The 265,743-nt window shown below is 41.2% G+C and overlaps 7 protein-coding genes across 13 annotated transcripts in view; 4 read left to right on the top strand and 3 right to left on the bottom strand.

Annotated features, from left to right (window-relative positions):
- The first annotated feature begins 38,201 nt into the window (after positions 1-38,201).
- Positions 38,202-44,723, top strand: prdm1b (PR domain containing 1b, with ZNF domain). Its single transcript, XM_080786968.1, has 5 exons — positions 38,202-38,319; positions 38,715-38,955; positions 40,901-41,835; positions 42,079-42,207; positions 43,184-44,723. Exons 1-5 carry the CDS (start codon positions 38,311-38,313, stop codon positions 43,757-43,759), a joined length of 1,890 nt encoding a protein of 629 aa, XP_080643094.1. The 5' UTR covers positions 38,202-38,310; the 3' UTR covers positions 43,760-44,723.
- Positions 44,724-48,718: 3,995 nt separating this feature from the next.
- Positions 48,719-110,784, top strand: crybg2 (crystallin beta-gamma domain containing 2). The gene is made up of 24 exons (XM_080787198.1): positions 48,719-48,954; positions 57,028-57,133; positions 64,770-64,925; positions 65,165-68,328; positions 80,969-82,127; positions 82,410-83,438; positions 91,033-91,080; positions 98,311-98,429; positions 99,939-100,188; positions 100,655-100,794; positions 101,184-101,310; positions 101,448-101,483; positions 102,477-102,616; positions 102,863-102,989; positions 104,360-104,520; positions 105,023-105,149; positions 105,259-105,291; positions 105,522-105,628; positions 105,783-105,912; positions 107,025-107,164; positions 107,339-107,462; positions 107,824-107,982; positions 108,412-108,571; positions 109,530-110,784. The coding sequence occupies exons 1-24, from the start codon at positions 48,755-48,757 to the stop codon at positions 109,616-109,618; spliced, it is 8,031 nt and encodes a 2,676-aa protein (XP_080643324.1). The 5' UTR covers positions 48,719-48,754; the 3' UTR covers positions 109,619-110,784.
- A 1,172-nt stretch (positions 110,785-111,956) lies between these two features.
- Positions 111,957-121,221, top strand: anxa14 (annexin A14). 2 transcript variants are annotated; one of them, XM_080787412.1, is made up of 13 exons: positions 111,957-112,020; positions 112,388-112,427; positions 113,548-113,644; positions 114,023-114,111; positions 115,838-115,951; positions 116,813-116,903; positions 117,567-117,646; positions 118,089-118,127; positions 118,519-118,609; positions 119,676-119,771; positions 120,507-120,562; positions 120,834-120,941; positions 121,129-121,221. In XM_080787412.1, exons 2-13 carry the CDS (start codon positions 112,401-112,403, stop codon positions 121,186-121,188), a joined length of 948 nt encoding a protein of 315 aa, XP_080643538.1. In that variant the 5' UTR covers positions 111,957-112,020; positions 112,388-112,400; the 3' UTR covers positions 121,189-121,221. The 2 variants fall into 2 exon arrangements, with proteins under 2 accessions (XP_080643538.1, XP_080643537.1); XM_080787411.1 differs by lacking the exon at positions 111,957-112,020 and adding an exon at positions 112,076-112,204.
- A 7,822-nt stretch (positions 121,222-129,043) lies between these two features.
- On the bottom strand, positions 129,044-131,275 carry LOC308331515 (uncharacterized protein). Of its 2 annotated transcripts, XR_013965612.1 has the most exons (3): positions 131,142-131,275; positions 129,320-130,206; positions 129,044-129,247 (listed from the first exon to the last, which is right to left on the bottom strand). XR_013965612.1 is itself a non-coding variant. In XM_080786978.1 (2 exons), the coding sequence occupies exons 1-2, from the start codon at positions 131,176-131,178 to the stop codon at positions 129,662-129,664; spliced, it is 582 nt and encodes a 193-aa protein (XP_080643104.1). In that variant the 5' UTR covers positions 131,179-131,275; the 3' UTR covers positions 129,044-129,661. The 2 variants fall into 2 exon arrangements, 1 of the variants encoding a protein (XP_080643104.1); XM_080786978.1 differs by having other exon boundaries at positions 129,044-130,206.
- Positions 131,276-206,297: 75,022 nt separating this feature from the next.
- LOC308331871 (uncharacterized protein) lies at positions 206,298-224,187 on the bottom strand. 3 transcript variants are annotated; one of them, XM_080787393.1, is made up of 5 exons: positions 224,023-224,187; positions 222,237-222,400; positions 217,902-218,032; positions 208,980-209,132; positions 206,298-207,252 (listed from the first exon to the last, which is right to left on the bottom strand). In XM_080787393.1, exons 4-5 carry the CDS (start codon positions 209,043-209,045, stop codon positions 206,797-206,799), a joined length of 522 nt encoding a protein of 173 aa, XP_080643519.1. In that variant the 5' UTR covers positions 209,046-209,132; positions 217,902-218,032; positions 222,237-222,400; positions 224,023-224,187; the 3' UTR covers positions 206,298-206,796. The 3 variants fall into 2 exon arrangements, with proteins under 3 accessions (XP_080643519.1, XP_080643521.1, XP_080643520.1); XM_080787394.1 differs by lacking the exon at positions 217,902-218,032.
- Positions 224,188-224,900: 713 nt separating this feature from the next.
- Positions 224,901-230,076, top strand: LOC308331870 (mediator of RNA polymerase II transcription subunit 30). The gene is made up of 5 exons (XM_080787392.1): positions 224,901-225,039; positions 225,574-225,817; positions 227,000-227,158; positions 227,416-227,505; positions 228,848-230,076. The coding sequence occupies exons 2-5, from the start codon at positions 225,581-225,583 to the stop codon at positions 228,941-228,943; spliced, it is 582 nt and encodes a 193-aa protein (XP_080643518.1). The 5' UTR covers positions 224,901-225,039; positions 225,574-225,580; the 3' UTR covers positions 228,944-230,076.
- A 363-nt stretch (positions 230,077-230,439) lies between these two features.
- Positions 230,440-265,743, bottom strand: part of ext1c (exostoses (multiple) 1c) — a 109,894-nt gene continuing 74,590 nt past the window's right edge. For 2 of the 3 annotated variants that reach the window (XM_080787028.1, XM_080787027.1), the window contains exons 3-12: positions 253,740-253,833; positions 247,098-247,205; positions 245,031-245,150; positions 241,907-242,039; positions 240,898-241,016; positions 239,255-239,350; positions 237,570-237,656; positions 237,114-237,274; positions 233,669-233,858; positions 230,440-232,338 (exon numbers count right to left, since the gene is read on the bottom strand). In XM_080787028.1, the coding sequence (XP_080643154.1) occupies positions 232,153-232,338; positions 233,669-233,858; positions 237,114-237,274; positions 237,570-237,656; positions 239,255-239,350; positions 240,898-241,016; positions 241,907-242,039; positions 245,031-245,150; positions 247,098-247,205; positions 253,740-253,833 (1,294 nt within the window). In that variant the 3' untranslated portion in view covers positions 230,440-232,152. The remainder of the gene's footprint in view (positions 232,339-233,668; positions 233,859-237,113; positions 237,275-237,569; positions 237,657-239,254; positions 239,351-240,897; positions 241,017-241,906; positions 242,040-245,030; positions 245,151-247,097; positions 247,206-253,739; positions 253,834-265,743) is intronic. The other variant, XM_080787029.1, reaches the window with a different exon arrangement.

A 265,743-nucleotide genomic window follows, 5' to 3' on the forward strand; every position in this document is an offset into this window, starting at 1 on the left:
AGAATCAACTTTATCTTCACATCACAGTTTTACAAGTAAAGTGGGTGAAATTAGTTTCCATCAGTTCCCATTTTTCCAAGAAATACAAGAAAGGGAAGAAGAGAGAGAGAGGGGGGTGGGGGGAAGGAGATCAAGGCAGGAAAGAAGAAAGTTTGAGTGCTTTTGCCACAGAAAGTACAAGTAATGGGTTTCAGATAATTTAGAAGCTTGTTAAATGTTTCATAAACAGTGCAGCTGTTGGGTGTCTCTTATCTTATTTACAGGCTGTACAGCCGTACAACCAAAGGGTCTCAAACGTCGTGCCAGGCGACCCCCATCTTCTCACAAGATAAGAAAAACAATTCAAATTGATTCAAACACTTTAAAAAAACGTTCATATTTTTAAGTTAAGACTGACTGATTTGACGGCAGCCCGTGAATCGAGAATCTCATACTGTCTCTGTGGAGCAATAACATCAAAGCAATGATCTGATGCATGGAAAGCATTTCACCATGAGACAGGCTTTTCTTATTAAGGCAGAGATTCTCTGTAATGTCTCCCGTGATACAGATATCATCCCTGCCGGGGCAGAAACCGTGTATGTCCAAAACCGTTACCTTCCAGGAAAAGTAATAATGAACCTGTGTTCCGGTGGAACCAAAGTAGTTATTATTTAAGCTCTTATTAAGACTTTTCATTGGTTGAATATGTTTATTACACAGCTTAGTTCATTGCTTGAATGCGATTGGTCAATCACTGAATTTAGAGGTCTGTTATTTTTCAATAATGACCATGCACTGCTATCGCTAACGGACCGCTGCAGGCTAACAACACGGCGTCAACCAATTAATCTTTCAATCCCCGGTGCTTTGGTATTTGCCGTATTCAGTGAGGCAGCCATGTAAACAAACAAATATTTTGTTATTCATATTTGATCAACTCTTCCACCCGGAGGGCCTTCATTTATATAAAACAAAACAAAAACATAAAAATGATCAAAAATGGAGATACAAGGTCTCTGCCTGACAGCGACACTGGCGATATGAAATGCTGCCCATCAACACTGCAATAAAGTGATTTGCAAAGGATTAAGGAGTGGAACAGTGAAAGACTGAAGAGAAGCCACTATCTGCCTCTGTCTCTGTTGTTATTACTGTGATGGCTGCTGTTATCTGTCTTGCTTTGGCAATACGAGATACAATCTCATCGTGAAAATAAATAGAGAATGAATAAATCTATCTGGATGAATAGCGTGGGTGGTGGTGGGGGGGGGGGGTGTAAGCGATGAGATAAAAAATGGGGAGAAAACATCAGAGAGACGTCAGAAGAGAGAGAAAGAGATGAAGTGGTATGGAAGTAAAACGAGCAGCATCCATAAATAAACGTGTGACTCCCAGCTACGTATCGAAGTCAAAGGGGCCCTTTCCCTATCTCTGTCTCTCTCTCTCTCTGTCTTTCTCTCTGTCTCTCGCTCTCTGTGTCTCTCTCTCTACTTGTCCTCCTATCCCTCGCTGCCTCGCTCTCCTTGTAAAGATTAAAGGGAGTATACAAGAGGAGAGCAGTCCACCTCTAAGCCGCTGTGAAGGGGAAACTTCCCCCCAGTACAAAAGTTCTACTCTGCGATCTTTGCCAAAGCGTGCCGGAGCTCAAATCGGCTTTGAGAAATTAATCCCTGCTTTATGGAGGGAGTACGTAAACAAACAGAGGACAGGACAGGACGGGGACCTGTGTGTGTGTGTGTGTGTGTGTGTGTGTGTGAGCGTGCATGCGCACGTAGCTATGAGACACCAAAGGCTTTTGTAGGTAATGCTTTGTGTTTCTCCTGAGAAAAAGAAACGTTACAGCTTAGAGAAAGTGTGTGTGTGTGTGTGTGTGTGTGTGTGTACTTGAGCGCAATCACCAAGGAGAGAGGGAGAGGGGTGGCTCCGAGGTGAGGGGACACGGATGAAGGAAATGAGGCAGAAAAAGCCAGGCCAGTACTCAGGGTTACTCCTGGGAGCCTTTTGTTCTGTGATCTTAAACCCCCCCATCTCTCTGTCACGCACGCACACACACACGCACAGAGCTATCTATATCTCATATGTCCACCTTATTACTGGCTTTGTCTTTCCCCATGCAGCCTCATTCATTGGAGCACGTGTCCCCGGCGGGGTGGTGTCCATTGTGTTGAAAAATCCTTTAAACCCCAGCCTTCTTTTACAGCCTTTCTTCTTCTCCTTCCCCATCGCCTCTTCTCTTCCTGTCCGAACCCAACCGTCTGTCCATCCGAGGGAGATATACGCTTATGGCCGTTGGGCCGCTGGGCCCCGCCTGACTGAATCATAACTTCCCTATTGAGCTCAGATTAAACTCGGAGTGACCGGAGTGGTCTCTCGTTCTCTCGCACGCGCACACGTGCATGCGCGCACACTCTATCTCTCCAGTGTCTTTCTCTCTTCCGCTGGCTGCTGCGCTGGCAGGGCTAGCGTTTCCATATCTCTCCTTGACAGTTTAAATGGAGTTGGAACAACATACATTCAGGAGGGAAGACCACGCCTCATCGCTTCATGCCTCTAACTGCTATACTATATCTCTCTCTCTTCCCCGTCAGTGTCCCTCGCCACATGCTCGTTGCCCCGTCTTACCCCATAATCCCCTCTTGCCTTGCCCTGTCATCATATCTGCCCCTCCTCGTCTCTCCATCCCTCTCTTCACCCCCTCGTCCATTCATCCCCTCGCCTCCCCCCACCTCGCCTCCACCCTTCACTCCTTTTTTGAGGGGCCGTTAGCCCCTACAACTTCTGGCTTTCGGAAATTTCGTCATGTGGCAGCCAAGTCTATGGACTTTTAATGATTTAAAAAAAAAACAGCACCCCACGTGATATCATGTGGCAGCCAAGTCTATTGGTGCGTTCACACGGGCAGATGTAACAGATGCAGTCTACCATTCATTGTCAAAGGAAGCCAGCGACTGTGAGCAACATGATGTAAAGACGCAATGATTGGATATAGTAGCTGCTCCAAATGATACTCCCATTCGTCTTTGCATCTTTGCGTCTGCCTGTGTGAATGCAACATATGGACTTTTAATGACGTAAAAGAAACCAGCACCCCACATGATGTCATGTGTCAGCCAAGTCTATTGTCTTTCTAATGTTTGTTTAGAGCACTTTGAACAAACATTGTGTACGATATTTGTTCAAATAAGTGAGGCGCCCCTCACTTCTCACAAGTGTTTTTTTTTTTTACTCCACACCATCACCTAATCACCTTAATTACTATTCAATCAATAAACAACCCAAAGGCGTGGTCCGTACTATAGTGAGATGGTCGTCTGACTGACAGTCCATCCGAGTCCCGATCCTCTCTGTGAGTGTACCTTCACTCCTCCTCTACGCTTCCCTGCTTCTCTCTCTCGCGCGCGTCTGCCTCCGTCTCTTTTCATTACGTATAGCTGCACCCGGTCCCCCGCCCGCACCCCTCCGTATTTTATTAGTCAAGCTATTCTTCGCCAGCGTCAGCCAGCCTTTTGATTCCATCTCTGACAGGCAAAGGCACATAGTCTGTGAGGGGTTTAGCAGAGTGGCATCCTACTGGGTCTTTGTGCTATATCCCCTCTTAGCGAGGCAACCCGGCAGAATGACACTAAACTGACATCAAACCTTTGACCTTGATGTGTTATGTCACCGTCTGCATGCAGTCTTTGTCTCTCTCTCTCTCTCTCTCTCTCTCTCTCTTTCTCTCCATCTGTCTCTCTTTGACTCTCTCTCTCTCCTCTCCATCCACTTCTCCTTCAACACCGCAAACGTGCTGTTCCCTCCTAATCCACCGGATGATGCCCTCAGTCTTTCACTCCTTTCCCCATCACCTGACTGCCACACCCATCTACACACCTGTTCCAACCCTTTTGTGGTTGCATGCATCATGTCATGTCATCTTTGTGATTTCAGATCAGGTCCATTGTTCCAGTTGAGTTCAAAAAGATTTTCCACAACAGCTCACCTGCATTTGCTGTTTGTAAGTGAAGGATTTGTTCCACACAACACGATTGACTCTGGTAATGGGCAAACTGGATCAGTGTTTCGCAGACAATTGTTCAAGTCGCTCCGGTCCGAGTCCAAGTCTAGTCCCAAGTCGTTTGGTCCCAAGTCCAAGTCGAGTCCCAAGTCAGTCCAAACCCTCAGGTCCGAGTCCCAAGTCATTTGGTCCCAAGTCGAGTCCCAAGTCAATCCAACCCTCAGGTCCGAGTCCCAAGTCGAGTCCCAGGTCATTTGGTCCCAAGTCCAAGTCGAGTCCCAAGTCTTTCTGTTGTGGGCAAGTCAAGCCGAGTCACAAGTCGAGTCACAAGGTTGTGTCAAGTCTAGAATTTGAATTTTGTTATTTGTCATGTGACTTGTCATGATTATGAATTGATTACCCAGGACCGAATGGAAACAAGACAGCAAGGACTTTTTTCAGTGATCCCTTTTTGATCAGTGTTTGACTGTACCCTATACCGATTACATTTCTGCCAATAAAGTATTCAATCAATGAATCAATAGATATTCCCCACTGTATTTCACTGTACTATGGCTCCCCCTAATGGCCGTTTTGTCCCTGTACGCTGGAGCAGAGGCAGTGCAATCTGCGCATGCTCACAACTGTCACTGTGTGCCTCCGTGTTGACACTAGTTTACAGACACAACTTCACACTTAGTACATATGGAAATATGGAATATACAATTGGATCTGGGTGTCTTTCAGCAACACTAACTCAAAGGTAGGAAGCAACTTTTCAATCTACTGCAGCTGTGTGGTGAAAATAAAGGTTTTGCCTTAGTGTGCTTGCGCTGCACACCGACTCAAATACCGTATGCTCGGAAACAAAACAAGTCACAAGTCATCTTGTCTCGAGTCGAGTCGAGTCGGGAGTCATTGGCTAGCAAGTCGGAGTCAAGTCTCAAGTCTCGTTGGTCTTTTACCTTCCAAGTCCGAGTCGAGTCGCAAGTCTTTACATTCAAAGTCCGAGTCGAGTCGCAAGTCGTCAGACTCGAGTCGAGTCACTATGACTCGAGTCCAATTTCGTACACAAGCATAATGACATTTGTAGCAACTATACCTTTGTTGATAGAAATTACTTTTCATCCCATCATCATCTCTCTCTCTCTCTCTCTCTCTCTCTCTCTCTCTCTCTCTCTCTCTCTCTCTCTCTTTGTCTGTGTGTGACAGGAGGACTATGTGATCAGCAATGTTCAGATCTTCTAGTTGGGACCACATTGTCAGTGGTTCTGTCCTGGTGTTGACACCCTCCTTGTCTGCCTTCTCAATACATTCAATATTGATTCTGCATACGGTTGTCTGTACTATCCCCCTGACAACAGTTACTCTGTGATGTTATCTGTTTGACTGACAGGGCCACAATTACAGTAAATCTGAGCAAATTGGATTGGGGTGTGAGATTTCTGCCATTCATTCGTGAATCTTTCATTTTGTGGACCCACACTGCCACTTAGTGGAAGAGGTGAGTACTACTAGTACACCATTCTCTATTAGTTTTTTTTCCCAATGTATTTGATCCAACCCATCTGTTAACTAATTAAACTATTTGACTACAAATACGTGAGAGCAGTGTGTGTGTGTGTGTGTGTGTGTGTGTGTGTGTGTGTGTGTGTGTGTGTGTGTGTGTGTGTGTGTGTGTGTGTGTGTGTGTGTGTGTGTGTGTGTGTGTGTGTGTGTGTGTGTGTGCGTGTGTGTGTGTGTGTGCGTGTGTGTGTGTGTGTGCGTGCGTGTGCGTGTGCGTGCGCGTGCGTGCGTGCGGCAGAGAAAGAAGGAAGAAATGGAAGTCAATCCCCTTCATATCAGAGAGTGCACAGGCTTCGCTATTTTTAAAGCATTTAAATCATGTCTCAGGTCAAATCGATCATGTGATCATTTGCCTGAACCCTAAGGAACAAGCTTGTGCTTGAACATGGAGAGCATATGTAATGCATATAGGACCTATATTATAGGTGATGTTTTGCTTGTTTGTTGTATTGTTTTTACTTTGTACAACACTGCCACTCAGGTGTGGAATGCCTTGCCCCCTTCCCTCAAAACAAGCAAATCACTGGACTGAAAATTCACCTGTCACTGTCATCCGGTCAAAGGAAGACCCCCCCCCCCCCCCCCCCCCACTCAATTAATTTCTATTCCAACCTGTACATAGATTTAATGTTTCAATTATTGTTATTATTGTTATTGTGAATGAATGCATGGGACCCGATTGGAAACAAGACCACAAGGTCGTTCTTCGGACCAAATGTGCTTTACTGTACCCTGTACTGTTTTCATTTTATTGTCTAATAAGATTATCAATCAAATTGTTCTTCCAGTTAGCTACATACTGCAACTAACAATCCCAACAATCCTGTGAGGCCAAAGAAATAAAAAGGAGGATGAGAGTCAGCGACTACATCATAAATACTGCTTACACAGACAACAGTAATCACACTGTAGATAACAGTCATCTCTAAACGGCCAGTTAAACAACCAAGGAAGTCGGAATTACAATAGTTGGCTTTGTACAATGCCATATGGCATGTAAACGATGTGGCTAAGTACTGTTTAATGTGCTGTTTAATGAGAAAATTAATTCAAGCTAAGCAGCCAACTACTGTTGGGTGAATCTGACATTACCAATTAAGCTGAAGACATAAAAAAGAAAAGAAAAGCGCTGATTCTGTTGTGATCGGCATAGCTGAGAGCCATTTTGTAACGACATTGTACTAGAGGGTGATGCATGGGGTTGAATTTAGATGCCTTTGATAAGTTTAATTTCCACAACTAGTTTGGCGCTTGGCCGATTGTGCACACACACACACACACACACACACACACACACACACACGAGCGTGCACGCACTGTGCCAAATGACTCTTCATGCAGTTAACAGGGCTCTCACACTGCGGTTAAGTTGGAGGGCAGCCAGCATGAGCTCAGCTCCACGCTGTAAAATCCTGAGTATTTACCACTCAAGCCCTTGTGCAATGAATAAATAGCAGATCTACAAGCTCACACGACACATTGTGATTTCACTCTGATGCCATGTTACTTTGCCAGTGCAGTACCTGCTGGGAAACAAAAAATCCCAGAGATCCCTGTACTGAACAATCATTTTGTAGAAATAATTACTATTTCCAAGTACTTGTTTTCTCTCCGTCTGTCTCTTTCGCACGCACGCAGAACTCTCTTCATAATATTTAATAGTAGTGCCCATACAAATACCACGTTCAAGCACCTCTATTTACGTACTTTGCTCTTTTCTTTACTAGAGGCGATCCTCACACTTATACGTATGTCTACTATTGAGGAACCAAAACCAAACCTCTTGTGTACTCACATATTCTATGATGTAACAATTAATGTCCTGTCCATACCAACCAACAGTTCTCTATTGGATGCTCCGTTGATGGCGATGATGTGACTGGCTGTGGTGTATTTCTCCTGGATCAGATACTCTGCTGCACACTGGAAGTCATCAAAACATATTATGTGCACGCACGGACAGACGGACGCACGCACCCCTAGGGTAGGTACCCTCACAAAAAACATACAGTAATCCTGGTCTCTAAACTGCCTCTGGCCAGCCGGGGGAGGCCGATGGAGGGGAAAGGAACTGGTTGGAATAACGTGTTCCTTCCACGCGCTACGTCCAACCAGGGAAACTCTCCCCTGTCAGGTGTAAAGGGCCAACTTGGACACTCATGGAGTCATGCATGAAGGAAGCATGAGTTCAAGTCCGTTGCTCTCCCCAGGTTGGCGGAGGGTGTGTAGAGCCCAGGATCACATTAGATAATTGACACAGGGGTGAATAATGTGGTTTTTTTGTGCTATATGCTACATTAAAAGGTGAAAGGGGGATTTTGAGGGTATCGTTTTTAAAGCGAGGGTGGGGTCAGCTTTGATGTGAGCTGGGAGTGAGTTCCATAGGGAGGTTAGGGGGCGGCCACTGAGAAGGCTCGTCACCTCGTCTTGGGGACCACAAGGCAATATCTAATATGTCATATTACAGACGTATAGTGTAGTGGTTAGAGCATACCGGGGTCGACGTCATCAAGGGCATGCGGTCGCAACGTGTTCCTAACGCCAAATCAAATGGGTTCAGCTTTGAGCTAAGTCTCCTGAGGAGGCACGTCTGAAGCCTGTCCTGGACGGGAGTCTCCAGACGAAAAAACAAATCCACAGTCACATCCACCTCACCCTGGCATCCCCGATAACATCGTTTTTTTGGTGACTGTAATGCACTAGGACTGGTAATACACTAGATGGACAGTAGGTGCCAGCGGAGAACAGTTACTAGTAGGCATACTACCCTCAAACCACTGGTGCTCACTCAGGGAAGGGTAACGTTTGTGTTTGAACCCCATGAAAAGTTTCATGTCTTACGTGTCTTGTGTGTTTTCTGTGTACCTTTGTGCCAGGTGAGTCCGTATTCTCCTCCGCCTCGTATGTTGACCACAGCCAGGATTCCTCCCAGCCCAGGTGTCTGACGTATAGCAGGTGAGCCACACTGACCAGAGACACCAGACAATCAGGTGTCTGTAAAAAAATGTGAGTACTTTTTCCACTACTGCTTATAGTGGACCTTTCACACGAATCACGCCATGCCTGCATACATGCTTAGATCCGTGGGGTCGCATTTTTCTTTTCTTCTTTTTTCTACTTTCTAGGGCTCGTGTAGAAAAAAAGTTCTACACATTTCAATGGTACGCAAGGGGCCAAGGGCCACAACCGTGTCAGTGTTAGTCACGGGACTGCATCCACTCGGTCTGTCAGATGGCTCACGTCTCCCTATCTGCACGCTCGCCTCTCATTGAAAGTTTATTTTCATGTGCGTCAATGACTCCTTGTGTGAACGGGCCTTAATCACTTTCAAACTGGTGGCCCTATTTTGGGCTTGTCTGTAGGCAAAAGTCTTCACACACTGACACAATCAGACAATCAGCATTCATATTATGCTGCTGCTCCACTTAAAACAAGAGACTCTCTCATTAGCTTGCTTGTTTGCCTGGTAGAGAAATTACACACACAGCATCCAATTAATCCAGTACTCTTACGGGTCTATTTGGTTACATTTGTGCAGGTAAATTAGCATTGGGGGTTTCACTGTGTAGAGTTATCTGATTATAAAGAAGTTGATGATAATAACTCACTTGTAGTCTTGTAGTGTGGTTGGATGGAGGCCTCCATATCCATACAGGAAGACAGGATGTGTTCCGTCAAGTGAAAACAGAATTATATGTCATGGACATACAGTAGTTGACCAGCAGGTGTCACTGGTTCACACAGGAGACCATGCCTAGAAGAATACACATAGAGAGTAATGGAAATAAAGAAAGTGGATTTGATATAGGTGTGTGTGTGTGTTGCATGCTGCTGTTGCTGCATGAGATTATCGTGTGTAATGTACAGAATCTACAGATGATCTCGTTCGTGTCATTCAGGAAGAAATGGCATTCACTAAGAGGAAATTCAATTTAATTCAATTTTATTAAAGTGTCAAATCACAACAAGTTGTCTCAAGACACTTTACAAACCAACAAAGATTGACCCAGAGCAAGCAATATTGCGACAATGGTAACGAAAAACTCCCCTTTAGGAAGAAACGTCAGGCAGAACCCGACTCTAGGATGGGCGGCCATCTGCCTCGACCATGTCGGGGGAGAGGGGGGAGCAAGTTAACTGCACTTCCTTTAAAAAGATGATGGGTGGCAATGTGTGCTGTCACCAGCCATAGCATCATGAAAACCAATAGCCCATATAGAACATGATGAATAAGTTACTTATTTTCCTTTATGCTAACAGCCGTGGGGGGGGCAACATGATCATTATGCTTGGGTGATACTTTAGATGTTTGCTCTGAGATCAGTCATAGTTTTGTCATCCAATTTATGAATGCATTTTTAGGCTGAATCATTTGTTATTCATTCTAATATGTTTTCTTAGTTTTTAAGACATGTTTTTTTACCAATCATCTGATTATACATTCTTCGGATAGTTCTGATAATACATTATTTGTCCAATCTACTATAGTTTTTCTTTTTTTTAATGTTTTTTTGTGGCTTTCGCCTTTATTTATTTTTTATTTTTTTGTGGAGGGATAGACAGTAGGCTGACAGGAAATGGGGAGAGAGATGGGGGGGGGGTGACATGCAGTAAAGGCCCAGGCCCTATTATAGTTTACTGCCAGACTGGCAGACTGAAGCGCTGAGCCACGGCCCAGGCCCTATTATAGTTTTTAAATGCAAGGGTGTCTGAATGTGCACCTTCATGTCCATGTGTTCCTCGCATGCTTACGTGTGTGCGTGTGTGCGTGTGTGCGTGTGTGCGTGTGTGTGTGTGTGTGTGTGTGTGTGTGTGTGTGTGTGTGTGTGTGTGTGTGTGTGTGTGTGTGTGTGTGCGTGTGCGTGCGTGTGCGTGTGTTTAATTATATCAGTGCAACCATGGATATACAATCATTTCTAGGACTAAACCAAAACATCTAAAACTGCTTAATGGCCAACTTTTGTGTTTTGAGCATTTCCCTCTGACGGAGATGGGTTAGCCACAAAGAAGTTTAGAGAAGTTGGAATTGTGATGGAAAATGTATCAGGAAGGTGTTGCCTAACACTAACAGTGAAAGGACTTGTTGTGGAACTACAATTATACAGAAGAAAGACAACTTTGCTCGACTGCTTCCCCTTTGACATGCCAACAACACACATGATCTGTAACCGCATTGGAAGAGTGACGTGTGTGTGTGTGTGTGTGTGTGTGTGTGTGTGTGTGTGTGTGTGTGTGTGTGTGTGTGTGTGTGTGTGTGTGTGTGTGTGTGTGTGTGTGTGTGTGTGTGTGTGTGTGTGTGTGTGTGTGTGTGTGTGTGTGTGTGTGTGTGTGTGTGTGTGACACTGTCATCTCTCCAAGCAGCTGTAGAGATCATTTATCTTGCTCTGCAAGAGTGTCCGTATAATCTCTTCCTGCATTTTATGTCTGACTCTTATGTCTGTTTGTTTGTGTATTCCTCTCCGTCTTTATTTAAATCTCACACACGCCACACTGATGAATCATGAGAGCCTGAATAGAAGTGAAAGTGAAAGCACTTCCTCTCAAACAGGCATGCACAAACACACGTAGGCTGCTAGGCTACTGTTGTATACACACACCCATGCTGATCTCCCAGACAGAGGTAGGTGGCAGAAGTACTATCTCAACTCAAAGTCTGAAGTGAGTGTACTCGTTTTGATTCAGATTTTACGGGGGCCAGTTTTGAATTGCAGCTGTCCGTAGGTGCCCTTTGAGAGCGGTTTTGAAGGAGTCAAGGGATTCACATGTCTTAATGACTGTTGGTAGGGCGTTCCACATTTTGGTGGCACTGTGCTACTGTACTGTACAAGCCCTCCTCCCTTGTGTGTGTGTGTGTGTGTGTGTGTGTGTGTGTGTGTGTGTGTGTGTGTGTGTGTGTGTGTGTGTGTGTGTGTGTGTGTGTGTGTGTGTGTGTGTGTGTGTGTGTGTGTGTGTGTGTGTGTGTGTGTGTGTGTGTGTGTGTGTGTGTGTGTGTGTGTGTGTGTGTGTGTGTGTGTGTGTGTGTGTGTGCGTGCGTGCGTGCGTGCGTGCGTGCGTGTGTGTGGCATGCAGGCACATCTAGACTTGTCTCATGGCGCTAACTTGGGAACCACTGAGTTAGGCAATGTTCTTTTCTGGCTGAAGGCGTATCTGCAAGAAGTCAATCTCAGGTGAAATGTACAAATGTGAATGAATGTACTGTATGAGTGGTGTGTGTCATTTTAAGGCCAAGTTACAGTCAGTGTAGTGCTTCCAATGTTTTCCTGAGGCCTATAGCCATAGAACTCCAGCCTCAGGTCCGGATATTGTGCTGACCACCCAAAACAAGACAAATAATTTGAATAATTTGAATCCCAATCAAGTCCATGACCATGATCATCATATAATAATTTAGGATGTTCAAACGGAACATTCAGGTGATGATTACTGAAATGTGAATTCCAGAGAAATTAATCTGTTAATAATATATACAGTAGTTGAATAGATATCTTTTTCACAGTAGTACAAACTATAAGCATTCAGAATAAACTATTATCAAATGATAATATCAGAGGCCTGCCACCATGTCTGATGAGACAAGGGGCTGGATTTTGAAGGTGCGTTTTACCTATTACAGTAATATGAGCTGGGGGCGTGAGGTATGTCATATTGCAATTTTAAGCATGTTAAGAAGCGCTTTCGACACCCCGTGGAGTGCGCAAAACGGCCTTGAATTAGTCATGGGAGTGTTTAAGGCGTGTTTGAGAGTTACCCAATCAACATGTCCGTACTATTTTCTTTACCAGTCAGCTGATGTCACATACGGAATGCGCACTTTGGGGATCGTTATATTACATTTCTTCAGGCTGGCACCATAGAAGACATGACATATGACTTTGTCACATTTGGGTTAATTATTCCTATTGCACTGCATGCTGTCACCTTTATGCCTCAAAATAAGTTGTTTCTATTGAGAAACACCAGTAAAATTATATTTTAATTTAAATTATAATTATATTATATTTGAAATGAGTAATGAGTTGAATGCCTGGTGCGTATGCCCGTGATGCGGTATGGTCCCGTGATGGTATGGTCTTCGCTCGTAGCATTTTATTGAAGAAGACTTTCTTCAGGTTGAGAAATGAAAGAATTATGGCCGTTTCTAATCTCAACATTTTAATAAAAAGACGCAATAAATAGACGCTGTTGCCATGTCTCAGAGAAACAAGTAAATAGGTCTATAAAAATAATCCCAAAATAAGCGCATATAACAGGGGTCTAACCTATTTTAAATGAAGTGCCATGCTTTTATATTCTAGATAGTGAGTCTGCCATATCCAGATTAATTTTAATGACACCACATTAAAATAAAAAACATATTTTGATTGTCCACAAATATAAAGTTATTCCATCTTTTTAAATATTTTCTTGCACATTGTTATAATGATCATTAATATCCGCCTGCAGTCAGAGTTCATAGTTTTAATGAATGAATGTGATGCATTGTGAGCTGGTAGATCTGCTATTTTCAAAAGTAATCTTGGAAAAATGTAATTACATTTTTGTATTAGCCGTCCTTAGTTGGGCAAATGCATTCATCTGGGGATCCTTGACATGGGAATGTGCTGTGTGAGGATCACTGGTTTAAACAACATTAGGAGAAACCTTTAGAAACAAGAAAAGCAACCACAACTACCAATATTTACAAGCAACTTTACAGAAAAAGAAGCCGCTTATAATAAACAGACTTGGCAACACTCCAGCAGCGTCCCAGAGCCGCTCAAGTGTAAAATCAAACAGTGCTTTTTCTTCTTTTTGCGTTTATGAGGTGCCTAGACCCACGTCTAATCGTTATGCGCAGGTCAAGGGGCTTAATAGCAAATTGCGCAAAGCGAAAATAATTAACATATGGACACTCCCACAATGCTAAAATATTCAGCAACGTCGTATTCCATATGTGTGTGCGTTCAACACGGGACGATAAGGCTTTCATAATACGATTGTGCGCAGAGCGAGGCCAATTTATGTATTACCACATGGTAAAACGCACCTTCAAAATCCAGCCCAAGGTCTGCAGGAGGTCAGGTGGATTGCACAATTACGTTTTCTCTCTTTCTTTCTTTCTTTCTTTCTTTCTTTCTTTCTTTCTTTCTTTCTTCAGTACTTAACCTTTTAAGCCATATACGTACGTATGCATTTTATCATACTACAAATATATTTTGAAAGTATTTTAATAATAATTACATGGACATTTTTGCCTATACTGATATGCCCAAAATAGGGATATGCCATGGTTAATGCTGTGGTTTTTGTGGGTTTTTTTGGTGTTTACAGACAGTAATGGTGGCTAGTAATCCCCTTGATTCCCCAGATAAGGAACACGTCCGCATGATGACACCATAGACAGGGTGCAGTAATGACTAGTCTAAACTAAGTATGCACCCCCATAGACACACTGTACAACCAATCAATCATTAGAAAATTATTAGCTATACGGAACAATGGCGACAAGCAGACACGTTCATCAGTTAAGTTGCAACAGCAGTTATTATTATTCCTTTTTTTAAACTCTTTATTTTAGGATTTTTGAATAATGCAAGACAGACAAAAAAGACAAACAAGACATACAATAGGACAGAAACATCAACAGTAAATAAAACAAAACTGAGTAAAAACAAAATACAAAAATAAAACTAAAAAACAAGAGGTCATGGGATGTACAGCAGCAGCAATATAATACATTATAGATTTTTGGGTTTCTTACGTTCAATGACAACCGGAAAGACACCACCCATATTCACTCCACATCCATCCACCCACCCAGCTAAGTACTCTGTCCATTTCTCCCATCTTCTTTCACCCAGCTCTTTTTGCAGTCTTAACGAATAGGTCATCTGTTCTAGGTGATGCAGTTGTTTCACAATGTTGATAAATAGGTCGGCAGTAGGACAGTTCTTTTGTAACCAGTTTCTTGTAATAGCTTTTTTGCTTGCTACAAGTAGAATCTTAAGTAAGTAGGAGTCATCCCGGTTTAGCCCGTCTGGGAGTTGTCCTAGGTACAAAGATGTGAATGAATCATCTATTCTAAAACCCATAATGTTTGAGATAAGTGTTGTCACTTCCTTCCAAAATGGCTGAATTACAGGACAGGACCAAAAGACATGTGCATGATCAACCACTGTATCTCCACATTCTCTCCAACAGTCCATATGGTTGCCAGTCTGTTTGGACTTCTGTTTTGGAGTAATAAAGAAGCGAACTGGTTTTTCCAACAAAAGTCTCTCCAAGTCAAGGAATTAGTGGTCGTTGATTGCGTTTCCCATATATTCATCCATACTTATATCAATTCCCAACTCTTTTTCCCATCGCTCTTTCAACAACATAAGTCCATTATATAGTTTACTCACAAGACCCCTGTTGCTTCCTGAGCCATAAGCATTTGTAAATACAGTGATTAGGCTTGTTGTAATACCTGGAGTAGACCCTTTTACCTTTTTACTAAAATAATCCCTTACTTGTAAGTATCTGAAGAAGTCCTGGTTAGCCAACCCATATTTCTGTTTTAGGTTTTCAAAACTGTCAATATTTCCATTTTTAATCATAGTACATATAGAAGTGATGCCATTGTGGTGCCATTGTTTATACCTATTGTCTAATACTGCTGGTATGAAGTCAGGGTCATATGCTGGCCAACTTAAAAGTTTTGCCTCCCTCTGAAGCTGGAACGATAAATTTACCCACTGACTCCTTGTCTGAAACATTCCTTTCTCTCTGTCAGTGCAACCTAATAGTGACTGTATTGGTACATCCATCAGGGATAACTTTATGCTTTTCCATTTTGCAATGTAGGGTCGGTTACACCAATATACCAAGGGTCTTAGCTGAGCTGCTAGATAATAGTCCCTTAAAGATGGGAGAGACATGCCTCCTCTCTCTCGGGGCAGTTGTAGGGTAGAAAATTTCACCCTTGGCCTTTTTTTTATCTCAAATAAAACGTGAGATATGTTTATTCCATTCCCTGAATTGTTTTAAAGGTATTTCTACTGGCAGTGACAAAAAAAGGTATAATAGTCTGGGCAAAATTACCATTTTGACTGCTCTTATTCTGCCACCTAAATCGAGCAACAGCAGTTATTAATTGAAATGAATGATGGTTGTGGCCAAGATCTCCGTGGCCAAGATTCTCTGAGCCTTAAGTGTGTGTGTGTGTGTGTGTGTGTGTGTGTGTGTGTGTGTGTGTGTGTGTGTGTGTGTGTGTGTGTGTGTGTGTGCACGTGAGACACTTACTGTATAGGGCGGGGGGTTCCTGGTGCAAATATTTTCGGACCAAATATATAATACATTTTTGTGTCCTTGACATTAAAAAGTTGAGAATAGTGAACTACTGTACTCTATGTGACCTGACAGATTTAGCATATTTTGTCCTTCCAAAGATTACTATAAATAATCCATATTATACATTTAGACATGGTGTCATAATTAAATACTAGTGCTTGTTCAATCTGTAGTGCATTAGCATATAGTATGTCAATCCATGTCTGCATTGTGATTCATCTACTACTATATACATGACACGGTATTAATAGAAGAGGATTACATTTTTTTAATAGAGGGAGAAAACAATCACACCCGTGTGAAGTGAGGGGCGCTCTTATCATCCGACATCATCATACATCATCCCATTCCGGCCAATCAAAATTTGCGTCCCCAACTTCATCTTCAATGTTTGTGTTGTGCATAAACACTCAAAACTGGCCATTCATTATCAATGGCATTTAATGTTTGTGTTAGGACAATGTTCGTGTTTACACGCACACTAAAAGCTTCACATAGGAGGCGCCGCTCAATAAAAGCTGGACATACAGTATAGGAGCAATAAACAGTTTCAGACATTCAATCTGTCTAATCCACAAAGCTGTGAAAACGACTGGTGAGAGGAGGGGTGGGGTCGGAGGATAGAAAGAGGGCTAATTTCAGACTAATTCAGCTAAAGTGATTAAGTGAGACTGGCTTGATGAGAAAATAAGCTGCTGGACATGCAGCCACTGGCCTTGTTACCATGTGCTCGCGCCTTTATGGTCAGAGGCACACAAACAAACAAACCATGACATGCCGGCAAATGCAGTGCAAAGTAAACATGCTGAGAAGTCAGCAATCAATGAAAACGTAATGTCCCTGTCCTGCATGCATATGGAAACCTAATGCTCTTTTGAATTCAAATGGAGATGGAGAGAAATATAAATGCTGAGATACAACCCTCATTTTTCATATTAGTACATATTATACTGCATTGACTAAGTTAAAGATACATTCACTTTTGTTTGTAACGGCACTGGAGTTAGTAGTGGTCATAAATGTCATATACAGTAAGTACAGTGTAGAAATAATATAATTATAATGAAAGGCTACAGTACATAATGGTACATGGTCAAAAAGGTTGAATGATGAGATAATTCAATCCCCCTATTCGCCCTTGACCTCACCTCACTTCTTGCTTGCTTTCTGCAATTATTGAACTGGCCCCTCATGTAAAAGTACTCTTCTCTAATAAGCATCACAGCAATGATGACAGCAGGGCAACAAAGGTACAATAAAGTGGCCTAATTACTGCTAATCACTACCTCAGGCATTACCTAACAACTGTCAGCATTACCTAACAAGCGCGTGCCTTAATTGGCAATAGACGAGGGGCAGTTCCTAATCTTTGGGACTGGTTGGGAGGAAAGTGGACTAGGCCAAGCCACGGACAGATGGGCTGTTATGGAAGGAGATATCTGGGGCCCCCAGACAGACTGAGCCATCCCTGAGCTCTCCTTTGCAGCGGTCGCCCTGGCATGGTCTCCCCTTGTACAGTGGCTTCCATTGAGCTGGCCCTGGGCCAGCCTGTGGAGACTGAGGGCTTACATTAGCTAACAGACTCACTGTCATCTGACTGCCAATGACCAGTTGCATGGAGAGGAGGTGAGGTCCTGGAGCAGAAAATAGAGAGGAAAGGAAAACTAAAAAACGACTGAATTCTCAAATGTCTGGAACCAAGGGCACAGAAAAAATACAGTACATGGTATTTATACAGGCAATGATGAATTAAAGGGGAAACCTGAACAAATTGGTAGATACTTCCGTACAAGTTTACTGCTTGATACAATTGATCAATTAACATCTTATCATATACAGTACACACATTCAACAAGACAAGGCATAAACCACTCATTGCAAAGGTGAGTGTACAAGAGAGTGGTACAGGCCTGAATGCTTGGCACTGACAGTGAGGACGGCTTGGTTATGTTGTGTGGGGAATATTTCTATAGCATATGGTTTGTGTCTACTTGACCCCTTATCTTATAGGGAAGGATTACTGCGAATCAATAAAAAGCTAGAGGGATCACCTTTTATCTGATGCAACATTTGCAGGTCTATCCTGACGAGAGTGGTCTCTTCCAGGATGACGATAAGGCACAAAACACCATCATCAAAACACCAAATGAGGGAATATATACTGTATATATTAGTTTGTATGGTGTTCCTCCAGTAGAGTTCTGGAGACACTGTGTGTTATACATGGCCTGGTCCGACTCCTTACTAAGACAATTCATGTAGATTATTTTAAAATCTTAATCATAGCGCTGTATTCGCAACTATATCAATACTGTGATTCATGCTTGTTGCTGTTCTGCTACAACACCTGAACTTCATGCATACACATTACACACACACACACACACACACACACACACACACACACACACACACACCGAGCACAAACATAAAAGTGGACAACATTGTGTTGATCCCCCTCCCCACTCCTCAACAGATGGTCATAGTGTTGCGAAGGACAACGGATTATCCCTTATTGTTCTGAATATTTTGATTATCGCCTGGTGATCATTTCGACATCATATAAAAATGACCTGCTAACCTTTGTTTGAGCTTGCCCTCAGCGCTTCTCATTGCCAAAGATTGCTTATTCCATAAGCATGTTCCATAAGCTTCTCATTTCATAAATTGATGGAGGGATGGTCAGATCTGCTGTATTTAGAGAGCATAACAAGAGGCTTGGGAGAGATTTGGAAAAGGTGTTTACAACTGCTGGACCGTACTTATTGACAGAGCTGCAGCGCTTTGTCTTATATTTATTTATGTGCATAACCTTTTTAGGTTGTTTTTTTCTTGTTTCAATTGAAAGCATCTTACCTATAAACACAAAATTGGTGCTGCCAGAGCAATACAACACATGATGATGATGATGATGATGATGGTTTTGGCCTGATGCCAAGTATTGATCTGAGGATTGTGTGTTTTTTGTGGTGCAGTACGCATGAAGGACAGTTAAAGACCAGCGGGATTAAGACAATTAGGGGGTTGATTAAATGGGCAGAATTAGGTCAGAGTGACGACGGCCTGGGTAGGGGGGGGAGATGGAGGAGGGGGCCTGGGGAAGGGGGTGGGGGGAGATGGAGGGTGGCTGTGAAGTGTATTGAAGGAGGGAGGAGGGAGGATTTGGGTCAGAGAAACTGATCGCCATAACATTGAAGAACGGCCAAGTACCGAGATGAGCGCAAAGGAGGGAGAGCGAGGGAGAGAAGAGAGGGGAGGGAAAGAAGGTGAGAGGAAATATATTGGATGGAGTTGGAGTGACTGAGGTGACATCACACGGACTGTACTTCACCTTCTTTCTTCTGTGGCAATGTCTGTACTGTAGACAGGGCATGGAGATTCATTGGATTTGCTTTTATGTCCTCTTATAAAGCGCATCTCCCAACCATCTGAATCCCCCATTCATAAACAGCAGATCCAAAACAACAGCTAGGTGGTAGCTGGGGTGGTGGAGGGTGAACAGCAGTGTTTGAGCAAGACAGCAGTGGTGAGCGCAGCATGACGGCAAGCAGGAATGAGCAGTGCAAAGATTAAATAGAGCAGTCTGATAATTAAATGAGTGTGATTGGATGTGGACTTGAGGCAGCGCAATGGACGGCTGCCATTAAATGCACTGAGTTTCCTGACAGAACTTGCTCTGCGCATGTCTGTGTCTCCCGACATGCGTGGCCGGTTACAACTAACCCGTGGCTTCCTGTGAGATATAGGTTTAGGGTTTGGTTAGGGTGTCGGACTAAACACATGCACCCCTTTGAATCAGCATTGGCTGGTAGTTGGTACAGTTGATGTTTCTCTTCTTCCTTGTATGTAACCACCCTGGATTGTGACTGACGTCTCCCATAACAACTACAGTACCACTCATCCAAAGGCAAATCCTCCCTGTGGCCAAAGCGTGAATCTCGTTTGTGTCCGAGCATAGGCATGGCTGAGGCATGGTAACGCCCCGCCTGCCTGTGATTGGCCTACCGACACTGCCCGTCTTGACTGTCCTCCGAGACGCGAGGTTACTCCGTGGTGAGATTGAGAAATAAATAATACAACATGAATGACAGCTTGGCACGTGCGACAGAATGCAGCCGTGTAACTAACTAATATTGTGTTTGCTTTGATTGAACATGCACTCTGTAATAGGATTTGGGTGTGTTCTAAAGTTAGTGTTGATTATCGTGTATTAATCTAATTATAGTTAACTAATACTATTGCACTAAAAAGGATAAAGATGAAGGGAAAATAGACCTTTTTATAGTACAATAATGTTTCAAGTTTACACATCATGCCAATCACAGGCAGGCGGGGGCGTTACCATGCCTATATGCTCGGACGCAAACGAGATTCACACGTGGCCAAAGTATACACACACTCCCGATTCTTGTCCCCAACCCCTCAAACCCCCCTCAGACTGCCTAATTAGCAGACACTTATTGATCCGTTGGATTTTGGGGCTGAGCTCCCCTACTCTGTCTACCAGACAGATCTGTGCTTAAATCTTCTTCTATCTCGTGGCCTTTGGGGGTTTTTTTTAAAGGGGTCGTGGATTGCGACTGTGTATGTGGAAAGACGGGGGGGGCAGACAAACCCACCTGTTGACCCTAAGCCCGTGGCCAGCAGAAGTTGCTGCAGCCTTGCTTGCTGATCACCTCCCCTCTCTTATAATCCGTCGCCCCTCTCTCTCTGTCTACCGTTTCATACTGTGCTGGCTATTTAATTGTTGAGGCACACGTGGGTGGCGTGTACTTGAAGCCTGCAGGCTATTAATTGTACGCGTGTGTTGTGGAGGGGGTGCACTGGAGTTGGCTGGCAGTAATTAGGGTTTTAGCCTTGTAGAGGCCAATTAATTTGGAAAGTGTGGGATGAGATAAACATCCCCTGGTAACTGAGGGGTTTAGACAGATTATGTAAGCATTAGGAATCGCAAATTAGCCGACACGCTTCGGCTAACCACACAGCATCTGTTGGTGTTTACTGTTGCAAACAAAAAAAACACACACTATCTAATTTGCAGTGATATATTTATTGCGACGTTTTGGCTGTTGGACCTTTATCAGGCAAATTGTTTGTGACAATGAGAAGGCATTTTTTAATAAGCGTTTGCTGGAAGCTTGCAATTAGTTGCAATCCCCATGTGCAATAAAGGCATGAATACATTATACTGTAGTGTACACTGTTCTCACTGCTTATAGTGACAATTATGAATGCACTCTAGCTAGTAAAATAACTTGCATTTTATAGGTATCAAATATACATGTTGAACTGCTCTTACCGTATTTTTTTATTTTAACCAAAAGTGAATCCCATAAAGGGCTTCATCAAATTTCAGGCATATACAGCACCGTGTTTAAAGAACTGGATATATGCATATCCTACCTTTTTTAAAGTTTTGTTGTATCAAAATATAAATTCATATGGTATCCTCATGTAGGCGAGGATCATTTTTCAGATGAGCTTTCAAACAATGATTCATAAGTTGAAATTCTCAAACCAAGACTTAAAAGGCAATTGAAATAAAATAAAAACTACATCTAAGGCACTGTTATTGTTATAAAATACCAACCAAATCATGGATTCATATAAAATGATCAAATTCACCTCTGCCCTATCAAAGCCTCAAAGCAATAAATGTAATTACTTGGGTAACTATAAGTCATGTAAATAGGTCCAAACTGATCATACTGACCCAAGGGATAAATGCTTGTTGGGTGAACGTACAGAAAAATCAACATCAACATTAGGAAAAGTAAACAAAACAAATAGAATACATTTTATTACAATTTTTTAATGAAAACAGGTCATGTAAACTTGTTGTTTGGAATTGGAACAGCTGAAATAAATACTAGTCATTATTCGTATATTTCCGAAGGTGGCCGACTTGCCCGTGTATGATGTAGTCCCTCAGGAACCAATGTGTGAGGAGTATGAATCCGCTAAGCCTCACGCAGTTTGTCATGGTCACCACTGCTCAGATATGTAAATAAAGAGTTGTTTTTGCCCAACAAATGCCAGTCCACAGGGAAATCATGGAATCATATGTGAATGCAGCACAAGTGATGACACATTTGATTGGAAATGTTTTACCTGGTACTATTTCACTTGTAGTTGTAGCACAGCAGTAGTTGCCCTTGGGAAGAGGATGCAAATGTGTGTTAGTTGATCTCCTTTATGTTGTTCCCCCTCTTGTTAACAAACAGAGGTGTATCCTCCAGTCAAACTAGGGGTTAGAGGCGGCTCTGCTGTGTGTGTGTGTGTGTGTGTGTGTGTGTGTGTGTGTGTGTGTGTGTGTGTGTGTGTGTGTGTGTGTGTGTGTGTGTGTGTGTGTGTGTGTGTGTGTGTGTGTGTGTGTGTGTGTGTGTGTGAGAGTTCGCAAAGAATGACTATTCTCTTCTGAAACATACCACTTACAGTACATCCCATTTAGTTACTTATAATCATTATAATCTGTGAAGAACCTCATTGACCTATAAACCATATACATGGTAAACAACCCAATGGTATGGTGGTTTTAAGTATGTACTGTAGTTGTTGAGGCTTCTTCTTACATCTACCACTCTCCTTCCTTCCTCATGTGATGGCATGCACGCAGCCCAGAGGTGTGAAGATACAGCATGGCATTGTGGTCTGTCTCAGTCAGCCCCTCAGAAGTTTTCTAATTCTGGTCGCTGAAGGAGAGAAAGTGTTAGTTCTCCGTTCTCACTCTTTCAGCCTGCGTGCATGAGTGCGTGCACGTGTGTGCGTGGCGCACATTTGTCCAGAGTTCGCAAATAATGAGTATTCTCTTCTGAAACATACCACTTACATTCCATTACTTATAATCATTATAATCTGTGAAGAACCTTAGTGACCTATAAACCATATAGATGGTAAACAACCCAATGGCATGGTGGTTTTAAGTATGTAGTTATTGAGGCTTCTTCTTACATCTACCACTCTCCTTCCTTCCTCATGTGATGGCATGCACGCAGCCCAGAGGTGTGAAGATACAGCATGGCATTGTGGTCTGTCTCAGTCAGCCCCTCAGAAGTTTTCTAATTCTGGTCGCTGAAGGAGAGAAAGTGTTAGTTCTCCGTTCTCACTCTTTCAGCCTCCCTTATGAAGGTGGGAAGGAACAACACACTGAGCTATTTTAGGTGTAAAAGGAAGTATAAATCACTCAGGCATTACAGTGGAACTAAATTATGTAATATTGTATACAGTATGAGAGATCTGGACACTTTAATATAAAAGACTACACCAGTTGTCTACATGTTAACAATAGTTTCATAGGTGAAGTTGACTGACGATGATCCACATGCGCTGCTGCAGATTTGTCGCTTTAGGTAGTAAGGTGTTAGGTGGCTGTATCAAAATGACAACTCAGCTTTGCCAGATGTTCCCTTTCACAATACCTTGCACCAGCGGTTTCCAAACCCAAGGCACACCAAAGAGCAATTCAAAATCGTGATCGCTCTCTCTAAACATTTAGTTTGATTTACTAATGCCAAATAAAACATGAATGTTCAGTGCTTCAACTATATATAGGACATTATAATATGAAAGTAATGTTTTACCTGGGGAACTTCAAAATAGACTACCCAAATTAACCCATTTTGGGCGGGAACCCCTTTTGGTGTTTTAAACATTATGTTATAATTTTGAAAAATAGCAGATCTACAAGCTCCACACCATCAAGCAGGGATCCTGGACTTGGGATCCACTGCCTTACACCATCAAGCAGGCGCACAAATATTGAGATCAGCACACTCTCCATTAATTAATATACAAGGATAAAGAATAGAATGCCTTTTGGCTGCCAGTAGTTTGACACGCCTTATTTCCTAAAACTGAAGAGCCTTTCTTGTGAAGGCGCCAATCTTGGAACAGATGGAGAATGTCTAAGGCTGTTCTTTTGTTAGTTAGTTGGTTTGTTTTGTGTACAGTGTCCAAAAGAAAGGGAACTGGACAAAACATCTTATAGAATGCAGGAACAGTCTTCTTCAATGGATTGAAAGGGATTATCAAGATTAAGATTATGGTTTTGTGTCTCAAATCTTACCTGGATTATGTGTGTTGATCATACTGACCAGTATAAATGAATTATATGTCGTCATTATTATTATTATTATTATTATTATTATTATTATTATTATTATTATTATTATTATTATTATTATTATTATTGTGTAAATGATTACTTCCATAAGCTCTGTAAAAATAAATGTGTTATTACTTTCTTTATGTAGCAGCTTTAGGCTTGTTCAGGTTTCATCATTAACATTCGTAAACCAGGTTGGGAAGTAAATCCCAATTTTTCCTTTTAGAAAACAACAACTGGCTTTGAAAATGCAGATGCTAGAAGATGTTTCCTGGAATAATAAAAACCCCTAAACCCCAGCATTTCAATGATGAAACATAATGCAATCACACGTATTTATGGTTCTGCTGGGGTGAGTGGAAGGGGTGTAATCTCTACATTTAGAGGGATCTGAGGGGAGCTCTAAGCTGGTCAGACTCGGTAAACAATTTAACGCGCGGAAATCACATCACCATGGCTGCTTCCTACAGGTCATCCCCTTCCTGGTTAAGATCCGTGGCGGTTGGGGCCGTTGCCAGGGAGGTGCGAATGGCGGATTCCCCCAACAACCGTAATGGCACAGTAGAGATGCATAAACACATGCAGAGATAATCCTCTTTGCCTCTAAAAGAACTGTCTCTCAGCTGTTTACTGTTTACCCTTGCACAGTGGGAAAACAAGGCAGAACAAGCAAGGGAATGGTAGTCTCTAGGAATACCAACAAAGTCGCCCATTTACCAACTCTCTCCGGGTGTAAAGCCGGCGGAGCTGCTCAGCCTGGTATTCCTAAAGTAACCTAAGTAAAATTGACTTAGGTTACTTTAGGAATACCAGGCTGAGCAGTTTAACCCAAAATCCGCCATTGGCGTTGATCTACAGTCTGAAAATGTGGCTTTTCAAAATAAGAGCTCAACAGGGAAAAATGCTTGCGTGAATTATTATATCACAATTTATTAATAAATGCTGGCGGACTAACTGTTAAGAATAATTTAATTATGCTTAAACGGTTAAACCTAACCATATTCCTAAACCTAACCCCAGTAAAACTATGCATAAACCTTTCTAACCTTATTATTAGTAAAACAAAATATAGAATATAAGAACCGCCACACTGAGTGGTCGGTGTGAGGTCGGCTGAAAAACATGACGTTGAGATGGATTATGGGTGACAGTACCTGCTACCGTCTCTAGGAGGGCATGGCAAGGGGTGGGGATGTGTGATTGAAAAACAGAAACTACAGTGTGGGGGATTTTTTCTATATACTGTACAGTATATCTCTCTACTGAGTCATTATTTGCAACCTATCAGCATCAATAATAATCTGTTTCCAAGGAGTGGCTGTAATGAGGGCTAATATTGATTCTTGTGATCCTGCCGATGTTGTTTTTATCTCTGAGCGAATGGAAAACATACACTTCTATCACTGTCCCATGACTCCCTGTGTTGTTAAGTTTCTATATTTGTCTCAAGGTTCAAGGTGTTACATCTTGTGACTTGTGTACAGGTCAGGTATGAGTGCATTCATTTAGGCAAGAGTGCATTCATTTTGTTCTTGTTCCTACACAATTGTAGCAGCATTGTTTACTGTTGATTCTGTGCTTTTGTCTTGTACCTCTTCTATTCAGTGAAAAGTAATTTCATACAGTGTGTGGTGGTGATGGGGCATGTTGCTGTAGCAGTAGGTTGTTGGGTTGTTGGTACAAGTCCAGGTCAAGAACTCAGGTTATTCATTTGGTACATTTATTGATACAGTACGTTTTTAATGTTCAACTTTGTCTGACATCTCTTTTCTCAAGATGTATAGGGCTTTAGTAAGGGAACTTCTTATGTAATATGTTATCGACAACTTGACAAAGGAAAAAATAAGATGCTATATGCTCATGGTTTATAGTATTGTGACTGTAAATGAAAGAGAAATATGCCATTGGAAACTGAAAGTCCCCTGACTTAGCCTGTGAGCACTACTACTGTTGAGTCACAGGGCAGGTGAGATAAGGCTTCACTGGAAGGATTAGCAGACTGAATGACCAGGCATTATGCCAGGTAGGCTAGGTAGTAATACCACATGATAAACACAGGGCTATACGATGCTTAATAAATTACTCACAATAGTAATTGTGAGTAATTTAATAATAAAAAGTTATCTAGATACAACTGAAGATACAGATCAATATGTGTATGTATGTGATTCTCTACTATGGAACCCACAGTCACAGGCTCTAAGAACAGCTTTCTGTGATACACAGAAAGCTTAAATAAAATTGCAAAACTAGGTTTTGCAAATGTATCTAATCTTGCAAGATTTATACAAATGTATCCTCTAGTGTGTGTGTGTGTGTGTGTGTGTGTGTGTGTGTGTGTGTGTGTGTGTGTGTGTGTGTGTGTGTGTGTGTGTGTGTGTGTGTGTGTGTGTGTTTGTGTGTGGCTTGCTAATGCTGTCACCATGCAGCAATTGTGTGTGTGTATATATGTGGGGACGGGGCGCAGTCAGTGGGCGTGCAAATGTTTTTTTGTACAAATGTTTATTAGGGATTGAGGGGACACATCAGAGGGGATAAGTAGAATCCAGACAATGCAGTGGGTTACAAGTTGACGTAGATAAAGGATTAGGGCTGGTGGAAGGGTGTTGGGGTATGAATTGATGGAAGGGTGGGGGAAGATTTATTTGGGTTGGTGGTTAGCAGTGGATAACCAGGATTAGTTACTAATTGCCCTCCTTTGCTTATTGTGGAGCATACGGTGAACAGATGTATTTCATGCTAAGCTGTCCTATTAGCTCTTTGTTGTTATTGCTATTGGGCAATTTGAATCAAGGGCAAGCACATAATAAACTTGATTCTGCAGAAGGTTGACTTATACTCAATTAAAATGTGGTGGTCAGTACTGTCTTCAGTCTAAAGCAGTTTTGAACTTTGGTATAATCTTGGGCTGTACATACTGTATACTTATTGTTCCATGATTCAGTATACTATACTGTATGTCTTGTATTGTCCAAATACTGTCAGTGATTTTTATGTGCTTCTGTGCTCTGTGGTTGAGGAACCAGAAATAGTGATTCACTCTCATTGTATCAGTACAGATCTCAGACAGTAGCCTTGCACTCGTAGCTGCCAATGCCACAGGTTTATTGGGGACACAATAAAGGACTCTGTGTCCTCAATAAACGCGTGGCATTGGCAGCTACGAGTGTGGTATTCTATACCAAGATTCAACCTTGGCTGTTCAGCATGTCCATCAATGGGTGGGTCAGATGGTGGCGTTCTCTGCACACACAGTGACTGCATAGAGCAGTGAGCCAGTGCTTTTCAAACCTTTTGTGCCCGAGGCACACTGAAGGTCAAGCCGAAATCTCAAGCACACCTCTATTGATGATGTCCGTACTGTAAAACGTAAATGGTGCATTTATATAGCACCTTTATCCAAGGCGTTTTACATAGATTGTGCATTACATTCACCCATTCACACACACATTCATACACCGATGGCGGAGGAAACCTTGCAAGGCACCGACCTGCATGCATGCTCATTGGGAGCAATTAGGGGTTCAGAGGACTCAAGGACACTTCGAAACTAACTCAGGGGAGCCTGGAATTGAACGGGGAACATTCCGCTTCCCAAGCGGCCACTCTATCTCTGAACCACTGCCGAACGTATTACTCGTATTACTCAGTGAAACGTTTAACCACTGAAGCTCTATTTCCCCCTTTCACAAAAAAAACAAATGCAGAAATAGCATTTTTCTTGTCTTCATTTTTTGCCATTTGTGGAAATGTGTAAAAATAAATAAATAAAAACTATTTAAAAAACTGCCTCCCCCTGGCCAGCCTGATGGAGGGGAAAGGAACTGGTTGGAATAACGTGTTCCTTCCACGCGCTATGACCAACCAGGGAAACTCCCCCCTGTCAGGTGTAAAGGAGCAACTTGGACACTCATGCATGAAGGAAGCATGAGTTCAAGTCCGTTGCTCTCCCCAGGTTGGGGGAGGGTGTAGATCACATTAGATAATTGACACGGGTGAAAAATGGGTTACAAAATCATGGGATAAAAAATTATATAAAAAATAAAAACGTATTAGCTATATTTTTTAGGGTATTGGGAAATTACCTGCAGCACATTCATTTATAACTTTTCTTTACTTTTGTTTACAGTATATCGTCACAAAATCACATCTCATGGCACACAAGTGTGCTGTTTGAGAACCACTTACAGTAGAGGCTATATATAAGTAAACTGTTGCTTTTCTCTGCAGGTCAAACCGTTACATGACAGCGGGTATTTATAGAGCAGACTGTGACAAAGTAACAGGTATTCCGGTAATCCATATGCTAACTGCCGTCTAGGGTCGCATCACCTTGTCAGCTTTTGTCTGTTCTCAGAAAGCTTCTTTATAGCTGACCTCAGTTCTTTTCTCCACTTATCCTTTTTGTGTCGTCTGGTGGTGCCCCCACTGCCCCCCCTTTCTCTCCTCCCTTGTTCCTCACCCTCAGGCTGAAGATCGAAGCCCCAATCCCTGATGCATTGTCCCTCCTTGGAGGAGTGTAAGTGGAGCGGTGTTTATATCCAAGACGTGGTGTGTGTGTGTCTGAGTGAGGTCAGTCTGCCTGCCTGCATTTCTGGAGGGTTTTTTTAGCCTCTCAGTCCTGTGTCGAGGCCCAGACAGTCTGCAAATTACAGAAATTAGCCCAGTCAGGCACGGGACAGTGAAAGAGCCAACAGAATCCTCAATCTACCGAAGGCCCCCCGCCTTCCACCACACAGACGCACACACTCCTTCTGCCCCCAACTTAACCCCCCGTGCCACGCGCAGCAAGTAAGCGCTCGGCACTCCCGGAATAGCAGTCTTGCCATATGGCAGGCATTTGACTGTTTCACTGTTAATATGAGATGGGGGGGGGGGGGGGGGGGGGGGGCGGAATGTTTGAATTGAAAGTATGGTCTTCTAAAGTCTAAACAAAACTTTATACAATAAAGACTTGGAAACAAATCAGAAGCAGCATCTTTTGGCACTACAAAACTGCTCGTTATTCTGTGCTTATGTGTTTTGTTGTGTACGTATCTTTACATGAAATGGGATTGCTGGGGATTTTTTAATCCTTTGCCTATGAAATTACATTATAGTTCTGAGAGAGCTGATAGAATAGAAACATGTGTTGTGTAGGATGTCTAGACTTCTGTGTCTTCTGTGGCCGCAAAGTATTAACCCATTCTGACCTGAGATCAGATTCATACGAGGTTTACACGGGACACACACTGGTCTGATTAACCCATTCTGACCTGAGATCAGATTCTAAAAATGTCAGTCGTTCTTCGAATTTTTCAAAAATAGCAGACCTACAAGCTCGTATCGCGCCACTCGGTGGCGCGATATGAGCTTGTAGATCTGCTATTTTTCAATAGGTAAAGCATAACATGATGCTAACACCAAAATGGGTGCCCGGTCAGAATGGGTTAACAGGCTGTCATGTAATGTTTTTGGGGTTTGTTTTGGGTGGAGGTTTGCAATCCACCAATCATTGTAAGTAAATAATTAGGCTACAATGTTACTAAATGAGATCCTTTAAAGCAGGGTTTTCTCAACGTTTTTGGCTGGGGACCCCCGAAAATGCTTTGACACCTGCACCGCCCCCCTCCCCACCCCCAATACAAATTGGCCACGACAATAACCTTAATAATTGAGAAAATACATCATAAATAAATAGTTGAAACCAGATATAATCATTATGGAAAGTTTATGCATGCACTATGTGTATACTACTGAATTTCCATTTTCCAGCCATTCAGTTGCAAAAAAAATGTAATATAATAATATTTTTCTTTTGTTTTTTATATTATAATTTGGTGACCCCCCAAAATAAGGGGTCGCGACCCCCAGGTTGAGAACCCCTGCTTCAAAGGATCACTCTCAACTGACACTTGTACAATGATGATCCAATATTCAAAACTCCCCCAGGTGTGCGTGCGCGGGTGTGTGTTTGTGTGTGTTTGAAAGTAACGGGAAAGCTGAGTGTCGAAGATGCTCCTTTAGTCTCTCTGCTGGGAATGATCTGACGTTCTGACCTATATCCTTACTGTACCTGTGAATCAGATCAGTATAATGTAGTTACAGTAAGTGTGTGCGTGCGTCCGTGTAAACTGTAAACACATGAATCCATGTTTTACGGGCTGCACGGGTTGCATATGACTCTAATGACTGCACATCTTTGAAAATGCTTTGCTGATATTTCAGATTCTCAATTGCACTGCCTGATGACTCGTTGTATATAATAGAAGTGGGGGTGCTTCTGGGGGGGGGGGGGGGGGGGGTCTTGGTCCAAGATGTTCCACATCTTGGAGATATAGGTCAAGGAGATACAGTGGCAGCAGATTGCTCATTAAGTGCCAAATGAAGCAAAAGTCTATCAGTGTGTTTTTCACTGGCAACAGGCCAGCCATCTGCTGTTCCTTTATTCGTTCATTAAGACATCTTCTTACCAGCGCTGGCTGTTCCTTTGTGTGTGCCGTGTGTGTGTGTGTGTGTGTGTGTGTGTGTGTGTGTGTGTGTGTGTGTGTGTGTGTGTGTGTGTGTGTGTGTGTGTGTGTGTGCGCTCTACATGCTTAAGGATATACACCGCAACATAGCCAGTTCTCGCCCAATGATGTTGTTGTCTAAAGCCAACAGTTGCGAGACGGTAATCTCCATGGGTCACATGGGCAGCGGTGGCTGGTGATTGGACGGCGCTGTGGGCTAAAAACACACAGGCCCAACACACTGGCTCAGGAGTTCTGGTGGAAAGCAAAGTGCACACAATACTATAACACACTATAAGAAGAGAACAGGATTCCTCACAGACTTACAAAGAGAGGAAAAGAGGGATGAAGGGATGACCTAACCAAAGAAATGAGGATCCTACAGCTGAATGAATGTTTCAGAGTAAGTAAACTATTGCTTATAGTGAACTTGATGTTTTTGATTGAATGAGAAATTAATCATACCACTTGGTGCCTTGAATAAATTAACTGGATGCCTTAAGATATGTCCAACAGCAGTTATCAATGGACACGGCTATAGGAAGTTGGGCTATAGGAAGTTGGTTGGAATATTTGATTGTACTTCAAGTCATGGAGGGGATTGTTTACTTTGGATTTAGGATTGGATGACACTAGGCCCAGTCTATGTTGTGATGATGACTCTTGTTCTTTAACAAACTGTAGGTTAACGTATTGTTGAGAAGGAATACGAAGGATGTTTGGTATGCGATATTGCAGCAATCCATATTTTGTGCTTTGACCCTTTGGGTCAACTAACCATACGAATGAATCCTGAAGGAATTCTGTTTGAAAGTCACAGATGTTGGAGTGAATTGCTGCAAAGTTTGTCTACCTTTGACTGAAACAAGATGAATGTTTGAAGTGTGGACTGTTGATGAAATTCATTGCTACAAATTATTATGCTGTCAAAATATAACTTTTCTATTGTTTTACTTTGTCATGATGATGACACTGAATCCCTCTTTTTTCTGCCTCTTCCCTCCTACAGATCTTAAGCTTTAACCAACGTACCTAAGACAAGGGAGCCGTTCCCAACAGAACCAAAGTACTTCGATACCAAAGCGATCCAAACGTAACCAAAACAAACTGCACCAAGACCGAAGTTACCTACACAGTATAGTCAAGATGAAGCTAGAGATGGCGACGGGAGACATGGGCGAGTGGAGAGAGGCGGACTTTGCCCTCAACTGTACTTACATTGTTCCCGACCAAGTCTCCGACCCCAGCTTTAGGCTGCCCAAAGCCATGACCTCCATCCCACGCAACCTCACCTTTGAATACAGTGCTGACAACGAGGTAAGACTGAACAAACATACACCAATGCTTATAAGCACTCTGCACTTCCAAATATTGTATATCATTATTCTCTTCTCTTAAGAAGAATCTCTTTCAGATGAATGCAAGTCATTATGTAAATTAATGTACATTTAATTTTTGGATTGAAGTTGATTGAAGAAGTTAGTCAGGAATGTAAACAACGCGTCTTTAAGGCTAAAAGGTTAACACAAAAAGGCATATGTTTTCAATTCAAATATCACAATAATACATTCCAGAACCTCAGTACTTACATCATATAATATCAGACCTTATACAGTAGATTTCAACAATATATTTGCTGACTAATGACATGCATAGGCTATAAGCCCAGTGTGGCTGTGAATGAATGTAGGACAGTGGACAAGGACGGCCTGAAGTCAGGAATCATTACATTAGACGTGTCATCTATTCTGGTCCTGTTGACTCACTGTGTCGCAAATAAGGCTGCCTAAAGTTAGTACCTGTAAGCCTCTACTGTATGTCTCTGGGTCAGTGTTACACACACACACACACACACACACACACACACACACACACACACACACACACACACACACACACACACACACACAACAGTTTGTGCTGTTCACACACACAACATAGCCATATATATATATATATGGCTGTGTGTGTGTGTGTGTGTGTGTGTGTGTGTGTGTGTGTGCACATGTACTACTAAATCAGCTGGTTGTTTGAATTTGAAGTCATACCTTTGAACACGATCAAGTGGACTTGTGTGAGTGTGTCTCACTATGTGGCTCATGAGGTAGAGTCAGGGTGTCTCGGAACCGGAAGGTTCCCGGCTCGATCCCCGCCTCCTCTTGGATGTGCCCTTGTGCAAGACACTTAAACCCTAACTGCGCAGCAGGTTGGTGCAGGTTGGTGCCATGCATGGTTTCCTCTGCTGCCATTGGGTGATGCACTTTGTAAAGTGCCTTTATTAAAGGCATCATATCAATGCACTATTTACCATTTTTACTGCGAGGAACTGACCATGTCAAAAGAGAAAGTGAGAGAGAGAGAGAGATGGGAAGGACAGTATTGCCGTTCTCTCGTGCTCACTTCATGTCTCTTATCATTAGCCTTTCATTCTGTGGTTGACACTCATCTTCCTCTTTTTCCTCTCTTCACTGCAAACCTCTCTCACCTCGACCCCCACCCCCTCTTCCTCTCTGCTACATTCACTCGCCTGGGACTGAGAAAGGTGTGAGAACTGTGGTCGTGCGTTCACATTGAGCGATTCATAAACATCGTTCTATCATCGTCCAGCTGGCAACACGCCAATGTCCTTAAGATGCCTCGATCTGACTGTTTCCTTGTTGCAACAGCAGCAATGGTTTTGTGTACAATTTAGTTTCACTTTTCACCCCAAGTGTGATATTGCTATTCATGCTGAATTAACACCACTAAAATGAGAGCAGCTTATGCTGATGGTGTGTGCATCTGTGCGTGTGTTCATATGCATGCACACAGTATAATTTTGTACAAAAAGGAGATAGGAAGAAACAAAAAACATAATGGAAAACGTGTGTGTGTGCGCGTGTGCGTGCTTGCGTGCGTGCCTGTGCATGCATGCATGCAACAATGAACAAATGTTCATTTATCCTTTTGTATCTCCAAGACTTTACCATACGCAGTGAGCTGATTTTCCCTTCATGGCGTGCGCAGGCTGGTTTCTCTTCCTCTTGACGATGTCATGTCAGACTCCCTCCTCATAGGCTGGGAAGTCCATTTCTTAAGGAGGTCGTGAGAGACAGGCTCTGTGTGTGTGTGTGTGTGTGTGTGTGTGTGTGTGTGAGCGCACACGCAGCAGACCAATGCGTCACTGCCAGTAAGATTGTGAGATGCAGGATTGTACACATGTGAATTTGTTGACTGTGTGAATTTGTCTGCATATTGGTCCATTCATGCAATAATTTAGTCAGACACACCGTTAAGGTTTCATTTTTATATAACTAGTAACTACCCCTCTGGCTACATTTACTGTAGTATCATGCAATGATTTTGATAAATGCTCCTGTAAGTCCTTTTATTTCATTTAATATATTTTTGCCTGAAGCAATTCTATTACTATTATATTATTTAATTATTACTATTAATTAAAAGTTCCGACAGGAATCCTCAAATACACACTCATAAATACACCCACTCAAGCCAGCAACTGCAACATTTGAGTCAATGCGTGGAGGGATTTGAATAGGTTATACCCTAATCCCGTCTTCGCCAGGCCCTCTCGCCATGTAGGCTATTCTCAATCAACCTGAAGTGTGCCGGTGTGTGCGCGCGTGTGTGTGTGTGTGTGTGTGTGGGGGGGGGGGGGATGTGGGGTCCTAGGGGGCAGATGGGGCACGTGGCAGATGGGGCGTCACAGGCAGGCGTTGGTGGCAGGTTTCTGTATACGTGGGGAGAAAGAGGGAGGGAGGTGGGGCGGGGGGGGGGGGGGCTTCTAGGTTAAGCCCCCAACGATTAACTTTCGTTTGTGGCGAGCAGGCGACCATCGAGGCGGGAATCATGCCCTCAACCTGGTGTTGAGAGCCAGGAGCCGCCCAAAAGGGAACGCGACTGTGAGAGGAGGAGGGATCTTCTTCTTCTTCTGTCGTATGTCGTTAGACCTTCAGCTCCGTTGCAGCTGAAGGTAGGAAGGATGGCAGTATAGTATACAGGAGAAGGATACTGGAAGGAGGGAGGGAGGGAGGATGGCAGTATAGTATACAGGAGAAGGATACTGGAAGGAGGGAGTGACGGGCGGATGGAAGCATGGGTGGATGAATGGATGCATGGAGAGTGAGCCACAAATATAGGGCACCTTTGTTTTATTTTAAGAAGTGCTTGTTCTCCCTTTCCTCCTTCCTTATAACTCTTTCTTTCTTTCTCCCTTACATCCTTCGCTTATTTCCTTTCTCCTGCCCCCCCCAGCCCCCCACCCCTTCACTCCCGTCGGTTTGGCAAAAAAAACAAAACGGAGCAGTTATTAAGCAGCCCAGCAGCAACAGCACGTTGCTTCGTTAGTCACGCAACGGCGGCAAAGTACAATGTCCCTGTCACACTTACTCCTTGTCCATTACACCCCAACCCCCTCCCCTTCCTCCTCCTCCTCAACAGGTTGTCATCTTATTTGTCACCGACCCTGCACCACTAACAAATACTTTTTGGGTGAAATTACTCGTATTGTCCCGAATGTAAGACGACTCTGGTTATAAGACGACCCCCATTTTTCAAGACTAATTTGTGGGAAAATAACATCGAATATCAAATTGTGTAGTCCCCCGATTATAATACGACCCCGTTTTCTTAGGATATTTCCATTGAAAAAAAACGTAGTCTTACAGTATATTCAGGCCAATAGGGTACTTACTTTTTCAAGTATTTTCCCCACTTATTCGTTTAGACACTTTGGGCTCTATTTTCGCTAAAACCCTTATCCCTATACGCTACTTTACCCCTTATCGTGCTACTTTTTAAATATTTTTTTGTGTAGATTGGCTATTTTAACTATTAAAAAATATTTTTCAAAATAGTAAAAAAAAAGGCAAGTAGTTTAGGGATAAGGGGTTTAGCATCGACGAAAATAGAGCCCTTTATCTTCTAGCAAATATAGACAAAAGGCAGAAAGGGGGGGGGGGGTGGAAGTAGGTGTAAAAACGTAAACATTTGTATGATGCATTTTTCAAAAGTCCCTTGACCTCTGAATAATCACTTTGATGGACGGTTTGAATTATACGGCCTGGCTGGAAGACGGTAGGGAGGGACGGGGCTAAGGTGGGTGGGGTTGGCTTAGCTGTGGGGTGGGGGGGGTTGCTGGTTTACGTTTTGGAGGACAAAGCTCCTTAAGACCCCCACGCTGGACCTGAGACCCACAGATGCTGTAGTGTGTGTGTGTGTGTGTGTGTGTGTGTGTGTGTGTGTGTGTGTGTGTGTGTGTGTGTGTGTGTGTGTGTGTGTGTGTGTGTGTGTGTGTGTGTGTGTGTGTGTGTGTGTGTGTGTGTGTGTGTGTGTTGTGTAAAAGGGAGTGCCCTAATATCCTGGTACACCTCAGTGGACTTTCTACACTAGATTTATGGGAGAGCTGTTCCCAGCAGCAGGGATGACTGACATAGATATACTGTAGCACTCTGTAGTTTCCCTGGGCTGTCACATACAGTATAGAATTTTTTTTACTTCATGAATCACTCCGCCACACTTTTCTTCTTGTGTTTCTTCATTTTTTACTTTGCTAACAGGAAGTTCTTGCAGACAAACTGTACATTGATGTATTGCTCATAGTGTACTGTATTATGCTAGGACTGTTACCTGAACATTTACTGTGTTGCCAAAAACATGACTGGACATACTTTGTGCGTCAGACTAATCCATAGCTTTATGGCGCCCACGCAGCATCGGAGGCATCGGGACGTATGCAATTGAGTGTAGAAAGGCAGTAAGAAATTAACCTGCGCCGAGTATATAGTAGATACCTGGATATGGTGACATCTAAGAGTTTGCCAGTACATACACGACTCATAGACATGACCCCTTCCCCAGAAAGACTCACTATAGACCATAATAATTAACTATAGACCATACCATTTTGTTCCAAGTCACAAATCAATTCTCAGCACAGGTTATTAAACAGCAAGTGGTTGAGGTTGTCAGGTGACATGACACCACATAACACCACACCACAAGCACCTCTCTCTCTCTCTCTAGTCAGTCTAGTGTTTACTGTTTATGAGGACAGCGGTTCAGTTCAGAGGTCAGTAGAGTAGGTCAGAGAAAGTGTACAATAATACCCATCATTCGTTTAAGTCATTAGCGTTTAAAGTGGGTTACCTTAGGTCCTTATACAGTAGAAAGGCACGGGTCATTCTAGATACAGCCATCATCAACCACATCAATCTGATTAATTCAAACCTTGAATTATTAGTCTATATTCAAGTGTCTTGTATCTAATGCCTAATTTATGTCCATTGCAAATAGCAGGCCTATACAAGCTCACAACGCATTAAGTAGACAACACATTGTGATCTTGTAGGTCGGCTATTTGTTTTGCACCGCGGCTCACAACGCATCACGCAGGCGACGTGGTGTGAGCTTGGCTGGCGACAAAGTATGAATTGGGCTTCAGGGTAGGAAGTGGCTGAAGGCTATCAGAGGTGTTGCGGGACAAGGCCTATGAATCACCACCATGGGAGGTGTCCCACATAACATACTGTACATGTAACGTTCAAACACTTTTAGTTTTGTTTTCTTTGAAATCCAAGTCAGGTTATTACATAAGAATTAAGTAGGCTACTCTCTTAATGACCTCTCTACCGATGTTTAATGACTATGTCTATGTCTAAGACTATGACTTTAATTATGTTTAAAAAGTAATTCATGATTTAAAATTATGCAGATATGTTAGTAGTTTATTCATTGATGTATTCGGTCTGTCTTCCAGGTGACAGGGGTGTTCAGCAAAGAGTACATTCCCCAGGGTACTCGCTTTGGCCCCCTGCAAGGGGATGTGTATGTCAAAGACAACGTCCCCAAACAAGCCAACAGAAAATACTTCTGGAGGGTAAGGGTCACACACACACACACACACACACACACACACACACACACAAACACACACACACACACACACACACACACACACACAGTTTCACATCAGGTCCATACGTCAAAAAGGAACCACAACGAACGCAAAGGTGGTCAGAATTTTAGAGGAAGTAATGTAAACACTGAAACAAAATGAGCCACTCTCACGCAGTCATCGCAGCAGCCTTACTGGAACTCGACATGCACTGCAACATCGTACATGTGAATTACCTTTCACTTTTCACACAGTAGCCCGCCTTTCCCACACAAAGGAAGAGGTGACACAACTCATAATTTTGTTTCCCAGCTTACACCTCTCCCAACCCATTTTCCTTTCTGTTTCCCCCTGGTAATGACTTGTGTCAACCAGGATTTTTAATTCCCAGTTAAGTTAATTCCCAGAGAAGGTGTTTCAGTTATCCATGTGGTTTCCTTCGTCCTTCCTCTTGTATTTCCTGTAAGATCTGTCATCATAGCAGCGCAGCGGGGTGTTCCTGCCCCAGCAGACAGCAGAGTGAAAGTGTGACGTACGTAGCGAGCCTCAGGAGTGTCAACACACTCTGGTGAGACAGGTGTTGTAGGGTGAGCAGGCTACTGCTACTGTAGGAGCCCTGTGTGTGTGTGTGCGCGCGTGTGCTCTATCTATAACAGCAACCTTTCCTATTTTAGCTCGTATTTTTATTTTGAAAAGGAAAACATAATATGACAGACAGGCCATTCCAGTGCATGCAAGTCAGTCAGTCATGTTACAACATGCGATGAGAAAACACTCAGAGAGAGAGAGAGAGCGAAAGAGAGACAGACTCATACTTTTAGGCCCCGCCTCCATCCGTGCTTACTGATAAAAGTTAAAGCTCACATACAAATGCAAAGTACAGCATAGTACACACAAGGACACACAACCTGTACTTGCTGTGCGCAGCAGACCATACTGGCAAGAGGCGCATATAAAATTACTGAAGAGGATTTAGTGAAGATAACTGTACATGGCAGAGGTGAATTATGATTGGTTTTTTTTTGCATCTTTCTGTTCTTTTTCTTTATTTTGTCTTTTTTTTCTCCATTGTGTTTATTTAATACCGTCTTCGATCAAGTGTCATCCCTGTGGATAAAAAAGGTTATAGTTTAGAAAACAGTCTGCTAAGGGTAATAATGTATTCTTCAAATATTTTAAAACATTTTCAGTAAAGTATATTGACCCTGCGTCAAATTATGGATGGTGCAAACCCATGCAATACTATAGTATAGCCAGTCATTTCAATATTGAGGACTACAACTTACTGTGTCTATAAGCAGTTTTTTATTCATATTTTTTTATCCATGACGGCTCACACAACTATATGCCAGAATATGTTTTAATCTCATCCTCCTGTCTCCTGTCTTCTGACAGATCTACAGAGGCGGGCAGCTCAACCACTTCGTCGATGGCTATGACGTCCACAGGAGCAACTGGATGCGATATGTCAACCCGGCCCGCTCGCTGTCCGAACAGAACCTGGTGGCGTGTCAGAACGGCCGCGACGTCTACTTCTACACCATCCGACCCGTGGAGCCCAAACAAGAGCTGCTGGTGTGGTACAGCCAGGAGTTTGCCAAAAGACTTTGCAGCCAGCAAGAGGATGTCAGACAGAGTGAGTACTCTGGTAGAGACATTTTATCTATTGGTAGAGCATCGTTTAATTATGACTGTTTAGATACAGAACAGATAGTTATAACATGCACTACAGCAGACAAACAACTGACTTTTTATTCAGATTTCAAAACATTTACAAAGAAACATTCCCAATGAATAAAAACTAAATTCAATATATTTTTAAGTCATTTATGGGAAGAAATTAATTCCATAAATTAGAAAACAAATGTTTAAGAATTAGTTAAAATAGCCGATCTGCAAGCTCACAACGTGGCTTGAAGTGGCACATTGTGAGCTTGTAGATCTGCTATTTTCACTAGTATGGGTCCCGGGAAAATGACAAATTTCTCTTTTGGGTCACGGGCCAAAATGTTTGGGAACCACTGGACTACACAGTATCTACTGGTTTACACGAAGGACCTACAATTACAGAACTGCTTGAATCAAGTTGACAAATAACAGAAGTACATACAACCACCACAAACTTTTCCATCACAGTTTTAAGATAAGCTTGAAGATAAACCTTTATTGATCTCCAAATCCAGGTGTCATACTGTAGTAGCAATAGTAGTAAGAGTGAAACACACAATACCTAGAGATAACAGCAGATAAGTAAAACTACAATGATAAGATAAATGAAACTTGACTAAATATGTGCACTGGGACTGGGTCTAAATGAGTTGCATTATGAACAAAATATATAAATAAATATAAACTTTAATAAGTACATTTAGACTATCACCATACTTGGTTGAAAGATATAGGAGGGGACAGATATCTGTTTCTGAAAGAAGAAAAAAAAGTATTTATTTATTTATGTATTTATTTATTTATTGGACGCTACATCTAATAAATGATGTTTGGCAGTGAGGAAGTCTAAACTGAAGGGTGACAGTAACCAGCATGTATAACTGCATTTCTTATAATATAATATAATATAATATAATATAATATAATATAATATAACTTTCACAGAAATACATAGGTTTTGTTTGTTATAAGGGGGGAAACAATGTGTTGCCCCTCAAGCTACTCATATTCCCCACCCCCCACCATCTTACACGCAAATTCAATCACGTAAGACGACTCTCAAAGGAAAGTACAATACAATGGCTGGTCAAAGTACCTTCCTGTGAGTCAGTGAATGTCAGCTGTTATTAGAGTAGGTTTTTCTGTCATCCTACCGGATGGTCCAGCGTTGCCACAAGGCTGAGGCTGGGTGATTCATTTCATTGAAGAACGGGTACACGCCTTTTCAACTATGTATTGTAAACCAATGTCATGGTGGCCTCATTGTATTGTTTTGGTACCTGACTTGACACACTGGTGGTGACTAAGCAAGTTGTTTAAATAGAGCAGGAATAAATTAGTCATAGAAAGAGAAAGCTTTTTTTGTCATGTCATGGTGATGCGGGGGGGGGGTGTCTTCTTTAAAACACGTACGGCAGGTACCGAGAATAACACTTCAAGAATGAAACATGTCTGTTCATAACTTCATACAGACGTACGCCTATACAACCCACACATTTTCCCCACACAAAATCATATCCCCACACATATCTCATCAATAACTTACAGAAACTATATGTTCATACTCTCAGTTAAAAACTGAAACTATCATTTACCATAAGTGTGTGCATGTGTACATGTACTGTAACACGCGCGCGCACGTGTGGGTGTGTGTCACTCACCACACATCACCTCACAGTTCAAAGGAAGTCCAAGATGTTTAATGTAGGGGTATGATGACTTGATGAGTGAATGATAATGGGTCTCGTTACAAAGTAAATAAGGGTTTGCACAATCCAATAATAAAACCAAGTCTTGTTAGCAACTCTGGAAATTCACAGGTTTGCAAGTGCCTAAACTTGTGGTTCAAATCCCCTATCACAAACTACCATTGTTGACCTGTTTTGTTTTGTTTTCCTCTTTGTTCCTTCAAGAACACGTTAGTGCGGATGAAGACTCTGAGCCGGAAGGCGGCAAACAGCGCCTGCCTCAACAGACATGGTTCTGGGAGAGGATGAGAGAAGGTGTGAAAGCAGAGAGGCACGAGGACACCGAGGAGAACATCGACGTGGAGGCGCTGGAGCGAGACACGCCGCCGGATACGCCTGACGACCACATCGTGGATTTCAGTGCCAAGATGGAGGAGGAGGAGGCAGAGGAGGAGGAGGAGGAGGACAGAGAATCAGATCACTACACAACTCTCCCTTCCTCTCAGCCTGGCCTGCACTCACCACACCCCTGTCTGCCCAGCGAGCACTGTCCTGCGATCCCATCCCTGCACCGGGACCTCCCACTCCACCTCCACGGCCTCTATGGCAACAGGGAAGGCCTGGTGTCCTCCTACCCCTTGTACCCTCAAGCCAGACCCCTTCAACCTTCCTACCAGCTCCTACCGCCGTACAGCCCCCACTACCCTCGCCTCCTCTTGCCACAGTACTCGCCTCCCTTCCCTGGAATGTCACCCTCCTGCGGGTCACTCCGGTACAGCAGCTACCTAGGTACCGATGGGCTCCCATACCCCCCCATCGGCCAGTCGGGTCTGCTGCCCGTGTCCTTGCCCTACCCTCCACCCCCCCAGGGTGGGCTGAAGGAGCGGACCATTAACATGTCCCCTCCCTGTGGGGCCCCGGCCACCCCCGAGCTCTCCCCCGTCCCCAAGACTGACAGCCAGAATCAGACCCCTCATCAGTCTCCCTCGGGCTGCGACGAGGCCATGAACCTTAGCCTGGCCATGACCAAAGCCAACGCCGCGCAACGCATCGGCCCCGGCTACAAGTCCCTGCCTTATCCCCTGAAGAAACAGAACGGGAAGATCAAGTATGAGTGTAATGTCTGCCTCAAGACCTTCGGGCAGCTGTCCAACCTCAAGGTAAGGGTTTAGATTCTTTGTTTTGATAAGTGCTTTTGTAAATAACGTTGTTTTTTGTATAATTCATCATTACTTTTCAGAATAATAGAATAAATGAATTGATCGCAAATGAGTTCGACACCGATAATCAAGCATAACAGTGATGATCGTTGTAGTAACATTTCCTCTATCATTATGGCTCTTCTCCTCAGTCATGTGGCCGTGGCTCATCCTGTTATCCTGTTTGTCACATGTTAATTATAGGTTCACCTGCGAGTCCACAGCGGCGAGCGGCCTTTCCACTGCAACTTATGCAAGAAGAGCTTCACCCAGTTGGCACACCTCCAGAAACACCACCTGGTCCACACAGGGGAGAAGCCACACGAATGCCAGGTGAGATGAGAATTGTTTGACTAGTGTGCGTGTGCGTGTGCGTGTGCGTGCGTGCATTTTTTTGTATACAATTGAAAAAGAGACAAAAGACCTCATCTTATATCTCAAAAATGTCATTTTTAAATGTTTTAAAAAATGTTCTCCTATAAGGACATGCCGGAAATATGGATGTCACGGTTAATGTGGTTAAACATAGAAACATAGTGATATTTTACAACAACAATAAGGATGTAAGAGTTGTTATAACACACATAACTGCACTAAGGGCTTTCCCTGTGCCTCTCCCCAATCTGTGATTTAATAAGAATTATTATTATGTAATAAGAATCTTTGTTTTCTTCACTCTCACTATGGGCGTGTTTTATACCTTAATGAAAGTTATGAAATGCACCATGTACGAGAACCAGTTTGAGGTTAAATGACACTCAAACAGAGAATGGCAGCCCCTCCTGTTTGTTCTGGCAAAACACGTCCGGATTGGAAGAGCTCAGGCAGCACAGATACTGACACTGTTATCGCAGTGACGTCATGGCGATCTGATAAAGATGGCACTCCTAATACTCAAAGTCTCTAAACCAGTGGCTCCCAAACGGCATGCCGAGGCATACTGGCCTGAGACAATGTTAGTACAACTATACAAAAAGTTATGAATTCTACACCCTACACATTTTAACCACTTTCAACCTGATGATCTGTCATTAGATCGGGCATGTCATTATTGGCATTAATGACATGCCCAATAATTTTCAGCAATAATGTATTGCTGAAAATGATTGATTATTGTTATGATGTTATTAAGTGGTTACACTTTTCATTTGGCATTAGTAAATAGAATTTTCCATTTACAGAGTGATAACACGATATAGAGGTCACTTAAGATTATGACTTGCCCTTTGGTGTGCCTGCCTTGGACACAGAAAGTCAGAAAACCACTGTCTAGAATCTAACCTCTCCTCTTGTCCCTTCGTTCACTCAGGTGTGCCACAAGCGCTTCAGCAGCACCAGCAACCTGAAGACCCACCTGCGCCTCCACTCCGGCGAGAAGCCCTACGAGTGCAAGCTGTGCAGCACCAAGTTCACGCAGTACATCCACCTCAAGCTGCACCGCCGCCTCCACAGTGCCCGTGAGCGCGCCTACCTCTGCCAGCCCTGCGGCCAGACCTTCCTCCATCGCTTCTCCCTCCGCGTCCACCAGCGGAGCTGCTGCCCGGCGGCCAATGCCAGCGCCGGCGCGCACGTCCTCGACGCACGCGCAAAAGACATAGTGGAGCAGTTCGACGCCAGCCAGGAGGCTGACGCACTTCCGGAGGCGGCCTCGCCGGCGCAGGTGGAGGCAGCGGCCGAGCGCTGGCTGGCCAGGAGCCTGGAGGGCCGCGAGGGGAAGGAGGACCAGAAGGAGGCCACGTTGCTGCTGAAGGCCCTGGTGGCGGCTATCAATGCTCCGGCGGCGCCCGCCAGTTCACACCGTGGCCCACCGCCGCCGGCACACCAGGAGAGGGCCAGCGTGGTGCATCTGTACGGCAGGCCAACCGTGAAGACGGAAGGACAGTGAGGAGGAAGTGAAAGGACAGGAGAGAGAGGGGGAGGGGGCCAAGAAAGGAAAGGACATTGTGAATTGTAGACACAGAGCATACAGTAGCCATGCAGTCAACCGTTCAACAGACAGAAAAGAAAGAGAGACTACTTCGCCAAATACATCTTTCTGTTTTATCCAAATGGGACAAAGCAGGGAAGAGAGACAGAACATTATCCAATGAGCACAGCACCAAAAGAAGAGCATTCCAAAGACTGGGCTAGTGTATTGAGTGATTGCACTTCCACCTATAACTCTACTCATTTCCTGAAGAGAGAGAAAGGGTGTATTTTTTATTTTTTGTAGTCTGTGAAATATCATTGTTTTTTACTCAGGTAGACAAGTATTGTTTTTTGTGCTTTAACTTATTATGTGTTGTGACTGTGAGACCTTGTGTCGTCTATATTTATGTAACAACTCTGTACATATTTTGTTCTTTTTTTCTCTCCCCACATGTCCAAGGATTTGCCACAGTACAGGAACAAATTCAGGGTATTCATTCGTGGATGAATCTTTACTTTAGTGGCCATCTATTGTGTATTGTGCTACTTTGTGTGAGCACACAAATGTGTAAACCCGGGGTATGAAAGGGTATACCAGAAGCAGTGCAGAATACCACTTTTGATGTTTTGCCATTTATGTGATGTAACGAAAAAGGGAAATGTTAAGTATCTTGAATTCATGTAAGCATTTGCCAAAAAGAGGAAATGAGGAAAACCTGAACATGGACCAATTGACTATATGTAGCACGACTTGTTTGATCATATGTTTACCAGTGTAATGTAACAAAGTGACGAATGCTTTATACACCTTTTGCTGCAATTATCCAATAACCTAATGACCTTTTAACTGCCAACTAGCTTCTTCTCTGCATTGCAATGTACTTCAACTTAATCCTGAGGTAGTCCAAGCTTCACTGTTCATTCTCCAAACTGTTTATGTTCATCCAGTCTTTCAGTGTACCACAGTACATTGAAAGACTCGATCAAGATTTTTCATCACTGTTTCATTACTGTTTCATCTGCTTCAAGTACTCAACTACTGCGCACTTCACACTTGGGTGACAATAGATTAGGTTGCTATAGGTTTATTCTGTCCAGCTACCACAGGCATCAGTTCATATTCCAAGGTTAAAAAAGGGAGTTAGACAGGCACTTGTTTTTGGTAACCATAAATTATTATCTTCTCGTTGAGTAGCACTGGAAAAAGGCAGAACTACCACTGAGTATTTCTTTCATCATATTTGTAGTTTCTTATTTGTACAGTATGCTTGTCTATGTAGTTTATTTTTTGATACAGTATGAAATGTTGATAATTTATGTGAGAGGCTACTTTGATGATACTTTTATATTTTCACTATGTAGCATATTAAAGATATTGTTTCTCTACATGTTTCTCTACAGGTGTTTTTCAATATTTTCTTTGTTTTTGTTCCACTTTTTAAATGGTGGAGGATTAGAAAATCCAAGATGTCAAAGTTAACGTATTCCTAGATCAATTCCCAAGTCTTGGAAGGTCAGAGTATGCCATACACTATACAAATGACAGTGTAAATGGTCATGTAAATAGTGAAAATAAAACAATTATGCAACAGGTAACTAGGATACCAATTAAACATCACACTAGCATCTGTCTAAACAACATTCATAGCATTTGAGATCCCGACATGATCCACTCATGCAGTCGTACAGAAGATGTTGCCTTACCCTTAAGTGTCATAAGACTCTTCTTTGCCCTGGCTCCCAACGTGCAGATTGACAAAAGTGAGTAGATGTCTAATAGTAAAAAGTATTGCAATCTGGGAACCAGATTGCAAGGTGCAGGGGGGGAGGGGGGAGGGACGACAATGACAACATGTAATTCTTGGAAACGCCTCTGGATTAAAGGTGTTGTGGACACAGTAGTAAAAACAACCACCCACACACACTAGTAACTATTTATAATTTTTCACCCGGTGCGGACGCGGAGGAGAGAACACACCACCAGTGCCCACATCGTCCCCAACAGGAATCGGTGTGTGATCTCATCTCATGAGCCTCCCCTTCCCTTGAAATTCTGCTTTCACAAAGTTACTGTAAATATTGTCCGTCAGACAGACAGCAAAGGCAAAACCTTGTTGTCTCTCACTTTCTCTCTCTCTCTCTCTCTCTCTCTCTCACACACACACGCGCACGTACATCAAGCACACACACAGACAGAAGCCCTCTTTCTTTCTCTGTCTGCTGCTACTCCACTCTTCTGATGTCTGCTTTGGGGAGGACCTCTGTGACATTCACGCAGTCACCTCTGACCAGAGCGAGAGCTGCTGGTTTCTTGGATCTCTTTTAGGTGCTAGTCTGACACACTGCAAACAGAAAATCCATTCTCAGGCTGCCAGCTAGTATAAAGCTACATCTGCTCACAAGTGTGTCTACGATTAGACAACCACTTTACAGTAGCAAGTACTTGCAACTTGCTTAATAGTAGAATTAGCAAAGTTATTATTTATAGATTATTGCCTGGTGACATATTTAACCATTTTGTCATACTGAGTTAGTTTATACATCAGTGTAGATCAGTTCATTGATATAGAATAGTATAGAAAACAGTGGCACTTGTTAACTAAACGTCTTGTTAAACAGGTACAATCACCATGAAATAAATAATGCTGGATGGTTGGTTGGTTGGTTGGTTGGTTTAAGAGGAAGGGGCAGACATCCTGTTTACAGAACACGTAATTCCGGTTTGATTTATCTTGAAACTTGACTCGCTCTTTGAAAACCCACCACCGTACTTCCTGTTGTACTATACCTGGACCTCAGCTTCTGGTACCCATGATTCACAGCAGGAAATCCTAAACTGGATGGATGATAAAGAGTCAAGACAGAAAGAGAAAACAAGGACAGGAGATACTTTTTTTATATACAAAACTAAACTAAATGTTAAAGCTCTATATTCGGATTGTAATCATTACTATACCGTGTTCTCCCCGTCTCCAGCTCCCTTTTTTTGGTCAGGTGACGACCTGACCTAACAACTACTTGTTGGTCAGGTGACGACCTGACCTAACATCTACTTGTGAAATGTAGGGTGGTTCGGAAATGCACCCTGAACGCACTGGTGTTTGTTTATTCAGTGAAGAGCAGTACGTTACGCGTTGATCTGTTTTTCCATTGCTATCATTAGTCACATAGCCAGGCCTATAGAAAGGGAGTGGGTCATATAATAATAAACTTAAGGTGTGGTAATATCGAAACCTAATTCATGGACTGGTTTAATCCATAGACACAACATGCAGAAAATACATGTTACAGTATTTTGGCATGGCTTTAATGAAGCCATTTCAATCAACTTGATTACTTCACCTTTATCCAAATAATAGTCTGACTCCCTAATACCCAAACGCATCATTACATAAAATATAATAATTGATAAGCAATGTAGTGGCTAATCAACACTATGAACAATAAAACTTAAAAGCCACTAAAAGCACCGGGCAGCGAATCTTACGCAGTTGGTATAGGGAATAAGACCATTGTCCAGTCAAGGCAGCAACATTTGATGGTGTTTATTTTGCTTCTCCAGACACAGTACAAGATGTTATTATGTCACAGTGCTCTCCCTAACCTGCTGGTAAAAAACCATGGACCTTCCCAGTGCTCTCTCACTCCCTGTGTGCTCTCTTAATTAAATAGACTCAGCTGTGAACTGCCCATCACCTTCAAAACAAAAGCTCTGTCTGCAACAAAAATAATGGCTGTAAACAAACCAATTAAACAAAGCAACTTAAACAAAAAAATAAGAAATGCATTACATATATAACAGAAATACTGAAATAGAAAATGACTGAATATAGCTCCCACAAGCAATGTATATATGACCATACTGTATAACTGTTAAGTAATTGTTTCCAATGATGCCTTTTGATCCCTTTTATTGTAGTATTAGATATTCTGAGAATGTGTTTGTGGTTGTCCATTAAGAATCTTAAAAGGTTTGTCTTGTCCCACATTGTGGTATTATTATTATTATTTTTATTCTGTCACTGTTTGCCTTTGAATGGAAGTGTTCATTTGATTGTATCAATGGAAGTGTTCATTTGATTGTATCACAAGTAGCCTACTATACCACTGCATTTGTTCCACTGCCTTTATCCGCTGTGCTTTTACCCCCTCTTGTGTCCATTATGATCATTCACATACGGTCCACCAGATGTCACCACTGACTCAGAGCACCTTTTTGTTACCCTCCTACCAGCTGCAGTGGACAGTAATAATACTAATAAAATACTGTAAATAAATGTTGTATAGCCTAGGGCTATAGTAATTGTATTTGTATTATAGTATTTGTATTTTTGGTTACTTTTATGACTTTTCACTCCATTTTAAAGACACAATATATTTGGGAATTAACCACTTAAAATGTAGGCTATACTATATAATATTTTATTTGGTTCTCCTGCTCAAATGTCTCACCCACGGGATCTGAAACAACAACAACAACAACAACAACAACAAAAGCAAACAGGCAAGCTCTATTTAGCTCAATGGCACACGAAACCAGGTTCAAAGAGGAAAGTTACATTATTTATACATTATACATATTTCAAATAGAGAAAATAGTTGATAGCTAACTTTTAACAAAATAGATCACTTACAACACCTTTAAAATATGAAGGAAGCTTTATTATAATTATTATTTTCTTTTTTTCCCTTTCGTTATTAGATTTTACAGCCTAGGCCAAGTAAAGATTAATTTGATGCTCTTCAACAGAGGGGGCGTGTCGCGCTCGTCTGCCACACCTGTGCTCTCTGTGCAGAGAAAATGAAGCAGCTGAAGGTTCAGGTTGCTGTCAAAGAGGCACAGTCACACACAAGTGTTTTCTCCTCCTCTGAGGTTTTGCTGACAAGATTTATCAGCTCGTTATTAGGCCACCAAAAGACCTCTCTCAACGTTTTAGTTTTTAGTGGTGTGAAATAATTTTAATTTGGAACCATGGCGAAAAAGAATAACCCCAGAAAGGCTCTGAAAAACTTCTTCTCCAAGAGCGACGCTAACCTGAAGGAGTCCGTTGATGAGATGGATAAAAACATCAACGGAGGAGAGAAGAAGAAGTTCAAGTTGTTCAAATTCAAGTTGAAGTCGAAAACCCCCGCCGACCCTGAGAAGCCAGCTGATGGGGACCAGGTGGCCAGGTATGCATGCTTACTTAAAAGCTTGTGTCTTGTCTCCGCGTGGAACAGCAGCACTGCTGGCTAATAATTCCATGCACTGGCTTAGCCATGGTTCGCATGACGCTCGTATCTATCATGACAGTCGGCATGTTCATGGCTCAGTCAGTGGCTGGCAATCATGCAACCTACAGTAGGCAGTAGCCTAGATATCTGCATTAAATGCACGTCTACCGTAGGCTTTTGTTGCTTGTGGGGTTTTTTGTAGTCTTCGTTCTGACTGTTCTGACCCGAATACTACCACTCACTCGTGTTTGCTTTCCCCCTCTTGAACTCGTGTGAACTTACACTATTGACGTTTATAGCCCTGTAGGCTAGCCATATATGGCTAGCCTACAGGGCTAAACGTCAATAGTGTATAGGCCTTACTTATATGGCCTTCCCACAAATTAAACAATATCTTTGTATGTTAAACAGTGTTGTATCCTATTCAACAATGTTGTACCCTATTCAGTCTTCTTGACGAGACTGCATGCTCTCACTCTGGTCTTACTGGAGTAGTTATGATATATGATGAAATGAGGAGAGTATATTGAATTTGGGTTTGCCAGGGTTTTATGAACATCATCTCTCTGTTGAGCAACAGTTAGTGTGTTTAATGTGTTGAAGGTCTTCTGCCATGGGCTTTATACATTATAGGTCTTGTTTCGTGACTTTTTCTAACTGTTTAGCAAAGATGATACAAAGATTTGGATCCAATATTCCATTTTGGTAAAATGTTAAAGATACACTTCAGAATTTGTACATTATCTATGTTGTGCATTGCGCACATTATTTTTAGGCTATAGTATATCTGCAGTAACCATATTACAAGTGATACTAATTAAGTCTATTTTCCATTCTGGTGAAATAGTGTCAGGGCAGGGTTCTGCTATTGTCAGTGTAGACTACTGGACAGGCAGTAGGATCTGTTACACTAAAGAACTAAATGCTGTCAGTTTAGGAAGAAAGCCACATACTGTAGGCAATAAGATGCAGGTGGAGCCAAATACTGTAGTATAACTTGACTGTAACCAAATAGCTGTAACCAAATAACTCTATAGAAATGAATACGGTAACTTGCTGTTATGAGGATAATATTGAGATTTGAGCTTGATGAGAGAACATCCAGGTCAGGTGTGCTGCAACATAATAATAGTTAGTAGTTCCACTGTATGCCTGCATATTTCTCTACTATTGTTGAAGCGGCATAATTTTTTTCCACAAATTCAAATTTCTCAAGTTTGAGACATTTCATACATTGTAATCTAGGGACTTATACTCAAGTGAATTTGTTATTATTTTTCCACCCTTGATAAGTGAAGCCAAAACTATTCTAATCTGTGTGATACTGTAGATTTCATTAGGAGTTGGGACTGTTTTATTTCTCCCCATTTGGCACATCATATACGTTAGTGGCATAACTCCACGAGTATGCAAGCTACAGTTATACAATTGGTATTGCTGGATTCAGTAGAACCACACCTTTCCTACAAACCCTCATATGTGTTGCTATGACAATCCATTTCAGAGTCACTACAAAGTAAAGAAGACATTCTACATAGATTTACAATTCCGCCTACTGTAGGTATGTGTTAAAAATGAATGACTATATCATATTGACATTCAGATATTGACATGCAGTCTCTTCTAGAATGTAGATGTATGCCAAGTTCTGAACCTCTCAGAGCTTCCATTGTGAATCTACATGACTTTAAGTGCCTCAACCCCCAGACGGACAGGCGTTAGTTTTAGTTTGGGGTGTATAACTTTATATCAATTTCACCACTTTTGCAGTAAAATATTTTTTCACTAGAATCCATTTCATGTGTGGGAGGCCTTAGAGATGAGGAAAAACTATGTTGTGTCTGGTTCTACTTCCGGTAGGGGTATCTCCAATTTTTGGGGCCAATGTCACTAGCCTATTACCGGTAAGTTGCTATTTAAATGCCCTGTGTCATATTCGGCCATAGGCCTAATATTGCCAATCATTTTGTTATGAAAACCCTTTGTTGTCTCACATTTTGTTTTAAAAACCTAATTTTGATCATGGGTGGTATGGTTAACTTGGTACTGTAGCCTAGGGGATATTTCTCATGTTATAGGGTCTCAATTTGTGGGATGCCTGAAAAGTCTTGGAAATGAGGGACTGTCCCACACAAAGGGGGACATCTGGTCACCATAGCTGTGGTGGTGTTGAATACGGGCCGGCATACAGGTTTAGGATACAGCATCAGACAGACTCAATGCTCCCAGAATCAGATCCCATGCTCATGCGAACAATGGCTAGACTAGGCTAACAGTGTGGTTTCACTAGTTTGAGTATAGGCTATGGCCGCTTCACATTATCTACAATTAAGTTGTTTGATGATTAAACACTTCTATATTTGTTATTTGACTGGGCTCCCCCATGGCTCCTATGCTAGGTTTTGAGTCTTTTCCCCCCTCTATATCAAATCTCTTCGCCTCAAATAGAAGATCTACAAGCTCACAATGTCTTGTGTTGTGACACGTTGTGAGCTTGTAGATCTGCTATTCACCGAATGTTGACCTCTAAAATAGGGTCCAGGTAAATTGGTAAATGTTCCTTTATAAAATTCAGTGTTTGATTGCTCAACATCCTACAATAATTTCCTGTGACTCGTAGTGGAAGACTGGACATTTTAAGCACATTTTGTGAGCTACATTATTGTCCAAAGATGTGTTAAACAAGTGTTAAACTAGGAATCTGTATGATTACTTACCAGTCATATCATGATTGTAGCCTACTTGACGAAACAACTTGACAACAAAAGCAATTTAAACTAAATTCATACAGTGTTGCTGATGAGTTCTTTGGAAATAATCTGTTAATTTGACATTTCCACACTAATGGTTGAATTGAAGAGAAACGGATGAGCAAAGCTCATTCCTAAATGGCAACATACCCAGACATTATGTCCTGAAACATCGGTGAAAAAGAAGAAAAGGGCTGCACACTCGTAGCCACAATGCTGGACATTTCTGTAGGTTTCTGTAAAATTCATTTCCAGCATTGTGGCTATGAGTGTGCAGCCTTTTTCTTCTTCTTCATTGTTCTGATGTTCATCGCCTTAGGGCCTTTAGTACCTCCTCAATTCTGGTGTGCGCCCTTCTCCTGCTTGTTTATCTGAAACATCTTAACCACATGAACCCTAGCATCCCTAAACTTGTCCAAGTTTGTATTGTGAGCTTGCAGATCGGCTATTTTCAGTGAGGAGATTTGGTGTCGAGTGAAAATAGTAGCAGACAAAGTATCGAGCCCTACGTAACCCCTGTCAACTATGTAAAGGATGCTGGCTAAGACATGTCTCAAGACCTGAGGCCGATTCTATAGAAATTCTTAGTAGTTCTCAAGATCTTTTAAAAATGTTAAAAAATAGGAGATGTAGTACAAGCTGTGAGCTTGTACATCTGCTATTTTTCAATACCCAAGGTTAAAATCTATGATCATACAGATGCTTTCCTGGTCCTAATGGGTTAACCCATTAAAGCCCAAAACACACTCATTGAGTTGCAATGAGTTGCATTGGTGTGGTCTATCTTAAATACCGTTTTATCCCAACCCGACCCTTTGGTGTGGTTTGGGCTTAAGACTTGAGTCCGACTATACAAATGTCCTTCTAAAAAAATGTTGCTAGTGTGTTATCAATCATTCTCAAACGTTTTCATGTAAAGGATCCCCAAAACATTTATTTGGTCGCAGACCCCCCTCAAAATATTTTGTTCTAGGGACCCACCCCCAAAAGCAAAGATTTTAGTTATAATGTTCACTTAAAAGTAATTTATTTTAAAAGATTTTTCTGAAATAGCAGATCTGTGAGCTAGCTTGTATATTGTTTTTGAATAGCCAAATTATAAAATAAAACTAATAAGAACGATTTATTAGGTAGTATAGTATATTTTTGTGTCATAAATTAAAATAGAAAAGTGTGTGGGTGTGGGTGGTGTACGTGTTTTGGGCGTGTAGCCTCATGTAGTGTTATTAAAAACATCTAATTTTTTCATACTTTTGCCAAAGGGTTCTGTTGCAAAACATCATCTGTGGAGTCTGTGGGAGAATGACATTTTGTTAAGACAGCTGTTCATCAACTGTAAATGTGGTTTGTCCTGACCTGTCCTTGTGAATTATCCCAAACTTTTCCTGTTCTCGTTGAAGGCATTCCCTGCCTGCTGCCCAGAGAGCCATGGGACTTGAATTATCAGCCATAAAGTTATGAGAGATGGCACATTCTGTCTACAGGTGCTCCGATCAGCTTTTTTGGTCCGGTCAAAAAGTTGGGGGTCCATGGATAAATTAGAATTTTGGGGGGGTCCTTGATATGAAAACGTTTGAGCACCACTGATATAGAAACTTACGTTTCAGAAAATTGTTAGGATTTAGAAGACATTTGTAGAAGTCTTAAATGGTTTTAATGGTTTAAGTTTATGTTTTATTATTGTCTAACAGTGACACAGAACACAGAGAAAGGAATGAACATACTCATACACACTACAACACTACCACAAATGACGAGGTAGTGAGCTAATAGTCACTAGTCACATGACCGGGCAATCAAATCCTCTGGATCCTGTGGTTACAAATATCATTTTACACCTGTCGTTAAAGTAAAGCACAAACATGAAAGTTCAAAGCACCTCCGTGTTTAGATAAAGAAAGTAGTGGTACATTATCCTGTAGCACTGCACGCACCTTCTGTATGCATCTTAACAATAGTTCTACTGTGGGCCAGTTATCGAAATTGTCAATAGCAAGACATTTTATACAGTACTATTGCCTATACCTGGCACTGACATAGGATATTCGCAATCTTTTCGAATGATCACTATTACCGGTAGAGTAAAATTGTAATTGGTATGAATGATTCTCCTTCCCTCAAAAGAGACGATTCAGCCTGAAATACAACTTAAATCCAGTAAGGACCAAATGTTTTGTTTGTAAAATACTTTTAATCTGGAATTTTTATCAGTTAAGGGCTTGCTTTTTCAATGTCTGGGGAAACAGGTCCATTGCTCCACCCAGACAGTATCTGCTTTTTTATGCTCCAGGTTAAGGTCAGTGTGTCTGTTTACCTTTCACATGCTGTCAGCAAGAATGGTCTTATCTGTCATCACAAGAACGCACTGTGCTTCCACAGGAGATTAAACACTGTCCTATAGACTATCCCCTGTAGTTATCCCTTATTTAACCACTTTAACTCTGACATCCCAATTTCCAGCATGTCTTGTGCTAGACAGTGAGACTGTGGTTTGATTCCTCAGCCTCCACAGTGCACATGGTTTGGTCGAACACGATTGGCTGCTATAGTATTGTTGCGGGGAAGCCAGCACGGGCAGGGCATTCACGGCATTCAACTCCTTCAAGCTGTCTGTTGAGCAGGGAGTGGAACTGGGGTCGATTTGCACAACTAAATTGTGGAGAAAAAAAATACTTGAGCATATTTCTCATATCTCAATCATCACTTTAGTTCCTTTCTTTGGACCATTTTGTTTCATTGTTATTTCATTATGGATTAGAGAAGAATACAAGACAGTTCATTTGAGGTAGAATGCCCCCAAACCAAAAACCTCAGTATCTTCAGATTTATGCATACTAACTCTAGTGAGTGCACTGCAGTATCATAAGTTCAACACAGGGCCCTGAAAGGAACCTGTTAATCTACAGTGCGCCTACATGTCTGTGTGCATAATGAAACTATCAGTCAAATATGCCACACTAGCTAATTGTACAACTTGTTGTACATGCTGGCAGTATCTCATTCAGAAGTCGGTGAAACATAAATTTTGTGCATCTGTCATCATCTCATGGAACAATGTGACTCACAGTGGGTCTTTGTCTGTGTGGATACTAAGTTAAAAGTGTAACTACATGAACAGAGCTTGCTACATAATCCATGCACTCTGAAATCAACATTCTCCTTGAGAATTCAAAGAGAAAGCACAAAGTATATGACCTGTCACAAAATGTATTTGGATTGAATAATTATCGCATGTGGAGGCTCAAAATATCACTTTTTGACCAAATACCACCATCAATATTGTGAAGATATCAAATTATGGGGACGACGAGAATATTGGAAAAATAAATCTTTCAAAACATTTGCATAAATAGACTATTTCCGTTGAGTGGCATGGCATTCAACCCTGGTTGGTATAACCCGGGCTTTAACATTGTCACAAGAAGTTTTATTGCTGATGGGGTTTCTTAAGTCCACACCGGGTGGAGGGGTCACATGTAACTACTGTACGTACAGATGCTTGCTAAACCTCTTCTCAGGCCAAGCAGCTGCATATTTGTCTCGCCTTTGCGATGAGTGATTGGTGATGGCCTTGATATGGTATCATTGTACAATCATACATAACTGTGTGCGTGTGTGTGTGTGTGTGTGTGTGTGTGTGTGTGTGTGTGTGTGTGCTGGCACAGTTTATAATGGGAACTTAAATCATGTTGTTTCTGGCGGTTGATATTTTATTGTAATGATATATCACCCTCTCCCCTAAGGGTGCAAACATGCCATTAAAGGGTTCTCATCCGGCATGCATGCAAATTGACGGCAGGCTGAAAGTGTTTAAAGTGAAAGATGCAGCATGTTCAGACCTACCCATGTTTGTTTGCCATTTAACTCCCAAAGTGAGACAACCTGTTTGTATCGAGAACCTTTGTGCCACTCAAGACAGGTGAATGTATCTATTTACTCAGTACATGACAACTTATGCATACATGTTGATTGATTGAAACCTTTATTTATTCTCGAAAGAGCAATTGAGGTTCTCCCTCATTTTCAATGCTGACTTTCAATGCTGATTACATACAGTATATAAAACAATTTAAGACATGCAGGTATAAAACACAAAACAAATCTTCATGTAAGGCATGATAGACATATTATTATATAGACAATGAGACAAAACATAAGTTAAAAACAATTACATATTGAGGTAGGGAGGTTCAAAAGCAGGTTATTAAATAGACTATAAGATATTGGGGTATGTTTGCTGTAAAGTGTTCCATGTGGTTTGGTCATCGAAGAAAAAAGCTGACTTTCCTAGTTCAGATTGTACGGATGGGACCTCTAGTTTAAGCCATTCACTTGAACGGGTCTGGCGAGTATTTATTTTCCATTTTAATAGCAACGTGAACGTGATGTATGATGGTACTTGGTAGCTTTCCATCAATTAAAGATGAACTGGTGCCAGTGCATGGTTCTCCTCTCAGAGAGGGAAGACCAACCTACTTTATTATAACATGTGAGTTAATGTGCTCTTGGAGTTGCACTGTACCCTTTTCTCACTTTTTTTATTTGGTTAAAAACGGGGAAACGGGGGATATAGGTTTTGGGAGTAACGTGCAGCAAAGGTATTGGGAATCAAAACCAGGACACGGTGTCAGGCATCAGAGTTTATGTAGTAGGTGGGTGCCTTAGCCACTCAGCTATCGGCACCCCTAACTCTGAGGATTTTAATTCATCAGAGTTTATGTAGTAGGTAGGTGCCTTAGCCACTCAGCTATTGGCACCCCTAACTCTTGAGGATTTTAATTGAATCATATAGCATTATTTATTTTCATTTAGCCCTCTAGCTGCAGTTTATTTATTTCCGATAACATGCATTGAAATGCACTGCAGATGCAAACACAGGACACAATGCATGCTTGAACTGTTCATGAACACCATCGCTGCAATCAAACACTTTTGTTTCCAGCTACAGTAACTTGTATGCTGAAAATAGCAGATCTACAATCATACAACACGTTGTGAGCTTGTAGAGCTGCTAATTTTGGCACAATACACTGATATTAAGGATGGTGACAGAGTCAGTGATGCAGAATTATGCAGTACTGGCACTGCATGAGGTCACACAGACATCTGTTTCTGAAAGAAGTCATTCTTTCCAGATAGTTTGACCAGCTTTAACAATAAGTTACCTCGACGATCATGTATACCACCAGTTACTTGTACAAAATAACAAGGCCTCATCTTTCTTTCAGGTACATTTTTATAGTCTTTTGCTGAATGTCTCTTCGTACGTGTGCTTCCACAGCGCTGCAGAGTCCCGTGGTCCAGCCAGAGATGGAGAGGCCTGGGACGACGTCCGCAGTCCTGACGGCAACAAGTCAAGTCTGTACGCCACTGCCCCTAGGTCAAAGGTCAGTTGGAGCCAGCTCTAAACATTATTGACCCCTGTCAGTTCACAGGGAGAAGATAAAAAAAACCAGAGGGTTTGTGTATTTTTTTCAAATGGAGTGGGCTGGCCCCACAGCCCACACCTCGCTTAACCTTCCCCCTTGTTTATTGACTTTATGACGAAATATTTCACATGCTGGTAAAGACACACGTGATGGCGTGGCACAAACCAGCCTTATTGGAGTAAACCGTGGAACACGTGACGGGAGATGCAATAGTCGGTAATATACAATACACACTTGTAATTTGGATGCAGGCAAAAGCTGAAGCGGAGTGTCTTGGTTAATATGAAACTGGATAATCTGCGTCCAGTTCATCTTACTGTTATTGGTGATATCACTAATGTTTACAAAAACAAATATATACAGTACACCTCCCCTACCCTTCTCAGCTGCCTTCTAGTATAGTTTTCTCTGCCAAATGGAGCCATTATCTCCTCAGTTTACTCCCACAGTGTAAAGCGGTGTACCTGTATGCATAGGGGAGAGGGCGTGCCGTGAACACGATGACACCCAGTGACCCACACACCTACACTCTCACAGTGCCTGAATGGCTTTCACAATCACCAGCTAAAGCAGACCTACTGACCCTTGTCAGTTCCCAGGGATTAGGGCTATCACGATGAAAGGATTTTAGTTGACAATTTATTGATGCTATACATTGACACGAAACAAGACAGGAACGCCCCAAAACGTCACATCCGGGACATTTACCCTGGCAGAATTTTCTATGGCTGCCAATGCAACTTTTTCCAATCCTTAATAACATACGGACAAACATCTATGCCGATAATATCTAACTTGCGGAGGTAGCGTGCCTTGTCCACGGGCAACAGATCTTTCAACGTATGTCATTGCAAATAAGTTTGATAATCGCTACTCTGCGCAATATTGTTTTGGAAATGCCGCAAATTGCATTGCAGTGAACGAGAGCAAATCACAGTTTACCCGGGGGGTGGTGACTCCGCCCTGAATACGCGTTTTCGTGTCAATGTATAGAAATATGGCAATTTCATCCAGATGTTTTTAAACAATGGAAACAATTCTAATTAGTATGCAAAGTCAATTCACACCATGTTCTGTAATCTACCATACACAAGTTTTAGCTCACTGTTGCCTTGCCAGTTTGCTATGATCCCCTTTTATATATGCTGTGCGATTATGTACCTTGAAATACCATTATGTGATAACTACAGTATGGCTTCATCAGGATACAGCAAATCGTATTTTGTGATATTATTTTTAAATGTATTGACTTAAAACTGGCAGTTCTATCCCATTTATAGTGATTTTAAAGGCAACCACATGAAACTTATATTTAGCTCCATGGACGGGCGCCATCTTGTGAGGAACGCCGCTGTTGCAATTCAACACTGACCGCCAATTCACAACTATACATACCTACATATAATAGTATACCTTATTCTTCAAGCTAAATCAATTACAGTAGTGCAAAACCTCAAATAAAATATTTTTGTGCCCAACATTTTTTTAACGCATAAAAAAAGATGTTAAACAATCTATTGCTTGGGTGCATATGATACAAATTCAAACTGATTTTTATTTATTTTCATTTGACACATTTAGAGCTGAATTATTAGGTCCCTCAGCGTTGTGTTGCAGGAGGCAACAGGCAGGCACACCTCCAAATGTCATGCTATCCATTTATAAATCTAGATCCATGAACGCTCACACAATACCCTCTGAGGATACAGGATGGATGAAACCTAGCTAGCTGTGTCCATATCCATTCCCCATTCCCGACGTAGGACAGGATATGTTAATATATGTTAATCCATTCCGAAAAATGCACATAAAGTGCACAAAGACCCGCACACTGTCTGCACTTGCAATAGAGCACCGAAGTCTGACGTCAATATCGGTAGAGGGCGCAAAAGCACAGGTTCATGTACTTTTTATTTGCATTGTAATCCCCATAGGGGGATTTTAGATCGCCTCATATAAGAACTGTGTTTGAAAAATAAACATATGGATATGAAGAATCAACTGACTGAGAGAAAACGCTATTGTTACTGCTACTGAATTAGTTAAATTTTTGCTAGAAACGGATCGTTTGTGACTGACTGTCACAAACGATACAGAGACACCCCCCTGACAATAACGCAGAGATGGCTTGTTTATTTTTGGACCACAATGCTTATATGATACGATTTTAAGATGACCCCATAGATGGAGATTACTCCGTAGAGAAATTACTTCCTACAGTGGATCATCATATATGAAAAACTATGGAGAAATCAATACATATGTACAATACATACATATATACAATGCATACATATATCAATGCATATGGGTGATTTGATTTGATTTGAATACATCTATTACAATACACCTCAATATATTCAAAATAAATTTCTTATTTTTTGTTAAGGTTTTTTCACTTCTCTACTCAGGCACTAGGACAACCTCCTGTCCGAACACAGCCTGATTGCATTTGTATTCATTTATTTGCCGGAATGGATATGTATGGTATAGGGGTGCCCCGAGCCCATACAATTTGAGAACCACTGCTTTATGTTTTCCTACCGTCAGTCGTTTAAAAGCTACTGGAGGCCTGTCAGAACAAGAATATTGCTTGCAGGAGATATTTTGTGAGATGATCAGAAAATGGCCCCCTGTGACTGTATGAGTTTGGTGTCATCGCTAACGGTAGTTGCATTCCTCCGTTGGTCTACGGCTACACACACCTCTCCCTGAGGCTCCTGCTTGCATAACTATGACCTAACAATAACATACATCATACCTACACACATGAGCACACATGTATCCATATACTATGTGTCATATGCACACAGTACTAAAGCCTCTGCCCGAGCTCTGGACCTGATCACTCTATATCTCCATATATGGTGCTGGCTTGTTCTGACATCACAATGATTGTTCTGACATCACCATGTGTTCTGACATCTGCATAGATTATTTGGGCATGCCTGACAAAGAACTCTATATATGGGCATAAAAGGGACACAGACATAATGACTGGGTAGGGCATGCATTTCCAACGTTCCAAGTAGGCCAGTGCCCAACGGGCACCACTCTAGTCTATAAAATAGACCGCTCTAGTTATGTAGATGATATGAAGCAGATGTTAATTGAACACTTAAGCATCCGGTATAGTTTGACATATAACTTGATCGCATTTATTTTAACACAATTTGGAAAATTGTCACCTACAGTATAACATGCCCAAAATAGGGATTCCAGGTTGAAAGTGATATTGAGTTCATTTTCAGCACTAGAGGGTGCCAATTTGCAGCAAATCAAACATGGCACCTTGCATATATATATCACACCAGTGGAAGCTTGTGCCTTTTTCACCATTCAGGAAATGGAGTACTGCATTCTTGTCAAAGCCTGGGTCATAAAGAATTAATTTTAACAGCATGTCTCCTCCGAGGCGAGCCGTGTAAAAGATGGTCAGTCTGTGTGTCCAGAGCCAGCAAACTGCTGGATTGAACAGCACCAAATCTGATTGAAATAATCAATGTGGTATTGATTTCCACACATACTAGAGTTATGGACACTTCTTTGTAAACCAATCCTTATACCATACCATATGAAGGACTACCCTAAAGTCTTTGCATTGGTTATGTAATGCTACTATTCTTGAAGAAAAAAGCTCTGCACACTCAAATCTGTGCACAATCAATATATTTATTTGCAAGCTTTCGGTCTATACTGACCTTCATGCTGCTATTTTTTAAATATCCTGATTGTTTCCACACAGTTTCACCAGACGTATCGGTATCCGATCAGTAGGCCAAGATATCCGATTGTTTAGATAGTCTGAGATCCACGCCGTTCCCAGGTCGCTTCTTTTTAATCGCTTATAAAAACAAGACTAGGCAAGCCTGGTTAAATGCCAGTGGGCATGCGTGGGTGAATTCTGTTTAATGTATATAACTGCACCATTATGTCTTAACACAGCATTATCTGCATGGCGTACATGCATTTTAACCTGAATCACTTTGAGGCTGTGAATTAATAGGAAAGAATCATGGCTGTAACTTTATGGGCTTTTATTCAGGTGTTTCTCATGTGACTGTTGCATCTGGGCTGACAAATATTGCTACTGTAACTGGCTAGATAATGTACTTATGTCAAAAATATTAAATGGCCTGCAAGCTCAAATAGTGAAAATTGCCTACAAACTCGCAAAACGCAATGCTCGTAGAATTGCTATTTCATGGTTTTTGAACATTTTTTAAATACGGTTTGGAAACACTGCTCTTTAAAGAAGCCCTGCTTCTTTCATTTTGGTGTAATAACTGTAGTTTAAAAACAAGATTTAGGTATTCTTTGTGTAATTTTTACTTGTAACTTTACCCTAGTTTTCTAGATGAGCAGAGTAATAGGAATAGGATGTAAAGGATTAATAAGATAAAGGTGAAATGATGTCCCAGCAGTAGAGGGAGCCAGTGCATTTCTCTTGGGCAGTGTCATGTTAATCATGTTATGACAGCTTAATGGCTGTCATTTGTATTGCTGGCATGAGAAAAAGAATCTTCTCTACACTATTTATACATTTCTGTTCGCTAGAGGGAATTCGGAAGTGCAGTAAGCTAAACATAAGTCTGTATATGTTTGTTTGTCTGTGTGGATAGACCGGTGCAAGCACACATGAGCATGTACAATACATGCCTGTGTACTCTTGTACATTGTGTGAAAGTATGCACGTGTTCATAGATAATAACGCCAATGTATAGGGTCAGGGTGCCATTTGTTTACATATCTGTGAAGTTGTAAAGTCAGACGGTGAAGTGGTGAGGAAGGGTTGGACTTCAGTCAATAATTATCAATCATACACCACTGCTTACATAGTCCATGCCAACAGTAGTGAGCATGGATTGAAACACTAGTTTGATTGATTGATTGATTGATTACTTTATTAGTTAGAAATGTAAACAGTACAGAGTCAAACACTTGATACAAAATGATACCGAAATAAGTCCTTGCGGTCCTTGTTGCCTTGTTCCCTTGCAATGTTATAGGCCACCGACCCAACCCTCACCTAAACTCTGTAATTAACCTCATTGGAGATCTGATACTTATTCTATTATGACACGCCCTGTTCTGGGTGTGTAATAATAGGCAAACATTAGCCTATCTTCAGTAGCAGATCAGTGTGTCATGATGCCACACATTTTTAGCTTGATCTTGTACATTTCCGAGTACAGGCTTTAGTTTAGTCATACTATTGGTCCGACTGTCATTAGACCGACAACCTACCTCAAACCCTAACCTAACCCTAACCGCAAGCGCAGGAGCAGCGCATGTTCGACCACATGTCCGACCGCTGTTACCGCATGTCGGTCTGTTGGTGTGTCTAATCTGCGCGTGCATGCCACATTTCCACTATTTGACATATAGGTTTTAAGTGATTAAGAATAGATGATGACTACCTGTGATCCGAGATGCTAAATTAGTTGGTAGAACATTCAAAAAGGCAGCTGGACATGAACAAATATGATGTGTGTATATGTATGTATATGCATCTGTGCCTGCCTGTCTCTGCTGTATGTAGTATCTCTGTCTGTCCTTGCAGTGTTATGATTTCGTGTGTACGGGTTTGCAGAATGTGGTTTTCCATAATTCACAATTTGTATAAGAGACAAAACGGAGTTACCCCGTCCATCCACTGCCACCTCGACTTGAATTCCACCTCCATTGTTGTCTTACCTATTCATACTCTCCTAACTCTCTATCAATAAAGAAGGAATTCCTACCTGACACACCCAGATGAAAGTCTCATCTGCACTAAGCAGCAACCTTATGTGTCATTGTCAAGGAAAAACACATGTCATTGTTCAGCAGAATTCCTTCACGCTTATCTTTCTTATCGGTTACATGAACAATTAGTTTTATTAGTAATTGCTGTGTAGGAAATGTTGTATTGTGTGAAACCTCATTCCATGGGTGTACTCTTAACCGTGTCTCCCTCCCTCTCACGTACATAATCTCATTTTATCAGATTCAGACGGCATGCTTTTTATCTGTCAATCAACTTGTCTCCCAGGCTAAAAGGTAAATGAAGCACGTACAGCCAAAGTTTAAAATGACAGGTGCTGGGCAGAAACAAACTTCAATATAGATGAGTCTGCACACTGGATCAAGCTCCAGGGGTATTTTTTTTAATTGAAATTACCACCCAGGTGACATTTAGAGCCTGGTAGCACTTCTCCAGACTCCTGAGAATCTGAGGAAGAGCTACCAGGCTCTTCTACCAGCTACCAGACTCATCAGAATCTGAGGTAGATCTACCAGACTCAAAATGTCTTAACATATCTGTTGAGCTCGATCCAGTGTGCAGACACTTGGCTGCATCTCATCAACTGAGATTGGGGAAGCCTGGTTGCGTGTCGAGGGTTGTGGACTATATACAGTACACTGTAGTCAATATTGTTAGTGTTGTCATTCTAGGTATTATTTTTGTTGCTGCCTCCCACACTCCTTCAACACCACACGGTAGAGGCAGATGGCCTTCCACCCTCGAACCTGATTCTGCTTGTGGTTTCCTCCTGTTAAACTGGAGTTTTTCTCAGGCCACTGTTGCCAATTGCTTGCTATGGGGGAAAAAAACATTGGGTCTCTGCTCTATATGTAAAGTGTCTTGAGACTCCCTGTTATTTGACACTATAATCAATTTGAATTGAATTAAGCACTGTAGTTCAGTGATAATCACGTATATTACTCCTAATATCAGACAAATTATCCTATACAGTACTTTGAAATGACTTTCAAAGCTGATTGATTTTTAGTAGTGTTGAAAATTACAGTTCTGTACAGTTAATTTCTATGGTTGGCCCTTACGGTATTTGAATTCATACTGTAGTTCACCCACGGCTGTATTTTGCCATTGGGCAAAAACATTTCACCCACATCTTTGGGTGGAGTGAGTCATTTCTGTTTGTTGAATTGGAAGCAGGGTGTCTCCCTGCTTCTATTCTAAAAATGTTGACACACAAACACTTGTAGAATGTCCTTCCTCACCGCATGTCCAGTTGTCCACAGTAAATTCATGGTATAAAAAAATGCCTCAGATTTGGTTGTGTTTTTTCTCTCTAGTGGAAAGGTTGGGTTTGTAGATTATCGCACATTGTTTATAATAAGGTGGGGTTTTAGTATCATTCAGTTTCAATGTTTGCATTATGATTACGAGGAACATATAGTGAGATTCCAATTCAATTATGGTAAATGGTGCATTTAGTTAGTACTTTTATGCAAAGCTACCCATTCATACTCCCATGGTGGAGGAAACCATGCAAGGCACCAACCTGCACATCGGGAGCAATTAGGGTTTCAGTGTCTTGCTCAAGGGCATTTCGAAACCAATTCTGGGGGAGCCTGTGATTGAACTGGGAACCTCGCAGTTCCCATATGGCTGTTCTACCGGCCACTCTACCCCTGATCCACTGTTTTACCGGCCACTCTACCCCTGAGCCACTGCCGCCCCAATTATTCATCCATTTCAGGTCTGAACTGTTTTGCATGATGCACCTCGTCACTCATCTGTCTGTCTGTCTGTCTGTCTGTCTGTCTGTCTGTCTGTCTGTCTGTCTGTCTCTCATACTCTCAGGGGAAAGGCTTCAGCTACTCAGAGTTGGACCTCAGAAAGCCGAAAACGTTTGGTTCCTTCAGCTTTGGTCTTAAAAAGAAGAAGAAGAAGACTGAAGAAAACGTCTCCAAGAGCACCATTGGCCTCCACAGCCCTGCCACCAGAGAGCAAGACAAGGTTGTATAGTTGAGTTGTAACAAGCTGGAATTTTTCAGTTTGCTAATGGAGCCTTTTAATATCATACTATAATGTATTATTTTGCATTCACAGGAGATTTGCAATCCTAAAACAGTTTTTATCATATTTTTTCCAAGCATGACTAATCCCAAGAAAGAATAAACTGATATATTTACAATAATCAATCATTTATCATTGATTTATTTCCTTTAATTAATCATAATTATGTAATTTTACAGGCTGCTGTTGACCTCAGTCAATGGGAATTGGATCAAGCGCACAAGGTGTTCACTAGTAAATCTCAATCTGAGCTGGACACCATCACCTCAGATTTTGACTCGCCATTTGACATCCCATCTCCTCCCCCCTTAGCCAACAAGCACAAACAACCATACAAACCTATGACCAGCCAGTGTGAATCCCCCGTCATTCTCAACCACCGGCTGAAATCCTGGGAAAACGCAGATGACGGCTTTGCTCCTTTTGACGCGATTGGGAAATTGGGAAGAGCACCGATTGCCACCATTTCTGAGCTGCAATGGGATGAATCTGTGACGCCGTTCTCCTCGGAGACGGTGGTGGAGACCCATGTGGTCCAGCCACTCCGCAATGCTGACTCGCCAACACAACAGATGGATGCCGAGCCTACCATGGATGCTCCTGCTACAACCAACGTTCTTCCCGTAACACCTTCAGCAACGCCTGGCATCACACACCGATTGTTGCTGCTGACCCATTCAGCACCAACAATCGGTGCCTCAAACCACCACGCAGCAGTACTGGACTCTGGTCGCCTGACTTCAGTATCTGTAAAGCTGGCTGATGCCGTCACCCCTGAGCAATCACAGACCCAACCTGATGTGTCTGATAATGAACCCCCTAATATCACCCTCTCCGTTACACGGCCTCGTGCCCTCGAGATGGTGCACAACACTTATCCAAGTAATGACCCATCTCTGGTAACCTGTGACTCTGAAACCGACACCATCATTACTGAAGCAGACTCTGATGCTCACATGCACACCTCTGATCTTAAAACGGAGACTAGTCATCTCCAAAACATCAGCGACGACTCAAACAATCACAAGGAAGCATCTGCTATTCTTGTTACCAGTAGTGAAAATGACATTCCGTTTGCCAACACAGATAGAGCTACATACGAGTCCATTTTCAATCAGTCTTTTGCTACTGAGATATTAAATTCTGTTGAGAGGATTCGTCATGATCCACCTACTGATACTTCAGACCATACCCTTAATGAGGACCTGCAACTTATTTATTCCCATCATCAGACTAATTCTGTGGCAACAGGAAGTGGTCATGAGGGGGTTGAAGATGCTTCGGGTCCCACAGAGACTATTAATAGTGATGCCAGTCTGTTGAATGAGACTCCACTAAATTCTGCCCTTTCTGGTCACAGGACGGAGGCAAGTGATGCTGCATGTACCAACATGGATGTCAATAACACCTGTGATGCTGCATGTACCAACATGGATGTCAATAACACCTGTGCTGCTGAAGCGTCCAGTATTGATACTGGGTCTAAGGAACAGGTGCCTGATGCTCTCTATGGCCATCCCTCCCCTCCAGGGTTTTCTTTCCACCCTACTCCCTCTGAAACGGACTCAATTTGCAATTTAGTTTCCAATGGATTTGGCCAAGACATTGATGAAACTCCTAATCCTTCGGTGATGACGCTCTCTCACACAGACAATACGGACTCATTTAACTTTGTTCCCTACTTTGTCCATCCCCGTCCTGTCTGTTTGAGCTCACTGGAGACATCTCACACCGCCCCGCTGAGCAATGATCCTGGCCGTCCCTCTCCGGCATTTGAAACAATGGCTGCGGCAAATGGTCAAGAGACAGAAGTCGAGGCAATAGAAGAGGGGCCCTTGACCCAGCCTGAAGGATGGGTGTGTGGGGGCTATGTTGTGCCCTGTAACCCAGTACTCCGTAGAACTGGATCAGACGACAGCACCACGACGGAGGAAGGCAGCACCGTGACGGAGGAGGGCAGCGCCATTGAAGTCTACTACAGTGCTGTGGAGGACAACATTGAGGACAGCAGCTATGAAGACTCAATGGATACTGTTGTGGAGGACAACAAGTCGGACAGCAGCGATGAAGACACTGTGGAGGACAACATTGAGGACGGCAGCGATGAAGACACAGTCGAAGACGAAAGAGTAGATGCATATGTGATGTTCATGACGGAGAATTTGGACACGTCGCTCACGGAGAGCAAAGACGATACGTGTTCGTTGAATGAGCAAACGTGTTTGTACGTGGAGTGTGAGAAGGATTCACAGGAAGAGCCTGGATTGGGTGCGATCGTGGTGGTACAGCCGGAGAAGATGGAAGACATCTCTCAAACCAAGAGTGCAATGCCGGATTTGAGCTATGAGACGGAAGCGATGAACAAGAGAGGTGAAATATTGTGCGAGGATGAGCAGACAGAACGGGAAGATCACACGGAAAAGGAGAATATTGCCACTTCTGTGTTTCCAGAAGACTGTGGTGGAAGGAGGCAGGAGGAAGGAGAGAGACGGCAGAGAGAGCCACGGATGAAAGAGGAGGAATCTAAAGATGTTGGAGAAGAGGAGAGAAAGGAGGAGTTACCGGCCACACCGGTCCGGCAGGTGAACAACACACGGGTGGAATGCCAGGCGGCCCCGCCCTCCTCTCAGCCACATGGACGGGAGGAGGAGGAGGCTTCAGAGGGAAACCTGAGCATGGACACACAAACTGGCCTGGGAACAACACAGGCCTACCCTAGCATCCATACAGAGCTCCCAGGGCAGGGGATACAGTGTCACCTATACAAAGGTTCCCGCAGTACTGGGAACATACAGTCTCCCTCCCCCGCTGTTCATGTGGGGGAAAAGGAGGACACTCTCACTCACTCTCTCCTGCCTTCAGATAGCGAGAAAATAGGCTCGCACACGTTCATAGAGACAGAAGTGCTTGGCAGGGCAGAGGGAGTGAGGGCAGGGAGCGCCGTTCAAACAACTGGCCACTCTGCCGATAGTGTCACAGCAACGGCCCAAGCCTCAAACACTGAGGAGCACAACAAAAGCATGGGCACCACGGCAGGAAGTCCCATACCAGAGGGAGAAGATGGGGGTCAAGATCGTCCGATATGGTGTGTGAAGCTGCCCTCAGGCCATGTAGATATTGAACACAACACAGAAGCCCAGAGCTGTGAGTGGGCGGGGACTATGAGTCAGAGAGGAGACGGAGCGACAGCCGTGTCAGACCAGGTGGCAGACGACCAGGTGGCAGTCAACCTGTCGGTAACAACTGCAGGCACACACCAGCACACCGCAGAGCCTCCTGTCACACGCAGCGAGAGAGACGACCGGCTGCCAGCCTCGCTTCCCAGCCTGTCTCAGAGTCAGAGGTATGCCATGAAGTTGATTTAGTTTGATCAAACACAATCCTAAGATATATTATGCAAAAAAGAGAAAACGATGGTTAACTTATTTTAAAGTGACAGCATATGACATGATGCAGATGAACTCTTGAGTGAGACTATGGCAATGCAGCTGTGAGATGAAAAGTATTGCTCTAATTTAGGACTGCTTTTATATGGGAAATGTTTAGATATCAGAGCTGCTTTTGCTGGCCTCCATGGAGCTGTATGGAGCCGTAAGTGTACATTACCGTAGCTGTATACTAGCTGCTCTATTGTAGTTACAAAGACAAACGTACAGCCTAAGGGTAGACTTAATGTTCTCACTGCACAGTGCACACTTATCTGATAAAGCACTCGACTGTGTGAAGACTCAACAGTTTCTGACAGTATTCCTCAGGTCAGCATTGGGTCAGGTTTACCAACATCACTGTGTGTACTCTACCAACTGGCTTGATGAATAGGCGTACAAATTCTATCACGTAACGTCATACATTATGCACTTGGACAGGTAATTGGTGCGTAACGTGGGCTCACTGCATTAGGTTAGGTCGATCAGTGCCTGCTTACACTGTTGCTTCATTTGCTTGTTTTCAAATACAAATGGTAGCCTCTCCTTCTCAGACGTGTTTGAGAGATCTCTGTACATTATTTGGAAGCGTGGGTTGTCTGCTTTTATAACACAATGTACTGTTGGGCGTCCTCATTCTATACAGTTACTGCAGAGCACATAATGGAAGCTGCCATGGAATCTATGCTTTGTCAGACATGGTGGCGACTGGCGAGAACATGAGAGAAGTTCTGTCCTTTTATTTAAATCCATGTGCCTCTCTCCTCTCATCAACCATCAAACAGCCTAATGGTGACACAGCAACTCTTGGTTAACCCCAAGAATTGTCAAATTGGTTTTTACTCCTGTGCTTAGTCTGTCATCTGTCATCATGTGCGTGCGTGCGTGCGTGCGTGCGTGCGTGCGTGCGTGCGTGCGTGCGTGCGTGAATGCAATGTAATCTGCATACAATGTGAGTCCAGCGATAGTATTTGAAGTAATGCTGTCTTTTAGTTTTAGTCCACACTTTTGGATAGATTTGTATGAGGGTATTTTGTAGATTATTGAGCAAGCTACATTAGGGTTAACATATTGTTAAACCCCCAAATGTATGGGACAGTATACTTAAGGGACCCTTAAGTATACTGCACATCAACTTACATTACACACACAGTCGCACCCATGTGCTTATGGACGTATTACATGCCCTAGGTGTTTTCATCAAGATAGGGGACAGTTATTTCAGGGCTTAGCAGACGTACAGTAACGAGCACACCTTTCAACACTATCTAATGTTGAAGAACGGCATTGTGATGGCTTCAATAGACACATCACATACCATAGAGGGAGCCAAGTACAGAGGAAATCATAATAGCGTAACGAGGAATAGACCTAAAGAGTTGATTCGATGAACACTTTTTATGATAGTCCGGCAGTCGAGGTGGACGGGTGGGAAAGTTCATATATAGTCTTTTTTTTTGCCTAAAATTTTGTCTATATATTCATGAGTCCATTGCTGACCGGCTATCACTTTTTTATTGGGGTTTCTTGTGACCCTACCATTGACATCCTATGGCTGTCAAAAATGTCAAACTTTCCTTTTGCTTTAAGTAGCATGTGACATGTCAAACTAGGGGGTTTTCATGATTCTGAATCCATTCCAAGCATTAGTTTTGCACAAAATACACTCCTTGGGCTAAAAACCTATGGCCGTTTTAGCCCAAGGAGTGTTTTTTGTGCAAAACGAATGCTTGGAATGGATTCAGAATCATGAAAACCCCTTAGTTTGACATGTCGCATGCTACTTAAAGCATAAGGAAAGTTTGATATTTTTGACAATTTTGCCTGCCATAGGATGTTAATGGTAGGGTCACAAGAAACCCCAATAAAAAAAATTGCCCAATAGTGACAGCCGGTCAGCAAGTGGATTCATGAATGTATAGACAATATTTTAGGCCAATAAAAAATACTATATACTGTACCAAATTTCCCACTTTAAACAAAAGAAGCCTGTCGGCTGCCGGACTATGACATGTTTTTGCGAACGCAGTGAGCACTTACTATGAGACCTAGCAGATCATGTCTGTCTGTCTGTCTGTCCGTGTGTCTGTCCTGCTATCCAAATATGGAGTGTGTTGCATCAGCAATCACTCAGCTCCATATATGGGCACAAAAGGGGCACCATATAAGGAGTCCCCAAAGCAGCTATACGTCCAAAACCCAAATATGTACGAGCTGCGTTCGCTTCCCGCGTTTGCGCGTCTTACTCGTTTATCATTTGGGGTTGTGTAGTATCACATCTTATGAACTCGTATGAAGACTTAAAGCTGCTATAAACAATCTTTTTTCATTATTTCTCAAAAAATTTACCTTTTTAGTTTTACTTTTTGGTATTCAGACAGCCAGCAATGGGTACAACGCTTTTTTTTTTTGACCAATGACAAAGCTTCTAGGAAGATCTTTCAATGCAGATTGTGGCCCCTAGATGTGTCACAGAGACAAAACATGTTTGGGAGCGTTTTACTCATTGCTGGCTGTCTGAATAGCAAAAAGGAAAGGTAATTCAAATCTGGACATACTGTATATATTGCTTATAGCTACTTTAAATCCAACATTATTTAAAGTGTGGTGAGAATAAAAAAGAATATCAGAGCTGCTTTTGCTGAGCATAGAGCTGTAAATTGAATGAATTAATGGTTTATTTTGGTGCTTTACATGTACAGTTGTGTTTGCATAAGGGGTGGCACCAAAAAGCTGAAGCCAAAGCTTGTTTTGCCTACCCTTTTTTAAGAGTAACTTAGTTTCTGACAAAACAAAAAATAAAAAAAACTACTGTACTTGCATGCAGGCACACATGTATGCGTTATTGCGCTTATACACATATACAGTACAGTACTATAGCCATGTTCAATGTTCATCAAGGTGAGGGACAGTTATGTCAGCACTCCGCTTAGCACACCTGCATTACTTAGTACCAACCTTTCAACACACTTTAATGTCGCTCAGAATAGCCTTATGATAGTTTCAATAAACACATCACAGAGGCTGTGGAAATGATCTAGTAACTATTAGGAACATTTGTAGTTGTTTCCCTGTACACTTTTTAATGCACAATGTTTTTGTAATTTAAGTTTGGGAAAAGTATGAAGACTTTACTTTCAGCATTATTTTAATTGTAGTGAAAACTGGGATAATTTGATAGTGATCGACTGACTGTTGAAAACTGAGACATACATGTAGTGTATTCACATGAATGCTTGAAAATGGGACCAGTACCGGAATGACTGGTCACCCTAGTGAATACTATAACTGTATGTACGTTGCACGGTATAGTATTAGTGTGTATCACGGTTTAGAACACTGTGGTCAATTATTTGTCCTTGTTCAAGTTTCCATGTAAAGCATGTAATGTTGTTTATTTGGATTGTTGGAATTGGTTATCCGGCTTGTTGTGCGTCCGGCTTGTTGTACGTCCGGCTTGTTGTACGTCCGGCTTGTTGAGCGTCCATGTGAACACAATTGAGTGTGTTTTGGGGTGGGAAGCCACGTGGGGGGGGGCTAGCGAACATCATAATCATAAATCATAATAATAATAATAGTCCATTTTTTAAATGTATCTATTTGGGACTAAAAGCAGTGGCACATTATGCAATTTCCACCTCTGGCTGTTACACCACAGTCCACTGAATCACCACAGCCTTCTGAATCACTGTGTTGTTGTTGTTGCTTTGTTGACTGGACCACTAGGTGGCAGCATAGGCTTACGCTTCCTACATGGAGCGCTTCTCCTGTTTAATGATTTGAAACAAGTTTTAAGGTAGCTGTTTAACCAATGTATTGTGGATTTGGGTTCTGTGGAGGTTATTACATGACGTATATAAGTGCCAGTCTCAATATGCAATGCAATTCTTATTGAATCAAATGTATTTGTAACTCTGAGAGTGTACAAAAGTAACAAAATGGAGGACCCTTGGTATTACAGTAGTTGTACACAGCAAAGCAGTTGACCCTCACCCTACAGTAATCGTCCTACTTTGTCCCCGTAGAATTTATAATAATCATTTAGTGTGGATTCTAGCCTTTTTTACAGGATAGCCAAAGACCAATACATCTAACAGGGTTTGTTTGTTTGTGTTGTGTTTTGTGTCTCAAAAGTAAACCAATCACCGCTAATCCTCGCATAACGGCACAAATCATAACCGCTACGGGCCTAGAGAGAGGGAGAGAGAGAGAGAGAGAGAGAGAGAGAAACTGGCTACACAAACGGGAGGAAATGCCTGCAGCAGTGAAAGTCAAACTGAAACTTGTGAAGTGTGTAAGTTGAATCATAGTTAATATCTATGCATATTTGAGCATAATCCAGCCACCAGCAGCACGTTCATATTTGGGCATTATCTCACCACAATTTGAACATTACATAGTAATGTTCTCCACTGCTTTTGTTCAATATTCAACAAATAGGCCTAGGGCATTAATCTATCGAGGGGAAAAAAACATAAAAAGATGAAATATGGTGGTTTCTGCCCGACTGCGACGATTTATTGCTTGAGCTGTACCTTTTCTTGTGCTTTCGCCAATGAATTCCTCCCCACACACATTTGTGTGTTGTCTCTGCTGTTGTGTCCAACTGCCCAGTGAGGAGCCCCCACTGTGAGGACGTGGGGCCTCCGTCCTAGTCCTCCCGCCCAACACGCCCCAGCCCGTAGGAGTACGTGCAAAATATCACCCTTGCCGTCCGACTTCCCTGCACGAACAACACGGGCCAATCCTGTTTGTATATATAGACGCTCGACAAAGCCGGATGCACCGCGGTGGATTCGAACCCCCAGTGTCAGTCAGTTTTGGTGTGCAAGCATTTTTACCACTGTGCCACCCACAGTGATATTGTAAACTAAATTCTATATCTTCATAAAACTCAAATGGGTTAAGCCTATCTATCCCTTATATTCCCGTGTGAAGAATTTGCCACTAATGTTCTATTAATCTTAGAGAAACCACCTCAAGTGACAGTTTGAAATTAATCTGTGGTCATGGTTTAAATGTCAGTCTAGAATTTTGTGGTGCAGCCTGATTAAAATTAATCCCTGTTTAAAGTGAAATGTAAATCCAGCCAGGTGTCAATAAAAATTGGGTTAGATTAGATGCTTAAAATATTGTGCAACATGCTTAACAGATAAAGGGTTATTTAAACGGTTAGAATTAAGGACTTAATATCTGTTGGTGCAACCTTGTTTTTTCATGAGCCATGAATAACGCAGAACCCAGCCTCATGAAAACATATTTTTTGTGTCTCGGTGAAACACAATTAAAAAAGTAATGTTTTAGTTTTTCATGACAAATGCTTCCAAGAAAATCGAATTCAATTGTACCATGCATGAGACAAATCCAGCCCCTCCTTGTACATGTCAGTCATGACATGGCCTTTTGTTACAACCTCCATTTCTGACATTGTTTTCATACAAGTTTGTCACTGAACCTGTCAGCAGCTCTATAGTTAAGCAGTCGGCTTGTGACAGCAGTGGAATGGAAAAACTGTCAAGAATTGTATTGTCATTCATGAATCTGACACCAAAAATGTAACCTCAAATCACACATTTGCGTCCACCATCCACGCAGAAGGGGTAACGGGTTACATAATATTACACTAAACCAGTATACTGTAGGTAGATACCGGCTATATACAGTAGGCAGGGCCAGCATAATGCCTACAGCACATTTTTCCTCCAGTACATTTTCTTCTTTCACACAGGTTTTCTGTGTGAAAAAGGCAGGCTTCTGTCTCTTTACTAGGCATTGCCCCATGCTTTATGAGGATTACATCCATCCATCCTCAACTGCTTATCCTTGGTCGGGTCACTGGGGCAACAGTTCCACCAGAAAGCTCCAGACTTCCCTCTCCATAGCAACATTAGTTACTTCATTCTGGGCAACCCCGGGCGTTCTGGCAGGTATCTGGGAGATATAAACCCTGCAACTCATCCTTGGTCTTCCCGGGGGTCTCCTTCCAGCGAGACGTGCATCGAGGATCTCCCTAGGGAGACGCTCGAGAGGCATCCTAACCAGATGCCCGAACCACCTAGGCTGGCTCCTTTCCAAGCGAAGAAGTGGCGACTATACTCCGAGTCTCTCTCGCGTGACTTGTCTGAGAAACCAGCCACCTGTCTGAGAGAACTCATTTCGGCTGCTTGTATCCACGACCTTATTCTTTCGGTCATGACCTACACTTTATGATCATAGGTGAGAGTAGGAAGTGAAAACAGTGAAAAGAGTTGTTGGCAGTGTATCTGGATTCTGGAGGAGGTGTTAAGCAGCAACTGACCTGATTAGACCTGGGTATTATGTTGAATCAAGAAAACGCAATGTACTGATGCGCATGCTTTTTCTCATGACTGTACATGTAACGGTGGTGCACTCAGTCATGTGAGCATGTTGTGCATGTACCAAAGTACTGTACATTCTGTATGTTCGCTGTTCCTACACATCTCTAATATGGTGTGATGTGGTGACATCGATGTATATTATGATTGATTTGATTTAACTATAATGGACAGGTTGTGATATAATTACATATAAAGGAGGTGCACCCAGTTAGCACATTATGTATGTTCGCTGTTCCTACACATCTCATGTTGTTGCTCTCTATGGTGTCATCGATGTATATTAGGATTGATTTGACTACAGTTAACAGGTTGTGATCTAGGGTAATTGCAGCTGGGTAAACCATAAGGTACTAAACCGGTTTGTAATATGCCAACATAAGCAGCAATTGGCTGCCATCATCTCACATACAGTACACTAACTAAAGCTAAACTATCTTTCACAGTCATCTCTTTCTGTCCAATAAAGGATACTTGACTTTGTTTTAGCTCGCGTGCACACACACACACACACACACACACACACACACACACACACACACACACACACACACACACACACACACACACACACACACACACACACACACACACACAGACAGACAGGCTGGAGTACAGGCTGAACCCCTTAGTTTTTATACTTCTATTTTCCCTTTTTCGTGCTGTACTCATATTGTATACAGTTTCCTTGTCTATTCTATAAAGCATGTTTTCTTTTTCTTCTTAGTCAAAGACCATATTTGGTTAAAATAAATCTGTTTCTAATCAATTTCACAATTCCCTGAGAAGCAGAGTTGAGTCATAGAAATGCTTAAAGGGAACACCCTGCCCATGTATTATTGAATTCAAATCAAATGTGTTCTTGCATAATCATTAAATCACTAAATCTAATCATATTGTTGTTTAGCTAGCACAGAGTAGTGTGGATATTTTAAAGAGACTGTTCAGCCACTGGTTAGTGTTTACCCTGCAGAATGGTGCATGTATAGGTTGCCAGTTCGATCCCGGGCTCCCCCAGAGTTAGTGTCGAAGTGTCCTTGAGCAAGACACTGAACCCCTAATTGCTTCTGATGTGCTCATTGGTGCCTTGCATGGTTTCCGCCGCCATCGGTGTATGAATGTGTGTGTGTGTGTGTGTGTGTGTGTCAATGGGTGAATGTAATGCACAATCTATGTAAAGTGCCTTGGATAAAGGGCACTATATAAATGCACCATTTACCATTTACCAGATGTGCCATTTGAGAACATAAGTGCCATTGGCAAGAAAACAAGTATTTCCAGAAAACAAATCCAGGAAAAGTACAAGAAAGCCTGAAGTGTTGGAATGGCACATCTGTATTTTATAAGTTAACGCTTGGGTTGAAGTGAGCTCAGTAGCATCACTGCTCTGTGTGGACAGTGCTCTAATAAATATCTTAGGCATCCTGCTACGGCTATTGTAACAGGTGTCTGCTTAGTGCTTACTGTAACAAGTAATGCCCTGTATATGCCATACTATATCATCTATTGCACACATTATAAATGCAAGATAGCTGTTAGGGTGTTGTTTAAAGTTATATGTGAGATACGTGAGATAGCATGAGAGATAGCATGTGATACAAATTGTGCCAAATTATAACTGTGGGAAGGAAGTTGAATTCCGTTGTTTGTGCTAAGCTCCCTAAATTGCATCTCACTGCCTGCTCTTGTCTTTGATACGTTATGTTGACATAATTATGTTCAAGAGAGGCTGTTGTCAGCTCATTGTGTGTAGCGTCTCTCCAGTTAGAGCGAGCCAGTGAGCAGACCTGTGTTTGTCTTGGATTCTAGTGTGTAAGTGTAAATTGAACTCTTTGAGTTAAATTGAACTCTGAGTAAAATTTGCAATGTGGATTATTTTACTGTGGAATACGGTATGCGAGTTTTTGCTTGTGGTTGCCATCAGGGACAAGTGTAGTCCTGACGTTAATGCTGGAAGATGAAAAAGGTGAAAAAGCAATCAAAGTTGTCCAAGAATAAGAAACTGTCAAAAGGGTTGAGAGGAGGGGCTGTGTTTTGGCTATGAAAATACTAGTTGTTAAGATAATATATTGGATAAGAAAACATTGACGCCTTCGGATGTGCATCAACAGCAGTGTAACACATGAGAGGTACAGACAAGTGTACACTCAAAAGAATCATGGCTGCATGTAGTTTATTGACAAAAAGTTAAAATGTCATTGGTGGATTTATTTTAAACAAAGCATCAAGTTTATCGCGTTAGTTTAATACAATCAGATAAGACTTTTCTGTTTCTTGAATGGGTCTGTCAATGGAGAGAACTTGCAGCTAGATTAGTATGCACAATCAGTCCAACAGTCTATGAATGAATATAATTATTCTCTCACCAATTATTCTCATCAGTTAAAGTTCTCCTAGTAGTATTTTAGTTTTGTGGAAGGAATGCCACTTGGCCTCAGAATTAAAGACTTTACTGTTGGTCTCAAGGGTGGTTTTCTGGCTCTCGGATGAGCTCACAGCCCTGCCCTTCAGCCTCGTTGATCCAGCCACATTCTACAGGGGAAATTCTATGTTATTCTGAGTTGATAAACAAGTTTATTTTGTTCTTTCCCCTGAGCAATTTGCATCGTATAAGAAGTGAATCATTCTTTGTGGTCACTGTGAAGAGCACATCATGGATACTGTTAGCTTCGTTTCCCACCCATACAAATATTAGGGGCACTAGGAAATCTAAGAGGCGGTATTTTAGATTAATTGTTCACCAGAGTGAATATTAATATGAATACCACTGTGGACAACACTTTAATTTGAGGCTGACCGAAGCCCAATTTTTGGGCTGGACCATTTACTGACGTTTTTTAAGTTAACACATTTGTAAAATCAACGTCATATATTTGATTATATTATTAATATAAAATGTCTATGTTAGACAAGTTTGATATCATATGATTTATTTGACAAAATTAACATAACCTTTTGATAAGAAGTTTGGGGTTGGGACAATAAGTTGGAAGACTTATTGTCTATATCAGCCTGTAACACACGGGAGTCTGTCCTCGTAAAACAAAGCGCTAGACCAGGGGTTCTCAACGTTTTTGGCTGCCCCATGAACTTGTGGTTCAAAGGCGAGAGCTCTTCCAACACAAATAAATACAATTTTGATCAAGTTTAACCTAATTATGTGAAAATAACAAATTTCTAGTAAATGGCAATTACAACATTCAAACAGGATCAATGTTATATAAGAGTTATTATTTAAAAAATGGGGCATCTGCATAACTTCCCATCCCGATTTCATCAAAAAAGTAACATATTATTCAATATATCGGCCAAACCCATAATATTGGTCAGGCTCTAATTTGAATCCACAAGGACTTGAATCAAGAATTGAAAGACCATGAGCCATATTCAAATACACAGAGTAGTAGTTAGAGTGTTGCCATGGAGATATGATCTTATTTAAATATCTAGGCTAGATATTCGCTGCACTCAAGTTCACACAAGATCACATTGATCTAGATACATATTCAATTTTTGTCTTTTTTATGCTGTACTTTAATCTATTCTTGTATTGTAGTATATCTGTATGTGTGCAAAGCACAAAGTTAAATTCAACAGCACAACATAATCAGGTGCACAGGTAGTGTAGTGGAAAGATGATAGCCAAACAAGAAAAGGTCAGTTCCAGGCACTAAAACAACAGTATCAGGAATGGAGGAACAAATCTATACATATAAAAATATATTTATATAATATTTTAAGGTGACTACTTGGCTACCAAGTTAAGAAGATGCCAACATGGTTTTGACTAGCATATTATGGTCAGGGCATGAATCATCATTGCCACCTTACAATAAAGACATATTTGCCCCTTCCTGCTACTAATTAAAACATGTGCCTGTGAGGACTTGTTGGTTTGTTTTAGTCATATGTCAGTGTCATGTTACTGTTGTAACTTGGAATATAGCCATGAACTTTTTTTTCCTGTACATATTGTCCTGCCTTGTATACAGTATACTGTTTTTCTCTCGTGTTTTTCGCTCCTGTATTACATCATTTCCCTCAGTGGACCAATAAAGTACGTATACCTTTATTTTACAGAATTGCTATCACCGTAGAGTCACCCACAACTGACCAATTCTGAAACGAGTGCAGCCATATGGCACATTGCCCGTCACGAGACAAGCAATCAATCAATCAGTCTCATCCTTATGTGACGAATACTGAAGTTCCATACTGTATGTGTCCAACAGTGTTATTTGACCATCTTGACCTAGACCTTTTTTAACGCTTTAGTTTTTAATTAAATATATACGAAACGGGTAACACAGAAGGACAAGAGAACTAAAAACAGCAACAAAACTAAAAACAATCAAACCAACAAAATAGGTCATGGGCTGTATGGTACCAAATGGCAACAACACATTTGACAGGATTTTGGATTCATTACAATCATTAATAACATGAAGGATGTAACCCATGTTCACAGTAGATCAGCCCCCACTATCTAAATTCATCCATTTCTTCTTTCACCCAGTTCTCTTTGGAGTCTTAATGAATACTGTATGTCATCTGTTCTAGGAGATGCAATTGTTTCACAATATTGACAAATAGGCCAACAGTAGGACCATTTTTCTGTAGCCAGTTTCTTGTAATGGCTTGTTTTGCTTGCTGCAAGTAAAGTCTTAAGCAAGCTTTGACCATCAAATTGCACCATGTCAGATACTTTAATACATGGAGTTTCATGGCCTTGTGTTGGTGTTGTGATTTGATAATGAGACTGCAGTGTATTCAGGGAAGATAATTTCACAGTCACTTTGCAACTCAACTAAAGCAGGTTTCTCAACATTTCACATTGTGATTTTATAATAGTCATTAAGAATGATCTACAGTAGAGGAGGCAATAATTAAATAGTTCATAGTAGAGGTTATGGAAATAGTGACAATGACAAATTCACACTGCTGTCAAACTTAAATATGACATTGATTGATTGAATATTTTATTAGGCAACATAAATGCAAACAGCACAATGTACAGTCAGGCATCAGTCTGTTTCGCATTCTATAATATATTTATATATTTGGTGTCTAATATAGGTGGTGTGTACAGTAGACACGCCACCTAATGTTACACATGCAACTATTGTACATAAAACTTGATTAACCTTTTAAAAGTTGAATGATTCATACATTGGGTATGGATTCAAAATTACCCTTTTGCTTGTGACTCATATGCAGTCAGTTAAATGTCACAGACTACAGTATTCGTGTAATCTTTGTAAGAAATCTGTAACCAACATCTGTTGTTTGATTTGTTTGTGTGATTAAGTGATTTAGAATCAAGTCTTTGTTAATGCCTTAGTGAGAAGTACTTAAGTGAAGGGTTGGGCAGTGTACGGCAGTATGCCAGTATTTAAGAAGTGTTATTGTCATTTTGAGTTGTGTCCGTTGACAGCAGTTGGTAATGCATGCTGTTTAATACTGCATGATTAAAGTAAAGGGCAAGACTTATTTTTTCTTTCTTCGCAGTTTTATATACCTTTTGACTAATAAACATGTCCTAGTCATCGCCAGCCACCTGTTACTCACTGTGTGACAATGTTCCTGTTGTGTTGGGCCTCTGTAAACATTCCTCTGCAGCTAGTGCACGCAAGGCATGTCTGCAGGATGCTCAAGGTTTATCTGTGTCATTTGCATAGTTGGTATAATATACCAACTATGCAAATGACACAGATTATGATCACCACACCTCAAAAGGACTGCTTTAAGTACACTTCTCCCTGTTTTTGTCTTTTACTTTCAAGTTAAAACTGCCCCGCCAAATGAAAATATGCTCAAAGATTGTAGGCCAAACCCATTGAGAAACGGGTAACAACATTGTCTCTGACCCCATCCATGTCCTGAACAGTGAATGCAAATTGTTACCATCCAACCAGAGTTCCACACCCTACACGGTATGTAGGGTTAGACTGAAGCGGTCTTATTTGCCCCAGTCAATCCTAAAATGAAATGCATATAGAGCTTAATCTCAGTCAAAATTTACAATGAAGGCCCTTGAATATTGTCTCATGTGGTTGTAATGTTGTGTTAAATGTATACATCATTGTTTCGTGTTTAATTATGTTTCCGTCATGTTGCAAATGGTGCTGCTTGCGATGCAAGATCAATTTCAGCAGCAATACAGTAGAAATCATTCAATACATCTCTCTCTTTCTTGTTGTAGGTTTATGACAGCCTCAGCTGTTTCCAGGCCAGCTCTATACGTCCCTGCGTCAATGATCCAGCAGGATATACCTGACCCTGAATCTGCCAATGAGATGAATTCAGGCTACAGTACCCTGAGCACTGTCTTAACGCTAAAGCCCCCGTCTCCCCCACAAGAGGGCAGGGATGAATACAAGCAGCGCTTTCGCAAAGTGTCCCTGGTCAACAGTGATGCCGATAACTGCCCTGATACGGTGGACCACTGTGGAACGAGCACCACTGCAGTCGAGTTCAATGGGATCGATACGGCCTCGTCAGAACCTGAGTATAAGTGGAGAAACTGCTTTGAAGGGGTTGTACAGTATAAACCTGACCCAACACTGGAGTCGTCTCTTTCAGACTGTCTGGATTCCAGTGTGACAAACAACTCCCCTCGATCCTCCTCCCCCCTCCCCGAGGCTCCAGTGTACATACGACACCTCACCTCCTCCTCCTCCTCCACCCTTTGCCCAGAGACACCCAGTTCCCCCAGCCAAATGCTGAGTGACAGGAGCGATGTTTTTCTGAGCTGTGAGAGCTCCGATGTAGGAGAGGCAGCAAGAGGAGGAGTGGGAGGAGAGGCCGAGTGGAGGGGGAGTGTCGTCAGGAGCTGGGAGGAGCCTGCTGCACCTGCAGGTGATAGAGAGAGAGAGGCAGTGCCAGAGAAGATAAAGTCTAGCTGGGAGTCGCAGCCGCTTTCGCTCTCCGGTTTCCCTCTGTCGCTTCAAACCAGTGGCAACAACACAGACGTAGCAGCAGACAGCAGCAGCAGCAACGACGACACTGTTTTCTCTGGAGTGTTCCAGGCCACGCGTGTGGAGCTGGGCCCCGACCCCCCCGCCTCCCCGGACCTAGATTCCCCCTGCCAAAGTGAAATGGACAGCCTTGTGGACACCTTGAGGAGCATGCAGGGACCCACCCAGAGACTACGGGGTATGCGTGGGGTACCACAGGCCCTTTTCAACTCCCTGCCCCCTATTGTGGAGGACACCCCCAGCCATGGCGCCGCCGACAAATCACCCCACTCTCTCAAGTCCCCTCCGGCTCCAGGGGCCCCGGCAGAGGCCTCCAACATGGGGTTCAGATGGACTCCGAAGGAGTCACTTAGCCCTATGGAAATGATGAAGCAGAAACAGCAGGTAAGGCATGTGTACACACAGACAATGCAAATTGTTTTTTTATTATATTTGCTTAACTGCAGGGAACGGTATACGTTGACATTATGTGGAATATCTTTGATAATAAAAGCTAAAAAGAAAGTATAAAGGCATTGTGCACATGGTGTGCAGACCTTACAAAGTACATGTTGTTAGAATTTAATATATAATATATTATAATGTAAAAATATAAGAATAATGCTTAGAATATCTGTCTTTCACAACAGTGATACCGTGTTACTATACTAGTGCTTTTGCTCATAGTTGCAGGAGCAGTTTGGGAGCAGAGGCCAGACCCTCCCCCCCAGAGCATCGACTGCTAACAGCATTGTAATGAGGAAATCCTCTGAGACTGAAACGCTTCTGAACGGGAACAGTGGTTTTCAGATGCCCAACACTGGCTCCCGTCTGGACAACAGTGTCCTCTTCTCCAGCTACCGGTCAGCATCTGTTGATCAGCCCCTGGAAAATGGCAAGGCAAACTCCCAGGCCCATCGGTCGCTCTTCCGTACCGCTTCGCTACCGGAAACGGGCTTAACGAATGACCGCATAAGCACTGGACCGAGGGAGCTCGCCGGCGGACGCAGCACTGGAAATGATCAGATGGCATCCCGCTACGAGCGGTTCTCCTTCCTCCTGAACAACGCTGGCGGTTCCTTGACCGGTGCTGATGATTCCAACACTCGTATGAGCAGACCCTTGCATCTCAATCTGGGCTCGCCCAATTCCAGCAACAGCCCTGCACCGTACAGTCCCACCGGCTCCATTGAGCACCACAGGCACTTCAGTTCCCCGGACTCCCCCCTCTCTAAGTTTGGCCAGACCCAGGGGATGGGCATGGGGTTGGGGATGGGTGTCGGTGCTGGAGCAGTGAGCACACAGGTCCTACAGAGGAGCTTCAGCAGCGAGGGGAACTTCGGTACCGAGGGGAACTTCACTAACGAGGGGTTCCAGGGGAACTTCACTAACGAGGGGTTCCAGGGGAACTTCAGTAACGAGGGGTTCCAGGGGAACTTCAGTAACGAGGGGTTCCAGGGGAACTTCAGTAACGAGGGGTTCCAGGGGAACTTCAGTAACGAGGGGTTCCAGGGGAACTTCAGTAACGAGGGGTTCCAGGGGAACTTCAGTAACGAGGGGTTCCATGACTTCCATCAGACCCCACTCTTCAACAGTAACGAGGGGTTCCATCAGACCCCGCTCTTCAATAGTGTTCACGGAGGTCACTTCCAGAAACCAGAGCCTGAACCAGAGAAAGTTGTGGTGCCCAAATACAGAGCCTTCCCTGATGCTTATGTGAGTATAACTGCAGAACCTTTACATTTATTTTATTCTTTTCTCCATACAGTATAAGACATTGTGGATAGGTCTCAGAAGGTGTTTCAGCTTGATCAGGCCCCAGGGGAGGAGAGAGAGCAGCAACCTGTGTGAATAATTCATTTTGGATCAGGTCCCATGCAAAGATAGGTGCAAAGGTTCAGGAGGTAGCTGATGATAGTTTAATGGCGTGGGTGGAAATTATGTGTTGCAGGTATACACACAAGAGTATGAATTAAGTTCCCAATTAAACTTTTAATATACTTTGTTCAATTATTTACATTAAGAAATGTCCAGCTTTGACAAAACAAAATCCTTGCAGTGACTGGGATGACTTGAAATGGTATCCTGGTCTACAGTGACAAAACACAATAGATTCTTCTCCATATATCTCTCACAAACCTGTACATATTGTTGAAGTTTCCTCTTATGTAGCCCAAGCTCAACACTACCCAACACTGACCCGCCCCATGTAAACTTTGCATTGGAGAGAAAGATGACTTCATACTATTGTGTGTCTCTGTGCACATTTGTGGCCTGTGCTCATGTATGCTTGCAGGTGTAGTTAGCAAACTGTTGTGTGCATGTACTCCTACTCATGTATGTTCATGAGTATGTGTGCATATGTTTGTTCCATGTATGCATGCTGCTAGTAGAGACTCGGCAGGATCTGTAAAAAATGTAGTTTTCTTCAGTAATGGCAACTCGGATAAGAAATATAATACACATACACGGCAGCTCAATAATTCTCAAACTTCTCGCCATTTGGTGAATGAATTTGTGATATGCCTTCAATCGATGCAAAGAAAGGTTATTGACTCTTTTAATGCAGTACAGTTATGTGCCCTACATATCAGCGTGGCCATACTCCTGCCCTTGTTGTACTGTAACACTTGATCTTTTTGTAAAAGATGTACAGTATGTTGGTCTGATCACGCGTCGTTCTGATTCTATGGCCCATTTTACTGCCAGGTACTGTAGTTCTGAGTCTTAGCGCATTTTGGGCGGGAACCCCTTTTGGTGTTTTCAAGCATTGTGTTATACTTTAGCTATTGAAAAATAGCAGATCTACAAGCTCATAGCGCGGTCTGCTATTTTTGAAAAATCGTAAAAATCGTTTCAAAGTGAATGTTTTTAACTGGGGTCTAAATGGGTTAGAGACGAGTGACATAGTAGCTGTTCTATTGAGGCCTCCCCTCCTTGTGTACAGTACATGGCCGATGGTCTCTATATTTCATTTTAAGCTCTTTTGCACCAGTAAAAACCAGAAGACCTCAGCCCAAAGGTCACCTGTGCCCTTAGGCGGCAGTGCAGGATATCTGAACTTTAATGGAAGAAAGCTACAGAGACTGCTTACATACCAGCTCTGAGGGCCAAATATTCTAGTATATCCTATCAATAATAAATGGCTGACAGGGGTTCCTGGTGGCTCAGTGCACACACACTATATGCGCTGGCGACCAAATCCAACCCCAGTCTTGTCTCTCATGAGTCATTAGTTTTTAAGTTGCTCGATTCAGTATATTTAGATATTTCATTTTATCAGACATGCCCCCTTCCTACTGTCCACCTATACAAACCCATTGGAACTCCATTTTAACCACCATCCATTCATTGAAGTTACATTTTGAAAGTTGTCTTCGAAATTTGACAAACAAATCAACTCTGTTGTGGGTGGAAGCTTCATCTAGCTTAGATTCAACCATTGCTAAATTTAAATTGTTAAATTTAAGTTAAAAATGTCATAGTCTTATCTAAGGATCCTAGCATGCCTTAATTTCCTGTGTCTTCTGCAGTTAGTTCACAATGCAGCTGCTAAGGCTTTATTTTAGTACTTTTTCTTTACTGAAGTGATTCATTGTACAGCACTTTGGACAACTGCTTTTGTTTTTTTTGTTTTTTTTGTAAAATTAACATCTCAATTCTCAACTACCTTCTGAGAACCAGAAGTCATTACTTAGTCAGTTCCTTTTCATGCCCTAATAATCTCATACAAAAACGACTAATGACTATTCCAGGCTGTCAGAGCCGTTTTCACTGACAGCCACAAGACATGCAGGTGTGCCTTAGGGGAGATAGGTGGAGAAGTTATGACATGTAATGAGGCCAGATCTCTATGTACTTTTTGTAAAGCAAGGAACATTAAATGTTCCCTCCTAAAACAGTCGCATGTAAAAGCATTATCTAGCATGATTTAATTCAACACACACAGCGGGAATTATCGATTAAGTCATAAATTGATAATGGATTGACAGCACAGAAAACTACCCAATGATGGAACAGATAGGCAGAATGTCCGATTAATTATTAACTGTTACGCTTAATTGTTTAATTTCTTAATGGCGATTAATCGATTAACATCCCTAATTCATGTATATTCTTGCGCACATGTGGGAAAACGTGTGTCCACTATTGAAACTGGCAAAATACACATCGGTCGCAGTCTGGCAAAGTTCCACTGGCCCAGATAGCAACTCAATTCAGGTCACAGCACATAGAAGCTAGACCTGGGCTCATGTTACTGACTGCGACTCATTGACCCCGACTGTTGTAAAATACTCAGTGTTCAACTTACTCCATGAGAGTGTACAAAATGTATTGAATCAACCCTCTTATGGCTCCATTTACTTACATTTGTACACTCGCTGAGTTAAACAAACACTGTAGATTTTACAGTGTAGGAACCTCAACATGAGTCAGGACCCCTGCAGAGCAAGCCGATATACTATGCTCTATTCTGTGGCCAGTATTCTTCAGTCTGGGGCTAGATTGTTTTCTTCCTCGCTGTAAATTGTACAATGAGGAATTGTATTGTTTGTGAGGCCAACAAATTTCCTGAGTATTTATGTTGAATTGACTCACTCCATTCACCCAGTGCTCCACAGAAGCATCTTCCAGCTTTAGCTCACAAGAGGTTGCGATCCATACATAAAATGGATTCTCATGACGTGAACCTGGTTAGAGTGGGTTATGCCACCGATGTAAGTCCCCCAAGAAGGTGACCAGGAATGTGTCATCGGAAAGGTTCCTGCGTGAGAATTGCACTCCAGCGTCAGGGCGCCTGTTCAGCAGGAATTACCGGGAAACCCGAACTAGGTCTTACTTCTTACCGTTACTTACCACTGTAATTGTAGGTGCTTGTATTGCCATAATGACAAGCTTCTTGAGCCATTGCACATAATTATGCACATGATTAGAAGGTCAGATGGACTTGGATGTCTAAAATATAAATGGTCATTGTTGTAGCTTTAGTAAGCATAACATAAATACATTGACTGTTAAATGCGTGGTAAAATGGTGTTGTGTTGAAAAGCTTTTAACAATAAGTAGTATTTGGAACAGTAAATTCAGACCTACAGTATACCCATGGCATCAGAACAGTTTACCACAGTTTAAGCGGCCATATGCTGTTTGCAGCATTCTGTTGACCTCTTATCTCTACGATATTAAGTATATTGACTTTGTTATCACAATAGTCTAAGCTGGGTTGACTTTTATTGCTTTATCAAGTGGAGTCGAGTGGAAAGAAAAGTTCATGGAGAATTAGTTTTCAGATATGAGAGATGGAGGCACTACATTTTGAATGAGATGCAACAGAATTTGGCCATGCGTGACTGCGTGTGTGCACGGCTGCACGCGTACACTCTGTTGTATACTCAATGGGACTTTACATTGCACCTCCTCTTCCCAAACTATTAGGATGCAGATTAGCGCCTCAAACTAAAACCCTGCTGGCAAGCATTAGGAATCTATAAATCACCGCTTGACACATTTCTTCTCCTCTGTTATTTTCAAAGTTTCTGTTGAGCTCCTGGCCCATCCCAGCTATCTGTCTGGTCCTGCAGAGACAGAGAGAGAGACACACCCCACCTTTTGTATTTATCTACACATCCCTCCTCCTCTTCGTTTGATATTTGACGAAAACAACATCGATTGGGCGAATCGTGGGGAGAGGTTGAGGAGGTAATGATAATATGAGAGCATGAAGAAAGGGATTAACTCTTCCTTTCTCTGCCCCAGTGCCCAATACAAGAGAGTCTCACTTTGGATCTCCCATCTGTCACCACATGTCGGCGCATATTTTTTAATTGGTGATTTGCTGAGACTGCATGTTCTCTAACCGCATGCACGAACAGCCCTAAGAAGTGGCCAGCTGCAGCCTGTAGGGAGGGGAAGGGTGTACACTACAGTACAGTGGGTGTTTGTGAGCTTGCATGCATCTGAGCCTGCGTGCGTATGGCCACATGCATGAGCTTTAATTGAATTCAACAGTTTTCCATTAGAAATGAGTATGGATGGATCGATGGATAGATTGGTTTGGCGAAGCAGGGCGATGGTGTTACTAGTTACAAGAGTGACATCGGAGAGAGGAAACGTACAGAGAAAGTAAATTGTGTAGCTCATGGCTGAACGATAAAAGCTTCTAATTCATACTTTGTGTGTCCCCCTGGGCAATTTTTTTTATATTTCTACTTTAGACTAAATGTAAATTAGCCTAAAGACATAGTAGAGAAAAGAAAGTTTGTATTGATGCTCTTCATTCCACAACAGTTCAACATTTGGTTTTCCTTTCCTTTAATGCTATTGTGTATAACATTGTTATATACTTCTAATTTTAATAATAACCAGTAAGACCCCTGACGGCGAGAAGCGACCTCACCCTAGGTGACAGCAGACTGCTGGGCGAGCGCTGGCGCTTTGGCGTGGGGGGTCAGATCAACATATTGAATTAACGATGTACTGGCAATATATGGAGCGTGTCTTGAGTGTACAGGGTTTGATGTGGTCAGATAAACGTATGGAATGTCAGAACAGGTCAGCTCCATATATGGAGATCTAAGCGTGGCAGCGGGGGCAGTGTCTTGAGTGTACAGGGTTTGATGTGGTCAGATCAACGTATGGAATGTCAGAACAGGTCAGCTCCATATATGGAGATCTAAGCGTGGCAGCGGGGGCAGTGTCTTGAGTGTACAGGGTTTGATGAGGGCCCAGTTAAAGCCGGGCCTTAATTTTCAGGCCTGATGAGATCTCTAGTGTGGCAGTGGGGGCAGTGTCTTGAGTGTACAGGGTTTGATGAGGACCCAGGTAGGGCCCGGCCTTAATTTTCGGGCCTGTTGAGAACTGTTGAGAACTTTACAAAGTGCTTACAAAGTGCTGGAAAGAGTATCTGCTCGTTGTATTTGTCTATTCTCGGTAACTTATCTTTCATGACCCACTGTCTGAAATAACACGCATCCAAGCAACAGTGTTTTTTTCTAAATGCGGTCTTCTCCGTCAGCGTCTAATGGTCTAGATGTACAGTCATTTAAACCTCAGCACTTAAGATATGAACATTAAATAAAAAAGATTATACTGTATGAAACTGGATTCTCAGTTCACTTGTAAGGACACGTACTTTTTGGTGTTTTGCTTTCACTCACAGCCACTCTAATTATATTTATTACAACAATACACTGGATTCAAGTTATATTCAGGCTGGCCTCCCAGGCACAAATCACACCCGTCAATGGCATCTTGGCAGGAGCTTGAGATTTTACATACCTATATAACCCTCGCCTAGATCCAACTAGGCAGGTCAACAAGACATATACAATAGAGACAAGAAGAAGACAAAGAAACCAACTAGTAATGTTGCAATCATCAGTGAGGACTGACGACTACCCTGTCAGGATGCCTCTATTGTTTTTGAACAGCTCAAATCAGGTTCTGCTGCCACAAACAAATGACAGCTAGCCACAAAGGATGCTCAGCACTCAGCAATGTTGTCTCAGACCATGCAACAGTGTCATTGTTTAGTATTGGCAGTATTATCCGTGGTTAAGTGAGAAAGAAAAGCTGCATCCACCCAAATAAGTCAAGTAGTAAGATCAACAATGTGTAACAATGTGTTGTAATAGTACTCTCAGCATGGTCTATAATATGATACATCATGGCCTATAGCTATGCAGCTCCATTGTGCGGGTATGCTGTTTTTGACATGCTACACTATGTGTTATAATAGCACATCTTAGTAACCTGGATAGAGACTTTGATATTCATGGGATTGGATATTATGTACTCGTACACAAGATGTAACTCTTTATTTATTTATTAATTAGACCCATGAACCCTTAAAATAGACCCATGCATGCACCCTTGCAGACATGCAAGCCAGTGAATTATACTGCTATAATGATGGTCTACTCTATAAAGGCACAGGAGGTTCCATTGAACCGCTCATCTCACTTTCCCAAAGAATGTGAAAAGGTGTTGTGTTGCTGTTTAGAAAGGTCAAGATGGAACACTATTTTCTCAGTCAGCTGTAGTGATATCTTCCCACGTCGGCTCTCAGGAGTGTCTTGGCAAACTTTGAAAATAAACAGCCACGCATTTTCAAATATGTGACGCTGTGATGTTGATAAAAGAAAGACCCTTTTGAAGTACTAGATCTCTTTTAGGGTGTATGGAAAGATGATATGGACGATAACCCGTTTACTAAAGAGATCAGAGTCCGGCTGATATCTGAGACCGATGAAACACACAGTCTGGTTTAAATCAGTACACTGATGACAGGGTGCGGGCACATTCCAACTCTCACAGGCAAACATCCAGAAATCCTAACACACACACACACACACACACACACACACACACACACAGTGACAGTAGATTGGCTCAACCAAGTGCTCGATATATTTGTCAAACTTCAACCACATACCATAGCACAACGGTCTAATCATTGCACCAACCTCAAGGATGAGCACACAGAAAGCCTGCTGACCTTTCCTGCTGTGCAACTCGGCTGACCTTCTGTAACGTACTTATTGTACGATGAAACAGTGCCATAATAACACGCGTGCATCAGCAGCAGCACACTATCAACCACTTAAAAAGGTTAATATAGGCAGACGGGGAAATTAGCTAAAATTACAGATCTCCAAACTCACTATGTGTTATGAGCTTGTAGATTGGCTATTTTTGCAGTGCGACACCGTCGTATGACAAAGTATGAAACGGGGTTTAAGTTTAACAGGTTGAGCAGGTACGAGAAGCCATTGCTTCTGTTTAAAGAGATCTCTGTTCGGTTCAAAATGGACGCTTTTCTCTCTCCTCCCCTCCCTGGCGTCTCCAGAACCCGTCGAGCAGCGTGACTTAATCCAATGTTCATACTGTTAGTGGTTCCCTGTCATCTTCATTCACACCTTCCTAAATAAGTTGTATTCGGATGAGATAAATGTAATATTTTTTTCAACAATGTATTTATTTTCCTTTTTCCACACAAATGACAATACAAATATACAAAGAAACAACAATGAACATTACAAGACAATTACTGATGTAAAGAAAGCAAAACAACAATAACTAAAAAAACTAAACAAAAAAACAACAGCACTAAGATTTAGTGAAGTAAGGTGTCTTGATCCCAAAGCTGCGTATATTTTAGTTTATCTTGTTTGATAATTATTTATCATTCACGTTTTGCTTTTTGCTTCACTTCATAATTTATTTCTAGAAAAAAAAAAAAAAAATCTAGAAAATGAAAGATTTACCACTTGCTTAGTTTGGTGACATTTTCTTTTCTGTGTGTGTTTAGCTCACCAAGGAGAAGGAACATGGAAAACTCAACCCTCGCCCTGGAAAGGTGAGTCTACATCCAACAACACTTTTCACTGAACCTCACACATGTTACAATATGGTCTGAATTTCTATAGAGCCTTTATCCAACACGCGTACGTTCAATGCATCACTGACACTCGCACACAAACCTCATCGACAAGAGCAGTGCGACATTCAATGTCTTGCTCAAGAGCACTTGTGTGGAGTTTGCATGTTCTCCCCGTGTCCCCTAGGGTAGGTACCTTCACAAAAAACATGCAGTAATCCTGGTCTCTAAACTGCCTCCCCCTGGCCAGCATGGGCGCTGATGGAGGGGAAAGGAACTGGTTGGAATAACGTGTTCCTTCCATGCGTCCAGGGAAACTCCCCCCTGTCAGGTGTAAAGGAGCAACTTGGACACTCATGCATGAAGGAAGCATGAGTTCAAGTCCGTTGATCTCCCCAGGTTGGCGGAGGGTGTGTAGAGCCCAGGATCACATTAGATAATTGACACAGGGGTGAAAAATGGGTTACAAAATCATGGGATAAAATGTAAAAAAAAAAAAAAGAGCACTTGTGTGTGCTCAAGAGCTCAAGAGCACACACAAGTCAGGAAGAGACGGGTCAAACTGGGAAGCTCCCCGTTCTCTGCCTCTTGAGCCACAGCCGCTACATTGCAGATGACCCAAAGGAAAGGCAGGAAAAAAGGCTCCAAAACAGAATTGACTTAATTATGTAAATTATGTAAAAAACGATTTAAGAGCTGTTCCTCCATTTGCACTAAGAGAGTGACTTTGTGGACACATGGATGATTTGCCATATGCACATATTTAGTTTACATTTACTACAGATTTCTAGATTGTTCTAGGCTACAGTCTCTCAAATGTGCCTTAAATTAACTTGGACAGCTTTCAAAAGTGTCACCTGGTAGCAAGGCAGACTTTTCTCTTTCTGACTTTTCTCTGAGTTGTGGTAGTTGGGTTTCATCAAATACTGTAAGTGTGTGCATCATAATAATAGGAAAACTCTTTGCGTTTACTCAAGAACTACTGTATATGGCTAATTAGCCCAATATTGTAGCGAATATGAATGGGATGCATGTCACTTGCATGCATGATTTCCTTCAGCTTACGTCATCAGCCTTTGTTTTGTTTTGTTACTGTTAGATTTATTTATTTATTCCACGCTTTGCTCCATTGCAATAACTGTGCTTGCTTGTATAATATCCACGACCCATACGAGTTCTGGTCCCTGTTTATTAATTATCATCAATTGGCTTCCCGGATCTGTTTATGATGTGTAATAACCCGAGCTAATAGACACCCATGTTACCAGGACAGCCCATTTCAAGGATGATGTAGTAGGCTAGCGCGTACCGCACATTAAAGTTGTGGGGTTCACTGCACATGCACGTATTTGCAAACACGCACGTGATGTTTATTATATCATATGGTAAATTAATTTATCATCCTCTGGCCAGAAGAAAAATCTTGCGGCCAAATAATTGCCTAGCGGAAACAGTGCTGGTAACTCAATCTGATCATTTGGATGTTACCTGACACATGACAACATGAAACCAAATCTTTACGGGGACTGTGATGTCAAACCTCCTTCCATCCAATTTAATATCTCTCTACACTGCAGTACTGGATCTCAAGGGTTCTTAGGTCTTACCAGCTAATGATAGTTAGGAACCAAATGGACCCTTACAGCTCTATAACTCATACATGGAAGCAAATTGACACATAGACAATTAGACATACAGTAAGTGTAATGTAATGTACCGGTATAGGCTATTGGAGTCTGAGTTAAAAGAATCAATTCAAATGCAGGCAGCAGGTCTGAGGCCTAATGCATAGCAAATTGAGGATCATTTACAATTTACAATTTAGGCATATGGCAGACGCTCTTAATCCAGAGCGATTTACATTAGGCAAGCACAAAAAGCATGGCAATACATCACATACAGTACATAAAAAGTAGTATTCAAGAAACATGCGTAAGCTAAGAACGTAACAGTGGAATCTCTATATAATGAAACTGTATATATACTATAAAGTGCTATGACTACATACAATGCAATTCTAGTGCTGTCTACATCACATGCTATAAGTCTATATAAAATGCTATCAAAGTCTACAAAAGTGCTATCTAAGGGGCATGAGAATCGATGTTCTAAATTACTGCTCTGTTAATTTCTTGTTTTTTGCCACCTCTGAGTCTGTAGTGGCAGGCGGGGCGTTACCATGTCTATGCTCGGACGTAGAAAAGATATACGCCTTTGCAACTAGTGCCTTGAGCTAGCGGGAAAAATATCCTTTGGGTCCAATTGAGATAGCAAATTGTCTGCCACTTTCATACTATCATACTACATTGTTGCCGACATTATGCCAACAGTAAATTCCTTCCAAGATCAACACTTTAGCTAGTTTTGTAGCCCTGAAAACATGACTCTCGTATTCATACGAGAGTCATGCAGTAACTGCACCCTGTTTTTTGCGATCGCTACATTTACACGACATCCGTATATATAAACATTCGGATTACAAATATAAAGTACTCACTTTTTATCCCACGGGTGTTAGTTAGTTGCTGCTCCAGCGATTAGATTTGCTGCATCCCGCGTTGTTTAATAAAAAGCATTTTTATCCGAGCTGTTATTTTGCCATTGGCTTTCAACTACGCGCCCCTATCGGTCGGGAGGAGGGTGGCACTCGGTGTGTTCGATATAGGTACGCTGACCGCCCTGCCAATACAGACTAATAGGCGAGTGCGCTCCCGGTGTGCAACTGTGGATTTCCCAAACGAACCCCGTTTGAAAAAAGTAGCCGGGGCGCTCGGATAAAAATGCTTTTTATTAAACAACGCGGGATGCAGCAGTGCTAATTTCGGGCGCAGCAACTAACTAACACCCGTGGGATAAAAAGTGAGTACTTTATATTTGCAATCCGAATGTTTATATATACGGATTTCGTGTAAATGTAGCGATCGCAAAAAACAGGGTGCAGTTACTGCATGACTGTCATGATAATCATCATGGCAGTCATGTTTTCAGGGCTACTAGTTTTGGTGCTTGACAATAAACAACCAGCTGACAACACGTTGCCACATTGCAACTTGTTGGTCTGCCATAGGTTCACCTATGACTTGCCCAGACTAGGCACACTATTTCTAACATATTTGTCACCAACACCTTTGTTTGCGTGGAGTGAAAGACAAATGCTTGGGGTGATGATGTGGGGTTTGTGGATTTTTTAAGCTGGTTTGACGGAGATCCTGTGTTGAGTGTTGACAGAGGACTTTACGGCATACCCTCTAGGCCAGGGGTAACCAACCAGGGGTTCGTTAGCTACTAGTAGCTCACACAAGCCATTCAAGTAGATCCCGGAGTGAGCGGGTGTCTGACAGCCATCACTACCAATACACAGAACGTGTATTTAGAATAGCTTATTTAGGCATTGATTATATATTGTATTTATTCTTATTTAAACTATAGTCTTTGTGTGGATGTGTGCACATGCATTGAGCCTGTCGGAAATTGCAATAAACAAGTGTTTTGTTACATATTTTAGTGGTAGATCATGGCTTACAATTGGGAATAAAATGGGCTCTTGACTTGGGCTTGAAAAGGTTGGTTACCACTGCTCGAGGCTGACTGTTTGATAGCTGTCAGATTCACGTCAGTCAGTGTCAGGGTACTGGGTGGGAGGGGCCGTGTGTGAGTAGTTTTCAACCCCTTATTATGTATACTATATAATTTTGTTGGTTTCGGGGATTACATTTGACGTCGGCTTGTGTAGGCAAATTTGCATGTCTGTGTTTGGCAAATTCCGGTACATCCCTGAGGGACAGAATTGTCGTAATTGGCTAGAAGCAGAACATTTATCCCATAGCCCAGAGGGATGATTGCGCTGCGATTATAAATTCAAACTAAATCATTGTTGATCGACTGAAAAGATATTTTGAGAATTGAGGTCCTTGACTTTGAATTTGCAAGTGTGACCCTGATCGACCTATTTTTGAACTGGTGAAGGTGAAGATAATTACAGAGGAATGTCAGCTGTGACTGTCATACAATGCCTGTGCATTTACCTGTGAGAACATGGACAGACCGTTTGTTTTAAAGGTCAGGCCTGCTTCTGCACGCAACGAAGCATCTATGAAGGTTAAGAGGATGGAAGAACAATGGTCCCTCCCCTGGGTGTCATTTTCCATGCCTCAGTGTAATACGTTCAAGATTTAGATTACGTGGGTGGCACTGACTGTACTCAAATCCAGACATGACTTTCACTTAACATCCCTGCAGGTATTGGCAGGAGTTGGCATTTAGGTCAGATATCTCCCCGTAGAGTATACTTTAGAATTTGCACATAATGCAGGAGGCACCAGGAGGTTGCTTTACTAAAAACGAGTGCTTCCAAACTCCAATACTTAGAAAAAACTTTACAGTCTACACTGGATTTTTATTAAATAAACATTTTGCAGATGGAGGATAATTCAAACGTTTCGCACAGCTGAAATGTTGATGAGTTTGACGTTGTTATCAAATAGGACTTTTCTGTTTGGATGAATGGGCTATCAATGGGAAATTGCATCTAGTTGGCATCTTGCTGGCAAGATGGCCGCAGTCTGCATAAGTTCAATTCCTCCCGTTACCAATGTTGGGAATCTTAACCACTCGAACACTATTATTCTCAGTAAAATTACAACTGTATTTGGACCCCTTTACACCAAATTTCTTTGATAAGAATCTGCCTTTTTGGGCAACTCTTTCCCCAGAACAGGCATATACTGGGATTCAAGTGGTTGTACAGCACAGGCCCGAGTGCTGGCGTAGCCGTCTGGGCACCTACAGTAGGGTGCTAATGCCGCCTGACAGCGGGTTGCAGGTTCGATTCCCGATGACCTTTGCTGTGTGTCACTCCCCATCTCTCTCTCTCAACATTTACTGTCAGTACTATCTCCATCAATAAAGGCAGAAAAAGCCCCCAAAAAATGTAAGAAAAATAGGATTACGTATATTACAGTGTACATGATTTGCATCAGGCCCGCCAGCCCGCAGCGATAACATGCTCAAACTTGAACTTGGTCCTCTGTGTAAATCAGTGTCAGATTTTTCATGCATATACGTGAAACTTGGTTTCTTCTTCGATAGAGAAAATGATTAAAATGAGTCAGGGTGAAGTAATCCTTTATTCAAGACGGTTACACTCTTTAGCCTCTGGACGTATTTTTATGCAGATTTTCAACAGTTGTGCTGGTGTTCTGTTCAAGGTTGTACATTATTGTTACATCTTGTGTCAACACAGCAAGCACAGCAAACAAAGGGATAGAATAATGAGTGCAAGGAAGATCAATCAAGGAGTAAAGAAATATAGTAACATGTGACATGTCCATGTTTTCCCTGTAGTTAGGTAAGTTAGGTAAACATTTTTCACAGTAGGTTATGCTCCATACCTGTATGTACAACACAATTTAGTTTAAGAATTCGAGGCTATGTTCCATATAACATTAGTTTAGAAAGGTGCAATTTGAGCATGATAGTGCAAGGAGATAGTGCTAGCGTCTTCCTTTGCCCGGTTTTGCTCTGGTTCTTATCAATCATTCATGTATCTGATTGTTCAGGGATAGAAGCTTTTTTTCAGTCTATTTCCAGTGGCTTTGAGACTGCGAAAGTGGTTCTCATCCTTTTTCATATCAAGGAGCCCCAGTTTCATATGCAGTAGGCCACAAACATACTATACCATTTGTAACCCTGGGACCCAAATCTACACAGTAAGAATCCTGTGTTTTTAACTTTGACAGTGTACAAATGGAACACATATTTATTTAGGGTCTATTTGGACCTATACACACCTGTGACTATTATTTCACTCTATAGAACTTTTTTTCCTTCAGTACTGGTTCACTTCTTACATTCGCTAATCATTGTTATTGTCATTATTTTAATTATCTGTGACCTTAAAGGGGGTGTACGTGATATTTCTATCTCTGTATTCTGAAACTAATTATTGCTATAGGGCGTTTGTTCAATAACACAGGTCTACCTGTCTCTCCAGCTCTTCAGTAAACAGAAAATACAGGGTTTTTTTTTTTTCCTCCTCATTGGATAATATTGGTATCCTGACCTGAAAGGAACATTTCTGTTTAAGAGCTGAGAAACGGGGAGACCCTGTTACAAAACAAGATCTTTACCCACCAAAAAACAGTATTATCCCATTGCTGATTTTTTTAAACTTACCTAGCGTGCACTTGAGGAATAGAGGGGAGGAGGGGAGGAAATGGAACTGGTAGTATTTAAAAAATATATAACTGTATAATGCTACTGACATGATCTGTGCAACACACTTGAAAACAAAGACTTGCATTGTGGGTTTGAGCTGACAGGCACTTTTTGATGTCAATCAATCAATCAAGTCACCTAAATTCAAGTGCCAGGTGCAAAAATACATTTTTATACTTAAATTATATATATTTTTAGGGGCATGTCATGTGTTCTACCTGCACAGCCTTTGTGATCTACTGGTAGATCACGATCTACCTTTTTTTTTTTTGCACGAGAGGTGGCGAGATATGGCCAAAGAATTTCCGGGGGTCCCCAAAACGTGTTATGATGTATCTGCCGTCTCAGGCTGTATAATTTCTCATATAAACTCCAGAGGTACATACTGTACTGTATGGTTGTACATCAGGGGGGCAGTCAGACGGATATTTTGTGAAGCCACTAAGGAAATGAAAGTTCATATAATGGCCTGTTGTGGCGCTATCATTGGGCTCAAAAAAACCCATAGCCCCATAGAAGTCCATGTATTTGGGCCCAACTTCACCTAGACTGTATTACCTTAATAAACATGGTCATGAATACTTTTTGCTTCCAGTCACTAGTTTAAAGTCTCATTTCTAATGTCATAATATTCTTTTTGGAAAATTATGGTCCCATTTATAAAAAAAATAACCATGAAGTCGCGCATGTTCTGAGGGGCGTGGCTACCGTTACAGTCTATGAACGGGATCCCCCACCCACTCGAGTCAAAATAAAAACCAACGAAGAAGAAGTCCCGCCTCGTTGTCTGGGCCAGCCAATGGGCCAGCTGGCCTGAGCTGGGCCAAAACGGATCTTGAAAGATGGCGACTTCCATTGCAAGGACTTACAGGCTTCATTTTACATTCATGTTAGACCCGCGGAACGCTTTGTCCATATTTTTTACAGTCTATGTTGTACATGCATTTTACGTCTGCATTGTGACCTGACCTTGTATGCCCTCCCCATGTATAGATGTATATCTTTGACCGGCCAGGAATGCATGGACAGAGGTACGAGGTACGCAGTGATGTTGTAGATGCCACGCCTTGGGAACTGCAGGAGACCATCTCCATCAGGGTCATCAGAGGAGGGTGAGACCAATGCTCGCTCACTCACTCACTCTGTTCAAAAGATAATAATATTCCTATCTGCAGCATACAACAACCACCGCTAGCAATGTTGACCCAGCCCTAATCGCTGTAGGCTCTATTACACAAAGATGTTTATACAGTGATGTTTATCCAACACATAACTAGTACACCACTAAGCATACATCAGTAACACCGATAATCTTGCAAGAGCTTCCAAGTACCACATGTATCTCTCTATCACCTCCCTCTGTAGCTATGATCTGCATTCATTCATCATGAACAGCCAGGCCAGAGTTGTGATTTCAAGAGGGTTTAACACTCAATTAATAGAAGTACAAACTTCTACAAAATGTCGGTGGTTTTGGTTAAAACAATTGGTTGGTCTCCCCCTCTGCACCAAATTTTGGCAAATGTTATTTTCGCTGATTGATCAGTGTTCACCTACTGTATTATGAAATGCACAGAATATGGATGCTAGGGTTCAGGTGCTCTAAGATGTACTCTGGAGCTACTCATGTGTATAATTATGTTCTTCATTTGGATTTGTAGGTAGAGGGTAAATGTTCATAACTTAAAATGTAGATCTGTTTCACTGTATGGTTCTAACTTGTCAAATACTGCTAAACAGCTCTCTTGCCATAATTATTCGAGTGATTGCATTACACAATAATAACCAAAGCTAGTGGAGCTACTGTGAGCTACTGTGACAGGAGGCCCCGATGCTACAATCATGGCCTTTGTTCTCTGTCACTGTGCTCATGTCAGTCATTTGTCATCTGTCATCGTTTTGATCATCTGGATTGTCAGCTATGTTATCAATTCTTTACATGTGGACACACCCTACCTCTGAAACGTACCAATACACAGTATTCACACCTATATACACAGCACTACAACTCACGGCACAACATGTACATAAATCTACTGCACTTCTACTCCTCCTGTCCCTGTTTTCTCCATAACATACTGTACAGTAGATAAGAATTACCCGCAGGGTACCACGTTAGGCATGTGAAAACCTATTATGGTGTTGGTCTTGATTTTGTAACACCGATGGTGTCTCGCCACAGTTCAAAAGGACACAGCGTTCTTAGCAGGGAGTCATTTGGTGGCTGTTCTGCTGCTTGGGATTCTTGGAAAGTATATTGAAACTGAAACTTAGAACCTCTAACCGACTTAATCGAGAACAAGGGTTTTTTGTGATAATTTATTTTACATTTCTCATATACATCAATGAAACAACACAAAGATTTGAATAGATGTTTTCCAATCAACTAATTAGATTAGTCTGATCAACCACTTATTATGCACTACTTCGTTTGTAGCGAGGGAAAATAGTGAAAATAGCCGATGTTGTGAGCTCGTAAAACTGCTATTTTTATTTTTTTATAATTCATTATTCGTAATCGAGCTGAAAGAGTTTTCATCGTAACATTGATTTGAAGTCATATCACCGAGCTCCAGACCATTGTATTAATTACTGTTGTTCTTCTCTGCACTCTTCTGCAGCTGGGTGTTGTATGAAAAACCCGACTTTAAAGGGGAGAAGATCGCTCTGGATGAAGGAGATATAGAGCTCACCAACCCCTTCAGCCATCCCGAAGAGGACCAACAACACGATGGAAAGAAGGAGAGCGGGGGAGAGGGTGGAGAGCAGAAAGAGAACGGACCGCAGAACGGAGAACAGAAGGATGAGAAGGCGGACGAGAGCGTACCGGCCAGAAAGTTCATCATTGGATCTATCCGAAGAGCTGTCAGGGTAAGAGTCAGAGAAGGGTTTGGCATTAGCCTACATTTGCTTGTTAGTGGGGGAGAGTTCTTAATTATGCACCTGTAATACCTGCTGGTTTGTGTGGTAAACATCAAGCAAGTCATATGCAGACTGATGCTTGCCAAAAGAACATCTTTCGTGCTGTGCTGTACAGCTATTGTTGACTTTTGAATGTGTGATACTGCCCTCTAGTGTCAGAAGTGAGTTCAGAGTTCTTTCAAGTTCAAAACTTTTGAACACAATTATGAAATAAATATAATAATTCAGGGCATAAAGATAACATAAAAAACACGTATCAGCAGACACATTGAATCTGTTTAATGTAACTACAGTTTATATAAATAGTTTAGCAATAGCAAATTAAATGGTTGCAACATTGGAGAAGTGAACTATGTACTTTTCACAACTTTCTCTCTCTCGCTCTCGCTCTCTCTCTCCCCCCCTCCCTCCCCAGGACTACAGTGTGCCAGAGATCAGTCTTTTCCCAGAAGAAAATGCTGAAGGGAAGAAGGTCATCTTCAGAGACACCTCAGAGGACGCCCGGATCTTTGGTTTCCCCATTAAAGCCAACTCCATTATCATCAATGCTGGGCTGTGAGTGTTAACTGTAAAATCTGCTGTACAGTACTTTCATACACCAAAAACTACTCTATAAAATCCATCCATCCATCTTCAACATTCTGGGGTATCCTGAGGCGTTCCGGGCAGATTTTGGAGATATAACCACCTAAGCTGGCTCCTTTCCAAGCGAAGAAGCAGCGGTTCTACTCAGTCTCTCTCGTGTGACTGAACTTCTCACCCTATCTCTGAGGGAGATGCCAGCTATACAGTATAACCCGTCTGAGAAAACTCATTCCAGCCGTTAATTTAGCCCTCTTACATAATATGGGTAATGGGTAAATGATCATGGATCATTTTACTGTGAAACATTCCCCCCATTATTATTGTATATGAATATGGTAAAAGATGTGTTGTTTTTGCAGGTGGCTGGTGTATTCTGAGCCCTTCTTCCAGGGCGTACCGCGTGTCCTGGAGGTAGGGGGTTACTCCACCGCCGCCGCCTGGGGAGTGGAACAGCCCTATGTGGCTTCAGTTCACCCGCTCAAAATAGTAAGACAAGTTTTGTCCCGTCCTACCAAAGTATAACTATTCTGCATGCCAGACTAATATGTTATGAAAATACAATACTGATGACGTTTTGGAACTAAATGCACTGCCTTTTGTTTTTATTATTATTATTATTACAGGGTGAACCAAGAGTAGAAAGGGCAAGTGAACCAAAGGTAAGAAAAATAAATGGTCGGTGTTATTAGTAGTGCTGCTACTACTAGAAATAACGCTATTACAATTACTGCAATTACTAAAACTAAAACTGCAACTAATTATGGTGTCCGATACTATTACTATTAGTTAAAGATTTGTCCTTTTCCTATGTTCTCTCCCCTGGACCCCACACATGTAAAGCGTCTTTGAGTACGCATGAAAAGCGCTATATGAATCCCAGATATTATTATTACTATTAAAGCGGCACATGGTGGTGCAGTGGTTGGCACTGGTTCCTCACGCCAAGATGGTCCTCGGTTCAATCACCGGCAGGTAATTGAATAATACAAGGAGAACCCTTGTGTTATTTGTGTGGGTTTCCTCCTCCAGGTACTCTGGTTTCCTCCCACACTGACAGACATGCTTACTAGGTATACACTACTGCCATTGTCCTTGACTGAGATAATTGGTCCCCAGGCACTGCACTGTGGCTACTCTCACTTTATCCTAAGTAGTCAGGTCGGTGGTTGGGTCAAATGCAGACTCGCAGAGGACACATTTCTGGGAATAATGAGTGTCCTAAAATAGAGAAAATAAATCATTAAAATATTTGATAAAAGAAAATCAATCTAAATAAATAAAAACAATAAAATGAAATGAATTTATAACATTAAACAAACAACATATGCTGAATGCATTCTATAGAGTTCTTCTCATCTAATACATAGGATTCTTATTTGAGTTAAAGAGTCTGACTGCCTGGGGAAATGAACTGTTTCACATCCTTCCGGTCCTGGCACGGATGCTCCTATACCATATTCTCCAACCACAGAAGGGAGAAAAGGCCGTGAAAGAGATGGTGCAGGGGGGAAAGTTCCTTCCCTCCACCATGGAGGCTAATGGTCGAATCTACACTAGCGATTGGTCAGGGCACCTGTCCAGCAGGGACGAAAACTACAGTAGGTTGTATAGCATTAACTTAACCAAACGTGTACATGTTATGTGTTGACCAGATGATCATCTACGACAAGGCTTACTTCACTGGTAAAACCAGGACCGTCTACAGCACCATGAAGGACTTCATGACGAGGATGGACAGACAGCAGACGGCCTTTATGTACAACGTCGGCTCACTCAAAGTTATTGGTGGAATGTGAGTTGTGTACCATTTAAATGGGTGGAGTTTGGAATGCAGATACCAGACAAATGCTGACAGGATATTGCTGTCATTGCTTGTACGTGTCCTCCCCAGGGGCATTCCTTTGTATTTTATCTATCATCAGATTCAGTGCGTTCTATTGTCCCAGGCACAGAACAAGTGTTGAACAAAAGTGTTGTAGTATGTAAATTATCTAAAGTATGTACTTTTCACAACGTCTCTCTCTCTCTCTCTCCTAAGGTGGGTGGGCTATGAGAAAGAGGGTTTCCGAGGCCACCAGTACCTTTTAGAAGAAGGAGAGTACCATGACTGGAGGGTGTGGGGAGGCTGTGATGCTGAGATGCGTTCTGTCAGGGTCATACGAGCGGTAAGGAAAAAGTAGTCCGTGGTGGAAAGAAGTACTCAAATGTTTTACTTAAGTAAAAGTATCAATACTGCAATGGAGAATGTCTGGAATTCAAATTGTACTTGAGTAAAAGTACAAAAGTATTAGCTTCAAAATGTACTTTAATGTACCAAAAGTAGTACTCATTATGCAGAATGTCCCATTAAAAATGTCTAAAAATCCTTCGAAAATAGCAGATCTATATATGTAGAAATGGTCAAAATGTATATAGGGCTGAAGTGGTTAATGTATGTTTTGTAATAATTATCAAAATCTACAAGGTAACTAACTATACAAAAAGGTATTCATTTACTGTATTCGTATTTTGTGTGCATTAATTTCCCAATACAGAGGGAAATACTATACCCGGAAAGTAGATATATTTCAACCTGGCGTCTCTATTTTGGGCAGGGGAAATGTATAAATGTATTTCTTTATAATTAATGTATTTGTTTAAAAAAAATAGCAGAACCACTGTATGCTCACAGCGTCACATTGCTACACGTGAGCTTTTAGTTTGTCTGTTTTTGCTATGGTCTGTCTTGAGATTTTGACTTGAAAGCCACTTCTACAGAACATGGTGTTGGTGTTAGTCTATGACTCGCTCTAAGGCTGCATCAGAGCCTATACAGTATATCGTACGCACCACTCGGCCATCTGTGCGTCATTGTAATTGCTCCTGAAGCATCTCAGTATATAGTGACTGTCATTGTGCAATATACACTATGAGGTGACCTCTGTGAAGTTGGCACCCCATTATTCCCCATATGATGAAAACATGAATAGAAATTGTAAATTTGCCTTAAAAATTTCGTACATTTCACAATTTGTGCTGGAATATTTTTAATATTTTAAGTTGTATGTTTTTCTGAACAAAAATGGTCTTATTCTTTAGTGCTTTTTGTGCTCAAATTGTTGTATTGTGCATTTGAAATCAACAATAGTGCTATTTTGATTTTTTTAATATTACTTGTTACGTTGTACTGTCATTACGGGGCCTGGCCAAGAGGGGGCACAAGTATACCAGGCGAGATTAGGAAGCTCATAAACACTTAAAGTATCTCAAAGTTGATACCTGCATAAATTATGAAATTTACGGCACAATTCAGCACAAATTCAGCACTAAATAATGACACTAATTTTATTCATGTTTTCATCATATGGGGAATAATGGGGTACCAACTTCAGAGGTTATGATGTGAACTGAATTGACTTGTTGTTGTCACTGAGTGTCGTTCCAACTGAAGAGTAGCAACCACAGAGCCATGAATCAAACCACAGCGGATGAGTTGTGGTTTGGTTTGTTTTGCTCTAAACTCTGGCCGGCCCTGTCTCCATGGTGCCCTCTGCAGGACATGACAGACCCCATGCTGGTGATGTATGAGCAGCCAGAGGAGGAGAGGGAGGGGGAGGAACAGGAGGAGAACACCTTTGAGGTGACGGAAGCCATTGCTGACGTGGAGCTGTTTGGCTACAAGTCCAACACGCGCTCCATTCATGTGCTCAGTGGCGCGTAAGTTGATGCAGTCAGTCAATACATTCTCAAAATATGTATTTTTTATTAGAGAGACTTTTAACACAACTGACTGAGTGAAAAAAATCATGCAACATTTTTGCTTGTTTTCTTTCTACCATTGCTTGTTCTTATTTTCATCTTCGCTCTTTTCGACTTTCCTGAAAATTGGACAATGAAGTTGAAGTTGAAGAACTGAGGCTCAGTTGAAGAATTGTGTATGAACCCTAGCATCCCTAATTAGGAATGTCCTAATAGGTGAACATACAACACAAATAGAGCTACAAGATACAAGTTGTGAGCTAGCGAGCTAGCCATTTTCAAGAGATTTAGTGTAGAGGGGAAAAAAGATGGGACCATGTCTTGTCCGTTGTTCTTGGGCTTTTGTACATTGTTATTATTTTGTACAGGACAGTAAATGATGGAGTTGTTTGGTTGGTGTGTTACTGTTAATGAGTGGTTATTGGTTATTGATTGGTTAATGTGTTGTCTTTCTCTCCAGGTGGATAGCCTACTCCAATGTGGACTACTCTGGTAACCAGTACATCTTAGAGAGAGGTTTCTATAGTAACTCTGCTGACTGGGGCGCTCCAGACAACCAGATCTGCTCCATCCAGCCCATCCTTCTGGTGAGGAGCATAGAGAATTCCATTCATTCGGATTCAGAGAGGAAACGATTCTCAGAATGTAAAAGTAATCGCTGCAGTTAATTTATCATTTCTGTCTGTCTGCCTTTAGGCTCCAACTGAAAACTCCAAAGCCAGGAATGAGGTGAGATACTGTAATTTCTGCCAATATTGAAAGTTGAACCAGTCTGTTATTCTAAACTACGATGCTTGACTCTGTTCACATGCTGCCTCTCGTGTACAGTGTCAGTGTGTTTTATCCATTGAGCACCAAGTGTAGATCATGTTAAAAAAATGTAACATTTGGCCATAATATGGAGACTTGGGTTAACATGCTTAACATAATTTTTTGTCCCCACTCTCTGTCTGTCTCAGGTGTTGTTGTACCCTGAGCAAGACTTCCAGGGGGAGTGTCGTGTGTTCAACAAGAACCAGGAGACCCTAGCTGTGCTGGCCAAGTCCTGCAAAGTAGTTGGTGGAAGGTGAGGTGTTTTTAATGCATTATGACCAGCAACATATTTTCAGATGGGGGTCAGTGGCCAAATACATATACATTTTGGGGTCCTTGACATGAAAATGTTAGCCAGAAAGCTGTCTTACTGTACCAAAATGAGTGACTTTGTGGCTGCATTCCAGCTGGGTGATCTATGAGAACAAGCAGTATGCAGGGAGCCAGTATGTCCTGTCAGAGGGGGACTATCCCAACTTCACCAGCATGGGCTGTCCCAGCAGCTTCACCATCCGCTCACTCAAAGCTGTGCCAATGGTGAGAGAGATCGTCTAAAGTCTGCTTTGTACTGTCTGAAACTATCCTCTGACACTTGTTTCTCAGGGGGCTGCCCCGTGGTTCGACCATGCATTAAGGTTGGCGAACATGCATTAAGGTTGGAGAACATGCATTAAGGTTGGAGAACATGCATTAAGGTTGGCGAACATGCATTAAGGTTGGCGAACATGCATTACGGTTGGAGAACATGTGCTGCTCCCGTGCTTGTGGTTATGTTTAGGTCGGGGTTAGAGATAGGGTTAGCAATGGTCGAAATAACGGGAGGTCAAACCAATGCCACGCAGCCGTTTCTCAAACCCAGCATTACAGCAGCAATGGGCTATATGCACACAGAATAACTCTTTCTACTTCCGGGCCGCTTCCCTAACTATCACAGGTGTTACCGATGATACTAATTATTAAGGCTCTGTTCCATTTAGTGTGCTGTGGTTCTCAAACTTTTTATTTTTAAGGACCCCCATAACTCACACCCGTACGGGGACATTTGGAACCCACTCAAGGACACTTTGAGACCCACTGGTGCAGCAGAGTGTTTCCAGTGAGCCAACATGCACAATAGCAGAACCCTGACTCTGTTTGACCAGAATAGAACAGAGCCTTCATTAGTATCATCTGTAACACACGTGAAGGAAGTAGGGAAGGGGCCCAAGTTCTTTCCAAAATGCTGTGTGCATATAGCCCATTAAACCCTATATGCTTTGTCGACCGCTGGTATATTCTGTACGCCCACTCGTGCCGCCAGTAAAATAGGATTATACAGAGATGCAATGACAGTTGAGTTGACCAAAGTTTGGCGGAGCCCAATTTTTGAGCTCTGAAAATAGTTGATATATATACGCTCACAACCCATCTTCAAGTGCAAGTGTTGCAGATCTGCTATTTTCTCAGAATGTTGACCAATTTTCAGCGAATGTTCTCTTACTGCAGAGCAGTATGGACATGTCCAGTATATGGACACTAGGGTTCATGTAGTTAAACTATCTTAACTTTATTTCTTTCATGCTTTCCGTACTTCCTTCCACTTGTTTGTGCCATTCATTTAGTTTGGCTTCCTCTGATATACCCTCTGTTTTCTCTGTTCCCCTCCTCAGGTGTTCGCCATTCCTTCCATCTCGTTGTTTGGCGGTGAGTGTATGGAGGGTCGAGAAGTCACCACAGATGTTGAAGTCCTCAGCCTGGTGGAAGAGGGCTTCAACAACCACATCCTTTCTGTCAGGGTCAACAGCGGCTGGTAAGAGTGTGTCCGAGTGTCTGTCTGTCAGTCTGTCCCTCTCTGTCTACTCCACTTTCAATCTGTGTTTACAGTGGAATTTGACTTGAGTGTAGGCCTTTATGGTTTAGTGATGGTGTGCGATTCTAAATCACCAAAGAACCTGCTAATTTCTGCTCCCTTGCCTCTCTGCAGCTGGGTGATATGTGAACACAGTAACTATAGGGGGCGGCAGTTCCTACTGGAGCCCATTGAAATCACCAACTGGCCCAAGTTCAGCTCACTAAACACGATCGGCTCTATATTCCCAGTCAGACAGGTACAGTACGACCACCAGTTCCTTTCTTTGCCTCCAATTTTAGCACTGCCTTCAGCATTCAACTTTCAAGACTTGCTTTTCATCAAATGTGTGTTAGCTTCACTTCAAGATATATTATGTATAAAATACATTTTGTAATGTGGCAGATTTATATTATTTCATGGCTGGTTGTTCTACTGACCTTGGACAGCTGAGTTTAAGTTTGTCCACACTATCGTCCTGCATAGAGCTTCCAGTACATAGATCATCCTACACACGGCATACTGCACACAGAGCATACTACATGAGCATAGATTGCAGACGTGACTGCATCTTGCGTTTTGATTCCGACATCACTATGTCGATCGTTTCTTCCCTGCAGAAGCGGCAGTTCTTCCGCATCAAGAACAAAGAGCGAGGTCACTACCTGTCCATCCAGGGCGGGGTGGAGGAGATGAAGACGGGACGGGTTGTGGTGACGCCGGAGGTGGAGGCCATGAGTGACATCTGGTTCTACCACGACGGGCTGATCAAGGGCAAGGTAATGAAAGCTCAGTTAAAGTGTTCATGGTCAACATTATGGATTTATGAAGGGTAATATGAAGGGCTACACACACAGTCTGCGAACGCCGCGCATCAAATCAGCCGCCTCCGTTATTTTCAATGAACCTATGCCACACCGGCTCCGTCCGACGCGCGTTCACGCCTCGCCTGACGCTCCGATACGCCACCGTTCTATTTTCCAGGCGTGCCGCGTCGCTGCGCACCCGGTGTGTGTTGGGCTTAACTCAGAAAGATGTCGATAAGCTGCCGAATGTTTTGAGGTTATTTAAAATGCATATATGTTTTTACAATATATATTTGACTAAATACTACAATAAGTATTTAAATTTGATTGAAGTAAATAAATGTATTGAAATATGCTGTAGCGGAACATTTGGTTAACGATGCATATCTCCTTGGGTTCTAGATGGCCCCCACTATGAGCCTCCAGGTGATGGGTAACATGGAGCCAGGAGCCAAGGTGCTTCTGTGGTCAGAGAGCCGTCAGCCCATCCAGACATGGTCATCTAAGATGAGTGGCGTCATCTCCAGCCTTACTTTCCCTGGCATGGTTCTGGATATGAAAGGTACCTTTCATGGTAGAAACTAGAAATTCAGGCATGTTGTTGGGTTTTAAGATCTTTCCTTGGTGTGATTTTCAAAGATATACGAGTTCAGTTATCTTCAGTAAATGGGTTACAAAATGTGAGAATGTTGTATTTGCTTTTCTCCAAAATAAAGTAGCATCTGAAGTTATAGCTATAGCTACAGTGTGCAACCATGGTTTAGCAAAAAAAAGGAATCTAAACGTTGCACTTTAAAGTATTCTTTAAAGAAACTGTAACAGCCTCAAATGCTGTACACTGTACAGATAATACAGTTACCTCTCGCCGCCACTTGAGTCCACCAAAATGTGGAAAACTCTCCAGTGCCAACTTGACACAATGAGAGTCCTACAGTATTTATTGTCACATCACATCATCACAACATTTATAAGCTCGTTCCACACACAAACACTTAGGGTCTCTCTGAGATAATTTACAATACAAGTAAGGGGTTTCCAGATATTTACAAGCTTGTTTCACCAACAGTAGAGTCTCTCTTATCTTATTTATAGGTTGTACAGCCGTACAACCAAGGGGTCTCTTTTCCCCAAGAAAATGTACACATAGTGCCTGAGATAATACTAGAGTTGTCCCGAGTGTCCCAGACCGAGTACTTAATTTGTAATACTTGCCGATACAGAGTACCGATTTGAGTACTTTATTTTTGTTGAGTAAACACTTATTTTAACCCCTTTTTCTCATTGATGCAGATGGATCTCCAATCTACACTTGTCAGTTGTCATTTATGCTTGTAGATCGGCTGTTTTTGGTGATGTGCTAGTGCCTAGTGACTCGGGTCATAGTATCAGGGCCGGTTCCGAGTAAGAGTACTTGAGGGTGGTATCGGCCTGAGTAACCGATACCATTATCGTTATCGGAACAACTCTAATATATATAGATATAGATATAGATATATAAGCTGGTTTTCTTTCCTCTCCAGGTGGTAAAACCTATGACAAGGATCACGTGGTGCTTATGCCAGAGAGTGAAGAGAAGGCCACCCAACAGTGGGAGATACAGATACTGTAAACTGTAACCCACACATCAACATTCCTTCAACGTCATCGCCTTAAGGAAGTCGTTTTATCTGTACCATCCATGAAGACATTTGGCTTTTAGAATCGTGGTTTCCTTCATCCCCCGGACTTCACAACAGCTAAAGACGCTATACGGCTACAGTATGGAAGCTTGGTGCCTTGTGACCCTATGCCTTAAAGGGGATCTTCTGAAGAGAATGGGAAGTAAAAAAGGACCAGTTTAACCACTTAAACCGTAGAGTCCCTCAGGGACTCAGGGAAGTATACTAGTTCCACTAGTATTCCTAGTATCTACACCATATCTCTTTGCTGATTATAACCGATCTAGGAGCCCAGCTGTTGATCGGTGAGCTTGTAGATCTGCTATTTTTCTGTGAATATTTGTCCCAGAATAGCGATGCTAGGGTTCAAGTGGTTCAACTTGTATTCTGAACAGTTACTGATAAATCCAAGTCTTACAGTTTCATTGGGTGAACTTGTTTGTTAATTCGGGTTTGAAAGGAGATTCCTGTATTGAATGACCCTTATTTGTTTTATTCCAGGGAGGTGCAAATTCTGTCAAGAAGCACTTGCAGGTGATACTTAAACGGCTTTGTTTACAATGGAAGAACTAGAGTTTGAACTGCTTTTCTTGATTGCAAGCACATTATGGCACATCCTGTTTGGCTATGTGAACATTCTGCATGGCCAGGAGTATATTTAAGATTTATGGATGAATGAAGCCAAAAATTATGTGTACTGTAGTGTGTGCTACAAGATGAATGTTGTGTGTGTAATAATCAGTGTTTTATAAAGTCTTGTTTTTTTTATCTGTGTAATTTTGGTCAATGTACTTGTGTTTTTGGATGGGAAATGTTGCTGTTCTAATATGCTGTATATCACATTGTATAGTATGGATTCTGTTAAATGTTATGCTGTTCCCATCAGAGGCTATTTTCTTAAAGGCGCTTTCTTGTTTCTTGAGGCATTTTATAGGTAAGAGACTCATATTGACATTCAAATGTACACTACTCACTTCATATAATTTGATACTAAAATTTTTAATGTGAAATGTAATATAAACGGGAGTGGTTTTAGAATACTAAATAAAAAGAATCGTGATACCAAAAATGGTTTGTTAATCATGAAGGTGTTGTATTAAAAATGACACAATAACAATGGGTGCATTTACAACAAGCATTGTTTTAGATAGCCGTTATAACGATACAAATACTGGTACTTAACTGTTTTCCATTCCAAAATAAATGCTGTCATAGTAATCCCTGCAATGTCATGAAAAATGTCAACATCAGTTACTGTTTATAATTACGACAACCCACCATATTCCCTGTGCTCTGCTGGTGTGTGTTAGATAGCTGACGACATACCTCGGGTTTAGCAGAAGGTGAAAAACTAATATGGAAAGGTATAACCAATATGAAAATCTAAGCTAAACTTTTACCTCTTAAACTAGACCCTATAACCCTAATCCCTCCAGGGGTCTACCCTTGGCCTTCTCCTTGGCCTTCTCCCTATTTTCCCCAAATGTTTGTGACAAATGTTTATTACTTATTATGACATGCCCAAAAAAAGAGATGTTACGGTTCACAAGGTTAATTGATCTGGAAGGACATTAACGTGTCATAGCACCAGCAGGAACGTGTTTGTGTGTGTTTTGGTACAGTTCCAGGATCAGATCCACCTTACCACTGACCGCCACTGTGGATTAAAACTATCAGATCCACCTTACCACTGACCGCCACTGTGGATTAAAACTATTGTTGAATGGACATCTTTATCAGGGCGTTCACAAATCTGTCTGTTGAAAAGCCTCTTTGTTGGGGCTTATTTTGTCTTCACTGAAATTCACCTTTCAGGTTTCAGACATTCCATTTGTTATTGGAGTTATTTCACCCTGAAACCATAATATTGGCTCCTCGCATATTTGCAGGAATGGGCATGTTGCAAGACCTCAATCTGGCTTATTTGATCTACAGTACTGTATAGTACAGAAACTGCCAAAAGCTGACTTAAAACGAATCAAACTTCACTATGTTGAATACAGAAACGATACATAATTTTCATTTATTCTATTCAATGTTTACATTTTGCAGTCACTTCAGAACTAGCGTTTTTGTGTCACCTGTAAACAAACCTGATTGTCTGGGTTCTTCCTCTGCTTGGAATGTCAAATATTTTGCATATCAGTTACCATAGTAATGGTAGAGGCCAATAGTAATGACAGGTGGGCAGATACTGAGAACCGATTGGTCAGATGTTTGGATTGACACAACGGTGGGTGTATTGTAGAAGGTGTGGTGTAGCAAAGGTGGGACACTATATAGTTGCAAGGCTGATTAAAGGTTGACGGAAGCTACTCTCCTCTACAGAACTGCCACAAGACTCCAGTTACAGGTAGGATTTGACTAACGGTATTATCACTGTTGTATTTCAGAGGCAATGGGAGCACTTATAATATACCTGGGAATAGTTTTAGAAATTCAAGAATCTTGTTTGGTGGGTGTATTTGCTGAGTGTATCACCACAGCTGTTAAAGTGTGTATAATTGATCAACAACTCCACACAACAAAATAATGAAGTAAGTCAATCTTCTGGAATGGAACCAAATTGTTGCATTCAATCCACTCCTACCTGTAAGAGGGCACACCAATGTGTGCATGTTATTACTTGATTTAGTTTGTGTTCATGTTTTCCGCGTGTACTTTGAGGTACAGTGTGTGGAATGTGTCCGTCACTTACACGACCGTATTCACTATTGCAGGTTAAAAAAGGCCATGGATCCAGACTACTTCAAATCACATGTAAGTTGGCATCCTCTTCCCTCTGCATTCCTCCGTTTCCTATCAAGTTCCTATCGGGTCTAAATGGACACGCTCTGTGCTTTGTATCCGCTGATTATTTACATTCCCTCTATTGTTATCTCTGTTACACCAAGCTTTTGTAAACGGTGCTGTATTACAAGTACTGTAACAAAGGCATGTGGTGTCAAATACTGTATGACTGACTGACAAATAATGTACGACTGATGATTACCAAATGTATGAGAAGACCAATTGTATAATTCCAAATTAGTATTTTCCCTTCAACACTTTTTGAAGGGACATTATGTTTAATGCTTCTGGTCTTAACTCTTAATGTGGTATTTTGATAATGTAACTGAACTGTGTTTTCACACAAGTGCCGCAACATACTGTAAAGGTGGACATGCTTTTCATTCTCTGAATTCATCTTGATGAAAAGTGATTGATAGTGATTTGTTTCTCTGTGTGACACCTACAATGTATGTCATGTAATCTTCTTTGTACTATACATTCCACCTGTTTCCTGTCACATTCCACATTATGGTATATCTAGCCCTCTATTGTTGTGACTGTAGGTCGCAGTTTACTACGAAAACCTGCATTTCCCACAAGTGTCACGCTTCCATATACAGTATGGTCACGCCTCGTGACACATCATGCCACCATATATGGCTGTCTCCATATATGAAGATCACGACACTGACCTCATCAAACCCTGGATAGCCATACTGCATATACTGAGCCGGCCAGCAACTACATCTGACCTCAAACCCTTAGATCTCCATATATGGAGCTGACCTGTTCTGACATTCCATGTAGATCCTTCGCCACCCGTCCTTCCTCTTCGATGTCTCCCTTTTGACTGATACCTGTTCATTCAAACTCTAGACGGGCCTGCCCCAAAGTTATTAGTAGAGTTCTCAACAGGCCTGAAAATGAAACCTCATCAAACCCGATAGGACGAGGTCACTTCGAGGTCGCTTCTCGCCTTTTGATCATACGACAATGAAATATAGGGCTTATGTTGATAACAAAGTCTCACTTCTACAGTACAACATCTTATTTGTGATATCAGACCAACACTGATCTCTCTCTCTCTCTCTCTCTCTCTATCCATTAGGACATGGCGTGGGGTACCTTGGGCACGGTGCGTCCATTCCCCAACTTCCACCCTGATAGGGATGCTTTCGAGATCGAGACCGCACTGGGGAAGAAAGGTACCTCCTCAGATGATAGACTTGGTAGTGCTGTCGCCTCACAGCTAGAAGGTCCTGGGTTCGATTCCCGCTGGGGCCGTGTTAAAAAAAAGATGATAGACTTGGTGATAACACCTGCTTTAGGAGTAGAACGTTTACAGATACATTCTTACACTCTCAGAGTTAAATGAACACTCAGGATTTTTCCCTGTACAGCTACAATGGCATTTGAATGGTGCTGATGATACCTCTTAATATGTCTTACCAAGACAGTCAACCAAAGAAAAGGTCTTTAATGGTACAATAAAATAGCATAACTCAGAATTGCTATTTGAAGAGCCATTGCTCAGTGTTGAGACAGATGCTGTCATTGTAATCTGAATATTTCCTCTGGATCAGATGTTGTGACTCTGGTGAGAATCCTGACCAACCGGAACAACCATCAGAGACAGGTCATCGCCCAGACCTACCAGGAAATAATAGAGAAGGTAAACTAATGCATGATCTTGCCACTATTAGTATTTTATGCTTCTACACTTCATTGTGTTGGTAATGGCTCTCATTCCGCAGTAAAAACAAGCCTGATGGTGTCACGTGCCGAAATTGTATTCATACTCCACTTATTAATTATTTTGAAAACTTGATACATACGTACTACATTTCTGCCATCTTAAAATAGCCGATCCAAAAGCTTACAATGTGTCATGATGTGACACATTGTATTCAAAAGATTTCTTGTGCTTAATGACTCTTTTACTTTTGGTACATTAAGTACATTTTGATGCCAATACTTTTACTCAAGTACATTTTTAATTCCTGGCTTTTACTTGTAAGTATTTCTGCAGTATTGATATATTTCAGTAAAAAATATACTTATTCCACCACATCATCGGGACTCTTTTTGAGCTTGTAGATCGGTTATTTCTTTGCATTTTGTTTAGCATAGGCCTACCTCAAGAAAGAAAGTCCCTCTATCAGGAACATGACTTGTTGTTCAGGGTTACCTGTTATTTCCTACGAGTAGATCCATCCATGCACAGCCACGTCAGGCATGCATTGCTGTGATAGTTCAGGTGAATCTCATTGTGAATGTCTGTCTGGGACATTTGTTGACATTAACAATGTGTGTGTGAACCATACCATAGCATGTTGTTAGCTCCAGGTGTTTGCAGAGTGAACTGGTCTTTCACTCTGCAAACACTGGCTTTGAACGCACCTTTATTTGAAGAGAAGGTTTAGCAACATCATGAACTCTTTATAACCTAACAAAGAGTTCGGGATTGGGATCATAGGACGATCGAGGGACTAAAATGGCTTAGTTGGTATTATAAATATAATTTAGCTGTCATTTTTGTCAAATGCACGTCAACATGCAAACTATTATGACTAGGAGGAGCACTAGAAAGTTTCTATATACCTTTCTATCGCCTCCAGGTGTCTGTAGTGTAGTCTGTACTTCTACTGTTTCTATATACCTTTCTATCCTCCCCAGGTTTCTGTAGTGTAGTCTGTACTTCTACTGTTTCTATATACCTTTCTATCCCCCCCAGGTGTCTGTAGTCTGTACTTCGGCCCCTCCTTCTTTCCTCCTATACAAAATTCCTTTGGCAAAAAAAGCTCACAAGATCACAGCATTATTATGACATGCCCATAAATTGGTTATAAAGAATGATGTCCTCAGCTTTTTCAGAAAAAGCCAATCATATAAGCTCACAACTCGCCACAATGCTCTACGTTGTGTACTGCTATTAATCTGCTAAATGACACACCCAGGACGTGGACCCAGGATATGCTTGGGTTCAAGTGGTTTTAACCCTAGAACACTAAACATCCTTTTTGTCACACCATCCATCACTAAACACCGGTATATTTTACCCAATGTAAAATATTCCATAAAAGGTATTTCTCATCTAAATATATTGTACAGCAAAAGAAAAGTACATGGCAACTTGAGGTACTCTTCTTTAATATTTCATCATGACATCATTTCAACAACAAACACCGATGTTGAGCTGGGAACTCCTTTGGTCCACTAAACACGAATGAAATTCACCCCATAACACCTGCCAGTAGGAAAAAAACCAGGGATGTGGGCAGGGAAACAACTCTACCTTCTATGAGACCCACCCACCTCAGACATTATGAAAATTACAAAAATATAATTGTCTGTGTTTAGTGTCCTAGGCTTAATGTGATGTGATGGTTGTGTTCCAGGACCTGCTGACTGGTGTGAAGAAGGCTCTGTCTGGAGAACTAGAGAACCTCATGTTGGCTCTGATGATGAAGCCGATGCAACATGAGGCTCATCGCCTACGACAAGCCATGGCGGTCTGTCTGTCTGCCTGCCTGTCTGTCTGTCTGTCTGTCTGTCTGTCTGTCTGTCTGTCTGTCTGTCTGTCTGTCTGTCTGTCTGTCTGTCTGTCTGTCTGTCTGTTCATTTAGGGAAGATACGCCACAGTCTGGGACTAGTTATGCGCATGAGCACCCTATTAGGTTACTTGTATAGATTTAGTAGGCTGTAAGGATGCCTAACATTCATCTAAAAATAATAAGAATAAAATACTGGCTGTATTGCCATTGAATTTGTTGTGCTCTTGGCAGATGGGCCATTCTGATTTTGGTGATCCTATTGGTGATTCTCTGGTGCCACCCTTAGGCCAAAAGGTCCACTTGCACACAAGAAATCTCAAAATGTAGGCTAGTGAGAGGATTGCCATCTAGAGGCCAGTATCAGGGCTTTTACAATACATTTGAGGCCTGTAGTTTGAGGTAAAGTAAATGATCTACAGTGCAGTTGGTGTAGCCTCATCTGCCTGCACTGCATTGCCCCCACGCAGTGCAGCGCAGTGGGATATAACGAAGTATCACAATGCAAGGCTACAGTTGGTTTGTGTGGAAGTTGGAAAGACATCAGCTAAAAGATGGACAGTTGAGCAGTTGAGACGAATAACCGTTTAAGTCCACAATTTATTCTGACCCCTCCCCGAAAAGGGGCAATCTGCCCTGACCCCTTATCCATGATTTATACATTATTATGGATAATTAGTATGGACTTATACAGTATGGTTATTTGTCTTAACTGTTCGTGTGTGTGTGTGTGTGTGTGTGTGTGTGTGTGTGTGTGTGTGTGTGTGTGTGTGTGTGTGTGTGTGTGTGTGTGTGTGTTTGTACACGCCCGTGCGCACACAGGGCTTAGGTACCGATGAGGACACACTCCTGGAGATCCTGTGTACAAGATCCAGACAGCAACTCAAAGACGCCTCTACTGCCTACAGTGAAAGTAATTCATGTTGATCACAGTCATTGTATTTACTCACGTCACAGTACTTTTGGCAGCCTTTTCAAAGTCTTGCTTCATCTTCCAATGCTCACAAGTTGACCCAATGGCCAACATGCAGAGCTATTGAATTATTCAACTATTGCAATGGTTCTCAAAGTGGTGTCCGTGGGGACTGGGGAGGTTCAAGGAGGTCACAAGCAAAATTAGTTAATATATCGTCACAATCATTTTAACCACTTAATCCATATTTCATACTTTGGCTATTCAAAAATAGCAGATATACAAGCTCCAAATGTTCATATTTTTTTAACATGTTTGAAAAATCTTGAAAATGTTGAATAATTTATTCTTCTGGGGGTCCCTGGACACAAAACATTTAGAATACATATGAATGTGGTGGTCCGTGGCAGGGAGTTTGAGAACCACTGAACCTACTATAACAGAGCTGCTCGAGACACCACGTCTTACTCTACTAGAGCGAATCGAATTAAGTGCCTTGCTCAAAGGCACTGTAGTAGTGGTAGATGGGAACGTACGTTGACCATTTCAGCTGGAAGCCTTTTCCAAACCTGTGTGAACTACTGTATATATTGTTGTTATTCAATTGACTGCAGGATTGAGGACCTCCCACGTGACCTTTGGCTGTTTCTCTCTGTGTTTCAGTGTACAAGAAGGAGCTGGAGAAGGACCTGAAAGGAGAAACCAGTGGAGACTTTGCTAAGCTCATTGTGGCTTTGCTAAATGTAACAGTAAAACCCTTTTCTACCTATTTCCACCAGTTTAGTTTAGTTTATTTGATCATCTTACAGTACAAACTTATACATCAACAAATGAAAGAAAACAGCCATAGGCTGAAGCTAAAAGCTTATAAGTGCCCACCAAATGGGAGATTACTATGCCATAAAATCAGCAGTGTTCATTTTTGTGCAAATATAACCTAATGGACCCACAAGGCCAAGGGCCCAGAATGCACAAATGAAAACAACGATTTTACTTTGTATTACGTACTAAAGGTGTCTGACCTTTAGTACCGCCTCCTCCCCAAAACAATGACATTTATTTATTTAGCACCTGCATTATGAAATCCATTCCATATCCATTCCATGGGTTACTGTATGTTATGCTGTTGTTTATAATGGCATGTGAAACAGGCCTTCAGAATTCTTCTCTCCTCTCTCCCAACAGAAGGAAAATGTTGCTGGATGTGTTCAGACAGATACTGAGGTACAGTTTGAGAGAATGCCTTGTGTTAAATCACACTACTTAGTACCATGTATCAATACGGTGTCATTCTTTTGTTTTACTGCAGTTGATATTTTCCCACATTATATTATATATTATTAATACTTAAAACCACTCACACCGGTTGACCGTGAACCCCCCGCAGCTCACAACATGTATTGGCTCATATCGGCCAATGCTCGCCCCCAGAATAACAATGCTAGATTGGTATGGATAATTTGTGAAAATGTAGGATGTGATTTGTGCTATGTTGCTTTTCAAAAAGGGTATAATATCTCAAATATATAGGGGAATTGTATGTACTATGTTTATTTAATATGTTTCATGGACGATTTATTTTGACTGACTTGTGTGGTTTATAATGAAATACCAGACATTGTCTGCATCGCTGAATGAGAAGAAAGCAGAAGCTGGACCCTGGATTAATATACTGACCTCAAGAAACTCAGGCCATCTTAATAACGGTACGTGTCTGTGTGAGGATGTGTGTTTATTGTCTCCACCGGGCCGAAGGCATGGGGAGAGTATGTTTTGCACTCCGTCCGTGTCTGCGTATTACAGCTAATCTCTGGCACCGCCAAACTGTGCACACACACTCCCTGGATGCCAACAAAGAACCCAATTTCCCCCCCCCCACAACGGCCTGTTATAGCGCCACCATGAGGCCAACTTTTTCTAAAGACATTTATTTATATTACTTGTATGCACATTTGATCCATACATCACGCAAATCCGTATACACTATCTCTACAGTCATGTGATCAACACGGACCTGTCCACTTCCCCCTATTCAATCCCCATTGGCTAAGATTGCCTTCCAAAGTTTGCAGGATTGGTCCGTTTTGAACAAAGAATGCCTCAGATCATGAACACAGCATGCGATTTCCGTGAAACTTCTAAACATTATGTATACACTGAACTTTTTATATTACTCCTACACATTTTGTCCAAACATCTAAATGACCTGTGCCCGGAGGAGGCACAGGTGACCTGTGCCCCGAGGAGGCACAGGTCCCCCCCCCCTCCAAAAAAACCCCCCAAAACAAAACAAAAACAAAAGTGCAACTGAATGGCTGGAAATGGAAATTAAGAGTTTACATATATAGTACACATAGTGGTGCATGCATAAACTTTCCTTAATGATTATATCTGTTTTCTGTATTTATCTATGATGTATTTTCTCTATTATTAATGTTATTGTAGAGGTCAATTTGTATAGGTGGTGGGGAGGGGGGCGGGGCAGGGGTCGCGAGACATGGCCAAAGCATTTCCGGGTGTCCCCAGCCAAAAACGTTGAGAACCTCTGTGTTATGTGGGAAAAAAACAAAGTGGGTTAGTGTGCCAACAGCCAAACATTTGATGTCAGTGAGTTATAAACCCATAAACAAAGCCTTCAAGGTGTACCATTCATTACACTCTTTGCTTATCTGTCCATCTGAAAGCTTACTCTTTGTGCCCTTGTACTGGAGCTGTTTATTGGAGCATGTTGTTGACACATGTATATTTGCTACTGTACTACTGTATGTGCAGTGCTGATGAGACTGGAGCTGGAGCAGGGACAGACACTGGATCCCATCCTGGAAAAGCGATTCTCAGGAGACATTAGACGGGGATTGAAAGTATTAGGTGTGTAAGTGTGTGTGTGTGTGTGTGTGTGTGTGTGTGTTAAAACAGTTTAAAAGCCATAAACGACAAGCCATCTAATCGGATGCCACGGACGACAAGACGTGCTCCCTTGGGAATTAAAAAAAAGTCTTTGTTTTTTCTTTTTGTTTTTTTAATCCATATTTTGAAAATTCCTCTAATCTGGTGTACAGGTGATGACATGCACATTACATGCATAATAGAATTACAATTTCTTTCTTTTTTTATAATGGGAGAATTGGCACTCAAAGCCTAAACTGGTGACCACCAGGTAGTGCTGAAAGAGTTTTAAAGGGTTACATTCATTTTGCCTCGAGGCTCTGTCTCATTTCATTAATTCTCTGAAAGCATGAACATATTATAATAAATAAATGATCTGTCAGGAATAAAATGGAGGGAATTGTACAGAAACATAGCCCACATGTGTATGCTGGGATGGTGGTCAGAGCATAGGCATTAGCATTTGACCATGCCCTAACTGGGCCGGCCTGATGCTCGGCCAGGCCCGGCTAATTAGTGTAACGTTAGGCCCGAAAACCTGAAAAGCAACTCCAGCAAGCAGGGCGTTTTAAATGGCCCAGATTAGATGCAGTGAGTGAGTATGACCGATCTCCTGATCAGAAGTATAGGTGATGCTCTGATCGGCCATCTGCCTGAACTAGCTCTACAGGCTTCGTCTGCTAAATGACTCATTTGTAAATCCTCTTGTAATTTCAGTGCAATGCATTTTAAATCCTTATCTGTACCTGGCACAAAGACTAGAGACCATGAAGGTAAGGTCCTGATCATCTCTAATCTCTCTAATGGTTGAGCATTGTCACTGATGAATGCATCCTTTTATTCATTCAATCGTAAACTGTAAAATCATGAGTGCCCATTTATTTACTGATGAATGGAATCATCAATATCGAAGCACATGAAGATGGACAATATTTAGACTTAATCATGTTCAGATAGATATTTATTTACACACCCCAAACATTGCAGTAGTAGATTATGTAGTTAGTAATTTCCTCCCGTCCTTTTGGCTCTCTTTTCTTTTAGCCTGCTGTAGTCCAAGGGATCCTGGTATCTCACTGTGAAGAAGATTTGCTGTGTGTCAGAGTGACCTACCTTCAACAGACAGGCACATCACTCTACACAGCTCTGCAGGTACTGTAGATCTCGCACGCACGCACACAGACCCAAGTTATGTTACGTGAGACTGTTCAAACACTGTTCTAAAATAATGCTTGAAAATAGACATAAACTCATTAATGTCACATTAAGTACTATTACTCATACAAGAGAAGTTTATTTTATTCTTTATTTTACAGTTTTTCTATTCTTTTTTCCACAGAAACCATTCAAAGGAGATTATCTACAGGCGCTCCTTGCTCTCTGTCGATCTGAAGACTGATGTGCTCTCTGTCTACGAATCACACGAATATACACACATCTGTGATTTAGAAATGATTACAATTTCTTTCCTGTTTCAGCAATTAAATAGTAAAAAGAAATAAAGATATCTATTTAAGTCATACGTTTCATAATGATTAAGAACATTCATTGGAGTGGCGTATAAATAGCTGTCATAATCGGTTGCATATTGTAATCAGTGTGGGTTTCTGGTCCAAAGTAATTAGTCATGACAACACTTTTTATATTTATTGTGACAGTTGTGAGCTGTCACAATAAAGATAATATAAAAAGCACCAAAACCAACTCAGTCAGTCACTTGGTCAGTCACTCGGTCACTCACTCAATCACTCACTCACACAAAGGGCACAGAATGGAGGTGCGTGCCCTTAGCCAAAAACACACAGTAAATGTAATGTAAATTATAATGACATCAGAATTGTACCGTTCCCGAGGCATATGCTAGGAAGTCCCTCCCTTGTTCATTGCACAACCCGGGACACAAATCTTTTCAAAGATTGATGGTTTTAATAGGGTCCGTCATACTTAGTCGCTGTTGTTCAAGCTAATGTATGTCGATTATTCTATTTTCTAAGTAAGTCAAGCTTCAGGGTTTAGACTGGTTTCATGGTTCTGCAGTTATTATTGTGTTTCATTCATTCTGAAGAGATATCAGCTCCTTCAGAATGTCAACACACCTGCACAGCCACACGCGTCTCTATCTATTCAGTGTGTCACAACATACAGCATCAACGTGACCGCAGAGCTCAACAGAGATGCTTTCATTGAAGGGCTTCCACTGTGCGTCGTATTTGTCGGTGCTGCAGTCGTGGGAGCTGCGGTGGTGGGTGCTGCAGTCGTGGCTGCTGCAGCCGTGGGTGCTGCGGTGGTGGGTGCTGCAGTCGTGGGTGCTGCGGTGGTGGGTGCTGCAGTGGTGGGTGCTGCAGTCGTGGGAGCTGCGGTCGTGGGTGCTGCGGTGGGTGCTGCAGCCGTGGGTGCTGCGGTGGTGGGTGCTGCAGTCGTGGGTGCTGCGGTGGTGGGTGCTGCAGTCGTGGGTGCTGCGGTGGTGGGTGCTGCAGTCGTGGGTGCTGCGGTGGTGGGTGCTGCGGTTGTTGGAGCTGCGGTGGTGGGTGCTGCAGTCGTCGGTGCTGCTGTCGCGGGAGCCTCTGTGACACTCTGGACGGGGAGGAAGAGATTAGTCAGTGTATTCTATGGCATTGTGTGCCATGCAAGAATTGCCTCACTTACTGTACAAGTGTTGTTATCAGAGAGAGAGAGAGAGAGAGAGAGCGTTATGGTAAAGGATGACAGGCCCGTCCAAAACAGACCATCCAGGTCACACTGGCCTATCACTAGTATATATATATATAATTATTAATACATTATTAAGGAGCCGCGGGTGATTTTAAACCTGCAACATAGCTTAGTTTAAACCCGCAACACATGTTGGGAGCCACGGGTGATTTAAAACCCGCAGCACGGGTACTTTTGTCGGGAGCGACGGTGTTGTCGGACTAATGACTGGAGGACTGTTGGTATGTTTGACCAACGTATGTACCCCACGGGCAAGTGCCTCTGACACCAGACTGATTACACCTCAAAATACATCAATTATAGGATCTATTACATCGCTGTACCCACACTGTACATAATTTGGTGTTATCATATATTCGAACGGGTAAGGACTAGTATATATAAATCTTATGTGGCAGATTATATGAACAGTTTGACTTGTAGAAGTACAAATAAGATTTGTACAGCTCTGGCAGAACTAACTTCACTAACTTTATGGAATTAATTCTTAATATACAGGAATAAGACCAAAGCCACACTTAACTTCCTTGTACTGTAGATCTTCTATTGTGTTTTTTAATATTTCCTCCCAGCAGAGACTAGTACAGTATAGTACGTGAATAAGTTACAAAAGAATGCGCCACAATTTAAGGCAGTAAATACAACACTAGCTGCTGTCATTCAATGCAACAGAAAGAGGACTGTGGCCCTATTGTCACCTGTCCCAAATCATTGGTAGATCTCTTAGCTAAAAACATTGTTATAACCACTGAAGCCCTATATACATGCAGCACAAAATAGTGACATTTTTATTATTTGTATTTATTGAAGATAAATGCTAATAAATGCTAATAAATTGGGACACCTGGTTGACTGATGACCATTACAGCCCCCCCAAAAAAACCCCACTACAACTCTGATACCAAACTCACTATACAACTCTAATACCAAGCATTGGTGAGATCATTATGTCATGAACAATGTGTCAAGTGAGATTCACAACGACAAGAATACTTTATATAGTTGAATATTTACCTGCACTGAAGCTAGAAGAGTCAGCACACATAGTACCAGAGTCTTCATGGTGTCAAGAAGTGTACAAGGTGTATCCCTGGAATAGTTATAACAACACAATGTTCAAACCACAGACGTAAGTATACGGTCAAAGTATTTCTGACGTCGTTCAAGCCTTTAATGTGTCGGTCTGTCCACACATCTGTCCTGTCCAATATGAGAAATATTTGGAGTACTGTTTTTTTGCAACAGCTTTATATAGCATTACACTGTGTGTGTGTGTGTGTGGTGGAGCATGATGTCATTTGTTGACATTAACAATGTGTGTTAGCATGTTGTTAGCTCCAGGATGTTTGCAGAGTGAACTGTCGGCCTTGAGCACACCTGTTTGTTTATTCCTTTCTATCCCCCAAAGGTATTTGTACTATCTAGGTATTCCCTCTTTTCATCTTACACCAAATTCCTTTGCGACAAAAAAGATGAGAGATCATTTTCTCCTATTATTATTATGACATTCCCAGAAATTGGTTAGAATAATGATAATATAAAGAAGGATGTAGTTGAATTGATCACGTAAACCCTTAGCTTTTTCAGAAACACTAAACATCCTTTTTGTTACACCATCACTAAACACCGGTATATTTTACCCAATGTATAATATTATTCCATAAACTTTTCTCATCAAAATATATTGAAGTATAGGCCTACAGCAATACATGGCAAATGGTTAATGTGATGGTGTGATGTGATGGTTGTGTTCCAGGACCTGCTGACTGGTGTGAAGAACTTGGGGCGTGCACACGTAGACGCTAAGGGGTGCTTGAGCACCCCCTAGTGGCCCTCTCTGGACCAACTTTTGTCAAGTCCATTTGATACACTTTTTTTCCTTGTTTTGTATTATTTGTACGTGTATAGTATGTGGCCCATGGTGACATCGATCAATTCTGGATTAAAAGCTTATAATATATTTATTTATTTATACATTTGTCATGATGTTGTATGTGTCCGCAGTTTACATCCAAAAGAATGTGTCACTCTCTCGGTTCTGCACTGCTGTACTGGAGAAGTATATCACTGAGGGCAGGCAAATTTGCTTTTTGTAAGCGACTTCGTCATTCTGGGCTTGTGTTGTCTGTAACGTCGCTTGGGCTTGTTTTTTCATACCTGGTTGCTGGTTTCTCTCTCGAAATCTGGCGTGTGTGTGTGTACTACACCTGGTGACGCGCAAGTTTGTTTGCTGTGTGACTAGTGTCATGGCGGAGCCCGCGTTTCAAATGGATATATTCCTCCTTATTTCCTTCAACTGCTCCAATCCAGCACAAAGAACAGTCAGAGTAAGTTGTTGCATGAGTCCAATGCATATTATGATCCCATTCCCACCGCCGCCACGAACGTACGCTTAGCTTGATGCTAACGCGACCCCCCCCTCTCTCTCTCTTTAATGCGCGATAGAGACGCGTCTCGAGACGCGTCTCTATCAAATGGACTCTCTATTAAAGAGAGAGAGATCTCTCTCTCTCTCTCTCTTTAACATGCGATAGACTTGCACAAACAATCATTTTGGATTTGTTTACAAACATTGTGGCTTTGTTTACAAACATTAGATGTTTGTTTACAAAAATGGGTTTGTTCACAAACATTATGGGTTTGTTTACAAACATGTAGGGTGTGTTTACAAACATTTAGGGATTGTTTACAAACAGTTGATGTTTGTTTACACCATTTTGGGTTTGTTTACAGACATTTCAGATTTGTTTACAAACCTTTTTAGTTTGTTTACAAACGTTGTGGATTTGTTTACAAATATTTTGCATATGTAGATCGGCTATTTTTGGTACGACATGCATGCAATGTGGCCCCTCTGGAGTGAGTATGGAAATATAATGGCCCTCTCCATCGTCAAAGTTGCCCATCCCTGCGATAGAGAGATGCGTCTCTCTCTCTCTCTTTCTCTCTCTCTCTCTCTCTCTCAGCAGGGAATGCTTCAAATTGACATTGGTTGTTCAAGTTAAATTGATGTGTTGATGTTATTATGATATTTACCATAGGCAATATGCCAATATTGAAAAAAGTTAAAATGACCAGAGAGCAGGCTCATCAAAAATGTAGGTTAGGCTGTTTCTGCTGTGCAGACCTGTTTTTGACCCGAAAATAATGACTTTATAATCGGAAATAACCGATTTTTTCCGCAAGGGCGCTTTGCGCCCGTGCATGTTGGCAATTGGACCCCTCCATCTGTGAAGTACTGGATACGGCTGTGTGTGTGTGTGTGTGTGTGTGTGTGTGTGTGTGTGTGTGTGTGTGTTAGAGAAATGTTTTGTTGCAGCTGGTGGTTCCACGCGCCAGATAAGGTGCCCTTTTGTTTCACTTGAGCACCTGCCCCTCAAAGTGTCTGTGCACGCCACTGACTACAGTTATGTGCATGAGCACCCTATTAGGTTACTTGAATATATTTAGTAGGCTGTAAGGATGCCAGTGGTGGTAAGTTAGTCTCTCCTTCCCTAACGTTTACCTAAAAATAATGATTGTAGCCTATTGCAATTTAATTTGTTGTGCTCTCGGGCAGATAGGCCATTCTGATTTTGGTGATCCAATTGGTGATTCTCTGGTGCCACCCGTAGGCCAAAAGGTCCACTTGCACACAAGAAATCTCAAAATGTATAGGCTAGACTCTAGCCGCTAGAGGGACGATTGCCATCAAGCAGCACACCATAGAGGCCACTATCAGGGCTTTTACAATACATCTGAGGTGTAGCCTCATCTGCCTGCACTGCATTGCCCCCACGCAGTGCAGCGCAGTGGGATACTCATCTGCCTGCACTGCATTGCCCCCACGCAGTGCAGCGCAGTGGGATATTGGCATCGCAACACGAGGCTACAGTTGGTGTGTGTGTGTGTGTGTGTGTGGAGGTTGGAAAGACATCAGTTAGCCGGTGCTATAACAGATTAAAAAGATGGACAACCCTTAAAGGGTTACATTAATTTGGCCTCGATCGAGGCTCTGTCTCATTTCATTCATTCTCTGAAAGCATGAACATAATAATAAATAAATGATCTGTCAGGACTGAATGGAGGGGATTGTACAGAAACTAAACCCACATGTGTATGCTGGGATGGTGGTCAGAGCAGAGCACAGGCTAGCAGCATAGCGGAGCATCAGCAAAAAGAATGAGCAGTAAGCAGTATAGTTCTCAACGGGCCTGAACATTTATTTAAATTATGAAGCTCGGCCAGGCCCGGCTAATTAGTATAACATTAGGCCCGAAAACCCCCAAAAAACAGAAACCTCGAGTTTCATGGATGTTTGGCCCAGCCTGGCCCGCCCCGAAAACATCTGGTCGGGACGGGTAGGGTCGGGTTCGGGCAGAATTTGAGAACTCTAGCAAGCAGGGCGGTTTAAATGACCCCAATTAGAGGCAGTGAGCATGTGACCGATCTCCTGATCAGAAGTATAGGTGCTGCTCTGAGTCATCTGCCTGAACTAGCTCTGCAGGCTGTGTGTGTGTGTGTGTGTGTGTGTGTGTGTGTGTGTGTGTGTGTGTGTGTTCGTGTCTTCTCGCTTGCACGCAGGCGGGGGTATGTGCAAAGTTTGAAGTCTAAACCAGCAGTTTACTCTTTATGTAAGTGTACAATACAGTATGTGCACAATAAAATGTGTGCTGTACCCATTAAATAAGGCTTTTACTGTGTATGCCAGTGCTGAGTTCTCATTTCCCCTGTTGTTTGTTAACTATAGGGCTCATATACTCTGATCTCGCACTTTCTTGTAAGTAACACTGGATCAGAGATACTGTCAGCTCACTTGTTAATCCTCTTGTAATTTCAGTGCAATGCATTTTAAATCCTTATCTGTATCTGGCACAAAGACTAGAGACCATGAAGGTAAAGTCCTGATCATCTCTCTAATAAAATCTGATTTTGAGGGGGCACAGTTGGTAGTGCTGTTCCCTCACAGCTAGAAGGTACGCTGTGGGTGCTGGCGGCGTGTTTCCTCCTCTGAGTCATCAGTGCCCATACACGAGGCGGGGTTGGCGAAAGGGCCTTTCTGTGTGGAGTTTGCTCCCCGTGCCCCCTAGCGTAGGTACCCTTACAAAAAACATGCAGTAATCCTGGTCTAAACTGCCTCCCCGGGGCGCCTGATGGAGGGGAAAGGAACTGGTTGGAATAACGTGTTCCTTCCATGCGCTACGTCCAACCAGGGAAACTCCCCCCTGTCAGGTGTAAAGGAGCAACTTGGACACTCAGGCATGAAGGAACTTCAAGTTCAAGGAAGCATGAGTTCAAGTCCGTTGCTCTCCCCATGTCCCCCATATATGGGGACTAGGTTGGCGGAGGGTGTGTAGAGCCCAGGATCACATTAAATGGTAAATGGTGCATTTATATAGCGCCTTTATCCAAGGCGCTTTACATAGATTGTGCATTACATTCACCCATTCATACACCGATGGCAGCGGAAACCATGCAAGGCACCAACTAGCACATCGGGAGCAATTAGGGGTTCAGTGTCTTGCTCAAGGACACTTCGACAGTAACTCTGGGGGAGCCCGGGTTCGAACTGGCAACCTTGCGGTTCCCATCCAGGCACTCTACCCCTGAGCCACCGCCGCCCCATAATTAGATAATTGACAGTTGACACAGGGGTGAAAAATGTGCACGCATGCACACAGACCCAAGTTATGTTTATGCATGAGACTGTTCAAACCATAGACTATAAAAAAAATTGACAAAGCGTTCCCCGGGTCTAACATGAACGTAAAATGAAGCCTGTCAGTTCTTGTATTGTAAATCGCCATCTTTCTAGAACCGTTTGGGCCCAGCTGGCCCATTGGCTGGCCCAGACAACGAGGCGGGACTTTCCCCCCTTCTTCTTAGTTGGTTTTTATTTTGACTCGAGTGGGTGGGGAATCCCAATCATATAGACTGTAACGGTAGCCACGCCCCTCAGAACATACGCAACTTTATGGTAACCTTTTAAATAAATGGGACCATCATTTTCCAAAAATAATATTATGACATTAGAAATGAGACTTTAAACTAGTGACTGGAAGCAGAAAGTATTCATGACCATGTTTATTAAGGTAATACAGTCTAGGTGAAGTTGGGCCCAAATACAGCGCCACAACAGGCCATTATATGAACTTTCAGGAAATCCCGATTTCCTTGGTGGCTTCACAAAATAATCTGTCTGACTGCCCCCCTGGTTCAAACACATGTATTTAAAATAATACAGTTTCATAGTTTGAAATTAGACATACAATCATTAATGTCACATTATGTTTTGAGTGAAGTACTATTACTCATACAAGAGAAGTTTATTTTATTCTTTATTTTACAGTTTTTCTATTCTTTTTTCCACAGAAACCATTCAAAGAACATTATCTACAGGCGCTCCTTGCTCTCTGTTGATCTCTGTTCAAAGTCTACGAATCACACAAATATGTGATTTAGAAATGACAATTTCTTTCCTGTTTCAGCATTTAAATAGTAAAAAGAAATAAAGATATCTAGTATCTACTATATATCAGTCACACGTTTCATAATGAATGTTCTCATTCTAGTGAATGAGAACATTCACTAGAGTGGCGTATAGTGTAAATAGGTCACAATCGGTTACATATTGTAATCAGTGTGGGTTTCTGGTCCAAAGTAATGACAACACTTTTTATTATCTTTATTGTGACAGCTCACAAAAACACCAAAACCAACTCATTCAGTCAGTCAGTCAGTCAGTCAGTCACTCACTCACTCACTCACTCACTCACTCACTCACTCACTCACTCACTCACTCAGTGACTCACTCACTCACTCACTCGCTCAAAGAGTACAGAATGGAGGTGCATATCCTTAGCCAAAAACACACAGTACATGTAAATTGTAATAACCCAACATCAGAATTGTACCATGCCTGAGGCATATGTTAGGAAGGCCCTCCCTTGTTAATTGTGCAACCCCGGACACTACAATAGATTGATTGTTTTAATAGGATCCGTCATACTTAGTCGCTGTTGTTGTTTCAAGCTAAAGTACTGTATGTCGATTATTCTATTTATCAAGTATAAATCAAGCTCCATGGTTTATGGTTCTGCAGTTATTATTGTGTTTCATTCATTCTGAAGAGATACCAGCTCCTTCAGAATGTCAACACACCTGCACAGCCACACACGTCTCTATCTATTCAGTGTGTCACAACATACAGCAGCAACGTGACCGCAAAACTCAACAGAGATGCTTTCATTGAAGGGCTTCCACTGTGCGTCGTAGTGGACACAGTCGTGGGTGCTGCAGTAGTGGGTGCTGCAGTCGTGGGTGCTGCAGTGGTGGGTGCTGCAGTGGTGGGTGCTGCAGTCGTGGGAGCTGCAGTCGTGGGTGCTGCAGTCGTGGGAGCTGCGGTGGTGGGTGCTGCGGTGGTGGGTGCTGCGGTGGTGGGTGCTGCAGTAGTGGGTGCTGCAGTCGTGGGTGCTGCAGTGGTGGGTGCTGCAGTCGTGGGTGCTGCGGTGGTGGGTGCTGCAGTCGTGGGTGCTGCGGTGGTGGGTGCTGCAGTTGTGGGTACTGCAGTCGTGGGTGCTGCGGTTGTGGGTGCTGCGGTGGTGGGTGCTGCAGTCGTGGGTGCTGCAGTCGTGGGTGCTGCAGTCGTGGGGGCCTCTGTTGTTGGTGGAGCTGCGGTGGTGGGTGCTGCCGTTGTGGGTTCTACTGTTGTGGGTGCTACCGTCGTCTGGACGAAGAGGAAGAGATTAGTCGGTGTATTGTATATGGCATTGTGCGCAATACAAGAAATGCCTCATTTACAAGGGTTGTTATCAGAGAGAGAGAGCTAGAGCGCGTTATGGTAAAAGGATGACAAACCCGTGAAAGGCAGGGACCGCAGAGACTCAGCACAAGATTATTTATGCTTAATTTGTTATTGCACAACGCATTTCGACGTTTGGCATATATTGTATATATATATATATATATATATATTATATATATATATGAAGCAGATTATATGAACAGTTCATTGACTTAATTGTAGAAGTACAAATAAGATTGGTACAATTGAGATTGAGCTCTGGCACAGCCACACAACTAACTTCACTTACTTTATGGAATGAATTCTTAATATACAGGAATAAGACCAAAGCCACACTTAACTTGCTTGTACTGTAGATCTTCTATTTTATTTTTTGCATATAGGCTATAATGTTTCCTCCCAGCAGAGACTAGATACACAGTATAGTAGGCTACATGAATAACTATGTATCTAGAGTGACAAAATAACGCACCACAATAATTATTTACTGCAGTAAAAACAACACTAGCTGCTGTCATTCAATGCAACAAAAAGAGGACTGTGGCCCTATTGTCACCTGTCTTAAATCATTGGTAGATCTGTTACTCTTAGCTAAAAACATTGTTAAGCCATATATGCAGCACAAAATACTGTCATTTTTATTATTTGTATTTATTGAAGATGTCAATTCAATGCCAATAAATAGGGACACCTGGTTGACTGATGAACATTACGCCCCCCCAAAACAAACCACCACAACTCAAATACCAAACTCACTACAACTCTAATACCAAGCATTGGTGAGATCATTATGTCATGAACAATGTGTCAAGTGAGATGCACAACGACAAGAATACTTTATATAGTTGAATAATTACCTGCCCTGCAGCTGAAGCTAGAAGAGCCAACGCACATAGTACCAGAGTCTTCATGGTGTCAAGAAGTGTAGAAGGTGTATCCCTGGAATAGTTATAACACAATGTTCAAACCACAGACGTACGTACGGTCAAAGTATTTCTGACGTCGTTCAAGCCTTTAATGTGTCAGTCTGTCCACACGTCTGTCCTGTCCTACTGAGAAAATACTGTTTTTTTTTGTGCTTTATATAGCAATATGTGTGTGTGGTGGGGGGAGCATGTATTTATGACACATACACCTTGGCCCTGGTACCAGGAACATACCGTTATACAGTCACAACAAACATACCTTGCAGGGTGTGTCGTGTGTGTGTGTGTGTGTGTGTGTGTGTGTGTGTGTGTGTGTGTGTGTGTGTGTGTGTGTGTGTGTGTGTGTGTGTGTGTGTGTGTGTGTGTGTGTGTGTGTGTGTGTGTGTGTGTGTGTGTGTGTGTGTGTGTGTGTGTGTGTGTGTGTGTGTGTGTGTGTGTAAAAAATATATGTACAGATGATCAAGAAAAAAAAAGGAAAGCGTCTTGTGTCATCCTTTGTTGACCAACAGCTGAATCATCTTAGGAGAGTCTGTTGTGGAGAAGAGGCAACATTTGTATTGGGGGTGGACAGAACTTTTCATTTAGGACCCTGTTTTTTCCACACGTTTGTTTAAAGGGCCTTTGTATTTACACTGGGATGGCAGCTGGGAGTCGGACATACTTTTCTTTGCCCACCTGAAGTCAAAGTTGTCAGTGGTAAATAAACAGAGATGGCATGAATGAGGAAATAGCTATAGGGTAAAGATCAAGCACAACAAGCCATACGTGAAGCTATAAAGACACATTCAGCCAAATGTTATCTGCGTGACAAAGTTTGATTAGATGCAAAACAGTGAATTCAGTTGACTGTTTGTGTCCAGGTAGCTCACTCAGTTGAACTCTTGGCTTTGGACCACAAATTCATGGGTTCGATCCCGGGCACCGCCAACTCAGTGTTTGAGTAGCACGGCTTGGGTGTGGCAAGTCGTGCGGGAAGTACTTGGAGCTGATGGTATGTAGGTGTGGCACTCTGGAGAAGTACTGGGAGCTGATGGTATGTAAGTGTGGCACTCTGGAGAAGTACTGGGAGCTGATGGTATGTAGGTGTCACGCTCCACCTCAGCAATCCATCTCCCAGGGGTATAGTGCAGTGTAGGCCACCCTCGACCTATACTTCAGACATCTTAACATTTGTTGTCAAGTGAAAACAAATAACAATTAAGTCACCAAACAAATAACAAGGTTCTGATCATCTCTCTAATAAAATGTAATATTGAGGGGACACAGTTGGTAGTGCTGTTGCCTCACAGCTAGAAGGTACGCTGTGGGTGCTGGCGGCGTGTTTCCTCCTCTGCGTCATCAGTGCTCATACACAAGGCGGGGTTGGCGAAAGGGCCTTTCTGTGTGGAGTTTGCATGTTCTCCCCATGCCCCCAAGCGTAGGTACCCTCACAAAAAACATGCAGTAATCCTGGTCTAAACTGCCTCCCCGGGGCGCCTGATGGAGGGGAAAGGAACTGGTTGGAATAACGTGTTCCTTCCACGCGCTACGTCCAACCAGGGAAACTCCCCCCTGTCAGGTGTAAAGGAGCAACTTGGACACTCAGGCATGAAGGAAGCATGAGTTCAAGTCTGTTGCTCTCCCCATGTCCCCCATATATGGGGACTAGGTTGGCGGAGGGTGTGTAGATCCCAGGATCACATTAGATAATTGACACAGGGGTGAAAAATGGGTTACAAAATCGTGGGATAAAAATCTAATCTTGGCTGTGGCTGGTTGAGCATGTCACTGATGAATGCATCATTTTTTCATTGATTCATTGAATCGTGATCATTAAAATCCTCAGTGTCCATTTATTAATTAATGAATGGAATTGTCTCTTGCGCTTCCTCTGTTGCAGGGCACAGAAGCAACAGATGAAGATGTTGGACAACATTTAGACATTGTTCAGATAGCTATACACACGTGACACCCCAAACATTGCCCCTCACATCATATTGGCTCTCTTTTATTTTAGCCTGCTGTAGTCCAAGGGATCCTGCATGGTATCATCACTCTACACAGCTCTACAGGTAGCCTACTGTAGAGCTTGCACGTGTGGTGTACTATGAATCATATAGCATATTCATAACTAGTGGTTAGTCATAATTGTACATATAACTTCTTAACTTGCAAGCCATTTCTCCCTTCATCTCCCACAATGCCTTAAACTAACGTCTATTTGCATATCAATTGTTCCACAGGCAGGAAGCCAATCTATGGCTGAGAGACAGTGACTCCAAATTGTAGGTTTCACCCTTTGACTTCTCAAGATAATTCTTGGCGAGTGAGCTTTGATCTGATATTATCTTTAGGGTCTCAAAATAGACCACCTGGGGTTTTGACCTTCCTGTTTGATTGTTAAGTGAAAGAGCTATTATTTAGGGTCGGGGGCTACAGTTTGCTCTATGCATTTTATCACACACACACACACACACACACACACACACACACACACACACACACACACACACACACACACACACACACACACACACACACACAAGGGACAAAGGTGACAACCCACTGCATGTTATAGATGTATAAAGAGATGTTTTGGGAGGATTGGTTGGGAGTTAGAGAACGGAGGAGACCTGGACAGGTCTTGACCTGGCCTTAATGTGCGATACTTTGAAAAGATGACTTTGCTATGCTTGTAACCTGATGTAACTATGGGAGATGCCTCGTTTGAATAAAAGAAGGACTTTGCCTGGAAATTGCAACTCATTTCGTGCTACATTAGGAAAATAAGGTAATTATCCACGGACCCCTGTAAGAAATGATACAACACACGCATGCACACAGACCCAAGTAATGTTTATGCATGACACTGTTCAAACACATGTATTTAAAATAATACAGTTACATAGTTTGAAATTAGACATACAATCATTAATGTCACATTATGTTTTGAGTGAAGTACTATTACTCATACAAGAGAAGTTTATTTTATTCTTTATTTTACAGTTTTTCTATTCTTTTTTCCACAGAAACCATTCAAAGGACATTATCTACAGGCGCTCCTTGCTCTCTGTCGATCTGAAGACTGATGTGCTCTCTGCCCAAAGTCTACGAATCACACAAATATGTGATTTAGAAATGACAATTGAAATGACAATTTCTTTCCTGTTTCAGCATTTAAATAGTAAAAAGAAATAAAGATATCTAGTATCTACTATATATGAGTCACACGTTTCATAATGATTAAGAAAATTCACTAGAGTGGCGTATACTGTAAATATAGGTCACAATCGGTTACATATTGTAATCAGTGTGGGTTTCTGGTCCAAAGTAATAGGTCATGACAACACTTTTTATTATCTTTATTGTGACAGCTCACAAAAGCACCAAAACCAACTCAATCAGTCAGTCAGTCAGTCAGTCAGTCAGTCAGTCAGTCACTCGCTCAAAGAGTACAGAATGGAGGTGCATATCCTTAGCCAAAAACACACAGTAGGCTACATGTGGCTCTCCCTTGTTAATTGCGCAACCCCGGACACTACAATAGATTGATGGTTTTAATAGGGTCTGTCATACTTAGTCGCTGTTGTTGTTTCCAGCTAAAGTACTGTATGTCGATTATTCTATTTACCAAGTATAAATCAAGCTTCATGGTTTATGCCTGGTTCTGAAATTATTGTGTTTCATTCATTCTGAAGAGATATCAGCTCCTTCAGAATGTCAACACACCTGCACAGCCACACACGTCTCTATCTATTCAGTTTGTCACAACATACAGCAGCAACGTGACCGCAAAGCTCAACAGAGATGCTTTCATTGAAGGGCTTCCACTGTGCGTCGTAGTGGACACAGTCGTGGGTGCTGCAGTCGTGGGTGCTGCAGGCGGCGGAGCTGCAGTCGTGGGAGCTGCGGTGGTGGGTGCTGCGGTGGTGGGTGCTGCGGTGGTGGGTGCTGCAGTAGTGGGTGCTGCAGTCGTGGGTGCTGCAGTGGTGGGTGCTGCAGTGGTGGGTGCTGCAGTCGTGGGTGCTGTGGTCGTGGTAGCTGCAGTCGTGGGTGCTGCAGTGGTGGGTGCTGCAGTTGTGGGTGCTGCAGTGGTGGGAGCTGCAGTAGTGGGTGCTGCAGTTGTGGGTGCTGCGGTTGTTGGAGCTGCAGTAGTGGGTGCTGCAGTGGTGGGTGCTGCGGTGGTGGGTGCTGCAGTTGTTGGAGCTGCAGTGGAGGGTGCTGCGGTGGAGGGAGCTGCGGTGGTGGGTGCTGCGGTGGTGGGTGCTGCAGTCGTGGGTGCTGCAGTGGAGGGTGCTGCGGTGGTGGGTGCTGCGGTGGTGGGTGCTGCGGTTGTTGGAGCTGCAGTCGTGGGTGCTGCAGTGGAGGGAGCTGCGGTGGTGGGTGCTGCAGTGGAGGGTGCTGCAGTCGTGGGTACTGCTGTCGTGGGTGCTGCAGTCGTGGGTGCTGCAGTGGAGGGTGCTGCAGTCGTGGGTGCTGCTGTCGTGGGTGCTGCAGTGGAGGGTGCTGCAGTCGTGGGTACTGCTGTCGTGGGTGCTGCAGTCGTGGGTGCTGCAGTCGTGGGTGCTGCAGTCGTGGGGGCCGCTGTTGTTGGTGGTGCTGCTGTTGTTGGAGCTGCGGTGGTGGGTGCTGCCGTTGTGGGTTCTACCGTTGTCTGGATGGAGAGGAAGAGATTAGTCAGTGTATTGTATGGCTACATGAATAACTATGTATCTAGAGTTACAAAATAACGCACCACAATTTACTGCAGTATACAACACTAGCTGCTGTCATTCAATGCAACAGAAAGAGGACTGTGGCCCTATTGTCACCTGTCTTAAATCATTGGTAGATCTGTTACTCTTAGCTAAAAACATTGTTATAACCATTTAAGCCCTATATACATGCAGCACAAAATACTGTCATTTTTATTATTTGTATTCATTGAAGATGTTAATTCAATGCCAATAAATAGGGACACCTGATTGACTGATGACCATTATGCCCCCCCCCCCCCCCCCCAAAAACAAACCACTACAACTCTAATACCAAACTCACTACAACTCTAATACATTGGTGGATCATTATGTCATGAACAATGTGTCAAGTGAGATGCACAAAATAAAGGTATCTGAATCTGAATCTGAAACAACGACAAGAATACTTTATATAGTTGAATAATTACCTGCCCTGCAGCTGAAGCTAGAAGAGCCAACGCACATAGTACCAGAGTCTTCATGGTGTCAAGAAGTGTAGAAGGTGTATCCCTGGAATAGTTATAACAACACAATGTTCAAACCACAGACGTACGTACGGTCAAAGTATTTCTGACGTCGTTCAAGCCTTTAATGTGTCAGTCTGTCCACACGTCTGTCCTGTCCTACTGAGAAAATACTGTTTTTGTTTTTCTTTATATAGCATTATGTGTGTGTGGTGGGGGGAGCATGTATTTATGACACATACATCTTGGCCCTGCATGGTGCCAGGAACATACCTTTACAGTTATTGGGGGTGGACAGAACTTTTCATTTAAGACCCTGTTTTTTCCACACGTTTGTTAAAAGGGCCTTTGTATTTACACTGGGATGGCAGCTGGGAGTCGGACATACTTTTCTTTGCCCACCTGAAGTCAAAGTTGTCAGTTGTAAATAAACAGAGATGGCATGAATGAGGAAATAGCTATAGGGTAAAGATCAAGCACAACAAGCTATACGTGAAGCTATAAAGACACATTCAGCCGAATGTTATCTGCGTGACAAAGTTTGATCAGATGCAAAACAGTGAATTCAGTTGACTGTTTGTGTCCAGGTAGCTCACTCAGTTGAACTCTCGGCTTTGGACCACAAATTCATGGGTTCGATCCCGGCACCGCCAACTCAGCGTATGAGTAGCACGGCTTGGGTGTGGCAAGTCGTGCGGGAAGTACTGGGAGCTGATGGTATGTAGGTGAAGTACTGGGAGCTGATGGTATGTAGGTGAAGTACTGGGAGCTGATGGTATGTAGGTGAAGTACTGGGAGCTGATGGTATGTAGGTGAAGTACTGGGAGCTGATGGTATGTAGGTGAAGTACTGGGAGCTGATGGTATGTAGGTGAAGTACTGGGAGCTGATGGTATGTAGGTGAAGTACTGGGAGCTGATGGTATGTAGGTGAAGTACTGGGAGCTGATGGTATGTAGGTGAAGTACTGGGAGCTGATGGTATGTAGGTGAAGTACTGGGAGCTGATGGTATGTAGGTGAAGTACTGGGAGCTGATGGTGTAGGTGATGTACTGGGAGCTGATGGTGTAGGTGAAGTACTGGGAGCTGATGGTGTAGGTGAAGTACTGGGTGGTGTAGGTGTGGCTCCCTCAGCAATACATCTCCCAGGGGTATAGTGCAGTGTAGGCCACCCTCGACCTATACTTCAAACATCTTAACATTTGTTGTCAAGTGAAAACAAATACAAATGAAGTCACCAAACAAATAACAAGTCACCAAGATATCTGGATATAAACTACCATTTATTTGACAAAGGTGACAAGAAGGTATACAAGGAGAGAGAAGTGCTATAGGGGGTGAGTTGGAATCTGAAGAGATGGCAAATAATACAGGTCATTATTTGGTGTTGTTGTAGCCCAATAGCACAATCCTCTCGCCTAATCAGTTCTATGATACAAATTATGTCATTAAACTAAAGTAACCTTGAACAGTTGAAAGCTAATTGGGGACATTTCTATCAATATGATAAGATGAGGATATAATTTATGAACAGTAAAATCTTGCAGGTGTACCACTAGAACCAAATGTGTTCCATTTGTATATTCTCAGGGTTAAATGAACACTCTGGATGTCATGGTGGTGTAAGGTCCTTGATCAGATGAGAAACCTGTCGTGGCTGTTTCCCTGCCTGTCAAAAGGTTCACCGGTATGTTTATGTGTCTTGTTATTTCCCCTGCTGTACTTCCCTGTCTTCAGTTAGTTGTCCGTGCCATTATAAATAAAAAGCATCGGAGGAACATTTCATTGAGTGTTGGCATTCTTCTACTGTCTTTACCAAAAGAATGGTGTGCGGGCCCTACCTCCTTCCATAATTGCCTTATTGGCCCTGCACCCACTGTCGAGGTGCGTGTAAATAGGTATGCTCATTCTTCTACTTTCGGTCATTGAACTCTGTCTTCTGAGCCATGTAGGACTACCCTGTAAATTTGTGTTATTTGTTAGTTCACATTCTTTCAAGTTTAGTTGGTTCATGCTGGATAAGTGCACGTTGCTGGTTTGTGATATTGTTGGTCAGCTTATTGCAGCTGTTCACCCAGATAAATCTGTTGGTCAAGCCAGTAGGCTGGACTGCAGGCCTTCATAAAAAATTCTGCTTCTGTAATCTGTTACAGATTAGAATCTGTTAGATTTTAAACATTTGTGACGGAAGTTCTTTGTTAGCCTCCTGGGAGTGGGTGCATGCAAACTTTCACGTTGATTTTATCAACAGTAATCAACCTATTGGGTTCTGAGAGGGGGTGGGACTAAAAGTGAAGTGCCAGCAGGATGTATCAGCATTTACAGTAACCCTGCAAAAACAAGAATAGAAGGTTAGTTTTTGGAGCTGAGTATTTCTACCTTAACCAGCTGACATACAATACAGTGGGCACAGCGAGTCAACTAACACACTAGCCTGGCTGGAATAGAATACATTTTATTGAGACATTTCTCATACACGTTTCTGAGTGAGTATGGACGCTATCAAACTGTAATGAAAATGGAATAGTATAGTTAAAGAATAGGAGGTTTAATAGTGACGTGGTGTTTTTGCACAGTGCTTCAGGACCCTACTGCTATGAAAGCTGTTGAGTAGTAGAGGTGCTCAGGACAATGGGCCTCATGCGCCAACCGTTCTTAAGAAGTTCTTAAGAGGAAGTTTGTTCTTAGGCCCACTTAGGAAGTTTTTAAGAAGGTTTTGGGATCTCTCAATCTTTTCTTAGCTGTCATTTGTTCGTAGGTAAGAACAGAATCTAAGCACACTGTGGAGCACTCTTAGGGTGCCTTTTTTGTTGTGTGCAATCTGCAATCTGAAAACATAAAGTAAAAACAGCGCCCTCTGCATAATGCTCAAAGTTTGGTCTGCAGGACCTCAAGGGGTCCTTGAGGAAGTTCCAGGCAGTCCACGGCAAAATATTGAACATTTTACCACTTTAATCCCATTTTATACTTAAAATAGCCAATCTACAAGCTCACAAACGCGTTCCATTACTGACCATTTTGAGCTTGTAGATCTGCTATTTTCAAACATTTTGATAAATCTTCAAAACATTTCCCTAGCAGAAAATATTTTCATATGGGGGTCTGCAGAATGCATGTCAATTTGGGGGTCCTTGACATGAAAATGTTTGAGAACCACTCGTTTAGACTAGAGTTTACAACCAAACTCATGCAAACGCACAATACCCACCAAATAACCCCCACCCCGCCCGCCATCATCCCCCCCCACACCCCCACCCCATATACCGACAGCCACCACCTCCATTTTCCTGTAAGATACCTGGCTGCAAGCCCCCCTATCCACCCTTGCACCACCATATCACCCTCAACACCCTTATTTCCTCACAATTACATACTGTACCAAGCAGTTGCTGCCTTAAAGCCCATATCCACCCTCCAGTGCTAAAATGTTTTATAGCCTATCCACTACTTCTGAACATGACCTATGGATAATATGCCAAGTGGTGAAAGTTGACTATTGTGAGATAAATAATAAAATACATTCATGAATATTGAAAATATATAAATATTGAAAATTATTTCTGTTCACTTCAGTACCTCCTGCAGTACTATTGATTTTTAATGTTTGGAGTCTGGTGTTCCACCATATTTAGACTTTAGTTTAGGTATTCTTGACTTCATTCAACTTTATTTCTGTGAGGTCCTGTAATTTCTGTGTGCTGCAATCACACACAGGTGTGACTGCAGGTAAGGCCATGGAGTCATGCAAAACCACACCCACCTGGATGAACACAGGTAGGAAAGTGAATTCCCAATGCCTTATATGGGATTGGTGGGGCTGTTCCCTATGGTAATTAAGATGCTAATTAGGATATGTGGGGTGTCTACCTATAATAATTTGAATGAACTGGCACACCCCTTGGATTTGGATTCATCGTCATAAGAACATGCTTGTTTCATTCTTGCCTCTCTTACTTCAAGAACGGACGATTAAAGCATTACTCAAGCTGCTTACACTTTATTCACATAACACTCGAGCACGTTCACTCTCCTGCCCTGGTGTTACACTCTAACATGTCCGTGCGGAAACACGTAGCCAACTAACAATCATATTGTTACATCCTTTTTCTTTTGTTTTGAAGTGTAAACTCTTATTCAAATAGAAAAATGCAATAACATCAACAACATCACTTAACCGAAAATAATGTCACCTCATCTGTAAGTTCTCAACAACAGACATTAGTAAAACACTATTTTGTTCATCAACAACTGAAAAGAAATCATTCTCTGAGCAAGTTACTTTTTTTTCCTTTCAGTCCAAAGTCACAAAAGTCAATTTTTTTCCCTTTATTCCTTTTTCTTTTGTAAGTCCACCCAAAGTCATCTGTTGTCACTCCGTACCGTCAAAGTCCTAGTCACATATCAGCGTGTATAGTCCTGCAAATACTTTGGCCTAACAGCAGGTCGGCCAGACCTGGTGGTCACAGTCTGTTGTGTGTCACTCATTACTCTGTCAGGGGTCGTAACAGTGTCCGGTGCCGTGTGAGTGTCAACAGTCACTGTACGGGCTGTCACACTATGGTACTGTGCCCTGCTCAGATGATGCCGATTCCTCCGTAGAACACCTCCATTGTCCAGTCGTATTGAGTAGGACCTGTGGTCAACAGGCTCCACCACTGTAGCCCTCCTCCAGGTCGTGTGTGGTTCATATGGCTGAACCCTAACACGGTCCCCCTTGTTAGGGGGGACCTCATTCCCCACCTCAAACTCCAGGCGGTACTGCTTTTGATTCCTTGGATTTCTCACCTTCACCTTGTATTTTCCAAGTAGAAGCAGTCTGGTCTTGTTGTACATTACTAGCACTGTCTTTGTGCTCTCCAGCTGAGTATCAGGACTCAATAGATTTACAGGGATGACATTACAGCTAGCTCCACAGTCTATCTGAAACTTGACCATCTCCTTGCCGATCAGCATCCCTGCGAAAAGCTGGCTGTTCTTCACTTTGTCATCTCTGGCCTCATTACCAGTCACTGTCATTATCCCTGCAGTGGTGATAGCCATGATGTCCTCATATTCTTCAGTATCCTGTTCAGTTACATGGTGCACTGGTTTTCCTTTGTCTCTGCCTTTATCCTGTCTGGTTTTACATTGGATAGCAAAGTGATTTTCTTTACCGCACTTTTTGCAGCGTTTTCCAAAGGCTGGATACTTGTTCTTGTCCCTTTCATGTGTGTCTCTACAGAATTTTGCGTGTTTTTTATCCTGTTTCATCATGTGCACTTCTTCAACTGTGTGTCCTGCCAGAGTCCTACTATTTTCATGTGACAGTTCAGTAGCTCTGCACAGCTGTAGGCACTTATCCAAATTCAGGTTCTCCTCCCTGAGCAATCTCTCCCTCAGTCCAGAATGAATAATGCCACATACTATTCTATCAAGTATGAGTGAGTCTTTTATTTCTCCAAAGTTGTATGTGCTGGACAACATTCTCAACTCAGTGACATATTTATCAATATTTTCATCCAGACCTTGATTTCTCATGAAAAAACGATATCTCTGCACTGTTTCATTTACCTTGGGGTTGCAATGTCCATCAAATCTCTCAATCATGTCCTTTATTGTCCTCCTGGCTGCAGTCACATCACTCATTAGAGTTTCACACAGTTCCCTACCAGTCTCTCCAATCAGGTAGTAAAACAGTTTAACTTTTGTTGTTTCTTCTGCCTCTGGCGGGACCGTACCCAAGTTCCCTCAGCCCCCACACATTGCAGATACCAAGTTACAGCAATGACACTACTGGGGTCTAGTCTATCTACTTTGTTATATACAATGCTCCATAACAACACAGTGAACTCCAGGTATGTTTCCATTGCATAGTTTTCTCATCAACATAGAGTACGATTTTGGGCATGTCAGTATAGGCTAAGAAGAAAGGACAATTGCTGAGCTTGTAGATCGGCTTTTCCCCAAAAATAAGTTTTGATAAGTAACTTGTTTTAAAATGTGTAGCGCAGTGGCATAGAGTAGACAATATATGACACGTCAAGAGTCTATTAGTACTGTAGGCTATACATAAAACATTAATGCAAATGTCGATCACATTCACAAGCTGGCATAGTGATGCCCCCGGGTGCAGATAGCTGCTGTACTATCATGGTTATTGGTGGTGAAGGCAATACTAATGTTAGTCTGGATATATCAAATCCAGTGTTGAGGATCACACAAGAATAGCATGCACTTTACACCCAAACCAGACAATTAATTAAAAGGTTTCGTCTGCTTGAGGTGTAATGCAACTTTAAACAAAATAGCAGACAGTGGCACGCCACTGATACAAATCTGAACTCATCTTCTCCTCCTACAGTGAGTGTCAACCACATTAATCCCCATAGCCGACACTGGCATGGCAAAGATGTTTTTCATACCAATCGTTGCATAGAAGCATCATGGTTTTGTTATGCGTACACACCCATGGTACGAGTAAGACGCGCAAACGTGGGAAGCGAACGCAGCTCGTACATATTTGGGTTTTGGACGTATAGCTGCTTTGGGGACTCCTTATATGGTTATGGCTGAGTCATGGTGAAGTAACAGCGGGACAGACACTTGCATCAATCACAAACAAATCACTCAGCTCCATATATGGGCACAAAAGCGGGACAGACAGACACACAGACAGACAGACATGATCTGCTAGGTCTCATAGTAAGTGCTCACTGCGTTCGCAACTATGCCAAGAGAACTCATAAATCAAAACAAACGCACACGCAGTCAAGTTGTCTACCGATGTTAACCATCTCAAACCCTCACCCTAACCTCCCACGGGACAGCACACCTAAACCTAACCGTAACCCTCTCCCAACCCTTAACGCACCCCTCACCAACCTTAATCCGGTCGTCTTAACGCACCCCTCACCAACCTTATGTCTAACCAAAAGATGCCTCCCGAGCCACTTCCAATGTGATTGAACTAGCCATTTTGTTTCTTAACTTTGTGTCTTTTATGTTTATGGGTCCAAAACATGTCGGTCTGTCTCTGCCCCAAAAAGCAAGAATTTCAAACCAACAAAACGTATACAGTATTTAAGAGTCTGTTTAATTATTTAATAATTTCGTTTTATGAAGGTTTACAATTAATACTGTGAATTAATTGCACTAGCAAAGTGTAACTTGCAGTGAGGACGGAACGTTTGTTCTAGCCCAGGTTCTCTGGGGTCCCAATATAAGGAGCGCAGCTTCCGGTTCCCCTCACGGCCAAGCTACACCGGGCATGTGTGCGTTTGACGTAAGCGCACTGCGCGCACAAAGTATGCGTGCGAAATGCCCCGGCTACACCAGATCTGTGGTGCGCGGCAGATTTGTGTGGGACCTTCCGGGAGGATATATAGATACGCGCGCATGGGGGCATACGCACGTAAAAGATTTAGAACCGATCCTATTTTTAGAGCACGCGTCAGTTACATTCTGGAAAGAAAAGCTACACTCGTTGCTCCGTCTTTATCCCTGTTTATTCAGGTTCAGTTTTGTTAATGAGGTACTTAGCACCCCTGAGACCCGTAACAGAGGCTTGTCATGTCAGCTGTCAATCACTCAACTTAATTTATTGGGCTGTAAAACAATATGCCCATTTTGACCTATTTTGTTTTTCTTGCAAATATTTGATGCTGCTGCTTTAGATTCTACCAGCAGAGGCCCACAGCAGAGCATACCCTGCTCTACGCAGGGTATGGCAGCATCCTGGGTCCTCAGGCCTTCAGGAGGCTGAAACCCTGTACTGGCATAAGCCAGTTGGATGGCCTCCACAATCCACCGGGAAAGCCATACTTTAGTAATAGGGTTTCCTTTAGCTCCGGCACCCCATGTCACAAAAACCTTCCTGAAGGGAGATGTCTTGGTCATGTACAGTCTGAATATTTCTTATCAATGGTCTTTTGTCAGGTGTGCGCTGTGAACAAGTGTGACTCAGCCAAATTTAACCAGACAAGGAAGGTAAAATATATATATACAAGGAACAAGGAACTGAACATTTTTAAACTTTATTGTTTTGATTTCCCAGAGTACAATTATACTCTGGGAAAGGAAAAAATCCTAGGACAGTTCCGTGAGTGCTGGCATTCTCTTGTTTAACAGGTTCTTCCCAGAACGTGCACCCGATAAAAATCAGAGACATTAAGATGAATTGCAGCCGTGCCTGCTTCCTTGATTTAGAAGTGGGGTGACAACGCCTACTGACTTCGGATGGCGATTACAGTCGAACGATATGGACTAACAAAAGTCTGCCTGTGGTGTTTTAATCGGATAGGTCCAGAGATCATGTGTACCAACTTCTGTGATATTTGGATAAAATCTGTACTTATTACACTAATATACTTATATACACTATTACATAACATTTATTACACTTGCACTTATCGGATTGAGGGAACATAGGGCTGAGGGAACATAGGGTCTGTTTTGAAATCGGAGAACATACTAGGGCTGAGGGAACATAGGCATGACCCCACAGACAGGTGGGGTACATGGGTTATCCAGCACACAGACAGACAGGTGGGGTACATGGGTTATCCAGTGTGTGAAGGAGAAGGAGACATTGGATGGAGAGAATGTTTGCATATTAATGTGGCTATTATTTTTTTTAGCAAAGGTTTACTGCACAATATTTTTTTCTACAAAGTATAATACTGTATGTATTGTATACCTACTGTACATAATGTGTATAGGCTCATAGAAATTGTTACTGGACAACAAGTTGAAGAATGGTGCATTAAGACATTGGTTTGTGGATGACTGTATACTGGAACAGACAATTCAATTCAATTCAAAGGGCTTTATTGGCATGAGAAAACATACGTTTACATTGCCAAAGCAGAAAGAACAAAACAACAGTACAGCAATACAATCAAAACAAAAATTATGTACTTTGAAGGTCAGAATCTTCAATAGATCAACTTCTGTGTACCAAGATAACTCGATGCAGGTATAGTGCAGGAATATAGACAATGATTAGTCTTTAGGGTGGTTGTGTTCCATTTGATATCCTTCTCCTATCACAGCAACTCACAAATCTTGCTGCTGTGTTTGCACAGCACAAGTACAACAATGTACTTCGCCCAGCAGATATGGGAGTTTTTTGTCATTGGTCATGTTTTCAAAATCTCCGTGTGTGGTTGTAATCTGTGGGAAGTATGTGTCTCTGATGTCTTGGTACAATGGACAGATGGTTAGGAAGTGTAGCTCGGTTTCCACTTCGTTTAGTGTGCAGTGGGTGCATAGTCTGTCTTCTCTCGGGATACAGGTCTGCCTATGACGGCCTTTCTCGATCGCGAGACTGTGCTCACTGAGTCTGTACCTAGTTAAGATTTGTCTTTGTTTTGGGTCGGTCACGGTGCTCAGGTATTCTGCCACTGTGTATTCTCTGTTTAGGGCCAGATAGCATTCTAGTTTACTCTGCTTTTGTGTTGCTTCTTTCCAATGTGTCAGATAGTTTTCCCTTTGCTGTTTTATAATTTGGTTTAGTCCAATGGGTTTTCTATCTCGTGGCTCTGTTTGTGTTTGTGCCCGGAGTTCCAGGGCCAGCTGGCTGAGGGGGCATCTCTCTAGAGTTTCACTGTGTGTGAGTGCCTTGTTATGGAGTGCATCTAGGTCACTTTCTTTTAGGTGGTTGTAGAACTTAAGTGCTCTCTTTTTTATTTTGATTATGAGTGGGTATCGTCCTAATTCTGCCCTGCATGCATTATTTGGTGTTTTTCGCTGGGTACGGAGAATGGATTTGCAGAATTCTGTGTGTAGGGTCTCGGTTTGGTGTTTATCCCATTTTTCCAGGTCATGGTTTGCTAATGGTCCCCAGATCTCGCAACCATAGAGGGAAATTGGTTCTATCACCGAGTCCAGTATTTTAAGCCAGGTTTTAATTGGGATGTCTATTTTGATGTTTCTTTTGATGGCATAGAATGCCCTTCTTGCCTTGTCTCTCAGGTCCTTTACAGCTTGGTTGTAGTTCCCTGTGCTGCTGATGTTTAGGCCAAGGTAGGTATAGTTTTTAGTTTGTTCTAGTGGGATTGTATTTAGGAAAAATTGGTGGTTTTGGCGGCTGGGCCTTTTTTGAAATATCATGATTTTAGTCTTGGTTAGGTTCACTGTCAGGGCCCATGTCTGGGAGAATTTGTGTAGGAGATCAAGTTGCTGCTGTAGTCCTTCTTAAAAAATAAAAAACGATGGGTTATAGCCCATGTTTTTTGAAATTTTGAAAAAAAAAAGTTAGCCTCGTTTCTCATCATTTTGGACCATGGGCTATAGCCCATATCATACGGCATACTATAGCACGCCGTTTTTCATAATTTTGGAGGATTTGAAAAAAATGAAAAAATAAAAAAACGATGGGTTATAGCCCATGTTTTTTGAAATTAAAAAAAAAAAAGTTAGCCTCGTTTCTCATCATTTTGGACCATGGGCTATAGCCCATATCATACGGCATACTATAGCACGCCGTTTTTCATCATTTTGGAGGATTTGAAAAAAATTAAAAAATTAAAAAACGATGGGTTATAGCCCATGTTTTTTGAAATTTTGAAAAAAAAAGTTAGCCTCGTTTCTCATCATTTTGGACCATGGGCTATAGCCCATATCGTACGGCATACTATAGCACGCCGTTTTTCATCATTTTGGAGGATTTGAAAAAAATGAAAAAATGAAAAAACGATGGGTTATAGCCCATGTTTTTTGAAATTTTGGGAAAAAAAGTTTGCCTCGTTTCTCATCATTTTGGACCATGGGCTATAGCCCATATCATACGGCATACTATAGCACGCCGTTTTTCATCATTTTGGAGGATTTGAAAAAAATGAAAAAATGAAAAAACGATGGGTTATAGCCCATGTTTTTTGAAATTTTGAAAAAAAAAGTTAGCCTCGTTTCTCATCATTTTGGACCATGGGCTATAGCCCATATCGTACGGCATACTATAGCACGCCATTTTTCATCATTTTGGAGGATTTGAAAAAAATAAAAAAAATAAAAAACGATGGGTTATAGCCCATGTTTTTTGAAATTTTGGAAAAAAAAGTTAGCCTCGTTTCTCATCATTTTGGACCGTGGGCTATAGCCCATATCATACGGCATACTATAGCACGCCGTTTTTCATCATTTTGGAGGATTTGAAAAAAATTCAAAAATTCAAAAACGATGGGTTATAGCCCATGTTTTTTGAAATTTGGAAAAAAAAAAGTTAGCCTCGTTTCTCATCATTTTGGACCATGGGCTATAGCCCATATCGTACGGCATACTATAGCACGCCGTTTTTCATCATTTTGGAGGATTTGAAAAAAATTAAATAATGAAAAAACGATGGGTTATAGCCCATGTTTTTTGAAATTTTGAAAAAAAAAGTTAGCCTCGTTTCTCATCATTTTGGACCATGGGCTATAGCCCATATCATACGGCATACTATAGCACGCCGTTTTTCATAATTTTGGAGGATTTGAAAAAAATGAAAAAATAAAAAAACGATGGGTTATAGCCCATGTTTTTTGAAATTTTGAAAAAAAAAGTTAGCCTCGTTTCTCATCATTTTGGACCATGGGCTATAGCCCATATCATACGGCATACTATAGCACGCCGTTTTTCATCATTTTGGAGGATTTGAAAAAAATAAAAAATAATAAAAAACGATGGGTTATAGCCCATGTTTTTTGAAATTTTGAAAAAAAAAGTTAGCCTCGTTTCTCATCATTTTGGACCATGGGCTATAGCCCATATCGTACGGCATACTATAGCACGCCGTTTTTCATCATTTTGGAGGATTTGAAAAAAATGAAAAAATGAAAAAACGATGGGTTATAGCCCATGTTTTTTGAAATTTTGGGAAAAAAAGTTAGCCTCGTTTCTCATCATTTTGGACCATGGGCTATAGCCCATATCATACGGCATACTATAGCACGCCGTTTTTCATCATTTTGGAGCATTTGAAAAAAATGAAAAAATGAAAAAACGATGGGTTATAGCCCATGTTTTTTGAAATTTTGAAAAAAAAAGTTAGCCTCGTTTCTCATCATTTTGGACCATGGGCTATAGCCCATATCGTACGGCATACTATAGCACGCCATTTTTCATCATTTTGGAGGATTTGAAAAAAATGAAAAAAATAAAAAACGATGGGTTATAGCCCATGTTTTTTGAAATTTTGAAAAAAAAAGTTAGCCTCGTTTCTCATCATTTTGGACCATGGGCTATAGCCCATATCATACGGCATACTATAGCACGCCGTTTTTCATCATTTTGGAGGATTTGAAAAAAATGAAAAAATTAAAAAACGATGGGTTATAGCCCATGTTTTTTGAAATTTTGAAAAAAAAAGTTAGCCTCGTTTCTCATCATTTTGGACCATGGGCTATAGCCCATATCGTACGGCATACTATAGCACGCCGTTTTTCATCATTTTGGAGGATTTGAAAAAAATAAAAAAATAAAAAAACGATGGGTTATAGCCCATGTTTTTTGAAATTTTGAAGAAAAAAGTTAGCCTCGTTTCTCATCATTTTGAACCATGGGCTATAGCCCATATCATACGGCATACTATAGCACGCCGTTTTTCATCATTTTGGAGGATTTGAAAAAAATAAAAAAACGATGGGTTATAGCCCATGTTTTTTGAAATTTTGAAGAAAAAAGTTAGCCTCGTTTCTCATCATTTTGGACCATGGGCTATAGCCCATATCATACGGCATACTATAGCACGCCGTTTTTCATAATTTTGGAGGATTTGAAAAAAATGAAAAAATAAAAAAACGATGGGTTATAGCCCATGTTTTTTGAAATTTGGAAAAAAAAAGTTAGCCTCGTTTCTCATCATTTTGGACCATGGGTAATAGCCCATATCGTACGGCATACTATAGCACGCCGTTTTTCATCATTTTGGAGGATTTGAAAAAAATTCAAAAATTCAAAAACGATGGGTTATAGCCCATGTTTTTTGAAATTTTGAAGAAAAAAGTTAGCCTCGTTTCTCATCATTTTGGACCATGGGCTATAGCCCATATCATACGGCATACTATAGCACGCCGTTTTTCATCATTTTGGAGGATTTGAAAAAAATGAAAAAATAAAAAAACGATGGGTTATAGCCCATGTTTTTTGAAATTTGGAAAAAAAAAGTTAGCCTCGTTTCTCATCATTTTGGACCATGGGCTATAGCCCATATCGTACGGCATACTATAGCACGCCGTTTTTCATCATTTTGGAGGATTTGAAAAAAATGAAAAAATGAAAAAACGATGGGTTATAGCCCATGTTTTTTGAAATTTTGAAAAAAAAAGTTAGCCTCGTTTCTCATCATTTTGGACCATGGGCTATAGCCCATATCATACGGCATACTATAGCACGCCGTTTTTCATCATTTTGGAGGATTTGAAAAAAATGAAAAAATAAAAAACGATGGGTTATAGCCCATGTTTTTTGAAATTTTGAAAAAAAAAGTTAGCCTCGTTTCTCATCATTTTGGACCATGGGCTATAGCCTATATCGTACGGCATACTATAGCACGCCGTTTTTCATAATTTTGGAGGATTTGAAAATAATGAAAAAAATAAAAAACGATGGGTTATAGCCCATGTTTTTTGAAATTTTGAAAAAAAAAGTTAGCCTTGTTTCTCATCATTTTGGACCATGGGCTATAGCCCATATCATACGGCATACTATAGCACGCCGTTTTTCATCATTTTGGAGGATTTGAAAAAAATTCAAAAATTCAAAAACGATGGGTTATAGCCCATGTTTTTTGAAATTTTGAAGAAAAAAGTTAGCCTCGTTTCTCATCATTTTGGACCATGGGCTATAGCCCATATCATACGGCATACTATAGCACGCCGTTTTTCATAATTTTGGAGGATTTGAAAAAAATGAAAAAATAAAAAAACGATGGGTTATAGCCCATGTTTTTTGAAATTTGGAAAAAAAAAGTTAGCCTCGTTTCTCATCATTTTGGACCATGGGCTATAGCCCATATCGTACGCCATACTATAGCACGCTGTTTTTCATCATTTTGGAGGATTTGAAAAAAATGAAAAAATGAAAAAACGATGGGTTATAGCCCATGTTTTTTGAAATTTTGAAAAAAAAGGTTAGCCTCGTTTCTCATAATTTTGGACCATGGGCTATAGCCCATATCATACGGCATACTATAGCACGCCGTTTTTCATCATTTTGGAGGATTTGAAAAAAATGAAAAAATAAGAAACGATGGGTTATAGCCCATGTTTTTTGAAATTTTGAAAAAAAAAGTTAGCCTCGTTTCTCATCATTTTGGACCATGGGCTATAGCCTATATCGTACGGCATACGATAGCACGCCGTTTTTCATAATTTTGGAGGATTTGAAAAAAATGAAAAAAATAAAAAACGATGGGTTATAGCCCATGTTTTTTGAAATTTTGAAAAAAAAAGTTATCCTCGTTTCTCATCATTTTGGACCATGGGCTATAGCCCATATCATACGGCATACTATAGCACGCCGTTTTTCATCATTTTGGAGGATTTGAAAAAAATTCAAAAATTAAAAAACGATGGGTTATAGCCCATGTTTTTTGAAATTTTGAAAAAAAAAGTTAGCCTCGTTTCTCATCATTTTGGACCATGGGCTATAGCCCATATCGTACGGCATACTATAGCACGCCGTTTTTCATAATTTTGGAGGATTTGAAAAAAATGAAAAAATAAAAAAACGATGGGTTATAGCCCATGTTTTTTGAAATTTGGAAAAAAAAAAGTTAGCCTCGTTTCTCATCATTTTGGACCATGGGCTATAGCCCATATCGTACGGCATACTATAGCACGCCGTTTTTCATCATTTTGGAGGATTTGAAAAAAATGAAAAAAAAAAAAAACGATGGGTTATAGCCCATGTTTTTTTTAATTAAAAAAAAAAAAGTTAGCCTCGTTTCTCATCATTTTGGACCATGGGCTATAGCCCATATCATACGGCATACTATAGCACGCCGTTTTTCATCATTTTGGAGGATTTGAAAAAAATGAAAAAATGAAAAAACGATGGGTTATAGCCCATGTTTTTTGAAATTTTGAAAAAAAAGGTTATCCTCGTTTCTCATCATTTTGGACCATGGGCTATAGCCCATATCATACGGCATACTATAGCACGCCGTTTTTCATCATTTTGGAGGATTTGAAAAAAATGAAAAAATAAGAAACGATGGGTTATAGCCCATGTTTTTTGAAATTTTGAAAAAAAAAGTTAGCCTCGTTTCTCATCATTTTGGACCATGGGCTATAGCCTATATCGTACGGCATACTATAGCACGCCGTTTTTCATAATTTTGGAGGATTTGAAAAAAATAAAAAACGATGGGTTATAGCCCATGTTTTTTGAAATTTTGAAAAAAAAAGTTAGCCTCGTTTCTCATCATTTTGGACCATGGGCTATAGCCCATATCATACGGCATACTATAGCACGCCGTTTTTAATCATTTTGGAGGATTTGAAAAAAATTCAAAAATTCAAAAACGATGGGTTATAGCCCATGTTTTTTGAAATTTTGAAAAAAAAAGTTAGCCTCGTTTCTCATCATTTTGGACCATGGGCTATAGCCCATATCGTACGGCATACTATAGCACGCCGTTTTTCATAATTTTGGAGGATTTGAAAAAAATGAAAAAATAAAAAAACGATGGGTTATAGCCCATGTTTTTTGAAATTTGGAAAAAAAAAAGTTAGCCTCGTTTCTCATCATTTTGGACCATGGGCTATAGCCCATATCGTACGGCATACTATAGCACGCCGTTTTTCATCATTTTGGAGGATTTGAAAAAAATGAAAAAATAAAAAAACGATGGGTTATAGCCCATGTTTTTTTTAATTTAAAAAAAAAAAGTTAGCCTCGTTTCTCATCATTTTGGACCATGGGCTATAGCCCATATCATACGGCATACTATAGCACGCCGTTTTTCATCATTTTGGAGGATTTGAAAAAAATGAAAAAAAAAAAAACGATGGGTTATAGCCCATGTTTTTTGAAATTTGGAAAAAAAAAAGTTAGCCTCGTTTCTCATCATTTTGGACCATGGGCTATAGCCCATATCGTACGGCATACTATAGCACGCCGTTTTTCATCATTTTGGAGGATTTGAAAAAAATGAAAAAAAAAAAAAACGATGGCTTATAGCCCATGTTTTTTGAAATTTTGAAAAAAAAAGTTAGCCTCGTTTCTCATCATTTTGGACCATGGGCTATAGCCCATATCGTACGGCATACTATAGCACGCCGTTTTTCATCATTTTGGAGGATTTGGAAAAAATGAAAAAATAAAAAAACGATGGGTTATAGCCCATGTTTTTTTAAATTTTGAAAAAAAAAGTTAGCCTCGTTTCTCATCATTTTGGACCATGGGCTATAGCCCATATCGTACGGCATACTATAGCACGCCGTTTTTCATAATTTTGGAGGATTTGAAAAAAAATGAAAAAATAAAAAAACGATGGGTTATAGCCCATGTTTTTTGAAATTTGGAAAAAAAAAAGTTAGCCTCGTTTCTCATCATTTTGGACCATGGGCTATAGCCCATATCGTACGGCATACTATAGCACGCCGTTTTTCATCATTTTGGAGGATTTGAAAAAAATGAAAAAATAAAAAAACGATGGGTTATAGCCCATGTTTTTTTAAATTTTGAAAAAAAAAGTTAGCCTCGTTTCTCATCATTTTGGACCATGGGCTATAGCCCATATCATACGGCATACTATAGCACGCCGTTTTTCATAATTTTGGAGGATTTGAAAAAAATGAAAAAATAAAAAAACGATGGGTTATAGCCCATTTTTTTTGAAATTTGGAAAAAAAAAAGTTAGCCTCGTTTCTCATCATTTTGGACCATGGGCTATAGCCCATATCGTACGGCATACTATAGCACGCCGTTTTTCATCATTTTGGAGGATTTGAAAAAAATGAAAAAATAAAAAAACGATGGGTTATAGCCCATGTTTTTTGAAATTTTGAAAAAAAAAGTTAGCCTCGTTTCTCATCATTTTGGACCATGGGCTATAGCCCATATCGTACGGCATACTATAGCACGCCGTTTTTCATCATTTTGGAGGATTTGAAAATAATTAAAAAATTAAAAAACGATGGGTTATAGCCCATGTTTTTTGAAATTTTGGAAAAAAAAGTTAGCCTCGTTTCTCATCATTTTGGACCATGGGCTATAGCCCATATCGTACGGCATACTATAGCACGCCGTTTTTCATCATTTTGGAGGATTTGAAAAAAATGAAAAAATAAAAAAACGATGGGTTATATCCCATGTTTTTTTTAATTTTGAAAAAAAAAGTTAGCCTCGTTTCTCATCATTTTGGACCATGGGCTATAGCCCATATCGTACGGCATACTATAGCACGCCGTTTTTCATAATTTTGGAGGATTTGAAAAAAATGAAAAAATAAAAAAACGATGGGTTATAGCCCATGTTTTTTGAAATTTGGAAAAAATAAAGTTAGCCTCGTTTCTCATCATTTTGGACCATGGGCTATAGCCCATATCGTACGGCATACTATAGCACGCCGTTTTTCATCATTTTGGAGGATTTGAAAAAAATGAAAAAATAAAAAAACGATGGGTTATAGCCCATGTTTTTTGAAATTTTGAAAAAAAAAGTTAGCCTCGTTTCTCATCATTTTGGACCATGGGCTATAGCCCATATCATACGGCATACTATAGCACGCCGTTTTTCATAATTTTGGAGGATTTGGAAAAAATGAAAAAATAAAAAAACGATGGGTTATAGCCCATGTTTTTTGAAATTTTGAAAAAAAAAGTTAGCCTCGTTTCTCATCATTTTGGACCATGGGCTATAGCCCATATCGTACGGCATACTATAGCACGCCGTTTTTCATCATTTTGGAGGATTTGAAAAAAAATAAAAAATAAAAAAACGATGGGTAATAGCCCATGTTTTTTGAAATTTTGGAAAAAAAAGTTAGCCTCGTTTCTCATCATTTTGGACCATGGGCTATAGCCCATATCATACGGCATACTATAGCACGCCGTTTTTCATAATTTTGGAGGATTTGAAAAAAATGAAAAAATAAAAAACGATGGGTTATAGCCCATGTTTTTTGAAATTTTGAAAAAAAAAGTTAGCCTCGTTTCTCATCATTTTGGACCATGGGCTATAGCCCATATCGTACGGCATACTATAGCACGCCATTTTTCATCATTTTGGAGGATTTGAAAAAAATAAAAAACGATGGGTTATAGCCCATGTTTTTTGAAATTTTGAAAAAAAAAGTTAGCCTCGTTTCTCATCATTTTGGACCATGGGCTATAGCCCATATCATACGGCATACTATAGCACGCCGTTTTTCATCATTTTGGAGGATTTGAAAAAAATAAAAAAACGATGGGTTATAGCCCATGTTTTTTGAAATTTTGAAAAAAAAAGTTAGCCTCGTTTCTCATCATTTTGGACCATGGGCTATAGCCCATATCGTACGGCATACTATAGCACGCCGTTTTTCATCATTTTGGAGGATTTGAAAAAAATGAAAAAATGAAAAAACGATGGGTTATAGCCCATGTTTTTTGAAATTTTGAAAAAAAAAGTTAGCCTCGTTTCTCATCATTTTGGACCATGGGCTATAGCCCATATCATACGGCATACTATAGCACGCCGTTTTTCATCATTTTGGAGGATTTGAAAAAAATAAAAAAAATAAAAAACGATGGGTTATAGCCCATGTTTTTTGAAATTTTGGAAAAAAAAGTTAGCCTCGTTTCTCATCATTTTGGACCATGGGCTATAGCCCATATCATACGGCATACTATAGCACGCCGTTTTTCATCATTTTGGAGGATTTGAAAAAAATTCAAAAATTCAAAAACGATGGGTTATAGCCCATGTTTTTTGAAATTTGGAAAAAAAAAAGTTAGCCTCGTTTCTCATCATTTTGGACCATGGGCTATAGCCCATATCGTACGGCATACTATAGCACGCCGTTTTTCATCATTTTGGAGGATTTGAAAAAAATTAAATAATGAAAAAACGATGGGTTATAGCCCATGTTTTTTGAAATTTTGAAAAAAAAAGTTAGCCTCGTTTCTCATCATTTTGGACCATGGGCTATAGCCCATATCATACGGCATACTATAGCACGCCGTTTTTCATCATTTTGGAGGATTTGAAAAAAATTCAAAAATTCAAAAACGATGGGTTATAGCCCATGTTTTTTGAAATTTTGAAGAAAAAAGTTAGCCTCGTTTCTCATCATTTTGGACCATGGGCTATAGCCCATATCATACGGCATACTATAGCACGCCGTTTTTCATAATTTTGGAGGATTTGAAAAAAATGAAAAAATAAAAAAACGATGGGTTATAGCCCATGTTTTTTGAAATTTGGAAAAAAAAAGTTAGCCTCGTTTCTCATCATTTTGGACCATGGGCTATAGCCCATATCGTACGCCATACTATAGCACGCTGTTTTTCATCATTTTGGAGGATTTGAAAAAAATGAAAAAATGAAAAAACGATGGGTTATAGCCCATGTTTTTTGAAATTTTGAAAAAAAAGGTTAGCCTCGTTTCTCATCATTTTGGACCATGGGCTATAGCCCATATCATACGGCATACTATAGCACGCCGTTTTTCATCATTTTGGAGGATTTGAAAAAAATGAAAAAATAAGAAACGATGGGTTATAGCCCATGTTTTTTGAAATTTTGAAAAAAAAAGTTAGCCTCGTTTCTCATCATTTTGGACCATGGGCTATAGCCTATATCGTACGGCATACGATAGCACGCCGTTTTTCATAATTTTGGAGGATTTGAAAAAAATGAAAAAAAATAAAAAACGATGGGTTATAGCCCATGTTTTTTGAAATTTTGAAAAAAAAAGTTAGCCTCGTTTCTCATCATTTTGGACCATGGGCTATAGCCCATATCATACGGCATACTATAGCACGCCGTTTTTCATCATTTTGGAGGATTTGAAAAAAATTCAAAAATTAAAAAACGATGGGTTATAGCCCATGTTTTTTGAAATTTTGAAAAAAAAAGTTAGCCTCGTTTCTCATCATTTTGGACCATGGGCTATAGCCCATATCGTACGGCATACTATAGCACGCCGTTTTTCATAATTTTGGAGGATTTGAAAAAAATGAAAAAATAAAAAAACGATGGGTTATAGCCCATGTTTTTTGAAATTTGGAAAAAAAAAAGTTAGCCTCGTTTCTCATCATTTTGGACCATGGGCTATAGCCCATATCGTACGGCATACTATAGCACGCCGTTTTTCATCATTTTGGAGGATTTGAAAAAAATGAAAAAAAAAAAAAACGATGGGTTATAGCCCATGTTTTTTTTAATTAAAAAAAAAAAAGTTAGCCTCGTTTCTCATCATTTTGGACCATGGGCTATAGCCCATATCATACGGCATACTATAGCACGCCGTTTTTCATCATTTTGGAGGATTTGAAAAAAATGAAAAAATGAAAAAACGATGGGTTATAGCCCATGTTTTTTGAAATTTTGAAAAAAAAGGTTAGCCTCGTTTCTCATCATTTTGGACCATGGGCTATAGCCCATATCATACGGCATACTATAGCACGCCGTTTTTCATCATTTTGGAGGATTTGAAAAAAATGAAAAAATAAGAAACGATGGGTTATAGCCCATGTTTTTTGAAATTTTGAAAAAAAAAGTTAGCCTCGTTTCTCATCATTTTGGACCATGGGCTATAGCCCATATCATACGGCATACTATAGCACGCCGTTTTTCATCATTTTGGAGGATTTGAAAAAAATTCAAAAATTCAAAAACGATGGGTTATAGCCCATGTTTTTTGAAAATTTGAAAAAAAAAGTTAGCCTCGTTTCTCATCATTTTGGACCATGGGCTATAGCCCATATCATACGGCATACTATAGCACGCCGTTTTTCATCATTTTGGAGGATTTGAAAAAAATTCAAAAATTCAAAAACGATGGGTTATAGCCCATGTTTTTTGAAATTTTGAAGAAAAAAGTTAGCCTCGTTTCTCATCATTTTGGACCATGGGCTATAGCCCATATCATACGGCATACTATAGCACGCCGTTTTTCATAATTTTGGAGGATTTGAAAAAAATGAAAAAATAAAAAAACGATGGGTTATAGCCCATGTTTTTTGAAATTTGGAAAAAAAAAGTTAGCCTCGTTTCTCATCATTTTGGACCATGGGCTATAGCCCATATCGTACGCCATACTATAGCACGCTGTTTTTCATCATTTTGGAGGATTTGAAAAAAATGAAAAAATGAAAAAACGATGGGTTATAGCCCATGTTTTTTGAAATTTTGAAAAAAAAGGTTAGCCTCGTTTCTCATCATTTTGGACCATGGGCTATAGCCCATATCATACGGCATACTATAGCACGCCGTTTTTCATCATTTTGGAGGATTTGAAAAAAATGAAAAAATAAGAAACGATGGGTTATAGCCCATGTTTTTTGAAATTTTGAAAAAAAAAGTTAGCCTCGTTTCTCATCATTTTGGACCATGGGCTATAGCCTATATCGTACGGCATACGATAGCACGCCGTTTTTCATAATTTTGGAGGATTTGAAAAAAATGAAAAAAAATAAAAAACGATGGGTTATAGCCCATGTTTTTTGAAATTTTGAAAAAAAAAGTTAGCCTCGTTTCTCATCATTTTGGACCATGGGCTATAGCCCATATCATACGGCATACTATAGCACGCCGTTTTTCATCATTTTGGAGGATTTGAAAAAAATTCAAAAATTAAAAAACGATGGGTTATAGCCCATGTTTTTTGAAATTTTGAAAAAAAAAGTTAGCCTCGTTTCTCATCATTTTGGACCATGGGCTATAGCCCATATCGTACGGCATACTATAGCACGCCGTTTTTCATAATTTTGGAGGATTTGAAAAAAATGAAAAAATAAAAAAACGATGGGTTATAGCCCATGTTTTTTGAAATTTGGAAAAAAAAAAGTTAGCCTCGTTTCTCATCATTTTGGACCATGGGCTATAGCCCATATCGTACGGCATACTATAGCACGCCGTTTTTCATCATTTTGGAGGATTTGAAAAAAATGAAAAAAAAAAAAAACGATGGGTTATAGCCCATGTTTTTTTTAATTAAAAAAAAAAAAGTTAGCCTCGTTTCTCATCATTTTGGACCATGGGCTATAGCCCATATCATACGGCATACTATAGCACGCCGTTTTTCATCATTTTGGAGGATTTGAAAAAAATGAAAAAATGAAAAAACGATGGGTTATAGCCCATGTTTTTTGAAATTTTGAAAAAAAAGGTTAGCCTCGTTTCTCATCATTTTGGACCATGGGCTATAGCCCATATCATACGGCATACTATAGCACGCCGTTTTTCATCATTTTGGAGGATTTGAAAAAAATGAAAAAATAAGAAACGATGGGTTATAGCCCATGTTTTTTGAAATTTTGAAAAAAAAAGTTAGCCTCGTTTCTCATCATTTTGGACCATGGGCTATAGCCCATATCATACGGCATACTATAGCACGCCGTTTTTCATCATTTTGGAGGATTTGAAAAAAATTCAAAAATTCAAAAACGATGGGTTATAGCCCATGTTTTTTGAAAATTTGAAAAAAAAAGTTAGCCTCGTTTCTCATCATTTTGGACCATGGGCTATAGCCCATATCGTACGGCATACTATAGCACGCCGTTTTTCATAATTTTGGAGGATTTGAAAAAAATGAAAAAATAAAAAAACGATGGGTTATAGCCCATGTTTTTTGAAATTTGGAAAAAAAAAAGTTAGCCTCGTTTCTCATCATTTTGGACCATGGGCTATAGCCCATATCGTACGGCATACTATAGCACGCCGTTTTTCATCATTTTGGAGGATTTGAAAAAAATGAAAAAATAAAAAAACGATGGGTTATAGCCCATGTTTTTTTTAATTTAAAAAAAAAAAGTTAGCCTCGTTTCTCATCATTTTGGACCATGGGCTATAGCCCATATCATACGGCATACTATAGCACGCCGTTTTTCATCATTTTGGAGGATTTGAAAAAAATGAAAAAAAAAAAAAACGATGGGTTATAGCCCATGTTTTTTGAAATTTGGAAAAAAAAAAGTTAGCCTCGTTTCTCATCATTTTGGACCATGGGCTATAGCCCATATCGTACGGCATACTATAGCACGCCGTTTTTCATCATTTTGGAGGATTTGAAAAAAATGAAAAAAAAAAAAAACGATGGCTTATAGCCCATGTTTTTTGAAATTTTGAAAAAAAAAGTTAGCCTCGTTTCTCATCATTTTGGACCATGGGCTATAGCCCATATCGTACGGCATACTATAGCACGCCGTTTTTCATCATTTTGGAGGATTTGGAAAAAATGAAAAAATAAAAAAACGATGGGTTATAGCCCATGTTTTTTTAAATTTTGAAAAAAAAAGTTAGCCTCGTTTCTCATCATTTTGGACCATGGGCTATAGCCCATATCGTACGGCATACTATAGCACGCCGTTTTTCATAATTTTGGAGGATTTGAAAAAAAATGAAAAAATAAAAAAACGATGGGTTATAGCCCATGTTTTTTGAAATTTGGAAAAAAAAAAGTTAGCCTCGTTTCTCATCATTTTGGACCATGGGCTATAGCCCATATCGTACGGCATACTATAGCACGCCGTTTTTCATCATTTTGGAGGATTTGAAAAAAATGAAAAAATAAAAAAACGATGGGTTATAGCCCATGTTTTTTTAAATTTTGAAAAAAAAAGTTAGCCTCGTTTCTCATCATTTTGGACCATGGGCTATAGCCCATATCATACGGCATACTATAGCACGCCGTTTTTCATAATTTTGGAGGATTTGAAAAAAATGAAAAAATAAAAAAACGATGGGTTATAGCCCATGTTTTTTGAAATTTGGAAAAAAAAAAGTTAGCCTCGTTTCTCATCATTTTGGACCATGGGCTATAGCCCATATCGTACGGCATACTATAGCACGCCGTTTTTCATCATTTTGGAGGATTTGAAAAAAATGAAAAAATAAAAAAACGATGGGTTATAGCCCATGTTTTTTGAAATTTTGAAAAAAAAAGTTAGCCTCGTTTCTCATCATTTTGGACCATGGGCTATAGCCCATATCGTACGGCATACTATAGCACGCCGTTTTTCATCATTTTGGAGGATTTGAAAATAATTTAAAAATTAAAAAACGATGGGTTATAGCCCATGTTTTTTGAAATTTTGGAAAAAAAAGTTAGACTCGTTTCTCATCATTTTGGACCATGGGCTATAGCCCATATCGTACGGCATACTATAGCACGCCGTTTTTCATCATTTTGGAGGATTTGAAAAAAATGAAAAAATAAAAAAACGATGGGTTATATCCCATGTTTTTTTTTATTTTGAAAAAAAAAGTTAGCCTCGTTTCTCATCATTTTGGACCATGGGCTATAGCCCATATCGTACGGCATACTATAGCACGCCGTTTTTCATAATTTTGGAGGATTTGAAAAAAATGAAAAAATAAAAAAACGATGGGTTATAGCCCATGTTTTTTGAAATTTGGAAAAAATAAAGTTAGCCTCGTTTCTCATCATTTTGGACCATGGGCTATAGCCCATATCGTACGGCATACTATAGCACGCCGTTTTTCATCATTTTGGAGGATTTGAAAAAAATGAAAAAATTAAAAAACGATGGGTTATAGCCCATGTTTTTTTAAATTTTGAAAAAAAAAGTTAGCCTCGTTTCTCATCATTTTGGACCATGGGCTATAGCCCATATCATACGGCATACTATAGCACGCCGTTTTTCATAATTTTGGAGGATTTGGAAAAAATGAAAAAATAAAAAAACGATGGGTTATAGCCCATGTTTTTTGAAATTTTGAAAAAAAAAGTTAGCCTCGTTTCTCATCATTTTGGACCATGGGCTATAGCCCATATCGTACGGCATACTATAGCACGCCGTTTTTCATCATTTTGGAGGATTTGAAAAAAAATTAAAAATAAAAAAACGATGGGTAATAGCCCATGTTTTTTGAAATTTTGGAAAAAAAAGTTAGCCTCGTTTCTCATCATTTTGGACCATGGGCTATAGCCCATATCATACGGCATACTATAGCACGCCGTTTTTCATAATTTTGGAGGATTTGAAAAAAATGAAAAAATAAAAAACGATGGGTTATAGCCCATGTTTTTTGAAATTTTGAAAAAAAAAGTTAGCCTCGTTTCTCATCATTTTGGACCATGGGCTATAGCCCATATTGTACGGCATACTATAGCACGCCATTTTTCATCATTTTGGAGGATTTGAAAAAAATAAAAAACGATGGGTTATAGCCCATGTTTTTTGAAATTTTGAAAAAAAAAGTTAGCCTCGTTTCTCATCATTTTGGACCATGGGCTATAGCCCATATCATACGGCATACTATAGCACGCCGTTTTTCATCATTTTGGAGGATTTGAAAAAAATAAAAAAACGATGGGTTATAGCCCATGTTTTTTGAAATTTTGAAAAAAAAAGTTAGCCTCGTTTCTCATCATTTTGGACCATGGGCTATAGCCCATATCGTACGGCATACTATAGCACGCCGTTTTTCATCATTTTGGAGGATTTGAAAAAAATGAAAAAATGAAAAAACGATGGGTTATAGCCCATGTTTTTTGAAATTTTGAAAAAAAAAGTTAGCCTCGTTTCTCATCATTTTGGACCATGGGCTATAGCCCATATCATACGGCATACTATAGCACGCCGTTTTTCATCATTTTGGAGGATATGAAAAAAATGAAAAAATGAAAAAACGATGGGTTATAGCCCATGTTTTTTGAAAATTTGGAAAAAAAAGTTAGCCTCGTTTCTCATCATTTTGGACCATGGGCTATAGCCCATATCATACGGCATACTATAGCACGCCGTTTTTCATCATTTTGGAGGATTTGAAAAAAATGAAAAAATAAAAAAACGATGGGTTATAGCCCATGTTTTTTGAAATTTTGAAAAAAAAAGTTAGCCTCGTTTCTCATCATTTTGGACCATGGGCTATAGCCCATATCGTACGGCATACTATAGCACGCCGTTTTTCATCATTTTGGAGGATTTGAAAAAAAATAAAAAATAAAAAAACGATGGGTAATAGCCCATGTTTTTTGAAATTTTGGAAAAAAAAGTTAGCCTCGTTTCTCATCATTTTGGACCATGGGCTATAGCCCATATCATACGGCATACTATAGCACGCCGTTTTTCATAATTTTGGAGGATTTGAAAAAAATGAAAAAATAAAAAACGATGGGTTATAGCCCATGTTTTTTGAAATTTTGAAAAAAAAAGTTAGCCTCGTTTCTCATTATTTTGGACCATGGGCTATAGCCCATATCGTACGGCATACTATAGCACGCCATTTTTCATCATTTTGGAGGATTTGAAAAAAATAAAAAACGATGGGTTATAGCCCATGTTTTTTGAAATTTTGAAAAAAAAAGTTAGCCTCGTTTCTCATCATTTTGGACCATGGGCTATAGCCCATATCATACGGCATACTATAGCACGCCGTTTTTCATCATTTTGGAGGATTTGAAAAAAATAAAAAAACGATGGGTTATAGCCCATGTTTTTTGAAATTTTGAAAAAAAAAGTTAGCCTCGTTTCTCATCATTTTGGACCATGGGCTATAGCCCATATCGTACGGCATACTATAGCACGCCGTTTTTCATCATTTTGGAGGATTTGAAAAAAATGAAAAAATGAAAAAACGATGGGTTATAGCCCATGTTTTTTGAAATTTTGAAAAAAAAAGTTAGCCTCGTTTCTCATCATTTTGGACCATGGGCTATAGCCCATATCATACGGCATACTATAGCACGCCGTTTTTCATCATTTTGGAGGATTTGAAAAAAATGAAAAAATGAAAAAACGATGGGTTATAGCCCATGTTTTTTGAAATTTTGGAAAAAAAAGTTAGCCTCGTTTCTCATCATTTTGGACCATGGGCTATAGCCCATATCATACGGCATACTATAGCACGCCGTTTTTCATCATTTTGGAGGATTTGAAAAAAATGAAAAAATAAAAAAACGATGGGTTATAGCCCATGTTTTTTGAAATTTTGAAAAAAAAAAGTTAGCCTCGTTTCTCATCATTTTGGACCATGGGCTATAGCCCATATCATACGGCATACTATAGCACGCCGTTTTTCATAATTTTGGAGGATTTGAAAAAAATGAAAAAATAAAAAAACGACGGGTTATAGCCCATGTTTTTTGAAATTTGGAAAAAAAAAGTTAGCCTCGTTTCTCATCATTTTGGACCATGGGCTATAGCCCATATCGTACCGCATACTATAGCACGCCGTTTTTCATCATTTTGGAGAATTTGAAAAAAATGAAAAAATAAAAAAACGATGGCTTATAGCCCATGTTTTTTGAAATTTTGAAAAAAAAAGTTAGCCTCGTTTCTCATCATTTTGGACCATGGGCTATAGCCCATATCGTACGGCATACTATAGCACGCCGTTTTTCATCATTTTGGAGGATTTGAAAAAAATGAAAAAATGAAAAAACGATGGGTTATAGCCCATGTTTTTTGAAATTTTGGAAAAAAAAGTTAGCCTCGTTTCTCATCATTTTGGACCATGGGCTATAGCCCATATCATACGGCATACTATAGCACGCCGTTTTTCATCATTTTGGAGGATTTGAAAAAAATGAAAAAATGAAAAAAACGATGGGTTATATTGAAGCGTGCACCTACACACGCACAGGCGCACATGCGTATGCACACCTGGACCTGTAAATGAACAACACAAAAACGAAGGCAATGGTGTCGGACTTCTGGTTTACCGGAACGGGGTTCAACTCCCTGCAGTGCCCTGCTCAATGTGTTGTATTTACCGGAAAGGATGGGAAACATTAGCAAATTGCGGAGTGTTTAAAAAAAAACGATGGGTTATAGCCCATGTTTTTTGTTTTTTTTTTAAAAATTGCGGAATTTTTAATTTTTAAAAAAATTGCGAAATTGCAGAAAAATGCGGAAAAAACATTTTTTTATAACAAATATTTTTTTCCGCAATTTTCCGCTATTTCGCAATTTTGAAAAAAAAGTTATCCTCGTTTCTCATCATTTTGGACCATGGGCTATAGCCTATATCGTACGGCATACTATAGCGCGCCGTTTTTTCATCATTTTTGACGATTTGACAAAAATGAAAAAAAACAAAAAACGATGGGTTATAGCCCATGTTTTTTGAAAATTTGAAAAAAAGTTATCCTCGTTTCTCATCAACCAAATGGACCCTTACAGGTCCAACACTGGTTATCGAAGCGTGCACACACACACACACACACACACTGTTGAAATGTAAAATTTACATTTCAACGAAAGGACCTGTAAATGACAACACAAAAACTAAGGCACTGGTGTCGTACTTCTGGTTTACCGGAACGGGGTGCAACTCCCTGCAGTGCCCTGCTCAATTTGTTGTATTTACATGGTTCATTGGTCCATTGCTTTGCACTGACTTTCAGAAGGACAACTTTAAAGCAGCACAGAAATTCCCAATGATTGTGTGCCTCAGTGGACCAACGGATAAGTCAAATGATATCGGTAGTATACGTAGTAGAAGTGTGCCGGTTCGAACCCCGACATACTCAAATCTTTACTGACACTTTGCATTCCACACTAACATCAACTAGCACAGAAAAGCTGTGTTGTACTAACCAGCAGTTAGCTCAGTGTGATGAGTGGCTGTGTTTGTGATCCACAGGTCCAGGGTTCAAAGCCCACATTTCCCACACTTCCCACACTTTGCTTTGCACACTGACTTTCTTGAATAAAAAATAAAAACTCAAAAGCACCAGGAGACATCTGCTGAATGCCCCAAGGTGCCTTGGCTCAATGGTGTGGAGCGCTTGACCCGTTGTCTCTGCTTCAGACGGTTGGCCGGTTCAAGTCCCATGTCATGACATCAAGGTGCTGGGAAGGACCATCGGGAGACGGTGCTCTCTCCCCCTGTTTCCTGAAAAGTAACGGTTGGGGGTTATGCCGTACGATATAGGCTATAGCCCACGGTCCAAAATGATGAGAAACAAGGATAACTTTTTTTTTCAAATTTTCAAAAAACATGGGCTATAACCCATCGTATTTTTCATTTATTCCGCAATTTCCGCAAATTGCGCAATTTCCGCAATTTACATTTCCGCAATTCCGCAATTTCCGCAATTTCCACAATTACGATTTCCGCAATTTCCACAATTCCGCAATTTCCGCAATTAACATTTCCGCAATTTCCGCAATTTCGCAATTTGCGGAAATTGCGGAATAAATGAAAAATACGATGGGTTATAGCCAATGTTTTTTGAAATTTTGAAAAAAAAAGTTATACTTGTTTCTCATCATTTTGGACCGTGGGCTATAGCCTATATCGTACGGCATAACCCCCAACCGTTACTTTTCAGGAAACAGGGGGAGAGAGCACCGTCTCCCGATGGTCCTTCCCAGCACCTTGATGTCATGACATGGGACTTGAACCGGCCAACCGTCTGAAGCAGAGACAACGGGTCAAGCGCTCCACACCATTGAGCCAAGGCACCTTGGGGCATTCAGCAGATGTCTCCTGGTGCTTTTGAGTTTTTATTTTTTATTCAAGAAAGTCAGTGTGCAAAGCAAAGTGTGGGAAATGTGGGATTTGAACCCTGGACCTGTGGATCACAAACACAGCCACTCATCACACTGAGCTAACTGCTGGTTACTACAACACAGCTTTTCTGTGCTAGTTGATGTTAGTGTGGAATGCAAAGTGTCAGTAAAGATTTGAGTATGTCGGGGTTCGAACCGGCACACTTCTAATAGGTATACTACTGATATCATTTGACTTATCCGTTGGTCCACTGAGGCACACAATCATGGGGAATTTCTGTGCTGCTTTAAAGTTGTCCTTCTGAAAGTCAGTGTGCAAAGCAATGGACCAATGAACCATGTAAATACAACAAATTGAGCAGGGCACTGCAGGGAGTTGCACCCCGTTCCGGTAAACCAGAAGTACGACACCAGTGCCTTAGTTTTTGTGTTGTCATTTACAGGTCCTTTCGTTGAAATGTAAATTTTACATTTCAACAGTGTGTGTGTGTGTGTGTGTGCACGCTTCGATAACCAGTGTTGGACCTGTAAGGGTCCATTTGGTTGATGAGAAACGAGGATAACTTTTTTTCAAATTTTCAAAAAACATGGGCTATAACCCATCGTTTTTTGTTTTTTTTCATTTTTGTCAAATCGTCAAAAATGATGAAAAACGGCGCGCTATAGTATGCCGTACGATATAGGCTATAGCCCATGGTCCAAAATGATGAGAAACGAGGATAACTTTTTTTTTTTCAATTTGCTAATGTTTCCCATCCTTTCCGGTAAATACAACACATTGAGCAGGGCACTGCAGGGAGTTGAACCCCGTTCCGGTAAACCAGAAGTCCGACACCAGTGCCTTCGTTTTTGTGTTGTTCATTTACAGGTCCAGGTGTGCATACGCATGTGCGCCTGTGCGTGTGTAGGTGCACGCTTCAATATAACCCATCGTTTTTTTCATTTTTTCAATATTGTCAAATCATCAAAAATTATGAAAAACGGCGTGCTATAGTATGCCGTACGATATAGGCTATAGCCCATGGTCCAAAATGATGAGAAACGAGGATAACTTTTTTTTCAAAATTTCAAAAAACATGGGCTATAACCCATCGTTTTTTTCATTTTTTCATTTTTGTCAAATCCTCCAAAATGATGAAAAACGGCGTGCTATAGTATGCCGTACGATATGGGCTATAGCCCATGGTCCAAAATGATGAGAAACGAGGCTAACTTTTTTTTCCAAAATTTAAAAAAACATGGGCTATAACCCATCGTTTTTTCATTTTTTTCAAATCCTCCAAAATGATGAAAAACGGCGTGCTATAGTATGCCGTACGATATGGGCTATAGCCCATGGTCCAAAATGATGAGAAACGAGGCTAACTTTTTTTTTCAAAATTTTAAAAAACATGGGCTATAACCCATCGTTTTTTATTTTTTCATTTTTTTCAAATCCTCCAAAATTATGAAAAACGGCGTGCTATAGTATGCCGTATGATATGGGCTATAGCCCATGGTCCAAAATGATGAGAAACGAGGCTAACTTTTTTTTCCAAAATTTCAAAAAACATGGGCTATAACCCATCGTTTTTTAATTTTTTTCAAATCCTCCAAAATGATGAAAAACGGCGTGCTATAGTATGCCGTACGATATGGGCTATAGCCCATGGTCCAAAATGATGAGAAACGAGGCTAACTTTTTTTTTCCAAATTTCAAAAAACATGGGCTATAACCCATCGTTTTTTTATTTTTTCATTTTTTTCAAATCCTCCAAAATTATGAAAAACGGCGTGCTATAGTATGCCGTATGATATGGGCTATAGCCCATGGTCCAAAATGATGAGAAACGAGGCTAACTTTTTTCTTCAAAATTTCAAAAAACATGGGCTATAACCCATCGTTTTTTAATTTTTTTTTTTTTTCCAAATCCTCCAAAATGATGAAAAACGGCGTGCTATAGTATGCCGTACGATATGGGCTATTAGCCCATGGTCCAAAATGATGAGAAACGAGGCTAACTTTTTTTTTCAAAATTTCAAAAAACATGGGCTATAACCCATCGTTTTTTAATTTTTTCATTTTTTTCAAATCCTCCAAAATGATGAAAAACGGCGTGCTATAGTATGCCGTACGATATGGGCTATAGCCCATGGTCCAAAATGATGAGAAACGAGGCTAACTTTTTTTTTCAAAATTTCAAAAAACATGGGCTATAACCCATCGTTTTTGAATTTTTGAATTTTTTTCAAATCCTCCAAAATGATGAAAAACGGCGTGCTATAGTATGCCGTACGATATGGGCTATAGCCCATGGTCCAAAATGATGAGAAACGAGGCTAACTTTTTTTTTCAAAATTTCAAAAAACATGGGCTATAACCCATCGTTTTTTCATTTTTTCATTTTGTTCAAATCCTCCAAAATGATGAAAAACGGCGTGCTATAGTATGCCGTACGATATGGGCTATAGCCAATGGTCCAAAATGATGAGAAACGAGGCTAACTTTTTTTTTCAAAATTTCAAAAAACATGGGATATAACCCATCGTTTTTTCATTTTTTTCAAATCCTCCAAAATGATGAAAAACGGCGTGCTATAGTATGCCGTACGATATGGGCTATAGCCCATGGTCCAAAATGATGAGAAACGAGGCTAACTTTTTTTTTCAAAATTTCAAAAAACATGGGCTATAACCCATCGTTTTTGAATTTTGAATTTTTTTTCAAATCCTCCAAAATGATGAAAAACGGCGTGCTATAGTATGCCGTATGATATGGGCTATAGCCCATGGTCCAAAATGATGAGAAACGAGGCTAACTTTTTTTTTCAAAATTTCAAAAAACATGGGCTATAACCCATCGTTTTTTATTTTTTTCATTTTTTTCAAATCCTCCAAAATGATGAAAAATGGCGTGCTATAGTATGCCGTACGATATGGGCTATAGCCCATGGTCCAAAATGATGAGAAACGAGGCTAACTTTTTTTTTCAAAATTTCAAAAAACATGGGCTATAACCCATCGTTTTTTATTTTTTCATTTTTTTCAAATCCTCCAAAATTATGAAAAACGGCGTGCTATAGTATGCCGTATGATATGGGCTATAGCCCATGGTCCAAAATGATGAGAAACGAGGCTAACTTTTTTTTCCAAAATTTCAAAAAACATGGGCTATAACCCATCGTTTTTTATTTTTTCATTTTTTTCAAATCCTCCAAAATTATGAAAAACGGCGTGCTATAGTATGCCGTATGATATGGGCTATAGCCCATGGTCCAAAATGATGAGAAACGAGGCTAACTTTTTTTTCCAAAATTTCAAAAAACATGGGCTATAACCCATCGTTTTTTTATTTTTTTCAAATCCTCCAAAATGATGAAAAACGGCGTGCTATAGTATGCCGTACGATATGGGCTATAGCCCATGGTCCAAAATGATGAGAAACGAGGCTAACTTTTTTTTCCAAAATTTCAAAAAACATGGGCTATAACCCATCGTTTTTTCATTTTTTCATTTTTTTCAAATCCTCCAAAATGATGAAAAACGGCGTGCTATAGTATGCCGTACGATATGGGCTATAGCCCATGGTCCAAAATGATGAGAAACGAGGCTAACTTTTTTTTCCAAAATTTCAAAAAACATGGGCTATAACCCATCGTTTTTGAATTTTTGAATTTTTTTCAAATCCTCCAAAATGATGAAAAACGGCGTGCTATAGTATGCCGTATGATATGGGCTATAGCCCATGGTCAAAAATGATGAGAAACGAGGCTAACTTTTTTTTTCAAAATTTCAAAAAACATGGGCTATAACCCATCGTTTTTTATTTTTTTCATTTTTTTCAAATCCTCCAAAATTATGAAAAATGGCGTGCTATAGTATGCCGTACGATATGGGCTATAGCCCATGGTCCAAAATGATGAGAAACGAGGCTAACTTTTTTTTTCAAAATTTCAAAAAACATGGGCTATAACCCATCGTTTTTTATTTTTTCATTTTTTTCCAATCCTCCAAAATTATGAAAAACGGCGTGCTATAGTATGCCGTATGATATGGGCTATAGCCCATGGTCCAAAATGATGAGAAACGAGGCTAACTTTTTTTTCCAAAATTTCAAAAAACATGGGCTATAACCCATCGTTTTTTATTTTTTCATTTTTTTCAAATCCTCCAAAATTATGAAAAACGGCGTGCTATAGTATGCCGTATGATATGGGCTATAGCCCATGGTCCAAAATGATGAGAAACGAGGCTAACTTTTTTTTCCAAAATTTCAAAAAACATGGGCTATAACCCATCGTTTTTTTATTTTTTTATTTTTTTCAAATCCTCCAAAATGATGAAAAACGGCGTGCTATAGTATGCCGTACGATATGGGCTATAGCCCATGGTCCAAAATGATGAGAAACGAGGCTAACTTTTTTTTCCAAAATTTCAAAAAACATGGGCTATAACCCATCGTTTTTTCATTTTTTCATTTTTTTCAAATCCTCCAAAATGATGAAAAACGGCGTGCTATAGTATGCCGTACGATATGGGCTATAGCCCATGGTCCAAAATGATGAGAAACGAGGCTAACTTTTTTTTCCAAAATTTCAAAAAACATGGGCTATAACCCATCGTTTTTGAATTTTTGAATTTTTTTCAAATCCTCCAAAATGATGAAAAACGGCGTGCTATAGTATGCCGTACGATATGGGCTATAGCCCATGGTCCAAAATGATGAGAAACGAGGCTAACTTTTTTTTCCCAAATTTCAAAAAACATGGGCTATAACCCATCGTTTTTTTATTTTTTCATTTTTTTCAAATCCTCCAAAATTATGAAAAACGGCGTGCTATAGTATGCCGTATGATATGGGCTATAGCCCATGGTCCAAAATGATGAGAAACGAGGCTAACTTTTTTCTTCAAAATTTCAAAAAACATGGGCTATAACCCATCGTTTTTTAATTTTTAATTTTTTTTCAAATCCTCCAAAATGATGAAAAACGGCGTGCTATAGTATGCCGTACGATATGGGCTATAGCCCATGGTCCAAAATGATGAGAAACGAGGCTAACTTTTTTTTTCAAAATTTCAAAAAACATGGGCTATAACCCATCGTTTTTTCATTTTTTCATTTTTTTCAAATCCTCCAAAATGATGAAAAACGGCGTGCTATAGTATGCCGTACGATATGGGCTATAGCCCATGGTCCAAAATGATGAGAAACGAGGCTAACTTTTTTTTTCAAAATTTCAAAAAACATGGGCTATAACCCATCGTTTTTTCATTTTTTCATTTTTTTCAAATCCTCCAAAATGATGAAAAACGGCGTGCTATAGTATGCCGTATGATATGGGCTATAGCCCATGGTCCAAAATGATGAGAAACGAGGCTAACTTCTTTTTCCAAAATTTCAAAAAACATGGGCTATAACCCATCGTTTTTTCATTTTTTCATTTTTTTCAAATCCTCCAAAATGATGAAAAACGGCGTGCTATAGTATGCCGTACGATATGGGCTATAGCCCATGGTCCAAAATGATGAGAAACGAGGCTAACTTTTTTTTTCAAAATTTCAAAAAACATGGGCTATAACCCATCGTTTTTGAATGTTTGAATTTTTTTCAAATCCTCCAAAATGATGAAAAACGGCGTGCTATAGTATGCCGTACGATATGGGCTATAGCCCATGGTCCAAAATGATGAGAAACGAGGCTAACTTTTTTTTTCAAAATTTCAAAAAACATAAGTGTACATCATCGTTTTTTATTTTTTCATTTTTTTCAAATCCTCCAAAATTATGAAAAACGGCGTGCTATAGTATGCCGTATGATATGGGCTATAGCCCATGGTCCAAAATGATGAGAAACGAGGCTAACTTTTTTCTTCAAAATTTCAAAAAACATGGGCTATAACCCATCGTTTTTTTATTTTTTTATTTTTTTCAAATCCTCCAAAATGATGAAAAACGGCGTGCTATAGTATGCCGTACGATACGGGCTATAGCCCATGGTCCAAAATGATGAGAAACGAGGCTAACTTTTTTTTTCAAAATTTCAAAAAACATGGGCTATAACCCATCGTTTTTTCATTTTTTCCAAATCCTCCAAAATGATGAAAAACGGCGTGCTATAGTATGCCGTACGATATGGGCTATAGCCCATGGTCCAAAATGATGAGAAACGAGGCTAACTTTTTTTTCCAAAATTTCAAAAAACATGGGCTATAACCCATCGTTTTTTTATTTTTTTCAAATCCTCCAAAATGATGAAAAACGGCGTGCTATAGTATGCCGTACGATATGGGCTATAGCCCATGGTCCAAAATGATGAGAAACGAGGCTAACTTTTTTTTCCAAAATTTCAAAAAACATGGGCTATAACCCATCGTTTTTTCATTTTTTCATTTTTTTCAAATCCTCCAAAATGATGAAAAACGGCGTGCTATAGTATGCCGTACGATATGGGCTATAGCCCATGGTCCAAAATGATGAGAAACGAGGCTAACTTTTTTTTCCAAAATTTCAAAAAACATGGGCTATAACCCATCGTTTTTGAATTTTTGAATTTTTTTCAAATCCTCCAAAATGATGAAAAACGGCGTGCTATAGTATGCCGTATGATATGGGCTATAGCCCATGGTCAAAAATGATGAGAAACGAGGCTAACTTTTTTTTTCAAAATTTCAAAAAACATGGGCTATAACCCATCGTTTTTTATTTTTTTCATTTTTTTCAAATCCTCCAAAATTATGAAAAATGGCGTGCTATAGTATGCCGTACGATATGGGCTATAGCCCATGGTCCAAAATGATGAGAAACGAGGCTAACTTTTTTTTTCAAAATTTCAAAAAACATGGGCTATAACCCATCGTTTTTTATTTTTTCATTTTTTTCAAATCCTCCAAAATTATGAAAAACGGCGTGCTATAGTATGCCGTATGATATGGGCTATAGCCCATGGTCCAAAATGATGAGAAACGAGGCTAACTTTTTTTTCCAAAATTTCAAAAAACATGGGCTATAACCCATCGTTTTTTATTTTTTCATTTTTTTCAAATCCTCCAAAATTATGAAAAACGGCGTGCTATAGTATGCCGTATGATATGGGCTATAGCCCATGGTCCAAAATGATGAGAAACGAGGCTAACTTTTTTTTCCAAAATTTCAAAAAACATGGGCTATAACCCATCGTTTTTTTATTTTTTTATTTTTTTCAAATCCTCCAAAATGATGAAAAACGGCGTGCTATAGTATGCCGTACGATATGGGCTATAGCCCATGGTCCAAAATGATGAGAAACGAGGCTAACTTTTTTTTCCAAAATTTCAAAAAACATGGGCTATAACCCATCGTTTTTGAATTTTTGAATTTTTTTCAAATCCTCCAAAATGATGAAAAACGGCGTGCTATAGTATGCCGTACGATATGGGCTATAGCCCATGGTCCAAAATGATGAGAAACGAGGCTAACTTTTTTTTCCCAAATTTCAAAAAACATGGGCTATAACCCATCGTTTTTTTATTTTTTCATTTTTTTCAAATCCTCCAAAATTATGAAAAACGGCGTGCTATAGTATGCCGTATGATATGGGCTATAGCCCATGGTCCAAAATGATGAGAAACGAGGCTAACTTTTTTCTTCAAAATTTCAAAAAACATGGGCTATAACCCATCGTTTTTTAATTTTTAATTTTTTTTCAAATCCTCCAAAATGATGAAAAACGGCGTGCTATAGTATGCCGTACGATATGGGCTATAGCCCATGGTCCAAAATGATGAGAAACGAGGCTAACTTTTTTTTTCAAAATTTCAAAAAACATGGGCTATAACCCATCGTTTTTTCATTTTTTCATTTTTTTCAAATCCTCCAAAATGATGAAAAACGGCGTGCTATAGTATGCCGTACGATATGGGCTATAGCCCATGGTCCAAAATGATGAGAAACGAGGCTAACTTTTTTTTTCAAAATTTCAAAAAACATGGGCTATAACCCATCGTTTTTTCATTTTTTCATTTTTTTCAAATCCTCCAAAATGATGAAAAACGGCGTGCTATAGTATGCCGTATGATATGGGCTATAGCCCATGGTCCAAAATGATGAGAAACGAGGCTAACTTCTTTTTCCAAAATTTCAAAAAACATGGGCTATAACCCATCGTTTTTTCATTTTTTCATTTTTTTCAAATCCTCCAAAATGATGAAAAACGGCGTGCTATAGTATGCCGTACGATATGGGCTATAGCCCATGGTCCAAAATGATGAGAAACGAGGCTAACTTTTTTTTTCAAAATTTCAAAAAACATGGGCTATAACCCATCGTTTTTGAATTTTTGAATTTTTTTCAAATCCTCCAAAATGATGAAAAACGGCGTGCTATAGTATGCCGTACGATATGGGCTATAGCCCATGGTCCAAAATGATGAGAAACGAGGCTAACCTTTTTTTTCAAAATTTCAAAAAACATAAGTGTACATCATCGTTTTTTATTTTTTCATTTTTTTCAAATCCTCCAAAATTATGAAAAACGGCGTGCTATAGTATGCCGTATGATATGGGCTATAGCCCATGGTCCAAAATGATGAGAAACGAGGCTAACTTTTTTCTTCAAAATTTCAAAAAACATGGGCTATAACCCATCGTTTTTTTATTTTTTTATTTTTTTCAAATCCTCCAAAATGATGAAAAACGGCGTGCTATAGTATGCCGTACGATACGGGCTATAGCCCATGGTCCAAAATGATGAGAAACGAGGCTAACTTTTTTTTTCAAAATTTCAAAAAACATGGGCTATAACCCATCGTTTTTTCATTTTTTCCAAATCCTCCAAAATGATGAAAAACGGCGTGCTATAGTATGCCGTACGATATGGGCTATAGCCCATGGTCCAAAATGATGAGAAACGAGGCTAACTTTTTTTTCCAAAATTTCAAAAAACATGGGCTATAACCCATCGTTTTTTCATTTTTTCATTTTTTTCAAATCCTCCAAAATTATGAAAAACGGCGTGCTATAGTATGCCGTATGATATGGGCTATAGCCCATGGTCCAAAATGATGAGAAACGAGGCTAACTTTTTTTTCCAAAATTTCAAAAAACATGGGCTATAACCCATCGTTTTTTCATTTTTTCATTTTTTTCAAATCCTCCAAAATGATGAAAAACGGCGTGCTATAGTATGCCGTACGATATGGGCTATAGCCCATGGTCCAAAATGATGAGAAACGAGGCTAACTTTTTTTTCCAAAATTTCAAAAAACATGGGCTATAACCCATCGTTTTTGAATTTTTTTCAAATCCTCCAAAATGATGAAAAACGGCGTGCTATAGTATGCCGTACGATATGGGCTATAGCCCATGGTCCAAAATGATGAGAAACGAGGCTAACTTATTTTTTCAAAATTTCAAAAAACATGGGCTATAACCCATCGTTTTTTCATTTTTTCATTTTTTTCAAATCCTCCAAAATGATGAAAAACGGCGTGCTATAGTATGCCGTATGATATGGGCTATAGCCAGTGTTGGGACCGTTACTTTGAAAAAGTAACTAGTTACAGTTACTAGTTACATCATTTCAAAAGTAACTTAGTTACTTTACTGTTACTTAAACCAAAAAGTAAAGCGTTACTTCAAAAAGTAACTTTTTCGTTACTTTTCAGCTCGGCTCGCCGGTGCCGGTTCCGGCGAGCCGCCCCGCATCCAAAACACTTGGTGGAGAAAATATGCTATTTCCGTGCTCAGACCGAGGGACACAGCCAGCCAACCAGGGACACACATAGTTGTCTATAATAGAGTGGTTGCACCACTCAAAAAGAAAAACGGGCTCCCACTTCCAGGCCATTCATTCATGCCTTCAGTTCAGTACAGTGATAATAATATACCAATAGCAGGGGGGACTGGTGGTGATTTTGATGATGCTATGTAGGCCTATCAATACATATTTATAGCAAACAACTAAATACAAGTAGGCTACAACCAACAACATGAGGGTTCCATTTCCACTGCTCCAGTGAAGGTTGTATACTGTGCAGATAGGCTGATATAGCTCATAGCTGCTCTTATTGGTGGTGGTGGCAATACTAATTTGAGTCTGGATTTATAAACAAAGTAAGACCAAAACCAGAATTAATATTTGATAATCAAACACACGCGCAAAGTCTCTTTCAGTATCTGTCCGTCTCTCTCTCGCTCAAAAGTAGCTAGGCTACGCACTGTCTCACACACACACACACACACACACACACACACACACACACACACACCCACGAACGCACACGTGCAGCCTCTTTCAGTGTCTCTCTCTCTCTCTCTCTCTTTTTCTCTCGCTCGCTCGCTCACATGATGTGCATATACGGCGCACACGACACACACACACACACACACACACACACACACGCGACCGACATAAACAAACACACGGTGGTATAGCCGGTGGGAATGGGATCATCATCATTTGCTGGGACTCAACAACTTACTTTGACTGTACTTTGTGCTGGATTGGAGCAGCTGAAGGAAATAAGGAGGAATATAGCCATTTGCGATATGCATGGGCGCCGCCATGACACTAGTCAGAGTAAACAAACTTGCGCATCACCACGTGTAGTACACACACACCCACACACACACAAACGCACACACACTCCCAGAGCAGGACTAACAATGGAACTAGGTGGAGCTTAAGCGCCAGGGCCCGAAGCTTGCAGGGCCCGGTACGAGACTATAGGTACAGCTGTTGCTTCTTTCGAAAAATATAACGCAACATAGGAACCCCCGCTAGTTTTTTTGGTCTTCGTCTGACAGTTTCTGTAGCAGTTTTCTGGAGGGGGGGGGCAGTCGGTTTGGGGGGGTTCCCGACGGCTGCGCGTCGCTTCCACCTCTGACAGAGGGGAAGCGAGTAAGCGACGCCGTCAGAAGCCCCCTCGCCCAGGAAGGCCCCCTCACTCAGATCTCAGACGGACCAAATTGCGACAATAACATACAGCCTATGTAAAGAGGAATATAAAGAAGACCTTGGCGCAAAACTTCATATTTACCCTGCTCTAATACAACAAAAGTGTGTTCTTACATCCTCCATTTCACGATTTCAGCACTCGTGAGTAAATTAATTTAATTGCCATTATGAAAGTTTTCACTGACGTTGGACACAGGTTGCATTGTCGTCAATAATTAATCTGTCTTTAAAATGTTCTAATGTTAATATAGCATATTGGCATTGTCTGTTGGTGCACACATGTTATATGGACCATGTATAACAACATGGTCAACAGCACTGTTTGCAAATGTAGCTATTATTTTGTTGGCCACAAAGACAATTTAGACAAAACATGCTGCTGCCTGCTAATGGAGCTTGTAGATATAGGCTAATTATTTTTCGGGGAAATTGCAGATAGTTTAGCACTAGCAGACTGAAGTTGGAAAGGCTGTGCCCAGTGCGGCAGTGCCTGATGTGTCTTGTGTGTCTGCGGGCAGCGCAGGCAGCAGTGGATATGCGCTATGCATGTTAATTAATTAATTAATTGGCTGAATCAGTAGGGGCCTTTTGATTTGGTGAAGCGCCAGGGCCTTGAGAGGGGTTAATCCGTCACTGCACACTCCTCCTCCTCCCCCTTCTCTCCCGCAAGGCAAGCATGACAGTTCTTCTCATTCTCCCCCGATCGAGACTACATGAAAAATAACGGAAGAGTAACGGAATAACGCACCATGTAGTAACTGTAACAAGTTACTGAATTTAAAAAAATAACGCGTTACAGCAACCGTTACTGCCGAACGTAACGGCGTTACTGTAACGCGTTATTTACGTTACGTTACGTCCCAACACTGGCTATAGCCCATGGTCCAAAATGATGAGAAACGAGGCTAACTTTTTTTTCCAAAATTTCAAAAAACATGGGCTATAACCCATCGTTTTTTATTTTTTTCATTTTTTTCAAGTCCTCCAAAATTATGAAAAATGGCGTGCTATAGTATGCCGTATGATATGGGCTATAGCCCATGGTCCAAAATGATAAGAAACGAGGCTAACTTTTTTTTTCCCAAATTTCAAAAAACATGGGCTATAACCCATCGTTTTTTCATTTTTTTCAAATCCTCCAAAATGATGAAAAACGGCGTGCTATAGTATGCCGTACGATATGGGCTATAGCCCATGGTCAAAAATGATGAGAAACGAGGCTAACTTTTTTTTTCAAAATTTCAAAAAACATGGGCTATAACCCATCGTTTTTGAATTTTTTTATTTTTTTCAAATCCTCCAAAATGATGAAAAACGGCGTGCTATAGTATGCCGTACGATATGGGCTATAGCCCATGGTCCAAAATGATGAGAAACGAGGCTAACTTTTTTTTTCCAAATTTCAAAAAACATGGGCTATAACCCATCGTTTTTTTATTTTTTCATTTTTTTCAAATCCTCCAAAATTATGAAAAACGGCGTGCTATAGTATGCCGTATGATATGGGCTAAAGCCCATGGTCCAAAATGATGAGAAACGAGGCTAACTTTTTTCTTCAAAATTTCAAAAAACATGGGCTATAACCCATCGTTTTTTATTTTTTTCATTTTTTTCAAATCCTCCAAAATGATGAAAAATGGCGTGCTATAGTATGCCGTACGATATGGGCTATAGCCCATGGTCCAAAATGATGAGAAACGAGGCTAACTTTTTTTTTCAAAATTTCAAAAAACATGCGCTATAACCCATCGTTTTTTATTTTTTCATTTTTTTCAAATCCTCCAAAATTATGAAAAACGGCGTGCTATAGTATGCCGTATGATATGGGCTATAGCCCATGGTCCAAAATGATGAGAAACGAGGCTAACCTTTTTTTCCAAAATTTCAAAAAACATGGGCTATAACCCATCGTTTTTTAATTTTTTAATTTTTTTCAAATCCTCCAAAATGATGAAAAACGGCGTGCTATAGTATGCCGTACGATATGGGCTATAGCCCATGGTCCAAAATGATGAGAAACGAGGCTAACTTTTTTTTTCAAAATTTCAAAAAACATGGGCTATAACCCATCGTTTTTTAATTTTTTCATTTTTTTCAAATCCTCCAAAATGATGAAAAACGGCGTGCTATAGTATGCCGTATGATATGGGCTATAGCCCATGGTCCAAAATGATGAGAAACGAGGCTAACTTTTTTTTTCAAAATTTCAAAAAACATGGGCTATAACCCATCGTTTTTTATTTTTTTCATTTTTTTCAAATCCTCCAAAATGATGAAAAATGGCGTGCTATAGTATGCCATACGATATGGGCTATAGCCCATGGTCCAAAATGATGAGAAACGAGGCTAACTTTTTATTTCAAAATTTCAAAAAACATGGGCTATAACCCATCGTTTTTTTATTTTTTCATTTTTTTCAAATCCTCCAAAATGATGAAAAACGGCGTGCTATAGTATGCCGTACGATATGGGCTATAGCCCATGGTCCAAAATGATGAGAAACGAGGCTAACTTTTTTTTTTCCAAATTTCAAAAAACATGGGCTATAACCCATCGTTTTTTTATTTTTTCATTTTTTTCAAATCCTCCAAAATTATGAAAAACGGCGTGCTATAGTATGCCGTATGATATGGGCTATAGCCCATGGTCCAAAATGATGAGAAACGAGGCTAACTTTTTTTTTCAAAATTTCAAAAAACATGGGCTATAACCCATCGTTTTTTCATTTTTTCATTTTTTTCAAATCCTCCAAAATGATGAAAAACGGCGTGCTATAGTATGCCGTATGATATGGGCTATAGCCCATGGTCCAAAATGATGAGAAACGAGGCTAACTTTTTTTTCCAAAATTTCAAAAAACATGGGCTATAACCCATCGTTCTTTAATTTTTTAATTTTTTTCAAATCCTCCAAAATGATGAAAAACGGCGTGCTATAGTATGCCGTACGATATGGGCTATAGCCCATGGTCCAAAATGATGAGAAACGAGGCTAACTTCTTTTTTCAAAATTTCAAAAAACATGGGCTATAACCCATCGTTTTTTAATTTTTTCATTTTTTTCAAATCCTCCAAAAAGATGAAAAACGGCGTGCTATAGTATGCCGTATGATATGGGCTATAGCCCATGGTCCAAAATGATGAGAAACGAGGCTAACTTTTTTTTTCAAAATTTCAAAAAACATGGGCTATAACCCATCGTTTTTTATTTTTTTCATTTTTTTCAAATCCTCCAAAATGATGAAAAATGGCGTGCTATAGTATGCCATACGATATGGGCTATAGCCCATGGTCCAAAATGATGAGAAACGAGGCTAACTTTTTATTTCAAAATTTCAAAAAACATGGGCTATAACCCATCGTTTTTTTATTTTTTCATTTTTTTCAAATCCTCCAAAATGATGAAAAACGGCGTGCTATAGTATGCCGTACGATATGGGCTATAGCCCATGGTCCAAAATGATGAGAAACGAGGCTAACTTTTTTTTTTCCAAATTTCAAAAAACATGGGCTATAACCCATCGTTTTTTTATTTTTTCATTTTTTTCAAATCCTCCAAAATTATGAAAAACGGCGTGCTATAGTATGCCGTATGATATGGGCTATAGCCCATGGTCCAAAATGATGAGAAACGAGGCTAACTTTTTTTTTCAAAATTTCAAAAAACATGGGCTATAACCCATCGTTTTTTCATTTTTTCATTTTTTTCAAATCCTCCAAAATGATGAAAAACGGCGTGCTATAGTATTACGTACGATATGGGCTATAGCCCATGGTCCAAAATGATGAGAAACAAGGCTAACTTTTTTTTTCAAAATTTCAAAAAACATGGGCTATAACCCATCGTTTTTGAATTTTTTCTTTTTTTTCAAATCCTCCAAAATGATGAAAAACGGCGTGCTATAGTATGCCGTACGATATGGGCTATAGCCCATGGTCCAAAATGATGAGAAACGAGGCTAACCTTTTTTTTTCCAAATTTCAAAAAACATGGGCTATAACCCATCGTTTTTTTATTTTTTCATTTTTTTCAAATCCTCCAAAATTATGAAAAACGGCGTGCTATAGTATGCCGTATGATATGGGCTATAGCCCATGGTCCAAAATGATGAGAAACGAGGCTAACTTTTTTCTTCAAAATTTCAAAAAACATGGGCTATAACCCATCGTTTTTTTATTTTTTTCAAATCCTCCAAAATGATGAAAAACGGCGTGCTATAGTATGCCGTACGATATGGGCTATAGCCCATGGTCCAAAATGATGAGAAACGAGGCTAACTTTTTTTTTCAAAATTTCAAAAAACATGGGCTATAACCCATCGTTTTTTCATTTTTTCATTTTTTTCAAATCCTCCAAAATGATGAAAAACGGCGTGCTATAGTATGCCGTACGATATGGGCTATAGCCCATGGTCCAAAATGATGAGAAACGAGGCTAACTTTTTTTTTTCAAAATTTAAAAAAACATGGGCTATAACCCATCGTTTTTTTTTTTTTTCATTTTTTTCAAATCCTCCAAAATGATGAAAAACGGCGTGCTATAGTATGCCGTACGATATGGGCTATAGCCCATGGTCCAAAATGATGAGAAACGAGGCTAACTTTTTTTTTCAAAATTTCAAAAAACATGGGCTATAATAACCCATCGTTTTTTCATTTTTTCATTTTTTTCAAATCCTCCAAAATGATGAAAAACGGCGTGCTATAGTATGCCGTACGATATGGGCTATAGCCCATGGTCCAAAATGATGAGAAACGAGGCTAACTTTTTTTTTCAAAATTTAAAAAAACATGGGCTATAACCCATCGTTTTTTATTTTTTCATTTTTTTCAAATCCTCCAAAATGATGAAAAACAGCGTGCTATAGTATGCCGTACGATATGGGCTATAGCCCATGGTCCAAAATGATGAGAAACGAGGCTAACTTTTTTTTTCAAAATTTCAAAAAACATGGGCTATAACCCATCGTTTTTTTATTTTTTCATTTTTTTCAAATCCTCCAAAATGATGAAAAACGGCGTGCTATAGTATGCCGTACGATATGGGCTATAGCCCATGGTCCAAAATGATGAGAAACGAGGCTAACTTTTTTTTTCAAAATTTCAAAAAACATGGGCTATAACCCATCGTTTTTTATTTTTTCATTTTTTTCAAATCCTCCAAAATTATGAAAAACGGCGTGCTATAGTATGCCGTATGATATGGGCTATAGCCCATGGTCCAAAATGATGAGAAACGAGGCTAACTTTTTTTTCCAAAATTTCAAAAAACATGGGCTATAACCCATCGTTTTTTAATTTTTTAATTTTTTTCAAATCCTCCAAAATGATGAAAAACGGCGTGCTATAGTATGCCGTACGATATGGGCTATAGCCCATGGTCCAAAATGATGAGAAACGAGGCTAACTTTTTTTTTCAAAATTTCAAAAAACATGGGCTATAACCCATCGTTTTTGAATTTTTTCATTTTTTTCAAATCCTCCAAAATGATGAAAAACGGCGTGCTATAGTATGCCGTACGATATGGGCTATAGCCCATGGTCCAAAATGATGAGAAACGAGGCTAACTTTTTTTTTCAAAATTTCAAAAAACATGGGCTATAACCCATCGTTTTTTATTTTTTTCATTTTTTTCAAATCCTCCAAAATGATGAAAAACGGCGTGCTATAGTATGCCGTACGATATGGGCTATAGCCCATGGTCCAAAATGATGAGAAACGAGGCTAACTTTTTTTTTTCCAAATTTCAAAAAACATGGGCTATAACCCATCGTTTTTTTATTTTTTCATTTTTTTCAAATCCTCCAAAATTATGAAAAACGGCGTGCTATAGTATGCCGTACGATATGGGCTATAGCCCATGGTCCAAAATGATGAGAAACGAGGCTAACTTTTTTTTCCCAAATTTCAAAAAACATGGGCTATAACCCATCGTTTTTTTTTTTTTTCATTTTTTTCAAATCCTCCAAAATTATGAAAAACGGCGTGCTATAGTATGCCGTATGATATGGGCTATAGCCCATGGTCCAAAATGATGAGAAACGAGGCTAACTTTTTTCTTCAAAATTTCAAAAAACATGGGCTATAACCCATCGTTTTTTAATTTTTAATTTTTTTTCAAATCCTCCAAAATGATGAAAAACGGCGTGCTATAGTATGCCGTACGATATGGGCTATAGCCCATGGTCCAAAATGATGAGAAACGAGGCTAACTTTTTTTTTCAAAATTTCAAAAAACATGGGCTATAACCCATCGTTTTTTCATTTTTTCATTTTTTTCAAATCCTCCAAAATGATGAAAAACGGCGTGCTATAGTATGCCGTACGATATGGGCTATAGCCCATGGTCCAAAATGATGAGAAACGAGGCTAACTTTTTTTTTCAAAATTTCAAAAAACATGGGCTATAACCCATCGTTTTTTCATTTTTTCATTTTTTTCAAATCCTCCAAAATGATGAAAAACGGCGTGCTATAGTATGCCGTATGATATGGGCTATAGCCCATGGTCCAAAATGATGAGAAACGAGGCTAACTTCTTTTTCCAAAATTTCAAAAAACATGGGCTATAACCCATCGTTTTTTCATTTTTTCATTTTTTTCAAATCCTCCAAAATGATGAAAAACGGCGTGCTATAGTATGCCGTACGATATGGGCTATAGCCCATGGTCCAAAATGATGAGAAACGAGGCTAACTTTTTTTTTCAAAATTTCAAAAAACATGGGCTATAACCCATCGTTTTTGAATTTTTGAATTTTTTTCAAATCCTCCAAAATGATGAAAAACGGCGTGCTATAGTATGCCGTACGATATGGGCTATAGCCCATGGTCCAAAATGATGAGAAACGAGGCTAACCTTTTTTTTCAAAATTTCAAAAAACATAAGTGTACATCATCGTTTTTTATTTTTTCATTTTTTTCAAATCCTCCAAAATTATGAAAAACGGCGTGCTATAGTATGCCGTATGATATGGGCTATAGCCCATGGTCCAAAATGATGAGAAACGAGGCTAACTTTTTTCTTCAAAATTTCAAAAAACATGGGCTATAACCCATCGTTTTTTTATTTTTTTATTTTTTTCAAATCCTCCAAAATGATGAAAAACGGCGTGCTATAGTATGCCGTACGATATGGGCTATAGCCCATGGTCCAAAATGATGAGAAACGAGGCTAACTTTTTTTTCCAAAATTTCAAAAAACATGGGCTATAACCCATCGTTTTTTCATTTTTTCATTTTTTTCAAATCCTCCAAAATTATGAAAAACGGCGTGCTATAGTATGCCGTATGATATGGGCTATAGCCCATGGTCCAAAATGATGAGAAACGAGGCTAACTTTTTTTTCCAAAATTTCAAAAAACATGGGCTATAACCCATCGTTTTTTCATTTTTTCATTTTTTTCAAATCCTCCAAAATGATGAAAAACGGCGTGCTATAGTATGCCGTACGATATGGGCTATAGCCCATGGTCCAAAATGATGAGAAACGAGGCTAACTTTTTTTTCCAAAATTTCAAAAAACATGGGCTATAACCCATCGTTTTTGAATTTTTTTCAAATCCTCCAAAATGATGAAAAACGGCGTGCTATAGTATGCCGTACGATATGGGCTATAGCCCATGGTCCAAAATGATGAGAAACGAGGCTAACTTATTTTTTCAAAATTTCAAAAAACATGGGCTATAACCCATCGTTTTTTCATTTTTTCATTTTTTTCAAATCCTCCAAAATGATGAAAAACGGCGTGCTATAGTATGCCGTATGATATGGGCTATAGCCAGTGTTGGGACCGTTACTTTGAAAAAGTAACTAGTTACAGTTACTAGTTACATCATTTCAAAAGTAACTTAGTTACTTTACTGTTACTTAAACCAAAAAGTAAAGCGTTACTTCAAAAAGTAACTTTTTCGTTACTTTTCAGCTCGGCTCGCCGGTGCCGGTTCCGGCGAGCCGCCCCGCATCCAAAACACTTGGTGGAGAAAATATGCTATTTCCGTGCTCAGACCGAGGGACACAGCCAGCCAACCAGGGACACACATAGTTGTCTATAATAGAGTGGTTGCACCACTCAAAAAGAAAAACGGGCTCCCACTTCCAGGCCATTCATTCATGCCTTCAGTTCAGTACAGTGATAATAATATACCAATAGCAGGGGGGACTGGTGGTGATTTTGATGATGCTATGTAGGCCTATCAATACATATTTATAGCAAACAACTAAATACAAGTAGGCTACAACCAACAACATGAGGGTTCCATTTCCACTGCTCCAGTGAAGGTTGTATACTGTGCAGATAGGCTGATATAGCTCATAGCTGCTCTTATTGGTGGTGGTGGCAATACTAATTTGAGTCTGGATTTATAAACAAAGTAAGACCAAAACCAGAATTAATATTTGATAATCAAACACACGCGCAAAGTCTCTTTCAGTATCTGTCCGTCTCTCTCTCGCTCAAAAGTAGCTAGGCTACGCACTGTCTCACACACACACACACACACACACACACACACACACACACACACACACACGAACGCACACGTGCAGCCTCTTTCAGTGTCTCTCTCTCTCTCTCTCTCTTTTTCTCTCGCTCGCTCGCTCACATGATGTGCATATACGGCGCACACGACACACACACACACACACACACACACACACACACGCGACCGACATAAACAAACACACGGTGGTATAGCCGGTGGGAATGGGATCATCATCATTTGCTGGGACTCAACAACTTACTTTGACTGTACTTTGTGCTGGATTGGAGCAGCTGAAGGAAATAAGGAGGAATATAGCCATTTGCGATATGCATGGGCGCCGCCATGACACTAGTCAGAGTAAACAAACTTGCGCATCACCACGTGTAGTACACACACACCCACACACACACAAACGCACACACACTCCCAGAGCAGGACTAACAATGGAACTAGGTGGAGCTTAAGCGCCAGGGCCCGAAGCTTGCAGGGCCCGGTACGAGACTATAGGTACAGCTGTTGCTTCTTTCGAAAAATATAACGCATAGGAACCCCCGCTAGTTTTTTTGGTCTTCGTCTGACAGTTTCTGTAGCAGTTTTCTGGAGGGGGGGGGGCAGTCGGTTTGGGGGGGTTCCCGACGGCTGCGCGTCGCTTCCACCTCTGACAGAGGGGAAGCGAGTAAGCGACGCCGTCAGAAGCCCCCTCGCCCAGGAAGGCCCCCTCACTCAGATCTCAGACGGACCAAATTGCGACAATAACATACAGCCTATGTAAAGAGGAATATAAAGAAGACCTTGGCGCAAAACTTCATATTTACCCTGCTCTAATACAACAAAAGTGTGTTCTTACATCCTCCATTTCACGATTTCAGCACTCGTGAGTAAATTAATTTAATTGCCATTATGAAAGTTTTCACTGACGTTGGACACAGGTTGCATTGTCGTCAATAATTAATCTGTCTTTAAAATGTTCTAATGTTAATATAGCATATTGGCATTGTCTGTTGGTGCACACATGTTATATGGACCATGTATAACAACATGGTCAACAGCACTGTTTGCAAATGTAGCTATTATTTTGTTGGCCACAAAGACAATTTAGACAAAACATGCTGCTGCCTGCTAATGGAGCTTGTAGATATAGGCTAATTATTTTTCGGGGAAATTGCAGATAGTTTAGCACTAGCAGACTGAAGTTGGAAAGGCTGTGCCCAGTGCGGCAGTGCCTGATGTGTCTTGTGTGTCTGCGGGCAGCGCAGGCAGCAGTGGATATGCGCTATGCATGTTAATTAATTAATTAATTGGCTGAATCAGTAGGGGCCTTTTGATTTGGTGAAGCGCCAGGGCCTTGAGAGGGGTTAATCCGTCACTGCACACTCCTCCTCCTCCCCCTTCTCTCCCGCAAGGCAAGCATGACAGTTCTTCTCATTCTCCCCCGATCGAGACTACATGAAAAATAACGGAAGAGTAACGGAATAACGCACCATGTAGTAACTGTAACAAGTTACTGAATTTAAAAAAATAACGCGTTACAGCAACCGTTACTGCCGAACGTAACGGCGTTACTGTAACGCGTTATTTACGTTACGTTACGTCCCAACACTGGCTATAGCCCATGGTCCAAAATGATGAGAAACGAGGCTAACTTTTTTTTCCAAAATTTCAAAAAACATGGGCTATAACCCATCGTTTTTTATTTTTTTCATTTTTTTCAAGTCCTCCAAAATTATGAAAAATGGCGTGCTATAGTATGCCGTATGATATGGGCTATAGCCCATGGTCCAAAATGATAAGAAACGAGGCTAACTTTTTTTTTCCCAAATTTCAAAAAACATGGGCTATAACCCATCGTTTTTTCATTTTTTTCAAATCCTCCAAAATGATGAAAAACGGCGTGCTATAGTATGCCGTACGATATGGGCTATAGCCCATGGTCAAAAATGATGAGAAACGAGGCTAACTTTTTTTTTCAAAATTTCAAAAAACATGGGCTATAACCCATCGTTTTTGAATTTTTTTATTTTTTTCAAATCCTCCAAAATGATGAAAAACGGCGTGCTATAGTATGCCGTACGATATGGGCTATAGCCCATGGTCCAAAATGATGAGAAACGAGGCTAACTTTTTTTTTCCAAATTTCAAAAAACATGGGCTATAACCCATCGTTTTTTTATTTTTTCATTTTTTTCAAATCCTCCAAAATTATGAAAAACGGCGTGCTATAGTATGCCGTATGATATGGGCTAAAGCCCATGGTCCAAAATGATGAGAAACGAGGCTAACTTTTTTCTTCAAAATTTCAAAAAACATGGGCTATAACCCATCGTTTTTTATTTTTTTCATTTTTTTCAAATCCTCCAAAATGATGAAAAATGGCGTGCTATAGTATGCCGTACGATATGGGCTATAGCCCATGGTCCAAAATGATGAGAAACGAGGCTAACTTTTTTTTTCAAAATTTCAAAAAACATGCGCTATAACCCATCGTTTTTTATTTTTTCATTTTTTTCAAATCCTCCAAAATTATGAAAAACGGCGTGCTATAGTATGCCGTATGATATGGGCTATAGCCCATGGTCCAAAATGATGAGAAACGAGGCTAACCTTTTTTTCCAAAATTTCAAAAAACATGGGCTATAACCCATCGTTTTTTAATTTTTAATTTTTTTTCAAATCCTCCAAAATGATGAAAAACGGCGTGCTATAGTATGCCGTACGATATGGGCTATAGCCCATGGTCCAAAATGATGAGAAACGAGGCTAACTTTTTTTTTCAAAATTTCAAAAAACATGGGCTATAACCCATCGTTTTTTAATTTTTTCATTTTTTTCAAATCCTCCAAAATTATGAAAAATGGCGTGCTATAGTATGCCGTATGATATGGGCTATAGCCCATGGTCCAAAATGATAAGAAACGAGGCTAACTTTTTTTTTCCCAAATTTCAAAAAACATGGGCTATAACCCATCGTTTTTTCATTTTTTTCAAATCCTCCAAAATGATGAAAAACGGCGTGCTATAGTATGCCGTACGATATGGGCTATAGCCCATGGTCAAAAATGATGAGAAACGAGGCTAACTTTTTTTTTCAAAATTTCAAAAAACATGGGCTATAACCCATCGTTTTTGAATTTTTTTATTTTTTTCAAATCCTCCAAAATGATGAAAAACGGCGTGCTATAGTATGCCGTACGATATGGGCTATAGCCCATGGTCCAAAATGATGAGAAACGAGGCTAACTTTTTTTTTCCAAATTTCAAAAAACATGGGCTATAACCCATCGTTTTTTTATTTTTTCATTTTTTTCAAATCCTCCAAAATTATGAAAAACGGCGTGCTATAGTATGCCGTATGATATGGGCTAAAGCCCATGGTCCAAAATGATGAGAAACGAGGCTAACTTTTTTCTTCAAAATTTCAAAAAACATGGGCTATAACCCATCGTTTTTTATTTTTTTCATTTTTTTCAAATCCTCCAAAATGATGAAAAATGGCGTGCTATAGTATGCCGTACGATATGGGCTATAGCCCATGGTCCAAAATGATGAGAAACGAGGCTAACTTTTTTTTTCAAAATTTCAAAAAACATGCGCTATAACCCATCGTTTTTTATTTTTTCATTTTTTTCAAATCCTCCAAAATTATGAAAAACGGCGTGCTATAGTATGCCGTATGATATGGGCTATAGCCCATGGTCCAAAATGATGAGAAACGAGGCTAACCTTTTTTTCCAAAATTTCAAAAAACATGGGCTATAACCCATCGTTTTTTAATTTTTAAATTTTTTTCAAATCCTCCAAAATGATGAAAAACGGCGTGCTATAGTATGCCGTACGATATGGGCTATAGCCCATGGTCCAAAATGATGAGAAACGAGGCTAACTTTTTTTTTCAAAATTTCAAAAAACATGGGCTATAACCCATCGTTTTTTAATTTTTTCATTTTTTTCAAATCCTCCAAAATGATGAAAATCGGCGTGCTATAGTATGCCGTATGATATGGGCTATAGCCCATGGTCCAAAATGATGAGAAACGAGGCTAACTTTTTTTTTCAAAATTTCAAAAAACATGGGCTATAACCCATCGTTTTTTATTTTTTTCATTTTTTTCAAATCCTCCAAAATGATGAAAAATGGCGTGCTATAGTATGCCATACGATATGGGCTATAGCCCATGGTCCAAAATGATGAGAAACGAGGCTAACTTTTTATTTCAAAATTTCAAAAAACATGGGCTATAACCCATCGTTTTTTTATTTTTTCATTTTTTTCAAATCCTCCAAAATGATGAAAAACGGCGTGCTATAGTATGCCGTACGATATGGGCTATAGCCCATGGTCCAAAATGATGAGAAACGAGGCTAACTTTTTTTTTTCCAAATTTCAAAAAACATGGGCTATAACCCATCGTTTTTTTATTTTTTCATTTTTTTCAAATCCTCCAAAATTATGAAAAACGGCGTGCTATAGTATGCCGTATGATATGGGCTATAGCCCATGGTCCAAAATGATGAGAAACGAGGCTAACTTTTTTTTTCAAAATTTCAAAAAACATGGGCTATAACCCATCGTTTTTTCATTTTTTCATTTTTTTCAAATCCTCCAAAATGATGAAAAACGGCGTGCTATAGTATGCCGTATGATATGGGCTATAGCCCATGGTCCAAAATGATGAGAAACGAGGCTAACTTTTTTTTCCAAAATTTCAAAAAACATGGGCTATAACCCATCGTTCTTTAATTTTTTAATTTTTTTCAAATCCTCCAAAATGATGAAAAACGGCGTGCTATAGTATGCCGTACGATATGGGCTATAGCCCATGGTCCAAAATGATGAGAAACGAGGCTAACTTTTTTTTTCAAAATTTCAAAAAACATGGGCTATAACCCATCGTTTTTAAATTTTTTCATTTTTTTCAAATCCTCCAAAAAGATGAAAAACGGCGTGCTATAGTATGCCGTATGATATGGGCTATAGCCCATGGTCCAAAATGATGAGAAACGAGGCTAACTTTTTTTTTCAAAATTTCAAAAAACATGGGCTATAACCCATCGTTTTTTATTTTTTTCATTTTTTTCAAATCCTCCAAAATGATGAAAAATGGCGTGCTATAGTATGCCATACGATATGGGCTATAGCCCATGGTCCAAAATGATGAGAAACGAGGCTAACTTTTTATTTCAAAATTTCAAAAAACATGGGCTATAACCCATCGTTTTTTTATTTTTTCATTTTTTTCAAATCCTCCAAAATGATGAAAAACGGCGTGCTATAGTATGCCGTACGATATGGGCTATAGCCCATGGTCCAAAATGATGAGAAACGAGGCTAACTTTTTTTTTTCCAAATTTCAAAAAACATGGGCTATAACCCATCGTTTTTTTATTTTTTCATTTTTTTCAAATCCTCCAAAATTATGAAAAACGGCGTGCTATAGTATGCCGTATGATATGGGCTATAGCCCATGGTCCAAAATGATGAGAAACGAGGCTAACTTTTTTTTTCAAAATTTCAAAAAACATGGGCTATAACCCATCGTTTTTTCATTTTTTCATTTTTTTCAAATCCTCCAAAATGATGAAAAACGGCGTGCTATAGTATTACGTACGATATGGGCTATAGCCCATGGTCCAAAATGATGAGAAACAAGGCTAACTTTTTTTTTCAAAATTTCAAAAAACATGGGCTATAACCCATCGTTTTTGAATTTTTTCTTTTTTTTCAAATCCTCCAAAATGATGAAAAACGGCGTGCTATAGTATGCCGTACGATATGGGCTATAGCCCATGGTCCAAAATGATGAGAAACGAGGCTAACCTTTTTTTTTCCAAATTTCAAAAAACATGGGCTATAACCCATCGTTTTTTTATTTTTTCATTTTTTTCAAATCCTCCAAAATTATGAAAAACGGCGTGCTATAGTATGCCGTATGATATGGGCTATAGCCCATGGTCCAAAATGATGAGAAACGAGGCTAACTTTTTTCTTCAAAATTTCAAAAAACATGGGCTATAACCCATCGTTTTTTTATTTTTTTCAAATCCTCCAAAATGATGAAAAACGGCGTGCTATAGTATGCCGTACGATATGGGCTATAGCCCATGGTCCAAAATGATGAGAAACGAGGCTAACTTTTTTTTTCAAAATTTCAAAAAACATGGGCTATAACCCATCGTTTTTTCATTTTTTCATTTTTTTCAAATCCTCCAAAATGATGAAAAACGGCGTGCTATAGTATGCCGTACGATATGGGCTATAGCCCATGGTCCAAAATGATGAGAAACGAGGCTAACTTTTTTTTTTCAAAATTTAAAAAAACATGGGCTATAACCCATCGTTTTTTTTTTTTTTCATTTTTTTCAAATCCTCCAAAATGATGAAAAACGGCGTGCTATAGTATGCCGTACGATATGGGCTATAGCCCATGGTCCAAAATGATGAGAAACGAGGCTAACTTTTTTTTTCAAAATTTCAAAAAACATGGGCTATAATAACCCATCGTTTTTTCATTTTTTCATTTTTTTCAAATCCTCCAAAATGATGAAAAACGGCGTGCTATAGTATGCCGTACGATATGGGCTATAGCCCATGGTCCAAAATGATGAGAAACGAGGCTAACTTTTTTTTCCAAAATTTAAAAAAACATGGGCTATAACCCATCGTTTTTTATTTTTTCATTTTTTTCAAATCCTCCAAAATGATGAAAAACAGCGTGCTATAGTATGCCGTACGATATGGGCTATAGCCCATGGTCCAAAATGATGAGAAACGAGGCTAACTTTTTTTTTCAAAATTTCAAAAAACATGGGCTATAACCCATCGTTTTTTTATTTTTTCATTTTTTTCAAATCCTCCAAAATGATGAAAAACGGCGTGCTATAGTATGCCGTACGATATGGGCTATAGCCCATGGTCCAAAATGATGAGAAACGAGGCTAACTTTTTTTTTCAAAATTTCAAAAAACATGGGCTATAACCCATCGTTTTTTATTTTTTCATTTTTTTCAAATCCTCCAAAATTATGAAAAACGGCGTGCTATAGTATGCCGTATGATATGGGCTATAGCCCATGGTCCAAAATGATGAGAAACGAGGCTAACTTTTTTTTCCAAAATTTCAAAAAACATGGGCTATAACCCATCGTTTTTTAATTTTTTAATTTTTTTCAAATCCTCCAAAATGATGAAAAACGGCGTGCTATAGTATGCCGTACGATATGGGCTATAGCCCATGGTCCAAAATGATGAGAAACGAGGCTAACTTTTTTTTTCAAAATTTCAAAAAACATGGGCTATAACCCATCGTTTTTGAATTTTTTCATTTTTTTCAAATCCTCCAAAATGATGAAAAACGGCGTGCTATAGTATGCCGTACGATATGGGCTATAGCCCATGGTCCAAAATGATGAGAAACGAGGCTAACTTTTTTTTTCAAAATTTCAAAAAACATGGGCTATAACCCATCGTTTTTTATTTTTTTCATTTTTTTCAAATCCTCCAAAATGATGAAAAACGGCGTGCTATAGTATGCCGTACGATATGGGCTATAGCCCATGGTCCAAAATGATGAGAAACGAGGCTAACTTTTTTTTTTCCAAATTTCAAAAAACATGGGCTATAACCCATCGTTTTTTTATTTTTTCATTTTTTTCAAATCCTCCAAAATTATGAAAAACGGCGTGCTATAGTATGCCGTATGATATGGGCTATAGCCCATGGTCCAAAATGATGAGAAACGAGGCTAACTTTTTTTTTCAAAATTTCAAAAAACATGGGCTATAACCCATCGTTTTTTCATTTTTTCATTTTTTTCAAATCCTCCAAAATGATGAAAAACGGCGTGCTATAGTATTACGTACGATATGGGCTATAGCCCATGGTCCAAAATGATGAGAAACGAGGCTAACTTTTTTTTTCAAAATTTCAAAAAACATGGGCTATAACCCATCGTTTTTGAATTTTTTCATTTTTTTCAAATCCTCCAAAATTATGAAAAACGGCGTGCTATAGTATGCCGTACGATATGGGCTATAGCCCATGGTCCAAAATGATGAGAAACGAGGCTAACTTTTTTTTTCCAAATTTCAAAAAACATGGGCTATAACCCATCGTTTTTTTATTTTTTTATTTTTTTCAAATCCTCCAAAATTATGAAAAACGGCGTGCTATAGTATGCCGTATGATATGGGCTATAGCCCATGGTCCAAAATGATGAGAAACGAGGCTAACTTTTTTCTTCAAAATTTCAAAAAACATGGGCTATAACCCATCGTTTTTTTATTTTTTTCAAATCCTCCAAAATGATGAAAAACGGCGTGCTATAGTATGCCGTACGATATGGGCTATAGCCCATGGTCCAAAATGATGAGAAACGAGGCTAACTTTTTTTTTCAAATTTTCAAAAAACATGGGCTATAACCCATCGTTTTTTCATTTTTCATTTTTTTCAAATCCTCCAAAATGATGAAAAACGGCGTGCTATAGTATGCCGTACGATATGGGCTATAGCCCATGGTCCAAAATGATGAGAAACGAGGCTAACTTTTTTTTTTCAAATTTTCAAAAAACATGGGCTATAACCCATCGTTTTTTCATTTTTTCATTTTTTTCAAATCCTCCAAAATGATGAAAAACGACGTGCTATAGTATGCCGTACGATATGGGCTATAGCCCATGGTCCAAAATGATGAGAAACGAGGCTAACTTTTTTTTTCAAAATTTCAAAAAACATGGGCTATAACCCATCGTTTTTTTATTTTTTCATTTTTTTCAAATCCTCCAAAATTATGAAAAACGGCGTGCTATAGTATGCCGTATGATATGGGCTATAGCCCATGGTCCAAAATGATGAGAAACGAGGCTAACTTTTTTTTCCAAAATTTCAAAAAACATGGGCTATAACCCATCGTTTTTTTTTTTTTTCATTTTTTTCAAATCCTCCAAAATGATGAAAAACGGCGTGCTATAGTATGCCGTACGATATGGGCTATAGCCCATGGTCCAAAATGATGAGAAACGAGGCTAACTTTTTTTTTCCAAATTTCAAAAAACATGGGCTATAACCCATCGTTTTTTCATTTTTTCATTTTTTTCAAATCCTCCAAAATGATGAAAAACGGCGTGCTATAGTATGCCGTATGATATGGGCTATAGCCCATGGTCCAAAATGATGAGAAACGAGGCTAACTTTTTTTCCCAAAATTTCAAAAAACATGGGCTATAACCCATCGTTTTTTCATTTTTTCATTTTTTTCAAATCCTCCAAAATGATGAAAAACGGCGTGCTATAGTATGCCGTACGATATGGGCTATAGCCCATGGTCCAAAATGATGAGAAACGAGGCTAACTTCTTTTTTCAAAATTTAAAAAAACATGGGCTATAACCCATCGTTTTTTATTTTTTCATTTTTTTCAAATCCTCCAAAATTATGAAAAACGGCGTGCTATAGTATGCCGTATGATATGGGCTATAGCCCATGGTCCAAAATGATGAGAAACGAGGCTAACTTTTTTTTTCCAAATTTCAAAAAACATGGGCTATAACCCATCGTTTTTTCATTTTTTCATTTTTTTCAAATCCTCCAAAATGATGAAAAACGGCGTGCTATAGTATGCCGTATGATATGGGCTATAGCCCATGGTCCAAAATGATGAGAAACGAGGCTAACTTTTTTTCCCAAAATTTCAAAAAACATGGGCTATAACCCATCGTTTTTTCATTTTTTCATTTTTTTCAAATCCTCCAAAATGATGAAAAACGGCGTGCTATAGTATGCCGTACGATATGGGCTATAGCCCATGGTCCAAAATGATGAGAAACGAGGCTAACTTCTTTTTTCAAAATTTAAAAAAACATGGGCTATAACCCATCGTTTTTTATTTTTTCATTTTTTTCAAATCCTCCAAAATTATGAAAAACGGCGTGCTATAGTATGCCGTATGATATGGGCTATAGCCCATGGTCCAAAATGATGAGAAACGAGGCTAACTTTTCTTTCCAAAATTTCAAAAAACATGGGCTATAACCCATCGTTTTTAAAAAATTTAATTTTTTTCAAATCCTCCAAAATGATGAAAAACGGCGTGCTATAGTATGCCGTACGATATGGGCTATAGCCCATGGTCCAAAATGATGAGAAACGAGGCTAACTTTTTTTTTCCAAATTTCAAAAAACATGGGCTATAACCCATCGTTTTTTTATTTTTTTATTTTTTTCAAATCCTCCAAAATTATGAAAAACGGCGTGCTATAGTATGCCGTATGATATGGGCTATAGCCCATGGTCCAAAATGATGAGAAACGAGGCTAACTTTTTTTTTCCAAATTTCAAAAAACATGGGCTATAACCCATCGTTTTTTCATTTTTTCATTTTTTTCAAATCCTCCAAAATGATGAAAAACGGCGTGCTATAGTATGCCGTATGATATGGGCTATAGCCCATGGTCCAAAATGATGAGAAACGAGGCTAACTTTTTTTCCCAAAATTTCAAAAAACATGGGCTATAACCCATCGTTTTTCATTTTTTCATTTTTTTCAAATCCTCCAAAATGATGAAAAACGGCGTGCTATAGTATGCCGTACGATATGGGCTATAGCCCATGGTCCAAAATGATGAGAAACGAGGCTAACTTTTTTTTTTGAAATTTAAAAAAACATGGGCTATAACCCATCGTTTTTTATTTTTTCATTTTTTTCAAATCCTCCAAAATTATGAAAAACGGCGTGCTATAGTATGCCGTATGATATGGGCTATAGCCCATGGTCCAAAATGATGAGAAACGAGGCTAACTTTTCTTTCCAAAATTTCAAAAAACATGGGCTATAACCCATCGTTTTTAAAAAATTTATTTTTTTTCAAATCCTCCAAAATGATGAAAAACGGCGTGCTATAGTATGCCGTACGATATGGGCTATAGCCCATGGTCCAAAATGATGAGAAACGAGGCTAACTTTTTTTTCCAAAATTTCAAAAAACATGGGCTATAACCCATCGTTTTTTCATTTTTTCATTTTTTTCAAATCCTCCAAAATGATGATGAAAAAAATGACGAAATTACAAAAACGATGGGTTATAGCCCATGTTTTTTTAAATTTTGAAAAAAAAAGTTATCCTCGTTTCTCATCATTTTGGACCATGGGCTATAGCCCATATCGTACGGCATACTATAGCGCGCCGTTTTTCATCATTTTTGAGGCTTTGAAAAAAATGACGAAATGACAAAAACGATGGGTTATAGCCCATGTTTTTAGAAATTTTGAAAACAGAAGTTATCCTCGTTTCTCATCATTTTGGACCATGGGCTATAGCCCATATCGTACGGCATACTATAGCGCGCCGTTTTTCATCATTTTTGAGGATTTGAAAAAAATGACGAAATCACAAAAACGATGGGGTATAGCCCATGTTTTTTGAAATTTTGAAAAAAAAAGTTAGCCTCGTTTCTCATCATTTTGGACCATGGGCTATAGCCCATATCGTACGGCATACTATGGCACGCCGTTTTTCATCATTTTTGAGGATTTGAAAAAAATGACGAAATGACAAAAACGATGGGTTATAGCCCATGTTTTTTGAAATTTTGAAAAAAAAAGTTAGCCTCGTTTCTCATCATTTTGGACCATGGGCTATAGCCCATATCGTACGGCATACTATGGCACGCCGTTTTTCATAATTTTTGAGGATTTGGAAAAAATTACGAAATGACAAAAACGATGGGTTATAGCCCAAGTTTTTTGAAATTTTGAAAAAAAAAGTTAGCCTCGTTTCTCATCATTTTGGACCGTGGGCTATAGCCCATATCGTACGGCATACTATAGCGCGCAATTTTTCATCATTTTTGAAGATTTGAAAAAAATGACAAAATGACAAAAACGATGGGTTATAGCCCATGTTTTTTGAAATTTTGAAAAAAAAAGTTAGCCTCGTTTCTCATCATTTTGGAAAAAAATGAAAAAATGAAAAAAAAATTCCCCAATTTCCGCAATTTCCATTTCCGCAATTTCCACAATTACCATTTGCGCAATTTCCGCAATTCCGCAATTTGACAAAAACGATGGGTTATAGCCCATGTTTTTTGAAATTTTGAAAAAAAAAGTTATCCTCGTTTCTCATCATTTTGGACCATGGGCTATAGCCCATATCGTACGGCATACTATAGCGCGCCGTTTTTCATCATTTTTGAGGATTTGAAAAAAATGACGAAATTACAAAAACGATGGGTTATAGCCCATGTTTTTTGAAATTTTGGAAAAAAAAGTTAGCCTCGTTTCTCATCATTTTGGACCGTGGGCTATAGCCCATATCGTACGGCATACTATAGCGCGCAGTTTTTCATCATTTTTGAAGATTTGAAAAAAATGACGAAATGACAAAAACGATGGGTTATATATAGCCCATGTTTTTTGAAATTTTGAAAAAAAAAGTTAGCCTCGTTTCTCATCATTTTGGACCGTGGGCTATAGCCCATATCGTACGGCATACTATAGCGCGCCGTTTTTCATCATTTTTGAGGATTTGAAAAAAATGAAAAAAAAATTCCCCAATTTCCGCAATTTCCATTTCCACAATTACCATTTGCGCAATTTGCGCAATTTGCGCAATTCCGCAATTATCTTGTGTATATATTATTGATGGTCAGTAATATTGCCTTGCTTACGGCTTGAACCTGCAGGAGTGAATGACAAACCCTACTACTACTACTTTGGTGGAAAGCCCGGCAGGTGGACCTACCACTGATGTCTTCTCTTGCAAAGAAATACCTCTGTATACCAGCCACCAGTGTGGCATCAGAAAGAGTGTTCAGCACTGCAGGAGACATCGTTTCTACTCAACGCAGTGTACTCACACACGATCACATTGATCAATTGATTTTCCTTAAAAAGAATCTTGCCAAGCAAATCTTGTCTTAAAGTAGCCTACACGCACGCATGCACGCACGCACACACAGACGTGACATGTTACAGCAGTGTTCATAGTAAGAGGAGTTAATGCCAGACAGTGTACTTGTGTCAGGTAAACAAAGCCACTTTAAAAATGTTATTTTATTTGTTTTCCGCAATTTGCAATTTCCGCAATTCCAATTCCTGTCCTGATTATTTTAAGATTATTTGAGTTTAGTCTCTTCTTGAGGTAAGAATATTGTACGGTAATACAATATATTATTTTGAATTATGTGGTATATTTGCACTTTATTTGCAATTTATGATTGATTGTTATTTTTATCTATTTGTATTCATATGAGAGCACATTAAAAGAGTGATGTCACATTGGTGTGACCGGATTGGTCCACCGTAGGTTAGACAGAGTGATGTCACATTGGTGTGACCGGATTGGTCCACCGTAGGTTAGACAGCCTATAAAGATGACCGGATTGGTCCACCGTAGGTTAGACAGCCTATAAAGATGACCGGATTGGTCCACCGTAGGTTAGACATGTGACCGGATTGGTCCACCGTAGGTTAGACAGCCTATAAAGATGACCGGATTGGTCCACCGTAGGTTAGACATGTGACCGGATTGGTCCACCGTAGGTTAGACAGCCTATAAAGATGGTCTCTTTCTCTCTCTCTTTTGTAACAATGTCAGGCCATTTTTTTTTAATTGCCATTCATTAAAAGAATTCTGGAAAATACTTATTCTTATTACTTAGTCTTACAACTTCTGGCAGTTATGAAAGACAATCTGACCAGAGTCAAAAAGGTATTTTAATTCATGACACTTTTGGTATATATATATATATATATAAAATTAACTTGAGTGCAGCATTTGACACCAACACCATTGATCATCATATTGTCATTGATTACAGAATACAGTACATAATTAAGGCATTTCTGGCCTCCCCATAATGTGAATTATTAACCCTATACAAGACTGTGTGTATAGCCTGACGTCCTCTGGCAGGAACCTATAGGCTAGTTGTTCCTGACAAAAAAGAGACCTGACAAAGAGTGATCTTTTCTGTCAGGTTTCCTCGACCTGCCTGATAAGCTCAGGTTTGATCAGTGTCTGTGAATTAAAATGAGTGTCTGCTATTAAATCACTTCTTTAAAATATGCTTTTATCAAAAGGCCTTACCATAACCCATTATTGGTTGATTCTAATAATGTATAACTGTATAACTTTTGTGTTGTGTGATATTTGTCCAAATTTTACAGACTGCAGCTACAACATGCCCTCTGAAAATAAAGTGCAGGTGACATTGTCACAGTATACTGTAAAAATGTGCCATGTCTCATTCCAATTCAACCATATTGTTTTAATGCCGAAAATTCATACTGGGATCACTCATTCAACCACATGAACCCTAGTGTCCATATATTCTTGGCATGTCAAAATAGGCCAACATACATGATCTACAAGCTCATGAGCTATCGGCTAGTGTGAATGTTTACCGAACATTATGTGAAAATGAGCTAGTCTAAGCTCATAAGAGATGTAGAGTGGGGAAAAGGAGGGGAAAAGTATAGACCCCTGGGGGACCCCGATCAACTATATGGTTTTAATTGATTAAAAGGCTTCCACTGTACACTCACTGTTCAATTGGTTTTTTTTTTGTTTTGTTTTTACAAAACAGACACAATAACAGCACATTAATCCTGTGTCGCACAAATGTTCTCTACTGTACATACAGTATACAAAAATAGGGTGTACTATTAAGGTTTACGGCCGTGGTTTTATAAGATTTTCCTGTAAGGACCCTCAAATTGATATATATTTTGCCGCTGACTGCCATCATTTGTGTTGTGGGATTAAAGATTAAAAAAAGAAAAAAAGTTGTGATGTAATTTTGTGCTGCTATTTTAACTAATGTAGCTGGGGACCCCCTGGAACCCCTTCAAGGACAGCTACTGGGCCCCACTTTGAGAGCCATTGCTTATAAAGTCATTACGAATCTGAGCCTCAATGGGGGGCACTCATTGCCAGAGTGATTGAAGAAATACACAGCCAAACAGCAGAGAGAGATCCGATGACGTGAGCTCCTCCATTCCCAACGGTCGTAGTTTGCACGGCAGTGGAGTTCTCACTACCTGAAGAGCCGCCGGTGGTCGCAGGGATGACAGCCGCCGTTGTTATCAGGACGGTTGATGACTCTGGTGCTGTTGGTACTGGTGCTGTTGTGTTCCCCTAGTTGATATGGACAGCAAGAGAGAGAGAGAGATGAAGAGAGGGGTGGGAATGAAGGAGTGTGTTGACGGAGCACAAGGAAAGATAGGGAAAAGGATGCAGCCAGTGAGTGTAACAGAAAGAAATGTATGGGTAAATGATATCATTTATGACAATACTGCAACCAAGCTACAAGCTTATATGATTGGGCAATTAACTAATATTGAATTTGCAGTCAGTTTCATGGTGTCCAGGCAGTAATGACCGACCGACAATGTAGAAGGGCGTGGTGAAGTGAATTCCACCAATCCAATTTGGTCTAGTCCATTATAGTTTGTCCATTTTTGGGTCGCAGACAAATTTTTATGGGTCCCTTTCTTTTTTGTTTCTTACATTATGTTTTTAATTATTATTTAAAAAAACATTCCCAGAAAAAGCAAACATTTTCATGAATTAAAAACAAAATTCAATGATTTATTTTCAGTAATCATGAAGAAATCAAAGAAGTTCCATAGATTAGAAAACAAATGTTCAAGAAATAGTGAAAATAGCTGATCTATGGGCGTGTTGTGAGCTTGTAGATCTGCTGTTTGCGCTGGCTTGGGTCCCGGGCAAACGTCTAATCTTACTTTTGGGTCACAGGCTAAAACGTTTGGGAACCACTGCTCTAGTCTTATATGTAAAAGCGCAAATGGAATCGCCAAGATAGATGAAAGGAGTTGAATGCATTACCTCTGCATAGTTGGAGAGTAGGAGGAGAGCCAGTGAGCCGCATAGCAAAACAAGGCACTTCATGTCGTATGAAAGATGATCAATTTCCTAGATGCTCATGTAAATAAAAAGGAGCAAAACTGGAGGTATAGCGCTTTATGCTGTAAATATCTGCTAATCCCTCCTGGGTTTGTTCTGTGTTTGCGCTTGCAGGTGAGTCAGTCTGTCCATGGACCTGTGGGCAATGTGTACAGAGGCTGCTCTTATATAAAGCATCCGCAGCACTACCTGTTCAGGGAAGTCATCCTGACCACAGGCCTTGGCATGCAAAACCGCCTACAGTACCTGCCTGTTCTTCTCAAGCCAATTTACAATTTGTTTCCTTAGTGTTGTAACTGTAGAAGATTACAAAGAAAAGGTATGGCCTTTAAAACGTACTTGTTCAAGTTGATTTGTTTGCTGGTGTGATGCAACATGATCCCTTTACAATTGCTTGGAATTAATGAGGTTCAATAAAGCCTAAGTACATATTGTAAAAGTCTGACCATCTGCCAATAAATTTAGCATCTTATCGCTGCTGTTGGGTGGGAAACTGCCAAACTGGTATGTTCAAACTCGTCTACATATTTTTTTAAAGTAGCCTACAAGATCGAGCTTATGTGGTTAAATATTTTAAGTTAGCACCTATCTCTATAAAAACACTCAATATGGAGAAGTGTACAGGAATAATAGGGCATAAGTGGTTATATTAATATTTACTGTTATTAATTCCTACCCTCGGGTCCTTTAAATATAACTGAATCCATCTAGGCTAATCACACTTTTTCATAATTTCACTGAGCTTTAATAGAGGATGCGCAAAGTGAGTGTCAAAGTGAGTTTAACGTCATTTAATGTTGTTTAATGCAATCAGATACAACTTTTCTGTTTGGATGGGCTGTCAAGGCCAGAAAGTTGTTGTTTTTTCCAGGCGTTCCCGCATAACTTTTGAGTATGATGATGTGGTCACGTGCAGTGTTGTTTTTGGCAGCAAAGAATGTGTTAGTGTTAGTTTAGTTTTAGTCGACTAAATGTCATGAGATTTTAGTCGACTAAATCTACAGGTGATTTAGTCGACTAAAATATATTTTGGCGGCGTAATGGCTGTTTTTACACTTGCTGAAAATAGCTGATCTACAAGCTCACAACACGTCGCAGCACTTTGTGATCTTGTAGAAAGGTCGAAAGGCTACGCACATTAGCTTCGGATGGCTATCTGTTGTTAGCCATAACACTGGACTGCGCCATCTTGATTTGCGCGTGCACGCAGTCGCTTTTCTGTTCAAAATGCCGCTTATTACACGGAGCACAGCCGTTGCTATAATGGTGCCGGCCTGTGCTTCTCATCAGCTAGTGAGAGATCAACACCAAATCTGACAACACACACACCATTCAGTCAACATCTGGTCGCTGTGTTTTGGATCTTCAAAATAAGGGTTGAATGGGGGGGATATCCTGGCATATACAGTAGTAATCATTCTTTAATTAATCCTGGTGGCCAAATGGCTAATACGCCCAATCCAACCCTTGATGCTCGAGTGGCAAGTGCCAAGCAGGGAGGCATTGTTTCGTTTTTGTTATGACCGTTATGACCGACTTTTCAATCTCAGGGCAGCCACAAGGCTACTGAGACAGTGTTTTTAGAGTACAGTTGCTAACTAGAAAAAGTGCCCCTCTGGGCACAGGTCTCCACCAGGGCAGGCCAGGTTGTGGCCTCCTGGTGGTGCTATAATAAGCCAATGTGAAAAGGGTGGCATTTCTTCTTACGCCTTGGATGGCAATTGGATGATTTGAGGCATTTTGTTCCAAAAATCCACCTGTTGGCCCGGAGTGGGACTCCAAATCAGGCCGGGAGTTATATGCCCTGGCAGGCCACACAGCGCGCCGAAAGTTTGGGGGACATTTTGGGGGCCTTTACAGCAATTTCACTAAGTAATCACCGAAGCTTGTTATTCCATATAGATTGACAGTCACACAACAACACTGTATTAAACACAACAACCATGACGATTGACAACAAAGTCCTCCATTCTATTACTTTTCTGTTCTCTAATCTCTACTGTCACCATGTGTCCCGTTGTCCTATATTGTATTTTATCAATTCAATAGTATTGTCTTTTCCAGTCTTCATACTGTAATAATGATCAAATGAAACAGACAAGGCTGGTCAAAATCACACAAACTTTAGTGAATCTTAAAACTGAAGCCCCAGCTCTGGTATGATATCCACCTTTACATATAGGAAACATGGCAACATATTGTAAAAACTACTCCATTTTACAATGTCTACTGGGCGGGCTTTTGTTTTTGATTGATTAAAATATGTATTAACAGTTTGCAGAATTACAGTACATTTCAAGCACAAACTCAATACAAAGACTGTTAACTGTGAGTGGATGACCCAAATAAGCATACACTTGTTTACAACAGGGTCCACCATGTTAAATTCATCAAAACATTTAGAGACGTACAAATAGACACTTCTGTTAAAGAACAGAACAGGAATTCATCGTAAAGGAAGCAAAAAGGGAAAAGAAACATACTGCAAGTCACAAACATACCGGTATTGCAAGTCACACACACACACACACACACACACACACACACACACACACACACAATCAAAATTCAAAACAACAAGCATATAAACAGCTGCAACCACATACAGCACAACCACACTGACAATGACAAACTGACTGTATAAGTCAAAAAGTGTATATGACCAGACCAGTGAACTGTGAGTGATGTTGTTGATAGTTGATAGTGATACCAATACTTTTGTATTTTTACTAGTACATTTTTAATGGGACTTTTGGGACTTTTACTTGTAGAGTACTTCCACCACTGAGAAGAACCACCAGTGTTTACTGTTTATAAACTTACTTGTTGTTGCTGGAGCATCATCATTGTCACTATAGTAGACTGCATGCTGGGGACTCTGAACATTTCTGTCAATTTGCGACATTTTGCCCCCTCCTCCTCACGGGCTCTTTGTTTTTTTACCCTCTCCCTTTCAGCTCCACCTGGCCTCCTTTTATTTCCCTTTGGATCAATATTAAAACGTTAAAATTAAATTTTGTCGACGTGACGTTGAATAATAACCAGCGGCTGTTCTTCTTTCTCCGCCTCTCCTTTCTCACAGTCGGGCCATGCTGCATGGTGTAGACTAGAGGGCGGGCCAAAAAGCCAAACTAAACCAATCACGTATCGATTCTTCTAAAAAAACGTTCAGTAACGTAATTTTGACCAATCCCTACCCCTCTGATCACAGAGCAGTGTGTGAGAGCACGTTGCCTTTCTGTTTACGACGGGGACGGGTTTTTTTTTGTTTTTTTTGGACAGCCAGGCTATGACAGGCCAATGTGAAAAGGGTGGGATATATTCCTCAGCCTAATAGGAACGTCTGTGAAAGATTTCATGTAAATTGCACGCTGCTGTAAACTTTGAAATCCATTGTTAGCCTTCGGCCTGGTGGAGACAATAATGTATGTATCAGTAGGCCATTTCATGACAGTTTGATAAATTGCTTCCTTATATAGTGCCTTTCCTATCTCCATCTATCTCTATCTCCAAGATAATTGTCTGTGGAGAAATAAAGGCAGGCTGCACGTGCAATACTTAGGTTTCATTTTCTCGTGGCACAGGGTTGTTAAGAGAAAACGAACCCACACAATCTCTCACATAATCATACTGTATACTGTATATAGCTGGTAGTGAATGTATGCGAGTTGAGATTATCAGATCAACATATCTTTTTTAACACTTAACCGTGTTAAATCAAGTCACTTATGTTGTGTTCTTACAGTAAACACATTGTGCATTGCTGAGCAGCAAGCCTACCAGTAAGACACCCAAGGGCGAGAACACGCATCTGCCTAGGTGACAGCAGACTGCTGGGCGAGTGCTGGCGCTTTGGCATGGGGGGTAAGATCTTCATTTTCGGTCCTGTTAAGAACTCTAGTTTTCGCCGGCTGCCGGGCGTGGCTGCACTAACAAGTAGTAACTTTGGGGCAGGCCCATCTAGAGTTTAAATGGACAGGTATCAGTCAACAGGGAGACATCGAAGAAGAAGGATGGATGAAGAAGGATCAACATATGGAATGTCAGAACAGGTCATCTCCATATATGGAAATCTAAAGGTTTGAGGTCAGATGTAGAGTTGCTAACCAATATTGATCATCAGGGATCTCCATCCCTGATGATGTCACGTGCAATATCCCTGATGATGTCACGTGATGTCACGTGCTCTCTCACCCCGACCAACCAACTGACGGGAAAAGCACAATTCCAAAGTTAACTGCGACCTCCGGTCGCAACTATACTGTACTGCAACGTAGCATTCTTGGTTTACAAAGTATGTCCTCAGGTTTATACTATAATAGACTGAATTAAGGCTATTGTGAGTACACTCATTGTGAATACTTTCAATTTGTTTTTCCTTTATGGCAGAGTCAGACTCAAGTCCTGTCCTGAAGCAGACGCTGCACTCCTGACTGAGAGAAAAACATGTGCAGCAGAACAAAAACAAAGCACAAAGCAACACAGTTTATCTAAGATTGCATATACTGCTCAGGATCGACATGCCATAACAGTATGTAGATTATTGTACCAGTTTTCTTACTGTGCAAAAAACGTTAGTATAGGACCCTACTGTAAATAAACAATAAAGAACAAGCAGAAGTCACATATACTGTACGCGCTAATGGAACTAAGTAGTTCCTTAAGGGGAGATGTTTTGATCCATACATCAAAGTGTGGATTGAATCATGTAATTTGTGTGAAAGCTTCTGTGAAATTAAGTTTTTATATTTCATCTAAGGAACATCCATCCCAATAAATGTAATAACTAGTGGATTTTCTATATGGTCCCAATTTAAAGGTAGAGATGCAAATATAGGTTTAGTTTTCCAGCATTAGTTACACTGTAGGTGTAGGACACACAGTACTGTAGGTTTCATTTCCCATTATATGGTTATTCATTAATCTCTCAATTAGTTTATACTAAACCAGTGAGGGTTTTTAAAATCTTTGAACAAAACAATTGCTGATATATTAACGACAAAATAAATAAATAATCAATTTATTACTTTACAAACTTTTTTTATATCCATGATTTAAATGTGGTTTTGGCGTTTGTGTACAGTATAATAAATCGTGGTTATTTTGAGACTATAGTAACCCGTCATGTTCAGAAGCGGAAAAGAGCTCTGTGCTTTGTTTCATGCAAAGCACGTCATAACTCTTGTGAAATACTTCAGTGACACCCTTTCACCATGAATATGCTCAAAGTTGAAATGATGCATAATCATTTACAGATCCTGTATATAGACATTCTATAAAGATTTGTGGTCAATGATTGATGAACAATTGTCCTTTCGTTTACCGAATACTAATTCTAGTACTTCAGATTGCAAATGAACCTTGCAGTATTGTTTCAAAACAGTAGGAAATGTATACTGTGGCACTGAATCGGATAACAGTAAGGAATATACCGTATACTGTGGCACTGAATCGGATAACAGTAGGGAATATAGCGTATACTGTGGCACTGAATCCAGAAGGATTACATTGTGGCCCTATACAGTACACTGGGTATTATAATGGAGATCACAGGCACCAGGAGTTGTCCACAATGCCCAAATAAGACAGAAGATCCTCCACTTGGCGGCGTAGTTGGGGTCCTCCGATGTGTGGTTCCACTGTGACTCGTGTGATGTACAGTGCTATGGCCACGTGTGGTGCGTGGAGTGCTGGTTATGTTGGCTGTGCTGCCGTGGATGCTTGTTGTAGTGCTATGACCAGCAGGAGAGGTTCTGTTGGTAACCGTTGTTGGTGCCGTTGAGGCGGACGGATTTGAAGAGTTGCTGGGGTTGGAGGGTTCTGTGGTTCCAACACAGCTCGGGGTGTTGTTTGGGTTTTCAGTAGAGTTCGAAGCCGTTGCATTCATCTCAGATTGGTCGACGCCATCCGTCTGTGAGGAGTTGGTGGTCATTGTTGGTACAGTTGTCGTGTTGGTACTCTGCTCCGACAAAACAAAAACAAACGTTTTTAACTCATATCTTTGCTTCTGGGTTGGTTCCTGGAACAACGTATTTTCTGATGGGGGTCGGTGGCCAACCTTGACATGAAATAGTTTGAGCTCCATTGATTGATTGATTGAAGTATTCATTGACAGTTTGGAGAATTACAGTACATTTCAAGTACAACTCAATACAAAAACTGTTAACTGTGAGTGGACGACACCATGAAGCATTACACTTGTTTACAATAGGGCCCACCATTTTCAATTCATCAAAGCCACTGATATAGAAACATAGGCTTTTCATAAAACGGTCAGACATTTGTAGAATCTGGTCTCAATCTGGTCAATGTGTTAAGGTTTTCCATATCAGCCAGGAACTTCAGGGTGGATTTCCTGATAGCTCCACATTAATTGTCCAGTTGATGCCAACAGATAAAAAACCCTCCCACACTGTACAACATTCTGCCATCTCTCTGCCACACCGGTAATTCATGTCATGCCATGCAAAGGTCAAGCACCTGGTGCGTCAGCTTGGTACACGCGGCATGCGACATTAACCACACTTTGCATACTGCTGCTGGCAATATTGGCATGGAGACTAGTGAGTTCAGTGTCCTGTGTTACGCAAGTGTCTCCTTTATTGTCTTTCATCTCTTTATCCGGACCCATTTTGTAATTTCCTGTGATATTCCCCATTTTCTTTTTTATCTTCCAGTGGAAGGCAGATACTGTACCTCCATTGGACGATGTCATTATAGTGTATCATAGGAGAGATGCTTAATTTGCAAAACAATGCTAAAATACATTTCATATAAACAGATATGTTTAAGGCATAATAAAATAGTGACTTATTGTAATTATTCAACATATACTGTAGCATCTCAGAACACTCTGTCACTATTGTGATTTTTTTTTTTTTGTGATTCAGGCCAATAAAACAAAAAATTTGCACAGGCCAAAATATATTTTCTGGTATTAGTGCCTCCCACAATTAACTAATCTGATCTCATGAAGGTTTTAATTTGTTGTTGTTGCTGTGTCTCAGATATTTACTGTCTATCACATTATGGTACTATATGAGATTGGCAGTTACATCGTTTAAAAAAAGGTGGACTGTTCAACAATCGATTGGAATGCACTTGCATAGAAATACTATCACGTTGCTCAACGTACAAAAAACCCCCACTTGGAACACAGAGTGAAATTTCCTTCAGTTCACATTAAGCACGATAGTAGTGTGTGTTGCTCATGTTCACGGCTCATACACATTATTTGCCTAGAGTTGAACAATTGAAATACTTCGCCATCCATCATCAGCAGATGATGATTTGATTCTAAACACAAGAACAAGCAGCAGCGCCCGCTGTTTTGTTTACGCGATACTAGTTTACATATTAGGAAACAGAAAAACAAAGTAGACTTAATGACAACAGATAGAGCTAAAGGCCCTAATCTGTAAACCTCTACGATGGTCACCAAATAAACTAATCCTTAACTACTTTCAAACATGATTTAAGAATGTAAAAATATCTATCCACACAGTAGAATCTGGACCCATAAGGGTCCATTTTAACACTTTCAGTTAGAAAACGTGATATTACAAAGTAAAACTCCACGCATAACTCTGAAAGTGTACAAATGTACTTTTGTGCATGCACTCAGAGTTAAATGAACACATGTTATGACCATAAAGTAGTACAGGCCTCCGTGTGAGCGTCACTTACCACAGCACTGTCCAATAGCAGAGAGGTCAGACAGACACAAAAGACAAACTTGGCTGTGTCCCCCATGGTGATCCCCGGCTGACTCCTTGGTTCTCTGTAGCTGTGGCGGGGCCATTCTCTGGGTCTTTATATAGCCACTGACTCTCCATCTTCCTAATAGCGAGAGCGGTTATTAGTCATGGGGGCTCAGCATACTGGGCTGCAGCAGGACAATCGTGCGGAGCACATTTGGACCATTGCCAGTTTGCCCTGTTGGGGTTTTGATACCGGGAGAGCACATAATAAAATGTGTCTGATATGTAAACGAGGGGAGGCAAATTAGTGATCTACCCTGGGCCGGCATGAGAATAGGACAACACACACTGGGACGCCTCTAGTTAGCACCAGTGGTGTAAAGTAACTAGTACATTTACATAAGTACTGTACTTACTTGAGTATTTCCAATTTCCAATACTTTCAATTCTACTTCACTACTTTTTGGATCCAAATATTGTACTTTTACTCCACAACATTTATTTGAAAACTTTAGTTACTTAGATTTGGATTAATATTACAAAACATAAATTAACCCACTTCAGCTCTAAATACATATACATTTTGACCAATATTATTTGAAAATAGCCAATCTACAAGCTCACAATTCGTCAATGCGACGCATTGTGAGCTTGTAGATCTGCTATTTTTAAAAGATTTGTATATATTTGAAAACTCGATTCTTCTTCGATTTTTCAAAAATAGCAGACCTACAAGCTCGTAGCGTGCCACTCGGAGCTTGTAGATCTGCTATTCATCAATAGCTAAAGTATAACATAAATAATGCTAACACCAAAAGGGGTTCCCGTCCAAAATGGGTTAACTGTGGAGACTAGAGTAGAGCATGTCACTGAAATAATGCTGAGGGCTTATTATCCAAGATTATGTTGTTCAGTACAATGCTGGATGTATACACGTACACGTTTATATTTGATTCCTATTGACATTAAAGGACCACTTCACCACTTTTCAACATCTCTTCATATAATTGGTCCTCACTAATGTTCATGATAAAACACCACCATTTTTTCCTACTCAGTCTGTGTCTCATAGGAGGGCTTTGGGCAGTTCGGACACCCGTCCACCAGTGACATCATCATTAGACATATTGTTTTTTTTAAACAAGATTTGTTTTAAAATATTTAGATTTTTATTATCGTGAGAATGCAACTTTTGCATTGCAACTTTTCAGGAAAGGAAAGCCTGCCTTTTCTATTAGCTTGGATTCACCATCGATGATGTCACTGGTGGACGGGTTTCTGAACTGCCCACAGCCTTCCTATGAGACACAGACTGAGTAGGAAAAAATGGTGGTATTTTATCATGAACATTAGTTAGGACCAATTATAGGAAGAGAAGTTGAAAAGTGGTCCTTTAAAGCTAACAAACATTGACGTGTCAAAGACTATAACAGGCTATAAGGACTGCTGGAAAACATTTATAGTATATCCAAATGGTGTGGAATCACTGTGTACCCTTTTTGTTTTACAATGGAATCGGTGGAATGCCACAGTCATGGAATTCCGTTGATTCCATTGTATATAACTCTAGTTCCATTCTTTCAGTTCCACTATTTACCTTTTGATAAAAGAACCTGAATCAATTTGAATGGAATTTCACCACAAATCCAACCACTGAAGCTTGTCAGTGATTCTTTGATACTGAAATATTTACGAAGCAGAATGGAATATGCCTCGGTGACATTTTGTTTGTGACATAAGAAATGAATCATGTACATATTCTGGAAATTATATAACTGGAAAATGTACGTATAGTTAGATACACAGCAATGACTTGGCACTATCAAAACACTTTTGGTTGAAATCAACTTCACAAGCTGGCATGGGAAAATGAACTGGGGACTTCAATTTCAGACGAGCTCTGGGAAGACAGCCTTGAAGAAATTAATGCGTGCTCTATCAATTCCAGACATTGCCTTATCCAGTTTCGAGTCATACATAGACTCCATTATTCCAAATTAAAATTACATAACATATACCCAGATATTTCTTCGCATTGTGACAAATGTAATACAATAGATGCAAATCTTCTTCATAGCTTCGCCCTTTGCCCTCGGATACAAAGATATTGGATTAAGATATTTGAGACGCTCTCTGATATTTTGAGTATTCATATTGACCCCGATCCTGTACTAATAATTCTGGGTTTGTCAGACTCCATGCCTATGTTGACGAAAGCACAGAAACAACTCTTCTCATATGGTCTGATTACAGCGAAAAAACTACTGGAAGGAGGAAGAGGCTCCTGCATTTAAGCACTGGTTAAATGAAATGACTAGTACACTTCATCTTGAGAGAATAAGGTATTTCCTGAGAAACAGGGAGAGACAGTTTGATAAGATTTGGCTGCCCCTTGTCCATTACCTGAGTAGAAACGATTAATAGACAGGATACCATTGATATGGTTGACTGTACGCCATTTTCTTTCAGATGTTTTCCTTGAGCTTTCTATCATCTTATTATATAGTATGCAATGTCACTGAGCAGTATGGGTGGGAGGGTTAAGGGATTTCTTTATCTTTTTTGTCTTTATTTTTTCTTTCATTTTGTTTCATAAAAAAAGTATTTCATATTTTGTTCGTAATAATTTATCTGTTCAATAAAAACATTTGACAAAAAAAAAGAAATCAACAATCAGATTGTACATGTATATATTCAACAGTATATATACAGTATATTCATTCACTGTTTAGTTTCACATCCATTCTTATATTAATCATACAGTTAATTCTATATGTTCATTATTGATACTGTTTTTCCCTATGTCCTTCCAAAGATTTTCTTTTGGGGTTTTTCTTGATTCAGAATATACGTCCTTTTCACATGATTGATTTACCTCTGACGAGCAGACAACGTACGTGTTTTGGCTTCCTCAGCGTTCCATTGTGTATTCATTTAATTGAAAGGTTCTCGACTCTTACTCTTACCTATTCCCCCTCCAATGTTCCATTCTCACTGAATTATCTGATCTTATCTTTCACTGTATTTATCTTTGCATGCATGTGTTTCTCTAGCAGTTATGTGGTGCCAGCTGATTCTCTTACAGTAACAGTGGTGCATCAATATTTTTCAAGTTCCATTTTCAGTCTAGATCAGGGATTTTCAACTGATTATGAACCAGGGACCACCACCCTGACTGAGAATCAACCCGGGGACCACTGTTGTGTTCCCCTTAACAGCCATTATGTATTATTATATTGGATATATTGGCACATTTCCTAATAATGGTGACTCAACCAGTCAATCCCGTACAGTGTATGGGGCGTAGACTTTCCCGTACAAGTCAACTGAGGCATCCAACTTTCCAGTAAATGACAACATTGACGGGTCAGTTACAGTCACCTATTTGTGCAAATAAAGGCACTTGTCACAGCATCGGAGCCCACAGTGTGCGAGCGTCTCCGAGCGTATACTACTCGCCGCTCGGCACCTGCCCAAGTTTGGGTTGGATGTGCATGTTATTGTACTTTTTTTCATGTAACATTGACATGTCATCATACAGTACGTCACCAGGTCATTTAGTGCACTCTGTTTCGCAACTTTGCATGGTCAGGGACCACATACAATACCTTCACGGACCTCCAGTGGTCCACGGACCACCTGTTGAAAACCTCTGGTCTACATTATGCAAATATGAAGGATACACGTGACGGTGCCCCAGATTTGAGCCCGGTAAATGTTCACTCTGAGTCTGATAAGAAACTTGTAGTACAGTAGCCGGTAAATCATTCCACTTAACAAACATCAACTTTATCTCGATTTGCAAGTTTATACTGCAGGTACGTGTGCAACTGATATCACTAAATACATAGCCTACTTTAAATGACACTGGGCTGGGCATGGTGATACAGGTTTATCTTCCTAAAATATGTCATTGGTTTAACATGGATTAAAATGTATTGAAGAGATGAAAATTATGACAGCATGATTTAAAAAAAGAAATACATTCTTCTTAGGTGGACCCACCTAAGCAACCAGGATCCCTGGTGTCAGACGTTACTAGTCATGTCGTGATTCAAAAGGAAGGATACAGTCAATCTGGAACTTCAACCGACATATTTGTGTATGTGGAGTGGGTACCTTATGTCAAGTTAGGGAAGGAAAACTGCATGGAACCCAGGCATGATTAGCTGGGGGGGACCACATTCCATATAGTACTTTTCTCTTCTTCAGCTAAACAAACAAATACAGTCAGAAAAACTGTTAAGGGGCACGGTGGGACAGTCGGTAGTGCTGTCGCATCACAGCTAGTAGGTCCTGGGTTTGATTCCCGCTGGGGCCGCTGTGGGCGCTGGGAGCGTGTTCTCTCCTCCGTGGGCGGGGTTGGCAAAAGGCCCTTTCTGTGTGGAGTTTGCATGTTCTCCCCATGTGCCCTAGGCTAGGTACCCTCATAAAACATGCAGTAATCCTGGTCTTAAACGACCTCCCCCTGGTGGAGGGGAAAGGAACTGGTCGGCATAACGTGTTCCTTCCACAGGCTACGTCCGGCCGGGAAAACTCGTGGCTTGGACTCCTCATGCATAGAAGGAAGCATGCTTCCCCAGGTTGGTAGAGGAAGTGTAGCGCCCAGGATTACATTATTAGATAATTGACACTGGCTGAAAAAATGGTCGTGGGATAAAAAATTAAGGATAGAAAAACAGCTAACCTAGTGTTTCATTTATATTATAGTGTAATTGTGTCCATTTAATGCTGCTCATCACGCTTTGAAGTAGGTAAACTTCAAGGACAGATCGAGGGGGAAACAGACTTGTTCCTGTAACACGGTGTTCTAGTAGCCATGTATGAGAGCATGGCTGGACAAAGCCAAGCCTTTGTAGAGTTTATCGCCTGCCTTATCACCATAGTGCATATTTCCTGGTATAGGGCACTTTTTACTGTAGGTCTGTGTCTGACAATAACTCCTGTGCCCATGCAGTTGCTATTTCAATGCAATGCTACTGGGTAGTGAGTTATATTTTTCATTCTTTTGTAACAATAATTCTCACTATATAATACAGGTTATTTTTTGCCGCCTGTTTCTGATGGTATTAGTTGTGCATGCACGAAAGCATGCTTTCTGTTATATTTATTCTGTTAATGTTTCACTGTACCGAATAATACACAGGTAGCCCAAAAGAGGAAACAGTAACGATAGGGAGGAGTAAGTCATAAACGTCATAACCAACTCTCTTATCGACATAAACTTTAACTTATAAACCTTATGGGATCAATTTGTGCAACAGCAGACAATGGAAGGTATTTCAATAAAAATTAAATTAAACCTTATGTAAATAAAGACCTGAACATCGAGAAAGAATATCTGAAGGAGGAATTCCCAATATGTCATGCTGAGACAGTATAACAAACTAGGTTGTTGTTTTAACCACGTCTTTAACACTTTTATATTTTGTTGACCTGGGATCGTCCAGGGAGCTATCATTGGCCACCTCTTTTTTCCCCCTCTACACCAAATATTTTCGGTGAAAATGATGCATCACAATGGGTCACAATACAATACATCGTGTCACGATGCAAGGCAGTGTAAGCTTGAAGATCTGCAGTATTATGACTGGCACGAATAGGGATGCTTCTAAATTCAAGTATAAATGCTTGATTGCTACACATCTTAATCCAATGCTACCGAGGTCTAAATAAGGCAGATTGAAAAGTACTATATCTTTTTTGCATCATAGGTGCAAATATTCTATTGTATTCTATTTTCTGCCCCTGACATTAATACTCAATGCATTGCCAAATCAAATTAAAACCAAAACAAATATGCTGTACAACGACAAATGTCCACACAAAAAAAAAGAGACAAATATGAACTCATATGGCTGACCATGTCTGTGGCTGGATATACTCACATCACATACATCTGATAAGGCCATTATATTGCTACAACTCAAATCACATGAGAAACAATACAAACTTCCTGGTGATTCTAGTCTGTCACAATGGGTCAGACCTTTGAACTTCTTGACAAAACGTGTAATGTAAACAGTGGCACAATACAAAGCAGGCATGCAGTAGAGCAGTAATTCGGGTTTTTTCTGCTATAGCCGATCAATTTTAGATAAACCCAGCCCCCAAGTTATCTTTATACTATACAGTCAGTTTGGCTTTTATTTTCATTAGTGTCAATATAAATTAATTGGTTGATTGATTGATTGATTAACAGTTTGTAGAAAGGGTACATTTCAAGGAAAGTACAGGTCAATACAAAATCTGCTACGAGGATAAAAATCTGAAGAGGCACTAAGACTTGTTTACATCAGTGTCCTCCATTTTCAATTAATCAGAACATACAAATGTAGGCCCTCGTTTATCAATGGAGTGTAAAATCTGCCTCAAATTCGAGCGTCGGTTTTGGAGTACGCTCACGTCGACACGGCATTTATGAAGTGATCGCAAACAGCTGATCCTTGCTTAATTTCGTTCCTAGCAATGATAAATGTGACGGCTAAAATCAATCTGGAATGCCCTATAAATCAAGCCCACGTTTTTGAGACATAAACAACTGCAATATGACCAAACAACGTACGGAAACCATAATTACAAGATAATGTTTAAAAATGTTTCCCCCGCTTTCCTTGCTGCCCGCCTCACCCCCCAACCCCCCAACGCCCCAACCCTCCCCTCCCCTTCCCTCACACGCACGCAACTTGCAATGGTGTGTTGTATCTTAAATAAATAAAGATATACCAGTATTTGAACGAACACCTGCATGAATTAAATAATAGCTGTAGGCCTACCCTACACGTTGTCTATTTCCCTCTCGCCTCGCTTGCCTGGCTGTCATGTCCACGACATGCACGCACGCACCTCAAGGCTACATGACACATCACAGTTGCATCACCATGAATGGAATACATTTGTAAGCTACTATATTCATTTTACCCATTCATGCACAGTGCACGTTAAAGCAGTCATGTAGGTAGGCGAAGGCGATCCCAGTGACATGTCAACCATGTTCTAATAATAACAAAACAAAATATTTGAATTGTTGTTGAATTGTATTAATCATAGTTCAGTAAAAATAAATCTGGTCACATTTGATATAGTATAGTATAATTTATAGTTATAAATCAGTCATCAATAAAATTGTGGTTCGTTTACTTGCATTCAGCAGGGCTTAAGTTAATATCACCTTGGAAATAGACGCTGGTTTGCATGAGAGTGGGAGCAACAACTCTCCAGTTCAGAGTCGTTGCTTTGGCCTAAGGTCAGATAAAAGAAAGTTCCGACCACAATGGAAACAAGCCCTTAGGACGTTTGGTGTTATCCTTTTAACATTATTGTATACTACTAGTATAACTAGATTGGAAACGGTTAATAAAGTACTCAATGAATCAATCAATGGAATCAATCATGTTAATGTGTAAATTGTAAAATGAATTATACTATTATATAAATATGTAAAATAAATATATATATACAACTTATTCTCATTCAAGGACTCAGTTGACCTACATAAGCTTCAATTAAAATGATATACTGTAGGCTTAGGCTATATTATTAACGCTCATGTCAGAATTCTGAAAGACATGCAGATGTGATTACAGTTTCAAACATAATGTACTGTAGGCTAGTATAAATGGACACATCTGCTTCTTCCGCGTGTGTGAGGAACTATCAGAACTATTATATTATTCACTGTACTGAGAATGAAATGTGCCCCATAATTAAATCATGCGTGTGGTTCTGTCTATGTCTCCATCTAGTGGTAGAACAGAAGGACGCTTCTTTCTGACTTTCAGCCAAGGAGTATATTGAACAAGGAGAGGTCACACACAGAACCAGAATGAGAGCCTAAAGATACATACATACTGCATTCCGAGGGGCTTATCAACTAAGTTTGTTCTTCTGCAAAATGAGTACTCATAAGTGGGGTTTTTTCTCTATTGTGAATACGCTGGTGTGTCTTCAGGTAATCTGACTGACTGAAACTCTTGTCACAATATTTACAGTGGAAAGGTTTTTCTCCATTGTGGATACGCTGGTGTCTATTCAGGTGACCTATATGACTAAAACTATTGTCACAATGTTTACAGTGGAAAAGTTTTTCTCCAGTGTGGATACGCTGATGTAACTTGAGGTGACGTGACCTACAGAAGCGCTCGTCACACTCTTTACAGTGGAATGGTTTTTCTCCATTGTGGACACTCTGGTGTCTCTTCAAGCTACTCGACTGACTGAAACTCTTGTCACAATGTTTACAATGGTAAAGCTTTTCTCCATCGTGGACACGCTGGTGGTGAGTCTTCAGGTCACCAGACTGTCTGAAACTCATGTCACAATGTTTACAGGGAAATGTTCTTTCTCGACTGTGGACACGCCGGTGGTGTGTCCTCAGGTCATCCGATCGACTGAAACTCTTGTCACAATTTATACAGTTGAAAGGTCTTTCTCCAGTGTGGACACGCTGGTGCCTCTTTAAGCCACCTGACCTTCTGAAACTCTTGTCACAATGTTTACAGTGGAAATGTTTTTCTTTTTTCTGGAGAAAAGGCTTTTCTCCAGTGTGGACACGATCGTGCCTCTTCAGGTTATCTGACCGACTATAGCTCTTGTCACAATGTTTACAGTGGAAAGGTTTTTCTCCATCGTGGACACGCTGGTGTGTCTTCAAGTCTCCTGACCGACTGAAACTCTTGTCACAATGTTTACAATTGAAAGGTTTTTCTCCAGTGTGGATGCGCTCGTGTCTCTTCAGGTCTCCTGACCGAATGAAACTCTTGTCACAATGTTTACAATTTAAATATTTTTTCCCATTGACTTCAGTGTCAGACGCAAGTTCAACTTCAATTTCAGAGCAGTGTGAAGATATATTTTCATCAATTTCCCTTTTTACTGCTAGTAATATCAACATTGATCCATCAGGTACCTCTGGTCTTTGAAGTATCTCCTCCTGTTGATCTTTAATGTGTGGATGCTCCGGTTCCTCCTTGGGCAGACTGGGGCTCCTCTCCTGTTCAGGAGAATCCTCCACTTTACACACAACCACGTGCAGGATGTCTAGGAGGACAAATATGACACTGGATGACTAACATATAAATCTATAGTGTATTTCCTTTTTCTAGGTTCCCTGTACAAAGTGAGCTATCACCAACTTTGATTGACCAAACATTTACTAATTCACTAGGAAAGACCAAGCATCAGACATAAGATCCTTCAGGGTTGTTTATTGAATAGACATGGAGTATTGTCGTTTATGGGCACGTCGCATGCGAAGCATGGAACGTGCGGCATAAACAGCCAGGGGCAGGGGAAGCCATTAGAGGTGCCGGCGTGAACATCTAAGGTCATCGCCACACACAAGCATGCGGCGTGCGGCTTAGATGGTCAAGAGCACGGGACGTGGGCGCACTGGGCGGTGGTGGGATTGAGGGGTTCGAGGGGTTGTGGACCCAGATACTTTGGCTTGGGGGTCGAGGCGTGCGCCATGCGAAATGTGTAGAAACCCCAAAAGTATCTTACCAGAATTTACTAGACCCTGGAGCGGTGGGCGTTGTGAAGGTCGGGGGCGTTGATGCTGATGTAGCTGTGATGGGCCTGGGAAGACCGTCGGGCCGGGGGTCTGGATTATGTGGTCGGAACTCCCTTGTTTGAAGCTGTGGACGCCGCTCCGGTTCTGGAGGAGTGGCAGGAGTAGTGTTCCGGGGAGTGTCCTGCTTTGACGGGGACCAGGCGGAGGTAGGAATGGAACCATGTGCGGGTGGCGACTGAACCGCTGTTTTTACGAAGGGGGGACCCAATTAACCCGGTTAAAAAGGGGGGCTCGTTGGGGCTGAGGAAGGTGTTGAGTTTGTGGATGAATAAGAAGCCCAAAAAAAAGCCAAAGAAACTTCGAGCGTGGCATTGGTGTGGGGGCCTGAGTAGTCGGTGCAGAGTATGTGGATGTAGCTTGAACAGTGGGGCACTGAGCGCTTCTGGGGGACCTCCTACGGCGGCTGGGGGACCTTCGAGGAAGGGTGGAGCCTGGAAGGGAAGGGTTTGGTTATACTGATAGAAGTGGGAGGATGAGGGGGGGGGATGCTGCGGCCTGCTGGAAGTGGGAGGGAAGAACAAATGAGGCAGATGGGAGAGAACCAGGTGGAAGTTGAATTGGTGAATACGGCTTCGAGCGTGGCATGGTGTGGGGGTCCGAGTAGTCAGTGCGGGAGATGCGGATGTGGCTGACTAGGATTTAGCTGTGGGGGGTTGGTGTTGAGGAGGGGGTTGCATTATTTTCGGGGCAGTTGGGGCGGGAGTGGGAGCCGCCGCAGTTGGTGCAGGTATGTAGCCTGCGGCATGAGTACCTGTCGCAGCCTCCGTCATTGAAGTTATTGCAGAGCATGTTGATTCCGACGAAGATGAGGGGACGGCCGAGCCTGTCTCTGCCTTTGGAGGCAGTGGGGGAGACATTACTGGAGGTGGTGACGCTGAGGAGGGAGGGGATGGTGGAGCTGGTTTGGCGTGAAGCATGTGGGCGGGGTTCTGGAGCTATGTGAGTGCAGAGGGTGGTGGGATGGGTGGGGCAGTTGCAGAGACTGCATGCTTCGGCCGTTTTGCCGTGAAAGATCCGGCAGTACAGCTCCAGGTCAAGGGAGCCCCAGTAAGTGGAAGAATTAAACTGTTGGAGTCTGGAGGCGGCCCTGGCGGAGAATTGCCGGTGATATTCATAAAAGAGGCTGCCTCCAAAACGGGCACAGAGGTTCATGCAGAGGAAGAGGTGGTCGTCAAGTTCTTGGCGGCGGGAAGGATAGGTGGTGCAAAGGATGTCACGAAAAATGGAGAAAGCCAGGACGAACTCGGCGGGTGTGAGAACGGAGGAAGTGGATGGGGAGAGGTCACGGAGGATGATGGAGACTCCTCCTACTTCTAGTGTCCGGTGTTGGAATCTGCTGGCGGAGGGGAGGATGAGAGAGGAGAGGTCGATGTCCATGCCTTGTAGAATTTGGGATCGGAGGGATGGGGAGACCATGGGGGCGTTGAGGGCGAAGGCTGATGGTGGAATGGGTGCCGGCGTGGCTGTAGCGAGGGAGAAGGAAGGAGGGGGGGGAGGGGGGTTGGGGAACACTGGGTGGGGAGGGAGAGAAGACACACTCACTCCGTCAAAGTTGCCCACCCCTGATATAGGTGATGATCCAGTCTTATCCATGTATGGCTATCCAGGGTTTGATGAGGTCAGTGTCGTATATGGAGACGGCCATATATGGAGCATGTCACGAGGCGTGACGGACTGACGGCTATATATGGTGACGTGACATGTAACGAAGCGTGACGGACTGACGGCCATATTTGGTCCGACTGGCTACTTCAGGCAATTGTTCCCCCCACAATTTAGGGAAGCTGGGGTTCAAATCATTAAACCTCAAATCAAGAAGCTGAGAAAAAGCCAGTCAAAGATCTGACACAGTTCTCACAGACCCATTTCTAGACGGGGACCAGGACACACCATAAAAATCTGTTTTTAGAGTAAAATAACACTGTGAATTTATACTGTCCGGTTGTCTTTCACAGTTTGCAAAATACGATGTATGTTTATCGTAGGAGGCTAGGAGCCATGAATTAGATTATTGGAATGTTTGTTTGATTATATATATATATATATATATATATATATATATATATATATATATATATATATATATATGGTCAATGAAATGCGCTGTCACTGGTGCTATGGATGATTGATTGACGGGCATAGGGGCGGACTTGTTTCACTCAAATACATCACCTGTTCACCTGCTTGGCACACAGTGAAAGAGAGGGGGTGTGTGAGACGCCGTACTTTTTGTTGACCACTTTACACCGCTTTATTTTGATTGCTGTGGTTACTTTGCTTTACGTTTGAGCACCCTTAATCCCTTATGCAGTAGCGTTTCCAGGAATGACATTTTGGGCAGGCAAGATGTGTTGTCGTTGTCATCGCCGGCCGTCCCCGCGCACAATCAGTATCAATCAATACGGCCCATATGATCGCCTCTCAGCGACTTACTTATAGGGCCAGAGCGTAGGGAGGAGTTTCCATTGGTTTCCATTTTCCTGCCTACCAGTAGGCTATATAGTAGTAGGCTGCTAGGCTACATTTCCAGCCTCACTGTGGAGACATACAAATACATACAAATACAAATTGTACTTATAAAATAATTAAATAAACATTGGGTGTCAGATGACAAAATAACATAAACTTGATACCCTAACTTGTCCATTCCACCGCGGGCCATCATAATTATGCTTCCATTGTAGCCTTGCAGTGCGTTGACTGTCGGAGATATCAAATAATTAAATACACGCTGTATGGTTTCTTTGATTTGGGTGTCAGCTGACAAAATAACATAACCTTCAGCAACATCCCAAACACATGTCCTCAAACGAGCATGACTGTGTAATCAAAATAATAATGGTTAGATCGCATACAGACAGATTATTTATTTACTGCGGAGAGAACACATGTTTGACTGATCACTCGTCACTCTCGTAGTGTTTTTCCCCCTCTCCATGGTTCCTAAGGATATGTCCACATGTCAAGTAAGATGTAAACATTGAGAACTGTTTTGACGTGAGGGGAGGGGAGGCGGCTGTCAGATCAGGACACCCGAACATTTTCTAACGGCGAATAATAATAATATTACCGCCGTCGATCCAGAGCCATAGAGTAGAAGAGTTGTGACAAGTCAAAGATAGGAGAGATGGGAGATGGTATACTGCAGTGACAGTGTACACACCAGCGTCACTGACAAGCAAACTTACGAACTACAGACTGGCAGCCAAGTAGCCTAGCATCCTACAATCCTACAGGCAGGAAGATGGCTCCCAAATAAGCCAAAATCCTACCATACACGTCACTACGCCCTCTCCCTATAGTTTAATCTCTTGCAGTCGCTTACAATCGTAATAAGACATAAAATATTACATAGAATAGAGAATATCTTTCAAAATAAAATTTGACAGATATCCCAATGATGGATTTACATATCAGGATATTAGTCCAGTCCACATGTAAAAATGTATGTTCGTCAACATTTTCAGGAGATTCGAAAAACTACTGTACACATTTTTGGAAACTTTTTTTTGGAAAAAGTATGACAAATCAGAAAATAGATAATTCCATTCGAGCAGAATCCTATATGGTTTGAATTATAAAAGGGACCGGACTATTATTATGAGTGCCCTGGTATTTTTTGCCATTGTTATTGTATAGTGAAAAAGAAAAGGAAGAGCACGTGTAACTTACTGAGGTGTGGGTGTTCTTCAGGTTCCAGTTTAATATATTTTTTTGCAGGTTCCTCCTGTTTAGTAGAAATGTCTTCAGGTTCCTCCTGTTTAATAGAAACGTCCCTGGCTGAGTGTGGAGAGTTCATCTTCACCTGCAGTCTGGACTCCACTCCACACACCGGTCTGAAATCAAGTGAATAAGGAAGGACTTGTCTTTAATAAGTGGTGTTGGCCCAACTGTCGAACATGTGAGTCTTGAGATTATGGGACTTATGTGGTAGGTTAAAATAACTGTACTGTATGTTTATATAAACAATTTCTCCATCTATCATATTTTGTCATGTCATCATGAACTCCATATCGGGATTGTTTTGGAAAGCCTACTTTCCCTAGTGGATGCACGTTGAGCCCCCCACCACACGTATAAAATGCAGAGTAGAGGGAGCTATCTGTAGAGGGCGAAGCAACTAAAGCATTTTTTCTTCCAGTGAAAAAATATATTTTCTGGCCAAAAAGTGCATTTTATACATGTGGTGGGGGGCTCAGAGTGCGTCCACTAGGGAAAGTAGGCTTTCGCCGCCACAAAACCGTCTTTGTGAGTAGCAAAATCATTTTTTATATTTTTGCAGAAGTCGACAGGTGCGCAGGAAGTCGAGCCTTAAGGAGAAGTCCTTAAGGACCAGAAATAGGGATGCAATAACTGAATTATCCTCTATCTGCAAAGCGTTTAAAAAAAAAATCAAAATCCACCATAGACAGTTAGGAGTTCATCCTCGTAGCAGTTTTTTTTATTGACCTGTACTATCGTTCTATACTGTGGATAGTACAATTTTCAATCAATCAACCCTTGTTGCTTATATGGAAAGATTACTCTGTAATGCTTCAAAACACTGATATGATGTAATAGCCTGCCCAAAACTATAGGGTTAAATAAATGAGTCTAAAGGATGAAAAGGGTAATTAATCAAAGTTATATCTCAATTGAATTTCAAAGTGAAATAAGATAATGGGATGAGCTGCAGGTCCAACATGGTTCTTGCAGTAAGACATACTTAACAGTCTATAGCCGCCCTAGACCCTACACAGCAGGGCTGGGCAAGCTTAGGCACTGCGCAGTGCCCATGGTGTCACACTGATCGACATGTGAGAGAGGATTTTCTACATTCATTAAAACTCTGAACATGGGGAGGGAGTCTGGGAGATAGTAGCTCTGGTCCATATCTCTAACCCTAGGGAGATAGGTGGGTTATTGCTCCGATTCTAATGATAATTTTAACAATGTGAATGTCATTTAAACTGAAGGAAAAAAAGTTTATATTTGTGGACAATCATTGACATATGGCACGCTGACTATCTAGAAAATAAAAACATGGCACCTGATTTAAGGTTGCAGACCCTTGCCTAGCCCCACAAGCAGAACCCAAAAGCTTTATGTAGGGTTCCGAGAGGGGCTAACCCTTGCCCTACAACAACAGCATATCTCTCTCTCTCTCTCTCTCTCTCTCTCTCTCTCTCTCTCTCTCTCTCTCTCTCTCTCTCTCTCTCTCTCTCTCTCTCTCTCTCTCTCTCTCTCTCTCTCTCTCCTACAACAACACAGCTGTAACGTTAAATACATTAATACAAAAAAAAATAGTGGCATCAAGATGCAACCAAACACATGTAGGCTATATATTATTAAACAAACAAGCAGATATAAGAGTAATACGATTCATGTCCCATTATGTTAAAACTAAAGATGAGTCAATAATATAAAAGCTAAATACTGTAGATGAAAAACACAACGTGAATGATCAGTTCATCTTTACCTGCTGTGTTTCTTTCAGTGGTTGAGCTGCTAACAAACAAACCAACGTCCTCCTGCTGCTTAAGGACGACACTGTTTTCAAACGACACCTTTTAGTTTTAGTTGTATTATTAAAGTGTTTTCAAACGAAACCTTTTATAGCTTTAGTTTTAACTTAGTTGTATTGTCAACAGTCGCAGGCGAACATATCGGGTTGTGCACATGCGCACTGCTGCTGGAGCGTGCGTGCACGTTAGCCTGGCTACCATAAACGGTCAATAGGGGGCGCCATTGTAAAGGTACAAAAGTATTGGCTTCAAAATGTACTTTAAGGTAGAAAAAGTAGAAAGTACTTATTATGCAGAATGTCCCGTTTCAAATGTTTAAGCTTCCTTTGAAAAGAGCATTGTGAGCTTGTAGATATTTTCAAATGGCTGAAATGTTGGCTGAAGTGGTTAATGCAAAGTAACTAAACTAGTTGTCAAATAAATGTAGTGGAGGAGTAAAAGTACAATATTTGGATCTGAGATCATAGTGGAGTTTGAATGATTGATTGATTGATGACATTTTATTTCACAGTATGTAGAATGGGTACAAAAATATTACTACGTAAATGTTATGATGAATTGAACATGGTGGACCCTTGTAAACAAGTGCAATGCTTTATGGCGTCATCCACAGTTAACAGTTTTGTATTGAGTTGTGCTTGGAATGTACTGTAATTCTCCAATCTGTTAATAAATACTTCAATCAATCCTATAAAGTAATATTGCCCAACACTGGGACCCCAGACCATAGCCCCAGACCCCATGAGTGCCTACCTACAACAAAGTGAGGTATATGTCCTCTCCTTATTTAATACTCCTTGATTTCAACCAGGAAGTGACGTAATTGTACAAAAAGAAAATCATGCTGCTGGGGTAAAATGTTCCCTCTGTCCAGAAATAAATCAGTAAACAACATAATCCTATGGTTTTCGCTGCCAACTACGCAAGCCCCTGTGTGTCGATAATAACGTTTGGTTGAAGAGCTTATTGAGGTAAGATGAACAATTGGTTGATTGATTGAACATTTTATTTCACAGTATGTAGAATGATATGGGTACATTTCAAACGAAAGCAGCAGTAAATACAAAAACTGCTACTTTGAGGATGAAATCTAAGACTTGTTTACGTCAGGGTCCTCCATTTTCAATTAATCAGAACATTTAGAGACATACAAATATACACGCGTTCCAGTGTGTAGTAGTGGTGTGTAAGTGTAACTACTAACCAGCTAGACAGACGGGATGCTGCTGCGCTCGTTGCTTTCATTGTTTCGTTGTTTGAACCGCGTATAATACGTCACCGTACGACGGCGTCGCGCGCCAAAATTGCCCGATCTAAAAAGCCCACACAACACAGTACAAAATGTGAATACAAGTTTCAATCAATATTAAGCACAATGCTGTTTGTGGAGTGAGAGTCAGTCTTCTGCAAACATTTGTCAAAATGTGTTACTTTAAATTTTTATTAACAGAAAGCAGCTCCTTTAGCCATTCCATAATTTCCTCTCCCCCCCCCCCCCCCCCCAGTCAAGTGATGTCAGCCTCCTCCTTACCCCAGAAGATGGGGATGGGGATCATCCCACCACCCCAGCAGCAGCAACAGCCTCATTTGCCCCCCAGTGCAGCCTCGGGACCGGGCCAGCCCCCGCTGCCGCCCCAGGGAGCACTGCGAGAGATCTCACCCGTGTTCCTGTGTCGCATCGGGCAGGAGACCGTCCAAGACATTGTCACTCGCACCATGGAGATCTTCCAGTTAACACGGGCCACACAGGTACTAAACTGGACACTGACCGGGGGCCCTATTTTCGTTAGTACCGTCAGTACCCCTTATGCCTAAACTTCAAACATTTTGAAACTAGCCGATCTACATAGACACGTTGTGAGCTTATAGATCGGCTCTTTCGAACTATTCAAAAATGTTTATTTATTATTATATATAGTTTTATTATTATTATTATTATAGTAACAAAAAGGCAAAGACGTTTGGGGATAAGGGACTGATGAAAATAGGGCCCTGTGTCTCTAGGGTGGGAAGGGAATTGCTACCGTTTTTTAATTTCCTACAAATGCCATTAGAGATTCTGCTAATCGATCGGATTCTTTAATTCCCTTATTGAATGCAGGTCCATCCTCCCATTTTCAGTGAGGAAAATGAGTAGGAATGCCCATGTTTCATTATCTACCTGTCAAAATACATACACACACACACACACATTTATACATTTATACATGTATGTATGTATGTATTTATTTGTGACATTGTTTTGCAATGAGCAAATTCCAGAAAAACATGCTGGCATTGATGAGCTCGGAGACATACAATTTCTATTCTCAGAGTTAACGATTCAGTTTCCCATCCTTATTCTTCTGTCTGCACGCAGGCTTCCTACCTTTACCATGTACCTGTCAAACTACTACAATAACTACAATTAAAGCCACAAACACAACACCTGAGGAAGCTCCACTGACCTCCTTCAACCCAGATTCAGCACAAACATGGCGTTAAATTCTGCTATGCCACCAAAATGTGGAATGCTCTACCAACAGGCATCAAAAAGTGTGATTCAAGAGTCCTTATCCTCCTTCAAAACTGCCACTGCAACCCCCCTACTGTTTACTGTACATATGTTTTATTGCTAACTTGTGTTGATCATGTCTAGCATATTATTGTATATTTATTGTATGTCTTGATTAATTAAATACACAGGACCACAATGGTTATCCTTTTAGCACTGTTTTTTTTTTGCAAACTGTTAATATAGTATTCAATCAATCTAGTCAGTCTTTCCCTGAGTGAATAACTCCCTTTCCCAGAATTGTCATTATTGCCCTTTTAAATGAAGTGAAAATGTGGAATGTCTTTACTAAAACCCCAATGCATAGTGGAACAGAATATAAAATGCATTGTCCTTGAAATCCAGAGACAAACGGGTGTGTGTTTGTCCGCCCGTAGCTTCCCAACGGTGTGACACAGAGCCAGGCCATGTACCAGGACCGCTTTGGGAAGCTGCAGGAACACCTACGCCAGCTGGCCCTGCTGTTCCGAAAGCTCCGACTCCTCTATGAACGCTGCGTGGAGATGACCTCTGACCTGCAGGAGGATCCGGCAGAGGTCAGTTTTTTTTCTTTTTCTACACAAAAACTAAATCTATGCCAAATTGCCAATGTGGCAAATGTCCCCCCCACACCTTTCCAAAATCTTCAGTCTTTCCCTTTCTTCTTTTGCTTTCTTTATTGCATATATTTCTTTATTGTAGATCTACAAGCTCAAAATGCATCGCAATGCAACATGTTGCGAGCTTGTAGATAAGCTAATTGTCGTGAAGTGTTTTTTCTAAGAAACATGTATTTGTGCATTTTCATCCTCAGCTGGTTCCTTACAAAGCGGAGGAGATTGCTGGGATCCGAGTGGAGCCCTGTAGTCCTGGTGTCGCCGAGGAGAGACAAGAAGTTCTTGAGGTCTGTACCTGAATCTTGACACACACACACACACACACACACACACACAGAGAAATCCCATAATATGTCCCATAATACTCCAATGTGACCATTCCTCTGGGATAATATTGGGAGTTGACTAGTAGTGGATAGCCTAGATCCCATAACACACGGGAGTCACGTTGCAATTTTCTAGTGATTGTCCAAACGACCCCTGACCACTGGTGTACGGTGTCGTCAGTGTGTTTAAAAACGTAAAACTATGGCAAACTGTCATAACACCCTACAACAGTTGTTACTGAATTGCTAGTCTGGAAACATGCTTTCCAGGGCAAAGGGGATGAGGCACGCCTGCCCCATGTTGGTAATAATTGTTGTCACAATTATTACATAATTGTGTAATCGCAATTAATTGAAATAATCTTTGTATATTTCAGTTATTTGTCATGTCTGCCCTGTGCACTTTTTTTACTATGAAGCCTAAATGGCAAACAGAAATGTAATTTCTATTCAATACCCAAAACACAAATCGTTAATGGCAATTATTTCTTTGACAATTAATCGTCAATGTAAATGTGTAATTGTGACAGCCCTACATATTGGCTAATCGGTCTGTGTGCAAGGCTCACAAACAAAGCTACTGACTTATCGTGTCATAACTGGGCTGTGAAATTACACCGCAAATGGCCTCTAGGTGGCAGCATGAACTCTGAAAGAGGCCAAGTCAGTGGACCAGCAGGATGGATGAGTCTTGCTCTTGCCTTTTCTTTCTTTTTATAGCCCAAAATAAATATTGATATGTATTCCGCTCATTAACTCATGTCTTGAGAGCTAAGTTAATAGAATACCTTAAATACAGAACTTAGTAATATAATGGCAAAACATAAATGCTATGGGCATGTAATATCCCTCTGCTTCACTGAGAGATGCAAATAACAAAAAGTTATGTTTTTACTTGGTGCGTGACTGATTCAAAATAAAGCAATACAATTTCACAACCAATATTTGCATTGTAAACCACTGCTCCCATCAAAATGCAGTTCAGAGATGTCCTCCAGTCAACTGCCCCATTTTAACAGTTTAACCACATGAACGCTAGCATCCCAAAACTAGGCATTGGGTGAAAATAGCCCATCTTCAAGCTCATAACTCGTCTCAATGCGATGTGTTGTGAAATGGTAGATAGACTATTTTTTGACGAAGAGATTTGGCGTAGAGGGGAGGGGGAGATCAAGTAAAACCCCTGGGGGACCCCGGTCATTGAGGTAGATTTTAAGTGAGTGCTTAAGACCATAATTGTCATGTCCTACATTGTGAAGCTTGCTGATGCTCATGTGTGTCTGTCATGTCATCCACCCTGCAGAAAGTGCGTCAGAAGAACCAGGAGATGAAGGTTCTGATGGACCAGATGAGGAACCTGCTGTGGGACGTCAACGCAATGCTGACACTCAGGAAGTGACATCACTTAACACCTGGATGGACAGGGCTTACATACAGACTGCCAATGAAGCAATGACTTGGCGGAGGTGGAGGGGGACGTGACATTTTACAGTATGCACTCAACCTGCATCTTTGGTTCTCAATCTTCCCCAGAACGGAGAGCGTACAAATGTAACTAAACTAGAGGTTCGCTCCCCTCTCCTCCTCCCCTCTACTCACTCCCACTTATACCAGCTTTAGCGGCTTACATGACCCTTACTGGTCCATTCGCTTCCATATGTACACTGTACCGAATTACCGACCTGTAAGGGTCCATTTGGAACCCCCTCAAGGAGCCCTGGACCCCACTTTGAGAACCACTGGTGTAGAGTTTTGAGTGGTCGAAGCTGTTGGATTTCTCAACTCTCAACTCCTCGCACGTGATGGAGATGCAAAGAGGTGACGATTGAATCAAAAAGGATGAAGGCTGTTCGAGGAGGAGAACATTTCACTCCAGTACCTTCCATCCCCTTCTAGACGCTGGCTGGCCTGTGATTGTCAGCGTGTTAGGGTTAACTTCTTTCTTTTAAAGGGATTATCTTTTTCCTTCTCATAAATATTCAAATAAGTCTTTAACCATCTATCTATGTCACATTTCTTTCACGCAGTTCATATTTTTGAATTGAAACCCTAGTTGCCTTGGGTGGAAATGCATAAAACATACTGTACCATCTCCATGGTGGCATGCCCACAAGTGCTGGATGGGGACCAGGTAGATTTGAATTCATTGGAGTTAATTCTTCCAGAAAGCACAAGCTCATCAGATGACGAACAACGGGAGGATTTGCCCTTCAGATCCTTTGTGTGTTTTACAAACATTAGCCTGATGGGTTTAGGGGGTTTGAATCTAAATTAGCCCCTTGGCAGCTACTGTATGTATCTCAGGTTATGTGTGTTTGTGTGTGTGTGTGGCTGGTGCAAGACGGGACTGAAAGAGTGTACACACCTGTGTATGTATGTGATTAATGAGATTAGCTGCCTGTTTGCAAGGCAACACACCTGTTTACTTTCAGGTTGTTGAGACTTGCTAGCTGGTGATTTATTTTTGTAAAATGTTCATCTGGGTTCTTCTTTTCTACAGAATAAAATCTCCTTTCTAATGAAATCTCAGAACATGCTTATATTGTCCACTCTATATTACAGTTCATAATTGGCAAAATAAGCAATTACTAATATGCACATGTATTGTTTTTCAGCTGGTATCTTTAGCTAACACCAAATGTACCAAATGTTTGTCTTGGTAGTTTTCGATGGGGCTGGTTCATGCTGTGTATCTCACTTGATTGTCCTCCAGGACCTGGATTTATGATCAGAATAATCAACGTAATCAATTATTTAAAAAATATGGATTGGCAGATCTACAGGCTCGTAAAGCATTGCAACGTGAGCTTGTAGATTGGCTATTATGTTTGCATGACAATTACAAAATTAAACTTTTGTATGATGAAGTATAAAGTAGAGATTTAGTGGTTACGCAGACATTGATTTAGTTTATTATAAAAAAATAATCAATTAGAATTTGTTTCTATAAATAATATACAAATTTAAAAACAAATATGCAAAAGTAACCAATAGAATAATCACAAATATAATCAATAGTTGCATTGGCAGCCCTAGATCAGTTACGATATTGTCAATTGCAATTGTTCCTCACATTTGGGTCCCAATCAACGGGTTGAGAAACTAATTTTACTGTTCTATCGATTAGGTCTGAGGAAGACCAAGACTTGCAGTGACTGATCACTTTATTAATCATTCACTAAAGGCAATTTGTTTCCTTCTCCCATACTGTGAATAATGTACTACAGTACATATCCATTAGATTTGAAGTCGTGTCGTGGTGGTCCGGGCACCCTAGGCTGCAATTCCAGCCCGACAGCGTGTCGCTGGTTTGAATCCCGATCCCTGATGACTGTGTGTCACTCCCCTCCCCATCTCTTTCCCCATTTCCTATCCTATCAATAACAGTAAATAACGATTTGGGTAAAGGAATATGCCAAGTGTAATCTCGCAAGACAGATTCTGCTTCACTGCCATAAGCGTAGTGTTATTAGTAGGAATAAACAGAATCAGTACGGAGGAAGTGGACAAAGAAAGGGGAGGAGCAAAGCCAAATTCCTGTTAACCCATTCTGACCGGGCACCCATTTTGGTGTTGGCATCATGTTATGCTTTATCTATTGAAAAACAGCAGATCTACAAGCTCATATCGCGCCACCGAGTGGCGCGATACGAGCTTGTAGGTCTGCTATTTTTGAAAAATTCGAAGAACGACTGACATTTTTAGAATCTGATCTCAGGTCAGAATGGGTTAATCAGACCAGTGTGTGTCCCGTGGAAACCTTGTATAAATCTGATCTCAGGTCAGAATGGGTTAACTACTTTCGACAGGAAAAGACGGTGACAAAACATACCCCCCCACCCCAACAAAAGGGTTCCCACTTCCCAGATTGTGCCAAGTGTAATACATTATGAGTAACACCACAAAGTGCCATGCCAGGTTATTTGCATTTAGAAATGATTTCTTTTTAATTGGATTTAACAGCTACATTGAGGATGTGAAGTGATCCGGTTCCTTGGAGATGTTCCCAGCACACAATGATGTTAGGATGAGTTGACAGCCAGAGTGCGTGGCACCGATACCAGTGCCCTGGGCGTCTGACACCTTCCTTTCCTTCCCGTTGTCACAGCAATGGCACTGACACTAGAAATATTTCAGTTTTGTTTTTTTAATAGATTGTCTGTTCTCAAATGAGAGACCAATCACAGCCTCTTTTAAGGCCCCTGACGTTACCTCCAAAAGCTTTTTTCCTGGATCCATTTTGCAGCTCATAGCGCTACTGGTCCCATATATATATACTTTATTTATTCCTGTCTGCTAGAAGGTCCTAGACAGTCCTCCAGGGCCTGTCATAAGTAGAGCAAACCGCTGTGTGTTTGCCTGCAGGTCAATCGTTCTGTGACTCTGTCCGTATCACAGGCTTTTTCAGACTGTCATCCTCACGCCTTTCACCGTTTGCTCTGCTCATTTGTCTGCCCGTACCAACAGTCCTCTGTTCTTCCGGGTCATACACAATGAAATCTTCAGTGTCAAAATGGACTCTATTATAAACCATAAACCATTTTGACACTCTCAGTGTTCAAATGAACACTGAGGAGTCGTTGCAGCGTGCCCGTTTGTCTCTCGGCTTCATGCTCGCTCTAGGTCTTTGTACTTCTTCCGGAGGACGGACACCTGATCCTTGAAGAGCACGGGGTCCAGACGGAACTGGGAGTGGACCAGGGGCATGTAGCCAAACCAGCTGGCAAACGTGTTGACGCACTCCTGCCGCTGGCTGAAGTGCTCCGGGTTGGCCCATGGGGCGCTCTTCGTACCCTAGAGAAGAGGTCATGACAGTGGGATTGTCATCATGGTATACAGCATGCCTAGAATCGTATGCTGCGTTCACACTGGAAGCTACGTAGCTACAGACCACCATTCATTTTCAATGGAAGCCAGCAACATGAAGGTACTAAGCGACTCGAGCATGTTGATCAACCCTTCAACAGTGACTCAGTGACAGATAAGCTGTGTCACTTCATTTTTATTATATATATTATTATTTTTTCTTAATTTTTATCCCAAGATTTTGTAACCAATTTTTTCACCCAGTGTCAATTATCTAATGTAATCCTGGGCGCTACACTTTCTCTGCCAACCTGGGGGGGCAGCGGACTGACCTCATGCTTCCTTCTATGCATGACGAGTCCAAGCTGCTTCGTTTCACCTGACAGGGGGGAGTTTCCCTGGCCGGACGTAGCGCATGGAGGGAACACGTTATTCTGACCAGTTCCTTTCCCCTCCATCAGGCACCTCGGCTGGCCAGAGGGAGGCAGTTTAGAGACCAGGATTACGGCATGTTTTTTGTGGGGGTACCTACCCTAGGGGACACAGGGAGAACATACAGACTCCACACAGAAAGGCCCTTTTATGGGCACTGATGACACAGAGGAGAGAGCACGCCCCCAGCACCCATAGCGTCCCCAGTGGGGACCTTCTAGCTGTGAGGCGACAGCCACTGTGTCCCCTATTATATATATTCTTTATAGTATATATTTTATATTATTTATTTTCTGTAGCTGGCAATGTGAACGCAGAATTATAAAGTTAAAAACTGCATTTTCAGTTTTTGTCAAAAATAGCATCCCCAAAAATGTAAAAACTGCACCATTTCAGTTAACATTGAATGTTATGGTTTTCTTTAGAAACCTTGAACGTGAATATTAAATCAATACAGAGGGTATGCGCATGCATAAAGTGAATGGTAAATGGAGTGGCAAATGGAGTGTCAAAGTGACTCGACAAAGTGAGTTTAATGTCGTTTAACGTCGTTTAATGCAATCAGGACTTTTCTGTTTGGATGTACAGTATGGGCTGTCAAGGCCAGAAAAGTAGTTTTTTCCCACTCAGTAGGCGTTCCCGCATAACTTCCGGGTATGATGATGATGTCACGCGCATACCTTCTATTGGCCAAAGTTTGCCTTTGTTGCCTTATTGGCCATAGTGAACAGTATACATTCTCGTTTGTCAACAATTCCTTAGTAATCATTATCCAAAATGAACTAGCATGCACTCAAAAACAACGAAAACTAGCAACATGTTTTGCTGGTGAATGAGAGAAAATAATGAAAAAACATCAGTGACCTAGTGATGCCACTGCACTGACCATAGTGATGTTGCTGACCTGTGGGCTGGGCAGCTCCTTGTACTGTTTCCTCTGAGCCACTTTGATTGGTGGCAGGTGCGTTACTGAGGAGACCAGGAAGTTCATCAGTATGTCCTCACAGTTGGACGTGTGGTCCACCAAGGCCCGCAGGGCAGGGGGAAGGTAGTGGGAAAACAGGTAGTGATAGTACCTACATGTAGAGACAGCACAGGAGAGAGATATGAAAACAGGTAGTGATAGTACCTACATGTAGAGACAGCACAGGAGAGAGAAAACAGGTAGTGATAGTACCTACATGTAGAGACAGCACAGGAGAGAGATATGAAAACAGGTAGTGATAGTACCTACATGTAGAGACAGCACAGGAGAGAGAAAACAGGTAGTGATAGTACCTACATGTAGAGACAGCACAGGAGAGAGAAAACAGGTAGTGATAGTACCTACATGTAGAGAAAGCACAGGAGAGAGATATGAAAACAGGTAGTGATAGTACCTACATGTAGAGACAGCACAGGAGAGAGAAAACAGGTAGTGATAGTACCTACATGTAGAGAAAGCACAGGAGAGAGATATGAAAACAGGTAGTGATAGTACCTACATGTAGAGACAGCACAGGAGAGAGATATGGATCATGGATGTGTGTATATTGATATTATGTTTCTTATATAGTGTCCATCCCCTCTGGGTGAGCCCATTGGGTGAGCCCATTGGAGAAAAGGAGTACCCTTAAAGTGTAAGTTTATTTATGCATGACTACACTAGATTGCTAATAGATGGATACATTGTCCTTCCAATACCTCTCTGATTCATAATCCTCGATCGTGTACTTCTTGTCGCGTACTCTCACACTATTTCCTTGTGTCCTTCTGTTCCTTAATTATTCTCCTTTTCACTTTGAAATTCACATCATTATGCTGGCTTGTGTTCAAACTCAGTCATCCTTTTCCATGGATTGTTCCCCTCTTGTGATTGTTTTCCTCAATGTTACTGTGCGTGTGTAATCTGGGCGTATAATTGAGTGATTGTGTCTATTTTTTTGTTATACAGTTTATTTCTTATTTCTAGCACATCAATTTCATTTCTATTAGATTTCATATTGTAACTTTTAGACTGTGAGCCAGGACCCCAATTGTTTTCACAACAGTTGTTTACATGCAAAGCACCACTTTGGCTTGCAGAATCGCAAATATATTCATTCATTAAATTTTTTGTGAGACTAAGTGAGACAAATCGAATATCGTGCAGGTTCCACCCCAGTTCATTTATTCCGTAAGCTAGGACCCAAAATTTACCATCTAGGGGGGAATAATTCTCACAGTGATTTTTGGAAGGTACAATATACACCTATAGCCGGAAATGCAATAATATTGCAGCGGTGGTAGCCTTCTGTGTGTTATCAATCCATTCATATAACCCCACGCTAAAACACCCATTTAGAATTTTGCCTATACCTGTACATATAGAACCGAAGCATTCTACTTCAAACTGATGATTCTCTCTAATTATTGACCATCTCTTTTTGAAAAACGGTAGGCTGTAGTGGGCATAGCTCAGACTATTATGTTCTCCAGTACTGGCAGTGACAACATAGTGACTAATACATTACCATGATTACATACTGTATATACAGTAGATTCTAAGGAAATGTATTATGAAATTCAATAAACGAAATAGCCTAATGTACTGTAAAGTGTGTAAGTAATACATTCTACAAATTATAAATCGTAACAGTTCCCTCTATAACTTGCTATACATATAGCTAGAGTCTAAACTAAAATATTGAAATTAATTCATGACTGTTAAGGGCTTGATTTCATTCATTGCACGATACTACGTGCAACAAATTATATCAAGCCCAGGCATTATTTAACTGAAGTATACGAGTCGTCCAGAACCACTTATTTTATTTAAATGGGTTTTTTTGTGGCGTTCGCCGGAGAGAGATGGGGGACATGCAGTGGGGGCCGTCGGGATCAGGGGTCGAGCCCACGGCACACTGCCAGACTGGGTTACCAGCCAAGGTGCCTGGACCGCTGAGCCACGGCCCAAGCCAGAGCCACTTATTCCATTCTGTTACTTTATCCAACCGTATAACTGATACAGTACTGATATAATGAATTGCATTTTTAATAATGAATTGCATTTTTATAGCGCTTTTCCAAGTGCTCAAAGCGCTTTACAATGGTTCATTCATTCATACATATAGCAGACACATGATAACATCATTATATGGGCACATTTCCTAATAATGATGACTCAATCAGGCAAGTTGGTACACTTACCCTTCTTGAGATTCTAACTACCTTTTCTGTAGAATGTCTTAACCTCAGACTTCCCAGTAACTGACAACATTGACACACTTCCACGGAACAGTGCACAAAGGCTTAGTGCACTGTTCCGTGTAAGACAATACAACATGTTCACTTTGCTACATTACCAAATGCATGGTGAGGGACCACATGCAATACCTTTACGGACCACCTGTTGAAAGCTCCTGGTCTAGGCCACAGGCATAGAGTTATAATATATCTAGAGAGTGGATGAGGAGCGACAGCCCCGCCCCCCACTATTCATTTCAATGGAAGTTGCTCAGGGGCATTTTGAAGGACCCGGAAGACTGACCAAGTCTTCCTAGCTGCTGTCAACACAGTCTAGTCTGTGTTTGTGTGTGTGTGTGTGTGTGTGTGTGTGTGTGTGTGTGTGTGTGTGTGTGTGTGTGTGTGAGACTGTGTGTGTGTGTGTGTGTGTGTGTGTGTGTGTGTGTGTGTGTGTGTGTGTGTGTGTGTGTGTGTGTGTGTGTGTGTGTGCACGTTAGAGTTTCAACAGCCCTGAAAATTATAAGGCCCGGCCCTAACTGGGCGCGAGGCCCGGCCCGACTAATTAGCATAACTAACTACTCTGTGAAAGAGTTGTTTCTGAAACCATCAGGTAGCTGACGTGCACGCACGCATGCGCACACGCACACGCACACGTACACGCACATGCACATGCACACGCACACGCACACGCACACGCATCATTTTGTCTTGCTTGTAATTGTTCCACTTTTGCTTTGGCAATGTTAACGTATGTTTTCTCATGCCAATAAAGCCCTTTGAATTGAATTAAATTAGCTACCACTGGTGAAATGCTGTTACATATTTTTCTAGCTCTAGAGAGCCTAATAATCACTATGAGCATTATTCCCCTCAGATAACGGTACCAACCAACCCTACTGGCTCACATACTTTTTATTCAGCTTGTTTTGGGCAGAGACTATTAGCAGGGTGCGGAGCAATGGACATTTTGGCACACACACACACACACACACACACACACTCCTCTCTCTCTGTCTCTGTCGCTCTAATTAATTAGTGTCCAGCAGCTGCGCACAGTTTCTCCCGGCGGATCCTGCCGGGAGCTGCCTATGCCATAGAAAGCATAGGTGAGTTCCAGGCTACTGTACCTGTGGTAGAAGGCAGCTCCAGTGAGGACGATGGAATAGTCGTTGGTCCATTTGGACGTGTAGCCCCAGGCCTGCTTCAGCGGGTCCCAGAAGTGACTCCTGGGAGGGTAGCCCACGATGCGCTCCGGGAAGCTCTGCCACACCAAGAAGGCAAAGTTCACCTGAAACAAACCATGGAATGCTTCAATGTCTACCATGTTTCGTTATAGGACTGATGATTATAATGATTACTTTTGACACATTTGCAGGCTCGCACGCACACACACACACACACACACACACACACACACACACACACACACACACACACACACACACACACACACACACACACACACACACACACACACACACACACACACACACACACACACACACACACACACACACACACACACACACACACACACACACACACACACACACACACACACACACACACACACACACACACACCTCACTGGTCAGCAGAACTGTATCCTCATCCAGACTCAGCACCGCCTCTGTCTCTATGGCAACGTGGGGCAGGAACCGACTGGTTGTCTGTGTGAGAAATGGAAGGAGAGGTGAATGTGTGCACCACTCCTGTATGCATGCTCTGTGCCGTGGTCATCATGTTAAAGGATCAGTGCATGTCTGTACAGAATCATTCCTAAACATTTACCCCCATTAATGGCTAAAACTTTTGTTATCTTGCCTTTTCTCCAAAGTCAATGAATTTACCAGAAAATCTTTCAATTTATATTTAGTTTGTAAATTAATCAATCCTTACTCAACAGACTATTTTCAGCTACTGCCTTTGAAATGCATTAAAAGCAACAAAAGTGTAACTTTGACAAAAATAGAAGCATACAACGATTATGTTTATGTTGGATTAGCCATCCCAAGCACGTTTCTTCTGTCCACAGGCCCTTCAAATGTCTTACAAAGCCTTAAATTCATATTTATTTGAAAGGGGCCTTAACAATATTCAATTACATTAAATTTGTTATTTGAAAGGTTTCGTCGGAGGTGATATATTCCCAATCTCATCATACTGTTTAGGAATAAACTGAAAGAAAACCAAGTATCACAAGGATCCTTTTAAAATAGCACCTGTCGCAAATTGCAGCAGGACAGTAGATACCAGAGAGTGCCGTCAGCAAGTTGAGGGTGTTTCCTGTAATTATACCTTTTATTGTTCCTGGTATTGATGACGATTTGTATTGTACTGTATGTCTTGTATGTTCTGATTAGGAATTGAATACTGTACATAGAGGACCACAATGGCCTTTCTTGTGTTATACTTGCGTATGTGTACTTGTTGTACTGTTTGCAATATGGGTAAATGCTTTGGGTAAGTTTAACGATAGATTACTTGAGAAAAGTGAATACTCAACATGGTTAAAATATAATTATGCCTGTAATCTCTCTGAAGCAGCAGTATTACAGTATGTTCATTTATTTTGGTCAAGAACATTCAGGCATAATCTGTATGTCTGAAGAAGGTCCTTTTAAAGGATCACTTCACCACTTTTCAACCTATCTTTTTTCTACTCAGTCTGTGTCTCATAGGAGGGTTGTGGGCAGTTTAGAAACCATCCTCCAGTGACATCATCATTAGGCAGTTTTTTTTTTAAACACGATTTTCTTTACAATTTTTTTTAGATTTTCATTATCGTGAGAACGATGGCTTCCATTTTCTATTAGCTTGTATTCCCCATCGATGATGTCACTGGAGTACGGTTGAAGATAGGTTGAAATATGAAGATAGGTTGAAAAGTGGAGAAGTGGTCCTTTAAATGTATTAAAAATAATACAGAGTTCAATGTGGAAGTCCGCCTCTAAGAGTGTTTCCAAACGAACCATTGAACGTGCATTGTATGTAAATATGTATGGTTTCATGGTCTGTGACTGTGATACACAGATACGCGAAAAACCACGGATATTTGAAGGATTTATTTTTTTAACAGACAGGCCCCCAAAAGAGGACATGTCAGTCAGGGTAAAAGAGGACAAAAGTTTCTGGGATTAGAGACGGGAAGAAGAACAGAAATGGGCTACAGAAACAGACCAGCTGAGTGTCAACCTGTCACGGTGTCACTCAGAGGCCAGGGTGAGTGAGAGTATGAGTTAGGATTGGAAAGGACAGTGACCCTCACCTTCCTCCTTCCATCTGTCACAGTGAGGGGGACAGGCATGGGCGGCCATTTACTCCTATGGGGAGGCGGCTTCTCGCTGTTCCACAGAATGATGATCTGGGGGAGGCGGAGAGAATCACAGAGGAGCAGAGACTCATTAGATAAGCTAATTAAACTGTTCAGCTCACAGGCGTTCCTGACATAATATTTCTTCAGTTCATTACGTTAGCTCATTTCTAAAGCTACGTGATCGCAGCAGGAATGGAGTCACTTTTGCAACAATTACGTGTGATGAAAAATATACAGCAATTTGATTGTTATCAATCTCAGTTTTTGTGTTCTATCATTTATCACGATGACATTTTCCACATCATAAACATATCTTCGAAAATCTAGGCACCAGGTGGTGCAGTGGAAAAAGGTTATTGCCCACCACCGTGTAAGGAGACTATATAATAGGGGTCTAATCCTCTGCTGTGCTTCCGGCTTGGCCAGGCTCTCCAACGAACTGCCTGTGTTTGAGCGATCTCTGTCACGGCATTAGCAAACCTCTACAAATTGGAGGGTGCCTGCTCAGCAGGGAGAAGAACTAGGTCAGCCTGCCAGCGTGTAACTCTCTATGTGTTCCGCCTTTACAGTGAAACTCACTGTCAGGTGAAAAGAAGCGTCTGGTGGCTCCATATGTATTGGAGGAGAGGTGTTTGTCTACACCCTCCCACATAGCCTCGGTACCCAGGCTTCTATTTTCGCGGCTCAAAAAATGAAAGCCTGGGGGAACGTGACACATGTCCTGGTCTAGGAGAGTGGGAGTGAACAGAGAATACACAGTGGCAGAATACCTGAGCACCGTGACCGACCCAAAACAAAGAAATCTTAACTAGGTACAGACTCAGTGAGCACAGTCTCGCGATCGAGAAAGGCCGTCATAGGCAGATCTGTATCCCGATAGAAGACAGACTATGCACCCACTGCACACAAAATTAAGTGGAAACCGAGCTACACTTCCTAACCATCTGTCCATTGTACCAAGACATCAGAGACACATACTTCCCAGATTACAACCACACACGGAGATTTTGAAAACATGACCAATGACAAAAAACTCCCATATCTGCTGGGCGAAGTACATCAATGTGCAAACACAGCAGCAAGATTTGTGAGTTGCTGTGATAGGAGAAGGATATCAAATGGAACACAACCACCCTAAAGACTAATCATTGTGTATATTCCTGCACTATACCTGCATCGAGTGATCTTGGTACATAGAAATTGACCTATTGAAGATTCTGACCTTCAAATGTACATCATTTTTGTTTTGATTGTATTGCTGTATTGTTCTTTCTGCTTTGGCAATGTAAACGTATGTTTTCTCATGCCAATAAAGCCCTTTCCTCCGCTGATTTCTACCAGGGAGGGGAGGGGAGGGGAGGGGCGGAGCAGGTCAGGGGTGGGGGCTCAGATCGGTGAACCAATATTCTCCAGCGCAAGTCTCTGCCGCGACCCGGCTACATCCCACATGACCAAATGTAGGGGTCAGCAGTGATAGCAGGGACTACACGTGGGTGGGGAAAATTGGGAATTGGCGTAACTTTGGAGAAAAGGGGGAAAAGGACCCGCTAATTTACCTACAGTATGACCAGTATTAAAATAATTTTCCAGGTTACCTGTGAACAGTATTTGGACTTGGAGACCACCTGGAGCAACTTCATGATTGGCTGAGACTGGGAGACCAATGGGGAGACAGCATGGATGACAGCTGTGAACTCCTGTCCTGGAGTCACCCCTGTGGGAGATCATATCGAAAAATAGAAAGACGAAAGGCAAGTGGTTAGGATGGCCCGTAAATCATTTTTTGACAGGCATTTAGTCCAGGCATTTTAGACCTAAAATGTGGGTCAACCTCACTCAAATTGCAACAAAAACAAATGCAACGGATGGCGTGTCCTTGTTATGTTCTGAATGAGATGGGACAAGTCTGATGTAATTTGTAGGAAGGGAAAGTTTTGATAATGGCCTATATATGATCCTACCAAAAACAGATGTGTCAGTGACGAGCCCACATGGTTGTGCATGCTATATTTGACCATGCTGTGGTTTCTCCTTTATCTAACTATACATAATGTCTAGTGTCTACAATACATCTAACTGAACTGCTGTGATACACCATGACCGAGATAAATAAAACTAACTAACTACTTCTGCGTCTATCTATCTAAGTATCTATCAATAAGTCTATCACTATAGTATCAATCTACATCCATCTATCTATTGTCTATTCATCTATCTCTACAGTATCATCCAAGAGTTGATTCTGGTGACGTTTTCTCTGTCTACAGATCTGCTTGCAAAATTAGATAATGCCACATGTCACCAGGGTGGATGGGCAATTGCTGCCATTTTTTTCATGATTTCCATTTTGGATTATACATGAACACTTTCAGTTTTTCATAAATAGAATAGAAAATAGATGATACTTTATATGCGTAGGATGCAACTAAAATGTATTTTGTGTGAGGTCAAGTTACAGTACATTATTGGCTGGACTAATGTGTGCAAGATGTATGAGTGAATTATCTATTCATTTGTGATCTGGGAATTTAAACTCATTTAAACTTTGTGAAAAGCGAAAGGCTGGATGGAGCCTTTGTTCAGTGAAGCGAGGTGTGCATTTACCTAGTCCCAGGTAGTAGAAAGGAAAATGAGCCAAGTGTGTGGAGTATTCTGGCAGGACCAACAGGCCTCCTGGAAGGGCGTTCCACATGTACCTGTTCCTCGAGATGTGGGAGAACACGCGGTCCTTTATGATCTGCAGAAGTGACATTAACACAATTATTTAACAACTCTCTTCGCTGAAAATAGCTGATGTCACAACATGACATGCTGCATCGCGTTTTGAGCTTGTAGATTGGCTATTTTCGCCAATGTTTGCCTATTTTTGCCAAAGGTTCGCTTCAAATCAAATCAAACGTCATTTCTATAGCACTTGTACAACAGCCCAAAGCTGACTAAAGTGCTGAACAAGGTCAAAAAACAAAACAAAGCAATTCAAAGATACAAAATAAACATCAAAGGCAAGAAACACGGACACGACCAAAAATATATAGAACAAGAAGTGTGCCTACCACTACTAATGACATGCTAATAATAGGAATGCCAGGTTGAAAGTGCGTAAACACTTTCTGTGTGGAGTTTGCATGTTCTCCCCGTGTCCCCTAGGGTAGGTACCCTCACAAAAACATGCAGTAATCCTGGTCTCTAAACTGCCTCCCCCTGGCCAGCCGGGGCACCTGATGGAGGGGAAAGGAACTGGTTGGAATAACGTGTTCCTTCCATGCGCTACGTCCAACCAGGGAAACTCCCCCCTGTCAGGTGTAAAGGAGCAACTTGGACACTCCAGGCATGAAGGAAGCATGAGTTCAAGTCCGTTGCTCTCCCCAGGTTGGTGGAGGGTGTGTAGAGCTCAGGATCACATTAGATGATTGACACAGGGGTGAAAAATGGGTTACAAAATCGTGGGATAAAAAAAATATATATAAAAAAAAGTGCGTAATTAAAGGCTCCATTTTCACACTCAGGATCCGTCTGTCTGTACAGGGATTAGTCTTGGCAACACTATGGCATGCGAGTTGGGGGAAAGAGATAAGTGTGGGTGGAGAACAGTGATTTGGACGTCGATGGTGAAACGCAAACCAGATGAAATGAAAATATCACGTTTGCAGGTTTTGTGACGAGGTGTTGGTTTCACAGAAACCCGGGCCAAATTCATTATCTCCTCTAAGGCCGATAATGAGTGTCTGGTGATTCATTTTTCATTAAAAAAAAGAAAGTCCCATGTTCAACACAAGCACTGGCACGCTCTGGTTTACCTGCTGATCCGCAATCATTTTGTTTTGGTAGAAAGAAATGTTGCTGGCAATGACATGTCCTATGAGGGCTGTGTTTGTGCATGTACCCACGTGGATATTAGAATCAATCTTATCAATTTAACACATACACGTGAACTCCTGCATAGTGTCTATCTATATTCATGCTACACCAGAACAGTTGTCATCATTTGCACTGCATTTATAATTACTTTACACGTCTCTTGATGTTGTTATCAATATTCATCATTCAGTATGTACTTCTTCTAATTACTTTTGCTGTATTATTATTCCCCGATGGGCTAAAACTGGAGCTTGTGTGATGACAGATGTCTGCACATCTGGAGCGTCAAAGACAAAGGAAGAGCATTTTGGCAGTTTCCTCATCTTCACACCAAGCTGAGCATTATTAAGTTGGAACTCCTGCCATGTTGCCTTCTTTTATCGAATGTTTAACCCATTCTGAACGGGAACCCATTTGGTGTTAGCATCATGTTATGCTTTAGCTATTGAAAAATAGCAGATCTACAAGCTCATACGAGCTTGTAGGTCTGTTATTTTTGAAAAATCGAAGAACGACTGACATTTTTTTAATCTGATCTCAGGTCAGAATGGGTTAATCAGACCAGTGTGTGTCCAGTGGAAACCTCGTATGAATCTGATCTCAGGTCAGAATGGAACACGTGCACTGGCAGTTCAGTCACAGTGCGATCAATCACACTGTGCGACGTACAGTCAGTGTCTCTGACAGCACTGTGATCAATGCAAGCTTCCCCACCTCCAGTGGTGGGAAATGTATGTTTACACAAGTACTGTAATTAAGTATAATTCTGAGGTACCTTTACTTTATTTGAGTATTTCATTGATACTTTAACGGTACCGTTTGGCCGCCATGATTCATTAATTAATTCACTGTAATTCAGCTCACGTCGCGATGTGATGCATTGTGAGCTTGTAGATCGGCCATCTCTGTGTTTTTGGTACTTTGGTAGTACGCCTATATTTGATGCCAACTTTGAATACTTTTACTTGAGCAAAAACATTTATGATCTGAGTACCACTACTACTTCCAACAATGGCAGTCACTTCACTTGTCTGGTAATATATAGTGCTTAATGCACTTCCCCACTTCCGCCAGCAGGCGTCAGTGTATCAGCAGCCCCAGCATGATGCACATCATCCACTCGGGCCCAGAGACTCATTAACCTCAGGCTCAGTGCACAGCTGTCTCCCATGGGAGAGAGGTTCCCCCCTACACGCTGTATGTACATAAGCAGCTTATCGCCAACCTCCAGAAACCTCTCGTCTTTATCTTTAAACCCGCCAGCAGCCAATAACACCAGGGGCGGACAGAGTTTTTCCCACACACACATAAATGGTCTGCATTTCAGTATCTCAGTGCAAAGCCGAACCTTCAGTGGGCTGATGTGTTTCAGGTTTCACAAAGCTGAGCGAGGGCAGTGAAATTTGGCGTTTCCTCACATATTTCGCATGCAATTTAGCTACCAAGGGAGATGCTGGGGGCGTATGTAAAAATATACAAAAACATAAGCCTGCCTGGTGACACAGGTTCCTAACCTTTTTCTGAACCAGTGTCCTTTCAGGCATTCACGGCCCACCTCGGGTCAGACCCATCTGTCTGACGGGTGGTCCACGTGCATTAACAGTGTGTTTCATTTAATTTCATCAATCAATCAATTTGATCAATCAAACGATTATGCTCCCACTTGGATCAATGGAACTGACATAGTTTACATGAAGTTCCTATTTAAAAGCATCTCTATGAAGACAACATTTTCAAGGTTTTCAAGGCCATGACATTTTCTTGACGTATTTTTTTACTGGGTTTTTTGTCTCCACCAGGCCGAAGGCATGGGGAGAGAGTATGTGTGTGTGCGTGCGTGCGTGCGTCGTGTGACTTGTGTCAGACTGACCTCCAGTGTGGTGAGGACTATCTTGTCCACAGAGGAGAAGTAAGCCTCCCACAACATCTGGGTCTTCTGTCTCAGAGCCAGGATTCTCTCGTTCCCCACCGCCCTCACTGTGGACGGCACCTGGACACAGAGACAGAGGACACAGAGAGGACAGAGAGGACAGAAAGGGACATTAGTACATACTGTAGCTACTCTAGCTGTCACGGGGAGGGAGTGTCCCCCCTTAAATAGTTCAAATAGCCGATCTACAAACTCACAACGTGTCGATGTAGATTGGCTAGTTGAACTATTTTAAAATGTTTTTCAAAGATAGTAAAATATGGCAAAGAAGTTTAGGGATTAATGGGTAAGGCGCAGACAAGATAGGGCATCTCTACCCCTCTTCCAAGTCACAATCTCTGCTAGGCCAAGGCAAATGTTGTACTTATTATTAGTACTAATACTTCAGGAAATACTAATTGTCCAGCAGTAGGACTGCAGGTGTAGTCTCTCGTTGCCAGACTCTTGCCTCTCACAATTTTCAAACGCTTCCTTCATACAGTCTGGAGCAACGGAAGCTCTGATCATGAGTAAAATATAAAGCAGAAGTGAATTAGCCTCCTCCCCACTCTAAGTGCACACATTTATCCTAATATAAATATAAATCATCTTAGGATATATAGCTTGTTGCTTTACTTGCTTTAGCAGAAAAGGAAATGAAAAAAATAAACCTTGGCCTCATGGGAATATGATGTTTTGAGGGGCATGTTAAATTCCTACTATTCACATAGTCCATCATGCAAATTGGTTAAAATAACATTTTATCTCTATGGAAGAAAAAAATAAATGCGACGATAACTGGGGGGGAAGGATGGGGAAGGGGAGGGAAAAACCAAAAACGAGTGATATAAAGAAATGTGTTAGGGCAAGTGCTACGGCAGGTTTTGGAACCAGAAGGGAGAAGAGTTTGGGATACGTTGTCCCGGCGTTTTTAGGTACTTAGACCTTAATTAGATAATAAGACTGGGTCGAGGGTTTTGAGTGAATTATCTAAATTGATTCATTGGCTTTGGAGAGTTAATCCCAGTGGTTCCGTCTAATTGGAGGAAAGCAGCGGTGAACAAAGTGCCAGCAGCATAACTCCTATAAACCCAGAGCCTCATCTATGAAGAAGAGCCCGGGTAGGCCTATTCCTCTCTCTCTCTCTCTCTCGCTCTCCCCATCCTTTGATTCTGTTCCCTTATCTCTGTCCCTTACTCCCTGCCTCAACCCGTCGCTCTGTCTTCTCCTCCACATCTCATCCGTGGCATCAACAATCCCTCTCTCTCTCTCTCTCTCTCTCTCTCTCTCTCTCTCTCTCTCTCTCCGTCCATGTCTCTCTTCCAAGCAACTCCCTCCCTGCTTGTCCCCCCCCCCCCCCTCCTCCTCCTCCTCCTCCTCCTCCTCCCTGCCTCTTCTCTTCTCGATCGGCGGATCTAAAGGACATCTTGTCCTCTGTGTGGTCGTCAGCCTGTCTGAACTGTCTGGCCTCATTCAACAGCCGTCTTCAAGAGCCCTTCAAAAACTCAGCCTCACTCATCCTTAACCTCGCACCGCAACTGAAAGTCTGAAAGTGTGTGTGTGCGTGCGTGCGTGTGTGTGAGTGCACGTGACAGTGCATGTGCATGTGTATAGAATGTTTGTACGTGTGTAAAGTGGGTGGCAGCGGTCCTTGATAAGGTCAATCCCATTTCATTTCAGCCAATTCTGTAGCGATTTGAAAACGTGTGCTCCTCTGTGCTCCCCGGGCTTATTCCTGTTCATTAGCTGAGAGGCGGTTCCTGTGTCCCGCGGATCGATCCAGAACTGGACATAATGTGATTTGTGAGGGAGCGAGATGACGGCTGCATGCACAGGGGCAGCATGGAGGCAGCATGAGAGACACAGAGAGAGCTCTGTTTACAGCTTGGTCCCGTTTCATTGTACATACATTATATTTGTTCTGATTGTTTGGCTCCACTTATGCTTTGGCATACATGTAAATGTTTTCTCATGCCAATAAAGCCTATAACCCGCGCTTACGTCTGTCCATGCGTGTGTTTGCGTTACCTGCAGCAGTAACCTCTCGTCCCCCTCGATGACTGCCTGGTTCCACTGTATCACATCAGAGAAGGGGAGCTCCCAGCCATTACTCAGCAACACTGGGATACAGGCCGCCTGTTCGCACGCACGCACACACACACACACACACACACACACACACACACACACACACACACACACACACACACACACACACACACACACACACACACACACACACACACACACACACACACACACACACACACACACACACACACACACACACACACACACACACACACACACACACACACACACACACACACACGTGAGGTCAAACGTGTTAAACTAACCAATTTAACCCTGGTATGATTGATAGCTGTTAAAATGTATCGTTACATCCCTACTGGTATCCCTATTTGGGGCATGTCATTATAATGCAGCATTCATTATAATGAATGAATCATTGTAAAACAAATGGTTGAACGTTCTCTACAATACAGATTGAAACACGCAGATTTACAAGGTGTTGCATCATAAAAACACCTTGTACTAAACACCTCGTTTGTACTACAGCTTGTGAGCTTGACGGCTATCTTTTCCTCTTCGTCATGTTATGACAAACTGTATGGGGCTTATAACCGCTTATATTAAACCCTATACTTTGGCGTCTGTACTTGTACCCCTCCTTTTCATCTCGTCGCCAAAAGTAGCCAATTACGTTGTGAGCTCGTCAATGTATTTTTGATGAATGTTCAGGATAGGCATACATAAGCTATAAGCTTCATGCCTATTCCTTTTCGGTCGTGTTGAAATTGTCTAACTGAATGGATCGAAATAAACCATTCATTCATTCTTGCCAAATGTTGGGCTATGATAACGTGCCCAGAATAGGGATGCACATACTGTACTGTAGGGTTCATGTGGTTATAAGTGATTAAGGAAACCTCATTTAAAAGTAAAACCCCTAAGGCTGATTTATGCTCCACCTGGGGCGACCATGGCAGACCTACAAGCTCACGCCGACGAGCCACACACATCCACTATACGCGTTGTGAGCTTGTAAGTCTGCTATTTACGATGAGACAATGTATGAATCGGGCAACGATTTTATTTTTAACGTTCTACAAAAATGACAAAGCGACATAAACAAAAGCAAGTATAAACAACAACACAAACAACAAAACAACACAGATCAATATCTGGCAACAAATTCAGCAAACTAAACAAATGGCAGTTAGCTGAGATCAGCTGTGAAACGGGTTCACTCGGGGTCTCCCGGCCCTGAAGGCATGCGTGGTCCCCAGCTGTAAACAAACCAAACGCCACATACCTCGGCTGCATGATCGCAACACTACAGTATGTATGCAATGTTCTGCTTGGCACCGGGATACAGTAGCTCAATGCCGAGCAGACAATTATGATCAATGTTGTGTGCAAGTGTGTGCACGCACGCACGCATGCAGGCACGCACACATCACGCACACGCGTGTGTAAGATCCCTGTTGGAGGATGGAAGGAGTCACAGTCCTCCATCGCTCAGTTCCCTCGGCGCCTTGGGCGTTCTTAAGAGGCCGCCGCGCTACTGTCAGACGCACGCACGCACGCACATACATACACACACACACACACACACACACACACACACACACACACACACACACACACACAGGGGGGCAGACCCCTTAGTCTTCTAATCGAGTATAGCCATGGAGACGACGTTAAAGGAGGTATAGGGGAGATGGATGGAGATTGATGGAGGTTTAGGGGAAAAACAGAAAAAGAGAAAGGTTGCACAAGCAGGGTGGGGGTGTGGGGGGGACAGTCAGGGATAGGAGGGTGCATGGGGGAGGGTGGGGGTGTGGGGGGGGACAGTCAGGGAGAGGAGGGTGCATGGGGGAGGGTGGGGGTGTGGGGGGGGACAGTCAGGGAGAGGAGGGTGGGGGGGACAGTCAGGGAGAGGGGGGGGGTGAGGGGGGGCGGACAGTCAGGGAGAGGGGGGGGGTGAGGGGGGGCGGACAGTCAGGGAGAGGGGGGGGGGTGGACAGTCAGGGAGAGGAGGGTGGGGGGGGACAGTCAGGGAGAGGGGGGGGGTGGACAGTCAGGGAGAGGAGGGTGGGGGGGGACAGTCAGGGAGAGGGGGGGGTGAGGGGGGGTGGACAGTCAGGGAGAGGGGGGGGTGAGGGGGGGCGGACAGTCAGGGAGAGGGGGGGGGGTGAGGGGGGGCGGACAGTCAGGGAGAGGGGGGGGGTGGACAGTCAGGGAGAGGAGGGTGGGGGGGGGACAGTCAGGGAGAGGGGGGGGGGTGGACAGTCAGGGAGAGGAGGGTGGGGGGGGACAGTCAGGGAGAGGGGGGGGGTGGACAGTCAGGGAGAGGAGGGTGGGGGGGGACAGTCAGGGAGAGGGGGGGGTGAGGGGGGGTGGACAGTCAGGGAGAGGGGGGGGTGAGGGGGGGCGGACAGTCAGGGAGAGGGGGGGGGGGTGAGGGGGGGTGGACAGTCAGGGAGAGGGGGGGGGTGAGGGGGGGTGGACAGTCAGAGAGAGGCATCATGCTTTATTGAAGATGGGATGTTGCCGCATTCCCTCTGTTTACTGATGGTTGTTGATGCTGTTCTACTTCCTTGCTTTCTGATCCCCCCCCCCCCCTCTCTCTCTCTCTCCTTATCGTGCTCCATTGCTTCAACATTGGCCCCAAACTCAAACCCACATCCGCACACATTCACTCACTCTCTCTCTTCGTTATGCACCCCCCACTCATCCGTCTCTAAAAAGCTTGCCATGGTCTGGTCTGGAGTGCTGATAAGTCTGGGAGTATTTTATTTATTCTAATTAAGGAGTAGCAGAAACACAGTGTCTCTGTCCCTGTGGGGCTTCCCTGTTCCAGTGTTACATCAAGAAAACCACTCAGATAGACAAGCATTTGCTTTGTTTGTGTGTGTGTGTGTGTGTGTGTGTGTGTGTGTGTGTGCACGTGTGAGTGTTCGTGCGTGCGTGCGTGTGCGTGTGTGCGTGCGTATATGGTCTCCACAGGTAAGGCAACATAGGGCTTGTGAGCCGAAGCCTCCTCGTCCTCGGTTGAAGTGACGTCTGAGTCCTCTCCCCGAGAGGGGAGGCCCTCTGGCGTGGGTCGTCCTCTGAGCCCCCTGCCTCTCTCAGAGGGGAGGCCCTCTGGCGTGGGTCGTCCTCTGAGCCCCCTGCCTGTCTCAGCGTGACACCACAAAATGTGCCGCGTATAGTACCGTTTCTGGGCTGTTTTCATTGGACGACACCGAAAGGGGAACGAGGAGTGCCAGGGTGTGTGTGTGTGTGTGTGTGTGTGTGTGTGTGTGTGTGTGTGTTGGAACAGAGGCAGCCAGTGAGTTTCCTACCACACTTGGTAATTGCCTGTTCTTTTGTGGGCTTGGTTGGCACACACAAAAAAAGCAAGATCTTGCAAATCTTAAAGTGTCTTGAATGGAAAAGTGCAAGAGAAGGAGGCAGGGTAGGAGGAGAGAGAGAAGGAGGCAGGGTAGGAGGAGAGAGAGAGAAGGAGGCAGGGTAGGAGGAGAGAGAGAAGGAGGCAGGGTAGGAGGAGAGAGAGAAGGAGGCAGGGTAGGAGGAGAGAGAGAAGGAGGCAGGGCATGAGGAGAGAGAGAAGGAGGCAGGGTAGGAGGAGAGAGAGAAGGAGGCAGGGTAGGAGGAGAGAGAGAAGGAGGCAGGGTAGGAGGAGAGAGAGAAGGAGGCAGGACAGGAGGAGAGAGAGAGAAGGAGGCAGGACAGGAGGAGAGAGAGAAGGAGGCAGGACAGGACAGGAGGAGGGAGAGAGAAAGTAGAAAATAGAAGATTTGAGGAGAGAGACTGTGACCGACAGTGGAGGAAAAGGGACAGAGCAGGAGAAAGAGTGAGAGAAAAAAAAGATGGGAAGATGGTGCCAAACGGAGAGTGTTGAGTGTGGATTTGTCCATTCAGCAGTGATCAGCAGTGTGGCAGGCTGGCACCCCTGTGGCTTCCGGACCGCACGCACGCACCCACGCACCCACCCACACACACACACACACACACACACACACACACACACACACACACACACACACACACACAGACACAGAGCCCAAGAGAGAGAGAGATGGGGCCAGGGCCCATTGTAGCCAGTGAGTTCAGTGTTAGGTAAAACTAAAAACAGCCACTGTTTCCAGCCCTGGTGTGAGACCATCAACATGGGTGGCATTCATTTAAGTCTTAAAAATAGACCCGTGAACTCCTATTCACTCCATTGAGTTTGGGTCTTTTATACTGTTGTTGTGTCCTTGCACTGGATGTAATGAATGGGTTTACATCTGCTTGAATTTGTGCGAGTCTGCGCGTACACGTCAGTGTGTGCCTGTAGGTGTGCAACCAGTACACAGTAAAATACTCAAGAGTTCATTTAACTCTGAAAGTGTACAAATGGACGAATTAACACTGAGGATTTTGCTGTGTATGCGTGTCTGAGAAAAGTGGATGTTTATGTATGGCTCCGTTGTTTGTGTTGGCCAATTTCAGTTTAAAAGGCTAGGACAATTAAGTTTTTATGGCTCGATATGCGCTTAACACAACACGGGGAAAATGTCTACAGATGTGACCATTACGGTGTCAATAACCCAAAGATTATATAAACCACGGAAGTGGAAGTGTAATTCTAGGACATTAGCATTCTTCATCCTGCAAACTTGGCTGTTTACTGAACAGTATATGAGCTGTATCACAAACAGTGCACTGGGGCTTGGTTCCTGGAAAAGTGTCATTTGCATTGTTGTAAAGTTTGGGCAGATGCTGTGGTCAGTGCTGCGTTGGCGAGCGCCATGTTGACATATGGTGTGTACAGATGCAGCTCATTGTAAAAAACAAACAATTCCAGCATGCACATTCTGTAAAATACAGGATGGGTCGACATTTTACCAGGTATAGTAGTGTATCATCGGTCGACATTTGACCAGGTATAGTAGTGTATCATCGGTCGACATTTGACCAGGTATAGTAGTGTATCATCGGTCGACATTTGACCAGGTATAGTAGTGTATCATCGGTCGACATTTGACCAGGTATAGTAGTGTATCATCGGTCGACATTTGACCAGGTATAGTAGTGTATCATCGGTCGACATTTGACCAGGTATAGTAGTGTATCATCGGTCGACATTTTACCAGGTATAGTAGTGTATCATTGGTCGTCATTTTACCAGGTATAGTAGTGTATCATTGGTCGTCATTTTACCAGGTATAGTAGTGTATCATGGGTCGACATTTTACCAGGTATAGTAGTGTATCATTGCTGTCAGGTGGAAACCTCGAGCTTGTGTCGAAAACGTGTCACATCGCGATGCGTTTTTGAGCTGCTATTTTTGCTACTTTTGTGTGACGAAGAGGTTTCTGCCCGACAGTAACGTTTATAATGTAGTTTACATAATGTAGTTTATATAATTAAATGGATAGTTCCGCTGCTTGATTATGATTGGCTGGGCCCCTGTGGAACGCATGTACATTATCAGTATTACAGTTCATCCATGGAACAGACATTGTCTGTCATGATGAAGGTCTAATCGACCGAAACGTCGACCCAATAAAGAGCAACATTTTGGCAAGTGTCTGACAGTGTTCGGGACCCTTTCTTTGTTTTTCAAAGATACCCTTTTTAAGTATGCTCTATTGCCCTACGCACCTAGCTACTACGCACCTGTCACTAGCCTTCTGAGGTGTGCATCGGCCTTTTGCTGAAAAGAATATTGTGAACTAGAAAGGTGTTCTCCTTGGAGCACAGGTCTCTGCCTGGCCGGGTTGCCGACCCAGTGGTCCGCAAACTTCGTTCATAGCCACTTGGAATGGAATGGAATCTGAACAATCTAACTCATACATTTTGATCCCAGAGATAATGTGTAGCAATTTGGATGAGATTTTTTACAAACCTAGTAGCAAAAACAGTGCTTTGCAAAGATACCACAACGTGGCGGAAAACTTGTAAGGGGGAAATGTGGGTGGCATATTTTAAGAGTTCCGTAATGAACCATGGAGTCCAAAGGGGAATATTTTTATTGTATCACCGATGGATCAAGAGCCTGTTATCGTGCCACCATGCGGCCGATTAGAAACATTTAGGGTGGCATTTCTTCCTGGGCCAAGTGGGAATGTCAATCATGATTGAATGGCATTCATGATTTGAGGCATTTTGTTCAAAACGGGCCACCCCTGCCAACTTTGGAAGCCAATCTTGATGATGATGATGAAATTAAATGAAAAGTCGGACAGATCCGCCTTACTAAAACACACACAAAAAAAACACAACTAGTCTGATGTGTTGGAAATATATACAATTGACCTGAATCTGCATGAAGTAACATTTAAAGCAGAGGAAGATATGGGAACGTATGCAAATGTATGAGATAACTTTATCTCATAACTTTATCCACCCACACCCATCTGTGATTTGTTTCTTCTGACCCAAATCTGCCCGAATTGCAAGCTTACCCACGAGTATACAATGACGAGTGTGTGGTACACAGAGTACTTTTTGTGTGGTATGCTAGCATAATACAGTAGGTGGAAAGAGACTGCTTCTTTGTAAAGTTTGCGTGACCTTCCCGTTCTAATTATAATGAATACTGTTATAGAGTACGGTGAGATGATGCAATGAGAAACATGTAATTTGTTTTACCTGCAGTGACTCCAGGAAGCGGAATGAGCCCAGACGTCGCCCCCGAGGTACCAAGCAGAAGGTTGAGTTGTGGAGAAGCTCCTGGTAGTCAAACCTGACAAGAGAAAAGGTACCGATTTTAGTTAAAAATAAAAATAATAATCATTATTTAAGAAAGTAATTGTCACAACCTACAGGCTCACAACGTTCAAGGTTGTACTTTATTGTTACATATTGTGTAATGTGTATAGTATATAATTCTTATATAGTATAAGAATAAAACTAATTTTGGTTTGACTTCCTTCAGACAATGCAGCAAAGTGTCGCAGATGCTACGGATAAAGTCAATCAGGCTTTCCAGTTAACCATGTTTTGTTTACCTAACACAGGTTTCATATTTCACACACTGTAGCGATTTAGAGAAAACTGTGTACACGAGTATACAGCGAAACCTTCCACACTTGCTTCACCCCCTTCCCAAACACACATTACTTCATGTGATGTAAATGATGAAGCCAAGTGGAAAGCTCTGCGTCAATGCAACCCTTCATCGGCTGAGTGCAACAGAAACAGTACAGTGGTCTAACGGTCTGATCCCACTGAGTACAGTACAGTACAGTACAGTACAGTACAGTACAGTACAGTACAGTACAGTACAGTACAGTACAGTACAGTACAGTACACGTATCTCGTCTCTGCACTGTCTGCAGGTACCAGGAAGTTACAGTTACAGTAAGACATTTTAAAGGCTACCAGAAGACCAAACTTGCAACAAAAATAAATATATTTAATCAGGCTTTGGAGACATTTATACCAGGATGCATGGGTTTTAATCGCTTTCCTCAAGCCCTTTATTGTTTAAACTTGCATTTACTCATGATGAAGCTGTTCGGTTGATATCTTACAGAATATGTTGATTGTTACTGCTTGACAGACTCCGACTGAAGCAGAAAGGGCAAAATTCTTGTCAGAATGGCTCCTACTACTACCACTACTACTACTGCAGAGTACTACTGCAGAGCCATTTGAGTTGCCTTCAATGATACAGTTCCAACCTGGTAACGTAGAAAGAACTGCAAACTCCCCCCTGTCAGGTGAAAAGAAGCAGCTTGGACTCCTCATGCATAGAAGGAAGCAGTCCGCTGCCCCCCCCCCCACAGGTTGGCAGAGGAAGTGTAGCGCCCAGGATTACATTAGATAATTAACACGGGTGAAAAAATGGATTCCAAAATCGTGGGATAAAAAAACTGGGATAAATAAACTATAGTTCATTACACTACAGTATAGCTCTATATGTAGTCTCCCAAGCCAAGACCAACTATTCCACAATCTACGAAGCATTTGAAAAATGTGTGAGCAACCAGTCTGGCTCGAGAGACTACTCTAACTATAATATAAGTGTCTTGGCATGCACTATAGCAACATTGAAATAAATCGAATAGACTAACGTACAAGACAAGACATTACGCCGTAATACATTACACCTCAGTACATTACGCACACTACATAAGAGTACAATAAATAACACTGCAGTCCAGCGCAGTAAACAGACGAAGCAAACAAATCGGCCCTTATGAGAAAGTCCCTGCCTACTCGTTCTCTCTGCTCGGACAAATCTTCCCTCCTCTTCTAACTGCTCCTCATTACTCCGCCAACGGTTCTCCTCATTCCCTTGCTCCTATATGCTCTCTTTCCCGCCTCCTCTGCTCCTACTTTGCCTCCTTGTCGTCGTCCCCCCCCCCCCCCCCCCCTCCTCTCCGACTTCTCCTCATCCTCCCTCTTAATCCCCCACCTCATGTACTACTGCATCCGGCCTGCTTCTTGTTTGTTTACTGAGGGGGCGTCTGTGTAAAATATACTCCCACCATTAATCTTCCCAGTCTGGAATAGTTAGTCATTTATTTACCCCCTCGGTGAGTGACGAGATACAGACACCCCCTGCTGTCCACCCCCCCCCCCCCCCCCCCATCCCTTCATGCTCTGGATGTGAAAATTGGAGATTTTATTGCTGATGTTGGCATTGATTGAGATCTCCGCGTTGAGTTTGCGGAGGCTGAGGTCTGAATGAATGTCCCTGTTAGGATGTGGGGCGGATAGGATACATATACACAACACTGTACATCTGAATGAATGTCCCTGTTAGGATGTGGGGCGGATACATATACTGTACACAACACTGTACATTGAAGCGGTCTGAGTTCTGTGTGTTCTTGTGCTCAGCCTTGTGAGGGAAAGGAGGAAAATGAATATATTATAATTCAATTCTGACAGCCTTCACTGCGACAAAGGGCTATTGTACAGTTATACTTATTTACGCGCAGTAGTCAATGTACATTAAGCTCACGGCGCGTCGTGTCCCACTGCGATGCTTGTACTGTAGATCGGCTGTTTTTGGCACACAATACCTGCATGCAACAGTTGACCAGTTTGACAATAGCATGGAACCTAACCTATAGCGTCCCTAGTTTTGAGCGACGCTAGCCCCTCCTATGCCCAGCGTTGTGTGTTGTGTGTAGCCCATCGCGATGATTTGATTGGCTGAGCAGTGCACCCCATAGCGATGATTTGATTGGCTGAGCAATATATTGAGGATAATAACTGAGGACAGAAACCCGAGGACGCCACAAGTGATTAGCTGGATTGGATTTGAGGATAGAAATCACACCTGTGTGAAGTGAGGGGCGCTCTTATCATCAACAACATAATGTTTGTTTAAGCAACGCGGGTGCTAATGTTTGTTTTAGTCCTCAAAACATTACATTTATCTTTATTGTCTATGGCGTTTTCTTAAACAAGCATCGTTGAAAGGCAAACATTAAAGCTGAGGGGCTAGCGCCCCTCAAAAAGTGAGGTCAGAAAAGTGAGGATGCCAATTGTGATTGGCCGGAATGTGATGATGTATGATCACTCATTTTTAGGCAGGCATTCAGCAAAAATACTTAAAAAAGCATATCTACGAGATCACACAACCCATGTTGTGACTGATGATGCCATGAAATTGATGTACAACCTTTGTAATATCTGGCCTGGCTTCCATTCCTTCCATAGCCTATAAGCCAAAAGAAGTTCAATCAAATAGCAGGCAGAGAAGAATTGCACAAAAGACCCACAGCCGTAGCCAAACAATGTCAGACAAGACAAATACTATAGCACTAGGTTATACTTAATTTATGCGGTGTTGCACGGCACGCACAACAGAGCATAAATCAGGCTTCAGTGGAAGCCAGTGTTGGTTTGGTGTTAGTTACGGCCAGCAGCCCAGCGCTGTGCTTGTTCTGCACTTGTTGTTAGAGCTAGAACATCAATGCTGTTCGTGCGTGCGTGCGTCCGTGCGTGCGTGCGTGCGTGTGTGCGTGTGCATGACTGCTACATGTGCCGTGGGTGTGTCAGCATCCATGAATGCATGGCTGTGTGTTTGCGTGCATGATGCATGATGCCTCAGCAGCAATAGAAGTCAGCTACGTTCAGTGTGGAGCAGCTCTGTGAGAAACTTTGTGTATTGTGTAAGCACTGTGTCCCGTGGCAACAGATTGATATGATGGATTTAACTCTGAGCCCAACTCTCAGTGTGGGTTTTATGTGCTCGGCTGGTAGACACTGACGAATGCAGCTGTGGCTTCTATTTGTGATGTATGTACACGTGTATATATACTGTATGTGTGTGTGTGTGTGTGTGTGTGTGTGTGTGTGTGTGTGTGTGTGTGTGTGTGTGTGTGTGTGTGTGTGTGTGTGTGTGTGTGTGTGTGTGTGTGTGTGTGTATGTGTTTTGGAACCGCAAGGCGTGTGTGCGTTCGTTCGTTCGTGCGTGCGTTTGTGTGTGTGCGTGTACAAAATGTGGTGCAAAAAGGATAGTGTGTCCAAGCATGTAGTGTACTTATTCTGTTTAGTTTTTTAGTGTATTTATATAAAAGCCTCGCCTCTGTGTGAGACACTGAGACCCTCAGCATGTGGTGAGACTGAGCCGGTTAGTCTGACCCACTTCTGCGTGCGTGCGTGCGTGCGTGCGTGCGTGTGTGCCTGCGTGTGTGCGTGCGTGCCCTTTATCTGCTTGTACAGTATCTCTGTCTTCTGTTCCACTCTGGGACAATTGTGTGTGTGTGTGTGTGTGTGTGTGTGTGTGTGTGTGTGTGTGTGTCTGTGCATGTGGAGTGTGTGTGCCGTGCGTGTGTGTTTGACAGTCTGGCGGCTCCTGCATGCTGGCTGATGTTTCTTAATGAGGGAAATGTACTTATAGTCTCTGGGAACAAATAAATCATTTAACAGTGTTTTTACTTCCAACAACAAACGAGTGTGTGCCCCACTTGTCGCCTCCTCCAGTTCTCCATCTCTCTCTCACTATCTGTTTCACTTCTCATCGCCTACACACACACACACAAAACATGAGTAGAACCCCAACTAATACATTTCTCTTTTCTTTCTTTCTCCCAATTCAGTAGCGATGCCAGTTCCCAAATCTTTCCCACACCTACTTGTTACCTCCTACACTTACAGGTGTTTTCTCTGACACACACACAGTTGAAATCCGCTAGTAAATGGTGCATTTATATAGCGTCTTTATCCAAGGCGCTTTACATAGATTGTGCATTACATGGCGGAGGAAACCATGCAAGGCACCAACTAGCACATCAGGAGCAATTAGGGTTCAGTCTGCTCAAGGACACTCAAGGACACAGCCCGGGTTTGAACTGGCAACCTTGTGGTTGCCATCTGGCAACTCTACCCCTGAGCCACCGCCGCCGCCTTAGTGTAGAGGCTTTCAACTTTGTATATGTCAGAGAAGACCCGATCCTGTTGTTTATTTGCTCCCGATCCGATCATTTCATTTTGAGTATCAACCGATACCGATTTTTCCCGATCTGTTATTTATACTTATGCCATATCACAATCAATGCAATATCCAAAATCACAGACAATATCCAGTCTAATATAGTGATATGGATATAATACCGGTATTGGTACAAGCATGTCCCGATCACATGTTTCTGCTCCCAATCCGATTCCGATAATTTGAAAACGACGTAATCGGCCCCCGATTTCCGATCACGCGATCGGATCAGGACAACCCTATAGCCGCTGCCACGCTGGGCAGGACCTACGCTGAAGATCAGGACAACCCTATAGCCACTACCACGCTGGGCAGGACCTACGCTGAAGAATACAGTGCTGGAATTCTGGAAATCTGTCTTTGTATTCTCTGTGTATGAAACAAGTGCTGTGATTGGTCGGAAAAGATCGTATACCCGGGGGAAATACATCTGATTTCCGGCCCGACACTTCCAGCTATAGGTACTCTCTGCCTTAGGTTGTGACCAAGCCTCCTCCAAGCCGCTGCTGCACAGACAGAGACTGCCTCCCCCCTCCCGGCTTCCCTCTCGCCAACATGGCCAACTGCGTCTGTGGAACTCCAGCCTATAGTCAGAGTGTGTAAGCACTGTGTCCCGTGGCAACAGATTGATATGATGGATTTAACTCTGAGCCCAAAACTCAGTGTGGGTTTTATGTGCTCGGCTGGTACTGATGAATGCAGCTGTGGCTTCTATTTATGATGTATATGTACGTATAATATGTGTGCGTGCGTGCGACGTGCGTGCGTGCTTGCGTGTGTGTGCACAAATGTGGTGCAAAAAGGATAGTGTGTCTAAGCGTCGTGTGAGCGTGCATAAATACCATTGAATGTGAGTAGTTCTGTATTTATATAAAAGCCTTGCCTCTGTGTGAGACACTGAGACCCTCAGCATGTGGTGAGACTGCTGCAGAGACAGAGACTGCCCCCCCCCCTCCCGGCTTCCCTCTCGCCATCATGGCCAACTGCGTCTGTTGGAGCTCCATGCATAGTCGGAGGCACCACGGAGATCAACGGCGCTGTATTATATATGCAATGTTGCTTCCTCCTTTTCTCCCCTCTGGTTCTCCCAATCTTCTTGTTTTAACAAGAAGTTAATGTAGGTCTACTGTATATGTACATGCACTGTTAATGTAGGTCTACTGTATATGTACATGCACTGTTAATGTAGGTCTACTGTATACTGCATACACATAGGCTTTCTTTTCCTCTTTTGTATGCATATGTAAATGACCATATCTCCTGATATGTCTCATGGCTGTGAGCCCCCCCCCCCCCTATAACATGATCATATAAGGCTTTCAAAGGCTTTCAGTTTTCAGGAAGAAACCATAAATACACAGGGAAGTCATATTTGAATATTATAACCACACCTAGGGGTCTATTAGAGACATATAGCCTGCACATACATAAATGCATATACATGCCATGTACGTATGTGTATCTACTGCACATTTTCATATGCATGAATATATCTGTGTCTGCGTGCGTGCGTGCGTGCTCACATCTCTGTGTCTCTGTGCCTGCGTGATGGGAAAAATAAATAAATACAGGAACTGAGTGAAATACAGAGATTAGAACAATGTGCGTGTGCGTGTGCGTGTGCGTGTGTGTGTGTGTGTGTGTGTGTGTGTGTGTGTGTGTGTGTGTGTGTGTGTGCCGTCACAGTACATCTGATGTCTAGGCAGCAAAATGTGATTCTCTTTCTGTCTTCATACATAGATCGTCTCCATATTGGATGTTTAATATTTAACTAACTCTCTGGTCTCCTGAGAGGCTGTGGGGGTTGGAGAAAAGTCAAAGAAGAAGCACAGACAAGCGCACACACACACACACACACACACACACACACACACACACACAGTACTAGTGTACACACTCAAACGGGAGCCGTCTCATACACACGCACACATGCATGCACACATCTAGGCCAGCATGCATCTCCTGGCCACCCCTAACACTGACTGTTGAGCTGCAGTGAACCATTTGATTGGCCAATGGATATGTATCTTACTATGTATTACTTGGCTATTGTTCACAATTGCATCTAATAAAAAATAAATAAATAAATAAATGCATGCAGGCAGGCAGGCAGGCAGGCAGGCAGGCAGGCAGGCAGGCAGGCAGGCAGGCAGGCAGGCAGGCAGGCAGGCAGACAGACAGACAGACAGACAGACAGACAGACAGACAGACAGACAGACAGACAGACAGACAGACAGACAGACAGACAGACAGACAGACAATCATAGGCCAAGGCACACACTTACTCAAGCACTGAATATGCAGTCAAATGTACATACCGTATACAATGCATGTAGAGAGATTGTTGCTAAATCCAACCAAATAGTTCCCATTGTAAACTCTCAGGAGTTCAACTAAGATTTTTAACTATTTTGCGTGTCTTTTGTAGTACCCAGGTCTTATCATCATCATTTTTCGACCGTGGTCAAGATCATGGATTCCACAATGCTACGCCAGACTTCCCAGTCCTTCATTGACACCCCCAGTCCCTGCCTACTGAAGCATGTGTCCCTAGCGATGACATCAGGGAATGACAGCTTTCTATCTCTGGTCTGCCCTGAGGCAGGACTCCAGAGAAGAAGGGAAGATATAACCTCATTGTCAGCTCTGTAGCAGTGGCCGGCAAACTGCGCTCTTCTGGATCGGACCAGGTCTTTCTTATAACTTAAAGATGGAGTGCCGTGATTTTTGTCCACCCTAAAACACGATCATCAGGTATTATTATGAATTAATTAATTAAGAATTATTTTCAAAACAGTATTTGTTAAAATGTCGTTTTTATGTGGACATAATGTGGACCCACAAGTTCATTAACTATGCCTGGTTTGCATTGGTAGGTGGTGATGGTTGGTGATCCACCTGAACTGAAGCCACACCCACAGCTGTTGTTGTATGATCAAGGGGGAGGGGTTGTCACAATATCACTGTTTTTTTCAATGGCATGTTTCAGCCTCCAGGAAGAAACCAAATACATCATTGCACATAACAACCACACCAAGGGGGCTAATACAGTACTGTCACCTCATGAACACATGAAAAACTGGAAAAAATACACCATCTTAAGACCTGGAAGTGTGCTATTTTGTTAATGCAAAAAATAGCGTCAATGTTAGCGAGCTAAAATGAAGCCATCCTTGCTCTAGAAAGCGCCAATGTTCCACATTTGATGTCAATAATAAAGCTTATCAGACGGAACATTACACCAAAAGCAGTTGCTATAGTTGGATTCCTTCTGAGGGAATTCCTTCTGGTATTTCACTGTGTCCACATATAGGCCTATACATTATACAGTAAAGAGACAATGTGTATGCAGGCTGAGTACACTGCCTGTGTCAACACATTATTAAATGCCCCATCTTCACGCTGATTGCACACATTACATGCTAAACGCCCTTCCGCATGCGTTCACAGGCACAAGGGAGCCGAGAAGACAACACCTATTGCCGTGCACCACCAGTCTGTCTCTGTGGGCCTGACGCAATGTATACGCTATACGTACAAAGACACATACACACACACACACACACACACACACACACACACACACACACACACACACACACACACACACACACACACACACACACACACACACACACACACACACACACACACACACACACACACACACACACACACACACACACACACACACACACACACACACACACACATCCATTAGAATGAAAGCAGCCAGGAATGCAATTATGCAGATTGTCAGGCAGTGTGTACAGTAGGCTACAGTATAGACATGCAGAGCAGGTCTGACACAATGTTATATAGTGTACGTACACACACTGGTCTTGTACGCTTGCCTTCTCAAATTAGCATGCATGGTTAATGTCAGACAATTACTGCATTGTTATACCGTACAACATCCTGTGATGTTCATCATGTGAATTCACTGTGGCGCGCACGCACGCACACACAGACACACACACAGACACACACGCACACACCAGGGGCGGCAGAACCATTTTTGAAGGGGGGGGATTACCTCCTGACAAGGTCTCTTGCGGATATCAGTGAGCCAGCTGTACACAGCGTTTACTGTTATCGCTGTGTTTGAGCTAAATTATGAAATCACTTGGCTGAGGTTAGAAGACTCAAAGCTATTTGTACACTGTCTGCAAAGACCGACGCTTGTACTCTCTCCCTATACCTCTCCCTCATTCTGTCTGTCTCTCTTATACACAACACGCACATACGTGCACACACACATGTACACACATACACACACACACATCGCTTGCAATGGTAGAATGTTTTCACAGGATATTTGATCTTAACATGCTGTTTCATTTGTACTTGTGCCTCATCTTCAATAACTCGTAGCCTGCATGACAATGCAAAGCTCGTCAGAAAGATCAATGCGTATTATTATATGCTACTACTCCACAGTAGCAGCCTGCATGCGTGCTATCAAAGCATAACAGGATAGAACAAAAAAACTGGATTGGACACACACTTCAGATCACATTGTGGGCTGCATGGGTTTACGTTTGGTACGGCAACGATGACTCTAATACGTGTTAGCTGGCCATGGCTGTAATAATAATTCAAATGACTGCCTTTGAAAATGTGAGGGGACCAAATGTTCCCTGTTCTGGCACGCACGCGTGCACGCACACACACACACACAATGCATGTCAAAGCTGATAGCTCACTATCATCAAGACCATGTTCACTAAGATGGCGCATCTTAGTGAGATGGCACGTGCGTGTGGGTGTGCGTGTACAGGCGTGCGTGCATGCGTGCGGGTGTGCGGGTGTGCACGCGTGTTTGCGGCTTGGCGCGTATGTTTGTGTGTTTGTGGACTCGTGCTATGAAGAAATGCTCCCCTATTTTTACTTGTCCCCTGATTCCTTTGGCTTTCACCCTTTCATTCTATTCCTAGCTCCCGACTCCCCTCTGTGCGAGTGTGTGTGCGTACACACACACACACACACACACATGCGAGTGTGTAAAAGGCTACGCTTTCATACTCAACTACTTATCTCTCACCATTCTCTTGCCTGCTCATCCTTCCATCTTCTTGGTCTCCCTTCATCTCCTCCTCCACATGTGTTCATGTTCTTGTATATCCAGACAGTTCATGTCATGTGGTTTAAAGCCGGTATAGCAACACTGCGGGTACCACAATGACCCCCAGGAAGTGTGGAAAAGAGATATAGAATGTGGAATATATATGTGACTTACTGTAAGCAACAACACAAGTTTATGACTTACTGTAAGCAAGTCAAAACAACACAAATAACATGCACGCTTTTCTAAATGTGAAAAAAAAGCTCAGCAGAGAAAAGTAAAGTAATTGCTGCTCACACGGGGTAGCCCGGGTTCGAATCCCGGCTATAGGACATGAAAGATATGGATTGCAGCTTTAACGACACAGTAAGATATATCGAGCGAATTGAAACAAACACAATGGAGGCAGAGAGAGAGAGAGAGAGAGAGAGAGAGAGAGAGAGGGAGCCAGCAGGGAGGACTAGACAGATGCTTATTGATTGACAGTAGCTTCTGGTCAGTTGATCTCCACCTCGCTTCCTGTAAAGGTCAGATATCACTTGTGTGTGTGTCTGTGTGTGATGTGTGTGTGAGTGCCTGGGTGCACACGCGCATGCACGCGCCTGGAAGAATGCGCGGCTGACCAGAGTCATGGATTAGCTGTCACAGTTTAAATAGTGCTAACAGCTCACTGTCAATACTTTTCATGCTCATGTGCACCTCAGCAAGCTGCAATACGGCCTGAATGATGGGACTCATTGTCTCTGTGTCAGCAGTGCCACGCATGCACACACAGACACACACACACGCTCGCACACACACGCGCGCGCACACACACAGTCACACAGACACACACACACACACACACACACACATACACGCAAACACACGCGCACACAGACTTCCTGTGTAATTGGTTAAAAGCATCCACAAACAAGCAAGTCCATCGCACATGAATATATCCCTGGAGCCATAATACAACAATAAAGCCGCTGCAGTGATGCATGTGCGGCATTGTGCTCTGTACGGAGTATGAAATACGACTGGAAGAAAGTCAGCCTGTTTGTATGGGATATGTGTGCAGGTAATGATATAGGGCCACATTATCCATTATTATCTTTATTTACGTTTGCATTTCGGGCCGTTCAACCTGCCGCTCTCATCTGCAACAATGATGCAGGCAGTGGGGTAATGTGAGCTACACTACAGTATGTCTGGTAATGACTCGGAGGTACAGTATATAGGTTTTACGAAGAGGTACATAATGTACGACGGTATGACGTTGCCCCTCTCAGCTGTACAATAAACTAACCTGAGCATATTGGGCTATATTTAGACGGACTGCATGCCACCATGCGGCCTCCGGCACTGTGCCTCCAGATACTGTATGTCTCACTGATGATGGGGGAGGAAACACGGACACACAGTGAGGGATAAGAGGATGGGAGAGAGAGATCCAGGGATATAATGAGAACAGAGAGAGAGAGAGAGACCCCAAGAGTGAGGGAGATGTGTGCAACCAGCTGCTTCACACTTCTGTGATTTAAGAGGCTGGGAATGGAAGGGAGGGAGGGAGGGAGGGAGGGAGGGGAGGAGGGACCAGTAGAAGAGTGAAAGTCATCAAACTATACAGCGCTGACTTCAGGCAACGGGTCAAGAGCGGGGCTACACCCTATCGTATACACCGATGACGCAACGAGATATCCTGGTGGACACCGAGAGAGAGAGAGAGAAAGAGAGGGGGGGGGAGGGGGGGGACCGAGGGAAGGGTTGGTTTGACAGACATGGCACTGTAAAGAAAGGCAACAAATGAACGCTCAGAAAGCAAAAAGGCATGAGAGACAGTGAGACTGAGGGGAATTAACGGTGCTGTAGGTGGTGTGTGTGCGTGTGTGTGTGTGTGTGTGTGTGTGTGTGTGTGTGTGTGTGTGTGTGTGTGCGTGCGTGTGCGTGCGTGTATGTGGGATGACCCGACAGAGCGCTATACAGCATAAATCTTATGAAGCGAATCGAGAGGGAAAGTGACAGAGAAAGAGAGGGAGAGAGAGACACACAGAGGGAGAGAGAGACACAGAGACACACAGAGGGAGAGAGAGACACAGAGACACACAGAGGGAGAGAGAGACACAGAGGGAGAGAGAGACACAGAGACACAC

The sequence above is a fragment of the Protomyctophum bolini genome (assembly GCF_963924005.1).
Source record: "Protomyctophum bolini genome assembly, chromosome: 17".
NCBI classification, from domain to species: Eukaryota; Metazoa; Chordata; class Actinopteri; order Myctophiformes; family Myctophidae; genus Protomyctophum; species Protomyctophum bolini.

Excerpts from the sequence above, each read along its gene's own strand:
- LOC308331515 (XM_080786978.1), bottom strand. The coding sequence starts at position 131,178 with ATGTGCGTTGGCTCTTCTAGCTTCAGCTGCAGGGCAG. Across the intron at positions 130,207-131,141 it reads TAGCTTCAGCTGCAGGGCAG|ACGACGGTAGCACCCACAAC; the intron begins GTAATTATTCAA and ends CTCTTCGTCCAG.
- prdm1b (XM_080786968.1), top strand. Across the intron at positions 38,956-40,900 it reads GCAAGAGGATGTCAGACAGA|AACACGTTAGTGCGGATGAA; the intron begins GTGAGTACTCTG and ends TGTTCCTTCAAG. Across the intron at positions 41,836-42,078 it reads GGCAGCTGTCCAACCTCAAG|GTTCACCTGCGAGTCCACAG; the intron begins GTAAGGGTTTAG and ends TGTTAATTATAG.
- crybg2 (XM_080787198.1), top strand. The coding sequence starts at position 48,755 with ATGGCGAAAAAGAATAACCCCAGAAAGGCTCTGAAAAACTTCTTCTCC. Across the intron at positions 98,430-99,938 it reads ATCAGGGTCATCAGAGGAGG|CTGGGTGTTGTATGAAAAAC; the intron begins GTGAGACCAATG and ends ACTCTTCTGCAG. Across the intron at positions 105,913-107,024 it reads CACTCAAAGCTGTGCCAATG|GTGTTCGCCATTCCTTCCAT; the intron begins GTGAGAGAGATC and ends TCCCCTCCTCAG.
- LOC308331871 (XM_080787394.1), bottom strand. The coding sequence starts at position 209,045 with ATGGGGGACACAGCCAAGTTTGTCTTTTGTGTCTGTCTGACCTCTCTG. Across the intron at positions 207,253-208,979 it reads TGCTATTGGACAGTGCTGTG|AGTACCAACACGACAACTGT; the intron begins GTAAGTGACGCT and ends TTGTCGGAGCAG.
- LOC308331870 (XM_080787392.1), top strand. The coding sequence starts at position 225,581 with ATGTCAGCCTCCTCCTTACCCCAGAAGATGGGGATGGGGATCATCCCA. Across the intron at positions 227,159-227,415 it reads TGCAGGAGGATCCGGCAGAG|CTGGTTCCTTACAAAGCGGA; the intron begins GTCAGTTTTTTT and ends TTTCATCCTCAG. Across the intron at positions 227,506-228,847 it reads AGAGACAAGAAGTTCTTGAG|AAAGTGCGTCAGAAGAACCA; the intron begins GTCTGTACCTGA and ends TCCACCCTGCAG.
- anxa14 (XM_080787411.1), top strand. Across the intron at positions 112,428-113,547 it reads CAGACTACTTCAAATCACAT|GACATGGCGTGGGGTACCTT; the intron begins GTAAGTTGGCAT and ends TCTATCCATTAG. Across the intron at positions 120,563-120,833 it reads AAAGACTAGAGACCATGAAG|CCTGCTGTAGTCCAAGGGAT; the intron begins GTAAGGTCCTGA and ends CTTTTCTTTTAG.